Source organism: Petromyzon marinus, chromosome 53 (genome assembly GCF_048934315.1).
Source record: "Petromyzon marinus isolate PM22_M1 ecotype Great Lakes invasive population chromosome 53, UKy_Petmar_22M1.pri1.0, whole genome shotgun sequence".
NCBI lineage: Eukaryota > Metazoa > Chordata > Hyperoartia > Petromyzontiformes > Petromyzontidae > Petromyzon > Petromyzon marinus.
The window spans coordinates 7,752,121-8,013,008 of NC_133719.1; the positions used below are offsets into that span (position 1 = coordinate 7,752,121).

General features: G+C 48.5%; 4 protein-coding genes and 2 long non-coding RNA genes across 17 annotated transcripts; 3 read left to right on the forward strand and 3 right to left on the reverse strand.

Moving 5' to 3' along the window:
• The first annotated feature begins 200 nt into the window (after nucleotides 1-200).
• On the forward strand, nucleotides 201-8,240 carry LOC142905375 (uncharacterized). Its single transcript, XM_076051880.1, has 3 exons — nucleotides 201-212; nucleotides 3,825-5,416; nucleotides 8,231-8,240. Exons 1-3 carry the CDS (start codon nucleotides 201-203, stop codon nucleotides 8,238-8,240), a joined length of 1,614 nt encoding a protein of 537 aa, XP_075907995.1.
• Nucleotides 8,241-87,183: 78,943 nt separating this feature from the next.
• LOC142905410 (uncharacterized) lies at nucleotides 87,184-89,286 on the forward strand. Of its 2 annotated transcripts, none has more exons than XR_012929573.1 (2): nucleotides 87,184-87,769; nucleotides 89,129-89,286. It is a non-coding gene; the product is annotated as an uncharacterized LOC142905410 (long non-coding RNA). The 2 variants fall into 2 exon arrangements; XR_012929574.1 differs by lacking the exon at nucleotides 87,184-87,769 and adding an exon at nucleotides 87,776-87,964.
• A 5,150-nt stretch (nucleotides 89,287-94,436) lies between these two features.
• LOC116953868 (disheveled-associated activator of morphogenesis 2-like) lies at nucleotides 94,437-215,000 on the reverse strand. 9 transcript variants are annotated; one of them, XM_032974147.2, is made up of 32 exons: nucleotides 214,890-215,000; nucleotides 204,060-204,156; nucleotides 202,338-202,412; nucleotides 194,931-194,988; nucleotides 163,034-163,099; nucleotides 142,928-143,047; nucleotides 139,539-139,845; nucleotides 134,314-134,403; nucleotides 131,907-131,981; nucleotides 129,559-129,653; nucleotides 125,965-126,103; nucleotides 125,328-125,522; nucleotides 123,873-123,983; nucleotides 123,081-123,184; nucleotides 122,479-122,545; nucleotides 121,565-121,682; nucleotides 120,391-120,529; nucleotides 118,475-118,533; nucleotides 117,402-117,592; nucleotides 116,303-116,599; nucleotides 114,910-115,017; nucleotides 114,454-114,486; nucleotides 113,176-113,285; nucleotides 108,686-108,770; nucleotides 107,466-107,572; nucleotides 105,943-106,031; nucleotides 104,993-105,161; nucleotides 104,620-104,727; nucleotides 103,953-104,013; nucleotides 102,868-102,999; nucleotides 100,931-101,101; nucleotides 94,437-99,076 (listed from the first exon to the last, which is right to left on the reverse strand). In XM_032974147.2, exons 7-32 carry the CDS (start codon nucleotides 139,761-139,763, stop codon nucleotides 98,858-98,860), a joined length of 3,297 nt encoding a protein of 1,098 aa, XP_032830038.1. In that variant the 5' UTR covers nucleotides 139,764-139,845; nucleotides 142,928-143,047; nucleotides 163,034-163,099; nucleotides 194,931-194,988; nucleotides 202,338-202,412; nucleotides 204,060-204,156; nucleotides 214,890-215,000; the 3' UTR covers nucleotides 94,437-98,857. The 9 variants fall into 9 exon arrangements, with proteins under 9 accessions (XP_032830038.1, XP_075908084.1, XP_075908085.1 ...); XM_076051969.1 differs by lacking the exon at nucleotides 202,338-202,412; XM_076051970.1 differs by lacking the exon at nucleotides 163,034-163,099.
• Nucleotides 102,919-111,417, forward strand: LOC142905411 (uncharacterized). Its single transcript, XR_012929575.1, has 3 exons — nucleotides 102,919-103,008; nucleotides 107,534-107,593; nucleotides 110,441-111,417. It is a non-coding gene; the product is annotated as an uncharacterized LOC142905411 (long non-coding RNA).
• Nucleotides 215,001-219,638: 4,638 nt separating the features above from the next.
• LOC142905412 (serine protease FAM111A-like) lies at nucleotides 219,639-226,521 on the reverse strand. 3 transcript variants are annotated; one of them, XM_076051973.1, is made up of 4 exons: nucleotides 226,431-226,521; nucleotides 225,610-225,695; nucleotides 224,012-224,097; nucleotides 219,639-223,065 (listed from the first exon to the last, which is right to left on the reverse strand). In XM_076051973.1, exon 4 carries the CDS (start codon nucleotides 222,959-222,961, stop codon nucleotides 221,318-221,320), a length of 1,644 nt encoding a protein of 547 aa, XP_075908088.1. In that variant the 5' UTR covers nucleotides 222,962-223,065; nucleotides 224,012-224,097; nucleotides 225,610-225,695; nucleotides 226,431-226,521; the 3' UTR covers nucleotides 219,639-221,317. The 3 variants fall into 3 exon arrangements, with proteins under 3 accessions (XP_075908088.1, XP_075908090.1, XP_075908089.1); XM_076051975.1 differs by lacking the exon at nucleotides 224,012-224,097; XM_076051974.1 differs by lacking the exons at nucleotides 225,610-225,695; nucleotides 226,431-226,521 and adding an exon at nucleotides 224,633-224,722.
• A 6,383-nt stretch (nucleotides 226,522-232,904) lies between these two features.
• On the reverse strand, nucleotides 232,905-256,830 carry LOC116953894 (choline/ethanolamine transporter flvcr2a-like). The gene is made up of 10 exons (XM_032974198.2): nucleotides 255,393-256,830; nucleotides 249,581-249,722; nucleotides 244,671-244,811; nucleotides 242,132-242,199; nucleotides 240,169-240,272; nucleotides 239,367-239,477; nucleotides 238,080-238,185; nucleotides 237,068-237,179; nucleotides 236,405-236,463; nucleotides 232,905-233,751 (listed from the first exon to the last, which is right to left on the reverse strand). The coding sequence occupies exons 1-10, from the start codon at nucleotides 255,981-255,983 to the stop codon at nucleotides 233,677-233,679; spliced, it is 1,509 nt and encodes a 502-aa protein (XP_032830089.1). The 5' UTR covers nucleotides 255,984-256,830; the 3' UTR covers nucleotides 232,905-233,676.
• Nucleotides 256,831-260,888: the final 4,058 nt, after the last annotated feature.

The following is a 260,888-nucleotide window of genomic DNA, read 5'->3' on the forward strand; positions in this document are numbered from 1 at the left end:
AATATGGTTTTTGGGGGGGGGGCAGAGCTTTGTGACGTCATAATTGAGGGGGGGGGTCTGACTTTTTCTGACGCCGTATGACGAGGGGGGGGTAAAAAAATCGTCCAAAATCGCGTGACGTCATTTATGGACGGCCCCTTTTGCAAAAAAAAAACCGGCGCATCGTCGTTCGTGTCGGGAGGAGAGAATAACGGGCCGAGATGGAGACGATGGTAATGGTGTAAATGTTAAGGGAATTTTAGTAGTGACATTGGCATTGCAATAAAATGTTAATAAAATGTTAATGCGCAAGTTATAATGGAGGAATTTGACTTTGTCGAAGTCATGCATGCATTCCGAAGCGATTCTGACCGTTCTTGACGCGGTGATTACAAGCCATCAAACACTTGGAAACTAAAATTAAAGTTCAAGAAAAGGTTAAAGCTGCGCTTTACAAAATTGTCTAGCTGCGCGGAATATAAGTTATTTTTTATTTTTTAACTACTCCCTAAGTAGTGTGTTAGTCTGCTGCAAATGCTATTGTAAAACATTCGCCTGCAGGCTCCATTGGCTAATGCATTAGAACATGTATTTATGTGGACAGGAATTGTGTCAATTATTTGTGTAAACATAGATGCTGTGCTACCGTGGTCTTCCTGTAGTGGTCTTGATATCGTTTTCAGAGAACACAAGCTATCACAGGAGGCAGACTCGAGTACAGAATTGCGATCATTCGATGCAGAGATGAGACGGCATTCTCACTCTCATATGCGAGAGATATCAAACAGCACAGAGGGGGAAGGGGGGTACAATAACATGATAGTGCAGTACAGGGAATACTCTACTTACGAACGAGTTAGGTTCCAGAGGTCTCTGTTCGTAAGTCGATTTGTTCGTAAATCCAATTTTACTCCTGTCGATTCCAAACATGCTGTAGGGAATGTACACTAAACACGGGGAATGGCTTTACAAGTTGTATGATATCCTCTATATGTAGATGCCGCTGGTTCTTCATGTTCTGCAGATGTAATCGCCAATGGTTCTTCATGTTCTGCAGATGTAAACGCCACTGCTTCTTCATGTTCTGCAGATGTAGATGCCACTGCTTCTTCACGTTCTACAGATGTAGATGCCACTGGTTCTTCACGTTCTGCAGATGTAGATGCCACTGGTTCTTCATGTTCTGCAGATATAGATGCCACTGGTTCTTCATGTTCTGCAGATACAGATGCCACTGGCTCTTCATGTTCTGTAGATGTAGATGCCACTGGTTCTTCATGTTCTGCAGATATAGATGCCACTGGTTCTTCATGTTTTGTAGATGTAGATGCCACTGGTTCTTCATGTTCTGCAGATATAGATGCCACTGGTTCTTCATGTTTCGCAGATGTAGATGCCACTGGCTCTTCATGTTTTGCAGATGTAGATGCCACTGGTTCTTCATGTTTCGCAGATGTAGATGCCACTGGTTCTTCATGTTCTGCAGATATAGATGCCACTGGTTCTTCATGTTTTGCAGATGTAGATGCCACTGGCTCTTCATGTTCTGCAGATGTGGATGCCACCACCGCAATCTATTGCGGTTGAACTTACGACTCTCGGTCCGAACAGGCAACTGGACATACGGACCAGGTTTGTTCGTATCTCTGAAATTTCGTAAGTCGAATGTTCGTAAGTAGAGAAGTCCCTGTATATAGTGTATCGGGGACGGTGCTGCTGTACAATGATTAGCGCACTGAACTTTCACTCCAGAGGTTGCCAATCTCCCGGCACAGCAGTGGAAAACAACGGCTGTATGTAGATCGCCAAAACGTTAAAAGACGAGCAGCAGTGAGACTCATAATAAAGGTTTTTGGGTTAGATCGCGTTATTTATAAATGTGTCGTAACCCTCCACCACCCGACACGGCCAATCAGCAAAAGAAGTGTCACGTTGACAAAAGACAAATAATTCACTTCTTTAGCCCACCGGTGTGTTGAAGAGTAAATCCACAACATTTACAGTTTGAGTACGACTTTTCGCTGGTAAATACATCCAGCATCATCGGGCAATTCGCCAGAATGGTAAAGCCCTCGCTTGCTCCCGGTTTTATATAGAGCAGCAGGGTGACGTCATCATTTAACTCATATCAGGTGCAGTGATTAGAGGCGGAGGGGGGGGGGTATTGTAATTATATAATCGATTAGTAATCAGTCATTGGTTATGATTAGTAATGAGTTGTAGATTAGCAATTAGTTGTAATGTGTGTTAGTGATTATATGCTATGTTAGTAATCCGTTAATTAGTATGTGTTTCCCCTATAAGGAATTGTAATGTGCATTCATATTCTTAGCTTCCTCGGCAAAGCCACGCCGTGAGATTGTGGCCATGCAACCCAAACGGTGGAGCAAAAGAAAGAAAAAACACACGCGAACTCTCTCCCGCAGCCCTCTCGTGGCGAGCAGACCTCCGACGATGGCATCATTTAGCCCCTGGACATATTTGCCATGGGCAAGGCTAATACGGTTGTTGGGAAAGGTCGAGCCGCGGCGAGCTAATCAAGTGTGTGGGCTAACTCCCAGCTCTTCGAAGAGACCGTCTAGCCAGCGCCGACGAGTACGCGGAAAATACCACCCTCCAGCCTGCAGTGCCAGATTATCCTCGTAGCAAAAACAGCTACAGATGCTACGGGCCCCGCACTAGCTTCATCCGGCACTGACTCCAGCGGGGCCTTTCTAGAGCTTCCTCTAGCGTAGGCTATTCCGGCATGCAAGTGGCGTGAGCGAGCAGTGGTATCTGAAAACCCATCTCACGGGCTATGGGGGGGTGGGGGGGGTGGTCCATAATTACCAATGAGGTTTTGAGTCCAGTGTCCTTCCTGTCTGGCCCCGCGAACGTGAAATTTGTTTTGACTGCTCAAGGGAGAGGGGGAACGCGATGTTATCCGCGAGCGAGCAACAATCACCGCCAGAAAACAACCAGAGACGTGAAACCCCCAGGTGCCAGACAGTTGTAGCGCGGCAAACGCGACACGCGTTCTTTTTACAAGGCTTTGCCTCTCGGTGAGACGTTGGCCAGCTCGTTGCCTGATGTATGCCGATAAAAACGAGGCACGTGGGGTGGGGGGTGGGGTGTAATAATAACAAAAAGATTCTACTTGTGTTTTATTAACATTACATATTGTATATTGCAATGTTGAGTTTTAATGCATCGTGGTGCAAACTCGTGTCTCCAGACAGAAGTCAAAATATTCTGCTCACCGCATTCTGTTAAAAAATATTGAAATTTTCGTTTTAAGTAGGGATGTGATCCCATTGTTTTGAGCAATACAAACCTTGTGGGTTTTTTTTATATCTGTCCCATAAACTAATAAAACAATTTATTCGAAATATATTTTTTGCTTCCCTTTGATCCGACAATAAGGGAAATTAGATCATTATATATTTTTTCCTATGAAGAAGGGTTATTGCCCGAATTATATATATTTTACGAATGTGTTGAGTGTTTTTCCCCCCATTGTATCGCTTTTCGTCCGTGCCTTTACTCGCCAAAAGCGGTGCCCACGTGGCACCAGGTGACATCACTGCTGCTAAGCACGAGGCCACGTGAACTTACTACACGATGCAAACGATCTGAAAATCCAAACAAGGTGCGGACTCGTTCTTGCGGGTTCCGAGAACCGAGAAGCCATCGCATCCGAAAACGCAGCTCTTATAGAGCGGTGTTAATAACGCGGTGCTAATGATCACGTTGACGGCACACAGTTTAGACTTTCGTTGTGATCGCGACCCGCGTGATGACTGCCCGATCGTCGGTTCTCCATGGCCCTCCCTGCCGTCGAGAATTCACGTCGCCCCTTCACGTAGCCGCAGCAGAGGCAGCAGCAACAGAGTGGGCAGCGGCGGCAAGAGGCAACAGCAGAGACAGCAAACAGCGGCAGCAGGTGCAGCAGGTGCAGCAGCAGCGGCAGAGGCAACAGCAGAGATAGCAAACAGCGGCAGCACGCGCAGCAGAGACATCAGAGGCAACAGCAGAAACAGCAACAGTGGCACGCGCAGCAGAGACAGCAGAGGCAACAGCAGAGACAGCAACAGTGGCACGCGCAGCAGAGACATCAGAGGCAACAGCAGAGACAGCAAGAGTGGCACGCGCAGCAGAGACATCAGAGGCAACAGCAGAAACAGCAACAGTGGTACGCGCAGCAGAGACAGCAGAGGCAACAGCAGAAACAGCAACAGTGGCACGCGCAGCAGAGACATCAGAGGCAACAGCAGAAACATCAACAGTGGCACGCGCAGCAGAGACATCAGAGGCAACAGCAGAGACAGCAACAGTGGCATGCGCAGCAGAGACATCAGAGGCAACAGCAGAGACAGCAACAGTTGCACGCGCAGCAGAGACAGCAGAGGCAACAGCAGAAACAGCAACAGTGGCACGCGCAGCAGAGACATCAGAGGCAACAGCAGAGACAGCAACAGTGGCATGCGCAGCAGAGACATCAGAGGCAACAGCAGAGACAGCAACAGTTGCACGCGCAGCAGAGACATCAGAGGCAACAGCAGAGACAGCAACAGTGGCACGCGCAGCAGAGACATCAGAGGCAACAGCAGAAACAGCAACAGGAGCACGCGCAGCAGAGACAGCAGAGGCAACAGCAGAAACAGCAACAGGAGCACGCGCAGCAGAGACAGCAGAGGCAACAGCAGAGACAGCAACAGTGGCACGCGCAGCAGAGACATCAAAAGGCAACAGCAGAGACAGCAACAGGAGCACGCGCAGCAGAGACATCAGAGGCAACAGCAGAGACAGCAACAGTGGCACGCGCAGCAGAGACAGCAGAGGCAACAGCAGAGACAGCAACAGTGGCACGCGCAGCAGAGACATCAGAGGCAACAGCAGAAACAGCAACAGTGGCACGCGCAGCAGAGACATCAGAGGCAACAGCAGAAACAGCAACAGTGGCGCGCGCAGCAGAGACATCAAAAGGCAACAGCAGAGACAGCAACAGTGGCACGCGCAGCAGAGACATCAGAGGCAACAGCAGAGACAGCAACAGTGGCACGGGCAGCAGAGACATCAGAGGCAACAGCAGAGACAGCAACAGTGGCATGCGCAGCAGAGACATCAAAAGGCAACAGCAGAAACAGCAACAGGAGCACGCGCAGCAGAGACAGCAGCGGCAACAGCAGAGACAGCAACAGTGGCACGCGCAGCAGAGACAGCAGAGGCAACAGCAGAGACAGCAACAGTGGCACCGGCAGCAGAGACATCAGAGGCAACAGCAGAGACAGCAACAGTTGCACGCGCAGCAGAGACATCAGAGGCAACAGCAGAAACAGCAACAGTGGCATGCGCAGCAGAGACATCAGCAGAGACAGCAACAGTGGCACGCGCAGCAGAGACATCAGAGGCAACAGCAGAGACAGCAACAGTGGCACGCGCAGCAGAGACAGCAGAGGCAACAGCAGCATCAGCAGCAGCAGAGCAGCAGCAGCAGCAGTAGCGGCGGGGGGCTTCGCGTGGTCATCCATCGCCAGGAGGCAACTGGCGACATGACGCGTGCGGTCGGGCGGGTGAGTTCAGAGGTGTTCAGTGCAAGGGCTTTCACGAGTCGTCCCGTTAAGTTGTCGTCGCGATTCAGGGGCGGTGATTCGATTCAGTTAATACTGTATGTGTTTAGGGGCCGTCCATAAATGACGTCACGCACCTGGGGAAGTGGGGGGGGGGGTCAGATATTTGTGACGATGTGTGACGAGGGGAGGAGGGGGGGGGTGTGAGAAATGTGACGTCACATCAAAATGCGCAACTTTAAATAAATATAGACAACACGTTCTACTTAATAAAATAGACTTTTTTTTATAAATGTTTTCTCCTACAACATCAGAGTGCAGCGCCGCATTAAATACGCACTACAATGACAATAGTTTAAAGCGATTTGAAGCATGTTTTTTTTATTTGGGGGGGGGGGCAGAGCTTTGTGACGTCATATTTGAGAGGGGGGGGGGGTCTGACTTTTTGTGACGTCGTGTGACAAAGGGGGGTGGGGGGGTGGTCAATAATCGTCCAAAATCGCGTGACGTCATTTATGGACGGCCCCTTATTGCTGTTAATGCAGTGCACTCAAGTGGCTGGAGAGATCACGCGTGAGCCCATTGCATACCACACAAAGATCCCCCATATAGCCTTAACAGACTGTAGGGGCAAGTGCTGTTAGCGAGCACCTATGAAGGCCGGAACGGTACACGAGGGGGTGGGTGGCCAGCACCACGCCCGACCGCCTTTGTCTCCCTAGTGGCAATGTTTACACACCACACCAGGTACTCATTTGAGGCTGAGTCGACCTAGGGGAGGCCCGGGACCGGTTCAGATAATCGTCACTGGTGTTGGCCGTGAGCGGGAATCGAACCCGGGTCGCCAGGTTCATAGCGCAGCGCGCTAACCGCTACACTATCGCATACCACACACAGACACGGAAAAACAACAACCTCCCACACGCACGGTTCCGTAGGTGCTGCGTGATCTCCCGAATCGATGTTTGACACCACCTCAGTTTCAGTTTCATTCATTTATTTATTTCAGTTTCATTTATTGGAAGGTATAACCCCGTGAGCCATGCGGCTCTTGACTCGGGTGCAACCTCAACAAAACAAAAACACGAACAAGAAAAACATCTTAAACAGAAAAATCCTGGAAAGAAAAAAAACCCAGCAAAAGTCTTCCAGAAAAATGACACCGCATTTCAAGGCTGTGTGCGTATGAAGAACAGTGCGCGCGCGCGCACACACACAGAAACACGTAATTCTTCGGACAAAACGCACAGAAAACAGACAATGTGCACACGTGAATAAATAATTAATAATAAACACACACACACACACGTGCTCTCAGCCAATACACGTTTTATTTATTACGTCACATACGACCATGAGTTATTGTTGGCCGAGGCACCAGCGGATGCCATAGAGATTTTATATATATATTTTAAAAAAAATGCGTAAATAATGCACGATCAAAGTACGCCACAGTTTGACAAAACCTTCACACCAAGTTTTCCGAACACTAGGCCGCAAGCTCCCCACCTGCAAAAATCTGCAGCAGGAAGCGTGTTTCACTGCTGCACGGCCAAGGTGTTCAGTGCTAGCGACCGCTTTTTTTTTGTATTCCCACCACGATCGTTCTTCTCTTTGATCTGTAATTCTCTTACCGGGACTTCCCATTATAAGCCCCCGGGGGGGGGGGGGGGGGGGCGGAGGGTGGTTTGTCAGTTGTGCATCAATAATAATACATCAACCAAAATCCACACGTAGTAAGGATCCAGAGGTAGCCCTGGTTCGATTCGATCTCCAGGCGCGGCAGCTCGAATACTTGGCAAGCTTCTTGAAATCCCTCCCGCCGCTTGCTCGCCCCAGCAGTCCAAACGTGACGCCCCCTCGTGTTGCGATCGAAATGTCGTGGGTTTTTTTTATTTTTATTATTTTTTTATTTTGTTTTTTATCCGCTTTATCTTTTATTTTTATTTTTCTATCTGCGTGACTTCACCGAAAGAACCAAAGAATAGGCAACACAACCCCAACGCTTGAGTCGCCGATCGTCAGGCCACGCGCCGTGGGGGTCAAACGTGGGAGCTCCACCTTCACTTCGGGCGCCCTTGCACGAGCGGTTCTGCGAATAGGCAAATTGAACCTCACGACGGGACCCCGGGGGTTCCGAAGAAGCGGAAGTCGAAATCGTAATTGATGCGTTCATGTTTTTTGTCGACTCCGTACCAGCTGCGCGCCGTCCTGGCGCGGATCGTCCTGCTGTCGCCTCGTCCAAGCACGGCGACGAGGACGAATTGCGCAGGAGGAACACAACTTTTAAACTTCGATTAAAAGCTTTCGTGACTACCCCTTGACAAAGGAATTAGCATAGAATTTAGCATTGAAATGGATTCCAGAGGCAACAGACTAGGCAGCGGTGGGGGGCACTGCTTCCTTCCCGATGAGTCCGAATGAGAACGAAAACGGGTCCACAGTTGTCCATCTCTGTCTCGCTGGTGCAGTCGGTCGGTCGCGCTGATGCTCGATTTATTTGATGGTGACCCGAGACAAGGGGACCATAATGCACTGCTTCGGGAAAGGCTGGTGGGGTTTTTTGCATGCGCAAAACGTGCTTTATGTGCTTTCTACGCATGTTTGTGTCTTATTTGAAACATAAGATAGTAATGAACAAAATAAAATTATGGATACGTTGGGCATATCGCTTGCCGTTGTGAGCGTTTTTTTTTTTACAGGGGTATCTGAGGCCCCGAAAATATTAATTTTCATTGCCCTCTTTAGGCGATCCTGGCGGCTGTTCAATCTTTATAATTGTGCGTGCGGGGACAGATGAGGCTTTATGTTTTGGCACGGTGGGCTACGCGCGGCGCGAAAGAAGTTCAACGTACATACACACAGTCCAAATGAACGTATAGCTTTACCAGCAATACACAACAAAAATTGTAGCCTCTTAATGTGAGTGTCATGGGGAAATGCAGAAGATGCCCAAGGGACATTGAGATTGCATTTGCAGAAAGACAATACAGTATTTGCTGTGAAAGTGGTAAAGGTGCAGCCCCTGCAATTGCTTGCTTGCGCCCCTGCTGGCAGAAGGTCCTCCACTAAAGGGAGCTCTGGAGCCTCAAGCAAGAGGGGAATTTTGGACCACACAACGCTAGGCCAGGAACACACTTTACTCTGCCGTTCGGACAAACCCAGCGGCGTGACCCCGATTTGATGCTGCTGGAACGGATTCGGCTCCTGAGAAGTTTCCCCCGCACGCGGGGCGAAACGTCGGACGTTGGCGCAGGACAGCGCGCGCCTCGCGACTCAAAATAAAAAAAAGAGAGAGAGAAACGAGTCGGAGAGCCGACTGATCCCAGCATCTCAACATTTGCCGCCTACGTCCACGGATATATATTTTTTATATATATTAAAAAAACGTCCGTGAAGTTAATTTGTTTTTTATTGCACAAAGCCTCACATGCATTGACAACCTGTGCAACACAACCGCGAAAACCCACACATTGGGAATCAGCCTTTTTTTGCCGAGACATATGTACGTTTTGGGCCGTACAGTATATATGTTTGTACCGTATGTATGTTGGACTTCTTTCGCACCGTACGTAACCAACCGCGCTAATTGGAGGGGCAGGGGAAGGATAACAAACTAGACACCAAAAAGAAGTTCTGAGGACACGAGTTTTCAATCGAGATTAATTCAAAGTGAACAGCTCCCAGTGGCTTCCTCATATCGGAAGAGAAGAGCGTTCCAGACGGCCGCAGAAGCGCATCTGAAAGCGCCGGGCGATGCGGTGACCGCCGCCTTTGTTCGACGGTTGTACTGCCATTTCCAGGCCAGCCTGCAGCACAAGCCTATAGGTGCTGATATTCGCAGGCGGTCTTCCATCCAAGTACGAACCGGGCTTTAAAAAATATGGTTGTTTTACAAAATCAGACCAGATTTGGGCACGCGAGTAGTTGTATGCGAGAGGGATGGGTTGTTTTTATTTAATGGGGTCAAGGCCACCTTGAATTCTAGAAGTAGGAGGTGTTCTGAGATAAGAACTCACTGTAATGAGACGCAATAAATGAAAAAGTATTCTGTTCACCCAAAAACACATTTAAAATATGTATTTTTTTCCGATTTATCATTCTAAACGCGCTCGATCAAATTCATCTCTTTCGACAGTTCCCTGTACACGGTGCTTTTTCAGCCGTGCAAATGACCTTTGGCGTGAAGTATATCTCACGCGCGCATCTTACACACAAGAAGAGGCTTTGCTTGCGGGAAACGGTCGGCACCGCACCGGACTTGCAATCCAGAGGTCGCCGGTTCGATCTGATCTCCCGGTTTGGCAGTTCAAACATTGGTGTGCAAATGTTTTAAACCTCCTCCCCCCCGCCCCCACCTCGCCTTTATCCACCCAGCAGGATTGCATGGATAATAGAGGGGGTAGATTTGAAGCTTTCGTGACTGCAAGGATTCATACTCTTTGGTTTTTTCGGTAAAGTCACGTAGGTGAAATATAATTTAAATTCGAAGAAAACAACTACATTAAATCACGGCGTTTCGGAGGCAACACAAGCTTCCGTCTTCAGGTGGAACAGTCACAGCAAGATAGCTGCATCAAGTGGGGAGTTCTGAGACCCTCCAGCTTATATACAGGTTAAGGGGGGGGGGGGGGGGCAGCCAAGCAGGGGGCGATGGACGACGATGGCGTGCGGGGCTAAGTTAATCCGTCTTTAGTTATGTTGAGGGTTCGGGGGAAGCGGTGGTTCACTGCACTATTAAACTAAACTATTAAACTAAACTATTAAACTAAAGTATTAAACTAAACTATTAAACTAAACTATTAATCTAAACTATTAAACTAAGCTATTAAACTATGTTATTAAACTAAACTATTAAACTAAACTATTAAACTAAACTATTAAACTAAACTATTAAACTAAACTATTAAACTAAGCTATTAAACTAAACTATTAAACTAAACTATTAAACTAAACTGTAAAACTAAATTATTAAACTAAACTATTAAACTAAACTATTAAACTAAACTGTTAAACATAACTATTAAACTAAGTTAATCCGTCTAGTGTTATGTTGAGGGTTCGGGAGAAGCGATGGTTCACTGCACTATTAAACTAAACTATTAAACTAAACTGTTAAACTAAACTATTAAACTAAACTATTAAACTAAACTATTAATCTAAACTATTAAACTAAGTTAATCCGTCTTTTGTTATGTTGAGGGTTCAGGGGAAGCGATTCACTGCACGGGGGCAATGAAAAAATGGTTTAAAAAAAGTCTGTGCGCTTATAAGGTAGCTGAAGTTTTGACTTGGTTGATGACATCTTTCCAATGGTTGCTCAATTTAAAACCATCCTCTCGGTTGAAGTTGTGTCTATGTTTGTATATCTGGATGGCTCCATGGACTTAGTTTAATAGTTTAGTTTAGTTTAATAGTTTAGTTTAACAGTTTAGTTTAATAGTTTAGTTTAATAGTTTAGTTTAATAGTTATGTTTAACAGTTTAGTTTAATAGTTTATTTTAATAGTTTAGTTTCAAAGTTTAGTTTAATAGTTTAGTTTAATAGTTTAGTTTAGTTTAATAGTTTAGTTTAATAGTTTAGTTTAACAGTTTACTTTAATAGTTCAGTTTAATAGCTCAGTTTAATAGCTTGGTTTAATAGTTTACTTTATAGTTTAGTTTAATAGTTATGTTTAACAGTTTAGTTTAATAGTTTAGATTAATAGTTTAGTTTAATAGTTTAGTTTAATAGTTTAGTGTAACAGTTTAGTTTAATAGTTTAGTTTAATAGCTTAGTTTAATAGTTTAGTTTAATAGTTTAGTTTAATAGTGCAGTGAACCATCGCTTCCCCCGCACCCTCAACATAACTAAAGACGAATTAACTTAGCCCCGCACGCCATCGTCGTCCATCGCCCCCTGCTTGGCTCCCCCCCCCCCCCCCCCCACCTTAACCTGTATATAAGCTGGAGGGTCTCAGAACTCCCCACTTGATGCAGTTATCTTGCTGTGACTGTTCCACCTGAAGACGGAAGCTTGTGTTGCCTCCGAAACGTCGTGATTTAATTTAGTTGTTTTCTTTTCTTTTACATTTTATTTTACCTACGTGACTTTACCGAAAAAAACAAAGAGTATAATAGAGGGGTTTTTTTAGGGTTAGATCGCGAAAATATATAAATGTGTCGCTAAAACCCACCACCACCCGACACAGCCAACTAGTAAGGGTTAATTTTATTGGTTCTTTCGGTAAAGTCACGTAGAAGGGAAATAATAAAATAAAAAACATAAAACATAATAAAATAAAATTCTCACGACGTTTCGGCCACAACGCAAGCAGCCGTCCTCAGGTGAAGAAACAGAGCTGTCGGAAAGACAGCGTCTTAATGAACACTGCTAAGCTTGGCAGCGTATTTTAAGCTGGGTGGGAGGAGGAGAGAGCCTTGACAAAGGAGTTTACATATCAACAGAGGAATTTAGCATATTGATGACAAATGCAGATATGGGGTTAGTCACTCGTTGCGGAATGTGTAGGCGGTGGGGGGGGTCTCAAAGTCATATTATGCTCGTGTATTATGTAGGATTAGCAGTAATAAAGGGAGGGGAATTTGTTTTTATAAGAAAGAACTGCAGCAGCCAAACCACCGCGTATCAAGCTAGTGCATTATGTGGGAAACAAAAAAGGAGTTTCTAAAGAACCACAAGTGGCCCCTGGTGGGCCTTGCAATGAAGAACGCCGCTTTAGAGGAGCTCCACGGAGATCCCACTCGCTGAACCAATGGAGGGGCGAGTTTCTTCATTCTGCCCACGACCCCCTCCGCTACCCACCACCCTGCCCCTCCACCACTATCCTAAGTAGCACAAGTAGCTACGTGTGTAGTAGTAGCTACGGGCCCCGCACTTTCAAGGGCCCCGCGCTAAACGCTTTCAAGCGATCAATTCCGGTTCAGTGATTCTGCCCTTGCTCTATTACTTTAGTACTATACCGCCTTCCAGTGGGTGTTTAAGGTTAGCGATTTGTCGTATTATCCGGCTGTATAGCAAAGGGAAAACCACAATTACTTTACTATTCAAGTGAAATTTGTGTTCCAATATCTATGTATTTATTTATTCATTCATTTATTTATTTGCTTATTGATTGATTTAGGGCCCCTGTCTAACATATGCTACAGGCCCCGCACTAGCTTCATCCGGCACTGCCTCTCTTCACCAACCTCTGTCCACGAAGCAGCACAGACGAATGAGTGCGCCGCAGTGAGTCGATGCGCGGGTCGTGTGACGAGGCTGAAGTCGAGTGTTCCCCATCCCTTCCCTCTGGCGAGCGCGGAAGGGGTCGGTCCAAATGCCCTCTCGAGACCGACCCGTCTGAGTGCACGCTCTTCCACCAGAGCAATAGCGCGAGCAAGCAAGCGCAGGGGGCTGCACTCGTGTGTTTTTTTTTACATATATTTAGCAATGTATACGCAACGCTTCAGAGCCATGCAAATGAGCGTTTGATGTATAATCTGATGTGCACATCTTGCTAACAAGAGGCTTATTAATGCAACTTGGCAACCATGAACATGTAACATTTTAAAGGGAAACACTTTTAAATTCATGTCGAGTAAACATCACATTTTAGCCAGGGGATCGAGTAATATATGTATGCCCTTCTTAAAAGTTCCGTGTCAACACTGCTGCATTACGTTACTGAACACAAGCCCAACGACCCAAAATGTCAAAGCCAGCAACAAAATGCGCGCGACCGAAGATGTAACAGATAATAGTTGAGAGTTCACCTGCTGCCTGGTGGTTGAACACGATGCGGGTAAGATTAAACAGTCCGTGTCTGGGAGACCGAGTTATCAGTATAGAGTGGAGGAATCAACGAGTCAAGTTCGAGGGAACAATATCCACGGTGATAGCGATAGAGGAGTGATAAGGAGGTGGCTGACCGCCGATCAAATGCAGCCAACACGACATGCCGCAGGATTTCAAACACAACAAGTTTTTTATGGTCCAAGCCTCTTTTGTAGTTAAAAAAAACGAAAAGTGTGATTCCCGATTTTTATATTTTTAAGAAAATATAGACGAAGGCCGCATAGGATGAAGAAACAAATTGGGCTCGGGCAGGACACGTTGCTTGCAGAGGCGATGGACGGTGGTCGAGGACTAACGGATGGGATCGCAGTCAAAGGAGGGAAAACGCGCAAAAGGTACCCGTAGCGGAACGAGTGGTGCAATGGGTGAACCCATCGTCCCGTGCCAGTCCACCACAAGCTCTTGTAGGGGAAACCTTGGGCTCTCAGGTTTTCTGAGATGAATAATCATCCAAACACAATAGCTATTTAAATGTTTAAAAAAAAAATCAGTCCACCCAAAAATGCATTTGAGCATCGCCAAAGAATATTAAGAAAGACCATATATTCCTGGAATTCATTTAAAAAAAAAGATTGAATCTTGCAAGTGGAAACACTGCCCCGGCGAGCTTGTGCCCTGATGTTCCAAGGCTCTCGGAATAAGTCGTCCGTGCCAGTCGAACACAAAACTCAGATTTTCGGAAATTAATTTATTATTATTCCCCCCCCCCCCCCCAAAAAAAAAATATCTTGAATATATTTTTCCAAAATAATTTCAGTCCACCCAAAAATGTATTTGAGCCTTTTAAAATATTTGATCAGCTAAATACTCCTGGAATTTATTTATTTTAATCATAAGGTAAGAAAACTCTGTCCTGGCAAGCATTCAGCATGTGACATAATGTTCCAGGGCTCTAGGAGTAAGCCATCCGTGCCAGTCACCCACACGCTCTGTTAGTGGCAACCTTGTACTCGCTGGTTGTTGAATATTACTTTTACAACAAAAAAATCTATCAAAATATTTTTCCAAATATTTCAGTCCACCCAAAATTTAATTTGAGTCTCGCCAAAGAATATTTGGACCGGCTCGATATTCGTGGAACTCATTTAAAAAAAAAATAAGAATTGAATCTTGCAGCAGGAAAACACTGGTATTTCAAGCATCCGGCATGTGTCCGAGGCTCTCGAAGTACCAACCATGCCAATCGTCCACAATTTCTGGTCGTGGCAACCCTTAAGCTCTCTGGTTTTCGAATATTAATCTTCCACAAAAAAATATCTTGAACATATTTTAAGAAATATTTCAGTCCACCGAAAAATGTATTTGAGCCTCGCCAAAGAATATGTGGACCGGCCAGATATTCCTGGAATTCATAAAAAATGTTTTATAATAATTGAATCTTGCAGTAGAAAAACACTGACCCAGGTGAGCATCCGGCTGTGTGTCCGAATGTTCCGAGGCTTTCCGAGGCCGGCGCACAGTCGCTCAACACGCACACACTTCGCCCCCCTCGCTCCCCGCATGCCACCTGCCCTCACCGTAACCCCACGGACTTGCCATTGGGCAACCAAATTAAACACACTAGTTCCTGCCAGGCAGATGTTAAGCGCGCGAGTTCATGCTTGGCCTCGTGTTCCTGCGTGCGTGCGATAACACGGGGTAGTGACGTCGAATCGCGTCGAGATCACGGCCCCTTTTTTCCTTTCACTTTGTCCGTCAGCGGGCTTTTGACGTGGCCGTGAAATTTGCACGCAGCCTCTGTATGTGAACATACAGATGCATCACTTACGCAGTCTCATTTTGAGCCAAAGCGATGTAATAATGCATTGCAAAAATGGCAACGGCCCGCACCAGGTACTCATTTGAGGCCGAGTCGACCTAGGCCAGGCCCTAGACCGGTTCAAATAATCGTCACTGGTGTTGGCCGTGAGCGGGTGTCGAAATCGGGTCGCCGGATTTTGTTAGCGCAGCTCGCTAACCGTTCCATGACATACTCCCCACACAAATGCAAGCGCGCGCACACACACACTGGCATTAATGCACGTGTACCAACAGACACACAAGTACACGCACACGTGAATTAATTCCCAGGTGTATATATGAGCATGAATTACACACTCTTTGGTTCTATTCGGTAAAGGCACGTAGGTAAAAAATAAAACAACAAAAATCACGACGTTTCGGCCACAACACAAGCGGCCTTCATCAGGTGAAGGGATCAGGCTGTCTCGAGGACAGCGCTGGAGTCTGAGCGTGGCTGTGTTTCACTCCAGCGCTGTCCTCGAGACAGCCTGATCCCTTCACCTGATGAAGGCCGCTTGTGTTGTGTCCGAAACGTCGTGATTTTTGTTGTTTTATTTTTTACCTACGTGACTTTACCGAATAGAACCAAAGAGTATGGATCCTTGCAGTCACGAAAGCTTAAAATCTAGAAATGAATTACACACTCACGCGCACTTTTTTATTTTTTTGAATAAAAATTTCAAAATGTACACGGTCGAACCACTGCTGGATGAAGTCCCCACCCCACCCTCCACCCTCCCCCCGACCCCCGACACATCCTTGCGTTTTGCGACGTCAATACATGCTGACGAATGTTTACACAAGGGTAACGAGAGCACGCCTCGACTGTCCTTGCAGAGCAAGCGACGAACGCGCTCCCCGCATATTGGGATCGGTGTGGCACGTTGCAACGCTTTCAAAATTAAATAGACTCACCGAAGGCAATTGTCGAGTCGCCAACCATTGTAGTTTCGGGTGTCTCTGCGTTGCGCTTTTTTTCTTTTTCAAAGGACGTTTTCTATGCACGATTTCCTATCTCCCGGCGGGGCAGGCAGTTGAAACAACGGAGCTAGTTTCGTGACACCCTCCTCCCCAACCACTTTTCCCAATCGGCATGTGCACCCGCGTGTACACCACTGCTATGCTAAGTCGGGCAATCAAATGCTAATTTTTTATGCTAATTTCTTTGTCAAGGCACCTTGTTTCCTCGCACACAGCTTAAAGGTCCGCGGTCTGAGCGTGGCTGTGTTACACTCCAGCGCTGTCCTCGAGACAGCCTGATCCCTTCACCTGATGAAGGCCGCTTGTGTTGTGGCCGAAACGTCGTGATTTTTTGTTTTTTTTTGTTGTTTTATTTTTTACCTACGTGACTTTACCGAATAGAACCAAAGAGTATAGGCCAAATGCCCTCTAGGATCTTTGGTTTTTAAGTGGACGTCTTTCCGGCAGCAGCGGCACGGGCAAGATATTGCAGGGCTGCGCCTTTAGCTTTTACATGACACATTTGGCTCGGTGCACGACGCGTCAAGAGGAATTAATTGTGCGATAGTTCCGAAATATAAAATATATATCTTTAATGTAGATTTTTTTGTGACGTTTCAGTGACGAACATGACAATCGTGCGAAAGGATTTGCTGTTAATCCTCGCGAGTAAAACTCTAATTGCGCGAATGGTGTGACCGGTTACGTTCACGATTCGCGTGTCTGTCGTGCATTCTGCTTGAACTCTCGCCCCGTGTGCGCATAAGGAAAGGCCGCAGAAATAATGTTCCTGGTGTCGTATGTTGTATACATGTTGTATGTTGTATGCATGTTGCATGTTGTATGCATGTTGTATGCATGTTGTATGTTGTATGCATGTTGTATACATGTTGTATGTTGTATGTATGTTGTATGCATGTTGTATGTTGTATGCATGTTGTATGTTGTATACACGTTGTATGTTGTATGCATGTTGCATGTACAGTGAGGAAAAAAAAGTATTTGATCCCCTGCTGATTTTGTACGTTTGCCCACTGACAAAGAAATGACCAGTCTATGTTGTATGCATGTTGTATGTTGTATACATGTTGTATACACGTTGTATGTTGTATGCATGTTGTATGTACAGTGAGGGAAAAAAGTATTTGATCCCCTACTGATTTTGTACGTTTGTCCACTGACAAAGAAATTATCAGTCTATAATTCTAATCGTAGGTTTATTTGAACAGTGAGAGACAGAATAACAACAAGAAAATCAAGAAAAACGCATGTCAAAAATGTTATACATTTATTTGCATTTTAATGAGGGAAATAAGTATTTGACCCCCTCTCAATCAGAAAGATTTCTGGCTCCCAGGTGTCTTTTATACATGTAACGAGCTGAGATTAGGAGCACATTCTTAAAGGGAGTGCTCCTAATCTCAGCTTGTTACCTGTATAAAAGACACCTGTCCACAGAAGCAATCAATCATTCAGATTCCAAACTCTCCACCATGGCCAAGACCAAAGAGCTCTCCAAGGATGTCAGGGACAAGATTGTAGACCTACACAAGGCTGGAATGGGCTGCAAGACCATTGCCAAGCAGCTTGGTGAGAAGGTGACAACAGTTGCTGCGATTATTCGCAAATGGAAGAAACACAAAAGAACTATCAATCTCCCTCGGCCTGGGGCTCCATGCAAGATCTCACCTCGTGGAGTTGCAATGATCATGAGAACGGTGAGGAATCAGCCCAGAACTACACGGGAGGATCTTGTCAATGATCTCAAGGCAGCTGGGACCATAGTCACCAAGAAAACAATTGGTAACACACTACGCCGTGAAGGACTGAAATCCGGCAGCGCCCGCAAGGTCCCCCTGCTCAAGAAAGCACATATACATGCCCGTCTGAAGTTTGCCAATGAACATCTGAATGATTCAGAGGACAACTGGGTGAAAGTGTTGTGGTCAGATGAGACCAAAATGGAGCTCTTTGGCATCAACTCAACTCGCCGTGTTTGGAGGAGGAGGAATTCTGCCTATGACCCCAAGAACAACATCCCCACCGTCGAACATGGAGGTGGAAACATTATGCTTTGGGAGTATTTTTCTGGTAAGGGGACAGGACAACTTCACCGCATCAAAGGGACGATGGACGGCGCCATGTACCGTCAAATCTTGGGTGAGAACCTCCTTCCCTCAGCCAGGGCATTGAAAATGGGTCGTGGATGGGTATTCCAGCATGACAATGACTCAAAACACATGGCCAAGGCAACAAAGGAGTGGCTCAAGAAGAAGCACATTAAGGTCCTGGAGTGGCCTAGCCAGTCTCCAGACCTTAATCCCATAGAAAATCTGTGGAGGGAGCTGAAGGTTCGAGTTGCCAAACGTCAGCCTCGAAACCTTAATGACTTGGAGAAGATGTGCAAAGAGGAGTTGGACAAAATCCCTCCTGAGATGTGTGCAAACCTGGTGGCCAACTACAAGAAACGTCTGACCTCTGTAATTGCCAACAAGGGTTTTGCCACCAAGTACCAAGTCATGTTTTGCAGAGTGGTCAAATACTTATTTCCCTCATTAAAATGCAAATCATTCATAACATTTTGACATGAGTCTTTCTGGATTTTTGTTGTTGTTATTCTGTCTCTCACTGTTCAAATAAACCTACCATTAAAATTATAGACTGATCATTTCTTTGTCAGTGGGCAAACGTACAAAATCAGCAGGGGATCAAATAACTTTTTACTCTCACTGTATGTTGAACTTCTTTGGCACCGTACGTAGCCATCCGTGCTAAATCGGGGGTGCGGGGGAAGGACAACAAAACTAAACACAAAATGCAATTCCAAATGCAATGAGTTTTCAATCTAAAAATGATTTTAAAGTGCATATCTCCAGTGGCTTCCTAATATCGGAAGGGAGAGCGTTCCAGACGGCCACGGAAGCGCATCTGAAAGTGTCGCGCGATGCGGGGTGTCAGTCTTTTTGTTTGACGGTCAGCCAAAAGCCAATGCTGCTGCTGCTGCTGCTGCGATTGTGACCGGGAGTTGGCGTGATGGTGGTTTATTCTCCTTGACGAGTGGTGTCAAACATACCCCAGCAACATTTTCAATTGCCTACACAATTTTTAAAAGGGGGGGTGGGGGGTGGTGGATGGGGGGGGGGGATGAGCCTCCAGAAGGTGGTGGGGGGAGGGGGGGAGGGCTCAGAGTGGGGGGGAGGGCTCAGAGTGGGGGGGGGAGGGCTCAGAGTGGGGGGGGAGGGCTCAGAGTGGGGGGGGAGGGCTCAGTCCCCTTCAGCCCCCCGGCCTCCTGCCCGCCCTCCCCACTCCGCCCCCCCCCCCGCCCTCCAGCCCCCACTGACACGCCAGGGTTGCCACTGACACAGGACCGGTTGCCCCAAAGCTATCCAGCCACTTCTACAAATCCAGGGATTTAGGATACCGGGCTATCGGGTGAATTTTAGGGCTCGAATTTTTGGCAAATGCGACGCAGGACACGCCTGCTTCGGAGCAGAGCGTAGAAAACTAGACGGGAGCAGAGAGAAAGCGGCCACGCAGCAACAAAATGGCCAGCGTGGCTTGGCTGCTGTGAAATTCAAACGAAACGAAACAAACAAACAAACAACAACACATGCATGCGTCTCATCCGCGTTTTGAATTTCTTCGCTTTGACTCTACGGACTTCCGTCGCACCACAGATTCCTGCCCGCGGTGCAACGGTGTCAGCGGCGCTGGACTTGCAAAATAAAGACGCATCCGGCCTCTTCCAAAGACGCCTTTGCCAACGCGGACAAGTAGGCCAAAGTAGCCTCTCCAGAGCTCCCTCGTGTAGCCACCCTTCCGCCGACAGCGGTGCGAAACGAGTCATTGCCGGGCCGCACACCTTCACCACCTTTGCTTGGCCACATCAGGCTTGCTGTGCACAGATAGGTTGCTCCGTGGGGCTCGTACGTAATTGTCGGGTTTTATCATCGCTTGGCGTGGGCTTATTATCATGCGAGCATCTGTTTATTGACGTTTTAGCCCTCCTCGTTCCGCCCATACGCTTCATTCTCGAAACTTAATGGCCCGATTCCTGTTGGCTGGAGAACGCGTGGGAGCTTACTTGGCGGCTGTAGACGATCAAGGCAGCCTGCTTATAACCTCCCCGAGTGATTACTTAGGTCAGGTGGTTATTACCAGCGTCTCCTGCGGGAACAGAGATCGTCCCAACGCGACAGGACGTTTGACGAACGCCTGTGCATCCTTGGGTGATTTATATGCAAAAAGGGAAAAATAAGCGAACAAAATGCGCCTCCTTCACATCTCCGTCACCTCCAGCACGGCCTTCTGGGAGTGCATCATCGCAGCAGCAGTGGTCTCAACACGGAAAACTTCTGGACCAGTGTCAACATTTGCTGTCTCATCAGCAGTCAGGCTTGCTTGAATCAACGCAAGTGAACTGCCATACGTTTATAAAGACCGGTTTTGACTTTCAATATCTCATCAGCAGAGTGAGGCTTGCTTGAACCAATTCAAGTGAACTGCCAGACGTTTATAAGGAGCGGTTTATACATTCAATGTCTCATCAGCAGAGTCAGGCTTGCTTGAACCAATGCAAGTGAACTGCCAGACGTTTATAGGCAAGGACCTTCTCTATTAGATAGTACGGTTGGCTGCATACAGTGCGAAAGAAGTTCAACACAGTACATGCTTTAAGAGTGATATTGCGATGCCAATTTCCCAACTTCCGAGGATTTTAGCAAAAAATCTGGCAAAGTTTGGACCTCGACGTCGGCACGCATGGCCCTACTCCGTTTTCGAAAACATATCACGGGATCTCTGAAGTCCACTCTGAGTGCAAACGGCACGCGTTTCGTGGTAAACGCACCCGCGTTATTAACCAGGGCGGCCGCACCTCGGGCACGGGGGGGAGGGGGCAAAAACGCGTCACCACTCGAACACGTTGCAAGTCTCTCACACACGAAACGGTCTCCGTCTCAGTGTGATCCTACGGATAGCGGTAAGAGGACATCACCACAACAAGTTTTTTGGTTCTAATAATAAGGTTTTTCCCCTTTTTTCTGGCAACAAAACTGAAGCCTTTTTTTTTTACGAGGATTCATGTCTGCATTAACCGCAATACCTGCAGTCAAAATGCAAACAAAAAAACATACTATGAGAATATATGCATTGTCCTTGAAACTGATTGGTCCAATATATGCATTGTCCTTGAAACCCTATTATTACATTTTGGTACTGGCAAAGGAGGTCTAATGATGAAGTTTTGGATCTTTGAGATTAGTTTTTTTTTGTAAACAAATGAAATCTTAAAAGTCCAAAACTTTACCGATTAAAAAAAAATCACACCACTTTTTTGTGTGTGTTATCAGTCCAATTCTCGAGACTGCAAACATTTGCCCACGCAAAAAAGTGCATCAGGAAGCAGTGAAAAAAACGACTTGCATGGCTGCCTGCCTGGCTTCGAAATTAAATGTGTGTAACTTCCTCGAGTCGGAATGATTTAGAGAAGAAACAGCGTAGCGCTCGGTGGAAGATGCTGCGGAGACCTCTATTCTTCAAAGCTACTCGGGATACAATATATTCTGCGCACAGGAAATGTTTCACCCTGCGAGTTGCAGGATGGGTTCTGTTCACCGCTGAATCCTGGAGTGCGCAAGCGGTTAGCATTAATTTTATTTAGAGAGGCATAGCGCCGTTGTTTTTAAAGTCGTTGTACTCACTGCAGAGAACTGTAGCGACATGACTGCACTCTATGATAGCTGGCACAAAACCGTGCCACATGCCCTTCCGCATGGCATTTTGGGAGCCTCGCGACCGATAAAGTTATTTCCTTTATTTTTTATTTTGATTCCATTACGATGACGTACACGTACGTCATCAAAACGGGAAGGGGCTAATGAAAGTAGATGGGCCTGCGTGGGACATGTCATTATGGAAGGGACATCTGAGGAGTGGAACGCGTCCGAGAGCACGTCCACCGAGAGTAGATGGAGCTGTGAAATCTGTTCGTGTACCGGTGATGGGCGCATTGCCACATTGCCGGATCGTGAGGTGTGGTGGAGGCTTTGGGAGTCCTTCATCCAGCAGTGGATTGGCCATGGCTGGTGATGATGATTCTGGTTCATAAGTGCACCGTTCCATTGTTGCTGCGGTGACATTTTCCAAATAAATTGCAGCACACGCACCAATACAACTGGGACACAAAAACCTATTATGGCTCTGTAAATGTTCAGGATTTAATTAACAGAGAAATGTGTGTTTTTGCGGAATACGTTCTACAAATAACATGCTGATGGCTTGGTTTTGAATTTTTGTTTGTTTTATGCCAGCAATAAACCGCTTACGCAGATTGTAATCAAGCCAATGGACCACCTCAGAAAAGCCTCATCCGGCCAAGTTCATGCAAAGGATAAATTCGGCCCAAACTCTCTGCGCTTTTTCCGCCCGGCTCTCTGCTCGTCGTTGTGAGCATCGCTCCTCTGCCTTCAAACTGAGGCTTTTAAAAAAACCCGAGTGAATACCCGCGCACACACACACACAGTGTGTACATAAACATAACACTCATATTAACGTGGATGTGGGTGTCTCCTGCCATCTGGTGATATACGAAAACCCCAGAGAGTGCGCCAAAGCCAATTAGAGATGAACTACCTGATGTGCAGGAACAAAACGCGAATGGAAATTAACTGTTTAAGAAAAGAAAGTGCTGTCAAGCAAGCGGAGCTCTCTGTTGCTGTGCGGTGGCGAGATGTTAACCACCTCGCCTGGTGCACAGGAGGTCGCGGGTTCGATCCCCGATTCCCGACCCTGACGCCTGCTGTATATTTGGAGATTGCGTGTCTCTCTCCTCATTGTCGCGTGGATTTTTCTCTGGGTCTTTCGGTTTGATTCCCTCCACATTTATAATGAACCTGCATTTTGAGTATTTGGCTTCTATAAATGTCCACTTGATAAGCCACTTCGTTGAGCTATCATTTTTCGATAGTCAGGTCGCTTCTGAAAAAGAGCATTATAGCTCAGTGGCCATTACCTGCTAAAATAAAATAAAAACTTCATAGTTTGTTTTTTTAGTATGCTCTCGCGTTCACTGCAAACCCAACATCCCACAAATGATCATTTATTTTCAATCAGAAACGTTTTGGAAGTTTGCTTAAAATACAAACGGGTTTATGGAGTCCTACATTTCCGATTGTACTGGTAGGAAACGTAGTGGACTGGAAGTCCAACCGGGATTAATTCACAGGAGGCAGGGGATTAATTGTGTATGTCTGTGGATGTCTGTCCACGTGGGAGGGGTGGGGCTGGGTGGAGAGGGGAGGGTAGGGAGGGGCTGGGTGGGGACGGGCTGGGTGAGGAGGGGAGGGTGGGGAGGGGCTGGGTGGCGAGGGTGGGGCTGGGTGGGGTGTGGGAGGGAGGGGTGGTGGGAGGGGTGGGGCTGGGTGGGGAGGGGCCGGTCACCCCGTGGTGCCCTTATAAAACTCAACGTTTAACCTACTCACGCCGGCTTGTGCCCGCCCTCACAGTCGGGCAATATTTGTGGAATACACCACGTGGTGCCGCCGTTGACCCTAGCCATTGACCGAGCAACCCAACGTTCCTACCAGCTCCCTCCGCAGGAATGTGTTTTAAGGGGTTTGTCTGTTGCTCAAAATCTACTTAGGTAAACTTTGCATATGCCGATTTAAAAATGGAAATTCTCACCAGACCCCCATGGTGCAAAGTGCAGTTTACAACTTGTATTTTTCACTCTCTCTCTCTCTGGCCTTAATCACACCTCCGATTAGCACGGTTGGCTACGTACGGTGCGAAATAAGTTAAATAAACACACATGCATTGTGAGCCATGAATAAGGGCCATTACGCAAAATGTCACGCATTAAATATTTACCTTTTAAGGCCACAGTGTTATTGATGAACTTGTTGACTTTTTATTTACGCTTCTAGTTGACGATGGGAATAGATATGTAAGCCTGACTTTGGGTATCGATTTGGGAACCGTTTAATGTTTAAACATTACGATTACAGATGTTTAAGAACACTTTGAGATATTCATCGTATTTTCATATTTCCAAGTTGTTTACATGATGTGAGGTGACACAATACCACGTGACCCCCACTTTATGCGACGTCTTCTTTTGAGACCGATAAGAATAACAAAAATTCGGATCATCGTTGAATGCATTATCTCGGCCCGGTTGTCAGGTCAATTACCAAACGTGTGATCAAATCATCCGCAATGGTGCCACAGTTTCCCAGATCGCAGAAGCTAAGCGAAGGTTGAACCTCGATTGTGCTTTGATGGTAGAATTCCCGGCAAGCCCGTTGCAGCACCTGATATTGCCACACGCGTCCAGCCGATTGGCTAAATGTGGCGTAACCATTCATGCCTGCAGGGTTGACAGAGGTGTGGGCGATTGACAATGACACATCAACAATTGTGTCATTGTGAAGTCAAAACATTGTTCACGATGATGATGATGATGGCGGTTCTGGGGAGCCCTTCTGGTGGTGAGTATTTTGCAACAAACTCTTCCACGCCGCCCAGCTATCTCAGAAATGGGTGGAAGTACTCACACTTTACCCAACCACGCTCGACCTGGCGATCGAATGACCATGGTGCACTCTCCTCCCATTGTTTCAACCGCTGGGCCGGGAGACGGAATGGAACCAGTGACCTCTGGACTGCAAGTCCGGTGTGCTAACGAGAACACCTATCACGGGATGCTGCCGTGGTAGGGTACAAAAACACAACAATTGACTTACCACGGCAACGAGTACGCGGCGGCAACGAACACGAGGAATAAAAGTGTGAAGTCGTGAACCCACTCGCAGATCATTCCTCTCGTTTGCGTCAAAGCTGAGATCATTGTTTCGAGGACGTGAACAACAGGAAGAACGGATAAAGTTTGCGTTTTATGCGGAAATAAAAGGGGCATCGCATTGCAATGGTGAAATCTGCCAAATGTGCTGTGGAATAATTTATCTCGCAACGCTACTCCAGTTGCACTATTTGCAGGTATTCAGTGATAAACTTGATATTAAGATCTTGAATTTGAAGCTTTCGTGACTGCAGGAACCAATACGCTTTGGTTCTTTCGGTAAAGTCACGTGGGTAGAAAATAAAATAGATCACGACGTTTCGGGCGCAACACAAGCGTCCGTCATCAGGTGGTGAAGCCATGGTCTGTTGCTGAGGGAGACTGTTTTAAAAGGTTTTAAATGGGTGTAGCCCAAGGGTCATAAAGAAGTGGCCGGGGCTAGTGATGTTAACGTGAGAAACTAGCATGTAACTGTAAGATAGGAGAGCAGCCTCCTGGACGAGGGCACGGAAGTGGCTATGTTCATGTGCGAAATTAGCATGCTGTAAATGTGAGAGATTAGCACGATGTTAAGGTGAGAGATTAGCATGATGTTCATGTGAGAAATTAGCATGCTGTAAATGTGAGAGATTAGCACGATGTTAATGTGAGAGATTAGCGTGAAGTTCATGTGCGAAATTAGCATGCTGTAAATGTGAGAGATTAGCACGATGTTAAGGTGAGAGATTAGCATGATGTTCATGTGAGAAATTAGCATGCTGTAAATGTGAGAGATTAGCACGATGTTAATGTGAGAGATTAGCGTGATGTTCATGTGCGAAATTAGCATGCTGTCAATGTGAGAGATTAGCACGATGTTAAGGTGAGAGATTAGCATGATGTTCATGTGAGAAATTAGCATGCTGTAAATGTGAGAGATTAGCACGATGTTAATGTGAGAGATTAGCGTGATGTTCATGTGCGAAATTAGCATGCTGTAAATGTGAGAGATTAGCAAGATGTTAAGGTGAGAGATTAGCGTGATGTTCATGTGAGAAATTAGCATGCTGTAAATGTGAGAGATTAGCACGATGTTAATGTGAGAGATTAGCATGATGTTCATGTGAGGAATTAGCATGCTGTAAATGTGAGAGATTAGCACGATGTTAATGTGAGAGATAAGCATGATGTTCATGTGAGAAATTAGCACGCTGTAAATGTGAGAGATTAGCACGATGTTAATGTGAGAGATTAGCATGATGTTCATGTGAGAAATTATCATCCTGTAAATGTGAGAGATTAGCACGATGTTAATGTGAGAGATTAGCGTGATGTTCATGTGAGAAATTAGCATGCTGTAAATGTGAGAGATTAGCACGATGTTAATGTGAGAGATTAGCGTGATGTTCATGTGAGAAATTAGCATGATGTAAATGTGAGAGATTAGCACGATGTTAAGGTGAGAGATTAGCATGATGTTCATGTGAGAAATTAGCATGCTGTAAATGTGAGAGATTAGCACGATGTTAATGTGAGAGATTAGCGTGATGTTCATGTGCGAAATTAGCATGCTGTAAATGTGAGAGATTAGCACGATGTTAAGGTGAGAGATTAGCATGATGTTCATGTGAGAAATTAGCATGCTGTAAATGTGAGAGATTAGCACGATGTTAATGTGAGAGATTAGCGTGAAGTTCATGTGCGAAATTAGCATGCTGTAAATGTGAGAGATTAGCACGATGTTAAGGTGAGAGATTAGCATGATGTTCATGTGAGAAATTAGCATGCTGTAAATGTGAGAGATTAGCACGATGTTAATGTGAGAGATTAGCGTGATGTTCATGTGCGAAATTAGCATGCTGTCAATGTGAGAGATTAGCACGATGTTAAGGTGAGAGATTAGCATGATGTTCATGTGAGAAATTAGCATGCTGTAAATGTGAGAGATTAGCACGATGTTAATGTGAGAGATTAGCGTGATGTTCATGTGCGAAATTAGCATGCTGTAAATGTGAGAGATTAGCAAGATGTTAAGGTGAGAGATTAGCGTGATGTTCATGTGAGAAATTAGCATGCTGTAAATGTGAGAGATTAGCACGATGTTAATGTGAGAGATTAGCATGATGTTCATGTGAGGAATTAGCATGCTGTAAATGTGAGAGATTAGCACGATGTTAATGTGAGAGATAAGCATGATGTTCATGTGAGAAATTAGCACGCTGTAAATGTGAGAGATTAGCACGATGTTAATGTGAGAGATTAGCATGATGTTCATGTGAGAAATTATCATCCTGTAAATGTGAGAGATTAGCACGATGTTAATGTGAGAGATTAGCGTGATGTTCATGTGAGAAATTAGCATGCTGTAAATGTGAGAGATTAGCACGATGTTAATGTGAGAGATTAGCGTGATGTTCATGTGAGAAATTAGCATGCTGTAAATGTGAGAGATTAGCACGATGTAAATGTGAGAGATTAGCACGATGTTCATGTGAGAAATTAGCGTGATGTTCATGTGAGGAATTAGCATGCTGTAAATGTGAGAGATTAGCACGATGTTAATGTGAGAGATTAGCGTGATGTTCATGTGAGAAATTAGCATGCTGTAAATGTGAGAGATTAGCACGATGTTAATGTGAGAGATTAGCGTGATGTTCATGTGAGGAATTAGCATGTAACTGTAAGTTAGGAGGAGAGCGGCCTCCTCGACGAGGGAGTGCAACCCAACGGGTGCAATCCAAAGGACATGTGAGCATGAGAGTGCAATCCAAGTGACATGTGAGCATGAGAGTACAATCCAAAGGACATGTGAGCATGAGAGTGCAATCCAAAGGACATGTCAGCATGAGAGTGCAATCCAAGTGACATGTGAGCATGAGAGTGCAATCCAAAGGACATGTGAGCATGAGAGTGTGATCCAAAGGACATGTGAGCATGAGAGTGCAATCCAAAGGACACGTGAGCATGAGAGTGCAATCCAAAGGACATGTGAGCATGAGAGTGCAATCCAAAGGACATGTGAGCATGAGAGTGCAATCCAAAGGCATGAGAGTGCAATCCAAAGGACATGTGAGCATGAGAGATCTAAGAGAGAGGCATAGAGAGAGAGAGAGACACACACACAGAGAGAGTCGGAAATAACAAAAACCACGGCGTTTCGATCGCAACACAAGCAATCGTCCTCAAGTGAAAAAATATAGCAAGAGAGCTGCTGAAGTAGGGTGTTATATAGGCCTGAGATGGGCGCAGCCCAAGGGGAAGTGGGCGGGGTTAGAGAAGGAAGATCGAGGGCAACCCAAAGCTGTTGGGCTAGCCGTTGTATCGTGAGAGATTAGCATGTCAATGTAGCCACCGCCACATCGAGGAATGCAACTCAGAGAGTCGGAAATAACTGCTAACATCGGCAGGTAGGATGGAAACATCACTGACAGTTATGACTTCAGCTGGTTAATAACGTCCTTCCAATGATTGCTCAGTTTGTACCCATCTTCTCGGTTGAAGTTGTGTCTGTGTTTATATATCTGGATGGCTACATGAACAAATCTCTGAAGGTAGCCGGTAGGTTTGCAGAGTACCTCCGTCTTGGAAAAAATAATGTCGTGTGAGCCCACAGCGTTAAAACAATGATCAGCAACGGCAGAGGTATTGGTCCTACCGTGTTTCAGATCCGCCTTGTGTTCACGAACGCGGTCCGAGACACGTCGTTTCGTTTCCCTAACCTCTCACATTAACATAGCCACTTCCGTCCACTCGTCCAGGAGGCTGCTCTCCTATCTTACAGTTGCATGCTAATTTCTCACATTAACATCACTAGCCCCGGTCACTTCTTTGTGACCCTTGGGCTACACCCATTTCAAACCTTTTAAAACAGCCTGCCTCAGCAGCAGACCATGGCTTCCCCCACCTGATGACAGACGCTTGTGTTGCGCCCGAAACGTCGTGATTTATTTTATACCTACGTGACTTTACCCAAAGAACCAAAGAGTATGAATAATTAAAATATCACGACGTTGCGACCGCAACACAAGCGATCGCCATCACCTGTGGACGATCGCTTGTGTTGCGGTCGAAACGTCGTGATATATTTTTTTCCTAACTACGTGGCTTTACCGAAGGACCCAAAGAATTTGATATTCATTGCAAACAAAACAAGATCGTTTTCCACCGTACGAAGAAACAAGAACGTATCGCCGTTGTTAATCGGCATAACCACAAGGGGCTGAAGACATGATCAAGCCAAATCGGGATTTGTTGAAACGTGGGGGGAAACATACAAACTACTCCAGATGCTTTCAAATTTCTAAACAGAAATATCCCAATTTATATTGTCAGCATCAGGCACCAAAATCAGGCATCAGCATGCGCAAGGATTTAACTCATGAGCTTACAGTTAGTTACGAACTTTGAGACTCTGCCACATGATGACTACCTTTTCGTAACATGAGTTTACACTTAAGGTAAAAGGTAAAGGTGCAGGCCTGCAATGTTGTGGGTCATGCGACTGCTGGCAGAAGGGCCTCGACTAGAAGTAGCTCCTGAGAGCCCCCTCTAGGTGTTATTCAAGCCTACTCTTCCACATTGGCCAAGCTATTTAACCAGATAAGGCCCACTTAAATTTCGATTTAAAGCTTTCGTGACTGCAGGGAATTCATATTCTTGGTTCTTTCGGTAAACTCACCACGTAGAAGGGAAATAATAAAATAATAAAAATACCACATATTATAATAAAATTTTAAAAAATAAGGCCCACTCAGCTTTCACAAATGATAGCTCAACGAAGTGGCTTTTCACGTGGACTTTTATAGCAGCCAAATACTCTAGATGCACGTTGATTTTAAATGCGGAGGGAAAAACCGGAGGACCCAGAAAAAAATCCACACGACCACGGGGAGAGAGACACGCAAACTCCAAATATGCAGGTATCAGGGTCGGAATCGAACCCACGACCTCCTGCATACACGGCGAGATATTTAACATCTCACCACCGTGACACCCCATATCTTGGAAGAGGGTGGGGTGTGCTCACACTTCCCCCCACCACACACACGACGATGACTGTGCCCATATCTACTGCTGGCCGGAAAAAAAAGGTGGAACACATTTCAGAAACCGGCAGTCTCTGCATTGCAAGTCCAGCGACCTGACCATCCCACCGTGGACACCAGGGGGGTGAGGAGGGGGGCGGTGTGGGTGGGGGGGGGGGATGGCAGCCTTCCCTAAGGCGTGCGCGACTCTCGAAATTTGTCACGGGACGCGGATTCAAAACGCGCGCACCGTTACGAGCGAGCGTTTCGCAAACGGTTCTTGATCGTCGGAGGCGCCTCAGCGTTTAAACGCCGCCTTGCGGCCCCGCGTGCTCGCCTCCACCCGCGCCGCGAGATCGAAGATTCTGCTGCGACGCTTCGAGCCGTAACGCAACGACGTTTTGTGATGCAGATGTCGGGACTTAGCCCCTCCAACAATCGCGGCGCTATCGCCGTACGAGCCCACGGGCGGTGCGGTCGCGGCCCATATTCGGGTGAGTCGATATGAAATAAAATAAAAAACACACGCCGGCCCATAGATCGTTTGCCTGCTGAGGTGTAATGGCTAGCGCGCTGAACTTGCAATCCAGAGGTCAAGAGGTCACCGGGATGATTCGATTGGCGCAGCAGTTCAAACAATGGACCGCGAGTGGCTGCGACAACGCGGGGAGGGCTTCATCCAGCAGCGGATAGACAATGGCTGATGATGATGATGACAAACGCAGGTCCGTAAAGGGTTAACTCGTATCCAATCGGGTATGCATGGTGAATGTGTTTTTATATATATATCTGTATACTTTTATATTTATTACTCATTCTTTTTCATATTTTAATATATTTTTTCGATATATTTTTTTATTTTGTATTTTTCATTTTCTCATATATTTATACATATTGATATAAATGTTCTATTTTTGTTATATATATTTTTTTAAATGCATATGTTAAAGCACGCCTATCGCAAACTCGCAACAAAGCTCAGCGACAAAGCAGCATCAAACCGTGCATAGGTTCACCATGGCGTCCGATGTCGACTTTAGAACGCTGGGTGTGTGTCTGTGTGCCGTGCGCATAGTGCCTCCCGTCCAACGAGATCACCGGCTTGGCAATGCAGACGATGCAACCGCAACTAAATAGCAACGGCTTTCAGCACTCTAATCGCATTTAATGTCTGCGGCGTGGGATCCGTCACAGTGTTTCTGGCATGCAATGATCTACACACGCGAAATGTGTCGTTATGAAATGTCGTGTTGTGGAAAATTCTGCGCAACAATTACAATCGCATTTTTCTTTGTTTAACATGACTCCATTTTGTGTCCTTACTTGATTAACACAACATGTGTTCGGCCCAAAGTGCCAATGGCTTTTTTTCCAGAACGATATTTACGACGCAGCAAGTATCTGTTGCAGCGAGCAAAAACCCTGGACTGGTTATGACCTTCTGGGTCTCATCAGCAAAGGCAGGCCTCATGAACCACGAGGCCCTGTTTCTACATAAACATCAATAGCCGTACGCAAAACTCATTACGCGTTGCCGTGAAGCATTGTGGGTAAAATGTAAACATAATTTGATCCTGTGTCTTAATATGCAGCATTGTCTTGCATGAACAAATGCTGCTGCGTATTATCAAATGAAGATTGCGTATTATTGGTCTGGAAAGCCAATGGGATGATGAACCATAATTGTCTTTAGTTTTATGTGGAGACACAGAACAAACTTATTTACGTTTACCCATAATGCTCGTGATGCTTGCCAGCAACGCATAACGAGGTTTTAAGCAAGACTAGTGGTCAGTTGTGGGCAACTGGCCAAGCCATCCACATATTGTGAGGCCACACAAAGCATTAGTTTAAAAGCATATATATCATTTGATGAAAAGTGAAAAGCTAAAATAGTGTAATTACACCCTTTGACGTTTTACTTTTCAGTTGAGAAACGATGAAACGTGCATTTGAAGTTGAAAGTTATCCTGATTCACTGTGGCGAGTCTGCGCGTGGGTGCTAATCGGCTTCCGCTCGAGGTGCATCTCACCATTTCTCCAAGGTGAAAGTCCTCATTCTGTGCCTGGCCGGAATGCACAAACCATGGATTGTTTAATTGGCTGTGCTCGTGTCGATTTATCTTGCTGGGGGTTTTCGTTTTCTTCTTCTTCTACTTCTCAATTTGTATATTTAATGTTTTCTTTCACTCGCTTCCCCGGGAGAGCTTGGGGAAAACTAGTTAAACCACGGTTCAACACGTCGGCTTTCGCGACCAATATTATTCACAATGAAGGTTTTTTTTGGGGGGGTTAGATCGCATAAGTATACATGTGTCGTAACTCTCCACCACACGACACAGCCAATTTAGTAAGGGATTTGTCACTTCTGGCAAATCGCCCGATGATGCTGGTTGTAATTACTAGCGAAACGTCGTACTCAAATTGTAAATGTTGTGGATTTATTCTCCAACACACCGGTGGGCTGAAGTAGTAACTAATTGGCGTTTTGTTTACGTGACAAATCCCTTACTAATTTGCTGTGTCGGGTGGTGGAGGGATACGACGCAATAATACTTATGCGATCTAACCCAAAAACCTTTATTGTGAATAGTTAAACTCGACTTGATGGTGGTCATTTCCATCGCTGGTAATTATTAATCAGAAGCTCGCTTGCAAACTTCTGCCGTTTTATGGAAGGGGGTGGGAGGGAGATTTATCGTAGGACAGAGATATTCGCTTTGGCATAATGGCAACGGTCGACTTACAATCCAGAGGTCGCCCGTTAGATCTGATCTCCCAGCGTGGCAGTTAAAACATTGGCGTGTAAATGTCGTAAATCCCCCTCCACCCCTATCCTCGCCTCTATCCACCCAGCAAGACGAATGGGTTACACCGCAGTTTCGTTTAATCTCGCAGGCCACGTGTAGTGGTGGGGTAAAGTGTGGGTTACGCCCACCTTTTTTTCCCAGCGTGGAGGAGGAGGCCAAAATATCCTCCAGAGCAGAGGTGGCCAACCTGTATCAGACCACGAGTTAAAAATATCCCGTGGGTTCTGCAAAGAGACGAGTGTGTGTGTGTATATAGTAACAGTTTTCGGCACAGCACGGGAGACATTCATTATTCGTTGCCGCTGTGATAGTACGTTCCACGTTATGCCCCGTCGATAGAGCCGCACGTGGCAGATTAAAGAGCCGCGTGTGGCTCGGGAGATGCCAGTTGGCCACCCCTGCTCTATAAAAGCTCCGTAGAGCTTCCGCGCGTGGAGGACCCGTCAGCCGCAGCAGTGGCGTGAGCAAAAATCTTGCAGGGCTGAACCTTTACCCTTTCTACAGAACGTCAACTTCAAAACCCCGAGGAGACGGATTTGATTCTTTGGCTGCTCCTGGACGGGGACATTTTCCACACGCCACACAAACCATCCTGATAGTGCACAATTCCTGAACGTGGCTCTATCTCCAACTGGGATGTCTCTTCTTACAGTTCGCATCTCAATAGCCATGTGGCGTCAGAGCAAACCCACAGGCGACTGCAGGAAGCTAAGACGAGACTCGCTGCCTGCATGCAACGGGAACGCCAACCACGCCACTGTGTGCCTGTGGGCGTGTGTCCCCTCATTTTCAACTTTTTGAGTGGGTGGGTGAGCGGGTGGGTGAGCGGGTGGGTGAGCGGGTGGGTGAGTTAGCGGGTGAGTTAGCGGGTGAGTTGGTGGGTAGGTGAGGGAGAGAGGTTGTGGAGTGGCACCTTGGTTAACCCAGCTCACTGGTCCTTACCTAGTAAAATTAAAGTAAAACATTTTTATTGATTACAAATAACGGCCACCAGTAATTATCCAAAATTACCGTACTACAGTTGTATACCAGTGTGCACGGCACCGCAGCATCAGGAGGACAAAATAACGTAAGGTGAATGTGCCGTGCCGAAATAATTGCCGGAATGCTATTCCAAACTATTCCTGTTGAATCTTGATTTGGAGCTTTCATGTTGAATTTAAGCACTGGGGCATTGGGCTTAATATTGTTCACCGCAGTGCGGATCGTTAGAGCTGCCCCTTGCCTATGAACCTATATTGGTTCCTGTTAATGTGGCTTATCATTGACTGGAGTGGAGACATTAACTTGTTTTTTTTACAGGTCTCAAAAACCTGCGCAAGTTCTCATTGTGGCAGTTTCTCCGTCTTTTAAAAAATATCAATATTCCCAGGTGAGATTTACTCTTCGAACAGGGCCCGGTCACAATGCATGGTGGCAAGGGAAGCAGTGCCGAGCCTGCGGTTTCTCATGTTGCTTTGACTGTGGAGCATTTGAGGAGGTCACACTTTGTGCCTTTAAAACCGAGCGATTGATCCCTTAGCGACCAGGTCAAGACGAGGCATGTTGCGCGGGACACTTTACGAAGAGAAAAAGGAGGTGGCAACCCACGTTTACGACTGTGTACCACGTGTGTTACCTCCTGCCATCTGAAATATTACACACGGGAACGTATAATTTGAATAACAGCATACAGAAACTCCTGTACTTACGAACGAGTTAGGTTCCAGAGGTCTGTTCGCAAGTCGATTTGTTCGTAAGTCTAACAGGTTGTATAATCTCCTGTAGATGTAGATGTCACTGGTTATTCACGTTCTGCAGATGCAGATGCCACTGGTTCTTCATGTTCTGCAGATGCAGCTGCCACTGGTTCTTCATATTCTGCAGATGCCACTGGTTCTTCATGTTCTGCAGATGTAGATGCCACTGGTTCTTCATATTCTGCAGATGCCACTGGTTCTTCATGTTCTGCAGATGCAGATGCCACTGGTTCTTCATGTTCTGCAGATGCCACTGGTTCTTCATGTTCTGCAGATGTAGATGAAACTGGTTCTTAATGTTCTGCAGATGCCACTAGTTCTTCATGTTCTGCAGATGTATATGACACTAGTCCTTTATGTTCTGCAGATTTAGATGCCACTGGTTATTCATGTTCTGCAGATGCAGATGAAACTGAGCTATACGGCTCTTTTGCAGAAGCGACCTGGCCACAAATGATAGCTCAACGAAGTGGGCTTATCATGTGGAAACGTATCGCAGCCAAATACTCTTAAACGCATGTTACTAACTGTCGAGTAAAAAAACAAAAAACGGAGGAACCGGAGAAAATTCCACGCGACCACGGGGAGAGAGAGACACGCAAACTTCAAATATACAGCAGCAGGCGTCGTCAGGGTCGGGACCGAACCCACGACCTCCTGTATACCAGGCGAGGCAGTTAACATCTCCTAGCCACTGTGATAATGATGATGAGAGAGAGACACGCAACCTCCAAATATACAGCAGCAGGCGTCGTCAGGGTCGGGATCGAACCCACGACCTCCTGTATACCAGGCGAGGTAGTTAACATCTCCTAGCCACCGTGATAATGATGATGAGAGAGACACACGCAAAGTCCAAATATACAGCAGCAGGCTTCGTCAGGGTCGGGATCGAACCCACGACCTCCTGTATACCTGGAGAGGTAGTTAACATCTCACCACCGCGGCAGTCTCTTGAGTTCACCGTAGTGGAAGCCCTTCCGAAGGCGGTGACGCGAGCAAGACATTGCGTGGGCTGCACCTGTGTTGAATTTACGTGCAAGAAATGAATTTAATCTAAAGTCAAATCTCATCTTAGCGTAATTTATATCAGGCGCCTTAACCACGGCGCTTTACAGACCATTGGCAGCGGTACAGCAGCGCTTGTGCGAAAGCAACGGGTGGCGATGAGCTGAATAAAACAGACGAGAGGAAGCAATGGGTGGAGAATCCGTGATGATGCGTGAATGCCGTGAGAGCGAAACTGGTGACAGTAAATGGTGTTGAATGGATTGAAGGAATGGATCGAATGAGCGAAAGCCATACAGTGAGAAAATAAAGAGGACAATGGATTGGAATGAAAAATATGGAGAATGAAATGAAATGGAATGAATGAATGAATGAATGGGGAACGAGTGAGAATCATACGGTGAGGATATGAAGAGGGAACGGTGGTGGTTGTGAGTGGGACGTGGAGTTAGCTGGGGGGAAATAAGTGAGGAGCGGACACTCGTGAGCGAAGGTGACTGCTAAATGTGGGGGGGGGTGGGGGGGCGAGAAGAGAGAAAACGGTGGAGTGAGCACACGGAGAAGGAGGAACAGACACAGAGACAGAGAGAGAGAGACAGCAGAAGAAATGTAGAACATAGCTGAAGAAAGAAGACGGCTTAACGTCCTCGGCACTGCACGGGAGGTGTATTGGTTGAGAGTAAACGCACCCGTCGGGAGAGATTACCTTGAAAAGCGATGTGGCGGAGAGAGATGCTTTGCGTGGGAAGAACGCATCAGCTCCCAGAAGGGTCGCGTCAACTTTGACGCACTGCTTAAGAGAGATGCACCACTTAGGAGATCTATCGGCGAACAGGAAAGCATCCATTAAGACAAATGAATTGCTCGAAAAGAGAGATGCATTGAGAGATTGCTATTGGTCGAGGGATCCATACTTTCGCCCACACCGCTTAAGCGAAATGCACTGCAGCAAGAGGTTCCATTGACCCAAAAAAAACAGACGCGTTCATTAAGAGATGTACGCTGTCGGCGTTGGCCTAAGAGGGCTCAGAGGTCAGAGAGCTCAGCTGGCACCTTCCAAGGGCCCTGGGTTCGAATCCGGGCTACCAGCTGCCTGTGATTAAACCGGGGTCCTCCTCAAAGTGCAGCGAGCTGACCGTCTCAGCCACTGGCGGAGCCAGTGGGGGGGGGGGGGGGAGTGTGGGTGGCACGTGCCCCCCCCCCCCCAATGATCCGATCGAACTTCTTTCGCACCGTATGTAGCCAACCGTGCTGTGTATGTTGAACTTCTTTCGTACCATACGTAGCCAACGGTGCCAATCGGAGGTGCGGGGGAAGGACAACAAACTGAAGGGCAAGGTCCGAGCGAACCCCCCCCGCCCCCCCCCGCCCCCCCCGCCCCCCCGGCCCCCCCCCCCCCCCCCACCAAACGGGAGTTGAACCTCGCAACCTTCCGACTGCGAGCCGAACGCTCGACCGTTGGGCCACGTGGCCTGTGAGCAAGGTGTTCAGTAACATATTCTCCTGCGAAGGGAGCTGATAGGAACGTTGGGTTGCTCGGTCAATGGCCAGGGTCAACAGCGGCACCACGTGGTGTATTCAGCACAATATGCCCGACTGTGAGGGCGGGCACAAGCCGGCGTGAGTAGGTGAAACGTTGAGTTTTATAAGGGCACCACGGGGTGACCAGACCCTCCCCACCCAGCCCCTCCCCACCCTCCCCACCCAGCCCCTCCCCACCCTCCCCTCTCCACCCAGCCCCACCCCTCCCATTTTTGGATGCACGACGGACGGACGGACACAATAATCCCCCTGTGGGCTGGTGTAATTACCAGGAGGTTCCTACCAGTAGTATCATCTATAGCCGCGTGTGGCATCACAGTTCCCTGCGTGATGTTCCCTCGTGTGTTTGACCTTGGGGTATGAGACGTCCATCTGTTCCGCGCTCGCCGTAGATACGAGTTTCCCCACCCGAAAAAAGAAGAAAAGCACACAACCAATCCGAGGATATTCAGGTGCACGGTCGCACGTACGTACGCACCCAAAATATGTGTTTTGTTGTACGTATCCTTTCAATGTTTCACCTGGATAATCCCTTGAGATGGAGCGTCTCAATGATAACGAAGAAAATATGAGAATGGGTTTTTACCCTTTCTGGGAGAGAAATAAAACCAGGAGGTGTTCAGAAGTCCAAACACTGAACAGATACCTCTTGCAAGGGCATTGAGTCTGCATAAAAACGCACGTACTTGCGGCAAAGCATGCAAACAAGCTAACACACTCCGATAACGTATGCATTGTCTTTAAAACTGATTGGTCTACACTAGAGACAGCCTTTGAATGGCCTAGTTTAACCTCTGTTAGACCAGAGAACGCAAAGATCAGAGTTTTTATAAATTGTGGTTGAGCTGTTCTGTCTATGGCACATTTTTGCCAGTTTCAAAACGATGAAAACATAAAAAAGGCGTTACCCTTCATGGCTAAAAAAAAACAGGAGTTGTGTTGAGATCTTCAACCACCCAAAATAAACATATTTCAAGGCATCAAGTCTGCATTAGCCATACATACTTGTGGCAAACATGCAAAGAAGAAACATACTCTGATAATATATGGCATTGTCTTTGAAACTGATTGGCCTACACCAGAGGCAGCTTTGTTCTTTTGTTTTTTACGGCCTAGTCTCACCACCAGTGTCAGACCAGAGAATGCCATGAAGCGAACAGGACAAGGACAATGCCACTATCAGAGCAGTTATATAGCTCGGTGGTGAGCAGCTACAACATGGGATACCTTTTTGCCAGGATCAAAGTATGAACAAACAAGAGTAGGGTTTACCCCTTCTGGCAATAAAACAGGATGTGTTAAGATGTTCAAACACCAAATATAAACCTTTTGCAAGGAATAAAGTCTGCATTAACCACACCTACTTGTGGTGAACATGCAAACAAACATGCTCTGATAATATATGGCATTGTCTTTGAAACTGAATGGCCTACACCAGAGACAGCCTTCTTTAGGGCCTAGTCTCACTACCAGTGTCAGACCAGAGAATGCCAAAAGGCGAACAGCACAAAGACAATGCACGTATCAAAGTTTGAATAGCTCGGATCGAAGCAGTTATATCCATGGCACTTTTTTTTGGAGTACGATACTGGGGAAAAAGGGTTCCATAGATACGGAACGTCTCGCTCGTGATGGAGGCCAATGTTTATCATGCGACGCGTTTACTACGCGCTGCGTAGCGATGGGGCAACGACCACGCACGCACGCTTCAAAATCCACAACTGGCACGGCAGAGGCTTCTGGAATGTGGCGCTGTGGAGGCAGCAGCAAGGGTCAGTTGATCACACAAATGTCGAGGTACCAGTAGAAAGCAGTACAGCAAATGTAAACTCCACCTGCACCTTCTGTACGGGGATAGAGTGTTGTCCCCTTGCACGTGTGGGTTTTCTCAGAGTGCTCCAGTTTCTGCCCACTTGCATAAACACTCTTAACCCTTTCCAAATTCCAATGACGTAAATATACGTGATCAGTTTTTCTTCCGGTTCCGGTGCAATGACGTATGTGTACGTCATTGGAAAGGAACCAGAGGGAGGGCCTGTTGCACGGTTTGGCGTCAGCTACCTGTAGAGTGCGGTCGTGTCGCTACAGTTCTCTGCCGTGAGTACGACATCTTTTAAACACAACGGCGCTATGACGCCTCGCTAGATGAAATGAATGCTAAGCCGCTTGTGCGTCATAGGATTCGGTGGTGAACGGAGCACACAGCCCTGCAACTTGCAGTCGTCTCGGAACGTGAAAGGGTTGATATGTAGAAGACTGCAGACTTTTGGGTAATTGTTGGCGCCAGCTCGACTGCTGTTCCTCCCGCCTTCGCGTGTTTCTCTCTGTCGGAGAGCAAGTGGACGCTGTGCGGCACCCTATCCAAGCCGTAAAAGTTTCAAGCTTTTGGTGCAAGTGTGTTTTAATATATTCGAGCGACGGTTCCAACAAATCATAGCCGCCAACGATCAGCTTACGGAGCGGGGAAGGGGGGTGATGATTTAAATATACGAACCGTTACGGCGGGTGTTGAAATAAAGATGTAAATATTTACGAGCAATAAAACTTTCTCACCCACCTCCCCCCACCCCCGCCCCCGCTGCCCGACTTTCGAGACATATGTTCTGTAAAAACCACGGCTGAAAGTTAATGAGGACGGTGAAATTGACTACAGCCCGTGTAGTTTGCACTGTTCAAACATGTATGGGCTCGGAATGCAATTGTGCTGTGGCCGCCGCTGGCGTGACGGAACGGGAGTAATATATCCAGGTTATTTTTACTTTCGATGCGGGATGGAGGTGAGAATTTTCTTCTTTTCCGAAGCCATGGGGAGGGGTTCAACTGCTCAGATGTTCTTTCCCCGTGCGCTTCTATCCCACGCCCCTTTCTCTCGTTACATCCACTCGTCACGTCTTCTCCAGTCTCATTCAAATGCGATATTGCCTTGGACAGCTACCCATCTGTTTGCATACTGCTCATAAATGCCTGCGATGACGATGGCAGTGCGCGCGTTACAGAATCCGTGCATGCCACGTGTCTTTTTCCCCTTGGCTGTTAACCGAATCAAGTTTATTTTTGCAGCTGTAAACGGAGTTGTGGAGGAGCAGCCATACTTATTAACCAGTCCAATTTCAACCTATGGGTTATGGCTGAATTTCAGCCAGCACAGCACCGTGTCAAATATTGATGTACCCGGCACACCACATCCACCATACCTTTCGCCCACAAGCTGTGGTGACTTGTCACGTACCGCCTGCTCCAGTTCACCAGCAGCAACCCGTTGAGAAATGAAGCCCTGGTTGTTGGATGGGTTTTTGTTTTGTAAGCTTTGGATATAGGGGGGCTTGGGCACCGCAGTCATGCAACGGCTTAGTGCAGTGGACAATGTCTCTCAATTAGGAATTGGACCAAACAAGCCTCTCGTTTCTCCGGCCACTGAATCCAATGGAAACCTTTCGTCTGCGAGTTGAACAGTTGTCCGATGCTCAAGTGAGCGGGCACAAAGTCCCAGTGTCACCCTTTCGTTGCATTTTTAAGAAGGCGCTGTCCATAAATGACGTCACGCGATTTTGAACGATTTTTGACCCCCCCCCCTCCTCCCCCCTCGTCACACGGCGTCACAAAAAATCAGACCCCCCCCTCAAATATGACGTCACAAAGCTCTGTCCCCCCCCCCCAAAACCATTAAACATGCTCCAAATCGCTTTAGACTATTGTCATTGTAGTGCGTATTTAATGTGGCACTGCACTCTGATGTTGTAGGAGAAAACATTTATTAAAAAGTATATTTAATCAAGTAAAACGTATTGTCTATATTTATTTAATGTTGCGCATTTTGATGTGACGTCACATTTCTCACCACCCCCCCTCCCCCTCGTCACACATCGTCACAAATATCTGACCCCCCCCTTCCTAGGTGTGTGACGTCATTTATGGACGGCCCCGAAGCCGCCGCAACAATCCACCCCGTCCCCTCTGTCCCTTTTATGCGAGTTATCTCCCCCCCTCATCCTTCCCTCCCCATGTAAACGTCCAAGAATCTTGCTCGAGATCCCAACTTGGGTGGTGCAGAGAGCACAATTCTACCCACCCCGCCCTCCCATCTCTTATTAAAACCCTTCAGCGCCAGAGTTTGGGCTTCTTGTCCACGGAGTTTCTATTGCACCACCGACCCACCGACGACACAGAAAAGTTGTCCACGAAAAAGGCGCTGAGAGATGCGTGCTATGAACTACAATTGAGAGGAGCGCGTGGATTTCGTGAACGCACACGCAGGCTAATGGCATCATTAAAACGATTATGAAAAGTAAGTGTGGCTTAGGTAGCGCACGGTGCTAGAATAGATGATGGATAATGGGGGGGGGGCAGGGGGCTTGCCAGGGTTTTGGCCAGCGCCTTTGATCTATTCACTAAAGTTTTCACCTGGGCGACTCTCGAATGATACAACACGATTTGATCCCAGGCTGCCCCCCCCCCCAACCCATATTAACAACAGACAGACCAACAGAGATAACGCATCGGCGCCTTCAACCTTAGGTGGAACGATTTCCAAAACGAAATGTCCACTGCGCTCATTAAAAAAAAAAACTTCCGAGGACAAAGGCGGCGCATTGGAAAGCGTGCCCACAAAAAAAACACGTGCGTTGCACGGCTGTTTTTCCACGTGGTCGTCATCACCATCATCATCATCGTCGTCGTCGTCATCGTCGGTTGTCGCTCGACGCCGTGTTTGGTAAAACGGGAACGCGCACGCATTGGGCCCCATTTTGTTTGCGTGCCGCGCGGTCGAGCCCGTGACGTCAGCGCCCCCCCCCACCACCACCACAACCCCCGAACGGGTCCGAACCAATCGAACCCTGCTCAGAAGAGGCGTCCGCAGCGATCGCGATGCCATTCGCGTTTTTTTTTTTTAGAAATCTGCGGTTTCGTTCCACGCGGTGGCCCGCGGCGAATGTGAAACGGCGCAGACAAAACAAAAAATGGGATCGTTGAAGTTTTTTTTTTTTGCGCACGCGTTGAAAGCCGCTGAACGTGACGGGGAATAATAAAACAACAGCAGCAGCAGCCCCTGCAATCGCTTTGGTCACGCCACTGCTGGCGGAAGGGGCCCTCCAGTCGTGCTCCAGAGGGGGGTATTTTGGGTCGACTCTTCAGCACTGGCCAGACGCCTTGCGATACGTGGGAGTGCCCACAGTTTTAACCCAAACACACGCGTGACGTGCCAACCGAACTAATACTGTGTTGGAACCTCCTGGTTACACCACCAGCCCACTGGGGATTATTGTGTCCGTCCGTCCGTCGTGCATACAAAAATGGGAGGGGTGGGGCTGGGTGGAGAGGGGAGGGTGGGGAGGGGCTGAGTGGGGAGGGAGGGGCTGGGTGGGGAGGGTGGGGCTGGGTGGGGAGGGTGAGGCTGGGTGGGTGGGGAGGGGCTGGGTGGGGAGGGGCTGAGTGGGGAGGGTGAGGCTGGGTGGGTGGGGAGGGGCTGGGTGGGGAGGGAGGGGCTGAGTGGGGAGGGTGGGGCTGGGTGGGTGGGGAGGGGCTGGGTGGGTGAGGAGGGGCTGGGTGGGGAGGGAGGGGCTGGGTGGGGATGGAGGGGCTGGGTGGGGAGGGTGGGGCTGGGTGGGGAGGGAGAGGCTGGGTGGGGAGGGAGGGGCTGGGTGGGGAGGGAGGGGCTGGGTGGGGAGGGTGGGGCTGGGTGGGGAGGGAGAGGCTGGGTGGGGAGGGAGGGGCTGGGTGGGGAGGGTGGGGCTGGGTGGGGAGGGAGGGGCTGGGTGGGGAGGGAGGGGGTGGGTGGGGAGGGAGGGGCTGGGTGGGGAGGGTGGGGCTGGGTGGGGGGTGGGAGGGGTGGGGCTGGGTGGGGAGGGGCTGGTTCACCCCGTGGTGCCCTTATAAAACTCAACGTTTAACCTACTAATTGCCGGCTTGTGCCTACCCTCACAGTCGGGCATATTTGCGGCATACACCGCGTGGTGCCGCCTTTGACCCTGGCCATTGACCGAGCAACCCAACGTTGCTACCAGCTCCCTCCGCAGGAATGTGTTTAACCGCGGTGCTGGGTGGCCAGAGGGCTGGGGGATTTAAGAAACCTGCACCGCCATCGTTTTGACTGCTGGGCAGAGAGGTCAAGCCGGCGACCTCTGGTTTGCAAGTCCAGTGTGCTGCTGTAAGCAACGAAACAGGACGATTTCTACATTGGCTGTCCGCCTGATGATGATACTTGTAATTACTCAGATTGTAAATGTTGTGGATTTGCTTTCCAACACACCGGTGTGCTGTACTAGTAACGAATTGGCACGTTTTGTTTACGTGACAAGCCTTACTCATTGGCTGTGTCGGGTGTTGGCGGGTTTAACGACACATTTATATATTTACACGATCTAACCCCAAAAAAAAACCTGTATTGTGGATTCTATAACTTGTTACACCACGGCTATTATGCGTGATATTATGTTTCCACCGACACCAGATCATCATCATCATTATCATTTATTATTTATCACACTCCTCCCATGCATTCAATCTTGAATTGCCAGAACAAAGGGGAATTTTCATAATTACCACAGGAAGGTATTGATTGCAGAACAAACTATTTCGTTACAAAAAAAAGTAAATACACAATACGCACAATGAATGAGAATATGAGCGTCCTGATGAGAGGGGATTTCTGTGCTGGGTGATGATGCGAATCTGCATTCAGAGAGGCATCTGTGTGCGTTCCGTTTCGGTGGACGCTTGCGTGTTGTTGTTGCCATTTTTGACCGCGTCCAAGCAAAATATCCAGGAATGGGAGTGTGTTGTTCACCTCCATACATCGGGCAAAGACAGTGTCAGATGGTGAAAGTTTAGGAAAAGAGATTAGACATGTTATAGAAGCACAAAGACTGAATGGCTAGAATAACGCTCAAATTAACAGAGAATTGAATTCCAAATCAACATCGAACAACAATACTGCTGAAAGTGATCAGATTATCAAAACAATAAAAAATACTATACATCTCGGGAGTTACTGACAAATTAGCCCGTGTTTTGCAAAAGCAAAACATTAAAGTGACATTTGGTACGGTACACAAAATTCAAATAACTAGTATCTTGTACTAAAGATGAATTACCAAAGTTATCAACAAAAGGTGTATATCGGATCAATTGCTTATGCTGTAAGTGTTATATTGAACAGACGGGACGTAACATTAGCGTAAGACTAAAAGAACACCAAAGGAACATTAAATTATCCCACAAACACAGCTGTCAGCAGTGGCAGAGCATGCTTGCCAACAAGGACATTCCATTGATTTGGATACCGTTGAAGTGTTTTGCAGAACGAATTATTACTGGCCAAGATTGGTTAGAGAATCAATTGGAATTGGGAACAATTCAAATAATTTTAATCGCTGTGATAGCTATAGACTCGGCGCGGCCTGGAAGCGTTTTATTAAGTAAAAACAACACACATTACAATTCCTTACAGGTGAGTCAAATGCTAAGTGGCTGATTACTGATCTGTTACATAATTACATTCACCCCTACCCCCGCCTCTGATCTCGAATCCTGACGGAGTTCAACAACGACAATGACGTCATCCTGCACTATTTAAGACCGGAAGCACGTGGATGGCTTCACTCGCCTGGCAAATAGCTCGAAGTTGCTGGATGCAATTTCCCGCTAAACGGCGTATTCCAATTCTAAATGTTGTCGAGCCACTCTTCAACACACCGGTGGGCTAAAGTAATGAACTATTTGTCTTTTGTCAACGTGCCACTTTTTTTTTACTGATTGGCCGTGTCGGGTGGTGGAGGGTTGCGACACATTTGATAAATAACGCGATCAAACCCAAAAACCTTTATCATTAATAATACTTGTCGCGAAAGCCTACGTGGTTAAACTGATCGTTGTCAGAAACGCGTTGGGCAACAAAGGCCTCGCTGCGTTGGAGAAGAAGACGCCCTGCGAGGCGAGGTTAAGGTCTCCACAAAATTGGAAAGGTCACCACAAAAGTCAAAAGGAATTCTACATTTTTTTGCATCATCTTCGTCAGCTAATTTTCGTCCACTGCTGGATGGACTTCCCCGTGCCCACGCTCATCCCTCGCGGGGCCCGTGAAGCCACAACACATCTCGCTCCTGCACCGCACGCGAGCCGATTCCATCGCTCCATCTCCCTTGTGGAGCGTGGTGTCCTCGCGGGCGTCTTCCCTCTCCTTGAGGATGCGGACTCTGTGGCTCCTTCCAGAGTTCCGCAAGAGGTTTCAAACTCCTAACTCCCATCTCCTACATCGACTCTCTTCGGCTCCGTGTTTTGCATTTATAAGAATTATTTCTCCGAGGTCTACGACTTTTTTTCCTTTAAACTCGATGTTTGCGCCTATTGCTGCTGTTCGTCATCAATTTTATGCGTTTAGTCAGTTTCACTTCGTTTATTCATTTTGTTGTGTTTTTTTAGTACATCCTTCATACGTATTTTGTCTTTTGCGCTGTTTTATTATTCGGGTGTATTGCTTTTTTTTTTACCAATCACTGTATATGATTCAGAATTGATACATTCCAGACGTACATAATTCGATACTACATGCATCATGCCCTTGGCGAATCAATTTCAGTCGATGTATAATTACGTGTCTGCCGGCCCTTGCCGAATTTGAAGACCTGCCGTGTATCTTTGTGTTGCAATGCAGTCTTGATTAAAAAAAAAGGTGGTGAGATGTTCTTTATTGAGCTTTTTAGACGCATGCGTTATTTTGACCATTTGGATGATTTTGGCTGCTATCAATGCGCGCGTGATAAGCCACTTCGTTGAGCTATCATGGTTGGCCCGGTCGCTGTTAAAACAGAAGCGACGAGCGAGCCTAAGTGGGCCTTACTTGGTAAAATAAAATTTAGTTTAATTTGTTTTACTTTTCCTATATTTTTCACTCCTATCATGTTTTTGTATTGTTTGTAACGTTCTGACCCGCCCATACTGGACAGCTGTGGGAAAAAAGAGGCTTTATAGCTCATCGGATTTTGCCATATGTTGATCCACCACAACCAGAGCAGACGGTCCTAGAATGGCCAATCCGGTTTGCATTGCGCAATAATCTGGCTCGGGGAATGTTTTTAGAAACGGCTCGAGGCATGGTTTACAGCTTGTCTGTAGGTGCTCTTCGGGAATATCTGGTGGGCTTGCAAAGCCAGAGTTCACAGAGTTGGATTCGATCTGCTGTCGCGACAGTAGAAACGATGGAGGAAAGTTCTTAAATACCTCCCCCCCCCCGCCGCCCCACAACATACGTCGACCCTGCATTACGAATAGATACAACCACGGTTACTTCATCGGCAGGCGGGGTAAAGTGTGGGCAACTCCTTCGCCTCTACCGACACGCCTATCGAGCATGGTGCAGCACGCCAGAATACGCTCTAAAGGTGTTTCTCTCTCTCGAGCTCCATCTAATGGAGGTCCCTTCCACCAGCAGTTCCACGAGCAGGCAATTGCAGGGCTGTCCCTTTAACCTTTGCATTTATAAGTCGCGTTCCACAGCCGAAATTGCAGAAAGTTCCAGCGAAGCACGCGCTGTAGAATTCACGTCTGGCCGGCAATTCGTGGCTGGCGCTGTTGGGCGGCAAGGCCACGACACCAACGTGGGCATGGCTTCATTGGGTGCGGTGGAGTGTGCATGCCCAACATCCACGTGCCTGCCAAACACGCTCTCTTCCCCACGTGGTACTGAGCCACACCAATTTCTCTCTGGAGCTCCCTCGAGTGGAGGTCCTTCCACCAGCACTGGCGCGAGCAGGCGACTGCAAGGGCTTCACCTCTGTACCTCTTGCATTTATAAATAGTTCCCACGATGCACGCGCTGTCGAATTCACGTCTGGCCGGCAATTCCTGGCGTGCCGCTGTTGGGCGGCACTGCCGCTACCAGAGCGTGGGCATGGGGCTTCATAGGGGTCCGGTGAACAAGCAAACTCGAGTGTGCGCATGCCCAACAGCCTTGCGCGAGCCTGCCACCTCGCTCGTCCCCACGAGGACGAGAGCCGCGCCAATGACGACACGTCGCTAAGTTGCATTCGGACGGCCCGGCAGCATGTGCCAAGAGGGGGGGGGGGGACATCGCAGCGCGGGTGCTGTACGGACACGGCCAACGTTTTTGTTAAGCGTAAATCGTCGATCAAGCCAACTCGTGTGCTCGGGGAACGCTTGTTCAGGGGCCCCGGCTCCCAGCGCGTCGAGCGAAACGTCGGACATAAGTGCAGCGTGGAATCGAAAATAAAATGTCTTTGTAAAAAAAAAAGGAGCTGCGAGTGATGTATGTGTGTGTGTGTATATAATCCTCGACTACGGCTCTCCGGTTTGCGTTCCGCTAGTACGGCATGGAGGCGCGAGACATCGCCCCGCGCGCTGGGGAGATGAAGCTCCTGCAAAAAGCTCCCGGCGCGCGGGAACGAAACGTCGGTCGTCGTGCGCACAAACGACACGCGGCACGACCTGAAAAACGCATCGGAGAGCTGCGGCAAACTCGACCTGCTAAACCCCGACGCGGTCGTGCCTGCATCCCAGCGCCGTCTCGCTTTCTTCACAGAGCAGCTATTTGCCGGCCGGGATCTGCCGAAATGTGAGCCATCTCTGTCGCGGTGACATTAAGGGGCGCACGAGACGTGAGACTTATGTGGGGGGAATGACAAGCGGGGTGCGATTTTATTTTCTGACAATCGGCGCTGACGAATGATCCTTATGATGGTACCCCGGGGTACCGAAAAATACAAAATGGGCCGAGGCAATTCAATATTTTATTTCTGGGACACGATTTTTGTTGCCCAGGGGTGTTCTTCACTCCGCGACCGGGGTACCAATCAATCCGACATCGGTGTCACTCCGCGATGTCGAAACGCCAAACGTTTTTAGCGTAACAAAATCCGTTCTCGAAAATTTCAACTTTGAAAAGTGCATCGTGTATACAGCTCGTCGAGACGAGTCGAGTGCCGCATCGCCGACCATCGACAGACTAAACGTGACTGCATCACGGACATTACGCGAGAGCCGGAGGAGCTATGGAACCCCGGGGTGCCGCCATGAGGTTCAAATCACAAAACACTGGCTTATGTCCTCCGACAGTGATAAGGTTGCGCTGCTGATTCATTATTATTAAACTCAGCCAAACTCCACTCCATCTGGAGTTTGGCTGAGTTTGCCTCCGACTAGGCTACATACGGTGCGAAAGAAGTTCAACATACAAAGTGCTGTTAGCGAGTAGCACCTTTGAAGGCCAGAGACACCAATGCCAAAGATCCCCTGCGCCCCGTGTAGCCTTAACAGACTGTTGGGGCAAGTGCTGTTAGCGAGCACCTATGAAGGCCGGAACGGTACACGAGGGGGTGGGTGGCCAGCACCACGCCCGGCCGCCTTTGTCTCCATCGTGGCGATGTTTACTACACACCGCACCAGGTACTCATTCAAGACCGAGTCGACCTAGGGGAGGCCCAGGACCGGTTCGGATAATCGTCACTGGTGTTGGCCGTGAGCGGAAATCGAACCCGGGTTGCCAGGTTCATAGCGCAGCGCGCTAACCGCTGCACTACCACTCCCCACGTACGCACACAAGCGACGTTGCGATCGGGAACAAAATCCGAGCTGCTTGATGTGGGAAAAGCTAAAGGCGAAGCCCTGCAAGTGCTTGCTCACTCCACTCCTGGTGGAGGGGGTCTCCACTAAAAGGAGCTCTCGAGAGAGAGAGCTGCTGTGCTAGTTTTGCTGACCTTCCTGCAGATCTGCGATCAGCACGGTTGGCTACGTACGGTGCGAAAGAAGTTCAACACGCACGCATACCAGTGGGAATTTGGCCTACTCATCCACGCTGGGCAGACGCCGTGGAAGAGGCGGGCAGTTACCCACACTTTACCCCCACCACACGTGACGATGCGATGAACCCATTTACAATTGGCACTGCTGCGTGGGAGGAGAGGTGGACGAGAATTTTGGTGAATGTTTTCCACCCTTGTTCCAAACCTACCACGCCGAGGAAGTTGGAATCTAACCGGAGGGAGGGCTTCTGCATCGAGAGTCCGGAGCCCCTAACGATCGCCCTACCGCACGGCAGCATGCCGGTTTCCCACGAGTTTCGAAATGTTGTACCACCACAACAGCAGGGTTGGAAGGGAAGCGCCTGTCATGGGAGAGGTGACGATTGCCCTCGTGACGATTGCATTGCAGCGATGCCGGTGCGAAAAAAAATGTGGAACAACGATTTTGTAGACGGAGTCGTGGCGCTGTTTCGCATTGGTGTTGTTGTTGTTTTGGACAGATTTTCTGAAATGGCAACTTTAATTGGCTTTTTAATTGTTTTGCCGCTTCGTTTTATATTTATGTGTGAAACAAAAATGATGTTAAAATGCGTATCAGTCGTTTATAGGGGAGGACTGGTTCACGTTCATAAAACGCTAATATTTCAAGCGTGCGCAACGGGCCAATATAATTTGTTCAATTGCAAATGTCAGCTTCTTGCAGCAAAAGTTACGTCTTCCACAACGCTCTTCATCCTCTTGCATTTAACGTATTTATTACCTTCCCCACAGATTTCACGAGAGGTTCGGCCGACGGCGCCACGATTTGTTAACGCGTGATTGCACGTCTCGCTTGCTCGCGTTGACACACCGCTAACAAACAAAACGCGCACAATCCAATTTCACAAAAGCGACGGCGACAATAAACGTTGGGGTCGCGTCCGAAATGTCGCCTCGCTGATTTGCTCGCACCGTTGGTGGCTTTTTTTTTTCTCTTGTGGTAGCGCACCGGCACCATGGAAGCGAAATGTTAACTAACCTCGCCTGGTACACAGGTGGTCGTGGGTTCAATCCCGACCCTGACGCCTGCTGTATATTTGGAGTTTGCGTGTCTCTCTCTCATCATCATCATCATCACGATGACTAGGAGATGTTAACTAACCTCGCCTGGTACACAGGTGGTCGTGGGTTCAATCCCGACCCTGACGCCTGCTGTATATTTGGAGTTTGCATGTCTCTCATTATCATCACGATGACTAGGAGATGTTAACTACCTCGCCTCGTTCACAGGAGGTCGTGGGTTCAATCCCGACCCTGACGCCTGCTGTATATTTGGAGTTTGCATGTCTCTCATCATCATCACGATGACTAGGAGATGTTAACTACCTCGCCTCGTTCACAGGAGGTCGTGGGTTCAATCCCGACCCTGACGCCTGCTGTATATTTGGAGTTTGCATGTCTCTCATCATCATCACGATGACTAGGAGATGTTAACTACCTCGCCTCGTTCACAGGAGGTCGTGGGTTCAATCCCGACCCTGACGCCTGCTGTATATTTGGAGTTTGCGTGTCTCTCTCTCTCATCATCATAATCACGGTGACTAGGAGATGTTAACTACCTCGCCTCGTTCACAGGAGGTCGTGGGTTCAATCCCGACCCTGACGCCTGCTGTATATTTGGAGTTTGAGTGTCTCTCTCTCATCATCATCATCACGGTGACTAGGAGATGTGCACTAACCTCACTTAGTTCACAGGAGGTCGTGGGTTCAATCCCGACCCTGACGCCTGCTGTATATTTGGAGTTTGCGTGTCTCTCTCTCTCTCTCCCCCCGTGGTCGCTTGTATTTTTCTCTCCACATTTAGACTCAACATCACGCGTTTCGAGTATTTGGCTGCTTTAAATGTCCACGTAACGAGCCACTTCGTTGAGCTGGCATTTGTGGGTCTATAAAAAAAAAATAGCTACATAGCTCAAGTGGGCCTTACCTGGTAAAACGATAACCCCCAGAACAAAGTTAAGTTGCTGAAGCAGAAACGAGTACGTGGTGCTATGTGGTCATCGTTAACAAGATTGAGGCCACATTGATACTGCAGTTCTGGATTGCCCCCCCTCTCTCTCTCTCTCTCGCCTCCGTCTTGTGGCGTGTGCTTGATACGTGTACTCGCTGCTTGGATATGTGTGTGCGTGTCTTACCTCTACAGAGACAAAGTTCCTCCCTTAGAAGACTCGCGGACTGTTGGGGCGAGTGCCGCTCGCAAGCGCATATTAAGGCAGGGGTTGTGGTGTGGCTGACGCACAGCGGGGTTGTGGTGTGGCTAACACAGGGGGGTTGTAGTGGGGCTAACGCAAGGGGGTTGTGGTGTGGCTAACGCAAGGGGGTTGTGGTGTGGCTAGGACAAGGGGGTTGTGGTGTGGCTAGCACAAGCGCGTTGTGGTGCGGCTACCGCAAGGGGGTTGTGGTGTGGCTGGCGCAAGGGGGTTGTGGTGTGGCTGCCTCAAGGGGTTGTGGTATGGCTGACGCAAGGGGGTTGTGGTGTGGCTAGCGGAAGGGGGTTTTGGTGTGGCTGACGCAGGAGGGTTGTGGTGTGGCTAACGCAAGGGAGTTGTGGTGTGGCTGACACAAGGGGGTTGTGGTGTGGCTAACACAAGGGGGTTGTGGTGTGGCTAACGCAAGGGGGTTGTGGTGGGGCTAGCGCAAGGGGGTTGTGGTGTGGCCAACACAAGAGGGTTGTGGTGTGGCCAACACAAGAGGGTTGTGGTGTAGCTACCGCAAGGGGGTTGTGGTGTGGCTGACGCACAGCAGGGTTGTGGTGTGGCTAACACAGGGGGGTTGTGGTGTGGCTAACACAGGGGGGTTGTGGTGTGGCTAACGCAAGGGGGTTGTGGTGTGGCTGGCGCTAGGGGTTGTGGTGTGGCTAACGCAAGGGGGTTGTGGTGTGGCTGGCGCAAGGGGGTTGTGGTGTGGCTAGCGCAAGGGCGTTGTGGTGTGGCTGACAAAGGGGGTTGTGGTCTGGCAGGCGCAAGGGGGTTGTGGTGTGGCTGACGCAAGGGGGTTGTGGTGTGGCTGGCGCAAGGGGGTTGTGGTGCGGCTGGCGCAAGGGGGTTGTGGTGTGGCTGGCGCAAGGGGGTTGTGGTGCGGCTGGCGCAAGGGGGTTGTGGTGCGGCTGGCGCAAGGGGGCTGTGGTGCGGCTGGAGCAAGGGGGTTGTGGTGCGGCAGGGGCAAGGGGGTTGTGGTGCGGCTACCACAAGGGGGTTGTGATGTGGCTGGTGCAAGGGGGTTGTGGTGCGGCTAGAACAGGGGGGTTGTGGTGTGGCTGGCTCAAGGGGGTTGTGGTGTGGCTAACCCAAGGGGATTGTGGTGCGGCTAACACAGGGGGGTTGTGGTGTGGGGTAAAAATATTTTTTTACCGAATTCAGAAAAAAAATGTCTCTTCTTATTATTTTGTGTTTCCGACCTGTGTGTGCTAACATCACGCCTGGCCGCCTTTGTCTTCCCAGCGCTGATGTTTACAAACCGCAGCAGGCTACTCATTCGATGGCTGAGTGCGCCCTAGCGGAGGCCCTGGACCGGTTCAAATATTCGTTCGGTAAAAGAACTCCTGGAGGGCCGGTTCTGGAGAACAGTTCGTTAGAGCACCACACAGCCGCGAGCTTGCCTGCGTGCACACGCATGCACACGTGCACGCACGCGCTCGGTCATGTGTACGTGAACGCGGCACGAGTTGATGTCAATTTATTTTACCATTGGCTCCCTAACCGCGCATCACAAAGCAAGGCAATCTTGGCTAGGGTAACAGCCGTGGCTCATGGACAAATAAAAAAGTTTGGGTGGAAAATTGACTTTTCCCTGGGTGATATTTAGCTCAATTGACTATGCGCACAAAGTATTGGAGTTCATTGGTCCAATAAGCCAATGCCAGGCCAGACAGGCGAGTACATTTCATTGACAAGATTTATATATTTTTTAGCATTTTTTTCTTTTTACCGTGGGTTTATATTTTGTAAACAAACCGAACACCTTTATGTTGAAGCAGGCAAAATCCATTTCGGACAAATAATATATCCGATGAACGAATACTATATTTCAGATTACTTCCACCGAGAGCACAGCGTATGAATGAATTAAACTATTAAACTATTCGTTTTATCTTTCCAGGTAAGGCTCACTGAGCTATGTAGCTGTTTTTCATGAGGGACCTGGCTATCAAAAATGGATATCTCAAGGAAACGGCTTCTCACGTGGAAATTTTGAGCAGCCAAATACTCTAAACGCACGTTGTTTCTAAATGTGGAGGGGAAAACCAGAGGACCCGGAGTAAAATCCACACAAACTCCAAATATACAAACAGGCCGTCAGTGTTGGGATCAAACCCACGGCCTCCTGCATATCAGGCGAAGGAGTTAACATTTCACCACCCCGGCTCCCTATTTTCCATCTGCAGGTGCCGGGTCGATTACCACACCGTGGGATCGTGCGAGGTAGTGGTGGTGGTGGTGGTGACCTTGGGGCGTCCTTCATCTAGCAGTGGAATGACCATGGCTGAATGATTGATGGCAATTATGAATATTTTTGGCAGACCTGACCCTATACAATGTTGGTACAAAATCAATGTCTTACCATTTCCACGTTTTGTTTGGGCGAGCAAATATCAAACGTGCGATTTGGAGACGAGATATCCGGCGCGAGAAGTCTGCTATTTATAATTCTCGCCAGAGGTCTCTGACATCCGTTTTACATCAGGAGGATTGACTCCGGAATAATGCACCTGAATAAATTACCAAACAGATGTGGGAATTTAAAAAAAAACATCATCTCAATGCAAAATAATCCTCGGGCAAGTGTGCCGGCTGCTTGCTGACTATTCAGCTATTCTAAACTCAACTATTTTTTTAACCAGGTAAAGCCCACTGAGCTATTAGTTCCCCATCAGAGGCCACGTGGCCACACGTGATAGCTCATCACAGTGGCTTATATCGTCACGCGCGGGAATTAACAGCGGCAGCCGAATAATCTAAACTCATGTTTCTCAAATGTTGGAGGGCAAACTCGGAGACAATTTCACGTGGCCACCACCTGGAGAGGACAAACGCACGCGGACTCGGAATGCACAACAGGCATCGCCGGGGCCCATGCTCGACCCCACGTAACCTCCCGCGTACCGACCGAGATAGAAGCCATCGCAAGGGGCTGCACGGTTACAACACTCGAGTGGGAACGCTGGGCTTTTTTTTTCCTGCCTGCGTTGTCTGTTTCGAGATTCCGTCGCCAGCAGCTACGTTAAAATGGTGCGCTTTGCTGTCATGAAACTTTTGGGCACGTTATCTTTAAAAAAATTCATAATGTTTATTGCGACTGCACTCGAGCCCAGTACAAAGCGCCGCTAACGGTACGAGAGAGAGAGAGGGAGAGGGGTAGGGGGGGGGTACAGATCCTTCACTCTCAAAAACCCCGAGATTGACGCGCCATGGGATAAACGAGGATAGGGGGTCGGAGAGGGTCGGGCTCTCTGTCCCACCCAAGTGTGGACCCGTGAGAGAGAAGATGACAGCTGACATGGGGAGGGGAGAATGAGGGGAAGATGTTAACTACCTCGCCTGGTATACAGGAGGCCGTGAGTTCAATGCCAACCCTGACGCCTGCTGTATATTTGGAGTTTGTGTGTCTCTCTCTCATCATCATCACCACGGTGGCTAGGAGATGTTAACCACCTCGCCTGGTATACAGGAGGCCGTGGGTTCGATCCCGACCCTGACGCTTACTGGATTTTTGGAGTTTGTGTGCCTCTCTCCCCGTGGTCGCGTGGATTTATTTTTCCACCGGGTCACCCGGTTTTTCCCTCCGCATTTAAAATCGACGTCCGTTTAGAGTTTCAGTTTATTTCAATTTCAGTTTATTTATTTTGGTATAGCCCTGTGAGCCATTCGGCTCTTGAATCGGGTGCAACCACAACAAACAAAAACACGAACAAGAAAAACATCTTAAAGTGACTGTGCAAACAGAAAATCCAAGAAAAAAATAGCTAAATATTCCTGAAAAAAGCACCGTACACCAACGCTGTGTGCAAAAAATCCCAGTGAGATGCAAGTCAAACAACAACAACAACAACCACAAGAAAACTTAGATTAAGGTCATCAGTTTAACTCCGTACTACAACAAAACAAACATGTCCAAACCAAAAAAAGTTTTACAAATCACCAAAAAATAAAGTCATAATTGCAACGTCACAGTGATCACAGGGACTGTGACCGAATTTTTACAATAAACTACATAAATAACATGTAACACCAAATCCTAGAGCCATAGCTGGCTGCATGAGTTACTCCACAACAACAGAGACATCAGTCAGAGTATCAAATTTTTCAATGCACCTTTAAGATCAGCACGCTAAATCAAAATACAGATAATACTTTGCAGCGTCATTCGGAGCGAAACATTTTATTTTATTTTACACCAATAAATAGCAGTGGCAGTTAGGGGTGTACAACTCCTCTAGAGCAGTTTTGAGAGAAGATCTCATTGGAAGCGATTCAAGTTGCAGTTTATTGGCAATAGCATTCCAGACTCTGGGGGCATCAATAGCAAAGGCTCTTCCTCAAGTTTTAGTACGGCAATAGGGAATGTGAAGCTGGTAAATGAGCGAAGACCTGAGGTAAAATTTGTTCTTTGAAACAGAGAGGAGATCCAGCAGGTAGTCTGCGGATTTTTTTGTACGTACATCGTGAATAAATAAGATCTGGTGCACAAGCCGTCGAACATTAGGAGATGTTAAGTTTGACCCAATGTAGAGATCACAGTGGTGAGTCCTATATGGGCAATTCAATGTAAATCTTAAGGCCGAGTGATAGATGGAATCAAGCTTCTTCAGTACAGTACTTGGGGCTGATTTATACATGATGTCACAGTAGTCAAGTAGAGGCAGTATGGTAGCTTTTATCAATTCCAAACGGAACATAGGGGCGAAGCAGTACTTGTGTCGATACAGAAAACCAATTTAATTTTGTTGTCTTTTTACCAATATAATCAATGTGATCTTCAAAATTTAGTTTTGAATCCAGGATGAACCCAAGATACTTATAGATCTTGACTTGTTCTATTTGATAATTTTTTAAGGAATGTAATTGGGGAAAAATAACTTCCTGCTTTAGTCCTCGTGAGAAGCATAGCACCTTGGTTTTGGAGGTATTCAGGACTAGTTTAAGAGCAATTAGCTGATGTTGTAGTTTGTTGAAATCACCCTGTAGCTTAGCAATCACGTCATCCGGAAAGCGGCCAGCAGCAATCAGTATCGTGTCATCTGCAAAAAGATTTACCCTGGAATGATCCAGGTCAGTGCCCAAGTCATTGACATAAAGAGAGAACAAGAGGGGGCCGAGGATGGAACCCTGTGGAACCCCTTTTGTTATCTTAATACTGTTGACCTCCAACCATCTGTGAATATAGTTTGGGTGCGAGAAAAGAGGTAATTTTGTAACCATTTTACTGAGTTTTCGGAAAAACCGAGGCAACTTAGTTTACCTAGCAGGGTGTTGTGGTCTACTGTATCAAAAGCTTTGGACAGGTCTAGAAAAAGACAGGCACAGTACTGCTTATTATCAAGGCTGCTGTAAATGTGATTCAGAGAGTCTAATGCAGCAGATGTGGTGCTGTATTTTTTTCGGAACCTAGATTGTTTTAGATGTAGTAGATTGTTGGTGGACAGGAAACTGCTAATTTGGTAGGTCAATAATTTTTCAAACATCTTCATCAACGAGGACAAAATTGAGATAGGTCGGTAGTTATTTGCATCATCTTTAAGGGCCCCCTTTGTGAAGTAGATGGACATAGGAATGTTTCCATTCTAGAGGAACTGATGCTTCTTTGATGGACAGGTTGAAAATATGGGCTATAGGTTTGTATATTAGGTGACCAACAGTTAGTAGAGCAAAGACGAGAATACTATCTGCTCTGGTAGAGGAGGACCCTTTGAGGTAGGACAGTTGTTTCAGAACATTATTTTCGTGGATTGGCTGGAAACTAAATTCGTTTAATGTTTGAACAGGGGTGTAGGAATTTGCATGAGCAGGGGTGACTCACAATACATTATCAAAAAGATTACCAGCTACAGAAAAATGAAAGTAAAAATTGTCAACTATTTTTTTGGGATCTGAAAAATATTCCCCATTTCGGTTAAGCTCAACGGGCAGATTGTCTGTTTTGGATGGCTTTTCGATACATTTGATTGTTTTCCAGAAAATCCTGGCATTTCCATGTGATTCCAGGAGTGGAGGAAAAGTAGGCATTTTTTGCATGCCGTATTTTTTTGACGCATCTATTCCTTAAAATCCTGTATTCTAGACAGTAATTGACCAAATTACTTTTCTGAGCACATGCCCAAGCCTTGTCCCTAGTTTTCATGAACTTTGTAATCAAAGGATCAAACCATGGTGGGCGGTTGCCTTTAGTTTTAAATCTAACCAACGGAGCATGTTTGTTAAGAATTTGGAGAAACGTGTACCTGAAGGTCTCCCAAGCCGTGGTCAGGTTTGGGGATATCACAGACCTTGTCAATATCCGAGTGAAGCACATCATTAGTAAATGCCTGAGTGCTGAAGTGTCTCATAGAGTGCTTCTCAACCAAGTTAGGGGGGGGCTTTGGGTCTGGCTGATGATCTCACCCCAAACATGAAGGAGTGATCACTAAGGTTATTACCCAGAACACCAGTCAGTGTGAAATTGTGAGGGGCATTTGTCAATAGGACGTCAAGCAGAGATGACTGTCCCGGATTTTTTAGGTTGGGTCTTGTGGGGACATTTATCAATTGAAACAGATTAAATTCATCTGCAAAATTTGTGGCCACGGCCGGCGGGTTTAGCCAATTCCAATTTAGATCACCCACTAAAACTATTTCACCTTTAGGGAGGCCCCCAAAAAGCTCTCTCAGTGCAGATGCAGCTTCAACATCCTTCTCACTAGGAAGTCGATAGCAGCACACTACCAATATCTGTTGATTATTTTTGAGAGTTATTTTGAAAGCCAGACCTTCAAAGCAACATTTTGTTAACAAGGAGTGAGCTAGTGCACATGCAATAGTATTACGAACATATGGTAATTGCACCTCCTTTAGATCCTCGGTCAAGCCGATAAAGGTTGTAGTTGTCAATCGCAATCTGCAAGTCATTGACGGCAGGAGTGAGAAATGTTTCTGTTAGGCAAAAAATGTCCGGGTCAAGATTTGCCACTTCTAGTTTTAGTTGACTTAATTTAATCACAAGCCCTCTGATGTTGACATGTAGAACACCAACACCTTTCCTGCCATAAAAATCTACAGAATTTAACGAGTTATTTTCATTTGGGCCAGGATGAAGCTCAATACCACCCAGAAATAAGAAAAGTATAATTAATAGTTTGCACAAGCATTTTCTGTGAAAGGATGAAGAGCGGCGAACCTTGGACGAATAGCAGCAGCTCGCAGATGGTGTTGTTATTTTTAAGAGCAGAATGAAGTTTGGAAGGAGTGCTGGTGAAGTAATGGGACAAAGATAGGGTTTAAAAAGATACAATGATGGAGTGTAGAAGCGTCTATGAGCTGTTTCATTAGCAGGTGTAGTGGCAAATCGAGCAACAAGTATGGACGCAAAGTAACGAGGGTAGCTGTTTGTAGAGTTGAGCGTGGCGCTAGATATGGCCGGGAGGGACAGCAGTAGGATACACAGCAGGAGAATTGCCATCTCTAAAATATCCGGGGTAAACACAGATTAACACACAAGCGGAAAAGAAAAACAATCTATACTTGTATGTGCTCACCAACAGCACTTGCCCCAAAAGTCTGTAAAGTCTGCGAAAATGTGGATTTCTTTCTATGCGTGTTAATGCATGTGTGTGTGTATATGCACGTATAAGCACGTGTGCTACATCTTGTACGTGTTCGTGTACTGGTGTACGCTCTGCACGCTGTTCAAGTCTTCGTGAGGATTCTTGGGGGGCTCCTCCTCATCGCCCCCCCCCCCCGCCCAAGGCAAATCGGCCAGGTGAATGACGGCGACGGCGGCCACAACGGCGCTCTGGACGAGTCCAGCGAGGACGTCGATGGGACCATTGGGGTTTATTAGTAATAAATCGGCATTTCGCGACCCCCACTGCCACTGTGTGTAGCATATTATTACGTGCCGGGGACTCTATGAGATGATAGGACAATAGTCCGAGTCCATAATTGGCAATAAGTAACGGCAAAGCGGTTATACGCGACTCACAGAATTGTGCGCAGTTGCGTATCCAGAGTCCACGACTTCCCTGAAGGCATCGACACCTTCAGCGAGCGCGATGATGCCGATCACACAGCGCGGTTCGCAATTTGACCCCTCGATCGAAGGCTGCACCATCGCCGCACACGCGTCGGATAAAAAGCAAGTAAGTCCTTGCTTACTAACAACTCCTCTATCATTTTGCATTGCTGGAGGGGTCGCTCCCCCTACCTGAAACTCCTGGCCACGCGATTGCTCGCAGTAGCATCACGACTACATCACGGGACCTCCTTTGCCAGTGCCAAAATATGAGAATAGGTTTTCAACCTTTTTTTCTGGCAACAAAACAGCTGCGTTAAGATGTTCAAACACCAAACTGAAACCTTTTTAACGAGGAATCGTGTCACTGCAGTAACCACAATACCTGTGGTCAGAATGCAAACGAAAAAAAAACACGCTCTGATAATATGATGCATTGTCTTTGAAACTGATTGGTCCACACCAGAGACGGCTTTCTTTCGAGCTCAGTCTCAAACGGTGTTCGACGTCTTCTGGTCCAACAGTCTCCCCCCCCCCCCCACTCCCAAATCCGGCTTATTTGTATTTTTTATTTCTATTTTTCAGGGTTCCAAATAAGTTTTTTTTTTGTTTTTGCCGTGTTACCTCCACGCGCCCGCAGCAACGAATGTGCGAAATGCAGTCGATATAAATCGTAGCGGCGCGCAAATGAAGTGTAAATGAGTCAAGCGCACGTTGTTTGTGATGCAGTGTCCCCCGGTGTAATTACCGGGGTGTAAATGAGACGTTACACATCTTTTAACGCGTCACTGCTGGGGATGTGGGGGGGGGTGTTTTTCTCTCTCTCTTTTTTCGCACTTCCAGTGTTTGTAATGTTGCACGCAAAGATAGAGAGGGTGTGCGTGCGGATTGCTACGCCGCAGATGATCTTTTAGTTGTTAAGCGGGTTGTCGAACTCATCGGAGATTTAATCTTGATTTGAATTGAAGCTTTCGTGACTGCAGGAATCCATACTCTCTGGTTCTTTCGGCAAAGTCACGTAGATAAAAAAAAATATATATAATAGAATTAAAGAAAACACGACGTTTCGGTCGCAACACAAGCGTCCGTCTTCAGGTGTGAGAATGAACTGCTGTTGTGGCTTAACATAGGCACGGGAGGGGAGAGGGAAGGGGTGGGAAGGAGTTTGGCTGTGGGAGTTTTTACAAGGGAGAGGGAAGAGGATTTGTGGTGTGCAGGGACGGGAATCACCGGATATTAATTAATTAATTAACTCCCTTTTACAATGAGGCTCAGGCTTGCTACCGCGATGCGACGGTTAGCGGAAGGGCACCGGACTTGCAATCCTCAGGGGTCACCGATCGGGTTCAATCTCCCGGCTTGGCGGCAGGAACAACGTGGGTACGTGTCTTAAACATCCACAGGCCCCCGACTTGCGCCTTTGCCCACCCCAGCCACCGCAGTGAGTCGGCAGACTCCGTACGGCGGTGGTTGGTGGTGGTTGGTGGTGGCTGGTCGTTGCTGGTGGTGGCTGGTCGTGGCTGGTGGTGGCTGGTGGTGGCTGGTGGTGGCTGGTGGTAAAGTGCGACTATTCCCACCTCTTCCGAGACATCTGGCCATAGTAGAAGAGTAGGCCATATACCCTTTAGGAGGGGACGGTGGAAGGGGGTGGGTCTCGGCTCTCCGAAGCTCCCGTCCAGTCGAGGCCCACCCTGCCAGCAGTGGCCGTCGAGTAACTCAACGGCCATCCCCACATTCTTTGTGACGTGCCGGACTCGTCCCTGATCGTCTGCTCGCATCGCCCTGCGATGGCACCACACTCCGCCACGTGCGAGCACGCGCTCTCTCGAGGGAGAGGTTCCCGCTTGGCGTCGCGGGAGCGGCAGTCCGTCTGTAGCGGCTGGCGTCCCCCCTCAACTCCGCTTACCACGGACAGCTCCCCCCGCTCCCCCACCCTCGGCAGTGCCGGATTATCCTCGTAGCACAAGCAGCTGCATGTGTTGTAGTAGCTACACGTGTTGTAGTAGCTACACGTGGTGTAGTAGCTACACGTGGTGTAGTAGCTACACGTGGTGTAGTAGCTACACGTGGTGTAGTAGCTACACGTGGTGTAGTAGCTACACGTGGTGTAGTAGCTACACGTGGTGTAGTAGCTACACGTGGTGTAGTAGCTACACGTGGTGTAGTAGCTACACGTGGTGTAGTAGCTACACGTGGTGTAGTAGCTACACGTGGTGTAGTAGCTACACGTGGTGTAGTAGCTACACGTGGTGTAGTAGCTACACGTGGTGTAGTAGCTACACGTGGTGTAGTAGCTACACGTGGTGTAGTAGCTACACGTGGTGTAGTAGCTACACGTGGTGTAGTAGCTACACGTGGTGTAGTAGCTACACGTGGTGTAGTAGCTACACGTGGTGTAGTAGCTACACGTGGTGTAGTAGCTACACGTGGTGTAGTAGCTACACGTGGTGTAGTAGCTACACGTGGTGTAGTAGCTACACGTGGTGTAGTAGCTACACGTGGTGTAGTAGCTACACGTGGTGTAGTAGCTACACGTGGTGTAGTAGCTACACGTGGTGTAGTAGCTACACGTGGTGTAGTAGCTACACGTGGTGTAGTAGCTACACGTGGTGTAGTAGCTACACGTGGTGTAGTAGCTACACGTGGTGTAGTAGCTACACGTGGTGTAGTAGCTACACGTGGTGTAGTAGCTACACGTGGTGTAGTAGCTACACGTGGTGTAGTAGCTACACGTGGTGTAGTAGCTACACGTGGTGTAGTAGCTACACGTGGTGTAGTAGCTACACGTGGTGTAGTAGCTACACGTGGTGTAGCAGCTATGGGCCCCGCACTTTCAGTGGGCCCACGCTAAATTATTTCAAGCGATCAATTCCGGTTCAGTGAATCTGCGCTTGCTCTATTACTATAGTACTATACCGCCTTCAACTTTTATGAACGACTGGGTGTTTAAGGTTAGCGATTTGTCGTATTATCTGGCTGTATAACAAGTGGAAAAAATGCAATAAATTTACTACGCAAGTTTAAAGATGTATGTGTTTTTCTTTAGGGCCGTTTTTATAACATATGCTACAGGCCCCGCACGAGCTTAATCCAGCGCAGACCCTCGGCACCAACCCTCCCGTCTTCGTCGTTGTTGCCAGCAGCGGTTGGCTGGTGCTGCTGCTGCTAACACTGCTGGTGCCTATTTTATATCAGCTGTGGGGGGGGGGGGGGCGCCAGCCACTGCAGGCATCATTGGAGTCCTGCAGTGCCCCCCACCCATCCCCGCCGCTTGTCCCGATACCCCAGGATGTGTATTCGTGATTGAGACACCCGCAAGGCTTTGGACAAAAATGACGGTAGTTTTTTTTGTTAAATTACTCCATTACCTGTCAACCCCTAATCAGTGCTGCCTACCTTACTACAGACCAATTCCGACGTTTTTGGTCACCCCGTGCCCCTTATAAATCTTAACGTCCACCCTACAAGGGAGAAACACAAATAAATAAATGTTTTTCTTCCCGTATTGAAACGGCTGTACGCTGCGTGGTCCTGAGTACTCAATTTCCCTGTACAAAAATACGGGGTAAATTGTATTTGTTATGTACGGTGTCGTAATGTAGCGTATACTCGTGTAGTGTATAGCAGTGTAGTGTATAGCGTACCTGTCAACCCCTTATCAGTGCTGCCTACCTTACTGCAGACAAATTCAGACCATATTGGCCACCGCGTGCCCCTTATACATCTCAACGTTCATCCTTTCAAAGTCCCATCACAAGGGAGAAACACAAATAAACAAACACACGATTTTGCCCGTATTGAAAAGGCTCTACGCCGTATGGACCTGAACACTGAATTTCCCTGCACAAGAATCCGGCTAAACCGTGTGGCTTGAAGGCTATGTTACTCCGTGCTATTCTCAGTGCTAAATGGTAACAAACGCAGCTTGTACGCCGACAGCAGAAACCTTTCAATGCGGGGTGACGCGCGCACACAGCCGGTGCGTTTGCACCGTCGGCAGGCAGCAGCAGCAGTTGCGCAGATTGAACACGGCCGTAGCATCACACCTCCGATTAGCACGGTCGGCTACGTACGGTGCGAAAGAAGTTCGGCGTACGGTAGGGAAAGAGACGGAGCGGGGGCAGGGTAGGCGTGCGTGCAGGGCGTGCGGCGTGGAGAGCCGGCAGGGGAACGTGGAGTGGAGGAGTGGTTGTTAACAACAGACGCGTGACCCACACACAGAGAGAGAAGGGGGGTGGGGGGTGCTGTATTTTGTTTGTTAGTACATCGAGATAAATTAGTTGTTGTTAACACAGACGCGCAACACACACACACACAGAGGAGGGGGAGGGGTGTATTTTGTTTGCTATTATATAGAAATAAATTAGTTGTTGTTAACACAGACGCGCGCGAGAGATAAAATCATAATCCGCGGCTGTATTTGGTTGGTTTATCGAGAGGCGTTTGGGGCGACCGTCTGTGATCTGTGATCGGAATCGACGTCCGCAAGACGGCTTCTTATTACACTCGGCATAACTCTTCTTCTTCTTATGCGTGATAACGTTGGCGTGTGGGTGGAGGGACCCCCATCAGTGATCGAGACAACAAAGGCAACAACAACCACAACAATAACAACAACGACAACCACCAGCGGGGGCCCCAATTGCCCCGTCGGATCTCCCCCCCACCCCACCACCACAACTCCCACCGTGCCCTATGGGACCCCTTGTTGTTGTTGGTTGTTGTTGCCAGTATCAACATAATTAAATAGGAAGACTAGAGCTTTAACCTCTCTGGCAATGAGACACGGGAGGTGCTTTAAGATGTCCCAGTCACGCACACCGGACAGAGTTTTATTTTTTTGGTTTTCTATTTCAACATTCTGTGCATCGGCTATCCGCGCCTTACTGCCACGGTCTGTGCAGTGGGGGTGATGTCTAGGGGGCAGGACCGTGAGCTTCGAAGAAGATCCAAAACACGCGGTGGGGGAGTGTGGTTATCCAGTGTCTGCCTCGTGTCCGCACGGACGTGCATGAAGAGGGCCGCGATAACACAGCGGAATGCCTCCTGTGGCCTCGAGCTCGCCACCGCACTCCCCGGTCGCGCTTTGAGCGCGATACTTTTCATTCCGAGGTGAGCTCCCCTCTCGCAGTCCGCAGTCGACAATGCCCAAGGGGGAGGCGAGCGAGCCGGCGGGAAATGCGGCCCAGCTGGCAGAGGGGCGTATAACCTTTTAACAGACTGTTGGGGGCGAGTGCTGTTAGCGAGTAGCGCCCAGGGATGCCGGCACTGTGGAACACGATAGGGGGGGGGGGGGGGTGGAGGAGGCGATGTGGAAGCCTGAAATAAAACTTAAGCCGGATGGGGGAAGGTGGGATTGTTCATGCAGCTCACCGAAATCGGGGCGCATTTGCATCTTTGCCTGCTGCGTTACTTGGCGAGCCATATGTTTCACCCCCCCTCCCCCCCCCACGTGCTTCAATAGCTTTCGGGCAGAATAATAAATGTTTCAGAAACAAGCGTGGCAGGTGAAGCCGCATCATTGGGATGTGTCCTGGGCGCTGTTGACACGTTCATGGCCGAGCCGATGTATACCACAGACAAAGATCCCGCCCCGTATAGCCTCAACGGGCTGTTGGGACAAGTGCTTACAGCGAGTAGCAACCCAAGAAGGACCGGCACGGTGCTCGAGGGGAGGGTGGGTGGCCAGCACCACGCCCGGCCGCCTTTGTCTCCCGAGTGGCGAAGTTTACTACACACCGCACCAGGTACTCACTTTTGAGGCAGAGTCGACCTAGGGGAGGCCCAGGACGTGTTCAAATTAATAGTCACCGGTGTTGGCCGTGAGCGGGAATCGAACTCGGGTCGCCGGGCTCGTAGCGCAGCGTAGCGCTAACCACTACGCCACCGCTCCCCAAACACACGCACAGAGCACGGAGGGGTTATGACCTTTGCGGGAGACAAGCTCGTACGTGGCACTGTGGAGCCAGAAAACAAAAAAAACACAATAACAGGTCCTCAGTTTAACACGTTGTAGGCTTTCGCGACCAATATTATCCATAATTAGAGGTGTGTGTGTGTGTTTTTGGGTTGGATGGCGTAAATGTGTCGTTAAACCCGCCACCACCCGAACCAGCCGCTAATTACAACCAACCTGATGAGGTTGATTCTAGATTTGAAGCTTTCGTGACTGCAAGGATCCATACTCTTTGGTTCTATTCGGTAAAGGCACGTACGTAAAAAATAAAACAACAAAAAATCACGACGTTTCGGCCACAACACAAGCGGCCTTCATCATGAGGATGGTTGTAATCACCGGCGAAACGTCGTACTCGAACTGTTGTGGGTTTACTCTCCCAACACGCCGGTGTGCTGTACTAGTCTCTAATTGGCACGTTTTGTTTACGTGACACAACCTCACTAATTGGCCGTGTCGGGTGGTGGCGGATTTCGCGACGCACATTTTATATTCACCAGATCAAATCCATCGGGGAAAAAAAAAACCACAAAACCTCCCTCTATCATGGATTAAAAACAGGTCCTGGCATTCCCAGGGAGATTTGCACGGTCAGACACGAACAGCGGGTTAAGGAAACACAACTCCACCGTTGATATTTCCCCCGGTCGTCCATCATCCCGCGGGGCTGGCTGGTGTCATCGCGACCGGTTCACTCGCCACTAAGTCGAGGCGGAAAGAAGCCCCCATTTGTTCTCGCGTGCATACGGAGCGGCAACGAGAAAAAAAATGTCACGAGCAGTCTTGTTGTTTTTTTTTATGCTGCCCTGTGAAGCCTCTGCAGATGCGGTGCCGTTTAAACGCTGCTATAGAAATGTTATTTTGGGTTTGTGCTGTAGAGATTCGGGCCACAACTGTCACAGCCGGGACCATTATTCGATTGATCGAATTCAAAATTTCGGTCGACTGCTCCCTTGTCGTCGATTTACTTGACCCTCTTTAAACCTTGCTGACCCGCCCATGCTGTGGACACCTGTCGTTAAAGAGCTTCACAGCTCATCGGATTCCTCCTCCAGTCTAAGTGAAGATTCCCTTTCTGGCACGGCAACCGCCCTGACATCCTGCCTCACGAAGGCAGGAAACCCCTTACAGGCCACGCCCAGTGTGACGCGGTGATGATTCTGATGTGGCAAAACCTGACCCGTTACCTCCCGTCCAGCGACACAATCGGACACAGCGGTGAAACGCTTTTTTTTCTCAAATATTTAAATATACCCGTGTTGTCCAAATAGGGAAGTAATCGAACCTGTAATCGCTCAAGTCGTGGATTGCTTGTATAAATGGCAGAACCTAACTCCACCAGAACTGGCTTTGAGCAAATCACCGCCAATTCACACGATTTCATTCGAACCTGGAAGCTGAAACAGAGGTTGATCCTGGTTCATGGGTGATCGCCACCACTTGCCGCGTTTTCTGGTGGCGTGTGGCTGTTTGATCAAATGAACCTCTCATGGAGAGAGGCACAGCATGCAGCCAAGGACAGGAAAATATGGAGAGAGAGCTAAATCTTGATTTGAAGCTTTCGTGACTGCAGGAATCCATACTCTTTGGTTCTTTCGGTAAAGTCACGTCGGTATTTTATTTGATACCTACGTGACTTTACAGAGAGAGAGAGCTCATTGTGGCCTCATGTGCCATAGGGGACGAGGAGGAGTAAGTAAGTGTGGCAGCGATGTGGCCACAAGATATCAGTGCTAAGTGTCACCCTCCCCATACACGTGAAGTTCTCGTCCTCGCAGCAGCATCGGCTTTTGGCTGCTGCCATCGAACCAAGGCGGTCATTGACATCGCGCGGCGCTTTCAGATGCGCTCCGGCGGCTGTCTGGAACGCTCTTCCTTGCGATGTTAGGAGGCCACCAAAACTATGCGCTTTTAAAGCGTCTAGAATAAAAACGAATTTCTTCAGAACTCATCTTCTTTGGTTCTTTCGGTAAAGTCGCGTAGAATGAGAACAAAATAATAAATTGATCAAATAAAATAACGCAATAAAATGTATTATTTTATTCTCATTCTACGTGGTGACTTTACCGAAAGAACCAAAGAAGATGAATCCTTGCAGTCACGAAAGCTTTAAATCGAAATTTTTCAGAACTGCTTTTTGTGTTTGGTTTGTTCATCCCCCTCTCGCACCTCCGGTTAGCGCGGTTGGCTACGCACGGTGGCGAAAGAAGTTCATACGTACGTGGGTTGTCTCCCGTGACCCTGGTTTCCTCCCACTTGCCAACGGTCGCTCGTGGAATTGGCCAAACATCCCAATTGCCGGATCCTTCTGAAAGAGAGCCCTAAGAGTCAAGAGAGGCTTTCCGCGTGTAAATAATTGCCAATGTTGTTGTTATTATAGGTTGTCTCCGCATGTGCTTGGTAATGTCTGTAGATAATTATCTACGGATTAGCAATGCATTGCCATGTAATTATTTCTGCTGTACAGTGTATCTCAAAATAATTGCACCAATTACACGCAAGGGCGACGCTCGCGTCTGCTCCGTAGCTTTAATGCAAAACTGGAACTTGTACACAAAATGGTGCCATTACTCAATTACAGATTTTGCCATTTTGCAGATTCGTGTAGTTACCAGATCTCCCTTTTCAAAATGTATAAACATTTTTTTTATCTATATATATAACTTGTCTCAATAAAAGGACGTCGAATAGAATCCATCTCCTTCGTATGGGGAATCCACCGCTGGATGAAGTGCTTCCTAAACCGCCTCCATCTCTCGTGATCCTGCGATGCAGCAATCCAGGCAGCACCTGTGCACAAGCCGATTGTCGTTGCTCCATCTCCATCAGCGGACGACCTCCGAGATGGCTTTGCATTCCTTGGCTACTGCTCCGTCACCAAACCGGACCTCCGACCATCACTGCTACTCGCGACCTGTCCTGCCCATGTCTGCTCACCAATCCTCTATGTATGTATGGTGAACTTCTTTCGCACCGTACGCAGCCAACCATGCTAAAGGTGCGGGATAAGGACAACAAACTAAAACACAAAAAACAAAACAATTATAAAGAAATGAGCTTGCAATCTAGACGTAAACGTGCACATAGCTCCAGTGGCTTCCTAATAGCGGAAGAAGGAAGCGTTCCGGACGGCCTCAGAAGCGCACTCAAAAGCGCCGCGCGATGCGGCGTCCAGTCTTTGTTCGATGGCGGCAGCCAAAGGACACTGCTGCTGCTGCTGCGGCGAGGGTGACCGGAGTTCGCGGTGATTTATACCAGCAACCTGCGTGAAGTTCTCCAATCCGCGCCTTCCTCTCTCGTTCCCTCGGCGAGCAATCCGAGGAAATGCGTCGTCTCCGCGCTTCTGTGCGCGCGATTTCTTTCGAATTCGCACGCGGAGGTGTTTTGCGAACAACCTTGCAATAAATCCTGGCTTGGCAGACAGACGCGAAAAAAGACAAAGATCCCCCGTGTAGCCTTAACAGGGGCAAAGTGCTGTTAGCGAGCACCTATGAAGGCCGGAACGGTACACGAGGGGGTGCGTGGCCAGCACCACGCCCGACCGCCTTTGTCTCCCTAGTGGCAATGTTTACACGCCGCACCAGGTACTCATTTGAGGCTGAGTCGACCTAGGGGATTGCCCGGGACCGGTTCAGATAATGGTCACTGGTGTTGGCCGTTGAGCGGGAATCGAACCCGGGTCGCCGGGTTCATAGCGCAGCGCGCTAACCGCTACACTATCGCTCCCCACAACAGACAGACACACACGCACGCACCATGAACGTATTCATCAAAGCAACATTACGCAGCTCGGAGATGTCTCTTTCCAATTAAAAACGAAAGGTAATGCCCCAACACACCTGCTCCCCCCCCCCCCTTGAGTTGGGTATGAATGGCTCACAACGCGACGCTAGCGATCTGCGTGAACCTTTTGTTGCGACCAAAACGCGTTCGCGCTCGGCCGAGAGATGTGATTCGCGTGTAGCCACGTGAACAAAAAGATTGGCGGTCAACATTGAGGAATGTAAAGATCTGATGGATATTATTTACATGTACAGCGGAGCGCGTAGAATATAAACAATAGTTCACGATCATTACCGCAAACGCAAGCCCCGGCAGGGTCGAGAAACTTCCTGAAATGTCAAGCCTTTTAAATTAGGGCCCTACATACAAAACATTTAAAATACATCATTCAATGTATTTTGATCTAGTAAATATCAATAAAATACCCGTGCTGGGGGTCCTGGAGGGGAGGCGATCGACCCCAATCGCCCCCTCTCCCCAACATCAAGGATTCTGCCATGGAGCTGTGGGCATTGCTAATGATATGTAGTTGGTAATCATACACTTTACCAGCTACTCATTTAAAGCCAAGCTGACCTGGGCGAGGCCTAAAATTGGTTAGGATATAAACTATGAATCTAAACTATGAACTATTTTTATTTTCCACAGCCAATTAGTAAGGTTTTGTAACGTAAACAGAACGTGGCCAATTCGTTACTAGTACAGCACACCGGTGTGTTTGAGAGCAAAGCCACAATATTTACATTCTGAGTACAACGTTTCGCCAGTAATTACAACTAGCTTCATCAGGCGATTTGTGGAGAAATCCTCCCGTTTCGTTCCTTAAATAGAGGAGTAGATGTGGTGACATCGACACATTTATATATTTACACGATCTAGCCCAAAAAAAACCTGTATTATGGATGACATTGGTCGCGAAAGCCTGCTACGTATTTATATTTTATTTACCACGTGAGGCCCACTGATCTCTAAAGCTCTTTTTCAGAAGTGACCTGGCCACGAATGATGATATCTCAAAAGGAAGTTGCTTATGCACGTGGACATTTAGATCAGCCAAATACTCTCAACGCGTGATGTTGATTCGAAATGTGGAGAGAAAAATCGGAGGACCCTGAGAAAAATTCCACACGACCACGGGGAGAGAGACACCGCAAACTCCAAATATACAGCAGGCGTCAGGGTCGGGATTGAACCCACGACCTCCTGTGTACCAGGCGAGGTAGTTAACATCTCACCACCGTGCAAATTCCAAATATACAGCAGGCGTCAGGTTGGGGTCGAACCCACGACCTCCTGTATACCAGGCGAGGTAGTTAACATCTCTTACCCACCGTGATGATGATGATGATGAGAGAGACACGCAAACTCCAAATATACAGCAGCAGGCGTCAGGTTTGGGATCGAACCCACGACCTCCTGCATACCGACCGTGTCACAGTGTCCGCCTCGGTCTATGCGGCGGTATTACCACTGGAGGTTAATCAGTTCCAGCACATCACTATCATGAACTAATTATTCACTCAATATTAGCAGAGCCAGGGCAGTCTAAATATACATGGAAGCATTCACGCCCTGTCATCACACCAAGCGACATAACACGTATCAAACGCTGTGGGTTTACTCTCCAACACACCGGTGTGCTGAAGTAGCCACTAATTGTCACGTTTTATCTACCTGACACAACCTTACTAATTGTGCCGTGTCGGGTGGTGGCGGATTTAACGGCAACATTTGTATATTAACGCGATCTAACCCAGCAAAAAACAAAAAAAGCCTTAATTACGGATTATATTGGTCGCGAAAGCCAACTACTCTGTGTTATATTCTTGGTTCTTTCAGTAAAGTCACGTAGAAGGGAAACAATAAAATAATAAAAATATAAAACAATAAAATTCTCACGACGTTTCGACTGCAACACAAGCAATCGTCATCAGGTGTGAAAACCACAGCAAGAATTTTTTTTCAAATTTTCTTGCTGTGGTTTTCACACCTGATGATGATTGCTTGTGTTGCAGCCGAAACGTCGTGATAATTTTATTGTTTTATATTATTACTATTTTATTGTTTCCCTTCTACGTGGTGACTTTACCGAAAGAACCAAGAATATGAATCCCTGCAGTCACGAAAGCTTTAAATCAAAATTTTCTCTGTGTTAGTTTAACACGTAGGCTATTGCGACCAATATCATCCATAATAGAGGTTTTTTTGGGGTTAGATCGTGTAAATATATAAATGTGTCGTTAAACCCGCCACCACCACCCGACACAGCCAACTGGTAAGGGTTGTCACGTAAACAGAACATGCCAATTCGTCACTAGTACAGCACACCGGTGTGTTGGAGAGCCAAGCCACAACATCTACAATCTGAGTGTTAAACAGAAGGAAGGGACGCGCGCATAAGAGAACGAACGCAGGTAAACGACATCATCCGAAGCGTTCGTCAAAATCGAGCGGGGCCCGGGCAGGGAGCGTCACGGCCAGATGGGACGGAGACGGCCTACGGTCGAGAGTGGTAACGGAGCGGCAGCCGAGGAGTGGAACGCGCCCTGAGAGAGCACGTCCACCGAGGAGATGGAGCGATGAAATCGGTTCGTAGCTGCTCGCCTCAAATTTCACCACAATACCTCGCTGAGTCTCATCAAGGAGGGTAGAGCGTCGCGCAAACTCTGGTCGTTCCTCGCAGCGGCGGCTTCTGGCTAACCGTCGAACAAAGACGGCGATCACCGTATCGCGCGGCGCTTTCAGATTGCGCTTCTGCGGCCGTCTGGAACGCTCTTCCCTTCCGATATGAGGAAACCACTGGGGAGCTTTACACTTTTAAATCCAGATTTTAAAACTAATTTCTTTAGAATTGCTTCTTGTGTTTAGTTTGTCCTTCCCCCGCACCTCCGATGTAGCACGGTTGGCTACGTACGGTGCTAAAGAAGTTCAACATAAATGCATACAAGGTGCATTGTAATATAATAGTATTGGTGGCAGCGGCTTGAATGTGACCTACAAATAATATAGGGGGTGGGGGTAGGCGTCGGAACAGCCTTCACTATCGTCGGACCTCCGATTAGCAGGGTTGGCTACGTACGTGGTGCGAAAGTAGTTTTGAACGGGTTAGATTTACTGAATTGATAACTCAACCGAGGTGGGAAACTTCTGAAAGAATCTCAGAGATCCAGAGAGGCATTTCCTGGGTTTCAAATGTTAAATTATTAAGTGGGGGTTACGAAGCAAGAGTTCCCCCCGGGCTGTAACGCGGAGTGGCAGAAACATTTGTTTTACTCCGTGACCGTAAATGTCTCAGTGCTTCTTGCCGTCGCACAAACTTTCAAATCTTGTGTCCATGCCGGTGACGTCAAAATCTGGCCTCGTGAAACTAAAGTTTGCACAAATCAGGCGTTTAGTCGAAGTCTAAAATAAGAACAAGAAAGGAAATGTTTAACGCCGTTCTTCTAGAACAGGGCTATCGCACAAAAGGCGCTACACGTTTCACGGGAACGCGTAGCCTGACAATAGAAGGGGCTCAATTCTGCTCAGTGGTTTTACCCAATGAAGGAAATTTGCGAGCAAATTGGGAACTTTGGCACAGACACCGGGACACACGCGGGCCACCTCTTTCTTTACGAACAACGTCACAGGACGCTCAACTGAGCGGCGAACACACCCCGCAGTATTAACCGGGGCGGCCGGTGGGGGTCTCGAACCGCACCAAGCGGCAAGCCGGGGCCCGGCCAGGTCACCACGGGGGGTTGCCGACCGCTCTCTACCGCCAGACGTTGGCGCTTCGAACAAACTTTTTTGCCGCTGGCTTTGCCGCTCTTCGAGTGTCGCAGCAAATTGAGCGGTTCGTTTGATTGCTTATCATTGTCTACAATATCACAGCACATTCCTAATAATCATCGATTCAGAGTTGTTGTTTTTTAACTCCTCTGATCTGCGGCAATCGATGTTCACGCGTGCCCAAGCCCGCGTGCCTCTCATGGACGAAAACGAAAATCACGGATCAGAGGATGGATTGACTCTTTCTCCGTTGTGTGCGTATGTATGTTGAACATCTTTCGCACTGCAACTCGGAGGTGACGGATGTTAAAACTAAAGTTCTAGCAGGAAGGTCCCCCCCCCCACACCGTCAATTATCTCTTCATCTTACCCCCCCCTCCTCCCTTACCCCCCGCCCTTACTCCACCCCCTCCCTTACCCCCCTTCCTTAGCCCCCCTCCCTTACCTCCATCCCTCCCTTACTCCCCCCTCCCTTACTCCGCCCCCTCGCTTAACACCCCTTACTCACCCCCTCCCTTAGCCCCCCCTTACCCACCCCCTCCCTTACCCCTCTCCCTTAGCCCCCCTCCCTTACCTCCATCCCTCAATCCCCCCCCTCCCTTACTCCCCCCTCCCTTACCCCCCCCCCCCCGTTACCCCCCTCCCCCCAACAGGCACACACAGACACCAATGTCGCTCTTAAAAGCAAAGCTCATTGCCTGTAAGATCGGCGGTTCACCAGCGATCGATTCGGAGCGACCCTTCCGCCGGCTGATGAGACGCTGCGTGTCGAAACCGGTTCTAGTCTCGAAAACAAACTTAGCTCCCGCGAGGCCGTGCGCGGCTGCTGGGTTCTTGGGTAAAAAAAAAACAGTTTCTTTAGAAAAAAACAAACAAATGTTATTCCCGCAGAGAGACGGACACGCGAAGGAGACGCGCTGTCGGCAAATTTACACTGTCAAGCATCTCCAGGCAGACTTTGGGCCTGCGTTGGTTGAAGAGAGCTGTGGAAGGGTGATTCTGAGCGCGCCTGCGGAAATCAAGGCACACTTAAACTAATTGCTATTTTTTACTTAGCCAGGTTTCATATTCTTAGCTCTTTCGGTAAAGTCACGTTGAAGGGAAACAATAAAATAATAAAATATATATAAAACAATAAAAATTCTCACGACGTTTCGACCATAACGCATTTTTATTGTTTTATATTTGTTTTATTGTTTTATATATATTTTATTATTTTATTGTTTCCCTTCAACGTGACTTTACCGAAAGAGCTAAGAATATGAATTACTGCAGTCACGAAAGCTTTAAATCTAAATTTAGCCAGGTTTCTTCAGCTTAATTTATTTTGGTATAGCCCTGTGAGCCATTTGGCTCTTGAATCGGGTGCAACCGCAAACAAACAAAAACACGAACAAGAAAACATCTTAAAGTGACTACGCGCAAACAGAAAAATCCAGGAGAAAACAGCAAAATATTCCAGAAAAAAGCACCGTACACCAACGCTGTGTGCAAAAATCCCAGTGGTATGCAAGTCAAACAACAACAACAACCACAAGGCAACTTAGATTAAAGCCATCAGTTTAACTCCGTACTACAACAAACAAACATGGCCAAACCATAAAACGTTTTCGAAATCACCAGAATAAAGCCATAAAAACAATGTAACGGTCATCATAGGAAGTGTGACCGAAATTTCACAATAAAAGGTCCACTCGGCTACGATATAGAGCGCTCTTTGTTCAGAGGCGATGTGGCCGCAAATTATAGCTCGACGGAGTGGGCGTACTGCGTTGACTATAGCAGACAACGACTCTCCACGCGTGATGCTGTTCCTTAATGTGGAGGGAAACCACAGAGGACCTGGAGAACAAACAAATCCACGTGACCACGGGGAGAGAGACACGCAAACTCCAAATACGCAGCAGGCGTCGGGATCGAACCCATGAAATCCTTTATACGAGGCGAGGTAGTTCACATCTCACCACCACGGCACCGATGGTCTACCACCTACTTCCGGCGACCTGGAAAAATATGATACAAGTCTTTTTTTTGTATTTAAAGCTTTCGTGACTGCAGTAATTCATATTCTTAGCTCTTTCGGTAAAGTCACGTTGAAGGGAAACAATAAAATAATAATAATATATATAAAACAATTTAAAAATTCTCACGACGTTTCGACAAATGTTTCTTGCCATTGGTTTTCACACCTGATGACGACCGTTTGTGTTATGGTCGGAACGTCGTGAGAATTTTTATTGTTTTATATATATATTATTATTTTATTGTTTCCCTTCAACGTGACTTTACCGAAAAAGCTAAGAATATGATACAAGTTGTCAAGCCTTGAGCACAGCACATCCAGTAAACTCTGCCCTCGTTGCTGGAAAATTACAAGCGCATCTTTTTTCGTTTCTCCGTCTTACCGTGTTTTTTTTTGCTTTTTATTATTTTCAACGTTTTAAATGTTATTTTATTATTTTTCTTTTTTTATCATTATAATTTGTATTTTTGTATTATCGACGTGACTTTACCGAAAGAACCAAGAATATGAATTCCTGCAGTCGCGAAAGTTTTAAGTCCAAAATTGAAAATTAATTTATTTAGAACTGATGTTTGTGTTTAGTTTGTTTGCCTTTACCCCAACACCTCCGTTTAGCACAGTTGGCTACTTACGACGGGAAAGAAGTTCAACATACACACGTACATTATCTTGCACATTTCTACAATGACCTACATTCACACTTGACTCTGGAAAATCAAAAAGGGGCTCATCTTTTTTCGTTTCTCCATCTTACCGTGGTTATTTCTCATGCGCCGCCTGCCTCCCTTGCAGCAATGAAGAAGCCCAATTCTGCCACGAGTTTAAATTAAGGGATGGCCGAGCATTGATTGTTGGTGGCCGTGCCTGTACCCTGGCCCGCGATGCAGTACGAGTTGGTGCCTCGCGCAAATTAATGAAACGCTCTCGGGGGGCGGCATCTGCTGGCTTGCCAGGGTATGGCAGTACAGAAAGTTAATTAATTTTCATCTGCCACAGCTTGTTCTCCAATAACGCGGCAGTAGTTGCGTTCCTGAAGAATACCGCGTTGTGGAAAAATCGCGTTATCGTGAGTAATTGTGTAACGCAGGGGTGAAGCACAGTCCCGAGACTCGTGAGTCGCGTACGCAGGCCGAAGAACGACGGAGGCGCGTGGGTAGCACCGAGAAGCATCCAGCAGCATCCCGCCTCGCGCGACGCTACTCCGAGGCAGCCGTACAATCGCTTATTCCTACTCGCGAGACGCGGTTACGTTCGCTCGATCCCGTTGTATATATCCAATTTGCATCCGCGTTGTACATATATATTTAAAAAAAAACGAGTTCCCCAATACATTCGTAGCGATCTAACCAATTTTGCGTCATGAAAACAACACGCGGTGTTCTAGGAGGACGGGGCGACCGTGCTGGGATTGAGTGTTTCCACCCCTCTCGCACGCGCGGGTTTTCTCCGTCCACTCCAGGTTTCATCCGCCCCTTAGTGGAGTTGGCCAAACATCCCAACGTCGGGCCCACAGAGATTGGGCAATTGCTGTCCGCCCGCTCTTTCTGTGGTCCCCACGCCTCCAACTCGCAATCTTCACACAAATTCCACAGCGTGTCGAGATGCATGAACGGGCACTGGCATAACACACACGCAAAAAAATATATAACACCGTACCATTCTCATATCCTTCTCCTCCACGTCCCATCACGAGAATCGGGGGGAGGTTGGAGAATGTAACGTATGTATGCGCGTTGAACTTCTTTCGCACCGTACGTAGCCAACCGTGATAATCGCAGCTGCGGGGGAAGGACAACAAAGCTAAAACACAAAAATGCAGTTCTAAAAAAAAAAGCGATTTTTCGAAGCGCATCGCTCCCAGTGGTTTCCTAATATCGGGAAGAAGAGCGTTCCAGACGGCCGCGGAAGCAGCGGCGTCTGAAAGCGCCGGGCGACGCGGTCAGCGGCCGCCTTGCGGAGGCGCAGAGGAGAGACGGAGGAAGGGCACGGCAGTAGAGTAAGCAGCGAGACGAGCACGCCACGGAGTTCAGATGCCATGACAGGACACGAGCGGATGGAGAAAGGAAAGAGGGGGGGAAGGGGGGGTGGTTGGGGGGGGGGTGAAGGCCCGTTGCCCAGCAGTGTGCAAGTTGGGGGGCTTCGTGGCACACGTGACCTGCCACAGATGGAACAAGCTGCTCTGGCGGACCCACCCCCCCCCCCCCCATGGATGCATGTGTGGTGGGGGGGTGGGGGGCTGGCAGTGAACAGATGCTGCCCGTGTGTGTCTGGGGGGCTGGCGTCACGACTGTGTGGCACCGCACAGGTCGCAGTCGCTGCTCCCCCCCCCCGCCGCCCGCCCCCCTCGACTCCCACGTCACTCAAACCCACCTCTGTTGCTGGGAGAGGTGGGGTAAAGGCTAGTGGGTGCCGTGGTGGCGAGGCGTTAACAACCTCGCCGGGTATGCAGGAGGGCATGGGTTCGATCCCGACCCTGACGCCTGCTGTGCATTTAAGAGGGTTTTACCGCGATAAAATTCCGCACGGTGAGTAACGTTCATCGGGCTCTCATTCGTGGCCAGCTCGCTTCTGAAAGAGCGCGATACGGCTCAGTGTGCCTTCACTGGTAAAATAAAAAAAAGTGTACTTCGTTTAAAGATTCAGCCCTACGATTTCTTGCTCATGCCACTGCAGGAGGAAGAGACGAGAGAGCACCTCCAAGGAGTGTATCTTAAGGCCTACTCTTGCACGCTGGCGAAACGTGTTGAAAGAGGCTGGAGTGCCCACACTCTGACCCCACCTGCCGATCGACTATCTCAGTCCAGATGGCGCGATCGCTGTCACGTCATGCGCTAAAGAGTGGCCCACGAAAGTAGACGTGAGAAAACTACTTCTGAGATCCCTTCAAGGCAGCACTTTGTCAGCCACGCTGCTAGAGAGAGCGATGATCACCGCATCGTGGTGATCGCGAGATGAAATTGAGACCAATTAAGTGCAGAACCAAATTTAACACAATGGGATTTTGTGTGCGTGTGAGTCATTGCGCTATGAACCGGGCGACTAGAGTTTGATTCCTGCTCATGGTCAACACCAGTGACGATTATCTGAATCGGGCCTGCGGCTCCACTAGATCGACTCAGCCTAAAATGAGTACCTGGCGTGTAATACATCGCCACTAGGGACACAAAGGCGGCCGGGCGTGATTGCTGACCACCAACCCCCTCGTGTGCCGTGCCGGCCTTCATAGGTGCTCGCTAACAGCACTTCCCCCTACAGTCTGTTACAGGCTATACGGGGGGAGGGGATCGTTGTAGTCATTGCTGACTGGGCTGAGGCCATTTGAGAACCGCGTGTAATCACAGACGGCTCCTGCTTGGGTTTGAACCCAGGTTCTCAACGGTGGCAGCTCAGCAATTTGATCTCGGAGCCACCCGGCCAACTCATCAGATGGGGGGGAGAGTTTCATATTTATTTATCTTACCTATCACGTTCTGCACGTAAAACAAAGCGTGCATCGGACCTTCTCGGCAAGCCTGGAGTGAAATGGGCCTTGTGTCTTTTCTCCATTTAATTACCGCCGGAAAAGTTTCTTGTTTACTTTCGAACCCAAACATTAATGAAAGCTCCATTGTAATGGGACCGTATTCAATAATTCAGGGATATTAAATTGCACTGGGTCACCATTCGATGCTCGCCGCCTTATTGGAAGAACAAAAATGCATATACAACACAAGTGGGTGGATACGAGTCCCTGCCAATTGAGAATATCACTCGCATTCAATTATGTTCCTGCGCTTGGAAGTATGTTCGGGAGCTTAGATGCCAATGTAATTAAATGAGAGAAGTCCTTGGGTTTCACCACCAGCAAGGCAACGGGGGTTTGAGCTCGGATTATTGAGCGAATGGCACATGTGATGCTGCTCAAGGTTGGAGCCCCCCAAGTTACCGTCAGGATTTTTTTGGTGTCATTTTTCACGAAGAGTCGTCACGGGAAGTCCACGTGAGCGACACCGCGCAACTTTGCCAGATTGATGCCCTGTCCCTGCGCTGAAGGCTTGATCCATCGCTCTCATTACATCCAGGTTCAACTACGGGTACCACAATGCATTGCTTACTGATGCCCCTACTAAATACGCCATAGCGGAGGTGTTTAAGCCGGTCTAAATGCGACGGGAAGCGGCGCTTACCAAGGCTGAACTGGTCCCCCCGAGTTACCGCACGCGCCCCTTAACCCACGCGCACTGACCAGCGTTGTAGGGCAATGGTTACACAAAGCCCCATGGCCAGTGCCGGATTATCCTCGTAGCACAAGTCGCTGCATATGTAGTAGCTGCATGTGCAGTAGCTACACGTGCAGTGGCTACACGTGCAGTAACTACACGTGCAGTGGCTACACGTGCAGTGGCTACACGTGCAGCGGCTAAACGTGCAGCGGCTACACGTGCAGTGGCTACGGGCCCCGCACGTTCAAGGGCCCCGCGCTAAATGCTTTCAAACTATCAAATCCGGTTCAGTGATTCTGCACTCGCTCTATTACTACAGTACTATACTGCCTTCAACTTTTATGAACGACTGGGTGTTCAAGGTTAGCGATTTGTCGTATTATCTGGCTGCATGGCAAATGGAAAAAAAATACAATTACTTTACTGTGCAAGTACGTGCCTTTACCGAAAGACCCAAAGAATATGAATTCCTGCAATCACGAAAGCTTTAAGTCAAAGAATATGAAAAAAATCTGTTTTAATATTTATGTGGTTGTTTTTAACTTGGGGCCCCTTTATAACAAATGCTACAGCCCCCTGCCCTAGCGTCATCCGGCACTGCCCGTGCCAGACTTCTCGTCCAGCAGTGGGACTGACAGATGGAGCTACGTGAGACTGCGAGACACGTGCATCGCGACACAGGGGAGTTGCGCGCATGCGTGTGCTTGTGTGTGTCTGTGTGTGTGTGTGAGCGATAGTGTAGCGGTTAGCGCGCTGCGCTATGAACCTGGCGACCCGGGTTCGATTCCCGCTCACGGCCAACACCAGTGACGATATCTGAACCGGTCCCGGGCCTCCCCTAGGTCAACTCAGCCTCAAATGAGTACCTGGTGCGGTGTGTAAACATTGCCACTAGGGAGACAAAGGCGGTCGGGCGTGGTGCTGGCCACCCACCCCCTCGTGTACCGTTCCGGCCTTCATAGGTGCTCGCTAACAGCACTTGCCCCTACAGTCTGTTAAGGCTATATGGGGGATGTTTGTCTTTTTTATCTTTGTGTGTCGGCCTCTGTGGAGGAGGCTCGAGAAGGATGCTACTGGGCAGTTGGAGGCAGTCGCCCTCCAACAACAACGGAGGGCGGAGGAGCGACGCTCACAACAACGAGTGGAGCGCTGGGTGGATAAAGCACAGCAGGTTGGCACAGTAGGGGGCACAGGTGGTGCATCAGCCAGTCATCTCAGTCAGTCGACCCGTGCCACCTGGGTCTGCCCCGTGACCTCCTGCCAGCGGGCGTTCGACACTTCACGTGACCCCAAGGTGCACATGGCCTGGCACAAGTGTCGTGGTGACGTCACCGCCACTTAGTAGCGAATGGCGGTTGTTGTTGTTGTTGTTGTCTGTGTGTCCCCAGGTTGTGGAGAGCGGTAGTGTAGCAGTTAGCGCTACGCTGCGCTACGAACCTGGCGACCCGGGTAACGATTCCTGCTCACGGCCACCAACACCAGTGACGATTATCTGAACCGGTCCTGGGCCTCTCCTAGGTCGACTCGGCTTCAAATGAGTACCTGATGCAGTGTGTAGTAAACATCGCCACTGGGGAGACAAAGGCGGTCGGGCGTGGTGCTGGCCACCCACCCCCTCGTGTGCCGTGCCGGCCTTCATAGGTGCTCGCTCACAGCACTTGCCCCTACAGTCCGTTAAGGCTATACGGGGGATCTTTGTCTTTGTCCCAGGTTCTCAATAAATGCAGGCGTTTCGACGCTTTTTTTTAATTTCCTAATACCGAATTGCACAGGCTTACCACACACTGCTGGGCAGCTAATGTAAATATACCCTCGTTTGTATTCAATGTAATTAACACACAAGGTAAGCACAATTAGGCGCATCTCCTCCGAGCACGCAGTCACCAAGGAGTTTTCGCACCGTTTGCATAATCACAGCCACGGCACAATTATAGTCGTGCACTCGGGGTCGGCACATGCAGGCACACACACAGGCAAAGATCCACCGTGTAGCCTTAACAGACTGTAGGGGCAAGTGCTGTTAGCGAAGGCCAGCACTGTGGCACACGAGGGGGTGGGTGGTCAGCAACCACGCCTGGCCGCCTTTGTCTCCCCCAGTGGCGATGTTTGCACACCGCACCAGGTACTCGTTTGAGGCCGAGTCGACCTAGGAGAGGCCCAGGACCTGTTCAGATAATCGTCACCGATGGTGCTGGTGTCCGTGAGGCGGGAATCGCGAACTCGGGATCGCCGGGTTCGTAACGCAGCGTTGCTAACCGCTACACCACCGCTCCCCACAGCAGCAGCAACAACAACAACAACCGCTATTCACCACCACAGGTACACGTCACCACGGCGCCTGTGCCAGGCTACGTGCACTTTAAGGCCACGTGAAGTGTCGAACGCCCGCTGGTAGGAGGTCACGGGACGGACAGACCCAGCAGGTGCCATGGGTCGACTGCCCGAGATGCAAGCGCACGCACGCACGCGCACACACACACGCGCACGCACGCGCGCACGCACGCGCACACGGACTCACACGCACGCGCATACAAAATCACGCACAATCGACGCCCACGCACCCCAAGCGGCAATAACGGAGAGCGAGCGAGCGAGAAGAGAGAGGGAGCGAGAAGAGAAAGAGAGAGAGCGAGAGACTGCGATAGTGTGGGCGCAATTGCAGAGTTAATTTTGAGCAGATGTTTGCTCTGGGTTTTGTGTTTGGCAAAACCAGCGAGAGCGAGGAACGGGGCCCGGCTCGGTCCTGTTGCGTCTTCTCCCGTGGAAATTGGAGGGGAGAAGGAGGGGGGAGAAAGAGGATTTGAGACGAATGCAAACGCATAATTTAATTCATTAAAATCTCCCCTCCAGATGGGGATGATCGGCACGGCACCGCGGTAGTCCGTGCTTGATTGTAACAGGATTTTTGACATACACCGCTGGTGACGTGTTTATTATTTCACGCGTGTCTTTGTTAAGCAAGGTGGGGATGGACGGGGTGGGGTGTTGTTATAATAAGAGATGTGCCCATCGAACGAGCAGCGTTACTGAATATTTGAACCTTATGGCGGGACCCCGGGGTCCCGAATAAACGGAAGTCAAAATCGTAATTATTATTTTTTATTTTTGGCGACTCCGTCACACACCGCGCACACAAACGCCGCGACCCACCAGAAATCAATCCTCTCGTTTCTTCAACCAAGCGCCCGCCGTTGCCAAAATTCCCGTAGTCATAAACAAAACTTCGATTAGCGCATCGTGTAGAGCTCGTCGAGAGGAATAGATCGCCGTATCGTTCACCTTCAACAGACATAAAATGACGTCGCAACGAAGTTTATGTGAGAGCCGGGGGCTTATGGAACTGTACAGTTGTCTTCAAAAGGAAATATATATAAAAAGTAGGAGGCGTTTTGGGATAATGGCCATTCTTCACAGCACACAAAATGTCTGTTCAGCTTGTCAGTATAGTCAAGTTTTATTGATTGGGACGGAAAGTGCTCTGGAGCAAACTACAAATGTATTACGAAACAGGCGTTCATTGTAAGGACAGCGTCTCACAGATGAGACACACACACACACACACCATTCGTATGGCACTAAGAGTCTGCGCTTAACACTGCCCAGCATGGTGAAGTATGGTCATATCATCGGCCGTAATCGAGGCTGCGTGGGGGAGGCCTTCATCCAGCAGTGGACTTACAAAGGGCTGTAAATTATGTTGAAAATGATGCCAAGGAGTGCAACGTGACTGATAGCGCGTTCATCAATTGCAATTATTAACCAGGAGATGACTTAAGACCTGCAGAAGGAATGCAGCAAAGTTGGACTCGAGACAGAATCTGAATCTTTATTTATACTGGAAGAGGAATCCGATGAGCTATGAAGCTCTTTTTCACACGTCAAGTAGGGGCGGGTCAGAAAGTTACAACAACAAACAATACAACACGATAGGCGTGTAACAATATAGACAAGGTGAGCAAATCACGAATATATGTTTATTTTACCAGAAGCGACCTGCCCACAAATTATAGCTCAACTTGGTGGCTAAAATAATTATCAATCACGTGGCAATTTATAGACGGACACGACTTCAGGACACGGCAGAAATTGTATAAACGGGGAAATTATAAAGTAGGATCATGGTTCACCCTGATGGAATGAAGAGGAGATAACCAAGAGAGTACGGATGGTTGGAAAGCTCAACTGGATATTCTAAAGCAGCATTCAAGGTGTGGACCGATTTTTGTTTGGTTTGTTACCAAGTGTACCGCTGTCCCTCCTGCTGCGTCTGCTCTGCCGCATCGCGCGGCGCTTTCAGATGCGCTGCTTCTGCGGCCGTCTGGAACGCTCTTCCTTCCGATATTAGGAAGCCCTTTAAAATAATCGAGATTGAAAACTCATTTATTTTTACAAATGTTTGTGTTTTAGTTTATTGTCCCTACCCTCGGCACCGCCGATTAGCGCGGTTGGCTAAACAACGTACATGCGTGCACACATACTGCCCATAGACTCAACACTGCCCATAGAGACTCAATACTGCCCATAGACTCAATAGTACCCACAGACTCAACACTGCCCATCGACTCAATACTGCCCATAGAGACTCGACACTGCACCTCCGATTAGCGCGGTTGGCTACGTACTGTGCCACAGAAAGTTCAACATACGGTGCCATGCACGCAAAGCGGATAAGTCGTGGGCACCGTCTGCTGCCTCGCAGTGGCCGATGAAGATCCCGTGACGTTGTTGGAAAGCGAGCACGGCCCCCACCCCACCCCACCCCCCACGTGTGCCAGCGTCACGGTGCAAATTTGTACTTAGTTAAAAAAATTATCACTCATCACATCGCTCCCACCCCCACTACTACGAAACCACTGCATACTGCGAAACACGGCGCCTTCCTGTGTATGTACCACGTGTTGAACTTATTTTGCACCGTACTCAGCCAGCCATGCGAATGTTGAGGTGGGTTAGGTCCGGTCCCGATTACCCTTGTCCTGTATAAAAGTGACACGAATTGCACAACGTACGTAATTTTTTTTTTGTGTGTACGGGCGTGGATTGTGGCTCGTGGAAAACACGGGGGCTGAACATGCTTTAGGGGCCGTCCATAAATGACGTCACGCACCTGGGGGGGGATTTGAGAAATGTGACGTCACGTAAAAATGCGCAACTTTAAATAAATATAGACAATACGTTCTACTTAATTAAATAGACTTTTTAATAAATGTTTTCTCCAACATCAGAGTGCAGCGCCACATTAAATACGCACTACAATGACAATAGTTTAAAGCGATTTGAAGCATGCTTTATTTGGGGGGGGGGAGGGGGCAGAGTTTTGTGACGTCATATTTGAGGGGTCTGACTTTTTGTGACGCCGTGTGACGAGGGGGGGGGTCAAAAATCGTCCAAAATCGCGTGACGTCATTTATGGACGGCCCTTTAACCGTTGTTGATATCGCCAATCACCCGCCTTTTACAGGGGTGGCTGCAGTGCCGGATTAAGCTAGTGCGGGGCCTGTAGCATATATGTTATAAAGGGGCCATAAGTAAAAAAAAACACGCATTTTTAACTTGCATAGTAAAGTAATTGTATTTTGTCATTTCGTATACAGCCAGATAATACGACAAATCGCTCATCTGAAACACGCAGTCGTTCATAAAAGTTGAAGGCGGTATAGTACTATAGTAATAGAGCAAGTGCAGAATCACTGAACCGGAATTGATAGCTTGAAAGCATTTAGCTTTTGAAAGTGCGGGGCCCGTAGCATACAGTGAGGGAAAAAGTATTTGATCCCCTGCTGATTTTGTACGTTTGCCCACTGACGAAGAAATGATTGGTCTATAATTTTAATGGTAGGTTTATTTGAACAGTGACAGACAGAATAGCAACAAAGAAATCCAGAAAAAGGCATGTCAAAAATGTTATAAATTGATTTGCATTTTAATGAGGGAAATAAGTATTTGACCCCCTCTCAATCACTCTTAAAGGGAGTGCTCCTAATCTCAGCTTGTTACCTGTATAAAAGACACCTGTCCACAGAAGCAATCAATCAATCAGCTTCCAAACTCTCCACCATGGCCAAGACCAAGGATGTCAGAGACAAGATTGTAGACCTACACAAGGCTGGAATGGGCTACAAGACCATTGCCAAGCAGCTTGGTGAGAAGGTTTCAACAGTTGGTGCGATTAATCGCAAATGGAAGAAACACAAAAGAACTGTCAATCTCCCTCGGCCTGGGGCTCCATGCAAGATCTCACCTCATGGAGTTGCAATGATCATGAGAACGGTGAGGAATCAGCCCAGAACTACACGGGAGGATCTTGTCAATGATCTCAAGGCAGCTGGGACCATAGTCACCAAGAAAACAATTGGTAACACACTACGCCGTGAAGGACTGAAATCCTGCAGCGCCCGCAAGGTCCCCCTACTCAAGAAAGCACATATACATGCCCGTCTAAAGTTTGCCAATGACCATCTGAATGATTCAGAGGACAACTGGGTGAAAGTGTTGTGGTCAGATGAGACCAAAATGGAGCTCTTTGGCATCAACTCAACTCGCCGTGTTTAGAGGAGGAGGAATGCTGCCTATGACCCCAAGAACAACATCCCCACCGTCAAACATGGAGGTGGAAGCGTTATGCTTTGGGGGTGTTTTTCTGCTAAGGGGACAGGACAACTTCACCGCATTAAAGGGACGATGGACGGGGCCATGTACCGTCAAATCTTGGGTGAGAACCTCCTTCCCTCAGCCAGGGCATTGAAAATGGGTCGTGGATGGGTATTCCAACATGACAATGACCCAAAACACATGGCCAAGGCAACAAAGGAGTGGCTCAAGAAGAAGCACATTAAGGTCCTGGAGTGGCCTAGCCAGTCTCCAGACCTTAATCCCATAGAAAATCTGTGGAGGGAGCTGAAGGTTCGAGTTGCCAAACGTCAGCCTCGAAACCTTAATGACTTGGATAAGATCTGCAAAGAGGAGTGGGACAAGATCCCTTCTGAGATGTGTGCAAACCTGGTGGCCAACTACAAGAAACATCTGACCTCTGTGATTGCCAACCAGGGTTTTGCCACCAAATACTAAGTCATGTTTTGTAGAGGGGTCAAATACTTCTTTCCCTCATTAAAATGCAATCAATTTATAACATTTTTGACATGCGTTTTCTGGATTTTGTTGTTGTTATTCTGTCTCTCACTGTTCAAATAAACCTACCATTAACATTTTAGACTGATCATTTCTTTGTCAGTGGGCAAACGTACAAAATCAGCAGGGGATCAAATACTTTTTTCCCTCACTGTATGTAGCTACTTTTGCTACTAGGATAATCCGGCACTGGGAAGGTGGTTGGCCCAGGAACTCAAACATGTGTCAGAGGCCGCAGCTCTGAGATTCACCGTTTCAGACACCCCTGGTGGTTTAAACGAGAATGTTTGCCTTTGGAGGCTGACTCCTTTGCTCTGATGACCGCTCGTGTTGCGATCAAAACGTCGTGATTTGTTTTATTGTATTTCTAACTACGTGACTTTACCGAAAGAACCAAAGAGTATGGATTCCTGCAGTCACGAAAGCTTCAAATCAAGAGAAATGTGATCGTTCAGGAATATTTGATGGACTCGCGTGACGAATTGTACGTGCCCAGCCCTGATGTCAATCCACTGCATGGTATTGCAAGCAGTGGGAATGGACTTGACCATACTTCACCATTCTGGTCAATGCGGTTTGATGAATGCGGGGAGCATAGCTGTGTAATACAACAAGCATTGATTCAAGCAAGCCTAACCCTGCTGATGAGACACAATGATTTTGAAATCGGTTATTGCCTATAAACATCTTGACAATTCACCAGCATTGATTCGGCACCCGCATTTCTCATTTGGCATTGTTTTTATTCTCTAATCTACGTGTTCCTCTGAAACATCGGCCCCGTCTGTCCAATATAACACTTACCACATATTGGACAGACGGGACGTAACATTAGCGTAAGACTAAAAGAACACCAAAGGAACATTAAATTATCCCACAAACACAGCTGTCAGCAGTGGCAGAGCATGCTTGCCAACAAAGACATTCAATTGATTTTGATACCGTTGAAGTGTTATGCAGAACTAATTATTACTTGCCAAGATTAGTTAGAGAATCAATTGAAATTGAGAAGAATTCCAATAATTTTAATCGCTGTGATCGCTCTGGACTCAGCGCAGCCTGGAAGCGTATTATTAAGCAAAACACAACACACATTGCAATTCCTTACAGGTGAGTCACATGCTAAGTGGCTAATTAGTGATCTGTTACGTAATTGAATTCACCAGCCAGCTATGGCTCTAGGATTTTGGTGTTACATGTTATTTATGTAGTTTATTATAAAAAAAAATTCGGTCACAGTGCCTATAACCACTGCTACGTTGCCGTTATGGCTTTATTTTTTGGTGATTTTCGAAAACGTTTTAGTACGTAGTTAGACTGATGGCCTTAATCTAAGTTTTCTTGTGGTTGTTGTTGTTGTTTGACTTGCATCCCACTGGGATTTTTTGCACACAGCGTTGGTGTACGGTGCTTTTTTCAGGAATATTTTGCTGTTTTTTTCATGGATTTTCTGTTTGCACAGTCACATAGTCACTTTAAGATGTTTTCTTGTTCGTGTTTTTGTTTGTTGTGGTTGCACCCGATTCAAGAGCCGAATGGCTCACAGGGCTATACCAAAATAAATAAACTGAAATAAACTGAAACTGAAACCCCCACCCCCGCGGCCTGGAAGCGTTTGATTAAGTAAAACACAACACACATTGCAATTCCTTATAGGTGAGTCAAATGCTAAGTGGCTGATTACTGATCTGTTACATAATTACATTCACCCCTACCCCCGCCTCTGATCTCGAATCCTGACGGGGTTCACCAACGACAATGACGTCATCCTGCACTATTTAAGACCGGAAGCACGTGGATGGCTTCACTCGTCTGGCAAATTGCTTGAAGATGCTGGATGTAATTTGCAGCGAAACGCCGTACTCAAATTGTAAATGCTGTGGATCCACCATACAACACACCGGTGGGCTAAAGTAGTGAACTATTTGTCTTTTGCCAACGTGACACCATTTTTTACTGCTTGGCCGTGTCGGGTAGTGGAGGATTGTGATACATAATAACGCGATCTAACCCAAAAAAAATGATTAGGTGCTTTCGTGACTGTAGGAATTACTCTCACGAAAGCGCCTAATCAAGTTCGAACCACCTTTACGGGAAGGTATGAATTCTGTTGTCTTTGTGTTTCTCTTCTGGTGTGTCTACCTTTGTGTCTTGATTTAGATTTGTGTCGCTGTGTTGTCTCTACCTATGGTTGTGTGCCTGGGGACCTCTAAGTGTGCCTGACAACTGTGTGCGTGACAACTTATATCATGCAAATTTGTGTCCCATTGTCTATGAGCCTTAGCCTTCCTACATCGCTGGCCTTCTTAAAGCCTAGGGACAGATTTACTTTACCCCTTAACTGTGCGCGTGTGTCCCCCCCCCCCCCCCCAAAGGTAAGTATTCTATCACTATCTTAAATTTCACACTTAACTTGCAATTTAACCATCTTTGAAACAGCGTATTCAACAAAACCATGTGTTAATTGTGTTTAACAGTTTGTGTTGCTTTATATAGTTTCCAAATTTTGCTAAACCCTGTTTGATTTAGTGTGATGTTCCGTCTCTCTGTATCCCCTGGTATATCTGTGTTAATTCCCCCTACTTAAGGTCTGTATATATCTGCGGTTATGTTTCCTCTACCTGATGATTGCTTGTGTTGCGATCGAAACGTCGTATGCTATTATATAATTGTATTTATTATTTATACGTGACTTTACCGAAAAAAAAGAGTAACCCAAAATTTTTTTATGAATACTACTGGTCGCGAAAGCCTACGTGTTAAACTGAACGGATTATGACCGATAGTTTCTCGCTCTGTAACGGTGTGGGCTCGTAACGATGCATCGATTGTGCTATGAAGGGCTGTGACCCGAAACGTCGCCTGCTGCCCAGTAAACATGGAATGTACGTGTGTGGGAATCGAACTTGGTTGGCCGTGCCCGCAGGGCAATGTGGCTACGCGTTCCAGCCACGGCTAACATCAAGTTGACGAGTGGGCAAGTGGATAAGTTGAAGCGATCTCTCTTCCCCCCCCCCATGCCCTCCGGTTAAACACAAACGCAAAAAACACACGCGTGTAAGGTGGCAATAATAAACCCTGGCTTTTATTACATCAACTCGTTTATTACGCAATATATCAACACCGCAAAATCAACAACAATGTAACGAGCCGCCCACGCGAGCTTGCTTCGAATGACGACCCAAGTGCCGCAAGTGCCCTTTCAAAACACACAAAAAAATTGGGCACCCTCTCTCGCACCCCCCCCCCCACCTCTTTCAAGACGGAGGAAGTCGCGACAGTGGGCGAACGCGTTGGACAGCAACACAACGGACGCGCGTGAACGGCATTTGCCACTCGGCACCAACAGAGAGCATCCTCAACCGGTTATGCCAACGCCTCATTTCGGAAGGGCCAGCCCAGAGCGCGGTGTTCCGAAGGTGCGTTGGCACACACCACATCCACCCCTTGGTTTGTTTGCTCTCTGTCAGTGCCGGATTATCCTAGTGGAAAAAGGTAGCCACGTGTGTAGTAGTAGCAGCTACGGGCTCCGCGCTTTCAAGGGGCCCGCGGTAAATGCTTTCAAGCTATCAATTCCGGTTCGGCGATTCCGAACTTGCTCTTATTAATATAGTACTATACCGCCTTCAACTTTTTATGAACTGGGTGTTTAAGGTTAGCGATTTGTCGTATTATCTGGCTGTATGGCAAATGAAAAAATGCAATTTTACTATGCGAGTAAAAAAAGTTGTAATATTTACGTGCTTTTTAAAAAATTTTAGGGCCCCTTTAACATTTGCTGCAGGCCCCGCACTAGCTTCAACCGGCACGAGCTCCCGTCGTACCCCTATATTCGTAGAGGCCAATGGTTCTTAACCTTCACTGCAAGCTTGCAACCCCCCCCCCCCGCCCCCCTTGAGGTTCTCAATCGTAAAACAATGTACAATGTTAATAAATACACGCAGGGGTTTGATGGAACAAAGTAGTTGTAACTTACGTGCCGGGCTTAATTTGTGTTTTCGATTATTTACCTTGTAAAAAATTGTGCACACGTCTCGCACCACCCCCCCCCCCCCCCCCCCCAGATAGGGCATCTCGCACCCCAGGTTAAGAACCACTGTTGTAGACCCTTTTTGATCGAATTACAGTACTCTATATAGTGCTATATTAGATGATCGATATGTAGAGCCCGTACTCTGAGTGGTTGGTGCCTTGTGCCGATTATCCCGACTCCAAACGAGCGTATAGCAGCGTTCCGGATCGAGTGAGAAATTGGGGTCCGTTGTGTTAATTCACGTCACACACTGCCGTTACCTGTGCAAAGGGTTCACAACAATGTCGGCGTGCCTGCGAAAAGACCACACACTTGCATCAACAACAGCAAAACATATTTGCGTCGGCTTGAACACGTGCACAATGTGGACAGGGTTGAGACACACTTTTTGCTTAGTTTTTGTTGCTGGTCTGACTTGGTTTAAAAAAGACACCTTAATTTACAGCCTCTATTGCGAGTGCACTGGAGCTGTGTTGTGTAAAAAAAAAAAAACTGCACAAATTATTGCCCGATTAAATCAAACATACAACCACGGTTCATTTGCATGTGAAAATATGTTTTTTGTTGTCGTGTACTAGTTTAATGTGTAAGCTTTGCCTGAATGTATAAATGCGGATGCAACTGGTTTTTTTTTTCCCCATATGCACCGACAAGTTAAATAGTAATGACACAACTGTACATTGTGGGCGGTACATATATGCAGAGACACATGCATAGCATGCAACCGGTATCCAAAAACTCGGCGTTACATAAACGGCAAAAATATTTGGCAAAGACACGGATATACCATTTGTAGAGACTTTTGTTTTACAGAGTACTCTGCGTACTCCGGATTAAACAATGCACGCGTTCGAATGTGGCCATCGCCGACACGTGCGCCGTCCACACACATGCCAATGGAATCAAAAACTTGCAGGACGTATGGAAAAACATTTCCACGGCTAATTCAATTAGCGCAGCCCCCTCCCTCCCGAAGTGTCCTCGGGTTGTACCGCGCGACGCGCTCGGCATCGTTAATCGACGTTCCTCTGCGCGTGCCGGGGGACTTCCTCCAGGAACTGATATGAGCACTCGAGAGATGAAGCTTGAGCGGCTTCGGTTCCTGAAGAAGCCCCCCCCTCCCCCGGCATGTAGGGGCGACACGCGTCAGACTTCGTGCCGAGCGACACACGTGGTAACATCGGAAAGTTGCACGGCGGAACCGTGATTTGGGGGGGGGATGAAGTTGGTGAGTCAGAACGCGCAAATTCTTTTAATTCAAACAAATTGAGAAAATACAAAGTGCACCCGATACGGAATGTGAATTGGCAGGCAGTCATTTGACTGACACCTGCCTGCAAATGAAGCTCTTTTTTTTTTCTATCTAAACTATTTTGTTCTTGGTTGTGGGGGGGGGGAACAACAGCGGCCTCCAAGGAGGCTCGGAATGCCGAGTTACGGAGTCGTAAAAACCGCGGAATGTTAAAAGCAATTGCGACGCTGCACAAAAAAAACCCATGGAAATGAGTTCTTTTTACGAAGACAAACTGCTCGTCCTGCTCAGGGCGATTATTGTTTTTTTTTTAAACAATGTGTACTGCCATCTGGCGATGCATTATAAAACAGACAAAGGCCGCAGCTCGGCTATCGCTCGCTCAACGCCACCGCAGGTGGACGGGCCTCACACTTATTGGAACGATGACACAAATGCGGGGGCATTTTGTTTTTTTTGCTTACAACTCGCATAGACGTAAACCACCCACCGGCACTCCTCCCCCCCCCCCCATTCCGCCTCCCGAGAAAATAATTGGCCAAACATCCCAAGCGATGCTTGAGCGTCTCGGTGATGCTTTACTAGGTACTCGACAAACAAAAACACTAATTGGTGTGCTGTGTAGGAACCAAAAAAAAACATTATTTTGTTGCCTTTAATTTCGAAGGACACTGGCACGCGAATGTCAAATGTGTCGGCCAAAGTTGCACTTCACACCGTTGCATTACGTCAACGCGTTTAAACCTCTCCAACTTATTTGCAGCGGGTTTTTTTGGAGAGTTGCTACGTCGCACGGTTAATGTGTGAAAACAAATTCTTCAGGTCGCCAGTTTGACACAGTAGGCTTTCGCGATCTATCAATATAATCCAGGGGTTTTTTAGGTTAGATCGCGTAAAATATAAATGTGTCGCTAGACTCCGCCACCACCCGACACAGCTAGTTCGGCACACCCGGTTCAGCACACCCGGTGTTGGAGAGTAACGAATTGGCACGCTCTGTTTACGTGACAAACCTTTACAAATTGGCCGTGTCGGGTGGTGGCGGGTTTAACGACACTTCTATTTACGCGATCTTATCCCGGTTTGGTTTTAGTTGTTTTATCCACCAGCAACAGAGAGATGAATCTCAAACCAGTTTTTTCCCCGTTGTAAAACATCACAGCAGTATAATACGGGTTTTTTGGGGGGTAAGATCGCGTAAGTGTCGTTAAACCCACCACCACCCGACAGCCAATTAGTAAGGTGTCACGTAAACAGAACATGCCAATTTGTTACGAGGACGGCACACCGGTGCGTTGGAGGGCAAAGCCGCAACATTTCCAATCTGAGTACGACGTTTCGCCAGCAATTGGCTGTGTGAAGTGGTGGCGGGTTTAACGACACATTTATATATTTACACCATCTAACCCAAAATAAAAACCTGTATTATGCGTGATATTTGGTCGCGAAAGCCTCCCCGGGGGGGGGGGGGGGTGTTAAATCGCAGCAAAAGTTACAATAACGCAGCTCCGACATTGGTTCCAACCTCGTGAGGCAGGGGTCGCCAAACTTTTTTTCACAGCGGGCAGGATAAGTGATATAATGACGAGCGCGGGCCGCATAATCATCCTGGTCAATACTTGGGGGCGGGATAGATGCGTGTTTGTGTGTGTTGCCATGGAAACCATGGCAACGTCAGAGCGTAGGCTCTGACGGCGGGCCTGATGGACTGACGTCGCGGGCCGGATTCGGCCCGCGGGCCGTAGTTTGGTGACCCCTGTGACGTGAGGGATCCGCACAGCACTGCCTCTAACCCCTGCCGCCGGCCAACGCCTGTCGCCCCCCCACCCACGACAATGCGGACTTTCGGTTAACAAATGAACCACATGCGCGCAGTGTGATCTATGAATGACCGTGCGCTCGCAAATACCCGCGATGATGTATTTTAGTAAAACGCCAGCCCCAATGTTCGGTTCGTACCGCAACAATGGAACAAACCGACTGTCCCGCTAAGCGTTGCCCCCTTTTCCACTCTCCCCGTCGGCCTCTTAAATCGAGTCGCTCTCCCGTTTCACTCAAGCGCAAAACAAGCGTCGTCGTGAAGTCGTTCAGTGCATGCACTATTTGTATTCTGCAGAAAACAACGGGGGGGAGAGGAGGGGGGTGTTATTATGCATTGCCTATAAATGCTACAGTTTTGCTTAATGTTTTTTTTTTAAATATAAGACATTTACATTTTGCACTTTATGCAGCAAAAGAGCACAGTGTTTCTTTTCCCCAAACCTCACCCCCGTGCCCCCCACCCCACCGATGTCCCCCCCCCCCACTCAACATCTCGCTTCATTTTACATCAAAAACGGTCCGAGTCAAACCCCCAACGCTTGGGTTAAAGTACAAGCAGAACAGCAGAATTAATTACAGTTACTATAATCGACAGTCCGGCCTCCTTCACAAGGGATGATGTTTCTCTACCTGGTTGACCAAGAGATATTTAACTGAACGACCAAAGTAACACGGCGACATAGGTCTCCTTTGGAAGAGATAATGCGTCTCGCCTGGTTAACGAAGAGATGATGAATAGAATTATCACTTTCCTACATCGGTGTCCCTTGGTATCTATTCGGCGTTTGAACATCTTAATACCTGTTTTATATTGCCAGAAAGGGTAAGCCCTATTCTTATTGTTTCATCAGAGTTCAATCTCTCAAGTGATTGACGAATAGATAATTGAATGACCAAACAACTTTGTCTACGTGAAGACGAAATTGCGACAGCGAAACGCGTTTTGCGTTTGCTGGGGCGGTCAGTTATGTTGCCCGTGAATTGAAAACGCCTCCCAAGAGATTCACCATTTTGCATTTGCCACCCTGGGTGGCAACACCAACAACGAAGACATTCTTGGGCCAAATTGACTTTAAGGATCCGGTAAAAACCCTCACCAATGGCCTGAAACCAGGCCTCAATCTAGTTTTTCCAAAAAGCCACGTTTGCTCTGCATTGCTAGAGCTCCTCAGCATGAACACGCTGGGAGAGCAAGTGGGTATCCAAAAAGGATTTGGAAGAGAGACGTTGCCCTCCCCCCCCCCCCAAAAACAAGCTGAAAATCACTTCGTCGCCGTTATGACAAGGCAGTGGCCTTAGGCTGCCAATATTTTCAGGCAATTCGGCCCTTTACAGCGCAGAGGAGAGGGGGATTTAAGATGGATGCAACATTCTCCGAAAAAAATTGTGGTTGCCACAAAGGCCTCGGATTTCCCCCCCCCCCTCCAAATTTCCGTGTGCATATATGAGCAGCCATTGCATAGCTGGTGATGGAAATGACAGCACACTCATTTATTTTTGCAATTAGCAATAAAACCTTTAACACACATTTGAAAACGTACATTTTTGGACGACTTTCTTTTTCGCCACCAAGTAATAACCATTTTCAGCAGGGCATTTAGATCTTGCATTTAAAACGAGCCAACAAAATCCGTTTTTTTTCAATATCCGGTTACTTCTACAACGTCCAATGCAAATGCGCGGTTGTTTGTCACGATGTCCGACGCTTCGGTGCCACGTGCTGGGAGCTACTTCAGGGCGCCGAACAAGATTTCACGAACCGAAGCTCCCAGGACTCTGACTGAGCGAAACGTCCGACCATCGTGTACGTATGTATGCTGCATTTATTTCCCACCGTGCCAAATCGGAGGTTGCAGGGGAAGGACCACAACACTAAACACACGAAACGAAAAGGAGTTGGTGGGATTTGTGACAAACCCGCGATACGACTCCAGAAATCACATCGGAGAGCTATGCACGTGTGTATCGTCACAAGGCCTCCCCCCCCCCCCCATAGACATCACATTCGCCACTGCACGTAGAAGCCACTGGAGTTTCATAACGACGCAAAGTATTGGTAAGCCATTGTACTTCACGCGACCCATTTTAAGAAGGCCGTGAATGCTACCAAATAAGGCCTTTAGTGGTAACGGCATCCTCCCCTTGGCACCACTTTACATCCCCAATCGTGCCAATCGCATCAGTACAAGGCACAAAGCAAAGTAGCCACAAAATCACCGGATCACCCACACGTTACGGTGGAGCCCTGACTTTAAAACGATAATAATCAGTTTTATATCGCGTCATCTCACGCCAACTGCATCTCATAAATGCCGAGGAACCACACAAAAAAACTGGAAGGCAGCGGCCAGGCGATGAGCCGGCACCAACAATTGCCCAAGCTCTGCAGTCCTCTATATATTACGATGTTTTCATCCAATTAACCAGTGTTTAAACATGTGGGACAAAACCGGAGCGCCCGGAGAAAACCCACGCATGCGAGGGGGCAACACTCTATCCCCCGTACAGATTGGGACAGATGATTTTAATTCTAGATTTGAAGCTTTCGTGATTTTAGTCCGCACTTTGCTGTACCGTCTTCTGCCGAACCAGGCAATGGACGCCCTGACGCCCAGAAAGAGTTTCGCATCATTTGTGCGATACACCAACCCTCTAGCAATGGAGGATATCTCTGGAAGGGACATCACAGTATTCTCCGAAGACGTATCTCGTCAATGGGCCGCACTCGACACACCCAACAGCGTTCCTTCACACCGTGCAGATGCGTGCGATATGCGTACATTTTACGGGTGAAAGCTTATTGAAGCAGAACTCCTGCGCCTCCACACGTGAATACAAATGTGTTGCGTCCATCAGCCCACGGCTGTCGAGACAAGTAACATCCAGACGCATTTTTTTTTAAAGTAAGCAAAGTCTGCACGGGTATTGACATTCTGGGTCTCACGAGCAGTTAGGCTTGTGAAACAAATGATGCCGGGTTTCCAGCTTTTATTGGCAAGAGCACTCCATCTAAACTATAAAATGTGATCGCTCATTTGGTTTGGATAAATCAAATCAAGAACGACGTTACATGCATTCAATGCGGTGTTTTTTGTGTGCACGATCAGACTGAAACAATATAGGCTACACTTTCATATCAACATTAATCTGTGCAGTGGCCCAGATCTGAGCTCTGGTTCTTTTATTGCCAAACTGAATATGAAATACACCGGTAACATCGCAAGAAATCGGCGCACATCTGGATGATCAATTGCTGGATGCAATTTAAATTGAATTATGATTGCAGTCAATCCAAATTCATTATCTGGAAAGGCCTGAGAAGCCACGGATAGAGACTCGATGTTCTTTCTTAAAATGTAGTTGCAGGTTAATTAACAAAAACTTGAGCTCATGAGACTACAGCACACCACTCGTGCAAATCATTCCTCAGGATCGTTAATTATAGTACACTTTACAGCAGACAGGACCACATGGTAATACCGACTCAGAAATTGAATTTCGACTGAGAAATGACTCGATAGTGGCAGGAATTGAACCATCAATCTCACAAAAGCCAACGCATTCTGCAATGCACTATGACCGCCAAGTTACCCAGCTGCCCAATTCTTCCAACATCTCTTTGGTCTCAATTGCAAATGAAGTAACGTTGGCGTTTTTCGCACCAAATTGTAAGAGAGGGTGGGGTGTGCCCATCGATGCATCAATGCGTGCATGTTGTACGCAATAAGTTTACTTTACATCACCCCTGCAGCCAATCGGGGGTACTACCATTTCATTGCAATGGGAATAAAAGCTGGATTCGTGACGAGAAAGGTTTCCGTCATTCCACCGAGTAAATATCCAGAGCTTAACCTAAGAGGCGAAATCTGCGTTAATCCCAACTACCCTATCGTCTCTTGTACGATTAAGAGCATGCAATAACCCTTCCGTAGAAAACACTCCGAGACACATGCACCGTCTAACAACAACAACACCGCGCACGCAAAGTGGGACCCAAGCCTCCGTCAAATCAGAACATATTTTCGTATCGATTACGTGAAACCGTCGAGTGCGAAGAGGCACTCGTGATGTTTTCGTTGCTTTTGTTTTTTTTGTTGAGAGTCTTCTGTTGAAAGTCGCCCCAATGCAGCATTTATTTTCACAGCTGCTCGATAAATCACTTGCACGCAGTCGACCTGACATCGGAGAGTTCCAACTTCTCGGATGCCAATATTTTGTTTTGTTATTGCATGAACAAAAAAGCAGCCCCCTCCCCAGCCAAGGGGGCGACGATTTCCGTTTGCTTGCGTGGCACAAATCCTCCCCACATTACTTTGGTTGAGTCGCTTCCATCCGCTTGTCTGATTACCCTCGTGTCTGTTGTAGAGCTCGTGTTTTTTTCAATATATATTTGGAAAAGATGACCGAGTTTAATCGACACCGTTGAATCGACTTTACACCACCTATGCACGTAAAAATAAAAAAAACACAATCCCAAATAATATAAAAAAATATATATACACCGTATACATCGCGTGACAAACAACGTATGAAAGGTGAAGTCATCTTTGCATCGCTATTTGGTTGGAAAATCTTTTATCCTGCGGCGGCGACGGAATGATGTAATCACGTGGGTGCGGGGGTCTTCAGCAATGATTTGCATGTTGCGACGATGTCCCAAGTTGCCCGCCGTTCTTCATCGCGCCTCATTTCCCCCCCCCCCCTTCCCCCCCGAGTCTCCAGCTATCGACGACGCGAACACGGTTCCTCGTTTCTTTACAGGAAAAAAAATAAAACTCCGACCGTTTTCGGCGTCTTTTGGCGGCACGGGGATTGCGGAGCAAAAGTCACCCGAATGCAGTCCGACACTTTGTACAACACCGTGAAGCCGACGCAAGCAAGGTGGGTCTCGGGCAGGGCACGTTTGCGATTAAAAGACGGATGGGCCGACGGTCGAGGATGACAGCGGAGTGGCAGACGGGGAAAGGGAAGCGTCCAAGCAGGCCGTCCACCGACGGGATGGAGCGTAGAAATCGGTTTCACGTCTGCAGTGCAGGCGACGAGGTGGATTATTCCACTGCAGAGAGATGGTGGCGGCTTGGGGGAGGGCCTTCATCGAGTAGTGGATGGATCCCATGGCTAATAATCATAACGATGATGATTTATGTTGATGAGAAATGCTCAGCAAAACCCAATGAGCAAACCTACTTTAGGATTTCATAGATTTTTCGATGGCTGGACGAATGAGGCTTCAAAACATTATATCAGGGAGCATGTTTAAATAGTTGTTGCCTTTGACGAATGGAAACTGTGACTTATTGAGAACAAACAATCCTCATATAGATCAAGCCAAGGGAAACGTTTCGGTGTGAAGTTTGTGATCATGACGGTAGTGATTTGACTCTCCAGGTTATGGCTTAATTGCACCACCGAAGTAAATGATCAATTTGCCTGTAGGGTCGGTAAAAAAAAAAATACCACTCACTGAGCCTCCACTATTCTGAGCGGCGGGGGTGGCAAGGACGGACTGGGTTCCGCCAAAGCAACGTGGAACTGAGCTCATGACCCAACAACGAACATGGTAACTTGCTCGGCGCACGCGAATTAAGAGCAAGCTGGGGAAGCTCTCGTTTCAGGCTACGGCCGGGAGAGCACGAGCTTTGTAATCGAGCGTCAACGCGAGCTGCAACCTGGCGGGGTTGACACCCTTTTTGCGGAGGCGCTCACAGGGACGTCCGCAGACGTCAAAACTAATCGACCGAGCGCCGGCGGCCTCCGTGCCACCGAGCTCGCGGAGCGGTGAACTTTGGCCAAAGTGGCCGCGGTTAAGAGAGCAGCGCGAGGGGGGGGAGGGTTGGCGGCAGGAGGGGGCGGCACATCGGGAGACGACGCGGAGGGAGGCGTCTTCAGAAGTTGAGCTTCGCGAGCGGTCGCTCGCGCCCGGCGTCGGCGAGCTGGGTGCCCGGGCGGCGGCGGTTGCGCTTCATCTTGACGAGGTCGGCTCTGTCGAAGACCTCGCCGGAGCGCAGGGCCGACACGAGGTCGTCGAACTCCCCGCCGCCCTCGTCGCAAGAGCCCGCCTTCGTCTTGCGCGCCTTCCGCTCGCGCTCGCGCTGCTCCTTGAGCTGCCGTGAACGCAAGCGCAAAAAGACAAAGGCACACCCCCCCCCACCCCCGTAAAGCCTTGACGGAATGCTGGGGCAAGTGCTGCTGTCAGGGAGCACACACATGCAACGCATACGCACGCGCAAGCAAGCAGGCACACTGCACGGACGTCCGTGAGACGCAACTACTGTCTCCTATCGCCGATTCCCAATATTACCTGCTCTCATTGCAATGCACGTCGCCCACTTTAAATTCAGCGAGGCTGTCACCCCAGAACAAGGACCATTCCTCTTGATCCCCGAGTCATTTATTAAATACGGCAAACATAGCCCTCATCACTCTGTCCGGGCTATATGATGGATATTAGAGTGAGGCCGCTTGCCATGGAACCATTCATCTGTGTGCATGTGTGTGCGTGCATGTGTGTTGGCCACCCTAGGTGCTAGCTAACAGCACTTGCCCCAACAGTGCTAAAAGGCTATATGGGGGAATCTTTGTATTTGTCTTTGTTTGCCACCCACCCCCCCTCGTGCGCTGTGCTGGCCTTAATAGGTGCTCGCTAACAGCACTTGCCCCAGCAAAGACTACACGGGGGATCTTTGGCTTTATGCATGTGTGTACTCTAGGCAGCCCTGCACCCCTTGGGTGCTCAATCGTTAAAACAAACTATGTTAATAAATACGCAGGGCTTGATGAAACAAAGCCGTGCTTCATTCGTGCTTTCGATAATTGACCTTCAAAAAAAATCTGGCCATGTCTTGCACCCCCAGAAAGGGCATCGTGCACCCCCAGAAAGGGCATCGTGCACCCCGAGGGCGTGCGTGCACCCCACTTCTCAAGGCGCATGTTTTGTTAATGCGGAGGGAAAAACTGGATCTCGCGGCGAAAACTCCACGCTACCACGGTGAAGAGAGGCATGCAAATTCCGAATATGCAACAGGCGTCTGGGTCGGGATCGAACCCACGATCTCCTTCATACCAGGTGAGTTAGTTAGCATCTCACCACTAACACTACCTGATGTGGACACCCGTCCATGTTGGACATTGCCCGGGGTGGACACTACCCATAGATTATAAGATATTTTTTAGCTGCTATACATTTTCACATGACAAGCCCACTTTGTTAAGCTATCACTTGCGGCCAAGTCATTTTTGATACATAAGTTAATATCTTACCGGGCTTTACCTGTTAAGATTTGAAAAATTGGTTCCGTTTTACTTGTATATATTTTTTACGTGATTTGTTTACCAGTCTATTGTTGTTGTAACATTCTGACCCATCCCGACTGGACATTTGTGAAAAAGAGCTTCATAGCTTATCGGATTCCTCCAGGAACAATTCATATTCTGATTGTGCACATGGTGGACACTGCCCATGGTGGACACCACCTCAAGTGGACACCGCCTATAGTGAACACACATTAACACACATTAACACACATTAACAGTGGTTATAGATGACCAACAAAGACAAAGATCCCCCGTGTAGCCTTAACAGACTGTTGGGGCAAGTGCTGTTAGCGAGTAGCACCTATGGAGGCCGGCCACGGTACACGTGGGGGTGGGTGGCCAGCACCACGCCCGGCCACCTTTGTCTCCCTAGTGGCGATTATTTAACATGCCGCACCAGGTACTCATTTGAGGCCGAGTCAACCTAGGGGAGACCCAAGGCCGGTTCAGATAATCGCCGCTGGTGTTGGTGGCCGTTAGCGGGAATGGAACTCGGGCTCGTCGGGTCCGTAGCGCGGCGCGCTAACCGCTAAACTACCGCTCGCCACAAAGAGGTGACCCACAGACACGCAAATGTGGTACTCGATTACGGAAAATCCGAGCAACCGTTTTCTCTTCGCCCACTCGCCGGCGCGCGGCCGTACCTGGGCGTCGGCACGCGCGCGCTTCTCCTCCTCCTCCTTGCGCCGTCGCGAGCGCTCGTTCTCCAGGCGGGCGTCGCCAAACGCCTGCAGGAAGAGGTCGAAGACGCCGAAGAACTCGTCGGGCTGCGCGCGGCCGCTCTCCTCGCCGAATCGTCGAACCGCTCGGTCGAACTGGCACGGGCGCACCACACACACGCACGCACGCGCACACACGCAAATCAAAAACGAAGATCACCTGTCTAGCCTCCTCCGGTCCTCGCCAACATCGCTCCTCCGCAGCTCCGCCTGCAATGCCGCGTGTGTGAGCAAGTACCACAAGGCCATCAGAAAGACAGACCTCCCAATAAACAAGGACATCTCCGTGCCACCACCGCACAGGCTCAAACAAATACCAAAAAAAACTCTGTCAATATGCAAAGAACTTCCATGACAAGGACAAGACCACCAAAGCACGGTGGGGAGAAGCCTGGGCAAACACCAACGTGCTGCAGGAATCCATCGTCGTCAGCAACCGCACGAGCCTCCAACCCGGATCTGACCTACCAAGGGAGATCTGGTCGTCCTCCTCGAATCGGATCCATCACACTCCATGGAAGACTTCGGGACACTTCCTCCATAAATGTAAAATTAACGAGAGTCCAGTTTGTGACCGTGGTGGTGGTGCGACATCTCAGGAAACGACTGCCCAATCGGATCATTCGACGGATATCAAATCTCGACATCAATTTGTGATGTGTTGCAATCACCAAAAATGCAGTACGAAAGAAGAGGACCTGCCTTGCCTACACACAGGCTTGCTGGGGCAAGTGCTGTTCACTAAATTAAAAACTAACTTCTTTAGAACAGTTTTTCTGTTTGTTTAGTTTGTTGTTCTTCCCTCGCACCTCCAATTAGGACGGTTGGCTACATATGGTGCCAAAAGTTCAATATAATACATACACAATATAACATGTATACACAAGACATACACAATACATACATAACCGAGACCCGATTAAGGCCAGCAAAGTCTCACCTATGAGGGGGTGGTGTGGACAGCACCACGCCCCGGTAGCCTCTGTCTCCCCAGTGCCGATGTTTTACACACAGCACCAGGTACTCATTTCAAGCCGAGTCGACCTAAGGGAGGCCCAGGACCAGTTCAGACAATCGTCACTTATTTTGGCCGTGAGCGGGAATTGAACCCGGGTCGCCAAGTTCGTTGCGCAGCGCGCTAACCGCTGCACTACCGCTCCCCCAAAACAATACACACACACGTGCACGAACAACAGTGTGCCCGGAACACGCGCGGAAGCCTCCATCACCCATTCGTGCACAGACATCTTGAGACTCAATCGGGGCAGTGACACTTGCCACTCGTCGCTAGAGGTGAGGAGTTTGAGCCCAGCTACCACCCTGGTTAATTTAGAGCAGCGTGTACTTACCGTGAAGACACGCCGTTGGCTTCACAGCGGACGCTAAAAGGTCCCGTAAAGTTATTCGCAAAAAGAGTAGGCCACGTGTGCTGGCATCACGTCCAAATTTGAAAATTCCTTGAAAATTACCCACTTGTATAAAAACCACGAAGCAATATCGCCCCCTACTGAGAAACTAACGCTGACTATGCGCCAACTGCTAAACGTAGCACCTTGGCAATAGTCTTTACAAGCTCCTAAAACGCCGTCGAAAAAACCCAACACGCCAATCATTTGATTTTACCCAAGAGCTGCAAGTATGTGTGTTGAACTTTTTTCGCGCTGTACGTAGCCAAGAGGCATACAACAAAAACAATGTGGCTATCTCCTGACGGTGAGCTTCATCCTCGCCGATCCAAAAAAAAAAAACCCCCCACTTGGAACGCATCAAACATTCGAAGTCGATCTTCGTGAACAATAAACCTTGAAGACTCTGCGAGTCCTTCCAAAGGTTGAAAAGACATCCTGATCTGTAAAGTTTACCCGTTCCTTGGCTTCACAGAGGATGTCGTCCACCTCTGAGAAACTGAAGCTTGCCACCGTGATGAAGTCGCTCATCACTGACACAAACTTGTCGTCTGGCCTCCCGGGCTGTGCCCGCTGGAAATCCAACTCCTGGGACAGGTGGGAGACACAGACACGAATGAGCAGGCGACATTCACACACACACGTGCCTGTTTAAGAGGATGTGTGATTCAAGCAATGCCAACATTTTGGTAGTGCATAATTGTGCATGAATGAATTGGTGTGCGAGCATATGTGCGTGTGTGTCAGGCAACCCATGGCACTTGGGGGTATGTCCCGGGACCTCCTGCCAGCGAGCCTTCGACACTTCACGCGGCCTCATAGTCCGCCCAAGTCTGGCAAAAGTGCCGTAGTGACATCACCGCCACTTAGTGACAAATGGCGGTTGTTGTGTGTAGTGGGCAGCGGTCGTGTAGTGGATCGCGCTGTGCTATGAACCTGGCAACCCGAATTCAATTCCCGCTCGCGGCCAATACCAGTGACGATTATCTGAACCGGTCCTGGGCCTCCCCTAGGTCAACTCAGCCTGAATAATCATGGTCATGGGACACATGCTTAAGATGGACTACATGCACAGCCATATGTGAAATAGCCAATGTGTGCCTTTACACCTCCTCCCCAAATCACATGTATTCTAGTAGGCCACGGAATAAAATGAGCTTCCACAGAGCTGTTTCTGAAATATTAGCAATGACCTTTTATCCACACTAGGGTGCAGCACACTTCCACCCACCCCATCAGACAGTAATATTCGTCACGTTATAGTGATACATTTATTTCATTTTCAGTAAGAGAATTTAGTCAAATTAAGAGCAAAGGCAATATTTGCCTCATGAGGTTATTTTTGCCAATTAATGGTTAGCGGGCTGAGACCACCAACTCATTACGCCTGAGAACCTGGTTTAAACGTGGACAGCTGAGACCCAAATTAGAACTCATGATCCTAGAGGTTGTTGGCTCAGACCTCTGAGCCACCAGGTGAAATCTGAAATTTGTTGAATTGAGTTCACATAAGTCGTGTGTGTGTGTGAAACACAAAATACCTTCTCCACATCCTTGAGGCCCCCTCGAACCAAGTTGATTTCTTTCTCCAGCTCCAGCATGCTATCACGACAAGATCATCACCACCATTCCTCTTTAGATGCACCAGCAATTGGCTGCAATTTTACTTGAAAAATCGACCTAATTCTGCTGTGCATGACCACGGCAGCGTGGTTGGGTGGTGGCCATGCACGTGGCCCGTAATCCGGAACTGTGAAGGCAGTGAGGATTGGTGGATTACACAAATATTGGCGAAACTCCCTTCCCGTGGGCATCAAGGTGCCATGCCCTGGCTTGCCAATAGAAGACAGTCCATTCAGCAAAATGCGGACTAATATTATCTGTCCCTTCTGTATGGGATGGAGTGTTGACCCCCCCCCCCCCCCCCTCACAAGTGGGTTTTCCCCTGGGCGCTCACCTCCCGCATTGGAACAAACGCTCGTTAATTTCGCCGAAAACATCTTCGACGTGCAGAGGACTGCACTGAGCTTTGGAAATTGCTGGCACCCGGTTTGCCGCCCGGCTGCCTTTCCAGGTTGGTCTGCGGTTCCTCAGCGGTTGCGAGATGCGAATTGCACGGGCGACGACGACGACAAGCCATGTTAAAACAAGGCGAGTTGGGTCACGCGTCACAAGGGTCGAAACGGCGGTTTGTTTTGCATTCCTCACTTGACCCTGGCGGCCTCGGGGACGTGCTGCAGGTCGTCCTGGATGTTCACGACGTCGGGGTACTTCTTCTCCAGGATCGTGATGAGGTAGTGGAGCAACGTGATATTCCTGCGAGCGCAGCATTCATTCACAGTTTAACATGTAGGCTTTCGCGACCAATGTTATACGTGATGAAGGTTTTTTTTTGGGAGTGCTACTGCCGCTGTGTGTGGGTCCAGGGTGACACACTTGTCAATTGGGTGCTACTACTGTGTGTGGGCCCAGGGTGACGGGCACATGGCCTGGCACAAGCGCCGTGGTGATGTCGTCACCGCCACTTGGTGGCGAACGGCGGTTGTTGTTGGTTGTTGGGCCCAGCGGGCGAGACACTCACTTGTCAATGCTGGACTTGGTGTCGGCGATCTTGTTGAGGCTTGAGATCTTGAAGCCGTAGGCGTTGCCGCGCTGCCCCTTGTTCATGTAGTTCCCGAACGCCAGCACCACCTCCAGCAGCTGCCTCAACCTGCGGCTCTGGTGCAGCTCCTTGGAGGCCAAGAGGATGGCTGAGCACGAGGGGGGGGGGGGGGTGGCGGTGAGGGGGCAGAGCAGGAGAGAGACGAAACGATTACCGCAGGCTTTTGCAGTCACGAAGCGCAGGCCCGACCAGGCCCACACGGTGCAAAAGCGGCCAAGCGGCCGGACAGCACGTAAATGACTAAGCAAGATTTTAACGCAGATTTGAGCAGGGTCACGGGAAAACTTTGAAGAGAGGTGATGGGAGGGAGTTCTGAAGTCAGCTACCAAGGGCTCCTTTAAGGGAAGTGTAGCGAATAAAAACTTAACCCCATTTCGTGAATCGAGCCAGATCATAGAATGCGAGGGCCTGAATGATGGGAGGGATTTCCGTTGTCAAGCGTGGCAGGCAGTTCCAGAAGCCGCCAACCAAACAGCACGAATGACGGTACAGCAGATAAGAATTAACACATTCCACGTACCGAGGAAGGTTATAGTAACTTAGGAAAAATAAACAATGGGAGTGGGTTCCAAAGTCAAGTGCTGTGAAGAACGAAGGAGGAAGAGACAGTTGAATCCTATAATGGAGTGGCAGAGAACACAGGCTTGATGACATGAAACAATCAACCTGGTAGAATTAGTAATTGGCAATTGCACAGGCACCAAGGCATGAAGTTCATAGAAACAATGACTTGTAGCTGTTAAATAACCCTCACTGCCGGCCCTCATCCAGCAGTGGATTAACAAGAGGGCTGACGGCACACGTGCAAGGGTCACGTTCGGGCACCTTCAGGGCAATTCATTGATAAAAAACAACACGGTGAGGCTCACCCTCCACCTTGGGCTTGCATTCGGCCACGCGCTCGGCAAATTTCTTCTTGAAGTAGAGCGCCTGCAGCCGCTGCTGGTAGTGTGGAATCCTGCCAAGGGAGACGCAGCATCGTCCGAGGCTCGCTTCGTGGACCGAGCTTGAGAATGTTAGCGGAATAAATACCACGCGGATCCATCGAGGATATTGCGAGGGAAGCCCGGGGGGGGGGGGGATATTGGTACAAAGGAAGGACAGATTACCCGCGATTTAGGCGCCATCGCTGCCGCACGTTATTTCGTTATTTCGTTTTGGCTCTCTCCGAGAAGTAGCAGATGTTTTTTGCCATCGATGGGAGGGGGCGGGGGGGGCGTGCGGCGGTGGCAATGCTGCACGGCTGCGATCCCAGCAAATTTTGGAGGGGAAGTTGGTGGATTCTTTTAGGATAAAACCAAGATGCGCGCCGTGTGTGTGTGTGTGGGGGGAGCGGTGGTGTAGCGGTTAGCGCTACGAACCCAGCGGACCCGAGTTTGATTCCTGCTCAAGGCCAACAACTAGTGACGATCATCTGAACTGGTCCTAGGCCTCCCCTAGGTCGATGCAGCCTCAAATGAGTACCTGGTGTGGTGTGTAAACATCGTCACTTAGGGAGACAGAGGCGGCCGGGCGTGGTGTTAGCCACCCACCCCCTCGTGTGCCGTGCCGGCCTTCATTAGATGTTCACTAACAACACTTGCCCCAACAGTCTGTTCCAGGCTATACAGGAATCTTTGTTTTTGTGACACCCACTTCACTGAGTAATGAGGTAGTGTCTGTAAGAGGGCAGCATAGCCTTCGACGTCTGCATTAACCTGCAGAAAATTGTTTAAGCAAAAACTATTGACCAGTTTAGACCTTCTTGGGTTCACGGTCTAAACTGGTCAATAGGTTCATCAGCTTCCCTATCTCCCAACCCTGGCAGCACTTCCCAGGACCTGAGTTGTGAAGCATTACACGTGGCCAAGTGCCCACGTGGCTGGTAGCACAAGCTACCTCGGATGGTGGGCTTCTCCCCTTCCATATTGGTTCACAGTGCCGTGAGAGATGGTCACGGGTTGGCAAATGTAATGGACAGCACGTCAATTATATGTACGTTGATATGAGTGAGGCGTGCTAAATAAATACTGCTGGTTAACCAGATATCATTGGTGCGAGGCCTTCCCCCCTAAATGGCGGTCCGCCTGACAGTGCAAATGATATAAATACAAATAACACGCTGCAGTACAGGATTCTTGGAAGTAAAAAATTATGTATGTACGTTGAACTTCTGTTGCAGCGTACGTAGCCAACCGTGCTAATCGGAGGTGCAGGGGACCCTCAACCAACCGCCCGACTCAACCAAACAAATTAAATCGCCGGGCGTACCAAGCGTTTTGACGCGCAAACGGTTATCGTTTCGGCTCACCGGCAAAGTCGAAGAACAAACTCTCTTGACTGGACGTAGCGGGGACATAACCCTACGCGTTACGTCAACGTTAAACGTTTCTGGTCCATCACTGCTCGTCACCTGCTCATGTCGTAGAGGAAGCGGTCGGCTCGCGCCATGCGCTCAGTCTCGTGCTTGTGCTCCTCCAGCAGGTCCACGTCGCTCTTCTCCGGCACGAATTTCAGCAGCTGCGACACGCCACAAGCAAGGTACACACGCCGTGTTAACACGCACACACACACACACACACGGGGAACACAATCTGGGCGCACGCGCGTGAGATCGCAAACGCGTGCACGCACAAACCAGGCACGCACCAAGGCACTAAGCGAACGCTCTTAAACGTAAACACGTGCGCATGCTTCCAACGACCAACATCCCCCGTATAACCCTAACAGATCCTTTGGTTGAGTGCTGTAGGTGAGCACCTAATAAGGCCGGCACGGCACAAAAGGGTGTGGGGGTAGGCGGTCCATTGTTGGACCGTAATTCTATGCTCAGTGTTTGTTCCCTGCCTTCACCAACCCACACATTGGCCACTGTGTTAAGAGTACGGTCGGATAGCCACTATGATCCACACTGCATTGGGAAGATCTCATTCGGCAGTGGATTGACAAAAGGTTTGGTACATGAGTTGAGCATAGTTGAGCTTAGAGTACCACCGAGTTGGACAATATTATTTTTTGTGTGTGGTCATCGGTGACCGGGCTGAGACCACCAATTCGCTACACTTGAGAACCTGGTTTATTCGTGGGAGGCAAACTAAAACTAAACTATTTTTATTTTACCAGGTAAGGCCCACTGAGCTTTCTAGATGTTTTCCAGAAGAGACCTGGCCACAAATGATAGCTCAACGAAGTGGCTTATCACGTGGAAATGTATCGCAGCCAAAGACTCTTGACACACGTTGATTCTAAATGTGGAGGGAAAAACCAGAGCACCTGGAGAAAAATCCACGCGACCACGGGGAGAGAGATGCAAACTCGAAATATACAGTAGGCGTCAGGGTCAGGATCGATCCCACGACCTCCTGAATACCAGGCGAGGTAGTTAACATCTCACCACCATGGCACCCCAGCAACATTTTCACTTGGCGACACAAAGGGGGGGGGGGGTTGAACCTTGAGCAGGTGGGGGTGGGGGGGGCTCAGTCCCCGACAGCTCCCCCCTCCCCTCCCCCCAAAATCAAATACTCCAAACGCACTTTGATTCGAGATGCGGTCTCCGGCCACCCGCGGTCTCTTTCCGTTGCGAGTTGTAATATTCTTGTCAGTCGTGGGGGCATGACAGTGTGTGCATACCTGCTCGAGCATATCCTTGGGCAAGTCTTCCTGGTCATCCATGCGCATGATCGCACGCTTTATCTCATCGTTCGATAGCTTCAGTCTGCTCAGAGACAACAGCGAGACACATTCAGAAAGCACCGGGGAAACATCAGAATCAGAATACTTAATTATACCGGATTAATCCGATGAGCTCTCAAGCTCTTTCTTACACAAATGTCCCAATAGGGAGGCATGGGGTTAGAAAGTTACAACAACAAACAATACAAAAACACAAACAAATCTGACAAAGCACAGTTCGACTCCATTTTTTGCGGAATAAACGAGCACCACTAATCTTTGCGACCCTTTGTGCCAGTATGAAGATGACGGGGGGAAAAAGGCCTTACTTTTTCTGGAAATAATATGTGCGTTAAGATAGTTTAAATGCCAAATAGACACCTAGTACTGGAATGGTAAATGTTGTGGGTTTACACTCCAACACACCGGTGTGCTGAACTAGTAACGAATTGGCACGTTTTGTTCACGTGACAAACATTACTAATTGGCTGTGTCGGTGTGGTGGCAGGTTTATCGACGCACTTATTATATTAACGTGATCTAACCCAAAAACCTCTATCATGGATAACATTGGAAGCGAAAGCCTACGTCTTAAACCAAATAGACGCCCATTACAGAAATGAGTGTCAAGGACAACACATACATTATCAAAGCATTTATTTGCATGTTTTACCATGAGTACGTATGGTTAATTCAGACTTTATGCCTTGCAATAGGTGTCTATGTGGTGTTTGAACATGTTGACACCTCCTGTATTATTGCCAGAAAGAGAAGAGTGCTAGTTAAGAGGAAGCCAAGGGTTGTGGCCATGTAGTTTGGCACTATTCAATGAATTTATTACAATAATTTAAATGTATAAAGCGCCCTTAAACAAGTGTTCTCAGGGCGCTATGCATGAAAAGATGTAAGATAGTTTAACGTCAACCAAGGAAAGAGGAAAAGAGAAAGACGTTTCAAAATAACTAAAGAGAGAGAGCCATATTAAACAGTTACGTTTCTCATCAAGATTTTTGTAGTGTCTCTGAAGTCCCCCTGACCTCGAAGGGGCAAGGAGTTCCTGAGTTTAGGTGCCGGAATTGCCAAGGCAACGACCGCCCCAAATAACGTCCGACAGTTGCTCATGGCTGCCACGTTCCGACTTTGTAAGTTGTGTGCATTTTTGTTACCGAATTAAAAAAAACACCTTTTGACAAACCCACGGGGCTCTTTAAACAAACTGGTCATGAAGGTAAATATTTTTTTGTGTTTATATATACACGTGTATTCATGTAACGTATTTTACCAACGTCTGAATTGGTCAAGTAGAAGAAATAACATCTACAGTCGATACTCCAAACTGCGTTAAAGTTCTCAAAGTATGAACCACGAGAGAGCGAGCCGGGAGCCGAGCGGCCTGTACGTGTGTGGCGCACGTGCAAGTGTGCACATGCCGCCTGAATTTTATACAAACCAGACGCACCACAACGTGTGCATGCGGTGCAGCAGCAGCAGCGGCCTCTATCACTTCAAAGGACTGAGTTGTGAAGGAATACACGTGGCCAAGTGCCCACATGGCTGGTAGCACAAGCTACCTGGGGTGGGGAGGGGGGGGTGCTGGCTTCTCCCCTCCCATGTCGATTCACGGTGCCGCCGTGAGAGATGCTCACAGGTTGGCAAATGTAATGGACAGAACATCAATTATATGTATACGATGGTATAATGTGTGTTCTGCAGGATCCCGATGCAAGTGTCCAAAGCTGAAATTACAAGATGGGTTAAAAAGGCAAAGGCGCAGCTCTGCATCTGCTTGCTCATGCCACTGCTGGTAGAAGGACCTCCCAATCGAGCTCTAGGCAAGCCCCTATCTAGGAGGGCTTTAGCCTACTCTTCCACGCTGGCAAGACCTCTCGGAAGAGGATTGAATACCCACACTTTACCCCACCACACGTGACCTGCTGATGGACGAACTTGGGGTATAGCCAATTATACTTCTGGGTGGGCACAAGGTGCTGAGGGTGGAGGGGGATTTAATAAAACTCAAATGACTCAACGAAGACGTAATCATAATTCTTCAGGTTAGTGGACGTCCTCAAAGCATCGGTGCCAAAATCAGGACCATTCCATATTCTTGTCGTTCAGTGGAAATACTAAAAGACAGAGTACAAAGGACGCATACAGAGGCTTATTTGAACTCAATGGATATGTCTGGGACTGCAATTGAAGAAACAAAGTCCCATTAACGGTCGCTGCATAGGTGACCCCCGGCTTACGACGGCTCGACTTGCAACACCCCCCCCCCCGCTTGACCGTTCTTATAGCATGTAAGACCCTCGCAGTAACGACCAAAACTCGTATCTACGACCGCCTAACGACTGCTACCGACGACAGTAAGTTGATTGGCGACGGAGTCTGCGCTGTGTCATGCGCAGACTCGTCGCCTGATGGCGCCGCTTTGCTCTTCCGCCATGTGTGTATGGGGACAGTATAGCCCTACGGTCTGCAGCTTTGCCTGGAGCGAAAGGAGCGTCTCTCTTTCGCAACGCTCTTCACTTTTTTGTACAACTTCAAATTTTGAAAATGTTCCCGCCTTTCGCCGTGTCTGATAAAGAGCAAATGTGATGCACGTGCAGAAAAATGTGTTTGTTTTCACTTCATAAATGTTTGTAAAAGTTACGTTAAGTTAGAATAAATGTTTTCTAGGGTTATGTTCATTCATTTCCGTGGTCAATTTTGGTATTTTTACGGTATGTAACGGGCTTCCAGGAACAGAACCCTAATTTATAACATTGCGCCTATCTTACTCAACTTGCGAACGTCCTTCTGGAACCGATTAGATCGCAGGTGCGGTGGGGGGGGGGGGAAATCGCCTGCGTCGATAATTGCAACATTTTCTGGAAAACCAGACTTCGCCAGCCCGTTGTAGACGTCTCGTTTATTGTATTCAAGAGTAATCGCGCTTTCCACGCGCACATTAAGTGTCATGTCGAACTTCTTTCACACCGTATGTAGCCAACCGTGCTAATTGGAGATGCAGGGACAATAACAACACACGTATAAACCAACGTCAAGGTCCTGCTCTTTGAAGCCAGGTTGACTGGCGAGTCAGTTCAACATGCAAGCGTGTAACGTACGAAACATGTCTCTCACAAATGCGACAAAAGTAGAAAAGCGAACAAAGATGCACGGAGAGATGCAGGGTTGGAATTGCAACGAGAGGCAGAAGGAGGAACACACGGATCGTAGAACTATGCACTTTAGAGACATCCTAATGAGTTTTAAGAAAAGTGGGCATGGTCAGGACATGTCGCTAGATGGGGCACCACGGTGGCAAGATGTTAACTACCTCTCCTGGTATGCAGTACGTCATGGATCCCGACCCTAACGGCTGTATGTTTGGAGTTTGCATGTTCTCCCCGTGGTCGCGTGGATTTTCCTCCGGGTCCTTCAAGTTTTCCCCTCCACATTCAGAATCAACGTGCGTTTAGAGTATTTGTCTGCTTTAAATTTCGGCATAAGCCGCTTCGTTGACCTATCATTTGTGGCCAGGTTGCTTCTGAAACATAGCTCAGTGGGCCTTACCTGGTGAAATAAAAAAACCGGTGATGATGGCCAGTGGTTGAGAGTAATGATGAAGTTGCTATCAAAGGAGAGAACACATCCACGAGGATGTCCACCTTGGAGATGTTGCGATTTCAGCTCGTGCAGGAGCTAGGCGCATTCTTGCATCGCAGGACTCTCTGAGATATGGCAAAGGCTCGGGGAGGCCTACATCCAGCAGTAGGTAGCTCATGGCTGATGATTTGTGAAGGCTCGATAACAGATCAAAAGACAGGCCCAAGATGTTGTGGGTTATCACGGTATGGTGTCGATTTAATGAACTGCCCTCCACACTGAAGCTGCCTGACCTTGTGATCTTTATTCTACACACATGGCATATCATGGCAACGTACGTTTTATGGGTTCTGTGGGCTGTGCTTTAAATCATTTGGAGGTTGATTAATGACCCTACGGTGATCGTAGAGGCATTCCCAACTGATGTGAGAGCCTCAACACAGGGATGGAATGAGACAAGACTCCAGACAACATCACCGAGGTGTCTCGGCGGTAGAGGGAGTGGCTCGCTATCGGGAAGGTGGGCGAGCTCAATTCCTGCTTGGTGGAGTTAGCTCGGCCCATCATTTCCTCTCCGGTGTCGATAAAGCGAGTACCACTTTGTGGGGGGGGGGGGGGGGGGGGAGTAAACCGTTGTCCTATGGAAATACTCGGCTCCGCCATAGGAATGGGGAACTTCCACCACCGGCTCTGGAGCTATAAACAGGAGATCCTCAATGTTCATCCATCCGCACGGTCGCAGGACACAAGTGACACGGAGCCTAGCCACTCATTGGGCCCTTCCTGCTGAAATAAATAGAATCTATACATCTAAATCTATCCATCAGTCTATCAAGGAATGAAAGACCGTCACACACCTGGACAGAAGAATAACGCAGTTCTGCGCGCGCCTTCCGTCGATCACAGAGAGCTCCTTGGCTTTCCGGCTCCCACAGTCCAGCAGCTCCTCATTGGAGCCCATCTCCTTCTGCACGCATCGGATCCAGCGAAAGACGGTCAGGTCACGCGACCACGGGGAGAGAGACACGCAAACTCCAAATATACAGCAGGTGTCAGGGTCGGGATGGACTCCACGACCTCCTGTATACGAGGCGATGTAGTTAACATCTCCTAGCCACCGACACTGCCTGTGGTGGACACCGACTACGGTGAACACACATTTACCCCACAGGCTAGAAGAAGAACTGCTGCATGTTGATTAACCTGGTTAGAGATTACCCAAAGACAAAGATCCCCCGTATAGCCTGAACAGACTGTAGGGGCAAGTGCTGTTAGCGAGCACCTATGAAGGCCGGCATGGCACATGAGGGGGTGGGCGGCCAACGCCATGACCGGCCGCCTTTGTCTCCCTAGTGGCAATGGTAGCACACACCACACCAGGTACTAATTTGAGGCTAAGTCGACCTAGGGGAGGCCCAGGACCGGTTCAAATAATCGTCACTGGTGTTGTCCATGAGCAGGAATCAAACTCAGGTCGCCAAGTTCGGAGTGGTAACGCGACGTCACCTCTTCTCACACACGCACACAACCGTGGTCTCAATTACGGCAAATCTAAGCAACTGTTCCCTTCGACCCACTCGCCAACAAACGAACGTTCTTGCTTGAAACCCATTTTCATGAACACCTCTACTCGTGTAATTCTGATGCAAATGAATATATGATGGCATGGTCCTTCAGCCCTTGGCCTGAAGCAGGCCCGATCGGCACCACTTGGGGAAGCGTTTTAGCTCCAGATCGCAAAAATGTGAACCTCGTGTTGGAGCAATATATAAAAAAAAAACTATCGTGTGATGCGAGAGATGCAAAAGAATATATACAGGGGAAGTGTATTACAAAACAGATGGTACATAGGCTAATCTTTCTGCCCACGGTGAACACCGCCCGTTGTGAATACCACTCATGGTGGACACTGCTCGTGGTGGATACTGCTTGTGGTGGATACTGCTTGTGGTGGATACTGCTTGTGGTGGACACTGCCCCTGGTGGGCACTGCTCATGGTGGGCACTGCCCGTGGTGGGCACTGGTAGCATTTGCCACCCCAGGTGGCACCGAGCAACTCCCTTGACTCAAGGCCCAATGGGCCCACGCGGTTGGCGCGTGGGCACGGCAGCACGCGGGCGCGCGGGCAACTCACCTGCCTGAAGCTACCGACATTGAACATGGGGTCCTTGATTTTTGGGAGCGGGTTAAAGGTCATCGTGCCAGCAGGGGAGAAACACAGCAGAGGATGAGCGAGCACCTGGCATTTAAGTACTCTACACAGGCAATTTTAACGGCAAGTGTGCAATGTGCGTTAGCAACTAGTTACATGGCCAACCAGGCATGTTCCATTCGGTAGCAACTAGGAAAGTATCAATTCACCCCCCCCCCCCCCCCCCCACGGAAGGTTCAACGAGTTGTCACGATTATATGCAGGCCACAGAGGGTATAACATCTTTGTGTCTCTACGTTTCTCCACTCCCACCCGAGCGTCGTCCACAATGGTTCCCCTGTCAGGAGTTGGGCGCCCGCCATGTCGACATGGGCGGCTTCAACGTCAATTGAAACGCGTGGGCTTCATCGCTGTACGCGCACGCACGCACGCACGCACCTGCTGTCGCTGGTAGGCGGAGAACATGCGCTCGATGTCTGCAAGGTCCAGCACCTTGAATGCTCGCAGGTCATCGATCTCACTCCACACCGTGCTCGAGATCTTGTTCTGTGGACGCACGAGCGTTAAGGAGGAGCAGCGGCGGCAGACGGTTCGCGATGACCAGCCACAAGTGCAAGCCGGGCTTGGGAAAGGTTTCCAGAGCAAGTGCTGTTCGCGTGCACCTATGAGGTGAGTGGCCAACATCACGCCCGGCTGCCTTTGTCTCCCTAGTGGCAATGCTTACACACTACACCAGGTACTCATTTGAGGCCGAGTCGACCTAGGGGAGGCCCAGGACCGATTCGGATAATCGTCACTGGCGTTGGCCGTGAGAGGGAATCTAACTCAGGTCAACGAGTTGGTAGCGCAGTGCGCTAACCGCTGCACGACCGCTCTCCACTTCTCTACCATCAAAGACATCGACCACACATAAGGACATACAATGAATCAATGTTCTGGAAAACACAAAACGAATGTCCATTACCATTATGTCCATACGAGCGTTGGAGATTGATGCAACCATCCAGGTGTCACTAATCAAGTTAATGATATCACAGTGACCGTGAGACGAGAAAATGGGCTTGGTGAGGGCATGTGGCTGGGAGGGTCGATGGCCGGTGGGCGAGACTAACGATGCAGCAGCAGCGGCGGGCAATGGAAGGAACGCAGCCAGCGAGAGGGCATCCACCAGACGAGTGTGGAGCAATGAGAGGCGGACTGCTGCATCGCAGGACTGTGACGTTGATCTTGGCCGCTGACGGTGCATATGTCGCACAAGCAACACATTCTGTTCAATCAAACGATTCCGACTAAACCATTTATCATTTTACCAGGTAAAGCTCACTGAGCTACATAGCTCTTTTTCAGAAGCGACGTGGCCACAAATGATAGCTTAACAAAGTGGCTTATATTTCGATTTAAAGCTTTCGTGACTGCAAGGATTAATTTTCTTTGGTTCTTTCGGTAAAGTCACGTAGAATGAGAATAAAATAATAAAATAAAATTAGACAATTTAATTCTCACGACGTTTCGGCCACAACACAAGCAGCCTTCATCAGGTGAAAGAACAGAGCTGTCGGGACGACAGTGCTCCAATGAGCGTTGTTAAGATTTGTGGCTTATTACGTCAAAATGTAAAGTACTCCAAACGCACGTTGATTCTAAATGTGGAAAGAAAAATCGGGAGGACCGAGATAAAAATCTACGCGACCACGGGGAGAGAGACAGGCAAACGCAAATATACAGCAGCAAACGTCAGGGTCAGGATCAAACCCACGACCTCCTGTATACCAGGCGAGGTAGTTAACATCTCCTAGCCACCGCATCATACGAATAACAAGATCTGTGTCACCTCAGGCAGCTTGGACCAGTTGAACGACTTGAGGGGGTTCGAGGGCTGTGGGATCTTCTTCTTGGGCAGTTCCGAAGGAGGCCCCGATCCCAGCATTCCCGGCGGGGGTGGGGGGGCACCGGGGGGTCCTCCTGGAGGAGGCGGAGGAGGGGGCGGCGGGGGAGGGACCCCACCGGGAGGTGGGGGCGGTGCCGGCGGAGCCAGGATTGAAGAGCCCAAGGCTGGCACGGTTTCCCCGCTCGCACCTGGCAGGCCGCTGGTAGGTAAGGGCACCCGCGGCCCTCCGATGCTGCCACCCTGGGGAACGACATCGGAGTCGTCACAGTCGCCGTCGGCCGCGGCTTCACCACCGTCGTCGTTTTTCCGCGGTGCGCACCGTCGGTGGCTATCCACCGCAGCAGAAAAAGCAACGTCGCCGGAATCGTCCGCTGCAAATATCGTCATCAAATATAGCTGCCCGCCGTCGCCAGCGCCGTTGCCATTCTAACAAACGTAAATCTTCCTGGATTCGAGGTCGTGACCCGATTCAAGGATGGGCAATATAATAATTTGCCCATCCTAGATGAATAATTACTCATCGAGTTACACCAAATATTGAGAAAGGCTTATCGCCACAACAGAACCGTTTCAAAAAGATATCACCGACGGCTACAAGACGGGAAATGTGTCGAACGCGGCTCGACGCAATAACCACCGGGACGTCGCCACGCACAGCGGCGATGCCGAACAGCTCGCGGCCACTGGCGGGTTATCCTGAAGCTGGAGGTACTCGTGGAAGGGCGAGGTACCCTCCATGAAGACACTTACAAAGACGAGACGCACTAAAGTAAGCGGCCGCTCATGGGAAGAGGTCAACTCAAGGGTCATGTACTGACAGAGGCAAAGAACACAAGAGGGGGCAACAGTACTCGTACAGCGACATGCACTGGACAGAGATGTCGCCACACTAGGAGGTGTGCTAAAAAGAGAGAGGTACTCGCACAGCAGGGTACAGTAGAGATGCTCACTACAAGGAGGTACACTATTGGGAAAGACAGGTACGCATGGTGGCAAGGTACATTAGAGAGAGAGAGAGGTACTTATACAGAGAGGTACTCACAGAGGCGAGGTACGCGTCGAGCCGCGACTGCAGCTCCCGCGCCTGCTCCTCGGCCTGGCGCCGCTCGGCCGCCTCGCGCTGGAGCTTGTCCTTCATCTTGTTGAGCGTCGTCATCATGTCCTCGCGCTCCTGCGTCTTCGCCTCGCACTCCCGCTCCTTCTTCTCCAGCCGCTGCATCAGCTCGCTGTGCTCTGCCGCACGCACGCGAGGAGAGAGACAGGGATGCGCGTCGCTCCGCGTTCGTTCGTTCGTTTTCGCTTGCGAAATGAGTGACCGTACAATGGACGTTTTTTTTTTGTCGTTGCTTTTTGCAGCGATAGAGCCCCCACGGTTTGGATCGGGGGTGGGGAACGTAGGTTAATCAGGCTGCCCGCGGGCCTACGAGTTCGTGTCACGCGTGGCCCTACAACTTCGCAACAGCCCGCGGACACAATTGCATCCCTCGCCACGAGCATCTTAGCCGCACGAATCGGGCAGGGGCCAAATATTTTGAAAGCGGCAACAACACTGGGCGGTGACGTGGCCCAGCAGTAGCGCGTTCGCCGCATGCTGCAGAGGCTCACGGTTCAATTCCAGCGGCCGCCCCAGTTATTACTGCGGGCATGGCAAACGTAATAATGCTGCGTGCAGTGGATGTCAGAGATCCCCTGAGCGTAATACGCAAGAGTGGGCCATTTCAGGAATTCGAAATTGCTCGCCAATTTACCTATATGAGATTCTGACACGGCAATAATTGCCCCGACAGCTCAGAATAATTAACGCCCCAGGTCACTCTTGCGAATGAGACTATCGCGGTCTCTTGAGTTCTCACCTGCTTAAACAACATGAACTTCAACAAAAGTAACACCGTGTTTATCATTTTAGCACGAAGCCACTTCTGTGTGACTGACCGGGTGGCTACAGGGGGGAGAACATCTGCACACTTGGCCACAACACCGTCTCGAACTTGAGCAAGTCACTTCTGTCACCGCAAGCGTCTCATAGCTGCACTCTTCAGGCACTCTGGCGGTGGGGGGGGGTTGGGAAGGCAGCTTGCTCCGCACTGGCGACGATGTCTGCCGCAGTTTACTGACCCTTTCTCGTCTTCTCCGCCTGCTCTTTCCACTGCTTGACCTCGTTCTCGTTCACCAACCTGCGAAAGACAAACCACCTGACGCGATCACTCCGCCGTCCGACGCCGTCGGCACAGGAGGTTAGCCGACGAAGAGGCCCAGCAAAGATAACGGTCTGACATCCCCATGAGCTAGCATCTCAGGGATCCTAAGTAACTTACAATAATACTCAACACAACTTCATCTCCTGGCCACCTCCCAACTTCACAAACCTACAACACCTGGGTAACTCGCACGCGCGCGATGGGTCTACTAACACGCGCGCGATGGGTCCACTCACACACGCGCTATGGGTCTACTCGCGCTATGGGTCTACTCACGCGCACACGATGGGTCCACTCACACACGCGCTATGGGTCTACTCACACACGCGCGCTGGGTCCACTCACGCGCACACGATGGGTCCACTCACACACGCGCTATGGGTCTACTCACACACGCGCGATGGGTCCACTCACACACGCGCGATGGGTCCACTCACACACGCACGATGGGTCTACTCACACACGCGCTATGGGTCCACTCACACACGCGCGATGGGTCTACTCACACACGCGCGATGGGTCTACTAACACGCGCACGATGGGTCTACTCACACGCACACGATGGGTCTACTCACACGCACACGATGGGTCTACTAACACACACGCGATGGGTCTACTCACACGCACACGATGGGTCTACTCACACGCACACGATGGGTCTACTAACACACACGCGATGGGTCTACTCACACGCACACGATGGGTCTACTCACACACACGCGATGGGTCTACTCACACACGCGATGGGTCTACTCACACACGCGATGGGTCTACTAACACGCACGCGATGGGTCTACTCACACACGCGATGGGTCTACTAACACGCACGCGATGGGTCTACTCACACACATGATGGGTCTACTCACACGATGGGTCTACTCACACACATGATGGGTCTACTCACACGATGGGTCTACTCACACACATGATGGGTCTACTCACACGATGGGTTCACTCACACGATGGGTCTACTCACACGCGCGCGATGGGTCTACTAACACACACGCGATGGGTCTACTCACACGCACACGATGGGTCTACTCACACACACGCGATGGGTCTACTCACACACGCGATGGGTCTACTCACACACGCGATGGGTCTACTAACACGCACGCGATGGGTCTACTCACACACGCGATGGGTCTACTAACACGCACGCGATGGGTCTACTCACACACATGATGGGTCTACTCACACGATGGGTCTACTCACACACATGATGGGTCTACTCACACGATGGGTCTACTCACACACATGATGGGTCTACTCACACGATGGGTTCACTCACACGATGGGTCTACTCACACGCGCGCGATGGGTCTACTCACACACGCGATGGGTCTACTAACACGCACGCGATGGGTCTACTCACACACATGATGGGTCTACTCACACGATGGGTCTACTCACACACATGATGGGTCTACTCACACGATGGGTCTACTCACACACATGATGGGTCTACTCACACGATGGGTTCACTCACACGATGGGTCTACTCACACGCGCGCGATGGGTCTACTCACACGATGGGTCTACTAACACGCGCACACGATGGGTGACTCTCACACGCACGATGGGTCACTCACACAATTGGTGACTCACACGATGGGTCTACTCACACGCGCGTGATGGGTCTACTCACACGCGCGTGATGGGTCTACTCACACACGCACACGATGGGTGACTCTCACACAATAGGTCACTCTCACACGCATTGGGTCACTCACACAATTGGTGACTCACACGGTGGGTCACTGACACGTGCACGATGGGTCAATCACATGAACACACTGGGTCACTCACACGGGCACACAATGGTCCACTCACATGCGCACGATGTTCTTCACACTGAAGTTTTCCAGCGGCGCCACGTCCGGGTCCTCCCCGCGGTCGCTCTGCAGCACCACCTGCTGCAAGATGCGGTCCAGCAGCTGCCACTGCTGCACCATGGTGCCATTGCGCTTGTCTGCACGGAGCGCGAGACACACACACACCGGCGCCCTTCAACTCGCGCCTCGCAGCCGAGATCCCAACGTTCGCGGCCGAGAGCCACAGTCGCCTCAAAAATAAAAATAAACGATATTCGCATCAAAACTAAACCCCGATATTCATATCTCAACACTGGGATTCACGCCTCAACGCTCACGTTAGTACTCAACACTGACAGGAACATGGTTCTTTAATTATCATCAACATCATTGGCTGTGCTGGATGATGAAAGTCTGCCCAAGCTGCCACCATCCCTTATGGTCCTGGGATGTAACGATCCACCTAACACCTGTGCACGCACAAGCAGATTGGATCGATGAGGATGGAACTATATCACAATATAATTGAGCACCGACTTACGTGATGTGAAGAAGGGACATTGCCCAAAGCGTCGCCTGCTGCAGATAACTCCTTTTAAGGCCGCAAGTGCTATTGTTGAATTTATTTCATGAGGGCGTCTTGTGAGCATGATCTCGAAGACCTCTAACATCAACGTCAATGGGTGGGAAGCTCGGGCAAGAGACAGGGAAAACCGGCACAGCGGCGCACGGGACCACGACATCAGATGGATTCACTCGACACGGGACAAGTGTCGGCGTGCGTACTAAAGCAGGGCGCCATCACCCGTGGCACTCACAAAGTCAGCAGCCATGACAGGACAACCACAGTCAAGTACAGAGGTGGCAACCGCGGCGGCACAAGCAGGCCCTGGCGTTCCACGATCGGCCTTTTCAGTCGTCACGGGAAACGTCCGAACAACATAAATCCTGATTTAAAGCTTTCGTGACTGCAGTAATTCATATTCTTAGTTTTTTCGGTAAAGTCACGTTGACTTTACCGAAAAAACTAAGAATATAACATAAATCCTCTCGAAACAAAGCGGAGGCCGAAAACCCATCGCCTTGCGATGACGGGAGGATGCCGTGAGATATCGCGACGATGGTTCGTGAGCTGGGGGTCAATGGTGCTGGGGGGGGGGGGGGTAGAATTGGGTCGGGGGGTCGAGTCTCACAGGGCATCTCTAGGCAGTGCTGCAGGATGGACACGAGGTGGGGGTACGCCTCCGTGTGCGCCAGCTTCTTCCGGATCACGTCAAACATCTGCCCCACGCTCTTCGTGTCCACGTGCGTCTGTGGTATGGGAGGCAAAGGACGAGGCCGCAGAGAGTCGCGCGTCGGCCGTTACACGTCGGAGGTGCGCGGGAAGGATAACAACCTAAACACAAAAAGTAGTTCTAAATAAATGAATTTTCAATCTAGAGGATTTAAAAGTGACCAGCTCCGGTGGCTCCCTAATATCGGAGGAAAGAGCATTCCAGATGACCGCGGAAGCGCATTTTAAAGCGCGCGACGCAGTGACCGTCTCTGCTCGAAGGCTAGCCAAAAGCTGCTGCGAGGACGACCGGAGTTGATGTTCCCTTAGTCAAATCTACCACTGGGTGCGAGGGCCTCCCCAACAAATGCGGGTCGCGGGGGGTGATCATGACCGTACTTTACCACGCCGGTCAGGCACGTATTGAAGGTGGCGAGAAAAGATGATGTGCGAGCGTAGACGTGGAGTACCACACGGGATTTTGCTGTAATATCTTCTGCTGCCCACCGCATAGCCCAGCAGCAACAGCAGCCTGCATTATTAGAAAGTCACTGGAGCGATGCACCGCTAAATCTATATTGAAAACCCATTTCTTTAGAACTGCTTTTTGTTTCTAGTTTGTTGTCATTGACCCGCACCTCCGATGGCCGTGGTTGGCCGCGTACGCTGCGAAAGAAGTTCAACATAGGAACATATCAGCCTGCTATGGCGGTCGCCCATCCGAGCACTCTCCTCGCTTGCCTTCCGACATCTGACGAGGCCGGGTGAGTGGAACGAGCGAGTGCGTGCATGTGCGGCATCTCGTGGAGTATTCCAAACGAACGGGAGACCCACCATGTCGAATCGCTTGGCCAGCTCAGCTTCGTCTTCGTTCCTGATCATTTCAAAGAAGTCTAAATGCCTGCCGGAGTAAACAGAAACACGTGTTATATGTGATCCCCCGTATTGCTATGGGACAGATCTTCCCCCCCCCCCGCCCTGTCGCACCCCCTCCCCCCCACCCCCCCCACAGCCACAGTGTTGAGTCTATGGGCAATGTGAGTCTATGGGAAGTGTGAGTCTATGGGCAATGTTGAGTCTGTGGGTTGTTATCAATCTGTATTTCCAGCCACACGACGCACGGCGTTTTTGAAATCACATGAAGGAAGCCCCTAGTTTAATGCTTTTTTTTACAGTGACTTCCCAAGATTTCACGGACTTCATTGAAATTCGCGATTTCTGAGGCCACCTCCGTGACGAGATCGTCGCATTACCATTTGGGCTGCGAGCTGCATACATGTACGTACGCTTAACTTGCACCGTACGTAGCCAATCGTGCTAATCGGAGGTGCGGGGGAAAATGAACAAACTAAACACAAAAAGCAGTTCTAAAGAAGTGAGTTTTCAATCTAGCGCGTGTCCGCAAGGATGTGTGCGTGTGTGCGTGCGTGTCTCACTTGTCGAGGGTGGCGTTGTCGTGTCCCCGCAGCTTGTCGATCACCGGCTGGATCCCCAGCATTAGGAACTCGTAGCGCAGGTGCACGCGGAACTCCATGTTGTCCTGCAACGCCGCCGCCAACGTCATCGCCACGCACGCGCGCACGCACGCGCGCACGTACACGACGGCTGCCCCGCGCTGATCGCCGGGCTCGTTTACACGCCTCTTGAGCTCGGGGTGCCCGGGTAAAAGTTTTGGGATGAATCGCATCGGTCGACTCGGCGAGCTCGGTTACTGGCCACGGCTAACGTCGGCGCCGTGCGGCATCTCAAACGGTCCTCCGTCACCTTGCCCGCCCCCCCCCCCCCCCCAACTTTCGCGAGCTGGAGTGTCCAGCGACCCGGTAAGGCATGGGGAGGGCCCTTATGCGGAGGGCCGTACAAGCCGACTCAAGGCTACGCAAGAAAACGAAAAACGCGTTTTGTTAGCGCAGTCTCTCTCTCCGTGTTGGGGTGGTTGTGCCGCTTGCAATATTAACCACCTCAATTGCAAAACAAGACTTAAAGAGTTACGTCGGTTGGATAATACGAGGTGGCCGGGCGCCTCTTGAGACGACCGCTGAGACTCCCGGTTCAAATACGGAAGCGGCATTGTAAACCTTAGGCAGTTTGGGGCATTGCGGCTGGGCAATGCGGCCACAAGGGTCAGCTGTCAAAAAGACTAAAGCTGATGTCAGTGGGCCAGGGATGGGCATCGCGCAACAGCGCGTGCGTGCGTGCGAGCGTGCGAGCGTGCGAGCGAGGGTCGTCACCTTGCCGGCGCCGGCGTTGAGGACGGCGTTGATGAAGGACATGATGGCCGTCTTGAGGCTGACCTCGTCACGGTAACGCCCCGTGCTGCGGTCCAACTCGTTCACGAGCGTCTGATGAGGGAAGAGGGGCGAGGGAGGCACAGGGCGACGAAACGTGGCGGAGACGGCTGCGTAGGTGTTCGTCGCGGTTTGTGCTGCGTAGCCTTCGCGGGTTGTGCCGTTCGGTGCGACGTCCGACATTTCTCTCCGTGCGATGGGAGGCTTCAGGGCCATGATAAACCAGAGCCATTTTTGGCCAATCGGTACGTGACATTTGGTACGGCAATGTGGTAGAGAGTGGCGGAGTCCTGCCTGGACAATGAATCCAGAGTTTGTTGAAAGGCCTGTGAACTCCATTGGCTACGTACGGTGCAAAAGAGGTTCAACACACATACACACACGTAACTCTGAGAGGTGTGTTTTAAAATGATATTGGGGGGTTAAGGAGTTAAATAAGAGCCAACTGGTTTACTGTGTGAGGATATACCTATAGTTGGGTTAAATCCACCAGGGGCAACAGTTATGCAAGATTATTAATGCTCGAGTTAGGACTACTTTTTATATTTTTTTATTTAAAACTTTCGTGACTGCAGGGATTCATATTCTTGGTTCTTTCGGTAAAGTCACCACGTAGAAGGGAAACAATAAAATAATAAATAAAATATTAATTAAATATTAAACAATAAAATTATCACGACGTTTCGACTGCAACACAAGCAATCATCATCAGGTGTGAAAACCACAACAAGAAAATTTGAAAAAAGAAAATGTGAAATTTTATATTTTTATTATTTTATTGTTTCCCTTCTACGTGACTTTACCGAAAGAACCAAGAATATTTATATTTTATTTACCAGGTAAAGCCCACTGAGCTATTAGCTCTTTGTCAGATGCGACCTGGCCACACGTGATAGCTCAACGAAGTGGCTTATATCATAATCACACGTGGATATTCAAAATAGCAGCCAAATAATATAAACGTGTCTTGTTTCTAATTGTGGAGGGGGGCCAAAACCGTAGGAACCCGCAGAACAAGCCACGTGACCATGGGGAGAGAGAGAACGCACGGGGACTCCAAATATACAACGGGCATTGTCAGGGTCCGGGGTCGAACCCACGAATTTCCTGCATACCAGGCGAGGAAGATAACATCTCCTCGCCACCGCGGCGCCCCGGGAGTTAGGCATAAGGTGGGTAAGTGCATCGATACGATCGCGCGATTGCTAGCAAGGTCACCACGCCACCGACAAGTCCGCATCAACGGGTACTCGCACACACTCGTGAACATCTGCGAAAAAAAGAGCTTCGTTGCTCATCGGATTCCTCCGGTCTAAATAAAGATTCTGATTCACTCAGGGCTGGATGAAGGAAGCCCCGGTGGGTGGGTGGGCGGCGGCGGCGTACGGTGGTCCGTACCTGGAAGCGTGTGCGCTCCGCCGCATACTTCTGGTAGTGCAGCATGGCCTGCAGCACGCGCTTGTGCCCGCCCGGCACCAGGCACACGGCGCCCAGGATCTCCAGCACGGCCACCTTGGTGCGCACGTTCTCCGTCCGCAGGCTCTGCGCGATCGTCTCGATGCTCGCCGGGTGCGCCAGCACGTGGGCTCGGCCCTGGGGGACAGTGGGCGGAGGGGTGCAGGCGTGAGCGCGGCCACCGAAGACATTAGGTTGTTCTCGACGGCTCGCAGTTGGTTTTTGGGCCAGATCACTGCGTCGAACTTGATGTATGTACGTTGAACTTATTTCGCACCGTAACGTAGCCAAACGTGCTAATCGGACATTAGACAAACCCCCCCACCACCCTCCCAAAAAACATTTGGACCTGGGTGGTAAGGCATGAGTGGAAAGGGGTGGAGGGCTGCAAACAAAAGTAGTCGGTGGCTTGCTAATATCGGACGGAAGAGTGTTCCAGACGGCCGCAGAAGCGCATCTGAAAGACCGCGATGCATTACAGTGTGTGTCATACACCCTCCTCCACCCCACACGCGTTTTACCCGATTGAAATTTACTTGAGTATAGAATGCGAATGTCATGTGTAAAGAACAAACCGCACCTGAGAGTTGTTCATGAGGGCCTTGATGCACCCGATGAGCGAGGTGTGCACGCGGCTCTCCGTTGTGTCGTAGTCCATGGACTTGAGGAAGTTGAGGAGGCAGGTGAGGCCGTCCAGCTCGATGAAGCGCGTCACGAATCTGCAAACGCACGCACGTCGACACGCAAACATGTACACATGCACGTACACACGGCAACACACACGTACAAATGCACGTACACACGTGCACACGTACACCCATATGCACGTACACATGCACACATGTACAGTGAGGGAAAAAAGTATTTGATCCCCTGCTGATTTTGTACGTTTGCCCACTGACAAAGAAATGATCGGTCTATAATTTAAATGGTAGGTTTATTTGAACAGTGAGAGACAGAATAACAACAAGAAAATCCAGAAAAACGCATGTCAAAAATGTTATAAATTTATTTGCATTTTAATGAGGGAAATAAGTATTTGACCCCCTCTCAATCAGAAAGATTTCTGACTCCCAGGTGTCTTTTATACAGGTAACGAGTTGAGATTAGGAGCACACTCTTAAAGGGAGTGCTCCTAATCTCAGCTTGTTACCTGTATAAAAGACACCTGTCCACAGAAGCAATCAATCAATCAGATTCCAAACTCTCCACCATGGCCAAGACCAAAGAGCTCCCCAAGGATGTCAGGGACAAGATTGTAGACCTACACAAGGCTGGAATGGGCTACAAGACCATTGCTAAGCAGCTTCGTGAGAAGGTGACAACAGTTGGTGCGATTATTCGCAAATGGAAGAAACACAAAAGAACTGTCAATCTCCCTCGGTCTGGGGCTCGATGCAAGATCTCACCTCGTGGAGTTGCAATGATCATGAGAACGGTGAGGAATCAGCCCAGAACTACACGGGAGGATCTTGACAATAATCTCAAGGCAGCTGGGACCATAGTCACCAAGAAATCAATTGGCAACACACTACGCCGTGAAGGACTGAAATCCTGCAGCGCCCGCAAGGTCCCCCTGCTCAAGAAAGCACATATACATGCCCGTCTGAAGTTTGCCAATGAACATCTGAATGATGCAGAGGACAACTGGGTGAAAGTGTTGTGGTCAGATGAGACCAAAATGGAGCTCTTTGGCATCAACTCAACTCGCCGTGTTTGGAGGAGGAGGAATGCTGCCTATGACCCCAAGAACACCATCCCCACCGTCAAACATGGAGGTGGAAACATTATGCTTTGGGGGTGTTTTTCTGCTAAGGGGACAGGACAACTTCACCGCATCAAAGGGACGATGGACGGGGCCATGTACCATCAAATCTTGGGTGAGAACCTCCTTCCCTCAGCCAGGGCATTGAAAATGGGTCGTGGATGGGTATTCCAGCATGACAATGACCCAAAACACACGGCCAAGGCAACAAAGGAGTGGCTCAAGAAGAAGCACATTAAGGTCCTGGAGTGGCCTAGCCAGTCTCCAGACCTTAATCCCATAGAAAATCTGTGGAGGGAGCTGAAGGTTCGAGTTGCCAAACGTCAGCCTTCAAAACCTTAATGACTTGGAGAAGATCTGCAAAGAGGAGTGGGACAAAATCCCTCCTGAGATGTGTGCAAACCTGGTGGCCAACTACAAGAAACGTCTGACCTCTGTGATTGCCAACAAGGGTTTTGCCACCAAGTACTAAGTCATGTTTTGTAGAGGGGTCAAATACTTATTTCCCTCATTAAAATGCAAATCAATTCATACCATTTTTGACATGACTTTTTCTGGATTTTCTTGTTGTTATTCTGTCTCTCACTGTTCAAATAAGCTTACCATTAAAATTATAGACTGATCATTTCTTTGTCAGTGGGCAAACGTACAAAATCAGCAGGGGATCAAATACTTTTTTCCCTCACTGTACACATGCACGTACACATATTCACACATACGCACGCAAAAATGCGCGTACACACTTACACACGCATGCACACACGTACACACGTACATAGGTGCGCACATACACAGGCACACACATAAAACAACATAATCTGCCATTCGCCACCAAGTGGCGGTGACGTCACCACGGCGCTTGTGCTAAGCCAGGTGCATTCCGAGACCACGTGAAGTGTCTAAGGCTGGCTGGCAGGAGGTCTTGGTTCTCAGTAATATGATAATTATATTCCAAGGCTGCTTTCTGCCAGCGTGTGTCACCCTTATTTAAGAAGGTTGGTTGCACTTACAGTCTAGGCATTCATCGTTAAAGCTACAAACGTTTAAGGTATCGCATTTTTATTCACCAAAAATGGTAGCCCTGTCAATTGCCTCTTGGTTTACTTTAAAGAAGCAGGTTTTTTGGAAGTGGATCAATTTAATAGAACTGAACGGGTATTCGTCAATAAGCGAGTCATTCATCTTATTAAGCGTAGTGACGCTTACTTTGGCTCTGCAGATTCCTTCACGTGAACTTGGCCGAATTATTAATATGGAAGCAATGTCCAGGGAGTGCTTTGTTTGGATTTGCAAGCAGCTACTTCTTTTAATATTTGACTTTTTAAAATATTTAGTTTGTTGTCCTTCCCCCGCACCTCCGATTAGCACAGTTGACTCCGTACGGTGCGAAATAAATTGAACATACATGCATTTTTACCGATGACCTCATTATCCCGATGACCTCATTATCCCTTTTTAAAGCAGCACAATCGCAACAACGCCCGTTGTCCGAATTCTTCAGAGCTTTTGTAGAAATCGTAAATTATTTAAGAGCGATGGAAAAACCGTCGCAACGTGAAGATTGAATTATTCATCCCCTTACTCGCAAACAAAACAAAACATATTCAGAGGGCCCCAAACGCTTGCGCACAAGCGATGGCGATGACTTTGAAGCAAAAAAAACACCGGGAGGCCTTAAACGTGCATGGAAATTGTCCAGGCTTGAGTCAAAAGGCAGACAAATAGCCCCTGAATAATTGAGAGATGAGTCAGAAAGAGATCAAAACAAAGAGGCCTTGAGTATTAGCTGGCTGTGTTGTGCCAGCTGCCGGAGTGAGATTGCCTAGGGAAACAATATTAAACGTTGGTTATTCTGAGGACAGCCCCAACGCCACGGTGCACTTGTAAAATTGAGTCGTGGAAAAAATATATACGTATAACTGTACAGTCATATATTGCGTGTTATCTAAATATTTCTTAGGAATATTTCATGCAATGACCATAACAATGAGTAATCAAGCTCTGCCAAGCCTGCACCAACGGGATAGTTTAATGTAAGATTGTTTTGTTGCTCATGACCAAATCATCCTAAATGATCCGGATCTCGTCAGAACTCGTAAGGTAGGCACAAGGTTGAGACTGTTATTGCGTGGACGTGTGGCCGACGGGGCCTGCCAGGTGTTGACGGCATGGAGCTGTGAGGTGCGGCTAGAAGTTGGCAATGCTGAGTGCTCCGTTACATCAAAACCTTAGTTTGGGTTTTAGTCCAGACATGAAATTTGGACATGTATGGCGTGACATGTCTGCCCACCCGTGTCTGCCCACCCGTGTCCGCGCGACCGTCTGCCTGCCTGTTTCTGCGTGGCCGCATCTTCCGGTGCGTGTCTGTGTGGCCATGTCTGCCCGTCCGTGTCTGCGTGCGTGCGCTACCGCATGGGCTGCGTCCGGAGCGCCGTCTTAAGGTCTTCCACCACCTTGTTTCGAGCTTCCAGCTCCTCCTCGCTGTTTGCTGCCACCGTCTGCATCTGTGGGCCAACCACGAGAGAGGATGTGGTCATGGTCTCACTGGTGAATGGGCCAAAGCTCCCCCACCCACGCCTCATGGATGCCCTGGGACTCATCGGTAAATGGGCTCCATGTGACTTGAGACTCCCCTGGGACTCGGTAAATGGGCCTCAGCCCTCCATGGGTGTCCTGGTACTCGATGAAGAACTTTGGTCCCTTGACAGGTGAAGGGCCCTTTGCGGCTGACCAAGGACTCGTTAGTGCTGCCCTGGCTGCCTTGGCTGTCCCTGGGGGTCGTTGTTGTCATTGCTGGTGATGTCGAGCCCCGGTTGCACTGCGATGCTTCTCCCCCTCTTCCCTCCCATGTTGCTGACCTCCTGCACCCTTCTTTTACCCCCAATGTAGTTTTAGTATTTTTTTTAATAAAGACGCCATGTGAATTAAAATTGTCGTTGTACACAAAAGACCTTCGTTGGGGGCAGCACGGACAGGACAGCCGGCACATTGACGGAGCGTTTAAACTGACAGGTCAGATAGGGGAGACATCCATGCAAAGAGAGAGAGAGAGAAAAAACTGACGTGATATGCTAACAGCCACGGTGACCAATCTGCAATGCACCTCTCTCACTGTCACCCGGCTAGCCGGTGTTAATCATTTCCTCCACCCTGCGTGCATTTGTTGGGGTCGCAACTGCGACTGGCTTGTTGCTCCTAAACTTATCTGCGATGTCTATTTCTTCAGCCATGACTCATTTCACCGACTTTACTGGCACTGCTTTGACACGCATAATCGTCACTGCACACGGCAAGGAGTAACCTATTAATCCCGTGAGCCTTTACACCCATCAACAGAAATATGATCACGCTTTACTGCTTGAACAATATATCCACTTTAGCCGATATATGTTTGACAACGCAAGATACGGAATCTGATACCAACTTGACAGTCTGAATAACTCCCACTAAATCACCCCGAATGCGGCCGACCCCCGTCAGATCTCTGAAGCTTAGCGGGATTTTCAGCCTGGTCATTTACCGGGACTGATGGGAGACTGCAAGGGGATAGCAGGCGTTTTAGCAGTGGCCTCCGAGGTGACCAGGGGATGACGGTACACCAATGTCCTTTGAGATGCTTCAACGACTCAACACCACTCAAAACAATTGCGATTGTGCAAAAGTGTTACTCGGTCGCCCCTTACTCCAAGCGCATGTCGGTTTGATCGACTTTGACAACAAAATCCTTCCGTATGTACCCGACACACCAATGCACGTATGCGGGACAGGCATTTGCATGTGGAATCTATCCCTTGTCTGTTTACATATCGGTCCGATAGCCACCCTACAACTCTTTACATATTAGTATGATAGCCACACTACATCTGCTTAATGTTCATGCAACTTAATTCTGCTCAGTATAAAAATAATTTCCCCGAGCCAACTTACGTTCCAGGCAATTTATTTTTCAACACCGATTCAGGCGTCTGTGCAACACTTTATATTTCTCACGTGAGCGCACTAGTTCTCGCTCCGATTTCCAAACTTCCCATAAATCGCCGTCTTAATTCATTTCGGGGTTTTTTTCTTTCACTTTTGATCCCCTCCAATTTTGGCGACCCCTGAGGACAGTGGCGCTCGTGAAACCGACACTCATCCCTGGTCTCTCAAGGTCCTCACCCCGGTTAACAGAGATACACAGGAGAGTTCTCCTGCAACGCGGCCGTTGCGTTCCTGAAGAGACACCGCGTTGTGGGGAACACGCGCGCTATGATAAACATTGATTCGATGGGAATTAAGGGGTTTAGAGGGTAGCAGGTTTCGAAAACACATTTTTTGAGCGCAATAAATATTTATTAAGTGTAAATATAAACTTCATACCCTTGCCACTGAATGTTATTGAAATCAACGAAGTTATATGCAAAGTGAGACGAATTATATTTGGTAAGGCACAGTCCGCGATAACGCGTGGGATGCGTACGCAGGCTGAAGAAAGACCGAGGCGCGTGCGTAGCATCTGGAAACATCTGGAAGCATCCAGCAGCATCCCGCCTCGCGCAACACCGAGCCGAGGCAGCCGCACGACCGCTTACTCCTACGCGCAGCGACGTAGTTCCGTTCACTCAATCGCGTTGCATCCAATTCGCGTTATGAAAGCAACACGCGTTAGAGCAGAACGGACTGTACACTTGACTTCAGACATTCACGAGCCCACGCGTGCCCCCCCCCTCCCCACGCCGCGACGCAGCCGAGGGGTGACCCGAGTGCGCTCGCGTTACCGTTGCCATGGAGGCAAGCTGGTCAATGTAGTAGTCGGGCCAGCTGGTCGCCTGCTTGTTGGGGTCCTCTTGTTCCTGCCAGACAAAACATGCGCGCTCGCAATTCACGGCCTCGAAACTAAACTATAAACTAAACAACAAACAATGTTTTACTTTAGCAGGTAAGGCGGGCGGGGGTGGGGGGGAAGGTCACTGGGTGATTCAGGCGGCTAATGCCCTTATCCGGGTCACAATGCGGCACCGAGACACCGAATTCAAGCAATGGGCACGCGCACGCAACACACTGGCCTGATATCTTTCTGAGACCTTGCAGCCATTCACTGGTAAGACCACCTCTTCTGTACTTAACTCAGCTCACCTGGTATCGTCAATCAAGGACATCTCACCGTCCCCAGGTGATTTGCTCATTCGTTTCGATGTAGTTTCTTTGTTCACCAAAGTTCCTGTGCCCGATACCATTGCAATCATTGAAGATTTCGTCCAACAAGGATTGAATGCTGATGTACCGGCCCTGGTGTGACACTAACTCACTAATACATACTTCACCTGGAATGGAACATTCTACAAACAAACTGAAGGCACCCCAATGGGTTCGCCCTTATCTCCGGTTGTAGCCAATATTTTCATGGAAAAATTTGAGACGGACGCCATCCAGGCATCTCCTCTACGCCTGTCCCTGTGGAAGAGATACGTGGATGACACGTTTGTCATCTGACCACATGGCCGACTGGCTCTGAACTAATTCCTCAACCACATCATTTCATACACCCAGCCATTAAATTCACCATGATTGTATTGAAAGGATGGCATGCTACCCTTCTTGGATGTCCGAATAAAAAATGAGCCATTCTGTTTACAGGAAAGTAACCCATACTGACACCTACCTAAAACCTGATTCCCACCACCATCCATCCCAGAAGAATTCCCTCATCAAAATGCTACACCATAGAGCTCAATGTATCTCCGACCATGAACACCTGACCAGTGAATTTAAACACGTACACCAAGCTGTCAAGGCAAATTGATACTCTGACTACACAATCCGCAAAGCCATCACCCCAACAGTGAAAAAGGAGCCATCTGAGGATCCAATCAAAATCATCACCTTGCCATACATAGCAGGGGTAACCAAAAATATTTCCAAAATCATGGACAAACACAAGATCCAGGTCCGATTTAACACAGTGCGCAAAATTCGTGATCTGATCCCATCTGTGAAGGACAAGATTCTTGACATGCAATATCCCGGTGTCTACAAACTAAGCTGTATCTACACCACATGCGCACTCCAGCAGGAACACACACACACCAACAATGTTTTGACAGGTGCTGCCACAGAGTTCCCTTTTCCTCCCAAACCACGTGGTGAAGCGTCGCATTTACAAGACACGACGCTCATTGCTGTCCGCTCAGCGGAGCGGACGGGTTGATGAGGTTTTGCCGACAGACTCGAGGGTGGGGGGTGGGGGGGTGGGAAGGGGGCGACTGCTGCCTTAGGACCCCAGCGTAGTCTCTTCATTTGTTTGCCATGGCGGCGCGGGGCTGGAGTGCTAGAACTGATGGCCTGCCGTGCCGTCAGCCAAGCGTTAATAACGCAACGTGTATTTTGTATATGTTTATTTATTGAGAACGGTGGCATTCCCATTAAACCAACAGTGGCTATCGCACTGCAATATGAACGCAGAGGCCGTAGTTTTTTCGATTCCCGCCCACGGTTAACATCAGTGGCGAGCGGATACCTGAACCGGTCCCGAAGTCTCTATTTTAAAGCATATTTTACCACGCTTTAAAATAAAGCATATTTTACCACGCTGGGCAGTGTACCCGCACTGACCAGAGTGGTAAAATATGCTTTAAAATAACCCTACGACCTGCACAGGGTGAGAAGGCGTTCAATCGGCAGTGGATTGACACAAGGACCGACCGTGTACAATTTAAGGCAAGGGAAGAAGGTAAACTGGAGTAAAGCATAATGGGATAGGAAATGCCAGGGCAAGGAAGGGCAGAGAATGAAATCAAATAATGATCAGGTTTGGCATTCACGCCCTGCTTATCGCACAAGGCTCTCACGACGGCGCTGTATTTCACGGATGCAGCCTGCAGTAATTTCTCAGTGGTGGGGGAAGGGCGGTGGGGCGGGGGCAATGTTGCTGTGCGTCCTCCCAATTGAGCACATTTTCGGAGTAACATTTCAAATTTGGACCGTGTCGTCGGCACGACAACGGCCTACTCATTTTCAAATAACATCGCTGGATCTGTAAAACGTGTACCGTGAAACAGGGGGCGCGCGCATAGCGATCAAGGTGAAAACACCAGCGGCGTTAACCAGGAGGCTCGGACCACACACCTCGGCCATGCCCTCACACGGCACGAAGCAGACGAGGAGAAGGTAGAAGTGAGCAGGTACCTTTTTCTTGCTGCAGTAAATCTGCCACTTCTTTTCGGCCGGAAGGGCGAACATCGCCTCCCTGTGCTTCTCCGTCAGGTCCAGCTCATCCTGGGAAGAGAGACGAAGGCAACAAACAATCGCTCGTCGCTCACTACGCACAAAGTGCTTGCCGCATACGAGAGCCACAATACCTTGGTGACCTCGTTAAGGAGCATAAACCATCACGCGAACTCTGGTCATCCTCGCAGCAGCAGCGGCTTTTGACTAACCTCGGAACAGAAGACGGTCACCGCATCGCGCGCTTTTAGATACGTTTCTGCGGCCGTCTGGAACGCTCTTTCTTCCGATATTAGGAAGCTACTCGCGCTATACACTTTTAAATCTACATTGAAAGCTTAATTTCTTTCAAATTAGTTTTTGTGTATAGTTTGTTGTTCTTCACCCGCGCCTCCGATTAGCGTGGTTGGCTACGTATGGTGCGAAAGAAGTTCAACATAGAAATACATATCGGGCACGGCACACACGACGAGGGTGGTACAAGAATCACCGGTGTCTACTATCGTTGGAGAGGTCACTTGCCACTGACGTTAGCCATGGCGGCATCGCGATAGCGACTCTGCAACCGAAGCAATTCATAATTTCGCTGTCATATTGAATAAAAAAAACATAAAAAATAAAACATGAATGAAAACAATATAAAAGTCATGTTTACATTAAAAGCTGCGAATGGCATCATTGACATGTTGCCCCGTGTTTCAGGTTTCAGAGTATTCATGTCAACAGCAGGAAATACGCACAAGCCAATGAGATTTCAATGGTGTCATGTGAACAATAGGGCAAGTACCAAATGTAAGAAACTCTGCTAAGCATAATGATTGAGGCGGCCAAGTGGCTATGCAGTCTGAACGGCTGGGCCAGTAACACCGAGTCCCTGGGTTCGAATCGAGGCAGCCACCTCTGACTAATCCAGGTCCCTCAAGTGTGTAATGAGTTGATCCTCAATAACCACACACACACACAAAATAAACCCATGGCATTCAATTTACTTTTGCATTTCATCTGGCTATATTCCAGCTCTGAGAATTAAAAAAAACATCGGTTTGACTACCATGTGATGAAGGTGGCAGGGTGGGGGCGAGAGATTGCTGCCCACTTCTTGCGAAAATATAGAAAAACTATTTTTTTTATTTTACCAGGTAAGCCCCGCTGACCTATATAGCTCTTTGTCAGAAGCGACCTGGCCACAAATGATAGCCAAGTGGCTTATCATGTGGAAATTTATAGCAGACAAATACTCGAAACGCACGTCGATTTTAAATGTGGAGGGGAAAAAACTGGAGGACCAGGAGCAAAATCCGCGTGACCACGGGGAGAGAAACACGCAAACTCCAAATATACAGGTGTCAGGGTCGAACCCACGACCTCATGTATACCAGGCGAGTAAGTTAACATCTCGCCACCGTGGCGAGATCTTGAAAAATCAGAGGTTACTTGAATGTATCATGTGATCCGCTTCAGTCGGCCTTTCTCTCACAAAGAGGGCGGCACTCGCCTGCGAGAGATCCGACTGGATCCTCCGTCTCGCGACATCGCACCAAGAGCACAGCCACGAAAAAAAAAAGTCGAGCGCAATCGATAAATTACACAAGAGTCTGTCTCTTCGCATAAGAGCAGCACAACGCGCAAGTCCAAATTAAAGGGGACGTTTGGTAAGAGGGCTGCACCGAAGCGTTACGAGGACAAACGACTCGAAGTCACGAGCTCCTGGCCAAAGGATGTCAAAGCCCGCCAACGGGGAAAAATGCACGCGACAAACAAAAAGGGTTCAGAGAATGGACAACGCTCGCCACCGGCAACACCAGGGCTCAACGGAGCGGAAATAACCGCAACTGTCGCGTCTGCCACGAGGCACCCGGTGACGAGACTTCTCGAGCGGTCCTCGTCACACAGAGTCAGTCACAAGCTGTCGCTCCAGGTCAACGTCCTCCGAGACCGCGTACGCGTGGCACTGCGCGTGCACGAGCCGGTGTATTGTGGTGGCGGCACGTGGCGAGCGCTAGTTGTAGCGGTTAGCGCACTGCGCCACGAACCCGGCGGGCCGAGTTGGATTCCCGCTCGTGAAAAACATCAGTGACGCACATGTAAACCGGTATTGGGGCCTTGCCTAGGTCGACTAAGCTTCGATTGCGTAACTGGTGCAGTGTGCAAACATGACCACTGAGGAGGCGGCAAGGGTGTGGTGCTGACCACACCAGCCCCCCCCCCCCCCGTGCGTCACGTAGCCTGCACAGCTGTTCACGAACTTCACTTGCCCCACAGACTGTGTAGGCTAGACGCGGATCCTTGCCTTTGTGTTGTGGCACGGATGTGAATTGACAGTGGGAATGACAGGTGGTGAATCGGTCCGTCATCTCAGTCCATTAACTCATAACACCTGGGTGTGTGCCATGACCTCCTTGCCAGCGAGCCTGAGACGGTTGCCAAAGCGAAGCTCAAGAAAGTCTCGTTCCATTCTATTTTTCCCGGCGCAGCTTGTGTTCCTACTTATTACAACCATCGCCTGCTTGTGCATCAAAGTCTCACAGGAGAGATGGCGCCGCGGGGGTAAAGGTTAGCACACTCGACTTGGGGAGTCCAAAACGTCGCCAGTTCTAATCCATCTCCCTGCCGCGGCGAATCAAACAACGGCGCTAGTTTGTTAAATCTCCCTGCCTCTGTCCACCCAGTTGTGCAAATGGGTGCATCATAGTTAACCGACCGGCGTTCATGTGTGGTGTTTGGTATAGGGTGGTTACTCCTACATTTTCCAACACATCTGGCCAGCATGGAATAAGCAGGTCATAAAATGCCCCCAAGAGAGGCTCAGCTAAACTCTGCTCAAGTGGAGGCCCTTCTACTAGCAGTGGCGTGAGTACGCGATTGCCGGACTGCACATCAACACTTTGAATGAGCAGGGGGAAACATCAACGCACGGCCATCGTATGAAGCAGCTGGAGCCGTTTAGTTCAAAGCGGGATGGTGGCGGCATTACCGTCGAGATGTTAAAAGAAGGGCCAAACAGATGGTGGAAAATTATATAAGATGCATATGCTTATTAAAGCTGCCCGGAGTAGGGAACTGTTACCATTATCAAAGCATTATGTAAGGAGGGGGTTTACGAAAGGGTGTGGTGCCCACGTGCGGGTTCAGGTGGGCGGTGGAGTGGGTGGGTGGGGGGGGGTTTCAGTGCAACTGCTGGGCTTTCCCAGGAAGAGGATCTGCAGAGTTTTTTGTTTTTCTGCAAAGTTTTGCCGAGCGGCGGGGACGCGAAGGCGGGGGGAGGCGCGTGCCGCAGGATAGGCGCGGCGACGACGACGACGACGACGACGACGACACTCGTAACGACGGCGTTGACATCGCTGGCGGAGATGACAATGAGGAGGGCAAATCATTTTACACGGTCTTACGGCAACAGCGCGGGCTGCATTACTCACCCGACGGTGGATTACAATGGCTACGACGCTGACATTGTCCGCGAGAATGTCGAGTGTCACCGACCCGGATCGTGGGAAGCGATGAGTAACGACTATGCTGACACGTAACAAAGCGAGCGAACAATGAAGCCACCGGGTAACAGCTGACAAGAGTGACGTTGACATGCGGTTTGACAGTGATGTGACCACTAGCGCCGATACATCTCACAGCGTCGGCTTGAAGCCGGCCATCGAAAAGAGACGGTCACTGCGTCGCGCGCTTTCAAGCGCGCTTCTGCGACCGTCTGGAATGCTTCCGTCACTGTAGCTATGCACTTTTGAATCCAGTTTGAAAACTAATTTCTTCAGAATTGCCTTTTGTGTTTAGTTTGTTGTCCTTCCCCCACGCCTGTCGATTGGCATTGTTTGCTACGCACGGTGCGAAAGAAGTTCTACATGCGTACATACGTAGTCAATCCGGGATCGGATTGGGAGCCAGTAGGGGGGGTGGGATCTGAGGATCAAGGTGATGGGGTCTGATTTACTGGCGATAGTAACAAGTGTGGCACTCTCCAAAGAGAGGGGTCCTCAGCGGAGATTGCTCCACCGCCACCCCCTACCCACCCCCCCACAGATAACGTGACACTTCAACTGATGTCTCGGACCAACAAAGGAAATGAGAACTGCCCATCGCTCATTTGCGTGCGGGAGGCACGTTGATCTCTTGAAATGGTGAAATTGTTACCAAAGGAAAGCAAAAACTAAGACCCCCTCCCCTTCCCAAACCATCCTCAGATGTGCACTTATGCGGGTATAATCCCTCTCTCGATACCAACTGGGTGAGGCCGCGTTTGTTCTACCGGCTCAAGTCCTCAGGTTACCCTCCCCACCCCAGCCCACCCTTTCCCCTCCCTCCCTCTCTCCCCCTGATTGTCCCCAGGCTGTAACTGTCCTCCGTTCCTCTGCGCGAGCCGGAGCCAGAGCCGGAATCCATTGTCGTAAATTTTGTCAATTAATACAACGGCACGGCTCGCTTGTTCAATGCACATGGTACTGTAACGTTTCTCAAACTGTACACTTCAAACTAATCTCCGTTAAGCTCTTCACACCATCCAGCGCTGAGGCTGTGCGGTCCTGCCCTAGTTGTACCGTCGTTTGATCCCTTATGTTAGCGCCGCTAGTGAGCAAGATGGGATAACAACGGGCTGCAGATATATCGTGGCAGCGAGCAACGGGGTTAGAAGAAACCAAGGGGAGCAGAGACAGAGGTGCTCCCAGATCCTTGCGCGTCGCGTAAAACGTCGCTCCCCATTTGCAAAGTATCGCAACAAAAAAATCAAACGGCATGGGGATTGTTTAACACGTAGGCTTTCGCGACCAATATTGTTCACAATCAAGGTGTTTGTGGGTTAGATCACGCACGTTTTCAATGTGTCGTTATTCAGCCACCACGCAACACAGCAAAATTAGTAAGGTTTGTCACTTCTGGCAAAATTCCAAATCTGGAAAATCGCCCGATGAGACTGGTAGTAATCACCAGCGAAACGTCGTAATCAAATTGTAAATGTTGTGGGTTTACTCTCCAACAGACCGCAGTTTGCTGAAGTAGTAACTAATTGGCACGTCGTTTACGTTATAAACCTTACGAACTGGCCGTGTCAGGTGGTAGCGGGTTTAACGACACATTTATATGTATGCGATATAACCCCAAAAAAAAAACTTTTATTACGAATGGTTTGGGGGGAAAAAAGGAAACAAAAAAAAACCACCCTCTCCTCCGCGCCCTCTCACCACGAGCTCGGAAAACTTGGCGTTGAGCTCGTCGGCGGAGGGCAGTGGCGGCACCTCCTCGGCGGGCTGCAGCGGGAAGGCGCTGTCCTGCACGAAGCCGTACGTGATCTCGGGCGGCTCGTCGCCACGGCAGCCGCACGCGCCGCCGCGGAAGCAGCAGCAGAGGGCCCAGCAGCAGAGCGGGCGCCGCCCAGCGCCCGCCACCGCCCTCTTGCGTGGGGCCATCGGCGGCACCGTCCGTCGGTCAGTCGGAGAGGCAGCGGGCGATGCCCCCTTTTTTACACTTCTCCTGCGGGCCCGGGCTCGCCTAAAGAGCAAACGGAACGAGGGAGATATACGGTGAGGGGAAAAAAGTATTTGATCCCCTGCTGATTTTGTACGTTTGCCCACTGACGAAGAAGTGATCTGTCTGTAATTTTAATGGTAGGTCTATTTGAACAGTGAGAGACAGAATAACAACAACAAAATCCAGAAAAAGGCGTGTCAAAAATGTTATGAATTGATTTGCATTTTAATGAGGGAAATAAGTATTTGACCCCTCTGCAAAACATGACTTAGTACTTGGTGGCAAAACCCTTGTTGGCAATCACAGAGGTCAGACGTTTCTTGTAGTTGGCCACCAGGTTTGCACACATCTCAGGAGGGATTTTGTCCCACTCCTCTTTGCAGATCTTCTCCAAGTCATTAAGGTTTCGAGGCTGACGTTTGGCAACTCGAACCTTCAGCTCCCTCCACAGATTTTCTATGGGATTAAGGTCTGGACACTGGCTAGGCCACTCCAGGACCTTCATGTGCTTCTTCTTGAGCCACTCCTTTGTTGCCTTGGCCGTGTGTTTTGGGTCATTGTCATGCTGGAATACCCATCCACGACCCATTTTCAATGCCCTGGCTGAGGGAAGGAGGTTCTCACCAAAGATTTGACGGTACATGGCCCCGTCCATCGTCCCTTTGATGCGGTGAAGTTGTCCTGTCCCCTTAGCAGAAAAACACCCCCAAAGCATAATGTTTCCACCTCCATGTTCGACGGTGGGGATGGTGTTCTTGGGGTCATAGGCAGCATTCCTCCTCCTCCAAACACGGCGAGTTGAGTTGATGCCAAAGAGCTCCATGTTGGTCTCATCTGACCACAACACTCACCCAGTTGTCCTCTGAATCATTCAGATGTTCATTGGAAAACTTCAGACGGGCATGTATACGTGCTTTCTTGAGCAGGGGGACATTGCGAGCGCTGCAAGATTTCAGTCCTTCACAGCGTAGTGTGTTACCATTTGTTTTCTTGGTGACTATGGTCCCAGCTGCCTTGAGATCATTGACAATATCCTCCCGTGTAGTTCTGGGCTGATTCCTCACCGTTCTCATGATCATTGCAACTCCACGAGGTGAGATCTTGCATGGAGCCCTAGGCCGAGGGAGATTGACAGTTCTTTTGTGTTTCTTCCATTTGCGAATAATCGCACCAACTGTTGTCACCTTTTCACCAAGCTGCTTGGCAATGGTCTTGTAGCCCATTCCAACCTTGTGTAGGTCTAAAATCTTGTCCCTGACATCCTTGGAGAGCTCTTTGGTCTTGGCCATGGTGGAGAGTTTGGAATCTGATTGATTAATTGCTTCTGTGGACAGGTGTCTTTTATACAGGTAACAAGTTGAGATTAGGAGCACTCCCTTTAAGAGTGTGCTCCTAATCTCAGCTCGTTACCTGTATAAAAGACACCTGGGAGCCAGAAATCTTTCTGATTGAGAGGGGGTCAAATACTTATTTCCCTCATTAAAATGCAAATCAATTTATAACATTTTTGACATGCGTTTTTCTGGATTTTGTTGCTGTTATTCTGTCTCTCACTGTTCAAATAAACCTACCATTAAAATTATAGACTGATCATTTCTTTGTCAGTGGGCAAACGTACAAAATCAGCAGGGGATCAAATACTTTTTTTCCCTCACTGTACACGCGCAGGTGTAAGCAAAATATATATACGATCCCCAGCATCGGTTACATGATCAGGCGGATATGCAAGCATGCTACCGGTTGTTGTAGCTTTCAGATCTGCCCCTACTAGACATCTGTGAAAAAGAGCTTCATAGCTAATTGGATTGCTCCAGTATAAATTAAGATTCTAATTCTGATATGAATAAGCCATGAAAAGAGATCCCTTCCGATCGTGAGATGACCGATGGCAGCATTTAGAACAAAAATAATCACCGTTTAAAACATACGGCGATTCTCACATGCATAACTCACATTGTTTACGCTTTTAAGATGACGCAACAATTGCCACGGCGAACCCTGTGATGATACCGACTGTTAACGGGATGATCACAACTAAAAGGAAGCAACCGTCTTCAATGCGCAGGCCCACAGACAAGTCAACTGAGAACCGTTCTAGACATCACGCCATCGTTGGCGAGACACGGCCCTCGGGCCTGGCGCATTGCTAGCATGGTTTCAAGAAGTCACAAGAACGACACAATGCGGGAGAGCCATTAGCATGGTTGGCTACGTACGGTGCGCAAAGAACCGGTAGCTCATTTTGACGCTGTGTTTCTGAGGTTCGTGGTTCGAGCCCGCCGACCGCCCTGATTAATACTGTGAGTCTATTGACCGTGTAAATACGTGTCGTCTAGCAATAGGTTTTACCCTTTTAACTGGCACAAAAACTGACACCTTTATTCAAGGCATCGTATTTGCAATAACCACTACACAAGCAGTCAAAATGCAAACAAAAGAGACAACTCTGATAATAATATGCACTGTCCTTGAATTTGATTGGTCCACACCCGAGACGGCTTTTCTTAGAGCTTTGTCTCCACTGGTGTTGGACCAGAAGACGCCAAAAGGCGTACAACTCAAAAACAGCGCACTATCAGAGTATTGAGGGCTCGGGGTGAGCATTTACATTATGAGACCTCCTTTGCCAGTAACAAGATATAGTAATAGGTTTTACCCTTTTAACTGGCACAAAAACTGACACCTTTATTCTGGTCCAACACCAGTGGAGACTAGGCTCTAAGAAAAGCATATTATTATCAGAGTTGTCTCTTTTGTTTGCATTTTGACTGCTTGTGTTGTGGTTATTGCAAACATGATGCCTTGAATAAAGGTGTCAGTTTTTGTGCCAGTTAAAAGGGTAAAACCTATTACTATATCTTGTTACTGGCAAAGGAGGTCTCATAATGTACGTGTCGTCTACTTCACAATAATGACAAACTGCCATTCGCTAAGTGGCGGTTGACCACGGCGCTTGTGGGCAGGGGGGCACCTCATCCATCGCACGCCCCGCCCCGCTCCGCTGCGTGACGGGTGACGAGGATGACGTACACAATGAGGACGACAACAACAACAACAACGACTACAACAACGACCACCACCACCACCGAAGCCCCGGTTTTACCTGAAGCCGGCGGAAGACGGCAGTGCCCGTGTGGCTACAGCGTCGCTCGATCGCAGGCGACGGGAGCCCTTCCTCTTTTCAAGACAGCGCCCGCATTGTCGATGCGGTCACCGCCGCAGTCTTCAAACGCGAGTGGGCCAAACAAAATGTTGCGTTGGGTGGGGGGAGAGTAAGGGGTGGTGGGGGGTTGCGCAGACAAAAACACGAACAGTATTAACATTTGATATTTAATTACACACACAAGGGCCACACTCAGAATTGACAACAGATGGAGGCATCGCATCACGTACAAGTTATTCTTGTACGCAGAGTTTGATGCGTCCCACATGGGGCCATCTGCACTGTACACGAAACAAAACAACAAAAGAATCCCCCGCGTAGCCATCGTACGGACTTGGTGAGGCAAGTGGCGTTAGCGAGCACCCGTCAACCGAACTAGACGACTGGCAAAATGCGCCACCGGTAAATTCCCACTGTGTCAACTTGCCGTGTTTTGGCCACGTGATGTTCTGCTCGTTCTCGTGCGGAATCTTTCTTTGCCTTCAATGGGTTCTAAAAGGCAAACTGCCACCAGCCACTCAATAATATCATTCACATCAGCCGCGCCTCCGATTATCCCGCACCTCCGATTAGCACGGTTGGGTACGTACGGTGCTAAAGAAGTTCAACATACATACATACATTCCCCCTCCAGAGGCCGCTCTTGAAATTAAAGGTATAAATTGTCAGCTAATCTGCTCACTACTTGGTCTTGTTATACCACGTAAGACCATTTCACCTAAAGCCTGTGCAATGTTCAATCATCTCTGTCTATCCAGCCAAACAAGAGGAGCTAACCGGACATTGTCTGACCCAGCCGAAGATATCTTCAGCTGCCGGAGGAGCTCAACGATGGGACTTTGTCCAGATCACTCGTGGATCTGTGAGCTCCTGAAACGATCCCAATTCAGACAAACCCACGATGGATCATAAGGGAGGCCAACCTGCATGCTTAAAGCCAGCGAGGGGGTCTACACTTCACAAACACCAAGAAGATATGGCACGACTGTGGCAGAGAAGACGCAAAAGTTGGTGTGCAGCGATAGGCCAGACATCTTCCACACAATAAATATTGGCTATATAAACGGTTACCCGTTTTTATCGTTGCATATGGCAATATGTTTCGGAGGTAAACGCAAATGTCGAGGCCTGCTAGCCACAAGAGGGCATCAGGAGAGAGTTGGTGTAGTTTTGCCATTCCTCCTCCATTGAATTTAGCGCAAACTACAGTGGTGTGCTATGCGGCCTATAGTTTGGGTTGCATGGCCACGATCACACGACTTGCGTCTTTACTATTTATGAAGGAGATGTGTGCAAAGTGACCTGTTGATGTTCTTATGCGGTTGACGGTTACATCATCGGTGAGTGCATGAGTGAGTGAGTTGATGGTTCCACCACCGGTGTCTTCAAGGAACGTCTTAGCCAGGAGGTGTTACGATTGGGTCTTAAAGGAGGCGTTTATTCCAGACGTCCGCATTGTTACACATTTTGAGTTGGTGCCCGCTAGATCTGACACAGGCCAGCGAATCCAATCATGTGACCTCCTCCACGCGGCTGCCTGCCGCGTCCCTTCGTGTCAATTAATTCTCGTCTTCTCGTGGCGACGGAGTGACTAGGAATCACGCTCTCGTTTTAATGTATTTGGAGGTTGATTGCATTAGCATTTCAGTGTTTAATTCTCCGTTGTTTATTTTAGTTGCCTACTGGCACGTGGTAATTCATCACGGTCACAATTAACAAGGCATTGGTTAAAACAACGTTATTACGGTGGGCGAATGCTTCTAGCAATTCCCTCCACCCATTCTTGTTATGTCGCTATGAAGAAGGGTCACTGAACTGCCTTCGGACAGCTGTGTGTGGGGATTACGGGATCACTCATAAAATGGTTAAATTGTTCTCACTTGCATGCACACACCCGCTCCCAAGGGAACACTGTGCTGGGGCGATTAGGCAAGCAGGGAGAATCGATCGAGTCAGCAAAACTGTCCGTCTCTCGCTTGCCCAATGTTCAGTGATGCTCGCCACAGTGGTGAGTTGTTAGCTACCTCGCCTGGTGTATAGGAGGTCGTGGGTTTGATACCGACCCTGACGCCTGCAGTGTATTTGGAATTTGCATGTCCTTCCCGTGATCGCGTGGATTTTTCTCCGGGTCCTCCGGTTTTTCCTCTCCATTAAGAAAATATTTGGCTGCTATAAAATGTCCATGTGATAAGCCACTCCGTTGAGCTATCATTTGTGACCAGGTCGCCTCTGACAAAGAGCTTTATAGCTCAGTGAGCTTTACCTGGTAAAATACAAATAGTTTAGTGGAGTTTAGTTTAGAAATGCCACTGCCCAAAATGTTAGCCCAGCAGTTCTCAACCCACGGATCCCTCCCTCCCGCACCACCACAACCCCACAAATCCCCGCAGCACGGGTACCGCGCAGGAAAAATTTAGCAAGTGCCCAGCGAACATTTTCGATGACAAATCGCACAACTGCACAACGTGAAACGAATGCCTTACTAACACACCACTGTCTAGAGGCGTGGACATGCGATCTCTCTGTGCACTGTGGCATAAGGAACCATGAGGAGAGGAGGGGTGGGGTCGGGAGCGGGGGAGGGCAGGGGCCGCAGGCACCAGTGGTCTTGATTGGGGGGTGGAGGGGCCCAAAAATATAAAGACTGAGAACTACTGCATTAGCCTACTATATAATCTTCTGTTGCATGGCAGCGTGAATGAAGGCGGTGGTGTGGCTTTTATTTATCTGTCCTTCAATTCCAAAGCTCTGCGTAGAGAGATGTGGAATCCCATGTCTCGTTGTTATCGCATAAAAACCTCACGCGTATTCCCTGACGAGCGCCTAAATGTGGCTGACGCCTCTAAAACGCTTCGCACGGCGGAGGCGGGAGGGGCAGCGGCTGGCGGTCGCAATGGGCCCTGGGAGGGCAGGGAGGTGTGGAACGGTTGGAAGAGTTCCTGCGGAGGGAGGAGGCACTGGGTCGTTGACAGATATGCATTTGCGCAATCTCTTCTGTAGATCACAGAAGAGATTGCACAATTGGGTTTACTCCCACCACCGCGTTTGCAAGTTGTTGGTCTCTGGTCAGCTGGCAAGTCGCGCAGCGGGCCCAAATTTTCCAGCCTCTGTCTGAATGCTACGTGACAATTTGGGCGAAGCGGGAAAAAGGTAGCCTCTGCCCAACTCACGTGATAGCTCGCCTGCCATGCAGGAGGTCGGGGGTTCGATCCTGACCCTCAACGCCTTTGCATTCGGAGTTTGCATGTTCTCCCCGTGGTGGTGTGGATTTTCTTCTCCGGGTCCTCCGGTTTTTCCCTCCACAATTACAAAGATGTGCTAAGATTTTTTTGTTATTATCTGGCTGCTCTAAATTTCCACGTAACAAGCCACTTCGTTGAGCTATCGTTTGTGGCCAGGTTGCTTCTGAAAAAAGAAGCTAATAGCTCAGTGGGGCTTTACCTGGTAAAATAAAACAGAGTTTAGTGGTATTTTTTGTGATTTGTTTACCTTTCCTATACTTTGCACTCCTATCACGTTTTTGTGTTGTTTGTTGTTATAACGTCCTGACCCGCCCCTACTGGACATCTGTGAAAAAGAGCTTTATAGCTCATCTGATTCCTCCAGTATGAATAAATATTCTGATTCTAAACTCAGATAATCGTGGAAGCCCCACCGAGTCGAAACAGGCGTTGGTGATCCTATCGTCGTCAGCGTTCAGCGAACCAGGGGTTGAATCATCAGCAAGGACAGACTTCTTGCTCATCTGCAGGAGCTCAGCATTGATGAGTATTCAGTTGCCGTGACAACAGTGGAGGCAGGCGCACAGGAAAGGCAGGCGAGACAAAGAGAATGAGCGAACATTTCTATGCTGTCGACATCACAAAAAAACCGTGGTTGACATTGAAACTTGAAATGACTTTGCGTGGCGGCGGTGGGGTGGGGGATATAAACAGAGACCGTGAGATGACAAAAGGACTGAGCCTCGTGAAACACCACAGATAAAGGGTTTAACGCAGGCCCAGCACTAATGTAAACGATGCCCCGGGTGAAACAATTAATTTATCGTCCCCGGAAAGTAATACACTGGTAATAACCCTGTCGTTGGTCGTAATTTTCTATCCGTCACGTGCATGTCTATTTATTACCCATGATATTAACGCTATAACGAAGCGTCCGTGTGTGATTGGATAAGCAGTGTGCAGTTCCCTGTGCTCATATCCTTCACGCAAGCCCTTACAGATGAAATCCCTTCATGTACCAACCCCGCGTGCACCTACCCCAGCGTGCACCTAACCGTACATCTACTCTAGGCCTAGATGCACGGCGCGTTTGTCCAATCCATTGCCGGGTGAAGGCCTCGCCCACGCGGATCATGAGGACTGTTTCGCCATACTTCACCACGTCGGTCGGTGTGCGATGGTGAAGGCGTGGCGCATAGTGGGAGTAATAAAAAGTAGGGAACAGCAGTGAATTCTGCTTTTTGTGTTTGGCTTGCTGTCCTTCTGCGGCGCCTCCGATTAGCATGGTTGGCTACGTACGGTGCTAAAGAAGTTAAACATACATGCGTTCATACATGCCGTCCTCTGCTGCCCACAATGCCCGTCACCCATTCAAACGCAAAGCAGGTTCAAGCCTGCGTAGCATCCGAGGGCTGATGGGATCGGCGCATTCTGGGAGAGGCGCGTACTAATATATTCCCGTTTCAAACCACTGCATGTACCTACCCATAGGTGTACTGGACATCCATAGGTGTACTGGACATCTGTGAAAAAGAGCTTCATAGCTCATCGGATTTCTCCTGGATAAATAAAGATTCTGACTACGAGGCCTACACCCAACCGACTGGCTTTGGCCACACCGCCACCCCACTGAATGTCGTCGTATCGCTGGCATTAATCGGTGTTTGTGCCAAAAGTTTTGGCAGCAGTCCTTTACCGAAGGGGGAGATGTGTGTGGACTTGATCGATGGAGTAGTTAAATGGTTCCCCCTCTTCCCGCCCCAGCCCGTGGTTCACACACGCCCACTGCCCCAGGGAAGCTCGGCGTGAAGTGGATGAGCAAGCAGACAGAATCCGACAATTTGGCACGCAAAAAAAATTCCCATCCTCCGCTTTGCAGGAAGTGTCATTGTGTTCAGTGTGCAACTTCGAAAAAAAAAACATCTCCACAATTTTTTTGGCGACTCTAGATTTGAAATTAATTCGCAATTTGTCGGCGGATTATTTTAGATGTTCAATCAGATTGGTGACCTGGGTAGGGTAGCGGAGCCCAGTTTTCCACCTTCATTGGGCACCTGTCATGCCGAGATCGGGCCCGCTGCTTGCAGACATTTTTTGCTTCCTCCTCCCTTCCGTGATCGCTGCTTAGTTACCGGGGCTCGCGTCGAGTTGCAATTAAAAAAAAAAACTATTTAAAACAATACCAACAAAAATCTTAAATCGATTTTGTGAGCTAGGTGCATTATTGCGGCGCAGGATTGTGAGATGTGGCGACGGCCTGGAGGTTGCCCTCACATCCAGGGGTGGACTGACCATGGCTGATGATGATTTTTAATTACGTGGGCAGCCGGATGGCCTTGCGGTCAATGCGCTAATCACCAAACCAACTTGCCAATCCTTCGACGGAGGTCATTGGCTTCATCCCTGTGGGGATTTTGCCAAGACGGATGTCCTCCTCGTGACATATATTGAGTCCGTTTTATCACAAATAAGTTATGAACTGCTAAAATGAAATAAAAAACGTTTAAAATTTAAACACACACTTTCCGAAGACAAAATCACCCTGAATACGCCGATCTCGTCAAATCACAGTTATATGGATAAAGAGATCTATTAATCAGCAGTAGCCGTCACGGACACCTCTTACGATGGTGCGAGGTAATACGTGAGGTCGACTGAATCAGAATCTTTATTAATACTAGATGAATCCGATGAGCTATAAAGCTCTTTTCCACAGATGTCCAGTACCCCCCCCTTCCCTCTACTCCCTTGTTTATTAAATTATTCTTCCCTCACCTTCCCCCTCCCCCACATAAGAGGACGCACACACACACACCCCGCTCACAGTCCCCACTCCCACTCGGTAGGGCAGCAACGTGCCCTCCCAAATCGCCTTCCTCCTCTAAACTCAGTAGCACGGCGTTCGGAACGTCTGTCCGGGGAGATTCTGTACCGCCAGCCCCCCCCCCCCCCCACCGTCCCACCCTCTCGCCAAGTCAAGGTTTGTGACCTGTAGCGGACTCCTATCGAAATATAATAATAAGGTTTTTTTGAAGAGACTATTGTAAAGCATTAGCTGTGGCGTGATGCTCCTGCCTGCCGCCCTGGCTGTCCCGTACCTGTTCTTGTCAACGTCTAAGATGCATCTGACATCGTTTGATATTTTAAAATGTTTGTGAGTGTGCCATTGCGTCTTTGTTCGGCATATACCACTCCCGACACGCTGGACATCGCTTGCAAAACGAGATGTTCCATCTCACGGGTTCGCGCAAGAAAAACATTATTTGGCATCTGCCTCTAGCTCGTGTTCACAGCACAGGGTGATGCTCTGTTAGCTGTTGCGTTCCGAGTGGAGATGTCTCTATCCTGTAACATGATAGCTCACCTGGAATATTATTATGGAAAACGGGAGGGGGAGGAGAAACTCAGAATAATAGTATCAATACTGAGTAAACGTTTGGTGAAGTAATATCGTCAACAATTTGGTGAATTAATTTAAAAATACAATTAAACTCTATTTTATTCAGTATTCCCCATTAACGACTGCATGCTGCAGCACATTCGAAAGCAGTGATGGATGCGATATGGTCATGGATAAAACTCCAACATACAAACACGCCTGTAAATCAGAAGTACGTGTGTTTTAACACTCCACATATATCAACGCGACAAGGCTTATCAAGCAGACTGGTGGGGTTTTTTTTTTGGTTTTTGCACATGTATCGCAACGACGTCCTCGCAAGCCCCCGTCCAGATTTTAGAATGAACGGAGGCTCCAAGAACTGGAGGCGAGCCGCGATACGTACGAGATCGTACAACATCGCCCACGTGCGCAGCGCTTTAAGCAATTTGGCCACTTTTCTCAAGTGGCCAAACAAAGCGCAACGCAACTTTATAGCAAAACTGTAAATGACGTCCGATCACCTCCAAGACGGTTATGTCGTGATGCCATGGGTGCATTTCAATGGGCGCCACAGTGGCAAGATGTTAACTACCTCGCCTGGTACACAAGAGGTCACGGGTTCCATCCCGACCCTGACGCCTGCTGTATATTTGGAGTTTGCGCGTCTCTCTCCTCGTGGTTGTGTGCATTTTTCTCAGGGTCCTCCGGCTTCTTCCTCCACAATTAGAACCAACGTACGTTTAGAGTATTTGGCTGCTATCAATTTCCACGTGATAAGCCATTTTGTTGAGCTATCATTTTGATAGCCAGGTCGTTTCTCATAAAGGGCTGTATAGCTCGGTTGGCCTTACCTGGTAAAACATTAATAGTTTAAGTTTATATTCTTGGTTCTTTCGGTAAAGTCGCGTAGAAGGGAAACAATAAAATAATAAAAATATAAAACAATAAAATTCTCACGACGTTTCGACTGCAACACAAGCAATCATCATCAGGTGTGAAAACCACAGCAAGAAAACGTCGTGGGAATTTTATTGTTTTATATTTTCATTATTTTATCGTTTCCCTTCTACGTGACTTTACCGAGAGAACCAAGAATATGAATCCCTGCAGTCACGAAAGCTATAAATCAAAGTTTAGGTTTAGTTTAATGAATAGGCAAAGTGCTTTTCTATTGAACGACCGGTTAGCCCAGAGTGCATCGTAAACAGGGGCTTACCGGTCTAGACGTGCTGCCTCACTGAGCGTTTAGAGTTGGGCGAGTCAGGTTTGTTTCGAAATCCGAATGGTGGCGATTATATCATACATTTGTATACATTCGGACAAGCCCACCAAACGCTCAGCGACCACTCAATACGGGCCCGACTTGACCCAGGACATCATTTTAATCAGGAGATTCCTCCTGGGGATGTTTCACCAATTCTCTTTTCTACATTTCGTTCACTTTGTAGGAGGAAAGCCAGATCTCCTAGATCGAGCAGGGTCCTTGAACTGGCTGCTACGGGCCAATTGGGTTCTTGGAGTGGCACCTTCAAGCTGTGGCCGCGTGCGGATGTCGCGCGACGTTACAACGCATTAACACAAGTAACAAATTACATCGCGTGGCCTCGCGCACACATTCGTGGCCCACGGAAACCAACAAGCGGAGAACCCCCTCCCAGACAGTAACCGTCACATTGTTCCTTACACAAGTAGAGAACATGCTAGCCGAGTGGCTGACAGCGCAGCCGCGTAAAACAGAAGCAGCGCCGCCGCCGCCGCCGCCGCCGCCACTTGAGAAAAACGGCACGTGGGCACCCGCAAGAGCGCCCCGTCCAGACAGGACGCTGCGAGACTCGATTCTCTTGAGTGGAGAATGCAAACCGCCGATGGCTTCAATTTACTTCTCTGCCGCGAGCTTGCAGTTCTCGCCTTTTGGGGGGGCATTGTGCGGCGCGAGTGCGTTCACCACCCCCTCCACGCTCGCCCTAAATTGCCTGCTCTTTACAAGGGAGAAAGCGTACGGCACCGCTGGTACGTGAGCAAATCAGGTTTAATGACTCGTGCCTTTCAAAAAGGGACGCACTTAATAAGGCTGCCACGAATGTGCATCACTAAACGTAACATTTTGACTGAGGGGCCGTCTATAAATGACGTCATGCACCTAGCGGGGGGGGTCAGACATTTGTGACGATGTGTGACGGGGGGGGGTTAGAAATGTGACGTCACATCAAAATGCGCAACTTTCAATATAGACAACACGTTCTACTTAATTAGATAGACTGTTTAATAAATGTTTTCTCCTACAACATCAGAGTGCAGCACCACATTAAATACGCACTACAATGGCAATAGTTTAAAGCGATTTGAAGCATGTTTTATTTTCAAAATGGAAATATGGTTTTGGGGGGGGGGGGCAGAGCTTTGTGACGTCATATTCGAGGGGGGGGGTCTGACTTTTTGTGACGCCGTGTGACGAGGGGGGCGGGGGTCAAAGATCGTCCAAAATCGCGTGACGTCACATATGGACGGCCCCTGTATTATTTTATCATCAGATAGCCATGGTCGATCCGCTGCTGGATTAAAGCCTCCCCAAGATGTCGCCATCTTTCGCGATTCCTTTTTTTTTCTAAACGCAATTATTTTAAACACAACTTAGATTTCATTCGTGTCACAGAAATCGGGCCACTCAATCGATAGCTGGGCGAATGGTCGTGGGGTTGGACCTGGATAGTGCTTCGACAGATGATCATCATGGTTGTTATAGGCTACTGCGGGGCTATGTGTTGGGCAGCAGAGGGCAGTGAAGCTCAATCCAAATCAAGGCAGGTTTACATTTGTTTAACCGGGAGACAACTGAAGAGGGCCAGAAGAGCCTCCAATGGGACTGAATCGTCAAGCCGATGTCGCGACGCAGCTCCAGTGGCGTCAAATCCTCATCGGCTTCGAAACAATTAAGGGAAAGGGATTACAGGCGCGCGGCTTGCCACATTGCGTAAGTCGGCGTGTTCAGCCGGCAGCAACCGCCCGGCAGAAGCCGATTTTTGCTGGCATGACAGCCTCTGCCAGGCGTAAATCCGCACGGCGGCGTACAGTCGCTGCCCCAGTGGCTCATTAACGAAAAGGGAATTTAGCCGAGCCCGCGTTTGGGAATGCACAAATCTGGGAATTATGAGGTCGCGCAGGCATTCCGCTGCTGTGGTGAAATAGGCGCGATTGGTTGGTGGCCGAACAAGCGAGGATTGGAAGGAGCTCTCCCGAATAAGCTGCGTCAACGGGCGTTTTTACCCCGCTGAGAAACGTGTGAATAACGTACGGAGTTTCTACTGAATGCGTTATATAACAATAATAATAATAAATACACGTCAAATAGCTATCACACTCGACTTGCGAACCAGAGGTCAAATCTCCTGGCGCGGCAGTTGAAACAACGGTGCAAGATTCTTAAATCCTCCACCCCGCTCCACCCACCGCCTGCCCCCACAGCAGCTGTGTAAAATGGGTACACCTACAGCTATAAACGATTGGCACATTACATGTGGTGGGGTAAAATGTGGGCACTCCCACCCCTTCCAAAGACGCCTGGAGTTGGCCAAATATCCCATGGAGAGTCTCTCCCCTCCGGAGGGTCTGTCTCTGAATATCTCTCGAGTGGAGAGTCCATTCCGCCACCAATGCCATTGGAGCAAACCATTTCAGGCACCGCAATGGCTAAAAGATGTTAACTACCTCGCCAGGTGTACAGGAGGTCGTGAGTTCAATCCCGACCCTGACGCCTGCTGTATATTGGGAGTTTGTGTCTCTCTCCCCGTGGTGGCGTGGATTTTTCTCCGGGTCCTCCGCTTTTTCCCTCTACATTTAGCATCAACGTGCGCCAAGAGTATTTGGCTGCTATAAATGTCCACACGATGATAAGCAAACTTCTGTTGAGCGGTCATTTGTGATAGCCAGGTGGCTTGTGAACATGAGCTGTACAGCTCAGCGTGCCTTACCTGGTAAAGTAAACGGATTGTAAGAAAATATTGTTTGCAGGGATGTTCCTTTCACATTCGCTAGGTACGCACAGCTATTAAAACACTCGGGTGTTGTTTTGACTTGCGTCATGGCAACTCCCTCTCTACACACCCATAGCCACTGAGAGTCTGGCGAGGTCCGCAGAGGTGAGATTTGGCATCGTGTTCACCAGCTCATTAGCTTTGGCACGCTTAGCACAGGGCCAATTGCATGGGTATAATTGTTTGAATGCCAGTAGAGTAATTACAATGCTAGTGATACATATATACATATTTAGAAGAGCATCTATCATTATATGTGCATCATTGTTATGGCCCAATTTTCTCTATTTTAGAATTACCTGCAATTAAACTGTGGGGCAGCTGGGTCATAGCCAAGTCTTTTGTCATGAGATTAGTAAATTACCCGATACACACTCGTCCAGCAGTGTTCCATTCCCGTGTGCATTGTGTTACAAGAATACCTTTGAATATACGACCAACTGACAACGAATGGACATTCGGCAAAGTTTTTTGGGGGGAAAAAAAACGATAAAACTATCTTTATTTTACCTGACAAGGTCTACTGAGCTATACGGCTCATTTTCACAAGCGATCTGGTCACAAAGCGGCTTATCATGTGGAAATGTACAGCAGCCAAATAATATAAAAGTATGTTTCTAGATTTTGGAGGGAAAACCCGTAGGACCTGGAGAAAAATCAACACAACCACAGAGAAAAGATGCAAACTCAAAATATACAGCAGGCATCACATCAGGGTCGGGATAGAACCCGCGACCTCCTGTATACCAGGCAAGGGAGTTAACATCTCGCCACCGTGGGGAGATGTTAACTACAACGCATATGTGGCATATGAAAAGTGACTACCTATGAGTGGGAGAGACGTTTTAATTTGGCAAACTTTGACATTTGCATGCTGTTTTCTTGATTACCTAAGAGCAAGGCTCACTGAGCCTCAAAATTCCTTTTTGGGATGGGTCCTAGTCGGTAATGATGTTTAGCCAATCCCTGGTAGAAGTGCGCTTGCGCTTGAGAATAAACAGACAAGCTGGTGGGAAGAACTACCAAACTTCCAACACATAATGCCTTGGTAGATGATGATCGCATCGTTAAAAGTGACACCTTACAGATGTAAATTTGAGCTAAAAGAAAAATAGCAATTGTCAACTTTAATCAACAACAACAATAATACGACAGACTTTAAAAAATATATATATTGGTAGGTGAAGGCCACCCTGTGAGGTGTCACTAAACGGGGGTTTGTTTGACCGTGGGCAAGTGTGTTGCTATTCATGGGCTATGATTATTCTTCACTGGTTGATCTATGGGCCTGTGAATATTAACTTGGCAACAACAACAAAAAACCTGACATTTTGCTACATTGGAAAAAAAAAATCACAAACATATCTAGTCCGTGCTAATGGACGATGAGTACGTACTGTGTAGTCCGAGAGAACAGACTTTAAATGCAAGACTGGGCGAATGTTCCTGCTTTCACGACGTCTCGCAGACTGGCAGCAACAACTACATCGTCTCTTTGCATTTAATAATTAAATTCATTTCAAATCGGTCTTCTGTAGTCAAACTGATTTATTGCATGGACGATCTGAATGAAAATGCTGTCCCCATCACTGCTTTCCAGCTCTCACAGTTTGTACCATGATTATACAGTACTACATAAAAGAAATAATAAACAGCCCGTTGAACAATTAGCTGCTAATTGAAAGCCTTCCCGGGGACTCTTTGATCACACTTCACTACACTCGTGAGTGCGCTTTGCTATGTATGTACGTTGAACTTATTTCGCACCGCACATAGCCAACCGTGGCTAATCGGAGATGCGGAGGAAGGCCAACCAACTAAGGACAAAGCAGTTCTTAACAAATTCTTTTCAATCTACTATAGTGATGTAGTGTATAGTAGTGTAGTGAAAAGCGTAGTTTGTGTAGTGTGCAGTGTATAGTGTAGTGTATAGCGTTGTATGGGTGTCGTGTATAGTGTATCTCTGTACGTTGAACTTCTTTCGCACCACACGTAGCCAACCGTGGCTAACCGGAGGTGCTGGAGAAGGACAGGGGGAAGAGATCCAGGTCCAGTTCAGATATCTCTTGCCACCAATGTTAGCTGGGGCGCGGGCGAATCTAACTCAGGGAATCAAACTCCGGCCAGGGAATCCAACTCAGGTCGCTGGGTTACAGTGCATATTCGTGTACACATTCTCGGACTGTAAATTACTTGCCCGATATCTTATATATGGCATTTGAGATGTTATCCTTCCAAATGTGTGTGCTCTCCTGTGCCGCATCTGCTTTTGCATTTGTAATCCACGTCTCCTTTAGAAAAAAAAAAAGAGTCTTGCAGTTCTCTAAGAGACTCTCACATGGTTATAAATAAGGACTCCTCCTCTCTTCCTACTACTTGTGTTATTCACGGAGACAAAAAACCCAAAGCCAAGGTCAAACTGGTTGTGTCCCGCCGACTGGAACCAACATCCGCTCAGCAATGCAACAAAGCCCTTGCAGCTTCTCTGTAACAGTCTGCGGCAGCGGGCAGCTGAAAGGATGTTTGACTGTGTGAAGATATTCGGCATATAAATTCATTGGCTTCCCCCCCCCCCCTTTCCCATCCCTTTTTAAATTAGCAGTGCTCGACTCGACAGATGGCCCAGCACAAAGGAATTCGAGAGAAAAACAAGGCATTCCTACGCACTGCAATCAGTCGCTGGCACCAACTCTCCAAAAACCCTGCTCTGGGATAACAACGACACAACTGGCCTCTGAAGCTGTGGCGGTAGAAAGGCAAAGAGCCTGCTTTTGTACGAGCGTGGACGTACACGCGCGTGGACGTACACGAGCGTGGACGTACACGAGCGTGGACGTACACGCGCGTGGACGTACACACCCCAGTTCGTACAGAAAGGGTCCTTGCTTACGGACGTCGGGTAGTTCGCCAGCATTGGTATAAGAAAACCTGGCTCTGCTGATGAGGCAAGCGAATGTGCTGGACCAATGCTGCCGCTAAAATGCGCTCCAGGAAGACCACGTGGCCAATGGGATGTGTAAACAATAATTGTATTTCGTATGTGAAGAGACAAATATGGGCGGGAGGCTTCATTTATTTTGCTATTAATATTCTCCACAACGATGCTTCGCGGGTTGCATTATATCCTGGGTCTGTACGTGGTGCCAACATCTCGACTGGTTACCCTTACCCTCTCGCAGAACCTAGAGAGAGCGGCGGCGATACAGCTCGCCTCCTCCGCAAGTTGCCGCCTCCCTCATCGGAGCGGAAAAAGAATGGGAAACGGTTGACGAAGGGAGGGAAGCTGGGAGAACACATGCAGAGCAAGGGGGAGAATCGACTCCGCAATGAGAGAGGCGCCGGATGGCAGACCTGTGTGAGAGTGCTCAAAGCTATTCATCCGCATGCACTAATTTGAGAATAAATCACCCGCCCTGGTGGGAGCTAAATACTAGTTTGACAAAGCGCCTCAGAGAGAGATCCGGTTGCATTTAGACGTTTTCTATAGAGTGATCCATTTCCAGACACCCCACAGGGTTTTTTTTTTGGGGGGGGGGGTTTCTCAACAGGGCACCGAACCCTGTGAAGACGGTGGTCCCATGTCTTACAGCGGAGAGTGTTAAAATATGTACAGTACATAACTGCATTGAGACTGGTGGGAGACATGCAGGGGATTTCAATTAAAATGGCATTTTCTCTAGAATGACTGAATATTGTTTGAGCGGGGTATCTAGAAAGTGGATCACCCTGTGAACCCAACTGACATTTGTATACAGAATACTTTTTTTTTATATATATACTGGAGAAATCCGATGAGCTACGCTATGAAGCTCTTATTCAGAGACGCCCCGGTAGGGGCGGGCATACGGCACGACGTACCGGTGGATGGATCTATCCGGCATCAATATCCCTTCAAACGCCTCGCATCGTTTATAAATACGACAACAAAAATCGACCTAATATTTATCGACCGCGAGGTGCGAACCCGATGACGAAAGGGATATCTTTCCAACGGAGACCTGTGGAGGTAATTGCGTTTTTCACGGAGACGCCACGCTTCGTTAACGGCCGAATAAAAATCTAAAGTAAGCGAGTCGCGCGAGCGCACATCAGTTACAAAAAAAAACACAAATATTGTTATAATCAATGAGCATCGCCCGGACAAAATGCCGGGGAAATGTCCATGCGCGGACTAATCGAGATATAAAAATCAAAACACCGATGCCCAACGCAGGTAACGGCGTACACATCGGCTATATTTGGACGTACGATAAAAGCGGGAGTGATTAATGGTAGGTGCCACCGGCGCGCTTATGCGCATCTGCGATAAGCGTTCCATAAAGTGTGTGGGGGGGGGGTGGTGGTGGTGGTGGTGGTGGGGCGGGTGGACCGGGGACACGAGCGCCAAGGACACCGCCAGGAGATTTACATTCGAGCCACGGGGCCCGTGCACAGTGCGCGCGAGACTGGCAAAAGCGCACAACGAACGAGATTCAGGCTGCAACCAGAGGGGGCGGCACGTTGGCGAGATGTAAACCACCAGGAGGTCGTGGGTTCTATCCCGACCCTGCCGCCTGTTCCCCGGTTGGCAGGCAATGCCGCTGTCTCGCCGCTCCTGCCTCTCGCCTTCTTTCTGCCTTCCCTCCCCTCTTGTTCAGCCCTTTGTTTCGTTTTCTTTAGTTCTCATGTCCTCCTTTTACTGTCTGAATGATTTTAGCGCCCTAAGAACGATTGTTTCAGGGTGCTTTATCAATTTAAATTACTGTTATATTTGGAGTTTGCATGTTCTCCCTTCCCCACGATCGCGTGGATTTTTCTCCGGGTCCTCCGGTTTTTCTCTCCACATTTTGAATCAACGTCACGCGTTCAGAGCATTTTGCTGCTATAAATTTCCACGTGACGATACGCCACTTCATCGAGCTATCATTTGGGATAGCGAAGTCACTTATGAAAAAGAGCTACACAGCTCAGTGGGTCTTACCTGGCAAAATAGAAAACAGTTTAGTTTCTTTGTATACTTAACATTCAAAATTATTTCCTGCCCAAATGAGCTCATTTGCCATTCACAGGCACACAACGTTGGTGGAAATCCCACCTTCCTACAGCGGGGAAGGCGAGTCAGACCCACAGGACCGACCGCTTTGATGATGTCCCCTAAAAAAGTGGCAACTCATTTTAGCGACGTTGGAGGAGGATGATGAGGAGGCCGAGTCGACTGGCAACCACGATTTGAACTCGCGACCCTTCTAACCGCGAGCCGCTCGCCCCACCGCTCAGCAACCTGGCCATTTACCGCTGAGGGAAAGGTGAAGAGTGGAGTGTTGCATCGTGGGAAATAACGACAGCTATGGGGGGGGGGGGAGCCTTCATCCAGCAGTGGAATGATCATGGCTAAAAATGATGATGGCGATGATGATGACGAAGATAAGGACCGTGCGTGTTACCTTAACCTCCGGATTATAAGACGCTCCAAAAAGTAAGATGCAAAACTTGTGCTTTGTATCAATAGTCAAACAGATATGGCCACACACACACACACACATGGATTTTAAGGTGCAACTTTTTTTTTAAGACAAAGGAAAAAAATACATTGTGTAAATCTGGAGAATAGGGTAGGTAATCTCAACTTGTTATACGAATGTTAAACCAATGACAGCGAGACGGCGATATTTTGTGCAGTACAATGTCAACCGAAGGACAAAGACTCTCCCTGTTCAATCTAGATTTGACGTTTTCGTGACTGCAGGGATCCATACTCTCCAGTTCTTTCGGTAAAGTCACTTTACCGAAAGAATCAAAGAGTATACTCTCCCTGTTTTCACAAGTCATGGAGCAAGTGCTCATTGTCATTGGTGACTGTGAACCAAAGGCAGACATTCCACATTCCCATGGAAGGGACCAGTATTTTCGTCGGGGCCACCTTAATCAAATGGGACAGATTCATAATATCAATGGTTGTAGTGATGCGGTGCTCACGTCAGCCAAGACTGATCCAATGCTGGATGAAGGCCTCCCAAAATCCATTGTAGCAATCGGCATAGCAGCGCCCGTACGCAAGCCGATTTTATTGCTCCATCTCCGGGGTGGTGGACGACCTCTCAAGCGCGGTCCCCCCACTTTGCCCACCACTCCCCGTCTAGCGACGTGTCCTGCCCGTGCCCACTTACTTAGTTCTGTGACTTCATTGGTTTGTTGCAATATTATCATCGCAATCATGGGGGGGGGGGGGGGGGGGTGGAGGAAGGAAATGTTTGAAAAACTTTACGCAACGGTGAAAATATTCGCGTGGCATGAGGGCATGCAGGTGCATTCGGAATCAGATAAGGCCTTGAAAAGCCAGATAAAGCCTTTTTTTGCAAGGCGCCAAGCCAAACGTTCAGCGCTCGCACAATAGAGCACCTGGCGTCATCACAATTTCATAAGCAGATGGAAAATAACAGTTTAGTGTCGCTCTTCGGCACACCAGGCTCACTTCACAAGAGCACTCGCAGTGCATAAGTCATCCGTTTATGCATTTCCTTTATTTCAACCGGGTGACAGACCACTGATTCTCTCTCTCTCTCAAGGGATCCCGAACTTGCACAGAACTATACAGCAGTCCCTCGGTTAACAGTGACATCGGTTAACAATTTTTGGTTAACGTTTCGCCTCCCCGTAGGACCCCCATAGTTTCGACTGATGTTACAATTTTGATTCGCGGTACGTTTGCGTTACGCACGCGGGTGCCAATTTCGGCCAATCCGAGCGCTCGTAAGTGGGGCTGAGCCATACCCTCAGCCAATCAGTGAAGCCCATTTATGAGCGTTTAAACCGCGACTGGCTTTGTTTACGTTGTTTTATGTTTTGGCAGAAATGTAATTCCTATATTCGATGAACAGTTATTTCGGTTCACAGGCGTTTTCGTGAAACGGATTAAAAACGTTAACCGAGGGACTACTGTACAAGCAAAAACTCTGACCGGATTTCTTCATTAGAAGTATGAGATAACGACTCCAACTGCTGCTTGATAATATTGGTCTGGAAAGCCAATAGATCCTTGGACCAAAATCATCTGTTTATTTACACGTGGCATTCTGCTTATAATTTAACATTTTAAGGGGTTTTATATGTAATGTTTCCTATCAATGTTCCGACCCATTTTTATTCAACTAAACTGCGCTTACTTGAGCCTTACGAGTTCATTGGAAAGCCGGCAACTTGTTGTTTGCACTGCCTTGCTGGCCATTTGCACACAGAGGACTGTCAAGGGTCACAGAATTAATCAGGGACACAGGGGAGCAGTGTCACCCTGACAGTGATTTGCTAAATGCCAGCAAATATTTGCCGTGCAATGCACAGATGAACACCGGTGGCCGTGGTCGTCATTCACGTTGGGCTTGTTCTCAAAAGGGATGTTACTCTAAGTACGCCCGTTACCCTTGCAGGGCCATAATGCTGTGACGCGCGCGGGCGCGGATGACGTGGCCTAGAGGTTGCGCGTTCGCCGCCTCTATGTACGTATGCATGTATGTTTACATTTTTTGCACCGCACGTAGCCAACCGTACTAATCGTAGGTGCAGAGGTTCACAGTTCGAACCCGGCGGCCGTCCTGATTAATGCGGCGGTGGTGTATTAACCATAATAATAATACGACGTGCCGTCTGCTTCACGGCGGAGGTTCGAGATCCCATGACGTCATTCTCAATGTATGCCGGCGTCAGGTTCACGGTTCGAATCCAGCAGCCCACCCTGGTTAATACGGCAGTAGTGTATTAATAATAATACTAAGTGCCGTCTGCTTCACGGCGGATGTTCGAGATCCCATGACGTAATTCTCAAGAGCAGGCCATCGTGTGCTGGCGTCAGGTTCACTGTTCGAATCCAGTGGTCCGCCCTGGTTAATACTGACCACAATTTATCTTTCCAAAGTCAAAAGTGATTTCCTGCTCAAATGAGCATTGAGCCACTGGTGCTCATCTCCTGCTCACAGCGGTGGAAATTCCGCGTTTCAATGGCGGAGATGAGTCTGCCATGTATTGATCCTCGGGGGATGATGGGCTTAGTTTATTCTTAATAGACAATAACTCACAGTACTGGCCGATACAAAATAGACAGGCCAGGGAAGATACCTTTGTCCTTAATAGATGAGATCCGAGAGGCATGGAAAAATTACAAATCAATTCGCGTTTTTTTTTACGTATGTATGCAAGAAGAACGGTGATTATATGATATATATAAAAGGAAAGTTTGTGAATATATGTGTCTGTTCTAAATGTTAAGCATACTTTCCAACATGCAACAAACTTGAAATTTGGCATGTGGATAGCTTCCAGACTGTACACAATGCAAAAAGTATAAAAATAGACGTTTGTATTTGGGGGGGGGGGGCACAATAATGGATATAATGTATTGCACGGCAAGTGAGCGGTGACGTCACATCTGTGATGTCACCCGCATGCGGCAGCGTCACGCAGTGTGCCTACTGACGTCACGCATCCCCCTCCACCCTCCACCCTCCACGGAGGCCGTGTATTAATCCAAGACAAGAATCCAAGTCTCGGGCGAAGCCAGGTAGTAAATCTAGTCTATCATAATTCCTTTTTTAAGATAAACAATAGTAAGTTAAAATACAAATACCACATTATGGTTGTGAGATTAATAACTGTGATTTCTAGAAAAATAAGGACTAAAGCGGGCCTAAAAATGGATTGAAATCAGGTCAATGTGCGTAAGGTAAAGGTGGCAGAGGTGCAGCCCTGCAATTGCCTGCTCACGCCACTGCTGGCGAAAGGGCCTCCCCACTAGTTGGAGCTCTACAGATCCCTCTCAAAGAGACGGTATTTGGCCTACTCCTCCACTCTGATTAGGCGTCCTGGGATAGGTGTGCGTACCCACACTTTACCCCCACCACAAGCGACCTACAGATCAACTAACTTTGCTCGTACCCATTTACACTTCTGGGTGGGACACAGAGGCGACAGGTATGAATTAGGACACTTTTAAAGGAGTTTTATATTTAATTCCTCCTATTTGGAAACGTGCACCGTTGTTTCAACTGCCTTGCCAGGACTAGCTAATGGATCACAAATCCAGTGTGCCGACCATTACTAAACTAACTAAACTATTTTTTATTTTATCAGGAAAGGCCCACTGAGCTATATAGATCTTTGTCAAAAGCAACGTGGCCATCAAAAATGACTGCTCAACGAAGTGGCCTTATCTCGTGGAAATTTCTCGCAACCAAATGCTGTAAGCGCATGTTGATTCTAAATACGGAGGGAAAACCCAGAGAACCCGGGAAAAAATCCACACGACCACAGGACGAGAGAGAGAGATACATACAAAATATACAGGCATCAGGGTCGGGATCGAACCCACGACCTCTTGTGTACCAGACAAGACAGCTATAACATCTCCTAGCCACCGTGACACCGACCGAGCGTTTGTACATACCTCGAAAGCTGCTGACACAGGAGTTAACCCAAGGTGAGGCCGGGTTGCAGACACTGAATATTTAATCTGTCGAAACATGCGCACACAAGCACAAAATGAAAACACGTTTTTTCCAGTTGTTTATATTCTAAAACAGATCGACCATCACACAGCGAGTACCAAGCAACATCCAAACTCCGTGTTTCTCACACGTTAGTTCACACATCACTAAAAAGCCACTGCTACATGAATCTTAATTAGCTCGAAACATAGCTACGCTTAACAGACCCAATAACTCTTTGCCTGGTAAGTAATTTACAAACTGGACACGGTGGTAGACTCTTGCATGATAAATTCAGGATCTTCTCACTTCAGAATTCCATAAAATTCCAAGGTTAAGACACCGGTGAAGGTCATGGTCAAGTTTTCTTTGTTGATTCAGGTGACAAATCAAGAGACCATTTTCAAGGGTGACCCTGGGTCACGAAATTATAAAGAACCCCATATGAAGCATACATAAATGAGCGCACAAAAAAACTGTGTCGCCATGGAACATAAAAAATAGCGCGTGAAATAATGCATCTGCATTTAGAGAAAAGTGGCAAAAATGAAACCGTTGATGATTTAACTCAGTTTTACTTGTTAATTAAAGTGAACGGTGAGCCTCAGCAGGTATTGAATCTCCAAGTGCCGCAGTCACTTGAATCTGTTGGCATTCAGATCCTCTCTGTGCAACACCTCATCGTCTTTTTACCACGCAAATGCGTGCAATTTTAAACGCGACATTTCGTGGCCTTTGCTTGGAGCTAAAACGGCAAAGGTACAGCCCTGAAATTGCTTGCTCACATGCCTTGCTGGCAGAAGGTTCCGGTGTGCTCAGCTCTACACCACCCCTGTGGAACCTCTGGATTGCAAGTCACGGTGTGCTAACCACGACACCAGCCCTGTTGGCAGCTCCACTGATAACACACCTAGGACATGTCTTGGAAAGTAGTTTCACGTCTACGCGCGTGCAGTTTGTTCATTGGTTATATTTTGTTTGGTAAATGAAATCCAAATTTTCCGCAAATCAGCGGGGGGGGGGGGGGTAGCGAGGTGGGGTTCATTCATTGGGGTAACACCTGGATGACCAAGGCTCCCCAGGGTCCTCTCGCCACTAAAAAAAAATAAGAGGGGGCTCTTCTCAGTGTACCCACCATAAACGCGACCGGCTCGGATCAAGGACGAGCGACATTTGAAATGTCAGTGACAAGTGCCTATTTTTAAGCTCTGTCCACACTTGGAAGAAGCCGTATTCAGACTTGCAGCTCATACACAGAATTATATTATTATTATTGTTATTATAAGACTTACAGATTAACTCAAACTAACCGCAAGGCGCCAGGGTGGCGAGAAGAGCGTCACGGTGGCGATATTTAACTCCCTTGCCTGGTATGCAGGAGGTCCTGGGTTCCGTTCCGACCCTGGCGCCTGTAAATTTGGAGTTTACATGTTCTCCTTGTAGTCGCGTGTATTTTTTCCGGGTTCTCCGGTCTTTCCCTCCACATTTAGAAACATGCTCTCAGTGCGTTTGGTTGCTATACATTTCCACATGATAAGCCACTTCATGTGGCTTCTCGCGTGGAAATGTAGACCAAACCAAATACTCTCTAAGCACACGTTGATTCTAAATGTGGAGGGAAAAAAACCGCAGGGACCGGAGAAAAGGGAAAAACATGACAACTCGAAATACACAACAGGCGTCAGGATCGGGATCGAACCCACGACCTCCTGCATACCAGGCGAGGTGGTTAACATCTCGGCACCATGGCACCCCAATTAAAACAAAACAACCTTTTTTTTTTGTTTTACACCGCTTGGGACAACACCAGGACATCAAATTCCGGTGCCTCAGCAAGCGCTGGCTCCGTATGCTGACCAAACACATGACCGCACCCCCTCCGAGGAAACCCAATCACGCCGGAGTGGCTGGAAACGACCGGAATCGGGCAACACGTCATCGGTTTGCGGTTCAGCTCGTTGCGCGTGTCGCTCGGTGTCAAACGTTTCATGCTGGCTGTAAATCCGTAGCGCCACGAGCACCATGAAGCGCCGCGTGCGGTGCGTGACAATGCAGTTTGCGGGACCCTGGATAAAAAGATTTCAACAGTTGTCAAATGAGCTAAGCTCCCCACCCCCCCCCCCCCCCGGATTTTCCCAATGAAGATGGTCTCTTTGTGAGCTGCCCGAAACATATTTCTGTAAAAGAGTTTATTGCAGCTGTGGTTCCGTATCTCTCAAGAGGAATTACGTTCTCGGGATTACTGCATCGTTAGGCCATGGTCAATCCACTGCTGGATGAAGGCCTCTTCCAAGCATCTGCTGTCTCTCGCGATCGTGCGAAGTATTGATCCACCGATAACTTTAATTGCTCCACCTCCTCACTGGACATCCTCTCGGATATGTTTGGAATGACAGGATTTATAAAAAAATATATACGTATAAATTACAGCCCTTTGTCAATCCACAGCTGGATGAAGGCCTGCCTCTACCATGTCGGTCATGTGATTATTTGACCATACTTCTTCGGTGCACTGATCAGTTTGATTTGAAGAGGGGGGGGGGGGCAGATATCACTCGACACTGATGTAGCCATGATGATGAATCAAACAAAGTAATGTACAGTGCGCTACCACTGTACCACCCCTTCAACCCGATAGCATTCAATCTGAATATATACAAATATAAGCAAATCTGTCAAATGTATTTGGTCACCTGCAATCAACTGCTGCACACAGTTAACATCTCCCGATCGCGAGACCCGGCGATCACGAATGATCGTTCAAAGAAGTGGCGTATAGTCGCAGGCAAATACTCAAAAACGCGAGTTGTTGATTCTAAATATGGAGGGAAAAACCGGGGGACCCAGAGAAAAATCCACACGACTATGGAGCGAACATACAAACTCCAAATATACAGGCGTCAGGGTCGGGATCAAACCCACGACCTCCTGCATACCAGACGAGGTAGTTAACATCCCGCCGGACCTCATGCATACCAAGCGATGTAGTTAACATCCCGCCACTGTTGGCACTCGACTAATAAGTCAATGGTGGATGCCCTATGGATAGACTTACCCCCCCCGTCATAGGAATGAGGAATTTCCACTAATGGCTCAATTGAACAGGGAATAACTTAGACTCTTCTTGAGAGTGCAACGCAGTAAATTGTTGTTTTACCGCGCAACGCTCCTGCATCTGTGCTTCCCGACTTCATGAACATGCATTGACCGTTGTGGATGAAGTATGGTTAAATAGCTCCCATGATCCGCAAGCCAATTGGAAGAACTCATCCAGCAGCGGATTGACAAAATTGTCTGTACGCGGTACGTAACACCATTACAATGAGGCATGCAATTACTCACCAACCTCTCCGTATCCCCCACCCGCCCCCACCTGACAACCCCCCACACACCCCCAGCAATTCCACCAATTGTTATAAATAGTCGCGATATTATTTGAGAATCGATATTTTCGTCCGTTAAAATGGTACGTACGAAGCGAAAGTCATCAGTTCCGACACGGACAATTCTACCCATATATCTTGAGCGTAAGGATTGATATCTTAATCTCCGATTCGATGCATAGTTATATCTCTAATTACAACAGTGATAGCTGCCAAGAGCAGTACATTCATGTCAACGAATCCTGCTTGTACCCTTTTAACTGGCACAAAAACTGACACCTTTATTCAAGGCATCATGTTTGCAATAACCACAACACAAGCAGTCAAAATGCAAACAAAAGAGACAACTCTGATAACAATATGCACTGTCCTTGAATTTGATTGGTCCACACCAGATACGGCTTTTCTTAGAGCCTAGTCTCCACTGGTGTTGGACCAGAAGTCCAACACCAGTGGAGACTAGGCTCTTCTCGTCCAACACCAGTGTAGACGAGGCTCTAAGAAAAGCCGTATCTGGTGTGGACCAATCAAATTCAAGGACAGTGCATATTATTATCAGAGTTGTCTCTTTTGTTTGCATTTTGACTGCTTGTGTTGTGGTTATTGCAAACATGATGCCTTGAATAAAGGTGTCAGTTTTTGTGCCAGTTAAAAGGGTAAAACCATTCACTATATCTTGTTACTGGCAAAGGAGGTCTCATAATGTAAATGCTCACCCCGAGCCCTCAATACTCTGATAGTGCGCTGTTTTTGAGTTGTATGCCTTTTGGTGTCTTCTGGTCCAACACCAGTGGAGACTAGGCTCTAAGAAAAGTCGTATCTGGTGTGGACCAATCAAATTCAAGGACAGTGTATATTATTATCATCAGAGCTGTCTTTTTTCTTTGCATTTTGACTTCTTGTGTTGTGGTTATTGCAAACATGATGCCTTGAATAAAGGCGTCAGTTTTTGTGCCAGTTAAAAGGGTAAAACCATTCACTGAATCCTGCTTGATTTATAGAACAAAAAAATTGCACTCATCAATAACGTTGGGGCTTTAAAAGTATATATAACTCGCTCTTTTGCCCATCCAAGGATGGGTGTATATTTCAGTAAATCTGAAATACCTATAATCACTCACGTGATATTAATGTGAACATAGATCGGAATGGTCACCGTCATAGGAATGTGGAATTGCCACAACTGGTTCAGGGTTGCCAATTAACATTTGTACTGCCCCATGTTCTTTAAAGCAGCAAGACACTTTTGACGTTTTGACTTTGCTGTGAAAATTGTACGATACTGTCATAACAATAACGAGCGTTCACGATAATAATAACTGCAAAATATCACCAACTGTTTTAATGCATTTCTTAATTTAAAAAATCGATTTTATAATCTGAACTGCACAAGTAATAAATGATAAATACATATTTTAGTACTTTCAAAACAATCATTAATAATAGTATATTACCCTGTCCTGTAACAATTTAATGATGATGGTGATGATGTCAGATGGTCGATGGCAATCCCCCCCCCCCCCCCCCGAGTGCAGGTATTAGGTGGATTATGATATCGCAGGATCATTGAAGATGGTGACAGCTTCATCCAGAAGTGGACTGATCATGGCTCATGCCGACGGTGATTATTAAGCATCCAAGAAACCCCCCCCCCCCGACCAGTTTCAGCTTTCTGTGTCTCATCAGCAGAGTCATGGCTTGTTAAACAAACTGCTGCTGAACTACCACGTTATTGGCAAGAGCGCCCCATGCAACAAAACTTATATCACCGTACAATCGCGACTGTAATCATTCAACAACAACAAAAAAAAGCTACTGACCTTCCACGGCAGGAACAAAGAACGGCGTGCCGTCAAAAGTACAATCGCTGCTTACAACAGTAAACAAAGATGACCCCTCGCGGGTCAGACAAAGGCGCCCGAATGCAGCCACCGCGCAGAAAGAAGAAGAAAAATCCACGGGGCCAAGCATCCGCGTTCTGACGAAAAACGCATTCCAAAGCCGTGCCGTCAAGATCGCCGCCGCACTACCTGCCTCCCCAGCCGTCATCCAAGCCAAAAGCAGCCCCTCTCTCTCTCTGCGCGGCGCGGCCCGTCGGAGAGATAAGGCGAGCGCGAGAGCCGTTCCGTAAGCACTCAGGAAGAGCGAGCGAGCGGACCTATGGAGCAGCGCGCTCGGCGTTGTTGCGTTCACACCGTCGCTTGCCTCGCACGCTGTGGTTGGGGTGGGGGGGGGTGGGAATGGCTCATAGCTTCTTCTTCTTCACAGCCTCACAGCAGCGGAGCGCGTTAAAAAAAAAAAAACGGCACTTATTTTGACCGGCTCCTGACATCGCGGTCTGAATTGCCTCACTCCGACGCCGATATCTGTAACATCTTTTAAAGTGCGGGCCGGGCCGGAGGGGGTGGGGTTGGTTGGTCGAGATGGGAGGGGAGGTAAGAAGGCTGGACTCGTTGTCTGGTTTGTATTAATGCACTTGGTTGGACCAGCTGCACATTCCAGCCCTTATGCTGCACACACATACAATACAAAGGCAAAGATCCCCCATGTAGCCTCGAACAGACTGTTGGGGCGAACGCTGTTCGTGAGCACCTATTATGGCCGGCACGGCGCACGAGTGGGTGGGTGGTCAGTTCCACGCCCGGCCACCTTTGTCTCCCCGGTGCTGATGTTTTATACAAACCTCATCAGGTACTCATTTAAGACTGGGTCGACTTAGGGGAGGCCCAGGACTGGTTCAAACATTCGCCGCCAATTATGTCGTTGGCCGAGAGCGGGAATCCAACTCAGGTGGTGGTGTTTCGTAGTGCACTGCGCTAACCACCGCATGACCACTCCTCCCCATTGCACACACATACACCATCCACACAATCCTGCACCCCCTGCAAACTATGGCTACAATTTTTTAATGTCTATGAAACAACTGGTCATCATTAGCACAAACACACTATCATAATGTAATCGCAATAGAGTCTGAACAATATTGAGTGACACGTAAATTAATGAAAATAGCAGAATACTGTGAAAACTGTGCAACTGAATTTTACAAATAAGTCCACTGATGGATGAAGGCATCACCGTGCCGTTTTGGTCATTGGATTTATTTGACCATACTTCACCAAACTGGTCAGTGCGGGTTTTTGAAGGGTGTTGCGCAGGATCGGTACAGGCATCGTAGCCATTACAGGGAGTCGAACTCGTGTCTCTGGATTCATAGCACAGTGCGTTAACGAACTACAGCATCCCTACCCCTTCACCATCACACAAAACTACGAATCCCAAGTACAAAATAACAGGCACAACATTACCGCTGCCGTCAAACACAATACCACGAAAATATTGTTCTCAATCCTGGACAAAAAAAAAAACCTATGGACAAACTACTAAATTATTTAAACACAATATAACTGCCCTACTTCTACTGCCCGTAAGCAAATTAGTGCTCATTGTTGTCACTGCTCTTCCTAGGCAGAGAGCTTGCATACAATATTACAACACTTATGGGCTGTGGCAGAGTAGTCGGCACATTGCACGATGAACCCAGCCACCCGGGTTTGATACCTGGTCACAGCTAACATCCAGTGGGTTCTGTGATATCTGCAATAGCTGCTGAGCCTACAGCCTTCACCAACCGGCACTCTCATGGGTGGTGAAGTATGGGAAAACGACCTCTGATGAGAGGACCCGGTATGGAGTGGCCCTAATGCAGCTGTAGATTGTGACAAAGATGGTGGTCACATGACCCAGTGGTAGTGGGCGTTTGACGCTTGTTGCAGGGATTCACGTTTCGAATACGGTAGGCCACGCTGGTTAATACTGCTGGTGCCTTTACCACAATACAGTTGATCGTTGATTATCCAGCGCACGATTATCCGGCTGCTTCCAACATTATCCGGTGGGTCCCGGGCCGATCCGGCAAAACCGGCCAAATGCTGTACCAGTCCGGCGATCGGCACCATGTGCGTGACAACGACAGTAGCTATGCTTGATCTCAGTGTTAAATATTATAAACGCTACATGATACACTACACACAACTTAAACAACTAAAAAATACTGCACGGATATACATCAGCCCATGCAGAGTGTTTGAGATAGAAGTGGCAAGGACAGTACATTAAATACGGTAACTTTTCACAGTAGGATATTTATTCGTCCATTTTTTACGTTTATTTATGCCAATGTCATACAGTAAACACATTTAAAAACACAAAAAAAACACACACACAACACACAAAAACATAATGCCATGTAAGAATGTGCAGAAATAAGGTATTTTAAATAACGGTTTAGCGATTATCCGTCGTTTTTGAAAATCCGGTGACCACTTCCAACCCCCAACCTGGAAGCAGCCTGGGATAATCGATGATCGACCGTAATGAGCCACGCTGTCTGTCTGCTTCAGATTGGAAATGTAAAGGTCCTCCTGACGTAATTCCCAAGAGCAGGCCATTGCTTGGTCGGCGTCTGGGTACCAAACATGCCAAGTTCGAACGTTACAATCGCAAATTACTCAACCGGGATTACACGTGGCAATCGCCGCCGCCGCCGCCACCACCCCCCCCTACTGGCAGACTAGGGCCCTCTTGTAAATGAGACTCATCCTGGTCTCTAGAGCTCTCATCTGTGGTTAAACCAAATAAACTTGAGAGATCTGCGATTTATATTTTTACTGTTACAATTTAAATCGCATCACCGTATGGCTGTTTACGGCTCTTCAGCACAAGGCGGACTTCTAAAAAAAAAAAAGGAGAACCCAACCTCATTCCTGAAGAGGAATAGCCACACTGCAGTAGGGCTTCTCCAACATATAAATATAATATTGTCTATTACTGCATTTGTATAACCTCTGAACACAACCGGAACTAACAATGACCAATACTGGTATAATACAAGACAAAGGGTTGTTGTATTTTTCTGCCACTCACCACCCCACCCACCCACAGTGACCGGCCACACATCAAGCATATAGTTGACTCTGTAAACTAAAGAAAACTGGATTTTAAACATCACAAGAATTGCAATGACACGGATGCTTCAGAGTGCTCGAATAGCTTACGTGCCGAGTCAAAATGCTGGCCTCGCCAATTGGTAGGTATCCAGTTCAAATCCCGGTTAAGAGTGTGTTTATTCCACCCTTTGTACTCTCTCAGGGTCAATGAAATCAGCAGTTATTTGTTGTTGTTGTTGTCATCGTACGGACAGACCGTCCTCTACCCGTGACATCGACGGAGATTAACAGCGTCCCACGCTCGCATACGCGCGGAGGAACCGTAACACGTGGTCGCGCTGGACCCACATGCACGCATCCACAATTGTGTCATTGTTATAGTAGAAGCTCTAGTTTCAGGCGCTAGAGATTCAGAGTGAATCCTCGTTGCAACTCGATCCCCTCCAGTGCCAATACCAACTCGTCATCTTCGTAACAACCCGGCCTCGATGATGGCAGCAAGAGTTTTGTTCTAACTTGCACTGTTTGGATGTCATCACCACCACCACCACCGTCGTCATCTTTGGGGTAAATCCACTGCTGCAACAAAGGCTTTTCCCAAGCTGCCCCCATCTCACAATCGTCCCACGATGTCATACGTTCGGACGTACAGGAGTTGATTCAACAGACTTCTTCAGCGAATTCATTTTTAGAAAAGGCCTGGCAGTAAATCAGAAACAGAGGTCTGTCTCAACCACCTGTATTTACAACGCAGCGGCTCATGCAATTTCCAACGTGATAAAAGCGAGCCATGGCCACCTATCGGCTGATACGTGAATCAGGATAAAGCACTTTAACCATGTGTTGTGTTGTAAATGACGACACGAAGGCAGATGTTGTCGGGGCTGACGCCAACAGTTTATTAAGGGCTGTCGCCTAGCTTTTGGGGAAGGGATAACACAAGACTTGGGTAAGCTAAATCTCCCCAGGGGAAAGGGTACTGGGAATCTCTACGACTCCCAGGCTAACAGGCTCTTCCCACTGCACTGACCAATGGGTTATCCAACTCGGCCAGCCGGGTGAAGTAGCCCCCCTAGCCTGGAGCTAGTTATCCCCTACCCTGGGTCCCCACTTCCCTACCGCTCACGAACCCGGATCCTGGCGAAGACCCCCTCTACGTCACCGGTCCCCCCTCAAATACCCCGAGGGGACATGATGTCACTCCTCCCGAGGCGAGTGTGACATTCCATCATCCCTCTACTCCTCAACACATGTAAGAAAAAACGGTAATCCACAGAACAATGGTACTTGGGTAAAACCACCGCGTGGGTTTTTTTGCGGTTATCTTCTGGGCCTGAAATCAAGCTCCTCAAATAGCTCCCAGCATGTAGAGCGAAACGTCGGACAATCGTGCCAAACAACCTAGGGGGCAACAACCATGGCAACACGTGGGAGAGCTACAGAATGCGGATGAGGGTATGGGAATGTGGATTGAAGGCAAGCGAATTTAAACAATCATTACAAGTGAATTTAAACAATCATTACAAGTGAATTTAAACAAGACTGTGTAACAATTTAAATTTCGATTTAAAGCTTTCGTGACTGCAAGGATTCATCTTCTTTGGTTCTTTCGGTAAAGTCACCACGTAGAGAATAAAATAATAAAATAAGACAGTGCTGTCTTCTGGACAGTCCTGTTTCTTCACCTGAGGACGGCTACTTGTGATGTGGCCGAAACGTCGTGAGAATTTTATTGTTTTATTTTATTATTTTATTCTCATTCTACGTGACTTTACCGAAAGAACCAAAGAATATGTAACAATTTATTTATTTTGTTCCTGGGTAGTAAGTGTTATTTCGTAATTGCTTATGCCTAAAAAGTATAGAAAATGGCTATTATTCCCCAAAAACTTTGCTTTTGTGAACAGAACAGTGATATTTAGAAATGTACCTTGTCGTTCACATGAAGTCAGAAAAAAACATGTAAATTAACATGTATTTATACTAAAGTAATACAAAAATGACTACAAAACATTTAGAAGTGAGTTGTTTTTCGAGATTTACGATTATACTGTAAATCGACTTTCACGAATAAGCCACCAAAAATAGTCTCCCATCGTGTTCTCGTTATACTGTCCTTGGTAACGGAGTTCAAAGTCCAGTATATCCTGGTGGAAGCGCTCACCTAGCTCCTCCGAGTACGCTCCCATGTTCTCCTTGAATTAATCAAGATGAGCATCAAGGATACGGACTTTGAGGAACATCCTACAGCCGATTGTGCCGTAGTTCTTCACCAGCGTCTCAACCAGCTCCACATAGTTTTCGACCTTGTGATTGCCCAGGAAGCCACGAGCCACTGCGAAAAAGCTGTTCCAAGCCGCTTTCTCCTTACTAGTGAGCTTCTTGGGGAATTCTTTGCACTCCAGGATCTTCTTTATCTGTGGTCCGATGAAGACACCGGCTTTGACCTTTGCCTCAGACAGCTTAGGGAAGAAGTCTTTAAGGTACTTGAAGGCTGCCGACTCCTTATCTACAGCTGACATTGTTTTATAAGGACCAATTTTACGTGCAGTGGTGGCATCAGCACCTTCCGGGGGTCCACCAGTGGCTCCCACTTGACGTTGTTCGTCACCAGAGAGAACTCGGTCCGCTGTGGGCAGTCCCGCCTCTGGTAGTGCGCCTTGGTGTCTAAATCTTTCGTAGTCATTTTTGTATTACTTTTGTGTAAATACATGTTAATTCTAATTTTGATTAATATGTTGTTGTTTTCTGACTTTATGTGAACGTAGAGACACAAATTCGCCCGTTTTCTCATTGAAAATAAGTAAATTTCAAAATATCACTGCCCTGGTCACAAAAGCAAAGTTTGTGGGGAATAATAGCCATTTTCTATACTTTTTAGGCATAAGCAATTACAAAATGACACTAACTACCCAGGAACAAAAAATGTGTTACATAGTGCAATCATTACAGAATTGCTTTGCCACCTCATGGATGGAGGAGGATGCGGCTGAAGGGTACGAACCTCTTGCTTTGTGGCTGATTCAGGTCGACCGTTACCGGTGAGACTCAGGGATAGGGAGGAAGCTTCCGTGGGGGCTTATCCAGGAGGGACCCCTACGGAAAGGGGGGCTCGTGTGGACTCAGATTATACCTTGGCTACCACATTCGGCTAATTCAAAAGGATGGTCCCAGCAAGGAGGAGAGAGCTCAGAATAATCTTTTGGAGTTCACACAAAGTGCCGTTGGGTTCTCCAAAGTAAACATTATAATCCAACATCTATTCTAAGTTTGCGCTGTCCACCCTGGAATTTGCGGTCTAAGTTTGGTCATACTTTTCGGCCAGATTCTCGTCTTGACGAGCAGCCAAGCAAATGTGTCCTCGGCCATTGCATAAAGTCGTGAAAATCCAGCCCACAGCACCTGTCTTACATAAGACATTGTATGTTCGTGGCCTCATTACCTGCACATTATTCATTGCTACGCGAAAATTGAGTCGTACCTTCAATTGCACGCAAGGCAGGGCCTGCTAAATTAGATATTTAATTGAGCAAAATGAATTAAAAACTTGGACAACAACACAGGCACGCAGTTATTTCAGCTTGTAATCTTGCTTCGCAGCGTTACTTACTCCATTTAATTCCCCAATGTTATCCCGACTGTGCTATCGGTGTCACGTCAAGAAACGAAGAATCCACTTGCAAATATTGCAAAGCAACGTGACCCCATGAGTGCAAAAAACGACCACAGCATAAACTTTCTCCAGGCTTCTCCCAAACTATTCAAGCGACCGTTTTGTCCCTTCCAAGGGACCAAAAAAAAATAACATTAACGTGGCCTGCGTTGACAATCAGAACTATATATGGGAAACATGTGGGAGGGGCACGCCACTTGGGGGAAGAGCACATTGGCCAATCACACACGAGCGCGAACCCATAATGTTAACCACACACAGGGCAACCTGACCCTAACTCCATCCCTAACACGATCTGTGGCATTTAAGCAAGACTCCTTTTCAATTTCAGTTTACATTTCACTTCCTGTGCACACAGCTACTTCCCCACAGCAGCAACGGCTTTTGGCTAACCATCGAACAAAGACGGTTACTGCACTGCGCGCTTTCAGATGCACTTCTGTGGCCATATTAGGAAGCCACTGGAGCTATGCACTTTTAAATCTAAATTGAAAACTCATATCTTAAGAACTGCTTGTTGCCTTTAGTTTACTGTGCATCCCCCGCACCTCCGATTAGCACGGTTGGCTACGTAAGGTGCGAACGGAGTTCAACATACGTACATACATTTCAATAGAACATTGTAAATGATAAGAAAACTCATCAAAACAGAAACATTAGTCCAGGCTGGAAAATGAACGGTTTCAACAACATGGAAAAAAGTGCACTCATGCGTGTACATACAGCTCTCAGGCCTAAAATATGATGCAAAGCCACCGGTTTCTGGAAGAACTGCATTGTGGTTATTGACGATGACTGTAGACACGATAAGCACATTCTTTGGGTCTTTGGTAAAGTCACGTAGATAGGTTCAAAGAAAATAACAAAAAACAACGACGTTTCGATCGCAACACGTGATGACGACCGCTTGTGCTGCTATCGAAACGTCGTAGTTTTTTGTTATTTTCTTTGAACCTATCTACGTGGTGACTTTACCGAAAGACCCAAAGAATATGAATTCCTGCAGTCACGAAAGCTTTAAGTCACGATAAGCACAATTTAGTCACTCAGGGACTAGATGTTTTGCACAATGCTTAACGGCCGAGGGCTGTTCGTACGCACGGTGCACGTTTTTGTACGCTGCTGAAACTTCCCAATGCCCATTCCATTGCGACTAAAACGCAAACTATTTGATGCGTAACGGACTCCGTAGTTTCACGGAGCCCGCGCTTCACAAGCAAACACACGTCTCTGCCCGCACGGCCCCGAACTTCCAAGGAGGCACCGCACGCCTCCGCGTAGAACGAATTAAACGTCTGCGACGTCGCCGCCAGAAGCGCCGCTGCCGGTCATAACGTTTCACACGGCCTTCCGTTGGTGCCGTCCTTTGTACTCTTCCTTTATCTCTCGCCCAACCTTGAGCACAGCCTGCCCGATGATGATGATGATGGCGATGATACGATGCCCTTATCGCAAAAAAGGGCACGACCGCACCATAGAATCCACGGCCCGACGTGGTCGCGGAGGACGAATTCGGGGAGCGTCTGCCACCAAGCCCGGCCGCACAGACGGGGTCAACAGTTTTATTACCCTTTGGTTAACTCGCTACGGCACTGTGAAAGGTTACGCCGTCAACCACAAAGCGGACATTTAGAGACGATGGCAAAGGAGTTGGCGGTTGTTGTTTGTGGGCTGCTAATCTGAAAAAAAAAAAAAAGATCTACTCCTGTTAAATAAAAAACGCACTCTCGTTAAAGTGCCCTTTCCCTTGACCATCACGTGGCCCACTCCCCTATGATGATCACACCTCAAAATGGTTTGTCTATAGCGTTCGTTTTGTCGCGTTCATATTGTCTCTTGCTTTGGGATTTGTCCGTCTCGTCGGTAATGCGGGTCTCATTTACGCCGTCCCTCGTTGATGTTGTATTTCCCGTGTATACAGTATAAGACTGTCCTAGTATATTTATAATGCCCGTTTTTTTTGTTCACATTGATTTGTATCGTACATCTCATTTGTAATCATCCGTCATCTCGGTACCATTTGCCTAAATGTATGTACATTAGCATATAATTTGCATGGATCGTGAGCGGGGGGAAAAAATTGTGATTCTAATCAATAAATCAATGCATCATTATGCTACTAGTGTTTAAACACTTCCCTTTAATTAGTAAATGCCCGATGGCTGTTGTTGGCATGAGCCCTTGTAAATGGTAGGGCAGTTCTTACACTACATATTTAACGTGTTAAAATTGCAGCTCTTTTCTTACACCGAATGCAACCTATGGCAGGAATACAGCAGAAGACAGACTTGGTACAGATGCAGAAATAGCAACATTAATGCAATTTTTATCGTGCACTGTAATTCACAGACAAACGCCTAACTCTGAGGTGAGCGAACACTCTGCACGGAAACAGCTAGCGGCACGACAACAACAACAGCACACTCTTTGGTTCTTCCGGTAAAGTCACGTAGGTATAAAATAAAATAAATCACGACGTTTCAATCGCAACACAAGCGTCCGTCATCAGGTGGAACAGATACAGCTGGAGAACTGCTGACATAGGAGAAAGAGCTGCTGCAACAAGAGTTTACATCGGATTTTGGTGGGCTCCATCCAAGGGTAAGTGTGCAGAGCTCGAGAAGGAATTTGTACGTAAATGTGAGAGATTAGCTTGTCAATGTGAGACGGTGCCAGCAATGTCCTGGAGTCTACAAACTAAGTTGCACCTGTGGTGATTGTTACATTGGGGAAACGAAACGTCATGTCGTCTCGGACCGTGTTCGCGAGCACAAGGCAGATTTGACACACGGTAGCCACTGAAGCTGTGCACTTTTAAATCATCTAGATTGCAAACTCATTTCTTTTGAACTGCTTTTTGTGTTTGGTTTGTTGTCCTTCCCCCGCACCTCCGATTAGCGCGGATGGCTATGTAAGGTGCGAAAGACGTTCGACATACATACATATGATATTCTTGGTTCTTTCGGTAAAGTCACGTAGAAGGGAAACAATAAAACTATTTTATTGTTTTAAATTTTTATTATTTTATTGTTTCCCTTCTACGCGACTTTACCGAAAAAACCAAGAATATGAATCCCTGCAGTCACGAAAGCTTTAAATCAAAATACATATGATACTCGAGGACAACTGTCTTTTTTTAAGAAAATAAATACGGTAACCACAAAAGCCTTCGAAGTTCCGTCTCTCCTGTTGGCATGGCCACATTTTCAACTCTTCTACAGTTAGTGGCCTAAAGAATGATACGGCCACACACATTCAGCTACTTGGAGCTGGGTGGTCGAGACAAGGCTGAGAGCGCTGTGCATGCTTCGCGGTGGTCACGTGACAAGCACACGAGGCACGTGGACGAGAGTCGTTGCCTATCTGCTGTTTTGTAAGCAAGCTCCTTTGCGTGCTGTTGAATCTATTTGTTTCCAGCCGGCAGGAGTTTCCTGTTGCGATGGATGGGTTTTGCTCATCATTTACGGAGAGTCTAACATTTGAATGTCGTCTAGCCTCTCCACTCACAACTGAAATGGCTGGGGGCTAGGGAGAGAGAGAGAGAGAATGGGAGCTTTTACAGAATAAGACATAAAATCAAATCCTAGACATCAAACTTTGAGTTAAAAAAATCAATTGCTGTCCATGCCAAATCCAAGCTGACATCCCAAAGTAAGATCCTGGCAGGCATTAAGATTTTGTATTTACTGTATTTCTAGTTCCACATGGGTGCACGCTGCACGGACATTGCAGTGGCACAACAGCCACAGCAAAATTCAGACAACGCTGCAACCACGTGGAGAGCGCAGCAGTGGCCCAGTGGTTAGCTCACTGCAGCCGTGCGCCCGGCAAAATCAGAGTTCAATTCCAGGCCACGGTTGACATTAGCTTTCATGTTCTCGCCGTGGTTGCATGGATTTATCTTCGGGTCTTCCGCTTTTTTCCCTCCACATCTATAAACACGCGTTTATAGAATTTGGCTGCTATAAATTTCCACGTGATAAGCCACTTCGTTGAGCTATCAATTGTGGCCAGGTCGCTTCTGAAGAAGAGCTATACAGCTCAGTGAGCCTTACCTGGTTGGGAAAAAATTAACAGTGGCGAGCAATTCTGGTCGATTTGCTTAAAGGTCATTAAGCACACGACTACGGAAAGTCCTCTACTAGCCTCAAACTAAATTCTCACTTCCTCCCAACACAGGTGACAACATATCCACAGGAGTCATGGCTCACAGCTGATGGGCACTCATTTTCCGATAAGCTTAATGTCAACACCTGACTGACCCACGCCAAACGCTGGGTTTCACCTCGCACAGCTCCGAAGTTTCACCCCCAACTTGCACACCGGCATAATCCCCACCATGTGCAGCACGTGTCCACGTACGGGCAGCCCTTCTGTCAATCCGCTGTTGGATAAGAGCCTCCCCCCGCACGACAATGCGCGTCGTCCGGTTGTTATCTGATCATACTTTACCAGAGCGGTCAACCGACTGAAGCGGGTCGTTGCGGAGGCAGGGGAGTGGGGGGGGGTTGAGGGGGGGTTGAGGGGGGGGGGCCCAAAACCGGTTCAGATATCACTCACCACAGACATCAGCCGGAACTGGGGTTCGAACGCGGGTAGGCAGGTTTGATGGACTAAAATGGTAACAATCATAACAATAAATATAAAACACACCGCAGTGCAGAAAACAACAACATTATATACAAAGACAGACAACACACATACAGTATAAACCATACATGGAAAAGCAAACACAAAAACCCCCTCGGCTATGCATTTAACACAAACGTATTGTACAACGTCCAACGCTCTAAAACTCGAATATAATAACCACTTCCCCAGACACCCGGCCACCCACAACACTGGCTAAACAAATTAATACACATGGGACTGTTGCTATAGTCGCCCGCATTGCAAATTTCCAAAACATTTACATGCAAAACTTCCAATAAGTGACTCAATATGTGGAATTAAAATGGATAGGAGGCGACAGCTGAGATACTTCGGCTGCAAGATGCAATTTGCGTTCCACGCACGCAAGGCATCGTATAATCTCATGACCCAATTTTATATTTTCTCGTCACGCACACAACGACGGCGATTCGCCCGCAACGGAAAGTAGTTCCCAAGACCACAATCGGGTGACGAAACCACTCCCGAACCACGCGATCGATACGCTACAAAGAATCCCGGGGGGGGGGGGGGGGGGGGGGGATCATGGGGTGCAATCACCCCAACGCTCGTGGGTACCAAAAACCGAGCCACCGCAAAACTATGGAACGACTAAAATGCACGGTTGGTAAGTGCTGTCACAATGGAATTGTACTTTTGCATTTCTGGCCGTGTTCCTGTGTTTATAAATGTGATGGGACTGCAAAAGCCAGGGGGCAGCTACAGTTGTCTCAATTTTTACGGCCCGCTGGGTTTGTTATTTTTTTGCACCAACGGCCGCGCTGTTGCAATAGATTAAAACGTGTGAAAATGCGTCCACCACTGCCTCATAATCCTCCTCCTGGGTCTGGGGGCCACTGCCGCCGACGTTTTGTCGTTTTCATGAAGCTGCCACCGCGGTGATTTACGTGATGATTTGCAAAGCGCGAAAGAATTCAAACAAATTCGGTGCCAACCTTCAGCTGGTCCCATACAAGCTCAGGCTGCTCCGGAAATCCCAATCCCGCACACGGATTCTGCCGACCGCAAGCCCCGAAAAGAAAAACGCAATGCATGGACAGCGGTGCTTGTTGCTTTATAAAACACGTGTTTTTTTATTTTTTGGCATCATTGTTTCTGCAGTGAAGTACCAATTAATTCCATGTATCAAGCCATAATAAGCACACCGAGACAGCATGGCCATTTGGTGCGACGTAACAAAAGAAACATCATACCAAGGTCACCCTGACAAAAGAGATCATGTTGTTTCATTTATGTGTGTTTATTTAATCTCCAGGCTAAATAAAGGATACACGAACACCTACAACAGAGCTCGTAACACAGACAGATTAGAGGTAGGAATGGACTAGGAAAGACCAAAGATGGGATTGGAGGAATAATATGAATAATATAAAGAGTGGCTCGGGTGACAGCAAGGGATGAGCCCTTTCACAGACACAAGTGAAGGAGAGAGCCCGGGTTGCCAAGCACGTAGAAATGTGGGAACAACAACCGTAAGAAAAAGAAGATAATTAGCACGTGCTTGGCAAATAGATTATAATGGGGGACGTGCCATTAGCAATGACGATTTAGCCACAGCATAAGGAAAGTTTGGCAAGAGCAGCACTCAGAAATTATAACCACTTTGATCTCCATTGGATTGGCAATCGTACATTCTACACTAAGGACCCCGGTTGGGCTAAATCGGCCGAGAGAGCGCGAAGGTTTGGTTCTTGTATCAATACCCAACCTCCCCACACTGCCTTACGAACCTCATAATCCCGAGTGCGACTCCCAGCGAGGTTCAATTGGAGATTTCCTCTCTTTTGCCCTGAATGTAATCCAATTGTAGCCGCGTGACGTTATGAATCCAAGTATCTAAGCAGAGTGCTCGCACAGCAGTACATCTACCCGTGACAGAAAACGCCCCGTGGAATGAGACGTCGCATGAGACGTTACAGTAACCTCCTCTATCTATACAAGGTGGGGGGGGGGTTACTTTCCCACAAGCCCTGCAAAAGCGAGACGTTCACCACCTGTGAAAATTGCATTCTGGGCACCAGCATGGAAGAGTAGACCAAATACCCTCTTGGGGGGCTCCCTCTGGTAGAGGCCCTTCCCCATCAGCAACCCAGCAGTGACGTGTGTGGAGGCAAACAACCGCAGGATTGCACCTTCACCTTTGAACTAAGAATCAACAGCAAGTGAACTTAGGCCGCCGTGCGGTTTTGTACGCTGGCGCGTGCCCATTTCTGCATTCGTTTATAACATTTCACTGGAATCGGTTACCGGCTCCCAGATGTTCTGAACCGGGATAACCAATTCTGAAAATGGTTACCGGTTGTCGTCGAGTAAACCTAGGTGTCATGCGTGTATGCATATTGAACTTCTTTCGCACCGTGCGTAGCCAACCGTTCGAACCGAAATCAAAATATTTATCCTGGAGGAATCCGATGGGCTACAAAGCTCTTTTTTCACAAATGTCCAGTAGGGGGCACAGGGTAAGAGCGTTACAACAACAAACACAGTTATAAAAGCACGACAGTAGTGCCAAGTACAAGAAAGGTCAACAAATAACCCAAACACCAACAAATACAACAACTAAATGATAGCTCAACATGGTTCATCATTTGGACATTTATAGCCGCAAAATAAACTAAACGGTCTAAACGCATGTTTCTGAATGTGGAGGGGAAACCCAGGGGACCCGGAGTAAGAATCCACCACAAGGAGAACATGCAAACTCTAAATATAATGCTTTTAAAGCCACTGTGGCACACCCGCCTGTACCCCGGATCCTCTTGGCCCCGATATTTCAAAACTTCAGGGATGGAGGAGGGGGGCCTCGCGTGAAAGAGTCGCCCCGGCCACCAAAATGACCACCGTGGTGGCTGAACCAGAGGTCAAAACTCTTTCAGGATAGCCACCTCACCCCTGGATCCAGGAGACAGGCGGGGCGCCGCAGCCACGATACATAGCGCTTCAGGTCTCAGCGGAACACACTTATCTGTGGCACACAGCTGAGCGCGAGAAAACAGGAACAGCAGCTTCTACCATGGCACAAATATAAACTCTGACGTACGTCACGGGGCAACAATAAGCACTGACTTGGAACCGTCGGTGTCTGCCTTTAGCAAGACTCGGCGGGGAGAAACCGGACTTTATTATCAACGGATGTCAACACTGTTTCATTTACTGCCCCGAGATCAAAACTCGTAGCATGGGGTTAATGGAGCATCACGTGAGTGGGTTTTGCAATCAACTTTAAACTTTTTATTCTCACAGAAAACACTTAAGTGCTTTTCATCGTTTTTTTAAAAACAATGTTCATTCATTAGTTTTAGTCTTTTTTCAAAGACCAGCTCGACAATCATCGTTAAGGGACTGCACGTACCAAATGTTGGATTATTTTCCCAAACAGTGTTCTGTACTCTGCTGAGTTTCAAATACACGTAAAGTCACGTAAAGGACAGAAGGGGCAGTTGCATGGGTTAGGGTCACCCATTGGCAGCATAGAACAAGAGTGACAAATTGCATTGGCTGTAATTTTTGTAGGTTCATGTGGTGCGTCTGTATGTGCTTATGTGTTGTGTGTGGGTTTAAGTGGTGTATGTGTGTGGGTTTACATGCATAATTGTTGTTATTTGGCGATTCCCATGATTCTCAGCCCAGAATCATGATGTGTATTTTGGAATTAGGTCATTTGGAGCAATCGCTGGCATTTCCTATGGGGAATTGCCAAAGCGTTACCATCTGGTGGCGATGTGCGGAGCCATCACTAGAAAACCCATGAGTTTCAATAGAGATCCGGGAGTCTGCAAAAAAATTAATAACGGCTTCTATGGGTACATCTTAGGCTGCTGAAGAATCCCATTTATGTAAAAGGCGATCGCTGCATTTAGATCACCCAGAGAACCCCCCATTCATTGCAATGGAGATTGCCTTCTCCATTCAAACGAATCAGGTTCCCCTGGCGAACAAACGAATGTCTACGTGGTGGCAAGAAATTACCATGTTCGGAATCTCCCAATTCGCGAATATCGGAGATTTTAACATCTGCGTCATCCATTGAAGAATTCCCAAAAAATATATTTGGCTAACCGATGGCGAGATCGACCGATCCCGACCGATAACGATGCCCGCGGGAATTGCTCGGTGCGCCGTCCGTACGCGTGTTCATTTCCACTGCAGTTTGGTCAGAATTGATCAAGTGACCAAAAAAATTATCAAAATTGCTTCAGTGGGAATATATTACACACCATAATACTCATGCAAAAGGGTTTAACATTCTTGCAAAACGTAATCGTTTCATCTTACTTCCAAACTTTTGCGTGCATTAATGTACACCGGGAGTGTGTTCGATGGGCAGAGTGCTTATCTATTGAACGACCTGTTAGCCCAGAGCGCCTCGCTGATGTTAGGTGGGTGTGTAAAAATCCAGCCAATCAGAGGCTCCGGCTCCGCACCTTCCGGTGAACTCGCGGTTCGTGGACACAACGCGTAGCCCTCATTGGCTCAGCGGGTTCGTGACAACACGACCTCACACACCGTTCAATAACAACTGGCGACCCGCCTCGTAGCACCACGGCAGAGCGCTCTAGCCATTCATTGAGTTACAGAAGCGGAATCGGATACTGCTAAGTAGTTTAAACTCATGGGTTTATTGTGCGTGTATCTTGAACTTCTTTCTCACCGCACAGACAACCATGCTCATCGGAGGTGCGAAATTAGGCCAATTGAGCGTACTGTATGCAAAGCAAGGCCAATGATACGGACAAATTCATCACCGTGTGCCCCGAATCGTAAGTAAAAATATATATTTTATTATTGACCTTCAACCCCTGCTCCCACAATAGTCAGCCATCCATGCTGGTGGCTCAATGCACCTGTTCAAGTCTAGGCTCAAGACCTTCCCCTCCTCTGCCCGTGACTGGCCGCCTATCGAGAAAAAGAAAAAAAATACATTCATCAATAACATTTCCTTAAAATAAATATATATTATAACAGCCGACATTCTGCGCAACGGTGCTTCATATAGCACCATTTCCCTAAACGGCGCCTTGTTCGTGTATATTTCTCATTTTAAGGCCGCGGAGTTATTTGAAGAATGTGTCGCGTCCATCTCATTATTTGTGCTCGTGCCCCACTGCCAACGCAGGGAAGCCCACCGTTCCCGTACAGTCTTGAGACGTGGCACAGCTTTGGATGGACTAGTACGTAGCATTTTATTAGCAAAAACAAATTCCATTCAAGACGATAACGCCTGCAAAAAAAGCGGCTGCGGAATATATAGGAGAGAAAAGCAACTCGAAAGATTAAAGCAGAGTTCAATGTACCGCGCAAGCGAGTGAATAATGCGGATGGTTCGCTTAGAAGTTCAACCTCATCACACCTACGTATTAAACATATCGGACCGTCAGAAACATCCTCAACGGAGCGGCAACCGTTGCGCAATGGCTTTCAGCGGCGGCCGAAGGTTTTCGGATTTTAATAAAGCAGAGCGGGGGAACAAAGAAAGAGAGCCGAGCACAATACAAAGTGAACAATCCTGGGGGTCTCGTGAGCCTCTTCTCTCCGAGTCCGCTCCGCTCACTGAGAAACATCTGTTGTGGGGAGGCCGGTGTTCCTTTCTCCCGTAGGGGGAAGCAGGGATTAGATTAGCGCCACCACTTACCCCCCCCCCCTCCTACACTCGCACAACCCCTGCATCCCTTCGCCCCGGCACTGCCGCTGGCCAAAAAAACTAAAAAAATCCGCGGACTCGTGAATAAAAGCCATCGCAAAACGACGTTTTTTTTCCCACGTTGAGCAAAGCGACAGCATCTCTTTGCCTTTTAAAAACGCACGTTTTGCGTTCACGGAAATTGCTTCTTTTTTTTTTCCCCCCCCCCACCATATAAAACGTAGACCGTTGTGTTATTTTTAAAAGGGTTATTTGCACGAAAGAAGCTCGCCGACGTGTGTGCGACCCGGGATTGTATTCCTTTGTCCCGGCCGGCACATTAACATGCAGATGCACATGACCACGCTGCTGCATTGCACGCACCCTCGCTCGCTCGCTCGCACGCAAACGGCACGCATTCACGCAAATGTACGTTGAACGTGCGGACGCACATGCCTCGCAAGCAGTCGGGGTGAGACATTGAGCCTCGTGAATAGGCGATGTAACAGAGCACCTATGAAGGCCGGCACGGTGCATGAAGGGGGTGGGGGGGGCGGGGGCGGTGGGTGGCCAGCACAACACCCCGGTGCCAATGTCTGCAGACCGCACCGAGTACTCATGTAAGGTTCATTCTACCGACTGCAAGGCCCAGGGCCAGTTCAGATATTCGTCACCGACGTTGGCTGCGAGCGGATTTCAAACCCGGGTCACCGTACTCACAGCGGCAGCGCACTGACCGCTACACCACCGCTCCCCACACCAAGCGCTTACACTCCCACATTTAACACGCATACGTGTGCGCAGATGTACACTCAATAAACCCTGTGCACGCTAAAGCGCGCAGAGACGCACGAGGAGGAATGCACAAACACTCGCACATACTCCCACCATATGCAGTACCCCAGCACATTAAGGGGCGGAGGGGGGGGAGGGGATACGGCACCAAAGAAGCATTCTAATTAATGCGAGGCTGAAGCATGACGCAGGCCTCCCACGCACCACATTCGCCGGCTCCACCGTCGAGGACTCGCCCCAAGAGAGCGAGTTGACTGGATGCATCTGCTCATTTGCCAGGGGGACACACCACAGGTCGCACAAGCACCACGCGTGCCAACGACTCCCCGCGGTAGCGCCGCCCAGTCGTCACCAAGCCAGGCGCTGGCACAGATGGGCCACGCGGTGATGGAGGACACCGGCATGGAATGGAACCGACAAGCTTCGGATTGCCAAGTTAAGTGTGCTAACCGGTCACACCACGGTGGCAGCTCCCCGCTCTTTGAATGTCAAAGATTATTGCAAATCACAGCCGCTTTGAGGCACGGAGTGGAGCACTCGACGGCAGCAACAGCCGGCAAAGCCATTACGACCGCGGGCCAAATGACAACCATGAAGGCCGTGCACAGGGGAACAAACGGAACGCGTCACATCCCCCTTCACTGCTCGCCGATCTCATCGCTGCCCGATTCCAAACTCCTGCGGAACGGCTGCCCCCCCCCCCACCACCCCCCCCCCATCTGTCCCACCGCCGATGTGAGAGCGACCGTGTCGAGCATTAAGGAGGCACTCAAACCCCCCCCCCCCCCACCCAAGCGGCTCACACACTGCTCGATCCACCACCTTTTGATTGCAATGCCTCCCCCTGCCACCCCCCCCCCCCCACACACCATGACCACCGCGCACGGTGGAACGGAGCGGTGCAGCGACGTGAGCGACTCGGAAGCACGGGTGTGCACATCGGCACCACGCAAGCATCGGGCACTCGTTCCCCTTTGCCAGGCGACATGTACACCACCAGGGGCACAGCGATAGGAACAATTCACCAACTGCGTATACAAAGAGTCAATGAATTGTCACGATTCGGGGTGGTGGGGGGGGGGGCTTACGATTCAACACGAGAATCTACACTGTGGCAAATGGTGAGTTCCCCGTTTGTTGATTCGTTGCCGCCTTGATCCTTTCAACCCCGCTGTGTAATTGACGCCAGTCACTCTCTCCTTCCACCCCTGTTCGTTTTGCTTTCTCTTCCCTCTGCTTCTCTTTCCTGTCTGGGATCACAACCAGGGCTTCGTCTAGGACCGTGCACGAATACCGGCTATGCAGATTCCCGTGTACACACACACACACATTCTGGTGTCCTGTGCTTGCATCGTTGAAAAGTTTTATTGAATGCAAAAATGTAAATAAAATGCATAATGGTGAACGCAGCGCCTCTAAAGACTGCAGGGGATAACCTGAACCAATTATATACGGCGTATAAAAATTGAAAATAATCGACTTTCGCATTATTGTATCATGGACATTATAATCAATATAGATGAATGAATAATCTTGATTTGAAGCTTTCGTGACTGCAGGAATCCATACTCTTTGGTTCTTTCGGTAAAGTCACGTAGGTAGAAAGATAATAAAATAAAATAGAGCAAGACATGATACATCACGACCTTTCGATCGCAACACAGGGGACGACCGCTTGTGTTGCGATCGAAACGTCGTGATATATTATTTCTTGTTCTATTTTATTTCATAATTTTTATACCTACGTTACTATACCGAAAGAACCAAAGAGTATAGATGAATGAACCATTGTATTATTTCGTCTCCATCACATATCCATCTCTCCACATTAAAAATAAAAAAAAATTAAAATATTACACAACCCATCAGCCGCACGGCCTTCTGGGAGCGCGTAAGTTAAGCAGCACCGTTTCAATGCAAGCAAAACTCCGGCCGGGTTTCGACACATTGTGCCTCATTGGCAGAAGTCGGACGCGCTTGAATCAATGCTGGTGAAAGCTTTCTGAACCGACAGGTCAAGACCCTCCCCTTAAGCTATGGGGGTCCTAGTTGTCAAGCAATTAAGTTTCGCCACGGCACAAACATAAGATGGAGGGGTGGCCCACCGTGATGCCAACATTCCCCCCCCCCCAGTTCAGACTACGGACATAAAGGTGATAATGAAATAATAATGTTTTTGTGATAGCGTGCCCCTACACGCCAGGATGTCTCAGACTGAAAAAGGTCTCTTTTCAGAGTAAATTGGCCTAGAGAACATCTGTCATTGGGTACAAACATCAACGTCATTGGGTACAAACATTGAGGTGGCCACAAGTCGAAGTTAAAGCGACGACATAGGACCTCTACCTTGGCCTTACATTTGGTTACAATGACGGAAAATTGGTTTGCACACTTTAATATGAAGCCGGTAAAGCTTAAGTTCAATTCCCGGCCACAGCCAACTTCAGCATCAAGTGATATCCGAGCTGGTCTTAGACCTCCTCTAGACTGAGGATTAAATAGGTATCTGGTGGAGTATTTAAAAAAATCAGCATTGGACAGACATTTGTGGTCAGGCCTTAATAGGTGCTCGCTAACAGCACATGGCCCAGCGGAATCTGCGCATCCAAACGAACAAGTGACGCTTCATCCGATTAGGTCAACTACTGAATATCCATCCAATTGGCATGTTCATTTGAATGTTCCATACGCTGACATTAAACAGGGCATTCCTTCGCCCAAGCTTCAACCCAGCTGGAGGCAGTTTATTTTGTTATGAACATTCTACACAGCGACTTTCAATGATTGTTACACATCATGTATTATACGATTTTTCTGTTCAACCATGATCCATTTCATTCATAAAGCTTCCTTGTCTATATACCTTGGGGCAGTTGACCAGCATTGGTTCAGGCAAGCCTGTCCGTGCAAATGACACACCAAATGCTGAAAGCAGTTATAAACTTGTCGTGAATCGAAGCTGCTGATAAGATGCACTCCCAGAAGTCCGTGCCACTTCATGCGTTTGCGTAAAAAAAAATGCTTTCATTTATTTTTTGATGTGAAGAGATGGGCTCCTATTGGAAGGAGACGTTATTTATTTTGCACTGTAGCACGATCAGAAGGGGCTATTGATCTGTGCGTGAGAGTCGGCCTCTATTCCGCGCACAGTGACGTGGCCATGAAAACACCATTAGCCCAAGCAACCTCTCCCCCCTTAAGAACCCGCACACAGCTTGCAAATCATCCTGCGCCAAGGCCAATACAAATATCAGAATCTAAAAATACTCTCGGCGGAAACGCAACACAAAGTGATTTTTTTTAATATATATTGCACCGTTACGTGTGGATGCGTGCTTACACGCAGCCAAATACATAAACGGTGATTTTTATTTTATTGACAAATTTTCTTCTAAATTTCATCACCGCGATTATTATCATCAATCGATTGACTGAAGGTCTCGTCAGACCGTTGCAATAAAAAAAGAAGCAACCTGGCCACAAACGATAGCTTAACGAAATGGCCTATCATGTGGAAATTTATAGCAGCCAAACACTCTAAATGCACGTTTTAAAATGTGGAGGGAAAAACCAGAGGACCCAGGGAAAAATCCATGCGACCACGGAGAGAGACACGCAAACTCCAAATATACAGCAGGCGTCAGGGTCAGGGTCGATCCCACGACCTCCTGCATACCAGACGAGGTAGTTAACATTTCGCCACCACATATACCTTGCAGGTGTGCAATGCTAATAGCCGCAATCTAACTCTGGCACATGAAGTAACCACATCACTCGATCTCTATGGTGGCTGTTCGGTTCGACGTGTCCTCTCCTTCCCGCACCTTTGATCAGCGTGGTTAGCCACGTACGTCTGGTGCGAAAGATGTTCAACATACATTCAAACAATCCGTCACTAATCTTGTCCATCGGCAATCATCCCTTCTGGCAAGTTGCACTGCCTAAGCCCACTTAACTTTTTATAACGATGAATATGATTCACTCCGATTTGAATGTGTTCTCTGATCCATGTGCTCTACTTTCTCTTATTGTAAGTCTGGAAAAGCATCTCTCCACATTGTTTGGAATGTTAAACTACATAAATCGAGAAAGCATACGTTTGAAATGTAATTTTATATTTCTTCTTGAAAAAATCGAATATACACTAAAGCCTACTGTTGTGCATGCAGTGTCTCTAATGCCTGCAAAGATCACTAAAACGCAAGACACAAAACGTACAGCAATCACAAATAATGTATTGTCCCCCACACGATTCAATGCATGCATCGTGAACAGGAGAATTAATTTCATCTGACATCGGTGGCGAGTCACATCCGAACTGATCCCAGGCCGCCCGTTCGGCCAACCCACAGTGCCCAGCGCGGCAAAAAATCGTCAAACAACCCGCATGACCGAAATGGCATTGGGGGGGCCTTCATACAGTAGTGAATTGACAAAAGGCTGTAAATTATTATTATCCAAGCTTCTTCACAGATAAGAGGAGTGACTAAGAAATGGTGGCAAATTCATCCTGAGTTCACATTTATTCACACTTTGCCACTCAGGGGCGCCGCGGTGGCGAGATGTTAACTACCTCACCTGGTATACAGGAGGTCGTGGGTTCCATCTCAACCCTAATCCGTGTACATATGGAGTTTGCATATTCTCCCTGTGATGTTGATTTTTCTCCAGTTTCCCTTCCACATTTAGAAACATGTGTTTAAGAATGTGGCTGCTATACATTTGCACATGATAAGACACTTTGTTGAGCTTTAATTTGCGGCCAGGTCGCTTCTAAAAAATAACTAAATAGCTCAGTGGGCCTTACACGGTAAAACAAAATAGTTTGCAGTTTCGTTTAGACAAAAGTAGAAACACGTTCACAGATAAACAGAGAAAACAGAGCCATCTCCCCCCCCTCTACCCCATCAAATTGGATAAGAAATGTTCAACCGCGCAAACGCTACCAAAGGACATACCTGCCCAATAACAAAAATCAGCCCGGCCGATCCAGCTTGAAAGCAGGATTTGCCGGCAAGGCGAACGCGGCACGACCCAACGTCGCGTCCGTTCGTGTCCGAGCCGGTCGTTACCCGGCAGCGTGTGGCCACACGCCACCGCCATTCGCGGCCGTGGCACGCGCAACGCCGGCACTGTCGGCTCTAATTCCGCCCTTCATTGCCTCTGCACAGAAGCCCCCGCCCCCCCCCCCGTCTCCCTGCCCAAGGGCCACACACTGTCCTGGGCCACACGCCGGAACAGCGCCGCTCGGCCCTGCGAGGGACAGCGGCACGAGGAATGGCGAACGACGGTTCGATTGGGGGCAGAGCCCTCGTCAGTGAGCATCCCCGCCTCGACGATTCCTGACGATCGGCAATGCCGCTTGCCACACAGACCTGGGGGTCGATTGCGATTGCGAGTGCGTCAGTCATAGCAGAGGCGCGTTTAAAAAAAAAAAAACACAAAAAGGTAAAAGATGCGCACCCCGTGCAGTTGCTTGCTCACAACACTGCTGGCAGGAGGGGGCTCTCCACTGGAGTGAATTCCAGACAGCCCACGCGTTGGTATTTAAGCCTCCTCTACCATGCTGGTCAGACCTCTTAGAAGGATATGGGAAGGCCCATGCTTTACCCCACAACTCAACGGCCTGCCAATGGACAAACTGCGGTGGACCTATTACACTGCTGGGTGGACAGTGAGAGGGAAAGGGATGCACCGTGAGGAAACTCACCCGCGCGGAGTGGATAACACCCAACGCTCCGCACGGATGTGTTCAAGAATCCTTTGCTGTGTCGCCACCTCATGGCCACCTCGTAGCTCAGTCCTACCAGGCTGATGATTCCCAGGCAAGTCTTCCATCAAAGTACTAACCAGGCTCAACCCTGCTTCACTTCTGAGATACGGCAATATCGGGCACACTCACGGTGATCTGCCCACAGGTGTGTACACTTCAAGTAAATACAAAGACCCCCCCATATAGCCTCAACAGACTGTAGAGACAAGTGCTGTTAGCGAGCATCTATGAAGGCCGGCACAGCACACGAAGGGATGAGTGGCCAACACCACGCCCGAATGCTTGTCTCGCTTGTACTAATTTGAGGCTGCGTCGACCTAGGGGTGGCCCAGGACTGGTTGAGATAATAATCACTGGTGTTGGCCGTGAGCGGGAATTGAACTCGGGTCACCAGGTTTGTAGCTTCAACTCCCACTAAGTAAATGCACACACACACACAAGCACACGACGCTCTTGGCACAAGTGGATGGACATGCAGGCCACATGCCCCAAACAATGTATCCTTATCCTGCCAAATACATTAAATGATAAGCAAGGTTTCTATCCAAATCTTTCGAGTTTCTGTGAGCTCCTCAAACATTCCAATGCGGATAAACCCAGTTGAATAATATAAGGTTGTCATTTATTTATAGCCGCCCTCCTTGTCGCCGGGGCTTCTAAAAGCACTGTACACGCGATAAAGCCACTCACACCCCATCTAAAACATTTTAAAAGGGCATCCCCCCCAGTGGCAGCTTTCCCTGTGGGGCACAAGGTGACTGGCGTGTGAGGGGGCATCAATATGCCATTCAGGGGGGACGAGGATTGCCACGTGAAATCCCAATCGAGTCATTTACCGGTAATTTTTTTTTATTTTAGGCAAATTTGGACCACGACGCCGGTATCACAATGGCCTGCTCATTTCAAATTAAGTCAGCGGCACGGTTATGGCATCTTCCACTTCCCCCGACCGCTTCTGCCAATATTAACCGCCAGTCTCAGTCGGTTTGTCTCTAATTACTCGCCTCTTGTTTAGTCAATTTCGCGTGCTGCCCCGTGTCGCTCTTCTCCTCTCCGTGAAGCCCGCTCTGAGCATTCCGTCGCCTGTCGTGACCCTCGCGGCGAATATTCCAGTTTTTCAAGCCTGTCCATTTCCCCCGCGTTTCTCTGCGCCGGAGCGAGCGTCTCTGCTGCGGTCTCGACTGCGGCCGATCCCCAAGGAATCGGAACATAAAATGGGAAAGGGCGCCGTGGTGGCGAGATGTTGACTCCCTCGTCTGGTATGCAGGAGGTCGACGGTTCGACCCTCATCCGGACAGCTGCTGTATATTTGGAGTTTGTCTCTCTCCGCGTGGACGCGTAGACTTTTCTCTGGGTCCTCCGGTTTTATCCCTAAACATTTAGAATCAACGTGCGTTGAGAGTATTTGGCTGCGATACATTTCCATGTGATAAGCCCATTCGTTGGGCTATCATTTGTGGCCATGTTGTTTCCGAAAAAGAGTTACATTGTTCAGTGGGCCTTACCTGGCAAAATAAAAAAAATAGTTTATGGTTTAAAGTGCATAATCATGCGAGTAGCCTACTCTATTCCTCATTCCTTTGATGGTAATAAATAATTCACGACAAAAAAAATGGGGGGGAAAAAACAAATGTAAACTTTAAATAAATAAACCTAGAACTTAAACAGAAAGGCTAAAATTATTCAGACCCATCACAATGCAATCAATTGTTGTGATCCCGAATCACGATTCAGTGAAATAAATATAGCAATGTTTTGTTAACGTTGTGGAGAATGGAATAAAAATTAAGTCAATGGTGAGATTAGAAATGAAACACAGAGACAAAGGTCGGAAAAAGAATATAGAAAATAGGTCGGAAAGTTTCACGCCAACTCATGAACTCTGCAGTGTCCCATCCTGTGCATCGGTGATGATCATTCGAGTGATACAACCGCACAGAGAAACATTGAGCAGGTCCTGACATGGCTGAAGTATGAATGTGGGGCATTAAAAAAAACAAGAGAGGGGGGAAAATAGCAGGAAATCCTGTTCGCACATGTCCGTGTATCCGTGCTTCCTTTGGATGGCTTTTACCCAAATCGGCATTTCTTTTTTAAAAAAAGTTACCACAATAACCAACTATCCAGATTCCACCATCTGCCAATCAACAGATAAACAGCGTTTTTTTTTTAAATAACATGGGAATCAGAGCGATCCAAATGTCTAATTATACATGTAGAGCCCTTAAATTTTGATTTAAAGCTTTCGTGACTGCAGTAATTCATATTCTTAGTTCTTTCGGTAAAGTCACGTTGAAGGGAAACACTAAAATAATAAAATATATATATAAAACTATATAAATTATTTACCGAAAGAACTATGAATATGTAGAGCCCTTATTTGTAAATCCACTGCTGGATGCCGTGCCGATTACGGGGAAGGTTATGTGACTATACCTCACCACACTGGTTCAGTGAATTGACAAAGAAGTGGTGGCACAGTGATTAGCACGGTTGTGCTGTGAACCAGGAAAACCGCCGAGTTCAATTACCGGCCACAGCTAACATCTGTGACATTTTAACTAGGCATGGCTGCCCTCTTCCCCGACCCGCAACTGACCAGCGCAGTGTATTTATGTACGTTGATCATATTTTGCACCGTACGTCGCCAACCGTGCTTATCGGAGGTGTGGGGGGGGGGAGGGCAACAAACTAAACACGAAAAGCAGTTTAAAAGAAATTCGCTGTTAATCTCGATGATTTAAAAGTGCAATCGCTGCAGGGGCTTCCTAATATCGGAGGGAAGAGTGTTCCAGACGGCCGTAAACGCGCATCTGAAATTGCGCGATGCAGTGACCGCAATCTTGGGTTGATCGCTAGCCAATAGCCGCTGCTTGCGAGGATGACCGGACCGGTGACATCTTGCCAAACAACCCCAGTAACCGATGTGGCCTGTAGACAGACGACGGCTGATGATGATGAGAGTTGAATAACGTGGAGCAGTGCACACTCACCGGTGAGTCAGTCTGCACGGAAGCAACGGTTTGAGTCAGTCGTCCGTCGCATTAATTTCTGCGGATAGACAAAAGTGCACCGTTTGGTTAAAACCGGCGAGGAACGAACTTGCGACATTCAAATGAAAGCCCAAATTAACTTAAAACACAATTAGTGGGTGATACTGCTGCGTTGGCAGTAGTGCAAAAGCACACAAAATCTGTCATTTGTTAATACGACTGTGGTCTTAAAAAGGAAATATATATTTTTCCTTCTCTTCAACCCCCCCCCAGCTCCGTACTTCACCGAGAGGGTGATCCGAGTTAAGGAAGTGGACACCAGGGATGTAGAATTTATCGAAACACATGGCAGACAGGTTAAAAATATAAAACGTTGGTAGTAATAATGATTGTACTTCGCATTACGTCTAAACTGGCATTAATTCCCATACATGCCCCTTCTGTGTGTACCGGAATCATTTGTTCAATAAAATGGTGTTGGGAAAAAAGGAAAAATATAGAACAGGCAGGATATTTTAGAGCTTTGGCCCTTCTTCATAGCACTTGGATTAAGAGGGCAGATAGAGTACATAATAATAAGTTGGAGACTGCACTTCACCAAAACGTCACCTATTATACAGGGGCGGAGCCAGGATTTTGACTTTGGGGGGGGGGCTGACTTCAATATTGTGAGATATCCAGTGGTTATGTTTTCCAATGGGCGCCACAAATGTATAAAACAAATTTTATTGGACTTGAACGCAGAGTTTATTAATAGGTCGGAGCCGCTGATGTGGCTAATAAGTTCGATAAGTTCGAAAGGCTGCCGCTCAAGCAGCCTGCAGGGCAGCACGAGGTGGCAGCCTGCAGGGCAGCACGAGGTGACAGCCTGCAGGGCAGCACACAAGGTGGCAGCACAAGGTGGCAGCCTGCAGGGCAGCACACAAGGTGGCAGCCTGCAGGGCAGCACACAAGGTGGCAGCCTGCAGGGCAGCACACAAGGTGACAGCCTGCAGGGCAGCACGAGGTGGCAGCCTGCAGGGCAGCACACAAGGTGGCAGCCTGCAGGGCAGCACACAAGGTGACAGCCTGCAGGGCAGCACACAAGGTGGCAGCCTGCAGGGCAGCACACAAGGTGGCAGCCAGCATTTTGCAGCAGCCGGATATCCGGTCATCCCGATTACCGACTTTCCCAAAATTTCAGGGGGGGCTGAGCCCCCCCCCAGCCCCCCTGTGGTTCCGCCCCTGCTATTATATATTTAGCTTTTAAGGCACTGTTATTGCCAAATGAACCCACATCATTCACTAGATTAGCCTGAAGCCAAAATGAACTCACATCATTCACTAGATTAGCCTAAAACCCAAATAAACTTACATCATTCTCAAGATTAGCCTAAAACCCAAGGATACATGTGCATCTGTATCATACAAAAAAAACATCGGCTTGCACATGTGCATTTATGATTAACAACATACCACACTCACCAGACGATACATCTCCATGTTTGTTTCTGCTGAATTAAATAATTATCCTAATTTACAGCCTATTGTTGATCTAATCAATCATTAAGCTGGTGACCAACACTGGGCCTCAACGTCTCAAAAAAACTGACAGATTTCCCACGTGGGGGGGGGGGCAGCAGCTCACAGGATCATCCTCACAACAGGTGGGGGCGATCCTGGGAAAACCAAGGGCAGGTGGCAGCCCTATCTCGCATACAATACCCGTAACTCGATGTGTAAACCAGAGGTGGAAAACGTGAAAACAAACCCTGCCACTCTAACCCCTCGGGCAGATCAAAAAGCAGACCCTTTGGCTGTGCATTGGAATAAGATCGGAAAGATAGCGCGTCACAGAAAGCATGCCCACAGCCTTATTTTCTTGAGCCAAGTAACGTAAATGGAGACAATAACGAGCTGGGCTCCACAACAACACAATGGCCATGGGGCATCTGGGTGCCCCAGGGGAGCTCCAAGTCAATTAGGTGGCAATGCTGAGCACGCTGTGATGATGACCCAGGACAGAGAAACACAGGCGAGGGAATGCCAAGTCACTTATCTTCTCTCTAACTCCCCACGTGCCAGGGTCCCAAATGAGAGTTTAAGGAAGTGGCGCTTGGGCAGGACCAACGTCACGGCTACAAAGGGATGACGGCCGACGGTGGTATGTATGCATTACGTTGAACTTCCTTCGGAACCGTGCGTAGCCAACCGCGCTCATCGGAGGTTGCGGTCAAAAAAAAATGTACGGATTGGCAGCCAAGCGACGGAACGCAGCCAAGCAATGGGACGCGTCCACCGAGGAGATGGAGCGGTGAATTCAGCTCGTGCGCAGGCACTGGGTGGATTACTATACTGCGGGGATCGTGAGAGGTGGTGGAAGCTTTGAGAGGTCTTCATTTAGCAGTGGACTGACCATGGCGAATGATGATGATGATGATGCCATGGAGATGCTCTGTTCAAGAGCCCATAATAATAATAAAAACTCGCACGTAGCAAGCACGTTTTTTGGTCATCAGCCATGATCAATATGCTCCTGGATGAAGACCTCCCAAAGCCGTCGCCATAGCTTACAGTTCTGCCATGGAATGCTCCACCTAGCACTTGCGTACAAGCTGATTCCATCACTCCATCTCCACCCGTGGTTGTACCCTCTCAGATACATAAACTTTGGTGGGGGGAAAAGGCGGAAATGTCGGGACAATGGAACTCTTTTACCCCGGCAGTCAAATATATCGACTACGGCAAAGAGATGCGTTTAGCACCGATATATGGGGTCACCTACCCCGCCAGTCAACACCACGAGACCGGCACTCGCTTGACCCCCCCCCAACCCCCACGCACCACCCCCTCATCTGAGTGACTAAAGCCACGCAATGCACAGCGAGATGTTGAACTTATTTCGCACCGTACGTAGCCAACCGTGCTCAACGGGGGTGCAGGGGAAGGACAACAAACTAAACACAAAAATCAGTTCTGAAGAAATTAGTTTTAAAACTAAACTAGGAAACTTTTTATTTTATTTTACAAGGTAAAGCCCACTGAACTATATAGCTCTTTTTCAGAAGCGACCTGGTCACAAATTATATCTCAACGAAGTGGCTTATCACGTGGACATGTACAGCTGTGAAATCCTCTAAACGCATGTTTCTGAATGTGTGTGGGGGGGGGAAATCCGGAGGACCCAGAGAAAAGTCCACGCAACCACGGGGAGAACACGCAAACTTCAAATATACAGGCATCACAGGGTCGGGATCAAATCGGTGACCTCCTGCACACCAGGCGAGGGAGTTAACATCTCACCATCGCGTCCACGTTCTAGCGCCTCGAGCCAACGCGGTGTCGAGGAGGCATTCGTTTCACGTTGTGCAGAAGCGCAATTGGTTGCCGCAGTGTGGCATTGATGTTCCCCCGCGCACATTCAACATTTCCCCTGCACGGTATCCACGCTGCAGACTGCTCCGTCTGAAAGGTGACCCCAGGGATTGAGAACCCAATGGATTAGCCAATTACAATGGAACCTGTCCCATCCACGCGCACGCACGCACACATGCACTGAAAACCCCCTGCTAAAACTGAACACCCTTCCATGCAAACACATGGACGTGCTCTTTCCGTGACAAAGCGGCGAGTTAAACCCTGGCCCGACAACGCACACCCACAATGGGTTTTAAAGCAACTGTTTGTTCAACCCGATTCCTTTTTAGTGCCAAAAACAGCTGGCGAACAGGCGCTGTAACTGCAAGATAAGTGGGGCTCGGAACGACTCTTGGCAACCTCCCCCACCCCACACACACAGACAGAGCCACCCCCACCGCGATAGGGAAAGAGATAAGAGACTGTTCTAAAAAAAAGAGGGTAGACAAACTCCTTTGCTTACTTTTAACGCTTTTCCAACTAAGGTTGAATGGAAGCGTTTATGCATTTTTCATTGTTGTCCAGTCCCCCTTGCACCTCCGATTAGCAAGGTTGGCTAGGTTGGCTACTGTACGGTGCGAAAGAAGTTAAACAAACACATACAGTAGACTTTCGATTATCCGTGTGCGGTTTATCAGATTTGCGGATTAACCGCGCACCTGAAATTGTGTTGCAAATTAATTACTCACGGATGTTCCTTTAAGCCCAAATTAATAATCTAAAAAAGGTTATGCATTGTTATTCTGGGAAATGTTTATTACAAGTCACGTGCTTAAACCAAACAAATATATTGCTCAGGTTCATCTGAAATCCACGTGATCGCCTCTACAGTACGGTAGTTGCATAGCTTTACAACAGCGGGCGGTGTTTGTTTGATGTTGATTGGCGTGGCTCCGCTATCCGTTTAGTGGGCGGAATCTTCTACGCGGGAGCAGGAAGGTGTTATCACTGAGCCCGCGCATCGATCGTTAGTATTCATTCTTAATTTATACCTATATTAGTGGTTTTTCGCATAGAGATCCACGGAAAAAGGATATTCTTGGATTAATCCGCGATTATGAATTATCCGCGGCCGTCCTCCCCGTCATTAGCGTGGATAATCGAGAGTCTCCTGTACATAGATTAGCTCTGTTGTCATTTCCGGATGCAAGGCGGCGGGAGGCGGGTGGGGAGGGAGGTGAACAAGATAACTTCCGTAAAGATGATCCGGTATGAAGGGAACTTTAGTATAAAGTTGCCCTGCTATTAGGCATCCACCCTGTAGTAAAAAAGGGTTGTCATAAACTTCGAAACACAAGCCACAGCAGAAAGCACTATTTGTAAATATTTGTAAATAGTGCATCTTGGAAGCATGACTACGACTGCCCACGAAAGCACGACTATGCTGGGGACGTGACGTGACGAACGAATGACGTTGCTGAATGACATCAAACTGCTGGGACGAGACGAACGGACAAATGAAGGATGCAAGTTGAGGTCATTCAGCAACGTCATTCAAGACTGGAGTGCACCGTAGAAAGGCCAAACATGGTACTATGAATGTACCGTATTTCAAAAGACTCACGGAGTTCACCGATTGACAAGACCTGATAATATCTGGTGATGCTGCGTTGGCAGTGATGCAAACTTAGATGCTTATTCATATGCCTATTTAAAAACTGATCATCATAAAAAATATATTTCAATTTAATTCTCATAAGACTCCAATGGTGTTAAGTTCAGTCTACAACTCTCTTGACTTCTCCATTCATGCGCTACGAAGTAGGGCCACTGGCCGAAAAGTCAACCGGTTTTATATAGTTTAATTTAACAAAGTGTTACTGACGAACGTGTCGGGTTTCGTTGATTATATCGGGGGCATGGACGGAGGCCAATTGCGTGCACCTCACACCGACATAAAATGACTAAGAGTGGACTAAATGTTTGACTGCTCGAGCCAAATGGACTGAGAGAATAACTCGATGCAATCCGCCGGCTTACACTCTGGCCAAAACTTCCGCCGGCTGTCATCGACTAGACTCGGACTGCTACTCGAATAAATAAAAACTGCTGACGCGATTAACACTGCTCAGGTAAACCCCAAAGCCAACAGAAACAGGAAGAAGAACAAAGCGATCCATTCTGGGCCAGAACTTTTGTTTTGTGGGCAACGGCAAGACAACAAGGGCTGCATTTTTTTACGTTCACTGCGGAGCCCTCGTTCACTGTAAAGAATCAAGCGGACCTTTGAGCCGACGAGCCCCACACACACACACAGCGAGAGCCGACGGAGACTAACGTCACCGCGGAAGCCCGTGGAACGGCCCCGGGTGACCCATTTAGAACGTGTGCGCACACTTAGCGGGCACGATGCGTTTTGCAAGGGATGTCACTTCGCCACGCGCCTGCTATCCCCGCAGGACCAGTACTTATGTGTGTTGAACTACTTGCGCGCCGTACGTAGCCGACCGTGCTAATCGGAGGTACAACAAAAAATTACGCAGAAAAAGCGGTTCAAAAGGAATGAGTTTTCAATCTAGATTTAAAATAAAGGTGGCATGCAACCAAGTTGCACAGCTGACCGCTCAGGCGTGAACCTGACCTAACATAGCCTGTACAAAATCACCAGCTCATTGCCCTTATTAATTACTATCATTATTTTATTAACATCTATATAGCAAACCTCTACACCTCATTAGAAATTAATATATTCTATTTTAGCAGGTGAGAACAGAATGAGAATTGTTTCAAGTGTCAGTTTCATGGGGTGACCTTTGTAAACAAGCGATAACTGATACAGCCAGCACGAGGCAACACCGCTTCCACGGTTCGTAAAAAGAGTGGTCGATCACACGCCACATTACCGGATTCACATTTACAACGTTCGCCGATTATATTCTTGTTATTTACACCTGTTGACCCAGAAAAGCCTCACCGAGTGGTGTCCCGACTCTTTCAGGAGAGTCCCCTGCCAAATTTCCAAGAAGGGGGGGGGAAGATGCTTTCGATGTCAATTACAATAGAGTCATTTGCGAGTAATTCTCAAACAGCAGGGGAATCAAGCGGCACGTATTTTAAGGTTAAGAGACGTGCAGTATTAACCAGGGCAGCCGCTGGATTCAAAAACCGTGAAACTCTGCGACAAGCGGGGAACGCCCTGCCCGCTGAGCCACAAGAGCGCCTGGTGAAAATAATGTTTGGTTGTTCAGGTATTCAAATCGAGTGATAATGTATTTTTTTTTACACGGTTTTATTTAACTCACTCGATCTGTTGTCATAGCCTCAAATCTTGTAACTCAAATTGTAACCCACTTCCCAATGTGGTATCGACTGCAAACGTGGTATACTTATGTCATACTGATGACAATACTATATTCTATCATAGAAAATTAAAAATATATTTTTTTAAACAATCTTTTTTATATGTTATGTTTCGGCTTGGGTCTAATTGTCCACGCTCAACTGACGTTGGCTGTAAATCACCACGGTCCCCTTACGTTGTGGAAAGCTTCGGGGCCACTTCCTGGAGTCGTGGAGTTCTGCAATTACTCGTACGGTACATTTAATTAAAGCGTGTTTTTTTTAAGTATTTTTAAATATTACTTATTTTATGGTGACTTGGCCGAGACTATTGGTCACAGGAGAAAATTAAGTTGAATATGCCCATTACATACAACGTATAGGAATGAATAAGGATCTACTCCCGACACTTGCGATTCCATGCGTACATCACGAGCTTCATAACATATATTAACGGATGACTCAGCGCATCGTGACACCTCTACGCAGCATGCACAAAAGCAAGCTCTTGTTCCGCAAAGTCACACTGTAACCTTCATGTTCTGTGCGTTAGCCTCTTCTCCATTCCGTTATTTTGACCCGATCTAATTGGTTTGGCTGATGCGATCACACTCATCGGCTTGGGGAATGTTATCTTACACACGGCCTCTTTATAAACTGTGTCTCTGCTATTCCACTGCTGGACTCATAAAACTTCAAATGACCAAGGAGATGAAAAAAAAGGGACCAAACCTTGTCACGTGGAAAGACAACCGGTTTTTCTGTCCAGGAGCCATCTGAGTGACCCGGGGTTCAGATGCTTATCTCCTGAGTTCAGAGAACAGATAAAAAAAAACACACTGAGAGAGGTCACTTAGGAGTATCCCGAACAACAGCAGCGGGAGCATCGATTAAGCAGCTTGGCTCCACTTCGCAGGTTTTCGTGGTGTAAAAGCTCTCCAATGAATTACCCGGCACGTGGGGAGGAGAAACGTCCGGACGTAATGCCGAAGAACACGCAGGCTCACCCGCGAAAATACACCGGGGAGCTCGGCACTGATGTTAAAGTTTCACATGGCGAGGGTGAAAGATCAAGCTTCATCACCGATGACGGTAACACCACCCTCACCCTCGTAAAGAATCGTGTCAGAGATGCGACAGTGTTGTTTTTTTTTTACTTTGAAAGCTCAAAGAATGACCGAGATGCAAGGTGTGCAGTCCTGCAATTACTGCTCACGGAAGGAGTCGCACTGTAGAGACTGCTCAAGAGAGTCCATCTAGAGGGTGGTTGGCCTACTCTTCCACACTGTGAGGACACGGCTGAATCTCCAGAGATTTAGCTGGACACTTGTCTCACGCTTAAGCTCCTTGGCTTCGTAACGGCACACACGCACTTGTACAGCCCTTTTGTCAAGCCCCTGCTGGATGGAGGGCCTCCCCAGCTGTGCAGTTTGTGGAGGTTATGTGACCATACTTCAGCACGCTGGTCGGAGCGGGTAGGTGAAGGCATGGGGAGGCAGGGGAGCTTCGATGTAGGAGCACAGCACAGCAGTACAGTACAACAGTGTATTTTGCTGCACTGCCACGTGCTGCACATTATGTGCCCCCCACAAATGCAGCTCAACGGAGGCAACAACAACAATCTGCTTGGTGCAAAGTGATCACCATATCGAAGCGGCGTTATCAAGGCTCAAGCCCGCTTAAGCTTCCAAGATCGCAACGGATCGGCGGGCAAATTCCAAGTGGTTCGGTCAAGAGGTTTTCACGACAGTTTGAATTCGTAAATATTTTTCCGGGTGCAAAAAAAAAAGCCTCCCTCGTCCATTCTCATGCTGATCGTGTCGTTTTCATCGCAATTCAAGCGACACAAATTCTTCTCCAACACAATAGTGGGGTAAGGCCGGCAGAGATTTTTTTTGTCAAGAGAGAGAGAAAGTTGTGATGAATACATCATCACAACTTTCTCTCTCGCAATTGAGGCACGGGGCACAATTGCGATGCTGGTGTCTCAAGAGCTACAGACGATTCTTAATAATTTGACAAAAGACGTCATGGAAGATCTTCTCGGATAAAAATGCATTATTTACTATTATTACGATGATTAAATTTAAGTGACCGAAATAAATTTCAGTCAACCGGATGTCGAAAACAGGAAGAGTAAAAACTTCTTCAAACACGACACTGTTATCGTTTTTTTTATCATCAACTAAAATGAGTTCTGACTTAATGAGCACCACATTACAAGCGATGGGACAAAAGGGGGTGTGGGGGGGGATTGCATTGCCTTTCGGTGAACAAACAGCGGCCGCCCGATATAGAGAGAGAGAAAGGCAAACAGCAGGTGTACAAACCTCACACCCCGGCTTGACTGTACTTTTTCCCATCTCCCGTATCAACCGCAGAGTAACACAACCACCACTCCCCCCCCAACACCCAGAACCATCGCAAAGCGCTTTGTCACACAATATTTAATACCTTAGGTGTGTTGCTAGGGAGGACTCGGCGGTGACATCTGCTTAGTCGCAGGCAGCCCGTTGTCTCTTACAGCTGCTGCAACGGGCGGGCAGTTCACCTGCAGGGCAGCAAGGCGAGACAGCGGGTTAGGCGTGATGTGGCTTGACCGCAGGTGTACGGTTGTGGACTCACACGGGTGTGTGCCGTTGTCTCACACAGCTATGTGGTGGCTTCACACAGGTGTGGTGGCTGTGGTGGCTTCACACAGGTGTGGTGGCCTCACACAGGTGTGGTGGCCTCACACAGGTGTGGTGGCCTCACACAGGTGTGGTGGCCTCACACAGGTGTGGTGGCCTCACACAGGTGTGGTGGCTGTGGTGGCCTCACACTGGTGAGGTGTGGTGGGCCTCACACTGGTGTGGTGTGGTGGGCCTCACACTGGTGAGGTGTGGTGGCCTCACACTGGTGAGGTGTGATGGGCCTCACACTGATGAGGTGTGGTGGCCTCACACTGGTGAGGTGTGGTGGCCTCACACTGGTGTGGTGTGGTGGCCTCACACTGGTGAGGTGTGGTGGCCTCACACTGGTGAGGTGTAATGGGCCTCACACTGGTGAGGTGTGATGGGCCTCACACTGGTGAGGTGTGGTGGGCCTCACACTGGTGTGGTGTGGTGGGCCTCACACTGGTGAGGTGTGGTGGCCTCACACTGGTGTGGTGTGATGGGCCTCACACTGGTGAGGTGTGGTGGCCTCACACTGGTGTGGTGTGGTGGCCTCACACTGGTGAGGTGTGGTGGCCTCACACTGGTGTGTTATGACCTCGCACCAACAGCGTAGCAGATGGCTGCAACGCCGCGGGGCACCCGGCCGCATCTATCGGTGACTACGTAGAACCAGCCCATGAGCCAACGTGATTTCACGTTCATACGAGCGGTGGCATCTCCCGTTTACAGCCCTGGCAAAAATTCCACACTTCTTTGATGGGGTCGAGTCAATCCATAGGACAATCACTGTGGTATTTATTTAAACGCCCCGTGGAGGGATGATGGGCCGAGTAAAATCCTCGACCAGGATTCGATCTCCCAACTTTCTGATTGCGAGCCGACCCCTCTACGGCTGAGCTATCCGGCCGATTAAAATTTGCCTAACTCATCGATACGCGACAAACGACGTACAGCGGGCGAACCAAAATCCGGTTGCCCCCTTTCTCAAGGTCGTTTTCCACTCGCAAAAAAGATGGCCAACAACACCTGAGATGGAACACCCCCTGCTTCCGACGCCTCACTGTACTTGTACCTTACAGATTCAGCGCTCAGCGATTCACTCCAGGCACTACCTCACCGGACAGTCAGTAAAGTCCTTAAATCGGACAAAAGCCGTGTGGAGTGCTGCCCTAAATCTGAACAATTAAAAGCAACGTGTGCCTTCAAGGGAGCCTACATATGAAGCCATGAATCGTATTTAGCTTTTAATAAACATCCACATATATCTTAATGACGTTAGCTTATAATGCACACACGTCCAACCAAATTCATAAACACAGGTTATGTGTGTTGTGACAGCTGTCACGACGGTGTCCTACTCGGCAAAACGACGCCAACAAAACCAGGTTGAATGGGTTTTTTTTTATTCGTAAAGTATTCAGGCCAGGGGCAAAACCCAACCATACCAGACAGAAGCCGGCGACTTACTGTATGTACGTAAACGAACAACACACAGGTACACATGAACACAGATAATAATGGGAAGCGTTCGGCTCGTAATGCCGGATACGCTGTGTGTGCGTCCTCTTTGATTAACTATTTTAAGATGTAACTGGTTCTTGCCAACGATCAGGCGATTGTCTATCTCTCTATCGCTTCCGATCTTATAATCCAAATCTCAGTAGCGTCTCCCCACCCACACCAATGCCCCCCGCCTGTTTCCACCTGTTCTCTGGCCGGGTTTGCAGGAGGATCCTGCCAATGTTTCGCAGCAGGAGGCAACGTTGTTGCTCTGTGCGATCCCAATTGGGCAAACTTTGCGGGATATTTTTCAGCATTGGGATGCTTGGCCAATAGCAGTTACATTGGGTTTTGTTGATTAGCCTTGGGAGAAAACTGCAGAACCCGGAGGAAACCCACGCAGAACAGGGAGGGTAAGAACAAACCAAAACTCGGAAAGGAGCACGATTCAGAAATCGAACCCAGGCCCTTAAGATTGTTACCACCGTAGTACCAAAACGCCAGATATGCAGCATTCTCTTTGATGGACTTTTAAGAACTGCATAATATGCATGCGTAATGTGCATACGTGAATAACCAACAAATTATAGATATCCATTGTAATTTATATGAACACGTTAACACCCCCCCCCCCTCTGGTCCTCGCACCTGATTGGCTCACAAGTCACGACATCACATCTATCCCTCTATTTAAGACGGAAACAGGAGGAGGATTTCTCCATAACTCTGGCTGTCGCCTGATGAGGCTGGTTGTAATTACCAGTGAAATTTCGTACTCAAATCGAAAATGTTGTGGGTTTACTCTCCAACGCACCCGTGTGCTCAACTAGGAACGAATTGGCACGTTTTGTTTACGTGACAAACATTACTAATTGACTGTGTCTATTATGGACACGTGGCAATCTCTACAGCCCTTCTAACCTCAAAATCCAAATCTCTCTACAGCCTCCTCCTCCACCCACACACCTATGCTTCCACTTTTCTCCACCTGATCTCCGGGTCACTTTGTTCGTTCATTTGAGACATTTCCAATGGTCCCCAAAATCTCTTTGCACGCAAAATGTAAGATAAAACTGTTTGTTGTCCTTCCCCCGCACCTCCGATTAGCACAGTGGGCTACACACGGCGCAAAAGAAGCTCAACATGCACGCATACGTAAATGTATCGCGTTTGAGTCCCTGACTCTCACGTCGCTATAAACCGAACGACAGCCCAAGTGTAACAACAACGCGGGGGTTTTTATCGATTTACGCAACGGGTTCACGTCACTCCTGCAGGCACGGAGAGGCGGCGCTACATTCACCGCTGTAAACAAATATTAAGTTGCCACCCAACTCACGGAGAGACAATCGCGAATCTACACCCGGCGGCTTAACGAGAGGGTTGGGGGGGTGGGGGGGCGAAAGGGAATGACACCCGCCGAAACAAGGTCCACATAAGCTGGGCCCAAAAAAAGCTAAGGACACAAATACCACGCAAACTAACGTTAAAAGACCTAAACGGGTCCCCCAACCGCGGTGGGGCGAACGCGTGTCACGCAACGCGGGGAAACGCGGAGTGGAAGGTGGCAGCGGCATTCACGCGGCCCACCCTGCGAAGTGAAACATCACGACGAATGCCATCAACGCGGCGACCGGAACACCGATCATCGATCTCCCAAGTCTCCGGAGCAGAAAAAAAAGAAACGTAACGGAGCGAACGTGTGACACAAAAACGCAAGTCTAAACTAACACGTGAACGCAGCCTAACAAATCGCTAACCCGCACCCCCCCCCCCACGTCCCCTCCAGTAATTCCAACGACTTGCGGTTCCGCAATTCCAGTTCGTGTCTCGTTTGCGTGCTCGATTTTTTTTTCGCTACTACGGTTTTGCACCAACGCTGCGTTCGCGTTGACGCAACATGGGCGCACCGTTTGCGTGCGATTTTTGCACGAACGGCAAACGTGATTTTACGTGCGTGAGATCTCGCACAACAAAGAGCTTAGACATCGGTTGAGGTCAATGAATCCAATACGTTGTGGCACGCCTATAACAACCCAAAATGGCAATGTGTGATAAATACATTTAAATGCCACATGCATTTTCCTGGCATTTCAATCTATTGTAAAAGCACCGCCGTTCCGTGTGTCCGTCAACTAAATGACGAGAGCCTTTCAGAAGGCCTGAATCAAAAAGTTATGGAAAGTTGACCCCGCCCCCCCCCCGCCCCCCCCCACCCCCCCGATGGGGGGGCAAAAAGTTGATCCAACAGGTTTACAACAATTGTAGCCCGCCGCCCTCCCCCCCCCCAAAAAAAAAAGATATGCCAGTCCCTGCCTGCACACGCTAGATACAATAGTCAGCAGTATCTGCACACATGGGTGGGGGGGGGGGAAGAAGACATCAGCGCGGGCGAGCCGTGAAGCTCTGCGCAGCCGTCGAAATTTTAGTGTGAAAAAATGTGACTATGAATTCGCCTTGATCAATTAGCATCGTGACTGTTATAGCCAACCCTAATTAGTACCCAGCACTGATAAGGCCCTAATTTGCGCTCAAATTACCTCCCACCGTGACCAACGCAGTGTCCCCCTGCTGTACCACGTTGGCCATCTCTCAACGGCACTCCTCCGAGCCACGCACTTCGCCGTTAAACTTCTCACCTCCGCCCCTTCGTGCGAACGCAACGATTCCCAGTGCCCAACATCCTTGTTGGCATCCACTGCAACTACGTTGGGGAGCGGTGGCGCGATGATTAGTGTGGTGCGCTGTGAACTTAGCAATCCGAGATCGAATTCCGACCACGGCTAACATCAGTGGCGAGTGATATCGGAAACCAGTTCACCGGTCCCCTTCCTTCACGAACCCCAGCGATGACCAGAGTGGTGAAGTGTGGTCAAACAATGCGTGACTGATATGGCATATTGGGAGGCCGTCATTGACAATTATTCTTATTTTAAATGCAATTACAAAAAGGCCCTTGCAGAATTCAACCGACATGCAACAATGTATCGACATGTCAATCAAAATCGATTATTACAACAAAGTGAGCTCCGTATGGGTTAATTTCGACTCGTAAAAGTAATTGGCTCATGTGATCCCTGCAGCCCACTCGAGGCACTACACTCAGCACTGTCAATTAAAAGAATATTCTGGAATCAAATTCCGATCCAACAAAGTGACTTGACAATTCATAAAATTGCAATGGGTTAGACGCGAATCAATACACGACAAATGGACAATGTCGTAACCCGGCAATTCATCAACAGGAATGTATTCTTATGCACGCGAATATGGGCATCAAAGCACAGACGTAAGAATCTACAAACCATGTAAATTATCGTCACAGGTTGCGCTAACGTTACATTTAAGAGTGGACAAAACCGTACACACAAAGCGGAGAACAATGATCCTGCGATCTGTAAGTCCCTCCCCATTGTAGACCAGCATCCAATTTATTTCCTTCTACACAATCAGTCCTCTTCTCTCTCTCACCTGCACGCCTTGTGACTTTCTCAGGATGTTGTGCGGTCGTCAATGCTCTCTTCCGACTCCCTTGCACATCACACACACACCTACATACCCCCTGCAGTGCATAACCTCCCATGTGTACGTAACCTTCTCACCAACCCTTCAGTACATAAAGAAAGAGAACCCCCACAGTACAGCCTACACAGGCTGCTGCTGGGTGGGGAAAGTGCTCTCAGACAACACCGATGAAGGCCGGCACGGTGCATGAGCGGGTGGTGTGGTCGGGACAACGACCGGCCGGCCACCTTTGTCTCCCCCCAGAGCCGATGTTTACACATCGCAAAGGCGTTTCGGGGGCTTGAACTCAGCAACTGTGATACAATGAAAAATAAAATCACCTTCATGCTGGGAATTAGAAACCCAATGCAGTCTAAATATCTCTCGGTTAAACGCACATCTAAACTACTCTTCCAACCTTCACCTGCCCAGACAAAACAAAGACAAAGATCCCCCTTACAGACGTAACAAACTGTAGGGGCAAGTGCTGTTAGCAAGCACCTACGAAGGCTGGCACGGCACACGAGGGGGTGGGTGGCCAGCACCACACCCGGCCGCCTTTGTCTCCCCAGTGATGATTTTTACACACCGCACCAGGTAATCATTTGAGGCCGAGTCGACCTAGGGGAGGCCCAGGGCCGGTTCAGATAACCGTCACTGGTGTTGGCCTGTGAGCGGACACACACAACTCGATTTAACCAATCAATGGACCGACCATTCAAGACACCACAGTGCCCTCACCAGAACGACTCAATGGAGAATCAACTCACCACTGCCCTAGTTTTCCCACCTCACCGCTTACGGTCCATCACAGCTCACTTCCCCGCTGCCCAGTGAGATGAGCTATAGAGTTCTGTGCTCGACGTGAACCGACAACACGGCCGAGCGTCGGATTCACACGTGGAAAATAAACAAATCGACCAAAGCCACTTTGACTTTGGGTGGTTGCCCCCATTGTTGGTAATGGGGACACTGGCACATTATTTTGCCCAACTGTCAAATAAAAGTAAATAATAATCGCCAACATGCGAATTGGTCCAACTTTTGTGTTAAAACGGGAGCCTTGTTTGATCAATGTTTTGTTTTCAGGTTGGACCACGTGGTAGTTTCATTCCCAAATTCTTGTCATTAACACTCCACCACTGGATAAAATTATCACATTTACGAATATATTATATAGCTGAAGATATCATTTATAACTAATATCTAATGATAAATTACACGTTTAGAATTATTAGCGATGTAAACATGACCAGCTTGACAAGATTGCCACGTTTGCAAAGAGAAAATGAAAATGGATCATTGCACTGGCTACGAAAACCTACTAATTAAGGAACATGATTTATCTTAATAAAACTAAACTACTTTATTGGCCACGTAACACCCGCTGAGCTATTAGCTCTTTCACACACGTGACCTGGCTATCACAAATGACAGCTCAACAAAGCGGCTTCTCGTGCGGAAATTGATAGCAGCCAACTCTACAAGGCGTGTTTCTATACGTGGAGGGGAAAATCGCGTTATCCGGAGAAAAATCCACACGACCACGAGGAAAACACGCAGACTCCAAATATACAGCAGGCTCCAGCGTCGGGATTGAACCCACGCCCTCCTGCATACCATGGCGAGGGAGATAACATCTAGCCCCATAAGAGTATATATTATTACATTCATTACATGTCACTACTTGTATGAATTACCCATAGATTTCAGCTTGGTTTTAAGATTACCAAGTATCCCATCACCAAAAACAACGCTCAACAATTACCATTCCGCATTTATAACCCTCCACGACTAAACACTCATGATTCATCACTCATCGACGTTCATACTTATTAAATCACTCACCACCAGCCAGCCACTGGGAAAGCAGTCACAACGTGCATCACTCACCGCTAACCACCAAGACTGCTGGGGAAAATGCTATAAAACGCGCATTACACGTACTTACGCACACACGAACATTCACACGCACTCATGGACTTCATTTACATGAAGATTCATATTAAGATCCCCCATACAGGTTACATAAACGGTTGGACCAAGCGTTGTTTGTGAGCACCTGTTAAAGTAAACATAGCTCACTCATGATGCGGTCCCGTCGTATGGACACAGCACCATGCCTGGCTGTCTGTCTCCCCAGTGCTGATGTTTGCACACCATAAACCAGGTTCGCATTTAAAGCCCGAGTCGAACAGGGAAAGACCCAGGACACATTGAGACGCCACTTGCCACTAATTTTAGCCATTACCAAGATTTGAACTCAGCTCGATATTTGCGCATGTACACCTATGCGTATGTACACCTAAGCGTATGTACACCTATGCGTACGTACACCTAAGCGTACACAAAAGCAGGGTGCATTGGTCAGGACACCGCCCGATGAAACCGGCAACCTGAGTTTTGAGGCTGAGTCGACCTAGGGGAGGCCCAGGGCCGGTTCAAATAATCGTCACTGGTGTTTTCCGTGAACAGGAATCGAACCCGGGTCGCTGGGTTCATAGCGCAGCGCGCTAACCGCTACACTACCGCTCCCCACCCACTCCCAAACGCACACGTGTATGTGAATAATGGCATGCGAGGGTTGCCTGTGTATAATATACTGCTGCTCGCCAATCAGAATTGATTTGGGGCTCAGGTGGTGCGGTAATGGCCCTGGTGATGGGCACGCCAACACCAGGGATGGCGAATGGAGACAAAGGAATTAAAGGCTTCAGTCTGCCACGGCACTAATTTCACAAAAGCGGTTGTTTTACTTCGGGGTGGACTGGTGGCGACAGTGGTTCATAAAATGCACCGTGACCACGGGAGACCTAAGTTCGATTCCAAAGCATAGCTAACATCAGTGGAGAGAGGCATTCTAACCCCCACCCACCCTGTCCTCCCGCCCTCCTATTCATAACTGACACAGATTCGCGTTGTGAAGTATGACCACACAACCCTCATGACAGACACTGCATGAGGAAGCCTTTATTCAAAAGCGGACACACAACTGTAAAAAAAGTGTTATCCATTGTTGATGATTATTTTACATAATAGTGCACATTTGTGATGCAGCGTTTTAGATTTTTCCGTTGGTGGTCCATGCAGAGTTGTGAAATTCCAAAAAAACCCACTTGGGCAACGAAGTGGCGATGAGATGGCAGGAGAGCAAATGGTGTTCACGTACCCATCTGCGCAGACCTACGAATATCATCCCCTTTCTGTGGGCAATCCAGTTTGGCCATAAGTGCAAAGCCTAGGCCGTTCGCCATCGCTCGCAGTCTCGCGATCCATCAACCATAAATCAAAATTCCTGCACGCGAGCCGATTTCATCGCCCCCATCTCCACGGCCGTATTTCCTCTTGGGAGTGTTTCCCCTCCTTTGGCTGCCGCTCCGTCATTGGTCTCGACCGGCGGCGGAAACCATCCCGTCTAGTGAACGTGTGCGGCCCAGGCCCACTTCACGGTCGATACGACCCGTAATGGTGAGGTTTTTTTTTTTGGGGGGGGGTTAGATTTCGTACAAATGTGCATCTGTTAAACCCGCCACCACCCGAAACGTGGCAATTAGTTACTCGTTCAGCACAACAAGTTTGTTGGAGAGTAAACCAAGTTTGGCCAGATGACACATTTATATGTACGCAATCCAACCCCCAAAAAAACCCTCGTTATGGATAATATCGGTCGCGGAAGCCTCCTACGTGTCAAACTGGTCAATGCCACGCCTGTAAACTTGCGTGTCACGCGTTCCTGTTTCCGCCTTTCAGTGAAAATCCCAAACACGTATCTCCCCCCAGGCTCCCCCCCCCACTGAGGCTCTCATTGCACGAGACAAAGTCACCATCCCCTTTACGGGAGGCCTCGGAGATTGTTCAGATGTACAGGGACACAGCGGAACGGAATTGGGTCTTGTGGAGCAACGAGAGAGGAGAGCTGGCCGGCGGAGGGGGTACGGGGAAGTAGAAAGGATGACATCTGACTGATCTGTCTGAACCCTAAGGAGGTAGGTAGGTAGGTGGGGGGGGGGGTCGGGGCCTTTTTAAACAAAGGGGACTTAAGGGGGTCTCAGAGACAAAGGGAGAGACGTCGAAAGGGCACGGAGAGGAGTGAGACACAGATGGAGACACGAGAGAGAAGCGGAGAGAGAGAGACGCAAGTTGCGATACAAAAAGGGGAAAGCGTAGCACGCAAACACGAAGACAAGAACGCCACGGGCAAGAGGACGGAGGACGAGTTCGCCACGACAGACACGGAGAGAAACAAAGACGCAAAGCCCTTTGCCAATCCTTCATCAGTCCACTGCTGGATGAGGGCCTCCCCACGGACCTTATCGATGGTGGGGGGCGTTATTTGGATCATTATTTACCTGTGCTGGTTGGTTTGAGGTGGGATTACCGCAGCACGGTTCGGGTGTCACTCGCCGCTGATGTTAGCCGCGAGTGGATCGGGAATGGATCGCCGCTGGGTTGTGCAACGTAGTGCGCTAACCAACGGTGCCACCCACCGCTCCTCGTGTACAAAGGCAAAGGTCCCCCGTATAGCCTGTAACAGACTGCTTGAGCAAGTGCAATCCATGAAGGGCCGGCACGGCGCGCGGGGGTTGTGGATTGTCAACACCACGCCCGTATATATACACACACACTCAGGGCCCTTACATACATCTACACAGGCATATATATAAAGAGCATTTAACGCTAACGCGTGTAACCCAGAGAGACGCTTGAGGCAAGCGTCGTGAGCGAACACCTATTAAGCGCGGACCGAATCCCTCCCGGCCGCCTTTGTCTCCCCAGCGTGTAGGCTGCACACTTGCCCAGTCTACCCCGGCCTTGAATGACCCTGCTAATCCCACTTCATCACATCCAATGAAACGCGACATCACCACCACCACCAACGCGATCACCAACCATCATCATCAGCACAATCAGCACCACCAAAGACAAAGATCCCCCTCCCACCGTATAGCCTTAACAGGCTGTTGAGGCAAGTGCTGTTAGCGTGCATCCATGAAGGCCGACCCCAGCACCACGCCCGGCCGCCTTTGTCTCCCCGACACCGTATCGATGTTTACACACCGCACCAGTTACTCATACGAGGCCGGGGTCTACCGAGGGATAGGCCCCAGGATCGGTTCAAAATAATCGCCGCTGCTATCGGGTCGTGAGGGGGGAATCGCACCTTGGGGTTGCCGGGTTCGTAACGCAGCGCTAAGCACTGCGCCACCGCTCCTCCGTATCACCAACAACACCACCACCATCATCATCATCGCGCGCAGCGTTCAACACAAATGTGCGTCACAGTGCACAGCGCATTGTGTCAATCCACTGCTGGATGAGAGCTCACCCACCCGGGTGAGGAGGCAGGGAGAGGAGGAGGGTGGTGGTGGTGGTGGGCATGCGATTTGACCATACTTCCCCACGCCGGTCCACCACGGCACACAGCATGCAGTTGACCGACGATGCCTTAAACGATGATTGCGCGGTATAAAACCGTAAGCCCGCCGGAACGCGCAGACAATCGTCTACAACAACAAAAAAGAACACTCGACACCCGTACCCTTGTTAGCGCATGCGAATGTAAATAATTGTAAATTTAAAAAACACAAACAAATAAAAAAACCCCGCGCTGTTTGTTGCTTACCTTGACGCGGCGACGCGATGAGGCGAACGCCTTCCCTCCAATGCAAGCAAACCTCTCATTATATTCCCTAGCGCGCATTGGCGACATGGGTGTGGGGGGGGGCGGCGGGGGGGAGGCGCTTCGCCGCTCTCGCTCCGGCCAATCGCGATGCGCCACTCGCCTCATGCGCACTACGAAATACAAACAGATGTTTTAAAATAAGTAAATAAATAATGGTGGCTTGCCGAGGACCAATCAGAAGCGGGCGTTCGGCGCGGGGGTGGGAGGAGTCTGGCGGTGGGGGAGTGGCCTTCAGCAGGAGCATAGAAGTTCGGTACAACAATAAACACATTTTTATTTGGGGATTCTGGGGCATTGGCAGAATTGCAACAAGTACAATTAACTAATGCAAACAAACTCAACGCATTCAATATCACCGTAGCCTAAAAATATAAAAAGGCGTTTTGTAACCCAATATTCACCGCTTCATAGGATGTATCCACAAATCTGGCAGTACGCCTGATGAAGCTAGTTGTAATTACTGGCGAAACGTCGTACTCAGATTGTAAATGTTGTGGCTTGGCTCTCCAACACACCGGTGTGGCTGTACTAGTGACGAATTGGCACGTTCTGTTTACGTGACAAACCTTACTAATTGGCTGTGTCTGGTGGTGGTGGATTTAACGACACACATTTATATACTTAAGCCATCTCACCCCCCCCAAAAAACCTGTATTATGGATATTGGTCGCGAAAGCCTACATGTTAAATTGCTTCATAGCGTATAACAATCTTGATCTGAAGCTTTACGTAGGTACCTACGTGACTTTACCGAAAGAACCAAAGAGTATAGTGTTTAACAAGCCTGCTGATGAGACCAAAGAAAGTAAAAAGGTGGTGTAGAGTTTAAGTGAATAATGGTGAATACTGTTGGTCAGTAAAGCTCGTGGACTGATGGGCTAAACAATGTATTTTTTATGAGGACATGTGGAACAGAGGTATATTCCATGCGGAGGAATGGTACGCTTCTGGAGGACACGTGCAGCGATGGAGCGATGAGGATCCCTGCGTCCAGCAGTGGATCGACCACGGCTAATGATGATTTCAAGCCTATTGTAGTCCATGGATCATAGCAGAAATTGTGTACGAGTAAAAGTGACTACTATTCAGTGATACCAGATTTTATATATATGGACCAAAACAGTTAATTGTGGAATATGATGCTTATAAAATAAGGTTATTTGATGTTACAACGGACATAAATGTGTATTGCATATACAAAATATCCAGACCACCAGGTCAAAAAGCATTGAATGTGTGGTCATTTTTTCTTCATTTAGACTACCGACTTAAAGAGCTCAGTTTCAGTTTTCATTTATTTGGTATAGCCCTGTGAGCCATTCGGCTCTTGAGACTATGTGGTCAACCCACCACACCGTTCTGCGCGTGCACGTTATGTATGTTCATTACCCTGTGAATAACACAACCGGTAATGGTTATGCATTGCATTTTAAGTTAATACGTGACCCCAGCCCCTGCTGCTCTTCGCATCCGATTGGCTCACGAGTGACGACTTCACATTTATCGCCCGTCTGTTTAAGACCAAAACAGTCGGAGGATGTGTCCACAACTCTGGCTGTCGCCTGATGATGCCGGTTGTAATTGCCGGCGAAACGTCGTACTCGAATTGTAAATGCTGTGGGCTTACTCTCCAACACACCGGTGTGCTGAACTAGTAACGAATTCGCACTATTTGTTTACGTGACAACCCTTACTAATTGGCTGTGTCGGGCGGTGGTGGATTTAATGACACATTTATATTGACGCCATCTAACGCAACAACCTCTATTATGCACACAGTTCGTTTGAAGGCCGAGGGCTTTAGAATGTGCAGGGAACTTATTTGTGATGTAAATAACATTTTACGATGGGTTTTCTCGTTGCATTTACATATTTTAATGATGGTATTGTATATTTGCCTTTTATGAGCGATTTAAAGATGCGGTTAGATTATTTGGCTGCTAGAATTATCCACATTGAGATATAATTTGTGGCCAGGTCGCTTCCGTAAAATAATTTAATAGCTCAGTGGCCTTTACCTGGTAAAATAAAAAATAGTTAATTTTTATTGTTAGTGACTTGCTTACATTTCCTATACTTTGCACTCCTATCGTGTTTTTGTGTTGTTTTTTTATAATTTTCTTCACCGTCCCTACTGGACATCTGTGAAAAAGAGCTTTATAGCTCATCGGATTCCTCTGGTATGCATAAATATTCAGATTCTGTTGCTTTCACAGGCGATACCAATCAGGACAATAAGCACTGTACAGTAGTTCGTCTTGGCTTAATGTGGGAACTAGTCGCCCTCTAGCGAAATCTACTCACAGAAGAGTGAATATATAAACTATTTTTATTTTACCAGGTAAGGCCCACTGAACTATGTAGCTCTTTTTTTCATAAGCGACCTTGCCACAAATGATCGCTTAAGGAAGTGGCTTGTCATGTGGAAATGTATAGTAATACGCCGACATATATGTAACATGTATGAATACGTATTATATTCTTGGTTCTTTCGGTAAAGTCACGTAGATGGGAAACAATAAAATAATAAAAAATACATAAAACAATATTGTTTTATAAAATAATAAAAAATATTGTTTTATATTTTTTATTCGTTTATTGTTTACCTTCTACGTGAATTTACCGAAAGAACCAAGAATATTAATCCCTGCAGTCACAAAAGCTTTAAATCAAAATTTAATACGTATCATGTTAAATTATGCCATGTATTATGTGTTTTGCGGCCAACTGTGATCTATGCATAAAAGAGAGGGTCATGCCTATAAACGTTTGGCAGTTTAACAATCTTAGTTCAAGGAAACGTGACTGATGTCACAATGATGAAGCCGGTCAAGAGTTTGTGTTGAATCAAAGCTGCTGCGTGTGTGCAGTCTCAGAAGGATGTGTGTGCGGCTGATGGGATGAGAAAAATACGTTTATTTTTTTACGTGGACGGGCAGAAATGTGGAGGCATATTGTGTTATTTTATTGTGACGGAAATAAATGCGCACCAAATTATTCATTGAGAAAGGACACGGAGCCTGCTTGTTTAGAGCTTCTCCCGTCTTAACCTTTATTTTTTTTTATCACGGTCACTGAGCACAGGCCCAAAAAACAATAAGACCAGCAATAAAGCGCACAACTGTTGAATTTGTAACGAATAAGAGTTGATGAGCTTGGCAAAATAAAGCAAGGTTATACGAGCTTTAAATTGAAGAACGTACAAGTCCTAAATAATGTGTGGAGGAATAAATGAGTGACATTCATGGGAACAGTAGCAATGGTAGAAGAGTGATGAGCTTTCACACCAAACATGTTCACAATTATATGTATTAGTCCATTGCTTGCGTTGTACATTATTAAACTGTCTATTTAAGTCAAGGTCGATCAAACATGTTTCATATGGACGATATATTGCAGTGAAAAGTAAGCGAGCAGCCCTGAATAGTTGCGGTGGCGAGATGTTAACTACCTCGCCTGGTATGCAGGAAATCGTGGGATTCGATCCTGACCCTGACACCTGCTGTATATTTTGAGTTTGTGTCTCTCTCTCCCCGTGGTGGCATGGAATTCTGCCCGGGTCCTCCGGTTTTTCCCTCCACATTTAGAAACATGCTTTCTTTCTTACTTGGCTGCTGTAAATTTCCACATGATAAGCCACTTTGTGACCGGGTCGCTTCTGACAAAAAGAGCGAATAGCTCAAGTGGGCTTTACCTGGTCAAATCAAACTTAAGCTTAGTTTTTGCTTGCTTACGCCACTGCTGACGAGTTTCCACAACAGGGAGCTGTAGAAAGAGATCGATCCGTGTCCGTAAAAAATGACATTCAGCTGCTGGAGCACGCATCTACAGTTGTTTTAAGCTAAAATTATAATTATGCCCTAACTTGATAACGATACATCAAAGAACACAAAATTCACAACACCGGCTGTGGTCCTTTCCTATGGAGTTGAGAACGGTGGCGTGCTGTATCTGCAAGCCGAGTCCGTGACCCAGTGTTCAATACACACACATGCACTCGCCTTTCATTGTACCTTTATAATGACAATAGATTCAACCTACGGTAAGTGGACTGGTGGCCACGAGAATGATCGAGAATAGGGGCGTGGCCAAGTGGCTCATTGATAAAGAAATCCTTCCCGGGACGAGTGCGTTGAAGTCATCTTTACGCCTGTATAGAAGAGGGCTATTCATCGTGTTGGTTCGTGGTCATTGTGCAGATGGCCGTCAGGACCCGGTTAATCTCGCACGTTTCGGAGTAGGATAAAGCCGTAGTCGGTCACACACAAGGTCAAGCCTTGGCCGTGAGGCCTAGCTGGATATGCGCATGGGTGGACCTCCGCTCAGGTCTAGTCGATAGCGTGAATTGTTGATCGAGCCTTTGCGTTGGGTCTAGCACAGGTGTTCTTCATTTCAAGGCCCGCGGGCCACTGACGGCCTCCTGGTGGCCTTTAGTGCTGCCCCCGACGATAACAAATGGTGAAAACACCCCCGTGCCGGCGGAGTGATTGATGTCTTAACAGCTTCAGTGGCCCCCCTCTTAAAATTGGTTTTAAAAACACCACTGGTCTCGAAGCTGCCGGTTCAAGTCCTGGCTGATGATCTTGAAGCGAGCTAGGTGCACACACGATCGGGCCTAATTAATTGTGCACATGGTAGTTTGGCAGTGATGCACTGAATGTGTTGAATACAACTGCGTCCTGGAGGCTCTTACACTTGTTTGAATTTTAATGTTTTACTTTTAACAAATGTAAAAACAGGTAACTTGTGTACTTGATCGACTTTATTTCAGTTATGGATATTTAATTAACTTGTTACCAGGTTTCAAGACATCAAATACATCAGCCACTGGTGCTTGGCAAGGGAACACGTACAAACGCATACCTTCCCAACACAAACATTACTGGAAAAAAATACATTTTACAAATTGCACGTATACCATATACGAAAAATCTGATTATCAATAAATCAACCTGTCATTTGAAAATATTTTATATGCATGATTTCATAAACAATATACAATAAAATTTTCGATTTAAAGCTTTAATGACTGCAGGGATTCATCTTCTTGGTTCTTTCGGTAAAGTCACGTAGAAGGGAAATAATTAAATAATATGACTTAAACTTTTACATGTTTTATTTTTATTATTTTATTAATTCCCTTGTACGTGACTTTACCGAAAGAACCAAGAAGAATATACAATACAGTATAGCGAAGTTACTAATTTTTAATGGCACCTACGCCATCGAATGTAAGAGAGAAAACAGGTTACGTATATCTTGAATCAAACACTACAAGCGGTTCATAATCTATTTAATATCTGGCATTGCCCATTTAAAGCTTGTGCCATGCGGCACTTGTGAAGTTAAAAACGAGTACAAAAAGGTTGTGGTCATGAAAAACGCGTCACCGAATGTCATTATCAAGGCCTAGGGAAATGAGTGTGAAACTTGATCATCGTGATAATGGAAAGCAGGGGTTATGCATAAGATACATTAAACATTGCAGATTATGAAAACTCATCTGAGGCCGATGTTTATAGGTCTCCGTCATTCAGAATTTCAAACGATCTGCCCGTGGCGGTATTCCTACGCTTGCAGCCACAATATAACAGATACAGTATAAGCATTTTTGTGAGATGTGCTGCTGCTGTATTACCATGTTATTGGTAAACGTATTGCATAAAAAGTATGGGGACCCCATCAAACGCAAAACCAAACAATAAGTTTGCATTCACCGGGTCCAGGAAGAAAAACAGGACAAGGTGAACGCTGCGCTCCCATGAGAATACAGCGGGTAAGTTAGACCCGGCCACGCGAGTGGTAAGTTTTGCAGCCATTAATCTATGTAGAGTACATTAAGTCGCTCAGTTCGGTGAGCTACATACACACTTAGCTCGGATGACACAAGCCAACGCAGCTGAGACGCGCTCCGTTAAAAGCATAATCTTGCAATTAGCTTAATGGCCACGTTTTCAATTCGCGAAATTGCCAATTACCCAAAAGACCTGAAATTAGCTTGAGATAGCATTCCCCAAGTATGCTTAAACATTATTGGACGTAAAAGTTTATTTTAAACCGCTTTTCCCGCTCTATTCCCCTTGCCTTTCCCCAGTGTGTTCGTTATCTACCCCCTTGCCCCCTCCCATTTAAAAGCTTCATTTTCCCTGCACGTGGTTTCCCACGTGGGTGGGGCAGCGAGTCCAATTTCCCACTTGGTAAGGTCCTGCCGTTTGTGCCCCCCAACCCCCATTTGCGATAGACGTATTACGCGGGGTTCGCATTGTTACAATAAAAACTTAAGTTGATTTTAAATTAGGATTGCTTGCCTCTAAGGGGGTGGGGGGGGCAAGGGGACAAATGAGTGGGGCTGAGCGAAACGTATGATCTTATGACTCATCCATTGGCTCAGGTTTAAAAGCATCTTGCCCTGGAAAGCACGTACTTAAGAGCTCCGGGTTATGCTTTCTCACGTAGTTTATGATAGCACGGATTTCAACCCCGATTTCCAATATGTAACGCACCGTTTTTTTTTGTTCTAGCAATAAACCGGATGTGTGCATCGCTACAAGTTTTCCACTTGTATTTATCACAGGCGAGCCTGAAGCGCCGTGAAAAAAAGACGTGTCATAAGTTACCCTGTCTACACTCATGAAATCCTTATAACCATACAAATGAGTACCATACTTTCGAGTACATTTATTTCTTGCCATTTCGTCCCGCTTTGCTGGTAGTACAATGTCTGTGAAGTCTATTTCTCTCAGGTCCCCACCAGGATGACCTATCAGTGCAACTTTCCCTTTGGGCTCACCATCTTCACAAAGGCCACCAAAAGGCACCGATTCTGGGTTTACTGAAATGTCCGGCACTTTTTCATCTGCTAGCTTCAGGATTACAAAATCTAAATTGTCGCCAAAGCGCTTTAATTTTTCTGTAGCACAGTAACTGTACACTCTTCCATCCAATTCCATCCACGTTGGCTCTTTATCATAGCTTACGTAGTCAAAACATACAAATATGTTATCTGCTATATCTTTAACGCAGCGTGTATGAATATCATGTGAAAATGAGATTTCAATTAATGAAAGTGCCAAATCAATCACATGATAACAAGTCATAATGTAACCATCATTCAAATGAATGCACGTTCCAATTTTGGATTTGGCTTTTCCCAAGCCCACAATCGCAACTTGCTTTTTCCGTAAATAAACATGGTCAATCATGCTATCGGATACATGATTTGATACCTTTCCATGTAATTTTTCCAATATTTTAGCTCTCTGCAAATTACATCCAAGTTGTTCTGCTGCTTGCTTTTTACGTCGCACATGTGTATCCTGCAGCCACTGAGAATTTGACTTCTGAAGCCCACTTTCAATGTCGTCTTTTTGAGATTCACAGACTCGACTGGTCTCGGCGCTGCCTCCAGTATGCACAGCACCTACAGTATTTTCAGACACTGAAGCATCCAATGTGCTTCCTCCTTTAAACCTTTTTCTTGTATTTAGCGAGACTCCAAACAGCTTATGTTCATGTAGTTTTACAAGCTCTTTGGTATCCACTCGAGCAACGACTGAGTCGCACGCTGTCAAAATGAAACGATCAATGTAGCCTGGCTTGAACCGGCCATCTTTCATGAGAGCATCGTGCAGACTTTCGTTTTTGTGTGCAGCTACACAAATATTTATAACTTGAAGTTTCTGGGTTAAAATGCCAACTTGATTTTGACACCTAATGTTAAAGTAGGTAAGCTGGCTAATGTCGCTGAACTTTCGCATCTCTATTTTTGTTACCTTGCTATCCTTTATGACTTCTATTTCCTTCGTCGATTGTAAAATCTCAAAAGGTGAGTTATTGTTGATCCAAATTGATTGATCGGATAGCCCCTTTAACCAAAACGAGTCAATATTCAGCACGCTCTTCACTCTTTCACCAATTATCTCCGACGGAGAACAAGTAATGGCATGAACATTGCCGCTATAATGGAAATGAAACGTTAACGAATCGCAGGAGCTGACTTCAGTCGCTGTCATGATCAGTTGCAGTTTCCTCTGGCGTGTGGTGTTGATGTTTTTTTCTGGTTTCCGTGTTGTATGGAGTGTTGGTCGATACACTTAAAAAAGATCATGCAATAATCCTGCAAAGAGAATGATTACTTAGAATTTTGGGATGAAACATTCATAAATGTAGACTGATGAAATACAACAAAATGTAAAACACTTAAATAATGTTTTACCCCATGGCACACCTACAGCACCCTTGTTAAATACTTATTTCCTGCGATAATTATATCGTTTTGGTGATCTGTGCCTAACGCCTGACACTACACTGTGTGACGCTGGGCAGGCTACGTGGATTTTCATGCAATAAAATCATGAAAGGCTGATTAAAATTGTAACTAATTAACAGGTCCCTGCAGGGTGGGCTGGTAGGACAAGTCTCTGCGCTGTCTATTGCTGATTTTACACCCAACAGCACGAGATTTCACTTCGTTAAAGTATTGAAAGGGGACGGACGGACACATTAATCTATTGCAGGCTGGTACACTCAAGTTTACAACTTCGTTCCTACCAGTATTAGTTTGTTATTACAGGCATAATACATTCTCTACAAAAAAATCTACCAGCACCGCTTTTGATGAAAGCCAAGTCCGCCCCTGTCTTAGTATTATATATTTTCGTTTTGCACGCCGTTAGAAAATAATACATAATCTAATCAGTTATCATTGCTGCATTTGCTATCACTCAATAAGTCACAAGGACAAACCTTTGAGTAGATTGGACTTTATCTAAACGAATCAGTTTTTTTTCTATGAACAACTTTATTACGTTGCTTTGTCAAGACGCAAAAATCCAACCAACATCAAAGTGCCGATTCAACAAAATTTATCAAGGAAAACTTTTTGGGTGATGAACGAAAATTTACACCGAATGTGATTATAAAAATAGGAAATTTTGATTCAATACAAACTTTACATTTTAGTAATTTTAATGAAATACATTTTTTCATGAACCCGTCATATAACAAACAATTACACTGTCACATAGCAGAAAAAGAATGGATGATTTACGCTTCATAATCACCTTCGTAGAAATGTGTCCAGTGTCACCAGCAGACGTGATCGTTTGGATTTTTTCAACCCTCCTTCTTTATAACTTTCACAAGAATTCTGCAACAACAAAATAAGCCAACACGATTCCAGGGCAAGTTTTTTTGTTTGTTTGTTTGTTTAAGGGGGCCTGCTTCCCCTGCTCTTGTGCGATGAAATTATTTGAATTAAACTGAACAGGTAAGCGTCAAACTACGGCCCTTCTCCACGCGCGTCTACGCACGACATCCAGCAGTGGATCAACAGCAATAGGGGCGGGGGGGGGAGGGTTCTCTCTTAACCTGCACATGACATTGTTGTTAACCACCGCGCCACTTAGCGTGGTAACTACGTGGGGGTGATGGTAATGACGACGGTGACGATGGGAGTTGGTAATGTTGGATCTTATCAAAGAGAAACGGTGACGCACGATGGTTGTATAGGCACTCTGGCCCACACAACGTGGAGCTCGAACATTCTGAAACATGCGCCGACGTGGTCGCTGCGTGTTTATTACTCGTGCTGGGCAATACAATGTTCAATCAAAACGTTACGTACGTACACAAGAGCGATATTCGGCATGAGATAACCGCGCGAGAAAAAAATGTCGACTCACCACCTTGCACCGCAGCCAAAAGCGATGAAAAAAAGCGCGCGAAAAAAGTTGGCCGGGCGGTGAAGTCACTCAGGTGGGCGTGGCCACATCTGCCCCCTCCCCCCAGCTTACCCCTCCCCCCCCCCACCTAACCCCCCCCACCTAACCCCCCCACCTAACCCCCCCACCTAACCCCCCCACCTAACCCCCCCACCTAACCCCTCCACCTAACCCCTCCCCCCCACCTAACCCCTCCCCCCCACCTAACCCCTCCCCCACCTAACCCCTACTCCCCCACCTAACCCCCCCCCACCTAACCCCTCCCACCTAACCCCCCCCACCTAACCCCCCCACCTAACCCCTCCCACCTAACCCCCCCCACCTAACCCCTCCCACCTAACCCCTCCACCTAACCCCTCCCCCCCACCTAACCCCTCCTGTCCCACCCTCCCCCACCTAAACCCTACATGGATTTTCATGCAATAAAATCATGAAAGGCACACTAAAAGTTGTAACTATTAGTTTGTTACTACAAGCATAATACATTTTCTATAACAAAAAATCTACCGGCACCGCTTTTGATAAAAGCCAAGTAGGCCCCTGTTTTAGTATTTTATCTTTTCGTTTCCACGCCGTGACAGAATAATAAATCATTTAATCAGTTATCATTCCTGCATTTGCTATCACTCAATAAGTCACAAAAACAAACCTTAGAGTATATTGGACTTTATCTAAACGAATCAGTTTTTTTTCAGTCAAGACACAAAAACCTAAACATCAAAGTGGCGATTCAACAAAATTTATCAAGGAAAACTTTTTGGGTGATGAACGAAAATTTACACCGAATGTGATTATAAAAATAGGAAATTTTGATTCAATACAAACTTTAGATTTTAGTAATTTTAATGAAATACATTTTTTCATGAACCCGTCATATAACAAACAATTACACTGTCACATAGCAGAAAAAGAATGGATGATTTACGCTTCATAATCACCTTCGTAGAAATGTGTCCAGTGTCACCAGCAGACGTGATCGTTTGGATTTTTTCAACCTTCCTTCTTTATAACTTTCACAAGAATTCTGCAACAACAAAATAAGTCGCGTAACATTTACAAGATGTACAAATACCATGACAACAGTTGCTTGGTTACACTATTACACTGAGAATAGTTTTTTTTCTCTTGCATACGCATTCCACGCGGTGTTTTTTGTGCACAACTGGATACGGACCATCACCTCGCGCGTGCTACGATTAAATCCCCGACAATTTGACGAAACCGTCATGATTCAGAGGCCCCCAACATGATTCCAGGGCAAGTTTTTTTTTGTTTGTTTGTTTGTTTAAGGGGGCCTGCTTCCCTGCTCTTGTGCGATGAAATTATTTGAATTAAACTGAACAGGTAAGCGTCAAACTATGGCCCATCACCACGCGCGTCTACGCACGACATCCAGCAGTGGATCAACAGCAATAGGGGCGGGGGGGGGAGGGTTCTCTCTTAACCTGCACATGACATTGTTGTTAACCACCGCGCCACTTAGCGTGGTAACTACGTGGGGGTGATGGTAATGACGACGGTGACGATGGGAGTTGGTAATGTTGGATCTTATCAAAGAGAAACGGTGACGCACGATGGTTGTATAGGCACTCTGGCCCACACAACGTGGAGCTCGAACATTCTGAAACATTCGCCGATGTGGTCGCTGCGTGTTTATTACTCGTGCTGGGCAATACAATGTTCAATCAAAACGTTACGTACGTACACAAAAGGGATATTCGGCATGAGATAACCGCGCGAGAGAAAAATGTCGACTCACCACCTTGCACCGCAGCCAAAAGCGATGAAAAAAAGCGCGGGAAAAAAGTTGGCCGGGCGGTGAAGTCACTCAGGTGGGCGTGGCCACATCTGCCCCCTCCCCCCACCTTACACCTCCCCCCCCACCTAACCCCTCCACCTAACCCCCCCCACCTAACCCCCCTCCACCTAACCCCCCCCCACCTAACCCCCCCCCCACCTAACCCCTCCCCACCTAACCCCTCCCACCTAACCCCTCGCCCCCACCTAACCCCCCCCACCTAACCCCTCCCCTTTTCCCCCTCCCCTCCCACCTAACCCATCCTGTCCCGCCCTCCCCCACCTAAACCCTACATGGATTTTCATGCAAAAAAATCATGAAAGGCACACTAAAATTGTAACTATTAGTTTGTTACTACAAGCATAGTACATTTTCTATAAAAAAAAATCTACCGGCACCGCTTTTGATAAAAGCCAAGTAGGCCCCTGTTTTAGTATTTTATCTTTTCGTTTGCACGCCGTGACAGAATTATACATCATTTAATCAGTTATCATTCCTGCATTTGCTATCACTCAATAAGTCACAAGGACAAACCTTAGAGTATATTGGACTTTATCTAAACGAATCAGTTTTTTGCAGTCAAGACACAAAAACCTAAACAGCATAAAAGTGCCGATTCAACAAAATTTATCAAGGAAAACTTTTTGGGTGATGAACGAAAATTTACACCGAATGTGATTATAAAAATAGGAAATTTTGATTCAATACAAACTTTACATTTTAGTCTTTTTCATGAAATACATTTTTGTATGAACCCCTCATATAACAAACAATTACACTTCTAGATTTGAAGCTTTCTAGACTGCAAGGATCCATACTCTTTGGTTCTATTCGGTAAAGTCACGTAGGTAAAAATAAATAACAAAAAAATCACGACGTCTCGGCTACAACACAAGTGGCCTTCATCAGGTGAAGGGACTGGACTGTCCAGAGGACAGCGTTGGAGTGAAGACAGCAAGCCCAGGTCACGTCCTTTAAGCTGTGTGGGAGGAAACAAAAAACGCCTTGACAAAGGAATTAGCATAACAATGATGTACTGGACCGGCACGGTGGGGGGGGGGGGGGGTAGTTTACATAATGTTGGTGTGAAGGCAAATAAGCTGCTGTGAAAGTTTGGAATACCACTACTTGAATAAATATACTGTACCATTGAAAATTAGTTTAATGTTTGGTTTGATTTAGAACATCTTTCCAATGATTGCTTAATTTGAAACCATCCTCTCGGTTGAAATTGTGTCTGTGTTTGTAAATCTGAATTGCCTCGTGGACAAATCTCTGATAAAAACCCGTGGGTTTGCAGAGAACCTTGGTATCGGAGAAAACTATATCGTGATCACCCACAGCGTTGTAACAGTGATCAGCTACAGCAGAAGAATTCGTTCTGCCGTGTTTCAAATCTGATTTGTGCTCGCGAATTCGGTCAGAGACATGTCGTTTCGTCTCCCCAATATAGCAGTCACCACAGGTGCAGCTCAGTTTGTAAACCCCGGGGTACTGTAAGTCAGGAACGACATCCTTTACGGATGGGATCAGGTCACGGATTTTGTGTACTGTATTGAACCGGACCAGGATCTTGTGTTTGTTTAGAATTTTGGAGATCTTTTTAGTAACGCTTGCTATATATGGTAGTGTGATGGTTTTAACCGGAGTATCAAGTGGTTGTTTCTGTATGAAGGGAGAAACAGCTTGGCGGATGGTACGGTCAGAGTATCCGTTTCTCTTGAGGGCCAGGTGTACATGTTTTAATTCACTGGTCATGTGGTGTTGGTCCGAAATACAATGTGCCCTATGGTATAACGTTTTGATGAGATAATTCTTTTGAGCTGGGTGGTGGTGGGATTCAGGTTTCAAGTAGGAATCTGTGTGGGTGGGTTTCCTGTAGACAGAATGCCCCAGTGAGCCATCAGTGCAGGTGTGTCGGGGTCTAGTCCATGTTGGACCAAATTTTCAATTACTTCAATGGTATCAGGTACTGGGACCTTGGTGTTACTAAAAAGATTTCCAAAATTCTAAACAAACACAAGATCCAGGTCCGGTTCAATACAGTACACAAAAATCGTGATCTGATCCCATCCGTGAAAGATGTCCTTCCTGACTTAACAGTACCCCGGGGTTTACAAATTGAGTTGTACCTGCGGTGATTGCTATATCGGGGAGACAAAGCGACATGTCTCTGACCGAATTCGTGAGCACAAATCAGATTTGAAACACGGCAAAACAAATTCTTCTGCCGTGGCTGATCACTGTTACAACGCTGTGGGGGATCACGATATAATTTTCTCCGATACCAAGGTTCTTTGCAAACCCACGGGTTTTTATCAGAGATTTGTTCATGAAGCAATTCAGATCTACAAACACAGACACAATTTCAACCGAGAGGATGGTTTCAAATTAAGCAACCATTGGAAAGATGTTCTAAATCGAACTAAACATTAAACTAATTTCAATGGTACAGTATATTTTTTCAAGTAGTGGTACCCCAAACTTTCGCAGCTCTTATAAATTCCATTTTCACACCATCAATAGGTAAACTCCCCCTCCCCCCCTTCCCCCCCCCCCCCCGCGCCAAATGGCAAGTCCACCGGCACGTACTATTTTTTATGCTAATTTCTTTGTCAGAACACCTTGTTTGCTCGCACACAGTTTAAAGGTCTGCGGTCTGAGCGTGGTTGTGTTTCGCTAAATTCTCCTGTTTGATTTGTACTAGGTGCCTCGGTGAATGTATATGCTCTGACTTTAACATAGCTATTTCTGTGATCAGTTACAAGCTAATCACTCAGCTATTTCAATGCTAAATTCTATGCTAATTCCTTTGTCAAGGGGTGCCTCTGCGGATGTGTATACTTTAACTTAGCTATTTCAATGAGCAATTTCAATGCTAAATTATATGCTAATTCCTTTGTCAAGGCACTTTGTTTTCTTCTCACGCAGCTTAAAGGTCGTGATATAAGCGTGGCTTTTCTCACTCCAGCGCTGTCCTCCAGACAGTCTCGTCCCTTCACCTGATGAAGGCCGCTTGTGTTGTGGCCGAAACGTCGTGATTTTTTGTTATTTTATTTTCACCTACGTGACTTTACCCAATAGAACCAAAGATTATGAAACTATTGCCAATAAACTGCAACTTGGATCACGACCTGTGAGGTCTGCACTCAAAACTGCTCTTGAGGAGCTGTACACCACTAACTGCCACTGCTATGCAGTGGACCGAAATCAAATGCATCACTCCGGATGACTGCTGCAAAGTATGATCTTGAGTTTTGATTATAGTGTGTTAATCTTTAAAGGTGCATTGAAAAATGTTGATACTCCTACTGTTATGGAGTGACTCATGCAGCCAGCTATGGCTGCAAAGTTTGGCCGTACATGTTATGTATATCGTTTATTGTTAAATTCGAATAACAGTTCCTATGATCACTGTTAACATTGTTTTATAGCTTTATTTTGGTGATTTCGAAAACGTTTGGTTTAGCCATGTTTGTTTGTTGAAGTACACAGTTAGCCTGATAACTTAAATCTAAATTGTCTTATGGTTGTTCTTGTTTGACTTGCATCCCACTGGCATTTTTGCACACAGCGTTGATATACGGTGCTTTTTTCTGGATTTTTCTGTTGCGCGTAGTCACTTTAAAATGTTTCTTGTTCACGTTTTTGTTTGTTGCGGTTGCACCGGAGTCAAGAGCCGCATGGCTCACAAGGGCTATACCTAATACATGAAACTGAACTCGTCTCTGTGCACTCAGCAGTATCAACAGGTTCAGCCACAGTCGGTCGATCGCAAGGTTCCGTCTGGTGGGGTACAGCACCGTACAACAACACTAAAACTAAACTGGTATTTTTATTCATAATAAAGGTTTTTGGGTTAGATCGCGTTTATTTATAAATGTGTCGTAACCCTCCACCACCCGACACGGCCAATCAGCAAAAAAAGTGTCACGTTGACAAAAGACAAATAATTCACTACTTTAGCCCACCGGTGTGTTGAAGAGTGAATCCACATTTACAGTTTGAGTACGACGTTTCGCTGATAAATACATCCAGCATCATCGGGCAATTCGCCAGAATGGTAAAGCCCTCGCTTGCTCCCGGTTTTATATAAAGCAGCAGGGTGACGTCATCACTTAACTCATATCAGGTGCAGTGATTAGAGGCGGAGGGGGGGTATTGTAATTATATAATCGATTAGTAATCAGTCATTGGTTATGATTAGTAATGAGTTGTAGATTAGTAATTCTTTAAATCAAAATGTAATGTGTATTATTTAATAATACGCTTCCAGGCCGCACTAAGCCGGTAGCTGTCAGAGCGATTAAAGTTATTCTTGTTCCTCTCAATTCCAATTGATTCTCTAATTAGTCTTTGCCAGTAATAATTAGTTTTACACACCACTGCAACATTGTCAAAATCAATTGAGTGTCCTTGTTGACAAGCATGTTCTGCCACTGCCGACAGTTGTGTTTGAGATAATTTAATATTTCTCTGATGTTCTTTTAGTCTTACGCTGATGTTACGTCCCATCTGCCCAATGTAGCAGCTGCCACATGAACGATTAATCCGATATACACCTTCTGTTGATAGTTTAGGTAATGCGTCTTTAGTGCAAGATATTAGTTTTTGAATTTTGTGTACTGTACCAAATCTTACTGTAATGTTTTGCTTTGTCAGTTACTCCTGAGATATATGGAATTTTTATTGTTTTAACAATTTGGTCGCTTTCAGCAGTATTGCTTTGCAATCGTGATTTGGCATTCAGTGCTCTGTTAATTTGAGCATTATTGTAGCCATTCTGTCGTAGTGCGTCTTTAACGTGTTTAATCTCTCTCACTAGACTCTCACCATCTGACACTGTTTTAGCCCGATGTATGAGCGTCTTGATAAGAGAGGATTTCTGAGCTGGATGATGATGTGATTCTGCATTCAGATAGGCATCAGTGTGCGTTTGCTTTCTGTAAACGCTGTGTTATTTTACCGTTTAGGCCATGTCCAAGCAAAATATCTAGGAATGGGAGTGTGTTATTCACCTCCATTTCCATGGTGAACTGGATGGCCGGGTTTTGTGCATTGAGATGATTTAGAAAATCATTAAGTGTATCTTTACCATGTGGCCAGACAACCAAAGTGTCATCCACATACCTAAACCAAAAGGATGGTTTTAATGTGCTCGAGGCAAGTGCTCTTATTTCAAAGTTTTCCATGTACAAATTTGCTATAGCAGGGGATAAAGGAGAACCCATTGCTGCTCCTTCCTTTTGTTTAAAGAAATCCCCTCTCCATAAGAAGTAAGTGTTATTTAAACAATGGCCAGCAAGTTTCGGAATATCTTTTGGTAAACCGGTATTCTTTACTAGTGTATCAAGTAATTTAAGCGATTCGTCCACTGGAACCTTAGTGAATAGAGAAATCACATCAAAACTTACCAGAATATCATCAGGAGTAAGTTTAATATCTTTTTGTATTTTTAACCACGTAAAGACCCACTGAGCTGGATATCTCTTTTTCAGAAGCGACCTGGCCACAAATGACAGCCCAACGAAGTGGCTTATCACGTGTAAAATCTATAGCAGCCTAATACTCTTGAGCGCACGTTTCTAACTGAAGAGCGCGGATAAAATCGGAGAGGACCCAGAGAAAAATCCACGCCAACGTGGGGAGAGACACGCAAACACCAAATATAAAGCAGGCGTCGGGGTCGGGATCGAACCCACGAGATCCTGTATACCAGGCGCGTTAGTTAACATCTCGCCACACGTCTGGTCAACGTAGAAGAGTTGATACAATTCCCTCAGAGGTAACTGCAGTGGGGGGGGCCCTCTTCCATCGGCAATGCGTGAGCAAGCATTGGCTGGGCACGTACCGTAACCACTTTTTTACATTGACGGATACACGAGAGAATCAATGTTTTCAACTGCAGTGCAAAATCTGCTATTTTGCAGTGTTACTTGGGACCCTGGGCGCTAAAGTGGCCTATCGATAGGCGTTCGCTGCTTTTTTTTGCAGAGGTTCACGGTTCGGCATCCGGCGGCCGCCCTGCTTATTGCTCCGGCGTGTCATAACCGTAATCATTGCACCGCGCTATTTGCTTCGCCAAGGACGTTAGATCGCCCGACATTCACAAGAATAGGCCATCGTGTGTCGTTGTCAGGGTCCAGATATTGCAGCTTTCAAAATGACCCTCAAATTACTCAATTGAGGTTATACTGTACATGGAAATACAATTTTTTTTTCTGCTGGCAGACTAATGCCCCAGGTCACTCTTGCAAATGAGACTTACCCTGGCCTCTTGGGTTCTCACCTTGTTAAACAACATGGATTTGAAACCGATTTACAATCAAGAGGGTAGCTGCTCTTGGTAAAGTGGTATTGTCAAAAATCTCAACACATCCGTCAATAACACTTTTGGCCTCTAGGTGAAAATATATATATACATCACAGGCGACGTTTTGGTAACGGCACATTTTTTTATTGCACGTAAAAATTATTGACGAATATGTTGATTCTGTGTTGTTGTTGTTTGTGCGTGTGCGCCACTGCCATCGCAGTATCAGAATCAGATCCTTTTTTTTTATTCCGGAGAAATCCGATGAGCTATGAAGCTCTTTTTCACACATGTCCAGTAGGAGCGGGTCACAGAGTTACAACACCAAAATACCGGCACATTCATGAGTGTGCGGGTGCCCCAGTATAACCATTTTCTAAATAAAGCCCCTTGTTAATTGCACTACGACCATATTTAGTCACATTACAGCTGGAACATGAATAACCAGTGGCATCTACAGGAGGTTATACCATTTTTAAAGCCATTCCCGTTTTTAGTGTACATGCCGTACTACAGATTTGGAATAAAGATAGACTTGTGAACAAATCGACTTGCGAGCAGACCTCTGGAACCTAACTCGTTTGTAAGGAGAGTTCCTGTGTGTATATATATAACAGGCAACGTTTTGGGTAATGTGCCTTCTTCAGCACATCACACTGTGAGGAAGGGTCATTGCCCACAACAATGTCGCCTCTTATTGTTTTTCCCCCTACTAGGGCAGTGTTTATTCATTGTTTGCTTTTTGTGTTTTTTGTCAAAGGTAGTGTATTGAACAAAAATAGCGAAACACGATTTGGTGCTTTAGCCGACGTGCGAGCAGGACGACGCTTGCACCGTCGTTGTAGAAATTCCACGAAGAGCCACCCCACACGTCCGTCTGGCGTTCGCCGTTGATCACAGGGCGCTCTGATGGAGAACTTCAGATGTGTTCTTTTCTGGAGTAGTCCCATTTATGACTATTTGCGGTTTCTGAATAAAGACATGTGTGTGTGTGTGTTAATATGAAGACAGTAGATCAGATGACACAATGAAGAAACTAAATAAAAAAACACAGGGAACATCATATTCTTGGTTCTTTCGGTAAAGTCACGTAGAAGGGAAACAATAAAATAATACAAATATAAAACCAAAAAATCCTCACGACGTTTCGACTGCAACACAAGCAATCATCATCAGGTGTGAAAACCACAACAAGAAAATTTGAAAAAAGTGGCGGTTATTTTTAACGTTAGCACCACGGAGAGCGATTTGACAGTTTGTTCAGGTGGACGAGTCCATCTATGTTCGGAAAAGAGGAGGGGGGAGACGAAAAATAATGGATGCGGTCTGAAAGCCACCTTAAGCGTGATCAATCAATTAAGACCCGAAATGGTTTATCAAATCCTTCAAATGATTGCTAAACCAGAATCCATCTTCTCGGTTGAAATTGTCTCTGTGTTTGTATATGTGGATAACCTCATGAACGAATCTCTCATGGTAGCCAGATGGCTTGCAAAGAACCTCAGGGAACATCGTTTAATACTTAAGTTATTCAATTGAACTTTATGGCGGCACCCCGGGGTCCCATAAGCCTCCGGCTCTCGCATAAACTGCGTTGCGACGTCATTTCATGTCTGTTGAAGGCGAACGACGCGGCGATCTATTCCTCTCGACGAGCTCTACGCGATGCGCTAATCGAAGTTTCAAAGTTTTGTTCCTTCTGCGCATTCGTCCTCGCCGCCGCGCTTGGACGACGCGACAACAGGACGATCCGCGCCAGGTGGGTCGCGGTGTTCATGCGCGCGGTGGGACGGAGTCAACCAAAAATACATTCATTAATTACGATTTTGACTCGCGTTTCTTCCGGACCCCGGGGGTCCCGCCGTAAGGTTCAATTACTGGATGAAGGCCTCCATGCGCTGTTGGTCATGTCCTGAATGCCCACGTAACACCTCGTCTCGACCATGGCAGTGTCCTGTACGTGGGTCCTCCACGGCGTGAAGGTGGATTTACTTCGCAGCGGCTTTTGGCTGGCCATCGAACAAAGATGTGCACCGCATCGCGCGCTTTCAGGCGTGCTTCTGCGGCCGTCTGGAAGGCTCTTCTGATATTAGGAAGCCACTGCGAGCGATGAACTTTCAAATCGAGATTGAAAACTCATTTCTTTAGAACTGATTTTTGTGTTTAGTTTGTGATCCTTCCCCAACGCACCTACGATTAGCACGGCCGGCTACGTACCCCATGTGCGAAATACGTTCAACGTACGGACGTACTCCAGGGCATTCAGAATGCCACCGCTGGACGTCTGACCGACCGCTCGTTCTCGTCGGGGGACCCTGAATCTCTCCGACTTTACCGCACCTACACCGCTGCCTTCCAATTGGGCTCCGTGCTGCACGACTGCAAATTTACTGGGCTTAATTCAACCGCGCACTCCTTTCGGCAATCGCCTCAACGTATTTGACCGATAAAACTGCGCAGCTTTGCGACCCTTGACCCTTGCTCGAGGAGTTTGAGGTCCGACCGCACGCCCCTCCGTCAGCCCGACGCTCACGGCAACAAAACGTCTCGAGAGCTTTTGGCATTTTTTTGCCGTCCGCGGCCCCTCAGGATGGGAACGCTGCGCCCCGAGAACCGCGCCTCCAAAGCTCGCCGAGATTCTCCCACTGAGAATTTTTTTACTAAAAAACCCTACTTGTTTGCTTTAATGATACGTGAGATAAACTCGAGATGTTTTTTTTACCACATTTTTAACTGCTCTGAAGCCCTTCGTTGGGTCTGCTGTGTCTTATTAAAAAAAAAACAACTATAAATAAAATAAATAAACACGGGGCTGTTTGACCATACTTCACCACGCGGGTCCAGGGTGTGGGTTGATGAATGGTGACCCGATGTCACACATCCACACCCGCTGCACCGCCAATGCCCGGATTCACGTGTCCCGTGAAGCCACCGCAGCGCGGCTATGTCCCAGCTCAGTGTGGCAAAGAGCCAGTGGAAAACCACCCGTGCCGTGCTGGCCCCATGCTGGCTCAGCTCGTCGCGGTGGCAAGATGTTAACTACATCGCCTGGTATGCAGGAGGTCGTGGGTTCGATCCCGACCCTGACGCCTGCTGTATATTTGGAGTTTGCGTGTTCTCCCCGTGGGTGGTCGCGTGGATTTTTCTCAAGTGTTTCCCTCTGCATTTTAAATCGACATGCGTTTAGAAACATGCGTTTAAGAATATTTGGCTGCTATAAATTTCCACGCGATAAGCCACTTCATTGGGCTATCATTTGTGGCCAGGTCGCATCTGAAAAAGAGCTGTATAGCTCAGGTGAGCCTTATATGGTCACATTAAAAATAGTTTTTAGTAGTTTTTACGATATGCAAGTGGAAAAATGGGTACTAGTTTTTGCCAAGTTCCCACACGTACGTAGAGTATGTTGACGTTCTTCCGTTCTTCCGCACTGTACGCAGCCAACCAAACAAATTAAATCGCCGGGCGTAGCCAAGTGTTTGTGAAGCGCCCGCCAACGATTATCGTTTCGGCTCACCAGCAAATCGAAGAACAAACCCTCACGACCACGCGTAGCGGGGACCTAACCCACCACCCGCGTCAATTCGACGTTGTAACGAGCGAGCGCGTGAAATCACTTTACCTCCATGTCGACGCCCATCTTGTTTGCCGCCAGCCTGCGCAGGTCAGCCTTGATGAGTGCTTCGACACGCAAATGAGGGGGCGAAGAGAGCATCGGAAATAATTATTCGTCTTCTTTGGTTCTTTCGGTAAAGTCACGTAGAATGAGAAAGCAGTCACGCAAGCTTTAAATCAAAAGAATTATTCGATTGCTACAAAAATATATATATTTTTTTAAAAAGCGTGTAAAGGAGATGGAATCGAACCGGCGACCTCTGGATTGCAAGTCGCAGTGTGGCAGCCATCACACGGCGGCAAGCTCCGAGGCATTTAAGGGCCCGAGACATTGTTATTATTATTATTGTTGTTGTTGTTAGGAAGCCACTTAGAACTGTGCACTTTTAAATCATCTAGATTTAAAACTCATTTATTTAGAACTGCGTTATATGTTTAGTTTGTTGTCCTTCCCCCGCGCCTCCGATGAGCACGGTTGGCTACGTATGGTGTGAAAGAAGTTCAACATACATGCGTACATAGAAATCCATGCTCTAAAATGATATGAATAATGACAGTGGAGTGTTTTACAAGAAGCAGGTGGTGAGCAATGCGTGCCTGCACTTAAACGATAAATCTACAAACTTTAAAACCATGAACTGTTAAACGATTATCTTGGAACATTTCTCACCTGTCAAGATGGTTCCCAGCAGCAGTACCGAGCAGAGCAGCAGATTTCCAGCGCGGGGGTCAAAATTCGTGACGATGTTTCCCTGGGACAACGTGAGGGTGATTCCGCAAACCTGCGAGCGGAATCACACGGTCACCGCTAACATTTGTCACCATCGTCGTCATCGTCGTCATCATCATCTGCGGACGTCCAATCGCGTACGATATTCGGAGAGCCAGGATCATTATTCGCGAAGTTTGACCTCCACGAGCATCTCCGGAACGTGCCGCTCGCGAACAGCGTGTGACTACAGTGCATTTTTTTTTCCTTGTAGAGCAGTGCAATTGATGATAGCGTTGAGTAGAAACATGCGTTGAGACGATTCAGATTATTTTTGTTGCTATCAATGTTCTAACAATAAGCCACCTTTGTTGAGCTATCATTTACGGCCAGGTCACTTTAAAAAATAAGTTAATGAACCTCGGTGGGCTGTGCCTGGTAGGATGGGGATGGTTTAGTGTTGTGTATTTGTTGGTGTTTGGGAGATCTGTTGACCTTTCCTGTACTTTGCACTGCCATCACGTGTTTTTGTGCTGTTTTTTGTTTGTATAGTTCTGACCCGCCCCTACTGGACATCCGTGAAAAAGAGCTTCATAGCCCATCGGATTACTCCAGCACAAATAAATACTCTGAATCTGATTAGTTCGACGGCTGTGGTGGCACTGTCCTCGCGGACACGTCGCACCCGTCTTGACGCGCAAGCTCCTGCAGCAAACGGCCTATGGCGGCCGATATGACCGAAGCGTGGACGGAGACCATCAAAGGAATGGTGCCCCCCCCCCCACCCGTGATCCGTGAAACCAAAACAAATCACTCGAGACGCCGATACTGGGCGGCAGCCGAGAGCGTCCGACGCGGACGCCGTCGCAAGAGGTCACGTTCAGCGTTCGGCGCGTCGGTCCTTCCCACCGGCACGGGCGCGTGACGAGTGAACGGAGTGACAGCGCCGAGTTGACGTTAGAAAGAGTTGCACCTGCACGAAGGCGTTGAGCAGACCCGAAGACGTGCCCTCCGACTCGGGGTAGGTGATCTCGGCCGCGAACTCAAATCCCAGCGGCAGATATCCCGTCATAAAAAACCTGGGACAGATTAAGGGGGCATTTCCCCACAATGGCAAACATCAGCCCCCCCCCCCACCGTGTGGCCTCAACGAGACTGTTGGGGCAAGTGCCGTTTAGCGGGCACCTATGAAGGCCGGCAAGGCAACAGTGGGCGTGGGTGGTCACCTCCACCCCCGGCCGCCTTTGTCTCCCTAGTGGCGATGTTTACGCACCGGCCCAGGTACTCGTTGAAGGCTAAGTCGACCTAGGGAAGGCCCAGGACCCAGTTCAGATAATCGTCACCGGTGTTGGCCGTGAGCAGGAATCAAACTCGGGTCCCTGGGTCCGTAGCAGAACGCGATAACCGCTGCACGACCGCTCCACACACACACACAGACACAAAAACACATGCGCAGACATGCGTGCAGCGGCGGCGCTAGACATCCGCGAAAACAAGCCAAAGCTCATGGCCCGAGTAGCTCGAGTGGAGAAGCGCTCACATCTCACCCAACCACACACAAACTGCCGATCGACGAGCCTGTGGTGAAACAATTCATACTGCTGGGTCGACAGAGGCCGGGAGGGGGGCGGCGGGTTGGCGGTCAAATTTAGGCAACGTGCCGAATGTTTTCGACTGCCGCACCTGGAGATGGAATGGAACAGGCGACCTCTGGATTGTCCACAGTCTACGTCCGCTCCGTGCCTCTTAACAGTCGTCACCGCTGACGCCCTGGGTTCGAACCCAGGCAGCTGCCTGTGTTTAAATTGGGTCCTCAGGTTGAGTGGAGTTGATGGTCTCAGCAAGGTCACGAATGACTGCACAAGACAACGATAAAAAAAACTCCCCGCCATATAAAAGTTTGGTTCTGCACTTAGTTTGCCAAAATAAAATTCCAGCTCTGAGAACATGCGACGAACGTTACTCTCATATGGAGAGTCGGGGGGAGGGGGGAGAAGTACTCCCCTCTCCTTTGCGCACGCATGGACCAGAGGTCACTTTTGAAGGGATCCCTCAGAGGTAGTTCTTTGATATCCACTTCAGCGGGCCGTTCTCTAATATAGAGGGGAGCGCTCGTTGCTCTGCAAGAGATCCGAGCGGACGCTCCGTCTCGCTGACGTTGACGCGAGATGGCGCAAATCGGGGATGAACGTTGCTGGAGGGGAAACGACACAAACAACTTCAGTTATTCAAGAAAAAGTAAAAGGGGTTGAGAACTCACCCAAGGAGCCCCGCGGTGAGATAGACGACCCAGAGTTTCCCCAGCATCAGCGTGAATGTGAAGGTGATCATCCCCGCAAGGGAGAGCGTGTACACGGCTAGCGTCGTCTGCCTGTCCACGCAGACACGACGGCCAACAACAATAACAACAACAAACACGTTTGGCAAGCTTACAACTAAAAACTAAACTATTTTTTTTATTTTACCACTTAAGGCCCACTGAGTTATATTAGCTCTTTTTCAGAGGCCACCTGGATATCACAAATGAATGCTCGGCAAAGTGACTTATCGCGTGGAAGTTGATAGCAGTAGCCAAATACTGCGAACGCGTGCTGTTGAGTCTAAATGTGGAGGGAAAACCCGGAGGACCCGGAGAAGAATCGACGCGACCACAGGGAGAGAGAAATTCAAACTCCAAATATACAGCAGGCGTTACGATAGGGATGGAACCCAGGACCTCCCGTATACCAGGCGAGGTAGTTAACATCTTTCCACCGTGGGTTATGAAATAACGACACCAGACGAATCTTGGTTAACCTGCCACGTTGATGCTAAACAGTAACCACGGCGACGTAACACACTAACGTAACGCAACTCCCTTGACATCTCCCCTTGTCAGATTCAACAACAACAGCAGCAGCAACAGCAAAATAACAATTTGAATTCGAATGCAACCAACAGTTCAGACAGCCACTGTGCAACGGTTCGAGAAGCACATCAACTTTTGGGAACAGTCGCATTCAGGCAAATCGTCGCAAATTCAAGCGACAGTTTACAGAGTCACCAAATGCAAGCGCACGTACTTGTACGTCTTGGTATAGTCCAGCCATATCCCGCACAGCAGCGAGCCCACCATGCCGGCCAGCACCAGGGTGAGGCCGATGCGGCCTGCATGTATCTCCTCGCCCTGTGTTCGCGCAACACAAAGACAAAGAGATTAATATCTCCCCTCCCCCCCCCGCCCCCACCGCCCCCCACATCACCCGTACAGACATAACAGACTGCAAGGAGCAAGCGCTGCGAGCAAGCGAGAAGCACCGACGAACAACTCTGGCTGTCGCCTGATGATGCCGGTTGTAATTACCGGGGAGAACGTCACGGAACTCGAATGGTAAATGTTGTGGGGTTACTCTCCAACACACCGCCGGTGTGCTGAACTAGTAGCCAATTGGAATGTTTTGTTCACGTGGCAAACCTTACTAATTGGCTGTATCGGGTGGTGGCGGGCTTAACGGCACATGTATATTTAAGAGATCTAACCCACAAACCTCTATTATGGAGAGCATCTATGAAGGCTGGAGCGGTGCACGAGGGGGTGCGTAGCCATCCACCACGCCCAGCAACCTTTGTCTCCCTAGTAGCAATGTATCTATGTTGAACTTTCGCACCGTACGTAGCCAACCATGCTAATCGGAGGTGCGGGGGTAGGACAACAAACTAAACACAAAAAGCAATTCTAAATAAATAAGTGTTTAATGTAGATGATTTAAAATCGCATAGCTCTAGTGGCTTCCTAATATCGTAAGCAAGAGTGTTCCAGATGGCCGCAGGAGCGGTGTTTACACACCGCCCCGGGTACTCGTTGGAGGCCGAGTCGACCTAGGGAAGGCCCAGGACCGGTTCAGATAATCGTCACTGGTGTTGGTGCCCATGGGTGGGAATCTAACTCGGGTTTACCGAGTTCGAAGTTGGCTCATGGTTGGCCCAACGTTGGTCAAACGTTGGCCCAATGTTGGCCCAACGTTGACCCGTGGTTGGCCCGACGCTGATACAACGTTGGCCCCAACGTTCCACGCCCGCTGGGCTGGCACTTCACGTTTCTGCGCCGAAGCTAACAAGGCCAGCTTTGCTCTGCGCGTCGTTCAGTTTTTTAATATGCTCGGTGGTGCAATTTCATTTCTCTCTCTCCCTCTCTCTCCAATGTGTTTAAACAAAAGCGCCGTTGTGGAGAACTCAAATAACTGAATGGATAAGCCGACAAACCCAAGGCGCCTTTGCTAAAACGTCTGGCATATCACCAGCGTCGATTCAAGCAACCGGTCCCGAGCTTTGCTTGTACTCAATTAATGCTGCCGAAGTTATGGCCCTCCCACACAGGGGGACCCCATGGGGGGGGGGGGGGGGGGGGTCCCCGATGGGTTTTGTGTCAAAATCAAACAAAAATCTGAAATTTTGTTCGTGTGAAAAGACACAGACGGATGGGGGAGGCTTGCTGACCGCTTAATAATTTCATTCGTCACGCACAGTCAGCGGAAGGCCCATGTGCGTGCGTGCATGTGTGTATGCGTGTGTGCGCGTGCGCATGCTGAAGGTGCTCGCTAACAGCACTTGCCCCTACAGTCTGTTAAGGCTATATGGGGGATCTTTGTCTTTGTGTGCGCGTGCATGCGTGTGTGTGCTAAGAACCCGGAATCCCGATTTCGATTCCCTCTCACGGCCAACACAGGTGACGAACATCTGAACCGGTACTGGGCCTCCCCTCGGTCGGCTCAAATGAGCACCTGGTGCGGTGTGTGTAAACACCGCCACTGGGGAGACAAAGGCGGTCGGGCGTGGTTGTTGGCCACCCACCCCCTTCGTGTGCCGTGTCCGGCCTTCACAGGTGCTGCTCGCTAACAGCACTTGCCCCCGACAGTCTGCTACAGGCCACACGGGGGATCTTTGTCTTTGCGCGTGCGTGTGTGCGCGTGTGTGCGCGTGTGTGCGCTTGCTTGCGTGAGGCTGGACCAGTTCGGCGAGCACCGTGCGCTGTGGGTCAGTGCTCACCGGGTAATGGTAGACCACCATCTGGTTGAGTAGGGTTGACACTGAGTAAAAGCAACCGGTGTTAATGCCTAGTAGCGCACATACACATCCGTGCAAACACGCACACGGAGACACACAAAGACACACGGCGCATGCGGACACACGGGCAAGCGTTAGTGGCCAGGCGCGCCCACACTTCGTGCGATCGAGTCGAGCGACTTGATTGCATTTGAGCGGGCCGCTCACGTTGCGGGTCGCGAGCTGTCGCGCAAATCGTCTGCTTGCAGCGGCAGCGGCAGAGGCGGATGCAGCCTCAGCCTGGGAGCGATCTGTCCGGCGGAGTCGCAGCGACAACGCTTCGCCGCTACCTGCCACGGGGGTGTTGGCGGCCGTGAGCCGGAATCGAACTCGGGCGGCCGGGGGGGTTCGTAGCGCAGCGCCGCGCTAACCGCAACACACGGACAAAGATCGCCCGTGTAGCCTTAACAGACTGTTGGGGCAAGAGCTGTTGGCGAGCACGTGTGAGGGGCCGGCACGGCACACGAGGGGGTGGGTGACCAGCACCACGCCGGGCCGCCTTTGTCTCCCCAGTGGCGATGTTTATTACACACCACTGCACCAGGTGCTCATTTGAGGCTGAGTCGATCTAGGGGGGAGGCCCAGGACCGGTTTCCAGACAATCGCCACTGATGTTGGCCGTGAGCGGGAATCGAACTCGGGTCGCCAGGTTCGTAGCGCAGCTGCGCCAAGCTAACCACCGCATTACCCCTCCAAAGACAAAGACACGCACACACACGCGTACTCACGTGCACATTACGGCACGCGGAAAAAAAATGTCGAGCGTCTGATTTCAAGAAGCGTCCAATTAAGCTCACCTTTGCTTACTTTGCCTTTTAATAGCGTCTCTTTAAATGAACACACAATTCCTTGCACGAGACGGCATTCCCGAAATACCTGATCTTCGTTGTTGTTCGCATTAGTCTTTGCTGCCTGCAGTCGGGTGGACCGACGGACGATTCACGTGACGCGCAAACGTAACCCCGTACAGCGGATTTGTAATCCGATGGTCTGATTCACGAGAATAGGTTTTCCCCTTTTTTTCTGGCAACAGAACAGCTGTGTTAAGATGTTAAAACACCAAACCGAAACTTTTTTTACAAGGAATCATGTCGTCTGCATTAACCACAATACTTGTGGGCAGAATGCAAACAAAAAAACATGCTTTGATAATATGATGCATTGTCTTTGAAACTGATTGGTCCACACCAGAGACAGCTTTCTTTCGAGCTCTCGTCTCAAACGGTGTTAGACCAGAGGACGCCAAAAGGCGAACACAGCACAAAGACAATGCCACTATCAGAGTATTGGGAGCTCGGGGTGAGCAGCTACATCATGGGACCTCCTTTGCCAGTACCAAAATATGAGAATATGTTTTCCCCTTTAAAACCTATTCTCATATTTTGGTACTGGCAAAGGAGGTCCCCCATGATGGTCTGATTCACCATTAGCTTTCCGATCACAGCAGAAGAAACATACGTGTTCTCCGCGACGAACGACTCGTAATTAAGAATCATCACGGTGAGGTCCAAAAGGCTTGCGAGTGACGCCAGGATTAACGTAGTTCCACAGCAAAGTTTCACGCTGCCCTGCCAACAGGCTGAGGCATCGCCGTCAGGCTCTTAAGCCTGTCATTCGCTCTTAAACCTGCACTTCAATTCACGCACCATTGCCGAATGCTGTTAAACGCCCGGGCCTGTGACACACAACACAACCCAGAACACTATTGCAAGCTCACCGGGACCTTGGAAACTATGAAGGGTTTGGTTGAGTGCCAAGGATAGCTCTTGGATGGGTGCCCGCAATGCGCACGCAGTAAGAAAAAGCTAAGCGGTAGATTTGAAAAATGCATAACGAAAAATGCATAACTCAGAGGCACGGGAACTACAGACGAAGGCAGCCGCAACCGGCGGCTACTCAACAATTGCCCAAGCTCTGGGGCCCTATATTGGGATGTTTTGCCAACTCCATTAATGAGCGACAATCCACGTGGGAGAAAAACGGAGTACTCGTTGATTCTGACCTTAATTAAAAACAAAATAACTCCAATATATATTGTCTGGTAGGCATTCATAAAATATTAATTTTCAGAGTCTCAAAGGGGTGAGGTGGTCGGGTGGGGGGCAATTGAGCCGGCAGCTTCGAGAGCATCAGCCGGGAATTGAACCGGAAGCTTCTAGGTCGGGGGTACGGCAACACAAAATAACAAGAGGAGGCATTTTAGTTCGAATTCGGTAAAGTAAAAAAAACAAGAGAACAACTCATTATTTCAAGAGCCACAATGCACTGCGGTGAACACGAGACGGCGAGTCCCGAATAACGAGCGGTCACGAAGCAGTCGCTGAAAGAGCCGCCACACGTCTCCCCCCGCCCTCCCCCCCCCCACCCCCTCGTTCTAGATCATCGGCGACCAGTGTGCGACAGCCATCACGACGGAAACCCCCCCCCTCCCCCGCCCTCCCCTCGCCCTCTCTCGGAGGACGATCCGTCTCGGCGGGGGTACCGTAGGTGATGATGAGCAGGATGAAGGGACGGTTCCTGAGGAGGCGCACGATGGAGTGGTGGAAGGGGGTGCCCTCGCCCTCGCAGTCGCGCCGCGTCGCTTGCGAGTTGCTGGGTGGCAGCGCCGGCTCCTCGCGGAACACTGCGGGGGGTGGGGGGCGGGGCGGGGGCAAGCGGCAGTTCGGTACGCGAGAGTTTCCGGCGACGGTGGCGTCGCCGTTCCGTCGACGACCAAAAAAAAACCGAAACCCAAGCTTGATCCATCGGACGTAATACGCAATTGGCCCGTCTCGGTAAGGGGTGCCAGCGGTGGAGAGATGTTAACTACCTCGCCTGGTATGCAGGAGGTCGTGGGTTCGATGTTGAGATGTTAACTACCTCGCCTGGTATGCAGGAGGTCGCGAGTTCGATGTTGAGATGTTAACTACCTCGCCTGGTATGCAGGAGGTCGCGAGTTCGATGTTGAGATGTTAACTACCTCGCCTGGTATGCAGGAGGTCGCGAGTTCGATGTTAAGATGTTAACTACCTCGCCTGGTATGCAGGAGGTCGCGAGTTCGATGTTGAGATGTTAACTACCTCGCCTGGTATGCAGGAGGTCGTGGGCTCAATCTCGACCCTGACGCCTGCTGTTAAGTTAATGCGGCCTGTTGTGTATTCACTTATTATTATTATTTGAGTTCAAATTTTGGTCGGAAAACGACTCAGCCCATTATCCCTCCGGGGTCAATAAAACGAGTAGCATTTTGTGGGTGTCTAGTGGATTGACGCGTTCCACCCCCCCCCCCCCCCACCATAGCAACGTGGAATTTCCACCGTTGGCTCAGGGCCGTAAGCAGGAGATGAGCACTCATGCCCACCCCCCCTCCCCCCAATGCTCATTTGCATCGGACGAAGGCCTCCCTCCTCGTACCGTGCCGGCTCACGGTGATTCTTTGACCGTGCTTCACCGCGTTTGGAAGTGCGGGTGAGTGAAAGCCGTTCCGTTCACACGCTTCCCTCGCTTCGCGCCGTGCATGCCGACCAAGAACCGATTTCCACCCGGCGTTCACTTTAACTTTGCGCGGTTTGAATTATCTGCGCGTGTGCGGCAATGCGGCAACACTCTGCGCATACCGATGTAGCTTAGAGTAAATGTTCAACACAAATATGATGATAATGATCACGATTTTATTTTGACGGAGGCTCCCTCCTTCACACCGGGGAACCTCAGGGCACCAACACAAGTGACGATTATCGTCACCGGTCATGGGCCTCCCCTCGGTCAACTTCGGTCCTGAAAACTCATATCTTTAAGAAATGCTTTTTCTTGTCTTTCCCCCGCACCTTGCAATTAGCACGGATGGCTACGTGCGGTGTGAAAGAAGTTCAACATGCATATGTAATGTGAGCGACTCGGCAGGCAGCTGTCTCCTCGTGCCTAGTTGTTTTGCGCGCCCTTTTTTTGGACAGCATTTACTACTACTACATCTACTACTACTACATCTACTACTACTACATCATATACTACTACTACATCTACTACTACATCTACTACTACATCTTCTAATACTACTTCATCTACCACGATGGCGGGGAGGAGGCCGTGATGGCGTGGAGGAGGCCGCGATGGAGGGGAGGAGGCCGTGATGGCGGGGAGTAGGCCGCGATGGAGGGGAGGAGGCCATGATGGCTGGGAGTAGGCCGCGATGGAGGGGAGGAAGCCGTGATGGCATGGAGGAGGCCGCGATGGAGGGGAGGAGGCCGCGATGGAGGGGAGGAGGCTGCGATGGAGGGGAGGAGGCCGCGATGGAGGGGAGGAGGCCGCGATGGCGGAGAGGAGGCCGCGATGGCGTGGGGGAGGCCGTGATGGCGGGGAGGAGGCCGCGATGGCGGAGAGGAGGCCGTGATGGCGGGGAGTAGGCCGCGATGGCGTGGAGGAGGCCGTGATGGAGGGGAGGAGGCCATGATGGCGTGGAGGAGGCCGTGATGGCGTGGAGGAGGCCGTGATGGAGGGGAGGAGGCCGCGATGGCGTGGAGGAGGCCGCGATGGAGGGGAGGAGGCCGCGATGCCGTGGGGGAGGCCGTGATGGCGGGGAGGAGGCCGCGATGGAGGGGAGGAGGCCACGATGGCGGGGAGGAAGCCGTGATGGCGAGGAGTAGGCCGCGATGGTGGGGAGGAGGCCGCGATGGCGAAAAGGAGGTCACTGACCCAATCACTCATCATACAATGATTCACTCATCATACACTCACTACCATTGACTCACTCACACATCATACACGGGGAGTGTCATGCTGACAGATATGGCTGCAAGTTTGTTTGTACATGTTATGTATATCGATTATTGTTAAATTTGAATCAAAGTTCCTATGATTACTGTTGTTAAATTGTATTTTATAGCTTTATTTTGGTGATTTCTAAAACATATGGTTAAGCCATGTTTCTTGCGGAAGTGCGGAGTTGGCCTGATAACTTGAATCTAAATTGTCTTATGGTTGTTATTGTTTGTGTTGCATCACACTGGGATTTTTGCACATAGCGTTGTAATACGGTGTTTTTTTGTTTTTTCTAGAAGATTTGCTGGTTTATCCAGGATGTTTCTATTGCGCGTCGTCGCTTTAAGATGTTCTCTGTTAAAATTTTGTTTGTTGCGGTTGCACCCAACTCAAGAGCCGCATGGCTCACAGGGCTCTACCTAATAAATGTAAAATGAAACTTGAAACTACTACTGCTACATCTACTACTACTACATCAACTACGACTACTACATCTACCACTACTACATCTACTACTACTATTACATCTACTACTACATCTACTACTACTTCATCTACTACTTCATCTACTACTTCATCTACTACTACATCAACTACTACTACATCTACTACTACATTTACTACTACTACATCTACTACTTCATCTACTACTTCATCTACTACTACATCTACTACTACTATTACATCCACTACTACTATTACTACATCTACTACTACTTCATCTACTACTTCATCTACTACTTCATCTACTATTTCATCTACTACTACTACATCTACTACTACATCTACTACTACTACATCTACTACTACTACATCTGTAGAGGTGCTAACTACTCACTGTTCAGTAACCTGCATTGCCACTAGGTACAGTATCAAAGGGGCAGTGCAGCGTTACCTCTGTGTGAACAACGGTTGGGGTCAGACGAGGTGAAGCGGATCATAGCCACAATTTGGTAAGAACCAATCAGACAGTTCCACGTGGGAATGTGAGATTGGTTAGACCTGGCCACAAACGGGTATAAGAAGGGTGAGCGCGCAGAGCGTGGGGAGTTCTCTCCCTACACGAAGACCAAAGCCCGGGCTGAAGATAGACAGGACCCTGGACCCAGCCTTCCAGCCCTTCTGAGAGTTAAGGCTCGGCGTATTCAGTGGTCAAGACCCGCCGGGCCAGCGGTGGGTCAGATAGCCTCTCCTAGGTCCCAGCCGGAGGACTCTAGGATAGCGGTAGACGTGTGAGTAAGTCCCGCCAAGATAGGAGGCTGTACCTCCTTAGGTTAGGAAGAGACCTGTGTGTAGGCCCCGCTAAGTCCGGAGGCTGTACCTTCTTAGGGTATCGGGTGAGGGGACTGTATACCCCTCTGTGTGTTAAGGACTGTGTAAGAGAATTATTACAATAAACAGAGTGAGCCTCATAAGAAGTTTATTTGTCATTATAAACACTACACATCTACTACTACATCTACTACTACATCTACTGCTACATCTACTACTACATCTACTACTGATACATCTACTACTACTACATCTACTACTCCATTTACTACTGCTACATCTATTACTACTACATCTACTACTACATCTACTACTACATCTACTGCTAGATCTACTACTACTACATCTATTACTACATCTTCTACTCCATTATCCACTACTACTGCCGTGCAAAGCGAGGGACACCACTTTCCTCCACACTGTAAATCCACATCCTGACAATGTATGTTGTATGTGTAGTGATTGTAGCATCACCACTGTGTACACACGCACACGTGTGACATCACTAAGCGGGGGAGCGTCACTACCACGCGGGTCTACACACACACATGACGTCATCCCGGCTGGAGGCGGGAATGACATCACGGCCGGTTCTGGACTCGGGAGGCCACGGGGGTGGTGTGAGGTCGTGGCACTCTCTGTGACCCCGGCTGGACACGTGACCGGATCCCAGTGGGGGCCGGGGGCCTAGGGGGCACCTCGGGGGGCACGTGGACAGAAGGGGGGCTTCGAGAGGGTTCTCGAAGGGGGCGTGGCCGGGGTGGGGCCCGTGCACGCCGAGGCCCATATAAGCAGCCTCCTCACAAGGTTCGAGGCTGCAGCCCGTATCAAGAACGAAGACGCATCGTGAAGACGCCAAGAAGAGTCAAGCCTCCAGTCAGCGGACCTGGCAGTAGCCCACCTGGCTGGGTCACGCTAGAGTATCTGAGAAGTGTGTGTTAGGTAGAGTAGGTCGGTGGTCACCACCCTGGGCGTAATGTAAGAGTTAACTGTTGTGTTCATTCATAAATAAGTGTTGCCTCCCAAGAAGTTGTGTGCGCCTAAATTCGAACCCACTACACATGTATGTATGATGAACTTCGTTCGCATCATAAGTAGCCAACCATGCTAATTATTGCTCGACTCGGTGGCTTAATCATGTGGAAATGTATAGCAGCCAAATACTCTAAACGCGTGATGTTGATTCCAAATGTGGCGGGGAAAACTGGAGGACCCTCGAGAAAAATCCACACCACCATGGGGAGAAAGACACCGCAAACTCCGAATATACAGCAGGCGTCGGGGTCAGGATCGAACCCACGACCTCCTGCGTACCGACGACGACGATGATGAAGATGACGACGACGATGATGAAGATGACGACAAGAGACGACGATGTCTCACCGATGAGGACGAGCAGGAAGAGCGTGGTGGAGATGGCAGCGGTGCCGTAGAAGAGGATGGAGATGCCCTTCCCCACCGCCTCTGTGTCCCCCGTGCTGGGCACCAGCAGAGGAGGCACCACGAAGCCCAGAGCCACTCCCAGCTGGGAGATGATGGGGGGGGGAGGGGGCGATAAAAACATCGGTCAGAAGCGGCGTTCAATTGGTCATCAATTAGTCATCAAAGAGTCATCAAAGAGTCATCAATTAGTCATCAATTAGTCAGCCATTCGGGCAGATTTGGTCCAGTCAGTCGACGACAGTCCCCTCCTCCTTCTTTCCCCCTCCTCCTTCTCCTCTTTCCCCCCTCCTCCTTCTCCTCCTTCCCCCCTCCTCTTCCTTCTCCTTCCCTCCCTCCTTCCCCCTCCCCCTTCCCCCTCTCTCCTCCTCCTTTCCCCCACCTCCTCCCCCCCCCTCATCTTCCTCCTTCCCTCTTCTCTTCCTCCTCTCCTCCCCGCTCCTCCCCCCCTCATCCTCCCACCTCGTTCATAAGCCCCCCCCCCCCCCCAAATTACATGCCCTTACCGAGGTACCCATTGGACCTGAGGCCAGAGGTCACGTGAAGGTCAACAGCCCACTTATTGTTCCCTAGCTCACCCCACCACCCCTTCATCTCATATCCTCACTATACGTCTCTCACTCATTAACCCCTTCATTCAATCCATTCATCATCATCATTTACCGTCATCAATTTCGCTTTTCACCGAATTCACGCATCACAGATTCGCCCGCATTGCTTCATACCATCGCATCTCTGCCATTACATCCACACGCTGCACCGTAGTTAATTATGTTTAAAGCGCCCTGGATAAAGCGCTAATGTAAATTTATTTGAGGTTAAGATATCCGCCTCCCTGGGGCGCTCTCTAACACGCAAAGGGCTCGCAAATCGCCGCCACGTGACAGGTTAGAAAGGGATCTTCGTACTGTGGACTCGACGCCAACAGCAACATTTGAGATACAAACGGTCGGGGCTGGAAGGACAATTATTATCATCAGCAGCAGCAGCAGCCACAATCTATCCACTGCTGGAGCAGGCCATCAAACCATCTCTCGGGGGGGTGGGGAGTGGGATCCAGCCACGCAAAACAATTCAGCCAGCACCCGCGCGCCAGCCGATTCCATCGCTCCGTCTCCGCGGAGTTAAATCCATTCGGGCGTATCCCATTCGTTCCTATGGTCACTATTATCGACCACGTGGCATTTCCCCCTCCATCGAGGTCTCCTGCTAGAGGCTCACAGTGCTTCTCTTAGGGGTCAACGGCAGCTACAATGAGTGAAGCTCCCGGGACACAGTGGACAATGGTACCATAACCTTTTTCCCCCTTTGAAGTGGAAGGTGTAGCCGGTCTTTTTAATGCTAACCCAGGACTGCGTAAAGTTATCTTACGACCGAAGCAAAAGCCCCACAATGCTACGGCTGCGCACGATGCGAGAGAAATGAAATGTACACAGACGCATCGCCATAACGTTAGACGAGTGGTGGTTGTACCTCCCATGGTTTTCCCCTGTGCAGGAAATCCTTTGGCTTCCTCTAAGCCCCGGTCAAATCGCGTGACAAAATCCGCATCAGCTGATCGTACAATCGAGCCAAACGATCGGGCCAAACTCATAACTGTAAACTCGCGCGTCTTTACTCAATCGGTCGTTAACAGATGTTTAAAAACTTTGCTTAGCCATCACACGAGCACGGATTAATCTGATCATTTGTACCATTACTACAATTTTTTTTATGTTACCAGGTAAGGCTCAGCGAGCTGTAGAGCTTTTTTTGTTGTTGAGAAGCGACCTGGCCACAGGTAATGATAGCACAACGAAGTGGCTTATCACGTGGAAATGTCAAGCTGCTGAACACCATAAACGCGTGGTGATGTTGATTCTAAATGTGGAGGGGAAAAACCAGGAGGACCCGAAGAAAAATCCGCGCGACCGCGGGGAGAGAGAGACACGCAAACTCCAAATATACAGCAGCAGCAGCAGCAGGCGTCAGGGTCGCGATCAACCCACGACCTCCTGCATACCAGGCGAGGTAGTTAGTCCATAACACGTTTTTTGGGTTAGATAGCATAAATATTTAAATGTGTCGTTAAACCCGCCACCACCCAATACAGTCAACTAATAACGAATTGACATGTAAAGAGAACGTGCCAATTCGTCACTAGTACAGCCACACCGGTGTGTTGTAGAGCCAAGTCACAACATTTACAATGAGTACGACGCTTCGCCAGTAATTACAACTCGCTTCATCAGGCGGACAGCCAGATTTGTGGAGAAATCCTACTGTTTCGTTCATTATGTAGGGATGTATATGGAGTCACGGTAGTGTAGCGCCAGTATCGAGAGAAGAGTGGAACTGCGTGTATTAGGTCTCTCTCGAAGGCCAGAGCGAGTGTGGCATGGAAAGGCTTTCTGGGGGGCAAAGCCCTGGTGGACGGTGGGAGAGAGGTCGGGCGAGGACATGGCCCTCTGAGTGAACCCGAGAGGGCACGTGACCGGACGAGGTGGCAAGGGGGGCCCAGAAGGGGTGAGAGGGACACGTGATGTAGGTGCCAGAGTCTTCGAGAAGGATCTGGAAAGGGGCGTGGAAGGGGGCGTGGCCAGACCCAAAGAATATGAATTCCTGCAGTCGACAATGGCAACGGAGTTTCTATCCTTGGGGTCAATCGGTAAAGTCTTTGTGTCAATCCGCCACTCGATGGGTTGTTTGACCATAGTTCACCAGGCAGGTCAGTGGGGGTTGGTAATTTCGGCTTCAAATCAGTGCCTGGCGTGATGTGTAAACATCAGCACCGGGGAGACAAAGGCGGCCGGGCGTGGTGCTGGCCACTCATCCTCTCGTGTGCCGTGCCGGCCTTCACAGGTACTCGCTAACAGCACTTGCCCCTACAGTCTGTTACAGGCTATACGTGGGATTAGCTGTTGTGGTCATCCACGGTGTGGTGGTTGTACACGCATGTTGAACTTCTTTCGCACCGTACGTAGCCAACCGTGCTAATCGGAGGTGTCTCACCTCGGTCATCTCAACCATAAGTGTGTAACCTCGGTGCGACGTGTAACCATCGGCACTGGGGAGACAAAGGTGGCCGGGCGCGGTGCTCCTGTAGCCACATCAACCACCACCCCTGCTCAGCTAACGGCACTTGCCCTGGCAGTCTGTTCAGCCCGTACGGGTGGGGTGGAATATTTGTCTCTGTCATTCCACGACGGGTTACTTCAACAACCACCGTCCCATCCTGCGATTCGCACGGTTGGCTACGTACGGTGCGAAAGAAGTTCAACACACATTGGGTACCGTACACGCAAGGAGGTTGTCTGCGTGTTGGGGTTTTTTTTATATTCCAAAGGACGTTATCTTTTTTTATTTTTGCGAAGTGGAATGCCTGGAAACGGACGTCGATTTTAACAAAGTCCCCGCGTGAAACGGAACTTTAAAAAAAGGATGACTCATCACGACATAAACATCGTTTTAGAGATCCTAATACAGATTTTTTGTTTATTTGGCGTGGGTTAAGATCGTCGCGCGAACAATAAATTGCGTCGTGAAACCCGCCGCCACCTGACACGGACAACCCGGTAAGGTTTGTCGCGTAAACCAAACGCGACCGATATTATTTTATAGACCGTAAGTGACACTTTGCGTTGGATTAAGTGATTCTCTGTACGGTCACGTTAGGGGGGATTGCCCCCCCCATCCGCGTTAACGATCAACTTGTCGGCTCGCCGTGCAAACTCAATGCGAACAAACTTTGAGGTTTTAAAGTTGCTTAGTTTAAGCGGATGAGAGAATGAGATAATATAGAACACGTAGGTAAAAAATTAAACAACAAATAGAACCAAAGAGTATGGATCCTTACAGTCACGAAAGCTTCAAATCTAGAATTAATATAGAACACTCAAGAGATGGATGGGGGGTGGGGTGGTGAGTGGGGGTGTGGTGGTGAGTGGAGGAGTGGTGGAGTGGGGGAGTGGTGGTGAGTGAAGGAGTGGTGGTGAGTGGGGGAGTGGTGTGTGAGTGAAGGAGTGGTGGTGAGTGGGGGGAGTGGTGGTGAGTGGGGGGAGTGTGTGGTGAGTGAAGGAGTGGTGGTGAGTGGGGAGTGGTGGTGAGTGAAGGAGTGGTGGTGAGTGGGGGAGTGGTGGTGAGTGGGGGGAGTGGTGGTGAGTGGGGGAGTGGTGGTGAGTGAAGGAGTGGTGGTGAGTGGGGGAGTGGTGGTGAGTGGGGGAGTGGTGGTGAGTGGGGGAGTGGTGGTGAGTGAAGGAGTGGTGGTGAGTGAAGGAGTGGTGGTGAGTGGGGAGTGGTGGTGAGTGGAGGAGTGGTGGTGAGTGGGGGAGTGGTGGTGAGTGAAGGAGTGGTGGTGAGTGGGGGAGTGGTGGTGAGTGGGGGAGTGGTGGTGAGTGGGGGAGTGGTGGTGAGTGGGGGAGTGGTGGTGAGTGGGGGAGGGTGGTGGTGGGGGAGTGGTGGTGAGTGGGGGAGTGGTGGTGAGTGGGGGAGTGGTGGTGAGTGGGGCAGTGATGGTGAGTGGGGGAGTGGTGGTGAGTGGGGGGAGTGGTGGTGAGTGGGGGGTGGGGGAGTGGGGGGAGTGGTGATGAGTGGGGGAGTGGTGGTGAGTGGGGGGGGAGGTGGTGAGTGAAAGAGTGATGGTGAGTGGGGGAGTGGTGGTGAGTGGGGAGTGGTGGTGAGTGGGGGAGTGGTGGTGAGTGGGGGGAGTGGTGGTGAGTGGGGGGAGTGGTGGTGAGTGGGGGGAGTGGTGGTGAGTGGCGGGAGGAGTGGTGAGTGGGGGGAGTGGTGGTGAGTGGGGGAGTGGTGGTGAGTGTGGATGGTGATGAGTGGGGGAGTGGTGATGAGTGGGGGAGTGGTGGTGAGTGGGGAGTAGTGGTGAGTGGGGGAGTGGTGGTGAGTGAAGGAGTGGTGGTGAGTGGGGGAGTGGTGGTGAGTGGGGGAGTGGTGGTGAGTGGGGGGGGAGTGGTGGTGAGTGGGGGAGTGGTGGTGAGTGGGGGGAGTGGTGGTGAGTGGGGGTGGTGGTGTAGCGTTCCGCGCGCTGCGCTACAAACCCGGCGACCCGAGTTCGATTCCAGCCAGGACCAACACCGGTGACGATTATCTCTGAACCGGTTCCTGGGACTGCCCCCTACGTTGACTCTGGTGTAGCGGTGTGCAGTAAACATCGCCAACTGGGGGAGATAAAGGCGGCCGGGCGTCGTGTTGTTCACCCACCCCCCTTCGTGTGCCGTGCCGGCCTTCATAAGGTGCTCGCTAACAGCACTCGCCCCGACAGTCTATCAAGGCTATGCGGGGATCTTTGTCTTTGGGTTATAAGTCCAACTTGCAAGAGTTGACCCGAGTCGCCCAAATCACAAAAGTCAAAAAGTTAAAACGATTAACTTAATGAGTAACCAGGTGATTAATCTCCTATTCGCTCTCGCCACGTAGAGTTACACGAGCAAACCTTGCACCAACATTTAGACTGTATCCACTGCTGGATGAATGGATGCCTCCCCAGTAAACATGCCATCGTCGGCACGTGGTTAGCCCAACGTTAGACCAACGTTCCGCGTTCACACGTGGGTGGGTGGGTGGGCAAGTGAATGAGTTTGCGGCTGAGTGGGTGAGCAACTGCGTGGGGGTGCCGATTGGACGAGTGACTATGTGGATGACTGGGTGGGTGAATTGCTGAGTGAGTGGCCGCGTGGGTGACTGGACGAGCGAGTGACTGGATGGATGGCTGGCTGGGTGATTGCGCGAGTGGGTGCCCGCTGCCAGGGCGTAGGCGCCTCACCTGGTTGCCGAAGACACCGATGGAGCAGGCGGTGGAGACCTCTTTGGGGCCAAACCACACGGAGGCGAGGCGAGACGGCATGCCCAGGATGAACACCTGGGCCACGCCGCAGATGAACTGGGCCATCATGGTGATGCCAAACCCCAGGTGGTCGGGCCTCACGCTGGCCAGCTTCAACCACGAGCCGCACGCGTTGAGCGCCGAGCCGACGATGGCGATGACCCGCAGACCCTTGCTGTCGAGCAACCAGGTGACGGGAAAGATGAGCGGGATGTACACCACCATGTAGACCATGGACAGCCAGTCGATGGAGCCCGTGGCTACGTCGTAGTAGCTGGAGAAGACGTGGTTGAGGGTGCCGTACTCGATCCACTGGAAGGCGTTGGCCAGCGAGTAGCTGCTGAAGAGCAGGACCAGGACCCACCGACGTGACGAGAGTCCCGTCTCTGGCTGGGCGTCCGTGTGCCCGGTCGGGGTGGTCTCGTCCACGACCGGTCCTGGCAAGTGAGTGGCTCTCTCCGATGTCTCGTGGCTGCTGACATCGTCGATGAACTCTTGGCCCACCTCGCGAGTGGCCTCGTTCGTGGTCATTGCCACGAGGCTCTACGCCACCTTTGGGAGGTGTCTTCTTAAATGTTCTTAAACGTTCCAGCGAAGCAACAATTGCGCAAAAAAAATAATTTGCGTGTGATTTTATAGCCCGCGAGATTGCTGTACGTGCGTGTTCCTGCCAGTCACGAAAATGTCCACATAACCTGACTACAACTTTACCGCTGTGTGTGTGTATATATATAGTGAAATATTTGGTGGGTTTAATAGTACAACTATAAATTTGTAATTATTTACGAGATGTACACATTTTTTTTCCAGTGAAACATGGCCTGATAAGGTCTTACGAGTTGCAGCGAGCACTTGCGCAAGAAAAGTTACCTAACACGCGTGCACCACTGCTCCTCCAGGCGACTTTACGGATGGCTCACAGGTCTCTCTCGTTGACAACAAAGACAAACATCCACACCTACCGGCCTTTAAGTAATGCTTTAGGACAAGCTCCGTTAGCGAGCGGCGCCTATTAAAGGGCGGGCACGGTGTGCCGACGGGGTAATTGGCCACAGCATCACGCCCGGCCGCCTTTGTCTCCCCCAGTGGCGATGTTTACACACCGCACCAGGTACTCATTGGAGACAGAGTCGCCATAGGAGAGGGGCCAGGAACGGTTTTAGATAATCGCTGGAGCTGGCCGCGAGAGGGAACGCAACTCGAGTCGCCGGGTTCGTAGCGCAGCGCGCTAACCGCTGCGCCACCGCTCCACGCGGGCAAGCGAGGGACAGAGACGTCCCTATCAATTAACAATGCCGACTGAGCATGAAGTACAGTCCGACACGCACATGGGTTCTTTAAAATGTTAAATAACCACTGCTGAATACACACACACACAAACGCGCAAAAAATCCCCCCCCCCCCCGTATAGCCTGAACAGACTGTAGGGGCAAGTGCTGTTAGTAGGCACCTATGAAGGCCGGCACTGTGGCACACGAGGGGGTGGATGATCAGCACCACGCCCGGCCGCCTTTGTCTCCCCAATAGCTAACCGCTACACCACCGCTCCCTGCAGACCATCGCACGCGCGCGCGCACCACACCGACTCGGACGACCTCAAGCCGAAGACACAAACAGGGTCCAAGACTGATCTGGTTAATATATACTTGGGGGGGGGGGGAAATTTCCAACGTTGTCTTCTTCTTCGCTCGCGTAACTTTTACCGCATTAACGAAGGGGGGGGGGGACACATCAACGTACGCATCGAGTGGACGGAGAGTTCCACCGCTCGGCTCCGTTTTCGTTTTAAAGGGACCCTCAAACGCTTCCGCGTCTTAACCAGAGTAAGGAACGCAATGCACACCATACACACACACACCACACACACACCACCACATCACACCACATACATCACATACATCACACATTACACCACACACACACATCACACACACATCACACACACCACACACATCACACCACACACACCACACCGCACACACCACACCACATACACACCACACACATCACACATCACACACCACATACACACCACACACACCACAGACACACATCACACACACATACACACCACACACATCACATACATTACACACACACCACACACACACACACACACACACCACACCACACACCACACACCACACACACACCACACACACACCACCCACATACACACCACACCACACACACACCACAAACACACCACACACAACACACACCACACACACACCACACCACATTCACACACACACCACACCACAAACACACCACACACACACACATCACACACCACACACACCACACACCACACACCGCACACACCACATAGACGCCACACACATCACACACCACACATACACCACACACACCGCACACACCACACACACACACCACATACACACCACACACACACCACACACATCACACACCACACACCACATACACCACATACCGCACCACACACATCACACACCACACACACACCACACACACACCGCACACACCACACACACACACACACATCACACACCACACACACACCACACACCGCACACACCACACACACACACCACACACACACCACATACACACCACACACACACCACACACATCACACACCACACACCACAAACACCACATACCGCACCACACACATCACACACCACACACACCCCACATACACATCGCACACACCACACACACACCACACACATCACACACACACCACACACACCGCACACACCACACACACACCACACCACACACACCACACACACACCACACACACACCACACACATCACACACCACACACACACCACAAACACACCACAAACACCACATACCGCACCACACACATCACACACCACACACACCACACACCACACACACCACACACACACCACACACACACCACACACATCACACACCACACACCACAAACACCACATACCGCCCCACACACATTACCGCACACACCACACACACACACACCACATACACACCACACACACACACACACACACACCACACACACACCACACACACCGCACACACCACACACACACCACATACACACCACACACACACCACACACACCACACACACACCACACACCCACCACACCACACACATCACACACACACCACACACACCACATACACACCACACACATCACACACCACAACACACACCGCACACACCCCACACACCACACCACACCACACACACCACACACCACACACACACCACACACACACACACACCACACACATCACACACCACACACACACCACAAACACACCACAAACACCACATACCGCACCACACACATCACACACCACACACACCACACACACACCACACACACACCACATACACACCACACACACACCACACACATCACACACCACACACCACAAACACCACATACCGCCCCACACACATCACCGCACACACCACACACACACCACATACACACCACACACACACCACACACACCGCACACACCATACACACACCACATACACACCACACACACACCACACACCACACACCCACCACACCACACACACCACACACACACCACACATCACACACCACACACCACACACATCACACACACACCACACACATCACACACCACACACACACCGCACACACCACACACACCACACACACCACACACACACACCGCACACACCACACCACACACATCACACACCACATACACACCACACACATCACACACCACACACACACACCGCACACACCACACCACACACACACACATCACACACCACATACACACCACACACATCACACACCACACACACACCACACACATCACACACCACACACACACCGCACACACCACATACACACCACACACATCACACACCACACACACACCGCACACACCACACACACCACACACATCATACACCACACACACAACATACACACCACACACATCACACTCCACACACATCACACACACACAACACACACACCGCACACACCACACACACACACACCACATACACACAACACACACATCACACACATAACACACCACAAACACCACATACCGCACCACACACATGACACACCACACACACACCGCACACACCACACACACACCGCACACACCACACGCACACACCACACACATCACACACCACAAACACCACATGCCGCACCACACACATCACACACCACACCACGCACACACCACACACACCACACACACCACACACGCACACCACACACACACCACACACACCACACACACCACACCACACACACACCACACACATCACACACCACACACACACCGCACACACCACACACACACATCACACACCACATACACACCACAGACATCACACACCACACACACACCACACACATCACACACCACACACACACCACACCACACCACACACCGCACACACCACATACACACCACACACATCACACACCACACACACACCACACACACACCGCACACACCACACACACACATCACACACCACATACACACCACAGACATCACACACCACACACACACCACACACATCACACACCACACACACACCACACACACACCGCACACACCACACACACACCACACTCATCACACACCACACACACACCGCACACACCACACACATCACACACCACACACATCACACACCACACACATCACACACCACACACATCACACACATCACACACCACACACATCACACACCACACACACACAAACACACACACCGCACACACCACACACACACACCACATACACACAACACACACCACACACATAACACACCACAAACACCACATACCGCCCCACACACATTACCGCACACACCACACACACACACACACCACATACACACCACACACACACCACACACACACCACACACACACCACACACACACCACATACACACCACACACACACCACACACACACCACACACACACCACACACCCACCACACCACACACATCACACACACACCACACACACCACATACACACCACACACATCACACACCACACACATCACACACCACACACACACCGCACACACCACACACACACCACACCACACACACCACACACACACCACACACCACACACACACCACACACCACACACATCACACACCACACACACACCACAAACACACCACAAACACCACATACCGCACCACACACATCACACACCACACACACCACACACACACCACACACACACCACACACACACACCACACACATCACACACCACACACCACAAACACCACATACCGCCCCACACACATCACCGCACACACCACACACACACCACATACACACCACACACACACCACACACACCGCACACACCATACACACACCACATACACACCACACACACACCAC

What these genes read in the sequence shown, in the direction of transcription:
- LOC116953868 (XM_032974152.2), bottom strand. Translation starts at nt 139,763, where the DNA reads ATGGCCCCACGCAAGAGGGCGGTGGCGGGCGCTGGGCGGCGCCCGCTC. An exon ending in CCCTCATGAACAACTCTCAG is followed by an intron (nt 125,523 to 125,964) that starts GTGCGGTTTGTT and finishes ACTGTCCCCCAG; the next exon opens with GGCCGAGCCCACGTGCTGGC. An exon ending in TCTGTGAAGCCAAGGAACGG is followed by an intron (nt 101,102 to 102,867) that starts GTAAACTTTACA and finishes CGCCCGTGCCAG; the next exon opens with TTCGACCGAGCGGTTCGACG.
- LOC142905412 (XM_076051975.1), bottom strand. Translation starts at nt 222,961, where the DNA reads ATGACAGCGACTGAAGTCAGCTCCTGCGATTCGTTAACGTTTCATTTC.
- LOC116953894 (XM_032974198.2), bottom strand. Translation starts at nt 255,983, where the DNA reads ATGACCACGAACGAGGCCACTCGCGAGGTGGGCCAAGAGTTCATCGAC. An exon ending in TCGGTGTCTTCGGCAACCAG is followed by an intron (nt 249,723 to 255,392) that starts GTGAGGCGCCTA and finishes ATCATCTCCCAG; the next exon opens with CTGGGAGTGGCTCTGGGCTT. An exon ending in CCTGCTCATCATCACCTACG is followed by an intron (nt 242,200 to 244,670) that starts GTACCCCCGCCG and finishes GTGCGCTACTAG; the next exon opens with GCATTAACACCGGTTGCTTT.